The sequence below is a fragment of the Mesoplodon densirostris genome, chromosome 1, assembly GCF_025265405.1.
Source record: "Mesoplodon densirostris isolate mMesDen1 chromosome 1, mMesDen1 primary haplotype, whole genome shotgun sequence".
Taxonomy (NCBI): Eukaryota; Metazoa; Chordata; class Mammalia; order Artiodactyla; family Ziphiidae; genus Mesoplodon; species Mesoplodon densirostris.
In genome coordinates, this window is record NC_082661.1 from 179,798,670 (window position 1) to 180,025,164 (window position 226,495).

Consider the following 226,495-nt stretch of genomic DNA (forward strand, 5'->3'; position numbering starts at 1 on the left):
TGATGAAGGGGGCATTTTAAACGAGTCCTGCCGGACTGAGGGAAAGTCCCCCCACCCCACCCGACCCGCTGTGTGCCCAAGCTTCTCACCTGGAGGCCAAAGCGGTTCCCTCCTGAGCTATAGCACTTCCTCCCCACTTTCAGATGCTATTTGGGAACTAACTTGACATCCAAGCACTGACCTGGGTAAAGTCTTCACAAAGCAAACAGGCTGGGCCACAGCAGTGATTGAGACACTGCTGTGAGAGAGTTCTGTCCCCAGGACACTAGCCTTGCGTTTGTCCCTTGGGCTTAAACACCACTGTGCCTCTGTTTCCCTAACTTAAAAAGGGAGAAATTGTAGTTCTTGCCCACAGGGGCATTCTGCAGCACAGGTTAATTTAAAATGAGCCAGCCACTCAGAACATAATTTGTCCAGGAAACGTTTTCCAGGGTGTGTTTCAACATCCAGAGGAGAAGCAAAGTTCTCTGTAAGAGGCGAGAATGGGCTTCAGCTTTTACATGGTAACGTGGAATCCAGCCAAGGAAGGTTTCTCTTAGAAAAAGCCACGCTCTTGTTTTCATCACACATTTGTGACTTTGCAGCATGACTGTCTAAGAAGCAAATAAGCAGAGGGGTTACATGAAAGATCCTCTGGGCTCCCTTTGGTCAGGACCTTTCTGGCCCTGGTGAAAATTAAACTGCAAAGAGAATTAGAGGCCGGATCTGAGGGGCTCCTGAATTGTTCCATAACAGGTCCCTGCAGTGCTCTTGGTCTGGGGCTTCCCTCCTATAAAATGGACCCTAAGTAACACCTGCCAGAGGGAGTGGGCTGAGTGGGCAGGGGTGCCTGTGACCATGTGAAGCTAGAGAAAAGCTAGAGGAGATCTTACCCATCCTCGCTGGCAGGTCTGCCCCATGGTGGGGAGGACACCTGCTGTGCCTAGGTCCTTTCTTCTCTTCCGCTCTCAGCAGCAGGGGCTGTGATGCCTAGAGAAAAGCAAAGCCCAAAGGAGGCAGTGTCGGGGGCGCACCAGCCTCACTCCTGTTCCCCAGCTGGGAGATAAACACCAGATACTGAGGACCAGGGGCAGAGTGCAGGCGCCTATTTCCAACAGGGTCTGTAATCCCAAGTAAACTGTCATAAGGTTTCTGGCGGGATATCATCCCAGAAGAAATTCCCGGGAACCTAGTCTGCAGGCGGTGCCTCATCCCAACTACAGCCTCCTCTGCTTACACAGAGGTCTGGAATTGGGTGCTGCTCTGGGGAGGAAATCACAAAGGAATGGAAATTAGCCAAGACAACTTCCAAAGGCCAGCGTTTCAGAGGTGTGATCGTCATCACGGTGTTGCTCTTTTCCCCTAATTTAAACACGGTAGGGAGTATCTCTGGGTAAAAAAGTAATTTTCTGGGCTTCCCTGGTGGTGCAGTGGTTAAGAATCCACCTGCCAATGCAGGGCACAAGGGTTCGAGCCCTGGTCTGGGAAGATCCCACATGCCGCAGAGCAACTAAGCCCGTGTGCCACAACTACTGAGCTTGCGCTCTAGAGCCCGCGAGCCACAACTGCTGAAGCACGCACGCCTAGAGCCCGTGTCCACAACAAGAGAAGCCACCACAATGAGAAGCCCACACACCGCAATGAAGAGTAGCCCCAACTTGTCGCAAGTACAGAAAGCCTGCGCACAGCCACGAAGACCCAACACAGCCAAAAATAAAATAAATAAAATAAATAAATTTTTTAAAAAAGCAATGCACACTCATCACAAAAAAGCCAGAAAATACAGGTAAGTAGTTTAAATTTTTAAATCACCTTTATTCCTGTAGAAACAAGCTCTGTTAACATTTTGGTACATATTCCTTCTTTATATTTCCAGATGACTACATACCAATAACAACACAAAAATGGAACCATGATATACTTTTTTTTCTTCTTTTATTTTGGAAACAATACATTCACTCTAATATTCAAAAGGTGCAAAAAGTCATATGGTGAAAAGTCTTCCTTGAACCTTTGTTCCCAAGCCGCCCAGTTGCCCTCACTGGGCAAATAATGGTATAAGCTTCTGGTATATCTTTCCAGGCATATTTTGTGCCTATACAAGTAAATCTTAATATATACTGTCCCCCTCTTGTGTGTGATAGCATATTACACACACTGTCTACAATATACTTTTTAAAACTACTTTTTTCCAAGGAATAATACATTATGAAAATCTTTTCATGTCAAATTAATCAAGATCTCATCATTTTTTATTAGCTACACTGGGTAGAGATTTTATAATTCATATACAGAGAGGCTAATTCAAGAATCCTTATTCAATAAATGTCAAATAGCCTAACACAAAATTCGTAGCAATTTTATTGTCACTACATATCATGAACAGCTTACAATATTATGTGATTTGCCTAACAATTAGTGTGCTGCAGCAAATCCAAAAGGCTCCCTACTATTTGAGGCTTTTTCAGTTCTCAGAGGGTAAGCCAAGAGTCCAAGCTCCTAAACATTGGCGTAAGCTGGGCATTCAGCCACTGAATCCCAACGATTCAAAGTTTGTGAATTCTGCCAGAATTGGTCTTGGCAGGATACCTGGCACCCCTGACACCCCAAAGCCTCCGTGGCCCAGCTCAGAGGCATAAACAAAATTTGTGAGGCTGCTTTGTTATTTGTTTACCTAAACAAAATTTGATTTAAAGATCATACTTAATTCCTTCATCCCGAGAATTTCTGGATGAGAAAAGACACAGAAGTTGGCTGTGGTATATCCTTCAGAGAACTTAGAAATATCAGTACTTGTCTGATATTTACTTGATAATCGCTGCCCTCTCCCATCAGAGAATAGGTTCCCAGGGTGCGGGGACTTTGTGGGTCCCCAGTTCTAGGCACATAGCAGGTGTTGAACACAGCCTCGAGGTCATGCTGCTTGGTCTGGAGCCCTACTCAGCTACATAATAGCCTTGACTCTGGAAAAGTTACTTAGCCTATCTGAACCTCAGTTTCCTCAACTGTAAAATGGGGATAATAACTGAACTAACAGAGCCACATAGGAATGAGGTGTGTGTACATAAACAGAGCACTTAGAATAGTGCTTGGCATCTAGCACGTATTCAAAATATGTTAGTTAACCATCATTCTTGTTGGTTGATTAGCAAATGTACTGAAGTTCAAAACAGCTGTGAAAGCAAAAGGGCTTTTACTGAGAGCATAAATGGCTTATAATTGGAGGCACAGCCTGTTCAGAGGTGGTTTAGAGCAGTGACTCCACAGGGAGAGCACAGGGTAATTTGTTGGGGTGAGGGAAGACACTATCAGAACTTTTATTTACAACTTTTTAAATCTCACTCTATAACTTTTTTTTTTTTTTTTTTTTTTGCAGTACGCGGGCCTCTCACCGCTGTGGCCTCTCCCGTTGCGGAGCACAGGCTCCGGATGCGCAGACTCAGCGGCCATGGCTCACGGGCCCAGCCACTCCGCGGCATGCGGGATCCTCCCGGACCGGGGCACGAACCCATGTCCCCTGCATCGGCAGGCGGACTCCCAACCACTGTGCCACCAGGGAAGCCCTCTATAACTTTTTAAGGCTATTCTTTATAGTGTGTATATTCTTTTAGTACATTACTAAATGTATATAATTTTTAAAAAATTGAGCTATAATTCACATACCAAAAGATTCACATTTCAAAGTATGTATATAATTCGGTGTTTTCAGTGTATTCGTAAGGTTGTGCAAACATCACCACTATCTAATTCCAGGACATTTTCATCAACCCCAAAAGAAACCCTGTAGGGAATTCCCTGGCGGTCCAGTGGTTAGGATTCGTCTCTTCCACTGCAGGGGGCGAGGGCTCGATCACTGGTCAGGGAACTAAGATCCCACAAGCTGAGTGGCATGGCCAAAAAAAAAAAAAAAAAAAAAAAAGAGAGAGAGAAAGAAATCCTGTAACCATCAGCAGTCCCCAGCCCCTGGCAACCACTAATCTACTTTCTTCTCCATGGATTTGTCTATTCTGAACATTCCACATATATGGAATCATACATGTATATAATCTCAAAATAATTAAAACATATGCATTTGGGAACATGTCTACAAAAATAGTTTACTGATAGAGTGCATGATCAAAAAAGGTTTGGAGGGACCTGGCTGGGGGTGTAAAGCCTGCTTGGTTTTATCCCCAGCTCCACTATTAGTCTGCTCCACAGACACTGACAGGAGGTAACAGGCTCCATCAACCCAGGGCTAATGAAATTCCAGTTGCTGGCACAGTCCAAAGTAGAACATGATCTAAGCATAACAAAGATTTTGCTTGGTAAATTATGATTTAACTTTGTTTTTATAAAAAGATGTTCTCCTCCTAATTATGCTAGATAGGCTAACAGTTAAAATAGCAATGCAGCCTGGGACCTGGGCTCAATCCTTGCCCTGCCACTTACTGAACTTCTCTAAGTTTCCTTGTCTATAAAGCAGGGGTAATAATAGGTGAAAATTAGTAACCCTTTTCTACTTTTTTTTCTTTTTGGCCGCACGGCACGGCTTGCAGGATCTCAGTTCTCTCATCAGGGGCTGAATCCCGGCCACAGCAGTGAAAGCCCGGGATCCTAACCACTAGACCACCAGGGAACTCCCCCTTTTGCATTAGAATGTGGCCTTAGGTTAGTGCTTTAGCTCTGTCCCCGCTTACCTGGTAAGGGTAGTGTGTCAGATATATTTCTGAGCAACATCTCTTAGGGTAAAGATGACCCCTAGTTGGTAGATTGCTTCTGGGTTGGAAGAACTATAAATACTAGATGGAATGCCATAGCTTTGGGCTTCCTGAGAGAGGTGACTCTTGTCTTGTCCCCTGCGGGGACTCTGGAAAATGTCCCTATGGAGCTGCTACAAGAGAATTTGGTTCCTGTGGAGCAGGAGGCTCTTAAGCAGAGAGGAATCCTGCACCTGCCCAGTGAGATCTTGTCTCCTCCTGTCTGTGGACTGCTACACGGACTCTCTCAGAAAAGAAGCGCTCCGCCTTGCCCTGGCGGCAAGCTGTGGTTCCTGTCTTACAGTCTTACACGCAGAATGGGGCCGAGTGTGGCCTGTGGCAGTCGTTGAATCTGGAGGTCTAGTAGAGTCTAGAACTCTCCTGATGGGCACTGCAGATGAAGTCATGCAGAGAGCCTGGCATACAGTAAGTACTTAATAGGCGGCAACTATCAGTACTAAATAAATGGCCATTATTATTATTAATGTTTTGTTTTATCTGCACTTACCAACTCACAGTGGGCCAGAGATCATTCTAAACCCAAGAAGCCCGGGTCGGGATATCAAGCTACCAGATATAGCCCCACTATGAAGCATGAGAAAACACCTCTCTGCAATTCTCAAAAGAGAATTTATACGAATGTCCATTCACCAAGTATTTATTTGTACTAGATATTAGGAGCACTGTAGTGGAAAGGACGGACACGGTCCCTGCCCTTGCAGAGCTTATAACAATTAAAGAGCAATTATAGTGCATTGTGACAGGAGAAGAGTGGGGAACTATATTTTGAACGATATATATTTAGAAATCCAAGAAGACTTCTCAGAGTAAGAACACCAACCTCTGGCCCATGGCACAGAATCCTAGGTTGGATAAAGACCGGAGCCCTAGCACTCACCTTCTCCCCCCATCACTGTACACATGGTAGATTGTTGCAACCATGGATAGTTCTCTGTATCCAGGCCCTTGGGTAGTTTCCATCCACAAAGACCCGGGCTTGGCAAATGACTTGCTCTGGCCGACTGGCCAATAGCAACTGTGCCACAGGAAAAAACTGGAAAAGTGCCTACACGTGAGGGACTTACTCTCTCTTGTTGCTCTTGGGAGCCCTGCCACTGCTGTCATGGGAAGAAGCCTCTGCTGGCCTACTGGATGATGAGAGGCTACAAGGGGGCAGAAACAGTTATCCCAGGTGGGTATCTGAGGCCAGCCCCCAGCCAACCAGGGAGCTGACTGACATACAGGAGTGAGCCCGACCAAGACCAGTCACATCTGCCTCAGATCTGCAGAACCACTGTGATACTGTGATTTACAATAAGAAATATATATTTGGTCTTCAACCCTGTTCCTGGCACATAGCTCCTAAAGCCCTTGTAATTTCCTAAGTGATAAGAAATTATGGGAGAATCTTTGGTTATAACATTTGGTCTTTTGTCCTCAAACAGCTCCAATTCCTGAAACAGCTCAAGTGATAAAGGGGAGTGTCTTGTTATTCATAACAAGCCTCTTTCAACCGCACCTGAGTTTATGTTAATGAGGATGGGGCTGGTTGCCAGGGGAACCAATTCTGTGATTTGAGGGTTGGAATTTCAGCCCCCTCCCCGCCCCACCCTCACCCCACCTATGGGGAAAGGACAGGGGCTAGAGGACAAATTAATCAGCAACGGCCAGGGATTTAATCAATCATGCCTATGTATTGAAGCCTCCTTGAACACCCGAAAGGATGGGGTTCAGAGAGCTTCCAGGTTGATGAATATATGCAGGTGCTAGGAGGGAGGTGCACCCAGAGAGGGCATGGAAGCTCAATGCCCCTTCCCACATACCTTGCCCTATGAACCTTTCCCATTTGGCTGTTCCTGAGTTATATCCTTCTATAATAAACTGGTAGTCTAGTAAGTAAACTGTTTCCCTGAGTTCTGTGAGCTGCTCTAGCAAATTAATCAAACTTGAGGAGGGGGTTGTGGGAAACTCTGATCTACAGTCAACTGGTCAGAAACACAGGTGACAACCTGGATTTGTGATTGGCATTGAAGTGGAGGTGGGGAGACAGTCTTGTGGGACTGAGCCTGTGGGGTCGGTAGATGGTGTCAGAATTGAGTTAAATTAGAGGACATTCTATAATTCTGGTGTCACAGAATTGCTTGGTTTGGGAAAGAAACCCCATCCATTTGGTGACCAGAAGTGTTCAGTGTGAGTAGGGAGAAGGAGAGACACAGGCGAAACATCTTCCTTTACAACCACCCAGCTGAGCCCAGCCCAAATTGCTGTAACACAGAATCATGAGCTTATTGTTTTAAGCCACAAAATATGGGGGTGGTGTTTGTTTTGTTTTGTTTTGTTTGCACTACGTGGGCCTCTCACTGTTGTGGCCTCTCCCGTTGCGGAGCACAGGCTCTGGACGCACAGGCTCAGCGGCCATGGCTCACGGGCCCAGCTGCTCCACGGCACGTGGGATCTTCCCAGACCGGGCCACGAACCCAGGTCCCCTGCATCGGCAGGCGGACTCTCAACCACTGCACCACCAGGGAAGCCCCATGGGGGTGTTTTTTTAATGCAGCAATAGGTGATTGAGCCCTCCAGGAGCAGGCTGTCATAGAAGAGTCCTAAGTTAAGAGTCAGAGAGCTGGCTCACTCTAGTCCTGGGTCCACCACCTGTTACCTAAATGGTCTCAGGGAAAATGCTTCACCCCTCCAAGCCTCAGAGTGTCCCCTGGTATCAACTGCTCTCCCGTCTACCTCTGTGGGTTTCTGTGAAGATCACATACAGCTACTTGGATCCCTCAAGGGAGCTATTAGCATAACCTGAATGGCACCTGTGGCCATAAAGAACCTTTGTTGCCCAGTTATCACTGATAACGCCATAAGAAGAAAGAGTTGCTTTTGCACTTATACATTTTCTCACTTGATCCTGGTAACACCCTTACAAGGGGGATAATATGATCCTAAGTTATAAATGAAGATGCTGACATTCAGAGGGGTGCTGCAACTTGCTCAAGGTCACACAGCAGGACATGGGAAAACAAGCATGGGTGCAGTTCTCACAGACTCCAGAGCCCTCTTCCCACTCCACGGGCTGCCTCTCCTCCAGAGTCTATGTCATGTCATCCGCCCCTCCTCATGCCTCAGCATCCTGAATGCTGGGGTGGGGAGAATCACACACTCCCCAGCTCCAGGCCCTCTACAAGGAGAGCCTGCAGGAGCTGAGCTGCCCACTAACATTCAAACCTGTTCATCAACAAATTCCACATGCACACTTTCTGATACCAGGGCAGCTTCCCAAGTCTAGTTCAAACGCTGCCCTGAATCACCAAAGCAACCTAACAGAATAAACTTACGTCTTTCCCATTGGTATTTCTTTCTTGAAGACCCCATGGGTCTGTCGTATGACAGAGAAGATTATGCTCTCATCCTCTTCTTCGCTGGCTTCCTATCTGCTGTTACCCAGGAGACAGGAGTGAGGGGAAAAAGAAACCCTAGGGACTGGCCCAGGGCACTCAGTTTGAAGGTCATTCAAAGTAGCGTTGCTTTTTGTCAAAAGACGGCTTGGCCCAGAGTTCATGTAGAAATTGGTGTCATTTCCACTGGTCCACCGCCGTGGTTCCTTCTGCATGCACACCCTCCTTCCTGCTGGGAGCCAGCATTCTTCTATCACTCAATTCCCCTGGGAGCCCATCGGTCCTCTCTCTGGGACTCACACAGATCTCCCTACAACTCCCTCCTCAGAAGTTCAAGCATCTGTGTAAACTGACTATTGCCCTTCCCAAAAAAGCTGGCAAACGTAACACAATTTCAAAACAGATGCTTCACAATGTTATAAATCAACTATACTTCAATAAAAAAGCTTCATTTCTTGTGTCATTTAACTGAATTTAGGGATCCTGATATCCCAGCATTTTAATAACAGAAAAATCCACTATTCATTTGCATCTACCAATGGCTGTTGGTTTCCAGCTATGCTTTCTCTGAATCGTTTTCAGCTCTTTATCAGAGAGCAGGAACCCCCTAATCAATTGACTTCCCATCTTTCCCTTAAGCAACTCACTTGGAGGTAATTGTAACTAACATTTATTGAGGGCATATTATTTGTCAGGCAGTGCTACAGATGAGTCAAGACATTAATTCACTAGAACACATCATAAGTAATAGTATCCCATTTTACAGATGAGGAAACTGAGGCTCAAAGAGGTCAAGTAATTTCTCACTTTCATACAGCAGGTAAGTAGCAGAGCTGAGATTGGAGATCCAGCTGGCTCCAGCTCCTGCACTCTCCACCCCTGTACTACACTTTTCTTCAACAGCAGAGCATCAGCTCAGACACTGAGGTTAATAAGAAGGGCAAATGGTACTCAGCGGAGAGAGACCTTTTACAGTCTATTAAGCTTTGGTGAATACCACTACAGCATTTACCTTTAAAAAAAAATCACACTGTAGATAACATTAGCCCAGCTATTTCAAACAGAAAGACCTAACTGAAGTGAGTTTGGGTCCAGCTAAAAATCACTGCGTAACCTGGCAAAGTGTTTGTCCCTCTCTGGGCCTCTTCAGTCAAGTAAGTGGGTTTAAACTCCAGGATCTACCCTTTGAGATCATGAGACTTGAGTATCTCTTTATTCATCCTGTTTTACAGAGAAGGACAGGAAGGTGCCTAATGCAAAGGTCAGGGAGGGTATGGCTTGGGGAGGAGTGAGACCACCAGGGTTTGGCCGCCCACTCACTTGCCTTGGGATGACTTGAGACACCTCTACTAGCTCTTCACTTGGTCTCACTTTCATTTTTCCAAAAGGACAACATATTCTGCCTTGCAACCCGAGTGTAGATTCTTGGCACAAAGCAGGTGTGTGGGGGTGTTTGGCTCTTTCCTTCCTTGGGAACAATGCTCTTGCGTAACAGTTCTTTGGTTGGTTAGTTGGAGTCCTGAGAACAGAAAGGGACAAAAGATGCCCTTGTCACAGTATCAAGGGTCGCCAAAGGACTGGAAGGGGTGAAGCCCGCTCCAGCAGCCTGTGGAAGCACGGGGGTGGGGTGGGCCTTGTTCCCCATGAAGGGGATGTTACTGCAGCCTCATGGTCAGGGGCTGGGGCCCTGGGTGTCCTTGACATTCAGAGGCTGCTTTATGGTTATAAAGTTCTTTGCCCCACTGGGCCCTCACAGAAGCTTTGGGTGGGGAGGACAAGAATGGTGACAATGGTGAAGAGGACGGTGAAGATGGTGATGACAATGGCAACCTGTGTGCACTGAGCCCTCACGTGTGCCAGGCACTGTGCTAAAGACTTCCTGTGTATTGACTCCAGAAGCTTCCCAACAACGTCAGGAAGTAGAAAACTATTTCCTTATGCCCAGGGAAGCTGAAGCTTAGAGAGGTTGAGTCAGGTATTCATGGAAACGCAGCAGAAGCAGAGCCGGGTTTTGAACTTGGATCTCTCCCACCTTGGGGCTTTACTTTTTCATTTTACAGGTGCAGTAGCTGAGGCTTTGAGCTGGCAAGTAGCTCAGAATTAGTAAAACCAACTCAGGTTTTTATTTTTATTTAATTTTATTTATTTATTTATTTATTTATTTATTTATTTATTTATTTAAGTCAAGCATTTATAGTCTAAAGTATGTAGAAGGAAAACACTCTGTAAATAACAGAATTAAGCACGAGAAACACATATGTGAATATGTTTAACCCAAATTCAATACAGTATTCATTAAACAAGTTCACAAAAATTGAACTGTAAGTTTTGAAACTTCTATAAGGTTCAGTCCATTTCTTTCATTTTTTTTAAACTTTTTTTTCGTGGTAAAAGTTACATAATATAAGACATACTATTTTAATCCTATTTAACTGTACAGTTCAGTGGCACTAAGTACATTCACACTGTTGTGCAACTCTCACCATCATCCATCTCCCACATTTTTCACCTTCCTAAACTGAAACTCTGTCCCCTTTAAACACTAACTCCCCATTCCCCCTCCCCACTCCTGACCCCCCCGGCCCCTAGCATCTACCAATGTACTTTCTGACTCTATGAATTTGACTATTCTAGGTACCTTGTATAAGTGGAATCAAACACCAACTCAGGTTTTTAAATCTGGGGAGATATGAAATGCCCAGATTGGTGGAAAAAATAAGAGAAGGTAAACCTCGTATGTTGGTGCCAGACTGAGCTGGGGTAGACCTGAGCCAAAAGTCCTAGTGACTGTCCCAGGTCACCTCCTTCCTTCCTCCTCCCATCACTAGGAGCTTCTTTCAGGAAAAATACCCCTGTTCTTCCACCCTCTTCCACAGTCCTGTGGGTGATCTACCACTGTCCCTCCACCTCTTTCCTACTGTTCTTAAATCCTGCCCTCATGGAGCTTACAGTCTCTGGAGGAGAGGGAGGTTAATCAAGAAGTCACAAGAGGGGACTTCCCTGGTGGCACAGTGGTTAAGAATCCGCCTGCCAATGCAGTGGACACGGGTTCAAGCCCTGGTCCAGGAAGATCCCACATGCCGCGGAGCAACTAAGCCCGTGCACCACAGCTACTGAGCCTGCGCTCTAGAGCCCGTGAGCCACAACTACCGAAGGCCACGTACCTAGAGCCCGTGCTCTGCCAACAAGAGAAGCCACCTCAATGAGAAGCCCGCGCACTGCAACGAAGAGTAGCCCCTGCTCGCCACAACTAGAGAAAGCCTGCGTGCAGCAACAAAGACCCAACGCAGCCAAAAATAAATAAATACATTAATTAATTAAAATAAAAAGTCACAAGAGGGAATTCCCTGGTGGTCCAGTGGTTAGGACTCGGTGCTTTCACTGCTGAGGGCCCAGGTTCAATCCCCTGGTCGGGGAACTAAGATCCTACAAGCTGCGAAGCACAGCCAAAACATAAATAAATAAAATAAAATAAAAAGAAGTCACATGAATTATAGTTACAAACTGTGAACTGGGCGTGGTTACATCAGGAGGAAGTAAGGGGAGGCACAACATCTGATCCCGGAAGTGCATGGACAGCTTCCGAGGGGAAGTGACTTTGGGTCTGGGACACATCAGCCTCCCTCAGAGTTTCCTTTGAGGCCCCTGAGCCAGGGAGAAGTGAGCCTTGATAAAAACAGGAGAGAAGAACAAAGGAGGAGGATGTGCCCTAACATCCCTTACTAATCCATCCCCCCAGATTTGGGCCTTACTGAGAGTGGGCTGGCTTGGGTCTCTAGGGCAATGATTCTCAAAGTCTGCTCCCTGGACCAGGGAGGGTGGTAGGGGGTATTACCTGGGAACTTGTTAAAAATGCACATTCTCAGGCCCTGCTGCAGAACTATCGAATTGAAAACTTTGGGGATGGAGCCAACCATCGGTGTTTAACAAGCCCTCCTGGCCATTCTGCAACCTGCTGAAGTGGAGAGCCATGTTCCAGATGCCTACAGTCAAGTGGATTCATCCACTAAAAGTATGATAGGTCCTCATAGAGGAAGTCATAGATGATGTTCTGAGAGTAGGCCTGATAGGAGTCTGCAGCTGTAGAGAGAAATGGGACAAGTGGCTTGATGGGGTTGAGGATGGGGGATAAAATACCAACATTTTAGCAATTCAGAGATTCACTGCCCCAGGTATGAGACTCCAGGAGGTAAAAGCATAATCTTGGAGAACTGGAAAGAACCTGGCACCTCATATCCTATTCCTATCTCCATGCAAGACAAGATCTGGGTAGGTGATACCTCACCCTTTAAAGTAGCCTTTTCTGTTGTTGGCTGGTCATGTCTGAGATGAAATCTGCCTCCCTCTGACTTTCTTTCATCAGCCTTAGTTCTGTGGATTCTTGCAAAAAAATCTTCTTTCCCATGACTTCCCAAGGATGATAATCATGCTTATCCAAGGTTCTTAGTGAAGACACAATCACTGACCAACCGAAATATAAGAGAAGACCCCAGACTTATGAATGCTTTTATTAAAGCAAGAGTGAACATGATAGAAACTACTTCAAGTACACGTGCCCTTCAGCTGGGCTGGTTGACATGAGGGTGGCTTTGCGGACTAGCCCACATTCTGGAGAATGTTCAACAAAGGTTACAGGGCCTGATTCCTAACTCTGGCCCAAGCCTCCCATGCTCCCTAACTCACTGACACCTCTAGCATGTGGTTTATTTCAAGTCATGCATTCATGACTTGGCTGGTTAGGAAGAAGTTTTTGGACTATACATTTAAACTATCAATGCTTATGTAACTATTTTACAGCCAGGATCTACTTCGTTTCTGGAAGAAACAGTCCTCAGAGCATGTTTCTTGTGTCATTCTGAGGTTCCTCATCACATCCAACCAATTGTATGTTCATTCACCCATTCATTTAACCACTCTGCACATCCAATCCCAGTCCACCCTCCTCAGTCTACTTGTAGTTGGGCACTACACAATTTCTTCTCAAAATCGAGAAACCTAAGAAAACCCTAGGCAAGTTCTACTCCAAAGACAAAGCTAACAGAAGGCCCAGAGAAAACAAATTGTGGCAGAGTGTGAAAGAGCAGATTAAATTCTCTTTTGAACTTGCACTCTCATGCTCTCCCAACATCCTTTACAACACAAGGAAGAGGGCAGAGAGATGATTAGCCCAGGGAGAGCCAGATTGAAGCCCAGGAAGAAATACAACACAGGGACCTGCCACTCAACCTGGTCATCCCACCACCACTCAGCACCTCCCAGGCCTGGGAAGGCTCTCTGGACACCACCATCTGGAGATGATGTCAGTCCTTGAGTGATGATAAGAAATTTATCTTCAGCCAAAATAAAACATCAAAAGAAACTTACTATGAAATAGGGCTCTGACACTTCTTGCATAAAGATGGTCTTTGGAGAATCACATCAGAGATAAAAGCTCCCTCTTCTGAGGCTGGAATCACAGATTCTCTATGCTCTTGACGATGTCGGACAAAAATGTGACCACATGCTCTTAAACTGGCTTTCCACTGAACGCCAGAGAGACAGCTCATTTGCCCACCACCTCGTAAAAACTGGAGCCAAATCTCTGTCTCATTTATACTGAAAAAAAAGACTCCATCCTACCACAACAGTCCATTGAATTCAAGCCTCTACACAGAGGAAGCAAAAGACTTCCTAATCTCAAGCAAAAAATGCCAGCTATGTGCTCCCACAGGGTTCCAGTCCCCTGGAGGCGCAGGGCACCAGGGCTATCACAAGAACCTCCCAGCTGATCCACATTCAATTCTCTTTTGTGCAAAACTCCAGACACCATCTGACCATTCAGATCCAAGCTTCAATCCCGGGACAGTCCAGCCTGTGTTCCCCCCAGAAGCATTTGCTGGCCTCACCAGCTGACTCAGAAATCTAGGTAGACTAGAATCTGGGGCCCAGAGATTGACCAAGTAGCTCTAGCCCTCTTTGAGAGGAGAGACGGATTTCCAATTTCACCCAGTAAGTGCTGCCTTCTATGTACCAGGCACAAGAGGCAAAGGGCATGGGTGAGTGATGGGGAGGGGGAGGGCAGAGTAGAACTATGAAACCCTCAAAGAGCTGATAGAACACAGATTAAACATACACATACCTAAGAAAAATGAGCCAAACAGCCACCATGTGAGCAGTAACTGCTTTATGCCAAGTGCTTTAGGTGTCAGAGGAAATGCCGGGTGGTTCCAAGAAGATGGATTTGACCTGGGACATTGGCTAACCTGTCAGTTTCTCTGGGAAATGTCAATCTCCTTTCCTCTGCCCCCTCAGATTTATTTTTGTGCCCAGCCCTGTCCTCTGTCCCTCCACAGTTCACTATAAAACATACTGCGTTTTTATCAGCACTGGGGTACCCGATGATTATTATTTTATCTAGGCTTATAAAGAGCTATTAAAAAAAGACATAAATCGTAATTGTTATCCACGATGTATTGTTAAGCCAGAAAAGCTAGATACAGAGTAATGTGTAGAGTAGAATCCTATTTTATTACCACTGCAACAAACAAAACAACCATATCCATGTGTATCAATTGTACCACGTGAAATGTCTTTTTTTTTTTTTTTTTTTTTTTTTGCGGTACGCGGGCCTCTCACTGTCGCGGCCTCTCCTGTTGCGGAGCACAGGCTCCCGACGCGCAGGCTCAGCGGCCATGGCTCACGGGCCCAGCCGCTCCGCGGCATGTGGGCTCTTCCCGGACCGGGTTATGAGCCCGTGTCCCCTGCATTGGCAGGCGGACTCTCAACCACTGCGCCACCAGGGAAGCCCCGAAATGTCTATTTTTATAGGTGAAAAATAGCGAAGATTAGAGAAGAGTTATTTAAAATTTGCTCCTGCCTCTCCCTGCATATAACCTAAGACAATTGCTTCCTGCTCCTTCACTACGGGCAGGAATATCTCGGACTCCAGTACAGGGGTCCATGGAGTAAGATCAGCATATAAATCCTGCTTGGGTAAAGAGCTGGGAAAGCAGGTGAGGCTTAACTAGCCTCAGGCATTTCCAATTCTAATACCTTGTGCTTTAGAGAGTTAAAGCAAAAATTGTTAGACTTGCCAAAAGAATCTGACAAATCCATATTTTAAGAGGAAATTTAAATATATTTCTCTTTGTTGTTAGGTCAAGCAAACAAAAAAATCAACAAAGATATAGAAGATTTGAACAACATAATTAACAAGTTTAATAAATATATATGACTCTTTATCAGAGAATATATATTCTTTTTAAGCACACATAAAATATATACAAAGCAATCCTTAATAGATTTCTGAATATAACATAAACCAGGGGTTAGCAAACTATGGCCTGCAGGCCAAATCCAGCCTGCCACCTGGTTTTGTAAATAAAGTTTTATTAGAACACAGCCACACCCATTCATTCACATATTGTCCATGGCTACTTCTGTGCTACAATGGCACAGACTATATTGCCCACAAAACCTAAAATATTTATTATCTGGCCCTTTATAGAAAAAGTTTGCCAACCCCTGATACAGGCCATATTCTGTGATCAACACACAATTAAGTTAGAAGTTAATAACAAAATGATGAATTTTAAAACTTCATAGTTTTGGAAATTATTAAAGTACAAACTTAAAATCTCTTTTAAATAACTAATAAGTGAAATAAGAAATCATAACAGGAATTTAAAATATTTAGAATCAGTGGTTAGGATGTAGAAGGTAACAGCAGACCATTGTATTCACTGTAACAATTACAAAAAAAAATGGATAAACTAACAAAATCATATCTCTTTTTAGAGACACTGGAAAGCTACGGTTAGAAAGAAGCCTAATGGAACTAAATTCCAGAGCAGAAAGAACTCTTTCAAGGTGAGTGGAGATGAGTGACTGCTTTTGTCTCTGAGGGCATTTGCTGAGTCTGGGCATGGGCTGATAGAGATGCGACTTCTCAGAGCAGAGGCCAACCTGCTGTGACAGGTGCACAGACATGTGCACCTGTCACAAAACATGCACAGCTGGTTTTCCCCACCTGCCTGTGTTCCTTCACAGAATATTTACTATGTGCTGGGCAGTAGAGGAGACTACGGGCTAGAGTGGAAATTCAGAGAAAGATTTTTCTGAAATGTTATAAGTTTGGGAAAGAGAAGTCTGCCTGGAGGAGACTTGCAGGTGTCATCTTTGCACTCTCCTTCTGCCTAGCCCCAGATTTATTTATTTCCTTCCTTTCTTCCTTCCTTTCTTTTATCTTTTGTCCGTGCCGCACTGCATGTGGGATCTCAGTTCCCCGACCAGGGATCAAACCCTCACCCGCTTCACTGGAAGCAGAGTCTTAACCACTGGACCGCCAGGAAAGTCCCAAGCCCCAGGTTTCTGGTGTCTCCTTGAAAGGAGCTTGTGTGCACATCTGGTATCCTGGCTTTTGTGGCTGTGGCCCAGAGGAGACATCCCTTGACAGCTTGGCTCTGGTGGCCAGCAGCATTTGTGTTCACAGGTCAAAGGGACAACAGCAAACAAAGGAGCAGTTCTTAACTAGCTATCCCCCCTACCCCAGGGCTCAGCGCAGAGGGAGCACATAGAAATGCCCATCTCCCAGTCTTCCCCTGAAAGAGGTAGAGTTGCATACTTTAAAAACTGCTGCCTGGGGCTTCCCTGGTGGCGCAGTGGTTGAGAGTCTGCCTGCTGATGCAGGGGACACGGGTTCGTGCCCCGGTCCGGGAGGATCCCACATGCCGCGGAGCGGCTGGTCCCGAGAGCCATGGCCGCTGGGCGTGCGCGTCCGGAGCCTGTGCTCCGCAACGGGAGAGGCCACGGCAGTGAGAGGCCCGCGTACCACAAAAAAAAAACAAAAACTGCTGCCTGGGGGTCTGGCTTCCAATCAGCCTACATCTACATGCTGACTAAGATTCTCCCCTTTGAGTCACAGACAGGTCATAGCACACCCTCAACTGCTGGGGGCCACTAAGAACAAAGAAGGTTGCCTTGACAATCACAAAGGCTTGAGAGACAACCAAGAACTAAGGCAGGGTTGGAGGATAAAGTTCATCTCCTACAGGAAGCCACTCTTTCAAGATTGGGTGAGGTGGCTGTTTTATCTAATGCACAGAAACCAACACAGAAAGTCAAAGAAAATGAAGATAACAGAGGAATATGTTCCCAATGAAAGAACAAGATAAAACCCCAGAAAAAGATCTTAATGAAATGGAGATAAGTTATTTACCTGATAAAGAGTTCTAATAATGGTCATAAAGATGCTCATCAAGGTCAGGAGAACAATGCATGAATAAAGTGAGAATTTCAACAAGGAGATAGAAAATATAAGAAAGTACCAAACAGAAATCACAGAGCTGAATACAATAACTGAACTGAAAAATTCAATAGCAGGGTTCTACATCAGACTAGATGAAGCAAAGAAAGGATTAGCAAACTCAAAGACAGGGGCGTGGAATTCACCCAATCAGAGGAACAAGAAGAAAAAAGAAAGAAAAAGAATGATTTAACAGACATATACAGAATATTCCATCCAAAAGCAGCAGTATACATATTCTTCTCAAGCACACAAGGAACATTCTCCAGAATAGATCATACATTAGGCCACAAAACAAGTCTTAACAAGTTTAAGAAGACTGAAATCATATCAAGCATCTTGTCCATCCACAGTGGTATGAAACTAGAAATCAATTACAAGAAGAAAACTGGAAAATTCACAAATATGTGGAGATTAAACAACATGCTACCAAGCAACCAGGGGTCAAAGAAAAAAATCAAAAGACAAATCAAAAAATATCTTGAGACAAATGAAAATGGAAATTCAATATAGCAAAATTTATGGGGGGGACTTCCCTGGTGGCGCAGTGGTTAAGAATCCGCCTGCCAATGCAGGGGACACGGGTTCGAGCCCTGGTCCGGGAAGATCCCACATGCTGTGGAGCAACTAAGCCCCTGTGTCACAGCTACTGAGCCTGTACTCTAGAGCCTGCAAGCCACAACTACTGAAGCCCACACACCTAGAGCCTGTGCTCTGCAACAAGAGAAGCCACTGCAATGAGAAGCCCGTACACCGCGATGAAGAGTAGCCCCTGCTCACTGCAACTAGAGAAAGCCCGCGCTCAGCAATGAAGACACAATGCAGCCAAAATAAATAAATAAATTAATTTTTAAAAAATCCAAAACTTATGGGATGCAGTAAAAGCAGTTTTAAGGGGGAAGTTTATAGCAAGAAACGCCTACATTACGATACAAGAAAGATCTCAAATAAACAATCTAACTTTACATCTCAAGGAACTAGAAAAAGAAAAACAAATTAGGCCTAAAGTTTATAGAAGGAAGGAAATAACAAAGATCAGAGCAGAAATAAATGAAACTAAAAAGACAATAGAAAAGATCAATGAAACTAAGAGCTGTGTGGGTTTTTTTTCAAGATAAACAAAATAAACAAAACTTCAGCTAGACTCACCAAGAAAAAAAGAGAGAACTAAAGTAAATAAAATCAGGAATGAGAGAGATGTTTTAACTAATACCACAGAAATACAAAGGATCATAAGATTCTACTATGAAAAATCATATGCCAACAAACTGGACAACCTAGAAGTAATAGATAAATTCCTAGAAACGTAAAGCTACCAGGACTAAATCATAAAGAAATATAAAATTTGAACAGACCAATAAACCCACATATATATGGTCAATTAATTTATAACAAAGGAGCCAAAAGTATATAGTGGGAAAAGGACAATCTCTTGAACAAATGTTGCTGGGAAAACTGGACAGCCACATGCCAAAGAATGAAACTGGACCACTATCTTATACTATACACAAAAAATTCAAAATGGATTAAAGACTTGAATGTAAGTTCTAAAACTATAAAACTCCTAGAAGAAACCAGGTTATAATTTCCTTGACATTGGTCTTGGCAATGATTTTTTGGATTTGACGTCAAAAGCAAAGGCAACAAAAAGCAAAGATAAACAAGTGGGACTACATCAAACTAAAAAGCTCTGTATAGTAAAGGAAAAACCATCAGCAAAATGAAAAAGCAACCTATAGGATGGAGAAAGTATTTGTAAATCATATATCTGATAAGGGGTTAATATCCAAATATATAAAGAACACATACTATTCAATAGAAAAAAAATTTTTTTTAAATGGGCAGAGGATCTGAATAGACATTTTTCCAAAGAAGACATACAACAACAAATCAACAACAGATACATGAAAAGGTGTTCAACATCACTAATCAGGGAAATGCAAATTAAAACTACAAAACCATCTCACACCCATTAGAACGGTTATTATTAAAAAACAAAACAGGGCCTCCCTGGTGGCGCAGTGGTTGAGAGTCCGCCTGCCGATGCAGGGGATACGGGTTCGTGCCCCGATCTGGGAGGGTCCCATGTGCCGCGGAGCGGCTGGGCCCGTGAGCCATGGCCGCTGGGCCTGCGCGTCCGGAGCCTGTGCTCCGCAACGGGAGAGGCCACGACAGTGAGAGGCCCGCATACCGAAAAAAAAAAACAAAACAAAACAAAACAAAACAAAACAAAACAAAACAAAACAACCAAGAAATAACAAGTGTTGGAAGGGATATGGAGAAAAGGTAACCTTTCTGCATTGTTGATGGGAATGTAAATCGGTTCAGCTACTAGGGAAAACGGTATGGAGATTCCTCAAAAAATTAAAAATAGAAATGCCACATGATCCAGCAATTCCACTCCTGTTTAGTTATCTGAAGGATAACTACCATTCCACTACCTTGAAAAGATAATCTGCACTTTCATGTTCACTGCAGCATTATTTACACAGTGAAGACATAGGAACTATCTAAGTACCCATCAGTGGATAAATGGATAAAGAAAATGTGGTATCTATGTGTAATGAAATATTATTCAGCCATAAAAAGAAGGAAACCCTGCCATTTGTGACAACATGGATGGACCTTGAGGGCATTATGCTAAGCTAAATAAATCAGACAGAGAAAGACAAATACCATATGATCTCAATTATGTGTAGAATCTTAAAAATTCATAGATACAGAGAAAAGATTGGTGGTTACCAAAGGTGGGGCATAAAGGGATGGGCAAAATGGGTGAAGGTGGTCAAAAGGTACAAACTTCCAGTTATAAGATAAATAACTCCTGGGGATGGGGATGTAATGTACACCATGACAACTATAGTTAACAATACCATATTGTATATTTGAAAGTTACTAAGAGTAAATTTTTAAAGTTCTCATCACAAGAAAAAAAATTGTTAACTAAACTTATTGTGGTAATCATTTTGCAATATATACATCTATCAAGTCATGTTGTACACCTGAAACTAATACAGTACAATACTATATGTCAATTATATCTCAATAACAATTTTTAAAATGCCTATTTGTTTTATGTTGTCATACAATATAAGACATTCTCTTTTATGACTACCCAGTAAAACTGGAAATCAATATATAAAAAATGGCAAAAAATATTTTCTCTTAATCTATGCTAGTGATAATTTATTGTGCTCTCCAACTAGTCATGTCTTGTGATATGCCTTTTTCATATAGTATTTTGTGAGAGAGAAAGAGAGAAAGAAAGAGAGAAAGAAAGAGAGAAAGAAAGAAAGAAAGAAAGAGAAAGAAATGGGAGGAAAGAAAGAAAAACGAATTCTTTGGGTAGGCTTAAGGCAAATTAGGTAAAACTCATAGAAGAAAACATAAGGGTAAAACTTCTTGGCCTTGAGTTAGGCAGTGGTTTTCTAGATATAACACCAAAAGCACAAACAGAAGAAATAATAAATCAGACTTTGTGAAAATTATAACTTATATGCTTCAAAGGACACTAACAAGGAAATGAAAAGACAACTTACCAAAATGGGAGAAATTATTTATAAACCATACATCTGAAAACAGTCTAGAATTCAGAATATATAAAGAACACTTAAAACTCAACAATAAGAAGAGGAATAACTAATTTTTTTAAATGTGCTAAGGATTTTAGTAGACATGTCTCCAAAGAAGATACACAAATAGTCAACAAGCACATAATAAGATGCTCAATATCATTAGTCACTAGGGAAATGAAAATCTAAACCATAGTGAGATATTACTTCATACCAACTAGGATGGCTATAATCAAAAAGACCGATACTAACAAGCGTTGGTGAGGATGTGGTGGTGTGATGCCACACCACACCACACACACACACACACACACACACACACACACACACACACACACACACACACTGCTATGGTGGGAAGGTAAAATGATACAGCCACTTTGGGAAACAATTTTATTTAAAGTTCCTAAGAAAGTTAAAACTTAGAATTACCATTTGGCCTAGCAATTGCATCTCTAGATATACATCCAGGAGAATCAAAATCATATGTTCACACAAGAACTTATTAAAAAAAATCATAGTAACATTATTCATAATAGCCAAATGTAGAAGCAAGCATATGTCCATCGACTTATGAATGGATAAACAAAATGTTGTATATACATACAATGGAATTCTTTGGCATTTAACAGGAATAAGTTCTGATACATGCTACAACATGAATGAATACCTTGAAAACATTATGCTAAGCGAGGAAGTCAGACCCAAGAGGGCACATATTGTGTGATTCCATGACATGAAAATTTCAAAATAGGCAAATTCATAGAGTCAGAAAGTTGATTAGTTGTTGCCAGGGGCTGGGGGTTAGAAGAAACGGGAGTGACCTGCTAATGGGTATGGAGGTTTTAGGATGAAAATGTTCAGGGATTATATACTGGTGATGGTTGCACAACTTGTTAACACTCTAAAAACCACTGAATTTTATACTTTAAAATGGTGCATGTTATGTTACATGAATTACATATAAATCTAAAAAATTTATGCAAATATATTTTAAAAAGACAAAATGGATAAATTCTGGGAAAAATACAATCTACCAACTTGATTAAGAAAAAATGGAAAGCCTGCATAATCTTATTCAAAAAAATTGAAGCAGTAATTAAAAATCTTACCCCAAAGAAAATAAAAGGCCCAAATGGTTTTATAGGTGAGTTCCACAAAACTTTCAATGAATTCTTCCAGAGATTAAAAACTCATTCTATGAGGCTAGTATAACCCTACAAAAACAAGACAATGACAGTACAAAAAAGAAAGTTTATAAGCTCATTCCACTTATAAAGATGCAGAAGTTCTAAATAAAATATTAGCAAATCAAATCTAACAGTTATAAAAACAGTAATGAACCACGACCAAGATGGGTCTATCTCAGGGCTGCAGGGATGGTTTAATATTATTAAACTAATAGATAGTACTCATTATTGTAAGCAATTGAGAAAAAATTAAGATCAATAGACATAGTAAAATAATTTGATAAATTTCAATACCTGATCATGGGAAAAGAAAGTCTTCATAAACTATGATCGAAAGAGAACTTATTTACTCTGATAAAAGTTACTCCTAAGAAAATACACAAAAATTATTCTAAATGAGGAAATGTTTGGGTATACGCTATAAAAATCAGGCATAAGACAAAGATGCTCACTAACATCACTTCACTTCGACATTGCACTGTATGATTTAGATGGCGTAAATAAGACAAGAAGAAAATTAAAAGTGAAAAGAGTAGAAAGGAAGAAATAAAACTGTTATATTTGTGGATTATATGATTGTCAATACATAAAATTCAAAATAATCTAAATAACTAGAAATAATAAGATATTCCTAAATTTGATAATGGCACTGTGGTTTTGTAAGAGATTGTTGTTGTTCCCAATAAATACATGATGACTTTTTTAGGGGTAAAGGGTCATGATCTTTGCAATTTACTCTTAAAGTCAATTGCATTTCTTTGCATCAGCAACCAAACAATTAGAAACTAAAAAAAAATTTAAAGGACTTAATTTATAATCACAACAAAACTACAAACTACCTAAAAATCAACCTAAGATAAAAAAAAAAGTGCAAGACCTATATAGGAAATTACAAAGCTTTTTGGAAAACATCAGGGAAGACATAATCAAAAAAGAGACATCCCATGTTAATGACTAGGAAGAATTAACAGTTTAAAGAGATCATTCTCCCCATATTGACCTACAGATGCAATACAACAGCAATACAATTACCAGAACAGCTCTTTCTTAACATCAGTCCTAAGAGACTGACAACCTACTAAGGTACTTTTAAAGAAATCAACATTCTAAGCCAGACAATGACAAATACTATATGATTTCATTTATGAGTGGAGCTTAAAGAAACAAAATGGTTCAACTAGTTTGGAAAATAATTTGGCTTTTGCCTAAAAATTTAACCAAATGACCTAGCTTTTCCATTCTGAGGTATTTACCCAAGAGAAATGAAAGTATATATCCATATAGAGACTTGTATGTATACAATGTTCATAGCTGTTTTATTTTTAATAGCCAAAAACTATTGGCTATTGGAAACAACCCAAATACCCATGAAAAGGTGAATGGATAAACAAACTGTGGTATATTAACACGATGGAATACTCAGCAATAAAAGGAATGGACACTTCGTACTTGCAACAGCATGAGTGAGTCTCAAAATAAGTATGCTGAGTGAAAGCAGCTAGATCAAAAAAGTGTACCAATGTATGCTTCCACTTATATAAAATTCTAAAAAATGCAAAAGAAATTATATTAAAAACAAAGCAAATCAGTAGTTACCCAAGTATGAAGGAGGAAGAGAGGGGCAGGAAGCAGGGATTACAAAAGGTCACAGGGAAACTTTTGGTGGTTAATGTTCATTATCTTGATTGTGGTAATGATGTCATCAAATTGTATCAAATTATACACTTTAAATATACGCAATTTACTATATGTCAAGGAAAAACTCTTGTTGTAGCTTGACTCTAAGAGAACAGAATAATTCCTTTCAGAGAGAAAATCCTTCTATTTCTCTCAAAGGTGTTCATCCAAACACCTCAACAGGCCTTTTTGTTTGGGAAAGGTGTGGTCCCTTGGGCTGCCCTAGGAGTGGATTGAGACCATAGGAGAGTCACTTACTCTGTAAAATAAAACTATAGGAAGTTTTCATTTTATGGAGGAGTCCAGAAGTCACAGAAGAGGAGAGGAGAAAGAAGTCTCCAGAGAAAGTGGGAAGAATCCATAAAACATGTAGCCAAAAGAGCCTATGGAGAAAGATGGCCAGTGAGAAGTTCTCTGGGGCAGGGATGGTCATAGAACTTTGATATCTAGTATTTCATATTTAAGTTTTTTCCTGGGAATTCCCTGGTGGTCCAGTGGTTAGGACTTGGCACTCTCACTGCCAGGGCCCAGGTTCAATCCCTGATCGGGGAACTAAGATCCCCGTAAGCCGCATGGCATGGCCAAAAAAAAATTAAAAATTAAAAAAGTAAAATAGTTTCCTATTGTGTGACGTAGTCCCCCCTCCACAATCCCCAAACCTTTAGTTAAGTCTGTTCCTGCCACTGGCCTTGAGTTAACGGTGTTTTGGGGAATCAAAAAGAGACAGTTTCACATAGTCGGCAAAACAGAGAGGAAGTAGCTGCAGGAATTGTGGGATCAATTGAGATGGGGGGAAGCAAACTGGAGACAGGAATTAGAGGAGTAACGGGAAGATATAAGCATTCCCTCCAGGAATTGCTAGGGTGGGAGAGAGACCTCTCTGTAGTAAGTGGGATGGAGAAATAAGCTATCTTATTTAAGTATTAAAGGAAACGGTGGCTTCCCTCATGGCGCAGTGGTTGAGAGTCCGCCTGCCGATGCAGGGGACTCGGGTTCGTGCCCCAGTCCAGGAAGATCCCACATGCCGCGGAGCGGCTAGGCCTGTGAGCCATGGCCACTGAGCCTGCGCGTCCGGAGCCTGTGCTCCGCAACAGGAGAGGCCACAACAGTGAGAGGCCCGCGTACCGCAAAAAAAAAAAAAAAAAGGAAAGGGTGACTGACTCCAGGAACTGGTGAACTTGGGAACATCCTGTTAAACTTTGAACATACTTTGTGAAAGGCCACTTTAGACCATGCTAGCTACCACAGAGGTGACTTGTTAGGAACTGGGCCACAAAGAGACCATGATGTGAATGGTAGACGCTGGAATTGTCCTTTGTGCTGTTAGTCCATCCCTGTTCTTTAGGTCAATCCCTCAAGCCATGCTGATTCCAAATTGTCAATAACCTACCTTTCTCCCTATCTCTTTCCTTCTCATTAGGAAAAACAAAAACAAAACAAAAAAAAACCTGGAAGATATTTTTTAGTATTTTCACTTTCTTCCCAGCTTCATTCCTTCCCTGGCTGGACCAGAAAAGAATCCAACTCTTCTACTCTAATCGCCTCTCCTATTTCACCCCAGATATGAGCTACCAGATTCCCCTCTTATTACCCAACCTCTCCCAAGTCCCCTCCTTTCTCTAATAAAATATGGTTCACCAGGAATTTCAACTGTGAAACGGCAAGAGAGGGAATATCAAGATGTCAGAGGTGGAAGGAAGGGGTTGTGAGAAATGCATTTCCCCCAGTTGCCAGTCATTAGCCAGCCATATGTTTGGACAATAGGCTTGGAGGGACCTTAATGTTGATCATACCCATAAGACGGGCCCCCAAAAATGGTTACCGACCTTAACGCACCACTTCACACGTGTACAAATGGCTCATAGCTTATCCACATGTCCACAGTTTAGCTTGTGTTGTTCACATAACCATGTTAGGCTGTTATAAAGTCTCCTTTTGCACATGAGGAAATTGAAGCTCAGGAAGGTTCAATAGCACACCTAGTTCTTCTGAATCCAAGCATACTGCCTCTCTGCCATCTAAGATGCTATCCCTAAATGCGCCAGTTCTATTAGGACATTCTGATCAGAGATGATTAACCTGGGCCCCATGGTGAGGGGTGGGGGGGAGGGGGGACTCTCAAAGCGAGGAGTTCATAAACTTCTCTGGGAAAGAGTTTCAACTTTATTTCAATCATCTCTAATTGAAATTTAGCCTCTCCATCCATTATGAATGTGGGCAGCAAACCACAGTAGTTTTAGCAGCACCTGTAACTTTGTCTCCAGTGGGAACCATGCAAGTTTTCATATACGTGCTGTTGTTACAAATGTCTCAAAATACTGTTTACACTCATCAGGAAAATTATGATTGTTATTAGGTTCCTGCTGGAACTTGTCATAGAATGCATTAACAAATAAGCACATCTATTACCATACTACCACTTTAATATTCTAATAACTGTAATTCACTACCACTGACTTCCTTTGTAATCCTAGGTATTTAATGCATAGCTAGTAGGAAGCAGCCGCATAGCACAGGGAGATCAGCTCGGTGCTTTGTGACTGCCTGGAGGGGTGGGATAGGGAGGGTGGGAGGGAGGGAGACCAAGAGGGAAGGGATATGGGAACAGATGTATATGTATAACTAATTCACTTTGTTATAAAGCAGAAACTAATAAAAAATAAAAAAAAGAAAATTTCATTTAAAAAGTGAAAAAAATAAAAACATTCTGAGAAAGGACCCATAGGTTTCATAAGATTGCCAAAGGGGTTTATGGTGCACATGCACACACGTGTGTGCACACATACATGCACGCACACACACAAAGATTGAGAGTTCCTGATCTAAAGGATGCAGGTCATGGTCACAAATTGTGTTCATTTTGTTCCTGTTTACCATACTGTACTGCATATATTTATATGTCTTTCCTTCCCTGTTAGCCTGTGAGTTCTCACAAAGCAGGAATGGTACCTTACATTTCATTGGGCCCTCAGTGCCTAGAACAGGGCTTAGCATTTGTTGAACTATCATTTATAGAGTGTCTACTGTGTATAAGGCCCACGTGCCACTGGGTGAGAAAGAAGAATGGAGTGATTCAAAGGAGAGCAATAATCCATTCACGTCCTTGTTTTAGCATTTATTCATTCATTCATTTAGAGAATTGTCCAATGGCTACTCAATGCCAGCCACTGTGGTAGGCTCTGGGGACAACAGGAAAAATGAGACCCAAGTCCTTATTCTCATGGAGTGCCCATTCCAGCTAATGGAAAGAAGAGGAAACAAGATTTCTGAAGACAGACAAGTGGGAATGAGGTCATTTGTTCTGGAGGGTCAGAATCATGGGGAAAATCTAGTTCTTAAATCTATATTCATCAGCTCTTTCAAGCCAAAAGGTTACTGGCAGAGAGACACCACAGGGGTAGAAAATGTAGATGATCATGAAGCCCTTCCTAAGAGGATGTCTGTGGGATCTGCACGAGGACAGTTTACCTGGTTGCATGGTTGCTGGTCTTGCCTAGTAAACTTTGAGAAGAAGTTAGTCCTCCATTGCCCCGGGTGTTTCAGGGGCTGGCCTGTCCAAACACAGCAAAATGGATGTCTGCCCTCTCTGCAGTTCCGTTCTGGTTCAAGGATTCTATGATGCTATCAATTAGTCAGAACGTGCAAGATTGCCTAGATACCTTGGGATAGATACCTTGGGGCTTCTTTTTCTTGTAAGAGACCAAAACTGAAAAACAAGTAGGCCAGGTGACCTTGAACCTACCAAACATGTGCTGAACGACCAGGTTGTAGGAGAATGTGGTGGTGCAACTCCCTGAATCTCTGGGCCAGATCATCCATCCAGGTAGGATGGCAAAGGGAGAGACCCCCCAGCAGAACCAGGAGAGAGAGGGACTTGGAGCTGGGGGTGTCTTACCGAGGAACAGGAGAACTGGGGAAAGATAACAAGGACAACAAGGTTTGGGGTTGACTAAGACAAAATCTGTTAAGGTGAAACATTTCCCCAAGGAAGCATAACCTCAAAATACAAAAAGATAATTTTAACAAATCCACACAACAGCTCTGCAGAGAGGTATAACTCTAAAATACAAAAAAGTTCATTTTGGTAAATCTAGAACCTGTCCACAACAGTATCTCCATACCTGTTTCATAAATGTATGAAAAAATATTTCCTAGGGAACCTCAGCCCCCTCATCTGTCCCCAGTCTCAGCTGGTCTCTCTTACCCTCCTCCAGCCTCCTCCATTCTGTCTGTCTGAACATCCTGCTTCAGCAAATGGTGACAATTAGCACTAGGAATAAGTACATAAATCAGAATAAATCAACCTGGATGATCTGAAATATTATTCTTTTCAGTTTGTTTCCCATGATAATGGTCTCCACTTTTTCTAAGAAAAATTTCTTGGAACACTTTATTTCAATCATGCCTCCATCCAGTAAGTATTTAATAAGAATGGCACAGCAGGGCTTCCCTGGTGGCATAGTGGTTGAGAGTCCGCCTGCCAATGCAGGGGACACGGGTTCGTGCCCCGATCCGGGAAGATCCCACATGCTGTGGAGCAGCTGGGCCCGTGAGCCATGGCCGCTGAGCCTGTGCGTCTGGAGCCTGTGCTCTGCAGCAGGAGAGGCCACAACAGAGAGAGGCCCGCGTACCGCAAAAAAAAAAAAAAAGCAATAGCTGTAGGATCATGTGGTAAATGCCTAGTCACAGGAAGTATTCATTTAAATGAAATTCGGATAATCTGTCAAAGATATTATAGAAGATATTCCATATATTTTTCCCCTGTTGGTAAGAAGTTTGAACTAAATAGATGCTGTCAGCAACTTCTGACCCTATGGGTCCCTCATTCCACCAACAGATCATGAAGTTACCAAGCAAGCCTCCCAGATGAAATATTAAAACCTCATGCAAAGATTCTTGGGAAATCAAATATTTTTATTCATTTACTGGATTTCATATACCTAACGGTCCTTAAAACAACTATCATCAGCAGTGACAAAAACCACATGTAAAATGATAACAGGTGCCCCAAACAGCACCCTCCCCATCACACACGTTTACTGAGAAACAAAATCCTACAGGGTGCTGATATAACTCACTTTAAGCATGAAAAGTTTCCTACAGGCCTCCCTGGCAATCAACGCTTCTTCATCCTGGGGCTGAATACTCCAAAGTTTTTGTTCTCTCTTCACGCTTGAAGTCAACATGACAAGTTAATGACAAGTTAGATTAGATCTCCAGTTGATTAAGCCCCTATCCCTCTCAAATGTGCATCTACAAGTAGATGGCTCAATCTACTACAAGCAATGGCTGAAGCATCCCAGTGGGGAATTCAGCCAGCCAGGCCACATGGGCAGATCGTGTATTTGTTTCCGAGCCCAGCAGCCACAGGACCCAAAGCCATAGAGAACTAACAGCTCAGGTCTCAACTGAAAGACGCTAAAAGGGGATCTCTTGGGCCCAGTGCTTTGATTTTGTAAGTTGGCCCATCTTTGGTCCAAACATGCCAAATAGAGATGTCACTTAATGCCCTTGAAAACCAGTAACAAAATACTAAGAGTACCCAAGAACCTGGGGTTCTCTTTTGGCTATCCAGAAGGTGAAGTCAGCCAGAAGCTTGCCTGCTGGTCTCTGACCAACTCATCTGCCAGAGGAAAGGCTGGTCAGTATCCAAGGCACATGTGGCCCAACCCCAAGGGGTTCCTAGTTCTCCCTCTGTGCCTGCTGTAACCTCTTGGCCACAGCAGTGATCAGAGCTGCTCCCTTTCCACTCCCATCTTCTGACAACATGAATGTCACATCACATCGAGGAGCTAGTTCTTTCACAGTTTCCTGCAATATCCGAGAAAAGCTATAAAAAAGAAAAAGAGAAACATCATCAGCACTTAGTTGTAGCATGTATCAGTACTTCCTTCCTTTTTATGAGTAATATTCCATTGCATAGATGGAAAATAGATTGCTTATCCATTCATCAGTTGATGGTGAGAATGTAAATTGGTGCAGCCATTATGGAAAACAGTATGGAGGCTTCTCAAAAAATTAAAAATAGAACTACCATATGATCCACTAATTCCACTCCTGGGTATTCATCCAAAGAAAACAAAAACACTAATTAGAAAAGATATATGTATTCCTATGTTCATGGCAGCATTATTTACAATAGCCAAGATATGGAAGCAACCCAAGTGCCCATCAATACATGAATGGATAAAGAAGATATGGTATATATATACACAATGGAATATTACTCAGCCATAAAAAGAATGAAATCTTGCCATTTGCAAAAAGATGGACGGACCTAGAGAGTATTATGCTAAGTGAAATAAGTCAGACAGAGAAAGGCAAATACTACATGATTTCATTTATATGTGAAATCTAAAAAACAAAACAAATGAACAAACAAAACAGAAACAGAGTTACAGATACAGAGAACAAACTACTGGTGATTGTCACAAGGGAGGGGACTAGAGGGTTGGGCAAAATAGATGAAGGGTATAAAGAGGCACAAACTTCCAGTTATAAAATAAGTCGGGGGATATAATATACTGCATAGAGAACATAGTCAATAATATTGCTATAACTTTATACAGTAACAGATGGTTACTAGACATGTGGTGATCAATTTGTAATGTATATAAATGTCAAATAACTATGTTGTATACCTAAAACTAATATAATATTGCATGTCAACTGTACTTCAATTAGAAAAAAAAAGATTTGGGAAGTTGCTCTCTTTACAATGTTAAGTTTTACAATCCACTAGCATGGGATATTTTTCCATTTATTTAGGTTTTCTTTATTTCAACAACGTTTTGTAGTTTTCAATGTACAAGCCTTACACTTCTTTTATTAAATTTATTACTAAGTATTTTATTCTTTCTATGTTATTTTCTTAATTTCATTTTCAGATTATTCATTGTTAATGCATAGAAATGCAAATGATTTTTGTACACTGATCTTGCATCCTGAAACCTTGCTGAATTTGTTTCTTAGTTCCTTCCAATAGTTTTTTGCAGATTCCTTAGGATTTCTATATACAAAACCATGTCATCTGCAAAGATATTTTTAGTTTTGCCTTTCCAATATAGATGTCTTTTATTTCTTTTTCTTGCCTAACTGCCTTGTGTAGACTCATCCTTGATTTTCTGCTTGAGGTCATATATTTTTGGTCTGGTTCCTATAAGCCTCTCCCTTGAATCAAAACTTGACTGAGAGACAAAACCACACACCATCTGGAGGCAGTACAATGTTGAACAGCAGTGGCAAGAGTGGACATCCTTGTCTTGATCCTAATTTTAAGGGAAAAGCATCCAGTGTCTCACCCGTAAGTATGATGTCAGCTGTGGGTTTTTCATAGATGCTTTTATCAGATTAAAGAAGCTCCCTTATTCCTAGTTTGTTGAGTGCTCTGATCACGAAAGGTGCTAGATTTTATCAACTGCTTTGTCTGCACCTATTGAAATGATCATGTGGTTTCTGTCCCTTGGTCAGGTCTTGGTTCAAAGGAAGAGGCTTGTAGGAACCACACCAAAAATATGTGACCCCCAAGGGGAAAACCAAGAAAAGATATTAGTCAGTTATTCTGGATAATTAGTCAGCATCACAGGAAGGGCTAAGGATCAAGGATTACAGTAATAATATGTTTATGTATACATTTCAGCATAATTGGAAATTTTTATAAGCTTGCTAATACCTTTCTTCATTGCCAAAACAAAATATAAAACATTAAATAAAAGCTTTCATTGCCATCTTTTTGATGTGCCACGTAGTCTACAGACACTATTTGACTTAATTCTCCTGACAACCTATGGGGTAGGTATGATTTTTGTCACCATTTTAGAGATAAAGAATTAGGGTCAAAGGGGGTAAGAAACTGGCTCTGGGCCCCCCAGCTTCTAAGTGGTGGAGCCAGGATTCAAACTCACTCTTAATCCTTCTGCCTCCTGACTCTGAGCTCATACTTGTCACATGCTCTGTACTGTGCAAAACAGTCAGTTCTCATTGCTCCCTGTGAGGTCAGGTGAGACTGTGTTAATATAATTACTTGTATTTACTGAGCACTGTGTAAAGCACTTTTCATGTAGGAACTCACTCAATCCTGATGCAGGCCTAGGAGGTAGAGATTATTACTGCCTGCCTGTTACAGATGAGGAGCCTGGGGTTCAGAGAGGGTGGTGAACACCCCACATCATAGCAGTAGGAAGCAGAGCCCCCAGGGCCTGCACTTTGTCTGTCAGATTCACCAGGGTCCACACTCAGCCTCAGCATCCCCACCCCTGCCTCTCTGGAGCACTCACTGCGGGTGCAGCTTGTACAGGGTGCCATCCACACCCACGGTGATCTTCAGGTGCTCAAACCCCTGGTCTTCCCTCCTTTTCTCCACGATGGCGGCCAAGCCAGCGCCGTAGAGCTCGGCCGCCCGCCGGGACACAGCTCCGCACACCTCCTTCACCACGATGCTGTCCTCACACGTGCTGTCCAGGCCAAGCTGCTGCAGGATCTTCCTGACCTGGAGGAGGGCCAGCCGATCGCTGCAGGCAAGCAGAGCAGGATGTCAGGACCTATTCCTGGGGTCCTAGAACCTGCTCCGCAGGGCTCACGGGCCCCCATCCCTAGATGCTCAAGCGGGAGGGAGAAGAAAATGATCCAAGCAATGGTAAGATTGGAGCAGGATGCCTTAGAAGCTGAGATTCAAGAAGGTCTGCCACCCCCAGGAAGTCCCATCATCTTTAAAGAATAAAGTGTGAGCACATCATCTTTTCAGAATCAAAAGAGGATCATTTTTTAGCCTAAGCTAATTCCTGTGTAACCATTTAGGAACCTCGGGGCCCAGACAGGCAGCTGGACCCTCAGCTGGGTGCTGTGGTCCTGATACAGCTGGAGAGAGGGAGCAACCCCAGGAGGCAACCCTATGCCCAGCCAGGCCCTTACTCTTTTTATTTTTAAATTTCAAATCTGCCGGAACCTGGTGTGACAGCGGCACATCCAACATAGGGCCTGTCACATCAAGCAGGTGAAATTGATCACGAGTCACCTTTCAATTTGAGACAAGAACTTGGTTTCAAAGATGCCCCTGGTCCGGAGACGCTCTGAAATCTGCCCTCTGAAGAGGAGACCCTGCTTGGTCAAGTCAATCAGGATCTGCCGCACGATCTCCCCCAGGTACATCCCACTGGTCATTTTCTCGTATCTGTTTAGAGAAGAGGGATGAGGTTGGCGAAGGCAGGAAAATCAGTGCTGCTGAGTGGTTCCCGAAAGGATCACGAGTCAGAGTGTGGAAGGCATGCCACTGGCATCCACCAGCTGCCTGGGTTGCAGTGGGTCAGAGTGGGCAGCAGGCCCAGAGAAGTGCATGCAGGAGACAGTATGATGTGGGAAGACCAGGCTTTGGAGCCATATTGAGCAAGGACTAGGTCCCAGCTCTGCCACACATTAGCTGCATGACCTGAGCAAGCACTTTAAACCATCATCTATAAAACAGGGAGCAAAACCCTGACCCCACAAGACTGTTGGGAGGCAACCGTCTGGTGCACAGTAGACACTAAGCTAAAGTGAGTCCCTTTCCTGGTCCCAAAGCTAATTCTCCTTGGCTTTGTATTTGAAGAAATCTGTTCCACTAGAGCTTCTGCTCCATGAGATAACACATTTAAACTGTATGCACACACCAAGGGTGGTCCAAAATGTTAGCTCCCTTCCCCCTTTCTATCAGGCTGTGAGCTCCAAGGCGGAAGGTGCAAGAGAAAAAGGAGCTTTGCAACCGACAGGCACTGATCAGGCACGCTGCCCAGGTATGTGTGTATTAGTATTAGTAACGATGATGCAGAGCTGGACTGCCACTGCCTGCAGGGTCAAATGGAAATCTGAGTGTGCCTGAGACTTACATGCGGGACTTGTGTTCTCTTAACTGCTCAGGACCTCATCAGTCCAAAGAACTAACACTTAGACAAATAATGGTGACAGCAGGTGAATTCAAGTATGTTGCCCCCTTAAACTCTCACTCCAAAAACGTGAGCTTCCAGTGGATTCAGACATAAAACTTGGATGCCCCAACTTGCGATTTAGAGATAAGGCCCTTTGTTAAGGTCCCTTGTGTTTTGGTCCCTGGTTCAGCTGGGCTTACCACAATTCACCTGCCTCCCACTTACAAAGACTAGTGCCAAAGGAAGATGAGGGACCACCAGGGCTGGTCTTGGTCTTGTCAAGCCTCTTCCTATTGAGTTTTCTCAGTTCAACAGTCAGCAAGGCACCTGTGGCCCAGGCATCCCATTACATTTCCTATCTGCTCAACTCTTCCACTTGGATATCAGGATAAATGTACATTTTCATCTTATTTTATATAGTAAGACACTGGGTTTAGTTGTGACAAAGATCATATAGCCTGACAGTAAAGCATTTACTATCTGGTCCTTTACAGAAAAAGTTTGCCAACCCCTGTCATAATGGATGGGCTCAGGCTAATGATCAATCCACCATATGCTAGCTCTATCCCTGTCTACCCCTTTCTCTCCTATTCAAGAAGGTATGTGAGAATGCAAGTGAAAATGTACTGTTTTGTGTTTTTTTTAAACCATCATTATTTTCAGTATTTTTAGTACGGTTATCAATCGGAATACACCTCACAAAGTGATTGTGACCCATGCTGGAACACAACGTCATGGCTGAGAACCAGGACTCCCATCCATCACCTGAAGCCACTTCCCCACCCCCAGAACAACAGAGATCACCAACCTGGCAGCCTGCTCTTGAAAGACTAAGGATGTTGACCGCTAAACTGGACCTACTAGAAGCCCATCTTGAGAGGGCCCAGTAAGTCACCATGTCCCAGCTCTGTGACACCCAGTCCACAGTGAATGGACTTTTTGACAACCTCTGCCTCACTTCCACAGCCACCACTAAACCTTATGGTAGATTGTGGTAATTAGAAAAAGGCTCACCTTCTTTCTCTTTGTTGGAAATTTGTCATAACTTTATGCTTTTGTTCAAATAAGACATTTCACTAACATCTGATGGAGAGTTGTCATAAATATACAAACTATGGTGTCTGTAACATGAAAATGGCGCCCCCTTAGATGTGCTGAAGTCGTACACTGCACAACCTGCATAAGTGCACACATCTGCCCTCCTCACCTCTGTTTGCCAGGATTCAAGGACCCCTCGTCCACCTCCTTGTCATACTGGGTCCGGATGTCATCTAGGCAGCCATTATCTCCAAATCCTCCCCACTCTGTGTTTATGCACATCTTCCCTTCATCCCCTTCCACCAGTTCAATGTTCCTCATCTCCTCCATGTAGCACATGTTGCTGCCTGTTCCTAAAAGGTCAAGATGGGACTTTAGTCTTCAAAAGACACCACTACATCTTAAAGAGCCAGCAGGGTACAGTAGATAGGAATTTAGGTTTGGAGTCAGATACAACTGGGTGTGGACTTTAGCTTTACACTCATAGCTGGGTGACCCTAGACAAGTATCTCATCTTTCAGAGAGCCAATTACTTCATCTGTAAAAAGGAAATAATACCTGCTTTATGGATTTGTTATAAAGAAAAAAAAATGAGATGATGTTCGTAAGTTTCCTCCACACAGAATTGGTAGCTGTGATATCATTATCTTCCTCCTCCTTCTCCTCATGATTATTGATAAGCCACAGGCACACCAAGTAAGCTCCAAGCAGTCACAGAATTAGCAGTCAGAGCTGGAAGGGACCATGAGGAATCATCTAGTCTTGGAGAAGTAGACACTTGGCATCTGAAAGCCACCCTCTTCTCCTTTGTCCATGACCTGGTCTCAGAACTATTCTCAACACAACAGTCCAGGCAACTATTATCATCAATCAAACAAATCTTACCTCTTTGTCCTCCTAGATCTAGCCCAGCCCTTCCCACAGATGAGGAAACTCAAGTCCAGACAGAATAAGCAACCTGCCCAAGGTCACAAAGTAGGTAAGTGTTGGAGTGAGATGAAACCTCTTAGTTGGCATTGAAGACATCTCAATATATCCCCATCTCCTGTTCTATGTACTACTTAAACTCAGGAAGCCCAGACAACCAGCTGGAACAACTTTCCCAGATTCTGTGATTACTTAACCTGTGCCTGTCACTGAGAATGCCCATCACCCCTGTCTCCACCTGTTCAAATACCACCTGTCCCCTCACCTGTTAGAGTATCCCCCTGGAATCGACCCTTGCCCTTAATCACTGCCAGACTTTTCCAAAAGACCCTTAAAACGCCTACATCATACCTCAGACCACTCCCTTCTGCTCTCCTAGGTTTCCTTCCAACTCTTCTCCATCCTGTGCATACTGACAGCCAGAAGAGGTCAGAGAACAGAGAAGGTGCATGTTGGAGCCAACATGAAAATCTAGCTCCCTCAGTTCCGTGCCAACCTGATCCAACTGTGGTCTCCTTCCTCCCAGAATAATCTGCCCCAAGGCGCTAATTTGAAAGTCCCCTCTTTCTATGTTATTCTCCTTCCTCAACAGAAAGGAAAACCTTGGCTTAGGACCCTTAGGGAAAAAGATGTTAAGTAAAGACTTGGGAATTAGGAGACCGGAATCCCAATCTTAACTTTGTCTCTACTTTGGACAAAGCTGGCTTCAGAACCTCTACGTAATGGAACAATGGCCCCCTGACCTTCACTATGTTAAAAGGGAACCTCTAAAAGATCAGATGGGAGTAGGCCAATAGGACATGCCTGATCACTTACCTGCAATCAGGCCAACTTCACAATTACGATCTTCATAGCCACAGGTCATCATAGTCCCCACTGTGTCATTCACAACTGCAACTATGTCCAGGTCAAACTCCTGCAAAGGAAGCAGCTCTACTATAAGTAGGATGTGCAAGCCAAACAGGCTCAGGAGGGGCACATCAGCCTGATGTGGGCAGAGGCCAGAGTCACAGGGCTGGGTATAGGATGGCAGAGCAGAGGGGCCTCGGGGAAGGGGCAAGGTCAGGCATGAGCCTTAACACCATAACGTACATTTCTCCTCTTGATGGCTTCCCTGAGCATGTCCACCACATCTTCCCCTTCACAGTCAGTAGCCTTGAAGCCTTTGGTCCACTCAATGAGTGTTCCCTGTAAGAAAGGAGGGCAAATTCATTTGTGCAATAGTTTGCTGGGACCACTATACAATCTCAGCATCAAACAGATGCAAGGCACTATAGCTGACTGGTAGTCAAATGCTTTTGACTGTGCTTCCAACTGTAGCCCTAACACTGGGTCCAGAGGTGCCACAGAGCATGATGCTCAGACAAGGTCTACTGCTGGGGAATAATTGCAGCAATTCATATTTATCAAGGGTCAACGCATGTTCCCTGGCCATGACTGCACAGAACAAAGGCCAGTTCTAATTTACCCAATCAATCACATCCTTGTGATTAAAGATAAAGCTGCAAAATGTTCATCAAAGCATTGTTTCACAGGAAAAACTAGAGGCATCCTGTCATTCCAACAATATGGATCTATCATCTTGTACATCAATATAGGAAATGCTCTACAACCATAAAAACATAATGCTCTAAGAGACGTTAGATGTTAGAGAAAGATGCTCACCATACACTGTTAAGTGAACTCACATTAAACAAATATAGATAGTGAATTATTCTATTATTATTTTAAAATTCACACACACTCAAATCTGGAAAAAGGCCTGGAACAATGCATACATCAGGGGGTTGACAGTGGTTCTCTCTGGGTACAAGATTACTGGTACCTTTTAGTCTCTCCTTTTTGTTTGCCTATATTTTCTAATTTTCCTAAAATTAGCATGTATAATTTTTATAATACCAAGAAAAAGTATTTCTAATTTTTTTTGAATTTTATTTTTTAATACAGCAGGTTCTTATTAGTTACCTATTTTATACATATTAGTGTATATATGTCAATCCCAATGTCCCAATTCATCCCCCTCCATCACTTCCCCCCCTTGGTGTCCATATGTTTGTTCTCTATATCTGTGTCTCTATTTCTGCCTTGCAAACCAGTTCATTCTAGATTCCACATGTATGCGTTAATGTACGATACTTGTTTTTCTCTTTCTACTTACTTCACTCTGTATGACAGTCTCCAGGTCTATCCACATCTTTGCAAATGACCCAATTTCATTCTTTATGGCTGAGTAATATTCCATTGTATATATGTACCACACCTAAGTCTCTCTTTTGGGAACTAGTGGTTACCAGAAGGGCGAGGGGTGAGGAGAGGGGCAAAATAGGTGAAAGGGATTAAGAGGTATAAACTACTAGGTATAAAATAAATAAGTTACAAGGATGTAATGTACAGCACAGAGAATATAGTCAATATTTTATAATAACCTTGTATGGAGTATAAGCTATAAAAATATTAAATTACTATGTTGTATACCTGAAACTAATATAATATTGTAAATCAACTATACTTCAATTTTTAAGTCTCTTTTTTTCTCCCCAGCCATCAGTGGCTTTGCTCCCAGCTGTCCACTGGTCTCCCCTCCTTCTTAGCTGTGTCTTCATGAACCTGTCAGAACTGCTGGGAGAGAGGCCTGAAGGCCCAGTGTCCTGGGTCAGGAGGTGCACCTGTGCCCTGGATCATTCAGGACCATGGACAGCTGCACACAGCTCCCCCTTCCCATGTGTATTCATTTCTTTTTCAATATCTTTACTGAAGTATAATTGCTTTACAATGGTGCATTAGCTTCTGCTATATAACAAAGTGAATCAGCTATATATATACATATATCCCCATATCCCCTCTCTCTTGCATCTCCCTCCTACCCTACCTATCCCACTCCTCTAGGTGGTCACAAAGCACCGAGCTGATCTCCCTGTGCTATGCAGCTTCTTCCCACCAGCCATCCATTCTACATCTAGTAGTGTATATATGTCCATGCCACTTTCTCACCTCGTCCCAGCCCATCCCTCCCCCTCTCCGTGTCCTCAAGTCCACTCTCCACATCTGCGTCTTTATTACTGTCCTGCCCTTAGGTTCTTCAGAAACTTTTTTTTTTTAAGATTCCATATATGTGTTAGCATACAGTATTTGTTTTTTCTCTGTCCAACTTACTTCACTCTGTATGACAGACTCTAGGTCCATCGACCTCACTACAAATAACTCAATTTTGTTTCTTTTTATGGCTGAGTAATATTCCATTGTATATATGTGCCACATCTTCTTTATCCATTCATCTGTAGATGGACACTTAGGTTGCTTCCGTGTCCTGGCTACTGTAAATAGTGCTGCAATGAACACTGTGGTACATGATTCTTTCTCAATTATAGTTTTCTCAGGGTATATGCCCAGTAGTGGAATTGCTGAGTCACATGGTAGTTCTATTTCTAGTTGTTGTTTTTCTTCTTAATTTTTATTCGGGCATAATTGTTTTACAATGGTGTGTTAGTTTCTGCTTTATAACAAAGTGAATCAGCTATACATATACATATATCCCCAAATTTCCTCCCTCTTGCGTCTCCCTCCCATCCTCCCTATCCCACCCCTCTAGGTGGTCACAAAGCACCACGCTGATCTCCTTGTTCTATGCAGCTGCTTCCCACTAGCTATCTATTTTACATTTGGTAGTAGTGTATATATGCCCATGCCACTCTCACTTCATCCCAGCTTACCCTTCCCCCTCCCTGTGTCCTCAAGTCCATACTCTACGTCTGCGTCTTTATTCCTGTCCTGCCCCTAGGTTCTTCAGAACCTTTTTTTTTTTAGATTCCATATATATGAGCTAGCATATGGTGTTTGTTTTTCTCTGTCTGACTTACTTCACTCTGTATGACAAACTCTAGGTCCATCCACCTCACTACAAATAACTCAATTACATTTCTTCTTATGGCTGAGTAATATTCCATTGTATATATGTGCCACATCTTCTTTATCCATTCATCTGTCGACGGACACTTAGGTTGTTTCCATGTCCTAGCTATTGTAAATGGTGCTGCAATGAACATCGTGGTACATGACTCTTTTTTTTTTTTTTTTTTTTTTTTTGCGGTACGCGGGCCTCTCACTGTTGTGGCCTCTCCCGTTGCAGAGCACAGGCCCCAGACGCACAGGCTCAGCGGCCATGGCTCACGGGCCCAGTCGCTCTGCGGCATGTGGGATCCTCCCGGACCGGTGCACGAACCCGTGTCCCCTGCATCGGCAGGCAGACTCTCAACCACTGCGCCACCAGGGAAGCCCATGACTCTTTTTGAATTACGGTTTTCTCAGGGTATACGCCCAGGAGTGGGATTCCTCGGTCGTATGGTTGTTCTGTTTCTACTTTTTTAAGGAACCTCCATACTGTTCTCCATAGTGGCTGTATCAATTTACATTCCCACCAACAGTGCAAGAGGGTTCCCTTTTCTCCACACCCTCTCCAGCATTTATTGTTTCTAGATTTTTTGATGATGGCCATTCCGACTGGTGTGAGGTGATACCTCATTGTAGTTTTGATTTGCATTTCTCTAATGATTAATGATGTTGAGCATCCTTTCATGTGTTTGTTGGCAATCTGTATATCTTCTTTGGAGAAATGTCTATTTAGGTCTTCTGCCCATTTTTGGATTGGGTTGATTTTTTGATATTGAGCTGCATGAGCTGCTTATAAAATTGGGAGATTAATCCTTTGTCAGTTGCTTCATTTGCAAATATTTTCTCTCATTCTGAGGGTTGTCTTTTCATCTTGTTTATGGTTTCCTTTGTTGTCTAAAAGCTTTTAAGTTTCATTAGGTCCCACTTGTTTCTTTTTGTTTTCATTTCCCTTTCTCTAGGAGGTGGGTCAAAAAGGATCTTGCTGTGATTTATGTCATAGAGTGTTCTGCCTATGTTTTCCTCTAAGAGTTTGACAGCAACTGGCCTTACATTTAGGTCTTTAATCCATTTTGAGTTTATTTTTGTGTATGGTGTTAGGGAGTGTTCTAATTTCATTCTTTTACATGTAGCTGTCCAGTTTTCCCAGCACCACTTATTGAAGAGGCTGTCTTTTCTCCATTGTATATTCTTGCCTCCTTTATCAAAGATAAGGTGACCATATGTGTGTGGGTTTATCTCTGGGCTTTCTATCCATTCCATTGATCTATATTTCTGTTTTTGTGCCAGTATCATACTCTCTTGATTACTGTAGCTTTGTAGTATAGTCTGAAGTCAGGGAGCCTGATTCCTCCAGCTTCATTTTTCTTTCTCAGGATTGCTTTGGCTATTTGGGGTCTTTTGTGTCTCCATAGAAATTGGGAAATTTTTTGTTCTAGTTCTGTGAAAAATGCCATTGGTAGGTTGATAGGGGCACTGAATCTGCAGATTGCTTTGGGCAGTATAGTCATTTTCACAATGTTGATTGTTTCAATCCAAGAACATGGTATATCTCTCCATCTGTTTGTATCATCTTTAATTTCTTTCATCAGTGTCTTATAGTTTTCTGCATACAGGTCTTTTTTCTCCTTAGGTAGGTTTATTCCTAGGTATTTGATTCTTTTTGTTGCAATGGTAAATGGGAGTGTTTCCTTAATTTCTCTTTCAGATTTTTCATCATTAGTGTAGAGGAATACAAGAGATTTCTGTGCATTATTTTGTATCCTGCTACTTTACCAAATTCATTGATTAACTCTAGTAGTTTTCTGGTAGCATCTTTAGGATTCTCTATGTATAGTATCATGTCATCTGCAAACAGTGACAGCTTTACTTCTTTTCTGGTTTGGATTCCTTTTATTTCTTTTTCTTCTCTGATTGCTGTGGCTAAAAATTCCAAAACTATGTTGAATAACAGTGGTGACAGTGGCAAACTTGTCTTGTTCCTGATCTTAGTGGAAATGGTTTCAGTTTTTCACCACTGAGAACAATGTTGGCTGTGGGTTTGTCATATATGGCCTTTATTATGTTGAGATAAGATCCCTCTATGCCTATTTTATGGAGAGTTTTTATCATAAATGGGTGTTGAATTTTGTCAAAAGTTTTTTCTGGGCTTCCCTGGTGGCACAGTGGTTGAGAGTCTGCCTGCCGATGCAGGGGACACGGGTTCGTGCCCCGGTCCGGGAAGATCCCACATGCCGCGGAACAGCTAGGCCCGTGAGCCATGGCCGCTGAGCCTGCACGTCCGGAGCCTGTGCTTCGCAACGGGAGAGGCCACAACAGAGAGAGGCCCGCGTACCGCAAAAAAAAAAAAAAAAAAAAAAAAAATAGTGTGTATACATACAATAAAATATCAGTCAGCTTTAAAATGGAAGGAAATTCTACGTGGATGACCCTTGAGAACATTATGCTAAGTGAAATAAGCCAGTCACAAAATAACAAATACTATTATGATTCTACTTATATGAGGTACCTAGAATAGTCAAATTTATAGAGACAGAGAGTAAAATAACGGTTACCAGGGGCTGGGAGAGAGGCAAATGAGGATTTATTGTTTAATGGGTATAGAGTTTCAGTTTGAGAAGATGAAAGAGTTCGAGGATACACCAGAAATACAGCTACACGTGGAACAACTCCTACAGAACACCTACTGAACGCTGGCAGAAGACCCCAGACCTCCCAAAAGGCAAGAAACTCCCCAAATACCTGGGTAGGGCAAAGCGGAGAGATCCCTGCACAGAGGATCGGTGCCGAGCGGCACTCACCAGCCCGAGAGGCTTGTCTGCTCGCCCGCCGGGGCGGGCGGCGCTGGAAGCTGAGGCTCGGGCTTCGGTCAGAGCGCAGGGAGAGGACTGGGGCTGGCAGCGAGAACTCAGCCTGAATGGGGCTAATGTGCCACAGCTAGCCGGGAGGGAGTCCGGGAAAACTCTGGAGCTGCCGAAGAGGCAAGAGACTTTTTCTTCCCTCTTGGTTTCCTGGTGCGCGAGGAGAGGGGATTAAGAGCGCTGCTTAAAGGGGCTCCACAGACGGGCGCGAGTTGCCACTGAAAGCGCGGAGCCCAGTGACGGGCGTGGGACGCTAGGGCTGCTGCTGCCGCCGCCAAGAAGCCTGTGTGTGAGCGCAGGTCACTGTCCACACCACCCTTCCAGGAGCCTGTGCAGCCCGCCACTGCCGGGGTCCCGGGATCCAGGGGCGGCTTCCCTGGGAGACCGCACGGCGTGCCTCGGGCTGGTGCAACGTCACGCCGGCCTCTGCCACTGCAGGCTCGCCCCGCACTCCGTGCCCCTCCCTCCTGCCCGGCCTGAGTGAGCCAGAGTCCCCGAAGAGGCTGCTCCTTTAACCCTGTCCTGTCTGAGCGAAGAACAGACGCCCGCCGGCGACCTACACTCAGAGGCGGGGCCAAATCCAAAGCTGAGACCCAGGAGCTGTGAGAACAAAGAAGAGAAAGGGAAACCTCTCCCAGCAGCCTCAGAAGCAGCGGATTAAAGCTCCACAATCAACTTGATGTACCCTGCATCTGTGGAATACATGAATAGACAACAAATCATCCCAAATTGAGGAGCCAGGAGTCAGTGCTGTGTCTCTGAGGTGGGAGAGCCAACTTCAGGACACTGGTCCACAAGAGACCTCCCAGCTCCACATAATATCAAACGGCGAAAATCTTCCAGAGATCTCCATCTCAACACCAGCACCCAGCTTCACTCAACGACCAGCAAGCTACAGTGCTGGACACCCTATGCCAAACAACTAGCAAGACAGGAACACAACGCCACCCATTAGCAGAGAGGTGGCCTAAAATCATAAAAAGTCCGCAGACACCCCAAAACACACCACCAGACGTGGACCTGCCCACCAGAAAGACAAGATCCAGCCTCCACCAGAACACAGGCACTAGTCCCCTCCACCAGGAAGCCTACACAACCCACTAAACCAACCTTAGCCACTGGGGACAGACACCAAAAACAACGGGAACTACGAACCTGCAGCCTGCAAAAAGGAGACCCCAAACACTGTAACATAAGCAAAATGAGAAGACAGAAAAACACACAGCAGGAGAAGGAGCAAGATAAAAACGCACCAGACCTAACAAATGAAGAGGTAATAGGCAGTCTACCTGAAAAAGAATTCAGAATAATGATGGTAAAGATGATCCAAGATTCTATTTCCAAGATCCAAAATCTTGGAAATAGAATAGACAAAATGCAAGAAATAGTTAACAAGGACCTAGAAGAACTAAAGATGAATCAAGCATCGATTAAAAACACAATAAATGAAATAAAAAATACTCTAGATGGGATCAATAGCAGAATAACTGAGGCAGGAGAACAGATAAGTGAGGTGGAAGATAAAATAGTGGAAATAACTGCTGCAGAGCAAAATAAAGAAAAAAGAATGAAAAGAACAGAGGACAGTCTCAGAGACCTCTGGGACAACATTAAACGCAGCAACATTCAAATTATAGGGGTTCCAGAAGAAGAAGAGAAAAAGAAAGGGACTGAGAAAATATTTGAAGAGATTATAGTTGAAAACTTCCCTAATATGGGAAAGGAAATAGTTAATCAAGTCCAGGAGGCACAGAGAGTCCCATACAGAATAAATCCAAGGAGAAATACGCCAAGACACATATTAATCAAACTGTCAAAAATTAAACACAAAGAAATCATATTAAAAGCAGCAAGGCAAAAACAACAAATAACACACAAGGGAATCCCCATCAGGATAACAGCTGATCTCTCAGCAGAAACTCTACAAGCCAGAGGGAGTGGCAGGACATACTTAAAGTGATGAAGGAGAAAAACCTGCAACCAAGATTACTCTACCCAGCAAGGATCTCATTCAGATTTGATGGAGAAATTAAAACGTTTACAGACAAGCAAAAGCTGAGAGAGTTCAGCACCACCAAACCAGCTTTACAACAAATGCTAAAGGAACTTCTCTAGGCAAGAAACACAACAGAAGGAAAAGACCTACAATAACGAACCCAAAACAATTAAGAAAATGGGAATAGGAACATACATATCGATAATTACCTTAAATGTAAATGCACTAAATGCTTCCACCAAAAGACACAGATTGGCTGAATGGATACAAAAACAAGACCCATACATATGCTGTCTACAAGAGACCCACTTCAGACCTAGAGACACATACAGACTGAAAGTAAGGGGATGGAAAAAGATATTCCATGCAAATGGAAACCAAAAGAAAGCTGGAGTAGCAATTCTCATATCAGACAAAATAGACTTTAAAATAAAGACTACTAGAAGAGACAAAGAAGGACACTACATAATGATCAAGGGATCGATCCAAGAAGAAGATATAACAATTGTAAATATTTACGCACCAAACATAGGAGCACCTCAATACATAAGGCAAATACTAACAGCCATAAAAGGAGAAATCGACAGTAACACAATCATAGTAGGGGACTTTAACACCCCACTTTCACCAATGGACAGATCATCCAAAATGAAAATAAATAAGGAAACACAAGCTTTAAATGATACATTAAACAAGACGGACTTAATTGATATTTATAGGACATTCCATCCAAAAACAACAAAATACACATTTTTCTCAAGTGCTCATGGAACATTCTCCAGGATAGATCATATCTTGGCTCACAAATCAAGCCTTGGTAAATTTAAGAAAATTGAAATTGTATCAAGTATCTTTTCCGACCACAATGCTATGAGACTAGATATCAATTACAGGAAAAGAGCTGTAAAAAATACAAACACATGGAGGCTAAACAATACACGACTTAATAACGAAGTGATCACTGAAGAAATCAAAGAGGAAATTAAAAAATACCTAGAAACAAATGACAATGGAGACACGACGACCCAAAACCTATGGGATGCAGCAAAAGCAGTTCTAAGAGGGAAGTTTATAGCAATACAATCCCACCTTAAGAAACAGGAAACATCTCAAATAAACAACCTAACCTTGCACCTAAAGCAATTAGAGAAAGAAGAACAAAAACATCCCAAAGTTAGCAGAAGGAAAGAAATCATAAAAATCAGATCAGAAATAAATGAAAAAGAAATGAAGGAAACGATAGCAAAGATCAATAAAACTAAAAGCTGGTTCTTTGAGAAGATAAAAAAAATTGATAAACCATTAGCCAGACTCATCAAGAAAAAAAGGGAGAAGACTCAAATCAATAGAATTAGAAATGAAAGAGGAGAAGTAACAACTGACACTGCAGAAATACAAAAGATCATGAGAGATTACTATAAGCAACTCTATGCCAATAAAATGGACAACCTGGAAGAAATGGACACATTCTTAGAAATGCACAACCTGCCAAGACTGAATCAGGAAGAAATAGAAAATATGAACAGACCAATCACAAGCACTGAAATGGAAACTGTGATAAAAAATCTTCCAACAAACAAAAGCCCAGGACCAGATGGCTTCACAGGTGAATTCTATCAAGCATTTAGAGAAGAGCTAACACCTATCCTTCTCAAACTCTTCCAAAATATAGCAGAGGGAGGCACACTCCTAAACTCATTCTACGAGGCCACCATCACCTTGATACCAAAACCAGACAAGGATGTCACAAAGAAAGAAAACTACAGGCCAATATCACTGATGAACATAGATGCAAAAATCCTCAACAAAATACTAGCAAACAGAATCCAACAGCACATTAAAAGGATCATACACCATGATCAAGTGGGGTTTATTCCAGGAATGCAAGGATTCTTCAATATATGCAAATCAATCAACATGATACACCATATTAACAAATTGAAGGAGAAAAACCATATGATCATCTCAATAGATGCAGAGAAAGCTTTCGACAAAATTCAACACCCATTTATGATAAAAACCCTGCAGAAAGTAGGCATAGAGGGAACTTTCCTCAACATAATAAAGGCCATATATGACAAACCCACAGCCAGCATCATCCTCAATGGTGAAAAACTGAAACCACTTCCACTAAGATCAGGAACAAGACAAGGTTGCCCACTCTCACCACTCTTATTCAACATAGTTTTGGAAGTTTTAGCCACAGCAATCAGAGAAGAAAAGGAAATAAAAGGAATCCAAATCGGAAAAGAAGAAGTAAAGCTGTCACTGTTTGCAGATGACATGATACTATACATAGAGAATCCTAAAGATGCTACCAGAAAACTACTACAGCTAATCAATGAATTTGGTAAAGTTGCAGGATACAAAATTAATGCACAGAAATCTCTGGCATTCCTATATACTAACGATGAAAAATCTGAAAGTGAAATCAAGGAAACACTCCCATTTACCATTGCAACAAAAAGAATAAAATATCTAGGAATAAACCTACCTAAGGAGACAAAAGACCTGTATGCAGAAAATTATAAGACACTGATGAAAGAAATTAAAGATGATACAAATAGATGGAGAGATGTACCATGTTCTTGGATTGGAAGAATCAACATTGTGAAAATGACTCTACTACCCAAAGCAATCTACAAATTCAATGCAATCCCTATCAAACTACCAATGGCATTTTTCACAGAACTAGAACAAAAAATTTCCCAATTTCTATGGAAACACAAAAGACCCCGAATAGCCAAAGCAATCTTGAGAATGAAAAATGGAGCTGGAGGAATCAGGCTCCCTGACTTCAGACTATACTACAAAGCTACAGTAATCAAGACAGTATGGTACTGGCACAAAAACAGAAAGATAGATCAATGGAACAGGATAGAAAGCCCAGAGATAAACCCATGGACATATGGTCACCTTATCTTTGATAAAGGAGGCAGGAATGTACAGTGGAGAAAGGACAGTCTCTTCAATAAGTGGTGCTGGGAAAACTGGATAGGGACATGTAAAAGTATGAGATTAGATCACTCCCTAACACCATACACAAAAATAAGCTCAAAATGGATTAAAGACCTAAATGTAAGGCCAGACACTATCAAACTCTTAGAGGAAAACATAGGCAGAACACTCTATGACATAAATCACAGCAAGATCCTTTTTGACCCACCTCCTAGAGAAATGGAAATAAAGACAAAAATAAACACATGGGACCTAATGAAACTTAAAAGCTTTTGCACAGCAAAGGAAACCATAAACAAGACCAAAAGACAACCCTCAGAATGGGAGAAAATATTTGCAAATGAAGCAACTGACAAAGGATTAATCTCCAAAATTTATAAGCAGCTCATGCAGCTCAATAACAAAAAAACAAACAACCCAATCCAAAAATGGGCAGAAGACCTAAATAGACATTTCTCCACAGAAGATATACAGACTGCCAACAAACACATGAAAGGATGCTCAACATCTTTACTCATTAGAGAAATGCAAATCAAAACTACAATGAGATATCATCTCACACCAGTCAGAATGGCCATCATCAAAAAATCTAGAAACAATAAATGCTGGAGAGGGTGTGGAGAAAAGGGAACACTCTTGCACTGCTGGTGGGAATGTGAATTGGTACAGCCACTATGGAGAACGGTATGGAGGTTCCTTAAAAAACTACAAATAGAACTACCATATGACCCAGCAATCCCACTACTGGGCATATACCCTGAGAAAACCATAATTCAAAAAGAGACATGTACCAAAATGTTCATAGCAGCCCTATTTACAATAGCCCAGAGATGGAAACAACCTAAGTGTCCATCATCGGATGAATGGGTAAAGAAGATGTGGCACATATATACAATGGAATATTACTCAGCCATAAAAAGAAATGAAATTGAGCTATTTGTAATGAGGTGGATGGACCTAGAGTCTGTCATACAGAGTGAAGTAAGTCAGAAAGAGAAAGACAAATACTGTATGCTGACACATATATATGGAATTTAAGAAAAAAAAAATGTCATGAAGAACATAGGGGTAAGACAGGAATAAAGACACAGACCTACTAGGGAATGGACTTGAGGATATGGGGAGGGGGAAGGGTAAGCTGTGACAAAGTGAAAGAGCGGCATGGACATATATACACTACCAAACGTAAGGTAGATAGCTAGTGGGAAGCAGCCGCATAGCACAGGGAGATCAGCTCGGTGCTTTGTGACCACCTGGAGGGGTGGGATAGGGAGGGTGGGAGGGAGACGCAAAAGGGAGGGGATATGGGAACATATGTATATGTATAACTGATTAAATTTGTTATAAAAAAAAAAGAGTTCGAAAGATGGATAGTGGTGACAGTTTCATAACAATGTGAGTGTACTTAATGCCACAGTACACTTGTACTTTTTAAGTGCACCAGTGTACACTTAAAAACAGTCAGAGTGGTAAATGTTATATCTATTTTACCACAATAAAAAATGGTAAAATAAAGAAAGCAAAAATAGTGTGTACATCATGGGGACATTGACTGGATTAGACAAAATCTTAACAAATCTTTGGTGTCATTCTTATTATTGTCATGAGCTCTCTGACTGACTTGCTGTGCTGACCAGAGTTCTCTCTGTAAATTGAGGAGTGGTGTTGTGCTTTTATGCCAGTCCTGTAAGCTTGGTTGACATAAGCCTATCAGAGAGCAAGAGAGAGTACTCTGTTCTCCATAAGCTGGTGAATGGTGCTTTTATCCAAGAATTCCAAGAAAAATCTTGTGATGTACCTTTCTAAATTATTATGAATAATTTATTAAAATCATTATCCATGATGTTCTTCAATGTCAACTAGGTAAGTGTCTATGTGATAAACTCCTGAAATTCTAATATCAGGAAAGAAATGCATTTCTTCTGATGCACTGGTATGCTTTTGTTCATCAGACAATAAAAACCCTATGACCTATTGCATTTCCCTGTTTACACAGGAAGACCCAGGTAATATTGTAGACTAAGAGTTATAACTGGCCTTAAATGGTCGTTACCTCTTCTTATCTCTAGATAATATGATTTGACCTCTCTTTTAACAGTAGCCTTATCCAAGTGTCCCTTTATTGTATACTACACTAAATTAGTTTGTAAACTTCAATCAAAGAAACAGTAATAATGAAAAGGGAACACAGTAAAGAGAAAAAAATTAAATGGTCCAAATTCTCGATCATGTCTCCCCAGCTGCCCTGAACCTGAGACCCCAAAATAAAATGAACAGTGACTCAGAGCTGTCTTGAGATTCCCCAGGTGTAGGAGGGAATGGACCCACCAGGCTGGGCCATCTTACCTTGTCAATGCTCGCCTGCCTGCAGGGAAATGAGAATGTGAAGCCCAAAGGCAGCTGGGCTCCCGTGAGGCCCATGTAGTCCAGGAAGTCAGCGATGCACTGCACAATGTGGTCAAACAGCTGCAGGGAGAGAGCGGCAGTCATGCCAGGCCTGCACTGTACAGGGTGGCAGGCTGGCACCTCGGAGTGTGGAACCCCCTGCCCAGCATTTACCTCCTCGCCAGTGCCCTGCATGATCTCCAGGGGGATGGCGAAGATCTTGTTGTACATTCGCACTGACCTCCGTCCGCTTCTGATCTTCACCAGGAGGACCCGGAAGTTGGTTCCCCCCAGATCCAGGGCGAGGAACTTTCCTTTCTCTATGGTGGAGAAAGTGGGGGCTGCATTCCACCGGCACGCACCGAGCAGGGTCTTGTGTGCAGGCATTGGGAGGAAGTGTCCAGATGGTAGCCCCTGGGAACAGCATCTGGGTCTTCACACACATGGAACCTAACTTAGATATTCTTCACTGCCAGTGCCGTGGATCAACCAAAGCAAATAGATTCAGCAGAGTACTAACCTACCCCAACCCTCCTCCCTCCATTATAGACATGAACCCAAGGCTCTTGAAACAAAAGACCTAACTGGATTTAAGGAGTTTTGACACAAGCTCTGGGTGGCCCATCAGAGAAGGGAGCTGTGCACGGCCCACCTGTGCCATCTGGCATCCCGCAGACGTAGGTGGGCAGCATCTTGACCGTGGCCAGCGGGTGGGTGTCCCTCTTCAGCCCGTACTCGAACTCAACCCGCATCTTGTCCCGAATGTCCACAAGTTGCTCTCGGGTCAGCCGGAACAAAGCTAGCACCTTGTCAATCTGCTTCCGCTGGGCCTGCACGCGGGAGGCCACTGCGGTTACCATGGCGGCCCCCTTGGTGCTGCCACTCTCCGACAGGAGGAAGCGGACGTCACAGTTCGGGACCAGTCTCCTCACCACCTTGTGCAGGCGTTTTGGGTATCTAGAGGTGGAGGGGGGATGGCAAAATATGTAAAAATCATAAAGGCCCGGGCCCAGCCAATAGGAACAGACACAGGTGTAGCAGAGGAAAGGGTTCCCGGGGAGCTCTGCTGGGCCAAGGCTCACCCCTTCAGTTGCTGGATGGAGGGGGAAGATGGGGGTGACTAGGGGTAGGGACCAGGGCAGCTGGGACAGTGGAAGGGACACTTGGAAGGCTCAAAGAAGTGGTTATTTTATCACTAGTATTATAAGCAGTAGGGCATGTCCACACATAATGTATTGGCTGAACATCATCTCTGCCCAAAAGGGAAGGGTTCTTTCCCTAGCTCTTCCCAGGTGTACCCACCTGACTTCCAATAACACCTCTGTTAGTCAGAGGAACTTCTGTGCTCCCTCCTTCTGGGAAATTCTCATTTCCCTGTTTGTTTACTGTCTGCCAGCCCAACAGAACTTAGGCTCCATAAGCGTAGGGACTGTGTTTTCTTCACTGCTCTGTTACCTTGCTTACAACAGAGCCTGACAAGTAGCAGGTGCTTAATGAAACTTTGAGGAATAAAGGCAAAAGGATAAAAGCGATGAAAGAATGAATAGTTGAATAGTGTTTTTTACTGCTGTTATTCTTTCCCCCCGCAAGTAGACTCAAACGATACTGTCTTCCTACTGGTATCTTTCATGTGGACTTGGCAACCCCTGCCATCCTGATTTTTCCCCATTTATAACTGGGTGTATCTTACTTTCCAATCTTACCACATAGCAAGTATTCAATAATAATGGATAGACAGATGAATAGATGGATAGACAGATGGATAAACACAGGGCTTTGCTAGTCAGGCCATTGGTTTTAGCAGAATATTCCTTTAAGAATGATCCCCTAAAGCAACCCAGCCAGCTAGATGAATGTAATCTCTGGATTCACCCCTTCCCCTGTAATCTCAGAACCACAGAAGGCAGTTGGGTCCAGCAACCCAGAGAAGCAGCGTCGTTTAGAGACAAAACTGGACTCGGTTCCAAGCAGACAGACTGGACTCATTTGCAGGGGGTGTGGGCCGGCGGCCAGCACTCACTGGGGGTGGATCTTGTAGAGTGTGCCATCCATGCCCACCGTGGTCCGGAGCCGCACCAGCTTCTTGTTCTCCCGCAGGCGTGTTAGGATGGCTGCCAGGGCCGCTGCACAGAGATTGGCTGAGCGGAAGGAAACGATGGTGCAGACGTGCTGGACCGCGATGCAGTCAGCCTCTGAAGGCTCCAGGCCCAGATCCGTCAGGATCTCTCTTGTATTAGCCAGGCCTTCTTTATACCTGGCCAGGGGATAGGAATGAGAGGACCACACTTCTCCATCCTGTGGGAGTCCCCCTCAGAGAGCCAGCATTCCCACCTCTCAGGACTGTGAAAATAAACAGGCTGGCACATAGTCATAGGATAATAATGACGATTTCAACAATGATCACGGTAGCCACCATTTATTGCACACTATGTGCCAGGTGCTTGTCTAAGGACTTGACATGTGTTAACTCAGCCCTCACGACAATCCTGGTGGGAGTACTGTCATTATCCTATTGCACAGAAGAGGGGTCTGGGGCACAGACAGGGTAGGTAACCTGTCCACAGGCACAAAGCTGGTAAGTGCAAGGGGCAGGATTTGAACTCAGGCAGCTCGATTACAGAGCCCACCCTTCTAAGCATCCTGTGCTATACTGCCTTTTACAGAAACTCAGTCTCTGCCAAGCTCTGCATAAACACAGACTCTGAGAGTCAGATGTCACCCTGTTGAACTCAGAATCCAAGCTGATTGCAAAGCTCAGGGCAATGCCAGGGTTTCTAAGCCTGAGGAACAGGACCCTGGGTTGACTGGGGCCAGCCACCATCACCAGTCAGCTCCCCACTGCACACCTTTGTGTGAGCCCCCTAATCACCAAAGCCAAAGCCAAAGCCAGTCCCTGACAGCACCAGGTAGAGAAGGTTATTGCTATAGCAGGAATTCTTAACTTGGATTCCATGCTTGGGTTTTAACGGGTCCAAGGATGCCCTGGTATTATAAGCAAAATGGTGTGCAAATGTGCATTTTGGGGGTAAAGGGTCCAGAACTGAAATCAGATTCTCAAAGTGGTCTGTGACCCTAAAAAAGCTATGTCACCACTTCAGTGAGGAAAAAGGTAACAAAACATGAGGAGGGTGCAGACCTCCGATAGCAGAATCCCTGGCTGCTGAAACCAACAAGAAGCCACATGTGAGGCATGGCAGGCATTGCTAATCCACCTGAAGCTGTGTCCAGGTATGAAATCGTCCCGTGAAGAAGGAAGATCTGGTTCCTTCTGTGCACCACCACCATGAGCACACCACTCCTTGGTTGCCTACCCTAACCCTCTGCAGAGTCAAGGTGGAAGGGACCCTGCCAGCAGCTTACTTCTCCATGGCAGCCACGTGCCGTGTTTCAATCTTGCCCTTAATGTGGAGAGCGGAGGATTTCTCGCCGCCAAACAGGAGACCTGCCTTGGCCATCTTCAGCAAGATGAGCCTGACGAGTTCACCTAAGTACAGGCCGCTGATCATCTTCTCAAACCTACAATTTGGTGAACAGATCAGTGGCAGCAATGCCTTTGGTTATGCAGCATCCTTTCCCAAAGCCCATGAGCCACAGCCCGTGGTTTGGAGCATGAGTAGTGGAAGGGCCTCTTTACAGGTCAGGAGGCCTCAGTCCCTGTCCCAGCTTGGGGTGCCCTTGGGAGCCCACTCATCCTCTCTGAGCTACATTCTTCTCACCTGTAAAAGGGGAGGACTAAACTAGAGGAAACCTAAGATTCTTTCCTGATCACAAAGTGCTTGATTCCAAAAATCTTTATCTCAAATCACCCTTGGCCATGGGGGTGCCATTCTCATATCAGGCATAAGGAATCTCAACTTCAGAGACTTCAAGTACTTTCCCAGGATCACCAACCACAGTGTGACAAATCCAAATTTCAAACGTTTCCAACTCCTACACATGTTTCTGCCCAAGAGAGAAACATGCTGTGCCTGTGAGATGGGCTTGGATAGCTCCAGAGAGATTCTACAGTAATATGGATGAAATATCCCACCAGGCTACCTACACCTGGACTCTCAGTCTGCATACAACAAGCAATTACTTACTGTTTCCCAAGTAAACTATTAAATATAATTTTTATTCTGCAAACATAAGATACAAAATCAAGGACAACCTGTTTTCTAATCAACTTTATCTATTTCATATAAAGTCTTAGAACATTGCAGAAACAAGACAATCACAAGAAATCCAGGTTGGGTTTGGGGGAGTAGAATTTATTTTAAGTGAAATGGATAGGATGAGGATGATAAAGTCCCCCAAATGGCACCACTTCCTTGGGCTGTGGCTGCTCTGTGTCACCAGTGAAATGGGTGTGTGCTGGGGGCCAGGTGCATCCAAAGCAGAAATTTGCTCCCCAGGTATGCACTTCTAGTGTTGAGTGGTTTCTAGGAGGTACTTAAAATATTTATTACCAGGGCTTCTTGGGAAAACGGCTGATTTCAGGGCTGGGGCTGGGAAAGTGCATGGTGAGCCTAGAGCATCTTACTGTGCCAGAAAATAAGGAAGTACTTAGAGTGATGGAATCATGTCAAAAGGACACAGGGACTAGCTTGAAGGAGCTTCCACTGGCTAAATCTGAAAAGACTTTGAATATCAAAAGAAATATAATAGGAAGGAATTATAACCCATTAAATTAAAAAAGAATCCATATTAGTATAAGTAGATAAATGGAGGAGATAGGAAAGCTCTTACTTATAGTAGAATAACAACTAATAACCTACAGGGAATGATGGATCTAGAAATTCATCAATGGATGTTAAAACTAGAGAGTGAAAGTTTAATGAGAAACAGGATATTTACATAGTCTCAAAGTATCTCTTCACCAGATACTTATTCATTATACAGGGAATAACAATAACCTTATGGTGCAGAAACCTCTTTCATATCCCCTTAACCAAGTGATCTGAGTTAGCATCCCCAGTAACGGAACAAACAACATGTGCTTCCAGATCCGATGCCCAGGGGAGGACACACACTACTTGTGTGATAGTCCTGCCAAAAATACATCGCCTGAATCTAATCATGAGGAAACGTCAGGCAAATCCAAGTTGAGGGACATTCTGTGAAATAAATGGCTTGCATGCTTGAAGATCGTGAAAACCAAACAGATATTACAGAAGATTAAAGGAGGCTAAAGAGACATGGCAGCAACACATAATGTGTGATCCTGGACCTGGACTGGGACAATTTTTTTTTTTTTTTATAAAGGACATTAGTAGGGCAGCAGGTGAGTTTTGAATAAGATCTGTAAATTAGAGATTAGAACTGATTAAGTGTTAATTTCCTAATTTTGATAAGTATACTTTAATTATATAAGAGAATGTAATTCTTTTCAGATAATACACTCTGAAGTATTTAGGGGTGAAGTGATATTATGTTTGCGATTTTAGTCTCAAATGTTCAGAAAAATAATCTTATATAGACATATGTGTATTTTATGTATATGTGTATTTTATGTGTCTGTGTATATACATGTATACACAGAGAGAGAATGGTGCTATTAGGGAATTTGAGTGAAGGGGAATTTTATACTATTTTCACTACTTTTTTGTAAGTCTGAAATTGTTTTTTAAAATTTTAAGCGTTTTTGTTTTGTTTTTTTTTCTCACGGGCCCAGCTGCTCTGCGGCATGTGGGATCCTCCCGGACCAGGGCACGAGCCCCTGTCCCCTACATCGGCAGGCGGACTCTCAACCACTGTGCCACCAGGGAAGCCCTTTAAGCGTCTTTTCCTTCAACACTTTTTTTTTTAAACAAACACTTAATGAGCTGCAATAATATGTAAGACCCTATGTGTAGAAAGGAAAGGAAAATCACAGGTGTAGCCGCCTTCAGGGAGCTCAGCATACAGGCAGAGCTGAGGCAGACCCTGAACACTTATACTACTGGTGAGTGTGGGATGGGAGCAGAGAAAGGCTCGGCAAGACCTGAGACTGAGAGGGACTCACACCAGGTGCTGCATGATTAGGTCTCGGAGAAGGAGGGGGCGGGGCAGAAGGGGCACACAAATGAGGAGTGTGTGCTCCCTCAGGCTGCACTGGTTTGTTCTGTGGCCACTCATCCAAATGCGCCAAGAAGGCAGGACACCTAGTTCACAGCTGTATCTCCCCTACATCTGGACTGAATTCAAATCAGGGATATGACCTACGGGAAATCACTCAATTTCCTTGGCTTTCACTTTCCTCATCTGTCCGGTGAAACTGAAATACAAGCCTTGATTCATAAACTCCCTGTGATGGATAACGAGTCACAGCTAAGAAGCCTCCCAGGTATACAGCATGCCTGAGTAAGTGGACATTTACTGGTGCCGATGACCAGATTACAGCGCAGGGTACTCACAGCTGCTTCCCGGGGTTGAGAGAGCCGAGGTCCAGCTCCTGGTCGAACTCGGTACGGATGTCCTCCAGGGCCCCGTCGTCCCCGAACGCCCCCCACTCGGTGTTGATGCACATCCTCCCTTCGTCGCCTTCCACCAGCTCGATGTTGCTCATGTCCTCCATGTAGCACGCGTTGGTGCCGGTGCCTGGACGAGGGATCAGGGAGAAAACAGAGACGTGAGGGCTCCCAGCTGGACAAAGACAGAGGGGACTCTCAACTGCCCAAGAGTCCTCTGAACGCATCACAAAGTGCTTTTGATCCACTCCGGGGGCTGGTTCTCACTGAGGGAAGCAGCTTTTGGCGAGCTGGGGAGTTCATGAGGAATAAAGCTGACATGCCAAGTCTACACTTGTCAGGGTGTTAATGGTTTGCTGTTATCAATGGAGTCAATTGTGAAGAAGTCCCTGATGAATATGTATGAAAGCTGACAGTATATTTACTAAGAGGAGGATGAGTTAACCAAACTTCGTAAATAAGTTAAAAAAAAATCACCGACCCACAGTAATATTTTTAATCCTTTCCCTATGCTACTTAGCTTCTTCTCTATTTGATACTAAAAACATTCCTTACTCATAGCCTGCCACAAATTGTTCCTAGCATAAGTTACATCCTTATCCATGACAGTGATTAGCTATCACATAAGAAAGCAACATGCCATTGTTCAAACACAAACTCACTCCAAGGAAATACCTCAGACACTTGAGTAGTGGTGAGTGGCTGCAGATAGGCACAATCTGCAGCCAGTAGGTTTGGGACCTACTGGGATAATGGAAATGTGCTCATTGGATTGTGGTGATGGTTACAAAACTCTATAAATTCACTAAAAGTCACTGAATTATACAACTAAATGAGAGGATTTTATGCCTCAGTAAAGCTATTTTTGTTTTTGTTTTTGGCCACATCGCATGGCTTACGGGATCTTAGTTCCCCAACCAGGGATCGAACCCAGGTCCCCAGCAGTGGAAACACAGAGTCTTAACCACTGATTGCCAGGGAATTCCCCAATAAAGCTGTTTAAAAAAAATATTTTAAAAAAATATATCTTCCCCTGGCTGATACTCTGGTGTCAGAATTTTAAAGCCAACATGAGAAATAAGACATGCAGAGAATCAGAGTGTAATAGAATATTTGGAAAAAGCTTTTCTCAGAAAAGCACAGACACTGTTTGGGCATGGCACCCAATTGGCAGGTTACCAGACACAGTCACTAAGACAGACACAGTGGGCAGTAGCAGATGCCATGATAGACAAGCGCCAGGCCTATTCAGAGGTGTGGGGCTCCAGAAACAGGAAGGCAGATCAAGCCCCTCCGCTGTAAAGATCCTGCCCTTTGGGAAAGTCAGGCTGAGGAGAGTGAGTTGGAAATTAAGAAAAAGCAATTCAGAAAACTTCCCCCAATAGTGGTAAAGGAAAAGGGAAGCTGCAGGGATGTTTGAGAACAGCCTATAAACCCGGTCCATTTGGCCTTACTGTCCCCTGCACAGTCTTCTCATGGACCCCTCCAGCAGAGCCCCTCCCAGCTCAGGTGTTGGGACCACCCACCAGACACCCCCGCTGAGCTGCAGCCTCCCTGGTCCAGGCCCACACGCAGCAACGAAGGCCCAACGCAGCCAAAAAATAAATACATTTATAATTTAAAAATAAACAAAAATGCACACCCCACTTATCCATCCGCCACCCAAAGTCCTCCCGTGCCCTGTCACCCCTGGGGTAAAAGCCAAAGACCTTCCAGTGACTGTGCTCCGTGTCCTCGGCCACCTGCCCAGTCCTGTCCACTCTCTCACGTGAAAGGCCCTCTACCCTCAGCCTCAGTCGCTTTGATTCAGCCTTTTAGGGTTTCTCGAGCACCCCAGACTCATTCCCATCTCAGAGGCCACAGGGACTCTCTTCCTCACCAGCCCTGCTTCGCTCCCTCTTCCTCGTCACTGAGGTCCCTGCTCGAATGTCACCTCTCAGCAAGGCCCGGCCTGACCACCGTACCACAGTCACTCTCAGTCACATCACCCTGCTTTATATTCCTTATCATACTAACCACCACCTGAAATTATGTTACTTGTTTAGGCCTTTTCGGTCTCTCACCCACCTCGGCACTGAAAGCTTCATGAGCACAGGAACCTTTGGGACTCTCACCACTGAGAATCTGATGCAGAGCACAAGGCCTGGCACAAAATGGGCACTCAGTAAACACTTGTTGAATGAATGCGTATATTAATTTTCTATCTCCCTATGTTGCTTCTTCTAAGTAGAAAGTGCCAATAACTTTCCCACAGAATTTACTCAGAGTTCCCCGAAACTAAGCCCCAAACCAACCCCTTTCACCCTCCTCCAGAAAGGAAGTCAAACTGAGTTACCAATGATGACACCAACTTCACAGTAGGGATCATCATAGGCGCACGTCATCATGGTCCCCACGGTGTCATTGACCAAAGCCAGGATGTCCACATCTAAGTCCTGCTGGAACACAAGCCCCAGAGGGCATCAGTGGGTGGGAGGGAGGTGTTATCCCTTTATGTTTCCCCATAGAGGAAGCAAAAGCAGTGAAGGTGCCTGGTTGAGACAGTCTCTAGGTCCTGCCTGTAAGGAATAAGGCCTTTGTCAAGGATCAGGGGAGAGAAAGAGCAGTTGGGAGCCGAAGAGTGAAATTCATGCTCCTGCTCTGTGGGTGAAAGCGTCTGAGCAATGAAAATACGAGGGATCGATCACCAGGACTCCAGCCCATGTTTGAGGGACCCTGAGAAAAGCATGTTTATCCTAGGAGCAATAGTGTTTCCAGGAGAAAACACCAAAGTCCTTGCCCATGGGGACATTTTAACCAGCCTCAGCCAAGTCCTCTCCGTGGGCACCACCATGGGTTTCCCGTTCTACCAAGTCAACGTGGGTTATTACTCCATGGTTCCACAAGGTTTGGGGGAGCATTTTAAAGTGAAGTGAAAACAATAAGAGAAAAACAAAGGGTACAGAAGAACATGAGAGCAACTTTAAAGAGAAAAAAGACTGGAAGGGTATACATCAATATATTCCTCATGCTGTCAGGGTAGCAAGTCATTTGGGTTTATTTGTGTACTTCTCAGCTCTGCAAGGAGCATGTCTTGCTTTTATAGTTCTTTAAATTATCATAAAATGTATTCAACAAACAGAGATACTCAATGAGTAGAGAGTAGAAAGTGGGATCAAGAGCCAGACAGGAAAGAAAGTGACCTTTTAAGCCTCAGAGAGGAAAGGTGGTGGTTGGAGCATCACACACAGCATCAGGCCTAAACAAGACCCCCGACGGGCTGTGGCAGCTGGGGAGGCCCCAGGGAAGTGCGGGTCACCCTTCAACAGTGATCGGAACACTCTCCACATGCCAAGGCTCACCGGTGGGTTTATCCAAATCGGCAGCATCTGTGCTACGGTGAGACCTTCCCTAAGGTCAAATCCATCTCTGATTCTCCTTCGAGGGCAGGCATGTAGGAGACAACCCTCCCCCACATCCTCCCCTCACCCCCGCAAGAGAAAGGGGCTAGAACTGGGAGACCTCCCCACACAGAGGTGGATTCCTTACCTTGTGTTTTCTCATAGCGTTGGCCAGAGAGCTCACTACGTCTGTGTCCTGAACTCCCCGCGCCTTAAACTTCTTTGTCCATGAAAGCAGGACACCCTGGGGAAAGATTTCAGATCCAGACAAAATAAGGAAGGCACTCAGTTCTGAAAATGAGCTGCAGAAATGTCATGCTTAAAGTGGCCTTCTCTTCTTTAAGCTGAATCACACCAATCCTTTCAACATTTCTCCAGAGGCCTTTTGTAATAATTTCGACATGTTTATTACTCTCATCTGAGCAGTTTAAAACATCATACATAGGGGCAGAAAGAACAATGGCTGCAGAGAACACTTAGATTCATAAGACATTGTCCAAGTCATTTAACCTCTCTGAGCCTCAGTTTACTCACCTGTAAAATGGAAACATCAGTTCCCTGCCTCTGTCACAGGATTGCTCTGATAGAAGTACCGGCATACGGTAGATGCATGATGTGAGCAGAATGCCTGGTGTGCCAGGTCCACAAAGCAGAACTGACGTGTTACTTTGTAAGCCTCCCTCAGAGACTTCATTTCAACTTAGAAAAACAGTTCTCAATTTGCATTATCAATTATCTGCTTACAATTGGTGTTTCTCAAGAGTTTCATGTCTAACATAGCAAATAATCACAGAATTTTTCAGACTGGAAGAGAACTTGGAGATTAAGAGACTTGCCCAAGGTCACATAGTCAAGAGGAGCTGAGCCCAAACTTACTAACTCTGACCATCCCCACCCCCTCAGTTTATGGATAAAGCAGCCAAGCTTTAGAGAGGAAGGAAGCTGTTCCAGGTGTCACAGTGAGTGAAGGACAGAGCCCAACTGGAACATAGGTCTCTGACGCACCCCCCCCCAGTGACCAGGTTTCTCCCTGCACCACAGCGCTGCCTAGTGGTAGCACTAAATTCTGCCCTCATGGGCTATGGTAACATCCCTGCCCCACCAGACAGAGGAGTGAGAGATTGTAGGGTGGCGTCCCCCCAAAAAGGATGCTAGAGACAATGTGGGACCTGTTGGGGGGAGTATATATGGGGGAGTGGGGAATAAATGCATGTGATGTATTGTTAAGTGAAAAAAAGCTGTACATACAACTACATATTTTTAAATTACACATACAGTATAACACCAGTATTTAATATAGATATGACTGGAAGGGCGTATCTCTGAAGGTTGGGCTTAGAGGAGATTTCTATTTTCTTCTTTAAACTTTTCAATTCCTACCCTCTTTCCTCTCTCTTCTTTTTCCTACCTTGAAAAAGTATTACCATTTTATCATCAGAAACACACACACACACACACACACACACACACAAAGAAATTTCTCTTTGGCTAAGACTTTTCCATCCCTCACTTAAATAAACAAAACAACAGCAACAGCAAACTAACATCCTCCTTTAATTCCAATGCCCTGACCTTCTTTAATCATTTTTTAGTTTTACAAAGAATCCCCCTTAGCCATACCTCCTCATAAGAAGTCTTCCCCTTCCCACCTCCTTCTGCCCTTACATGGCTGATCAGACTCCACCTTCTCCAAAGCCCTTATTTTCATGTCACAAATCTACATCTGCAGCAGAATCACGGTTAAACAGCTATGCCCACTCTCGGTTATTATTACTAACGCATTTCCTTGTGGCTGAAGCTTTTCTATTTTAGACTTCACTGAAAGGCAGCTTGGGAGGAAATTTTATAAAATGCAGGTAATTCAACTAGACTTTGAAGAGAAAAAGTTTTTCCCTTCCTCGATATAATCAAGCCACCCTTGCCTCGTTTAAATGTCGTCTGAAAACCCTCATTGGGATATAACACAAAATGGGTCAAAATGCTTTCAGGCACCTGCTGGCGTTTTTTGTTTTTTTTTTTTAAAGCATGGATCATTCTTTTTTTTTCCTTAATTTTATTTATTTATTTATTTATGGCTGTGTTGGGTCTTCGTTTCTGTGAGAGGGCTTTCTCTAGCTGCGGCAAGTGGGGGCCACTCTTCATCGCGGCGCGCGGGCCTCTCACTATCGCGGCCTCTCTTGTTGCGGAGCACAGGCCCCAGAAGCGCAGGCTCAGTAATTGTGGCTCATGGGCCCAGTTGCTCCGCGGCATGTGGGATCTTCCCAGACCAGGGCTCGAACCAGTGTCCCCTGCATTGGCAGGCAGATTCTCAACCACTGCGCCACCAGAGAAGTCCACCTGCTGGCATTTTAAACAACATTCTAGACCTGTGTCTTTTTGGAAAGTCAGTGTGGTCAGGGAGTTTGGGAGCTTGGGTTGAGCCATTCTTGGCTGTGTGGCCTTGGTTAAGTCTCTTAACCTCTCTGAACTGCATTTTCTCAAATATAAAGTGGAAAGAATTATATCTCCCTCATATGATTGCTTTAGGATTTAAATGAGGTTATACACATAAAGAGTTCATCAGAGTGCAAGACAGTGTCAAAATCTGAGATACAGTCTATCATCATCATCATCATCATCATCTTCCTTCTTGAGGTCTCTGTTCCTAAGCTCAAATAAGAGGTGTTTAACTATTCGGTGAATTGAGGCCTGATTCCTGACTTCTCCCACTTCCCCTGCTGACTCGGGGGAACTCTGCTCTTCCAGTCTGCAAACACAAGCGAAGCTCCACCTGGCCTCTTCTAACATTCCCTGAAACCTTCTTCACACTATTTTTTTCTAATTCTTTCTCAAGAAAATAATTAAAAAGTAAACCTCAGACCATCTCCCATATAGACAGATGATGGCAAATTCTCATTCAACGGAATCCAATAAATGATAGATTGAACTTTTCAATTGTCAGATAGTTATCAAATAGCTATTAAATATAAGACATTGTACTAGAGACCCTGGGGATGGAAAGGAAGAACAATATAAAATAGTGCCTGCCCTCCAGAAACATCTGTGGAATTGGGGGACAAGGTACAAAAGAATGAAGAGACAAGTTGTATAGGGACAATTGTCAAAACCTTGCAGCTACCATTGACCCACAAGGCACAGTGCTCAGCGCATTACAGATGCTTTGTCTAAGCTTCACCTCAGCCTAGCAAGTAGATATTATCCTTGTTTTACAGATAAGAAAACAAGGGACCCAAGAAGTTAAGTAACTTGCCCAGGGGACACAACTTGTTCCGAGCCAGGATTCAAAGCCAGGTCTGTGGAATGTGAAAACCCATTCCCTTTCCACTATCCCATTATCAATAAGCAGCTCAAGCCAACAATATCAAACACATCCCAAGTCAAGGTGGTCCATGAATTGACTATGAGCTGGGTGTCATGACCAGTCCATGCAGCAGGAGCTCACAGGCCACCACCCCAGGCAGGAGTGGCCTGCAGAGACCTGACTTGTGACAATAACCCCCGGCCCAAGAAAAGCTCATTGTCCTTTTATATGGCCCCTTGTTTATTATCACAGATTCACATAAGATCAGCTTTGCCTTCTCCCTGTTTACAAATTGAAAATCTGAGGCACACAGAGATGGATTACCGGAGACTCCAGCTAGCTAGTGGCACAGCTGAGCCTATACATCCCAGGTACTGGGTCTGTTCAGTAACACTGTCACTCCAGTGACCCCACCTCAGTGCTCCTCCTAAGCGCTCGCTGTAGAGGGAGACTCCCCAAGTCTTCCCCCTCTTATTCTAGTTAGCTGTGTCAGTGCTTCTGAGAGTGGTCGCCAGACCAGCAGCATTCATATCACCCGGTAACCTATTAGAAATAACAAATCTAAGGCCCCACTGATTAAGAAACTCCTGCATGGGGCCCAGCAATCTGTGTTTAACAAACCCTCCAGGAACTCCGACGCAACCAAGGTCTGAGAACCACTGAGCTTGGTGGTGAAAACCATTTTGTTCCCTGTGCTGTGCGCCTAGGAAGTGTAAAATCAAGGCGGCCGTGTTAACATATTCCCTGCCTCACAATTCCACCTCACTGTTTAAAAAAAAAGAAAAAACAGACAAGAAAACTCCTGCTGATCTCTCCTGCTGCCAGCCTGACCCCTGCACGTGCCATTCTCCAGCCCCAAACCCAAATCCTATCCAGCTCCTTCCCTCCCTTGCACCTGCCTTACCTCTTCTAATTTAGTCTGTTTGCAGGGAAAAGAAAAGGTTAGGCCAAGAGGTAATTTCTTCTGCATCAGCTCTTTGGTTTTCATGAAATCTGCCAGACAGTCAGCTACGTATTCAAACAGCTGCAGAGAAGAGAAAGCACAGGACACGGGGTTAAGGCACTGTCACCCAGGAACTTGATGCCAAGGCCTTCCCCCACCTTCACAGAGCTCCTGCCCTGCTACCTCTGTGCCATTCCCTCGGATAATTTCATTGGGTGTTGGGTAGAACTGACTCTCCATCTGGACATTTCGTTTCCCCTCTTCGGAGACTTGCACCTTCAAGACTCGAAACTTAGATCCTCCAAGATCCAGGGAAAGAAACTCCCCGTTTTCTATTAAAAAACAAAGCCAAAAATGTTATCATTTATTGAGGGTCTGCTAAATAGCAAGCTCTGTGTTCAAAGTTGGAACTGTAATAAATGTCATGAAGTCTCACAACCACCCCACAAGCCAGGTATCATTATGCCCACGCGCCAAGACTCCAGAAGTGTGGCCGTTGATTTGTGCCCTCCAAGGGGCAAAGCTGGGGTGTGACCCAAGTCTGCCTGCCTCTGCAGCCTCAGACCTGTCCACTGGGCCATCCAGGAAGGAATAAACGCATTCATCTGGAGAGGGCAAATGTGAACTCCCTTCACGCAGGTGGTGTTAGAAATGGGCCTTGACGGTGGAGCTTATTCTAGCCCGCCACAACCCCGGCAACCAGGAGGAGAGAGCTGATACTCCGGGAAACGGGCATACGGCAGAAAAGGCAGGGGGAGTGCAGGGAAGAGAAAGCAGCCCCATACGAGCCTCAGTCTTATGGGCAGAGAGGAGACACTCCAGGGGGGAAAGGAGACAAGAACCAAATGCTGGTCCTTAAGGAGCCAAGGATGCTTAATATTTTGGGCCAGAGCCACTCCAAAAGGAGAAAATGTAACCTGACTGAGTCCAGTATAAGACAGATGCTATTAATAAAAAGGTGAAAATGACACATGTGTTGGCGTGAGGCAGCCCACCCTGATGACTTCAACTCAGATTCCAGCCAGAGTTCCTGCCTAGGACCCTGCCAGTTATCTTCAGCATCAGCCACAGATATGGGATGGGAACTCATGTGTGAAAACCCTTGAACCAACAAGTCTTTGTATAGAATTATCTGTGCTGGAAAAGTGGCTGCATGTACCAGGCATGCTTCATGACATATGGCCAAGGCACGTGTAAGTGAAACTCCATGACCACAAATCTGGTCACCCAAGTGGCCTTTCTTTGGTACCATGTGACCCTAAACACAGCTTCATGAATCTAAGGAACCAGCTGGCCATTCAGATTCACTCCTTATGAAATGTGAAATAAAACATAGAGGGAAATTGCTAGTAGGTGGTAAAAACTGAAGCGGAAGCATCCCAAACATCAGAGGTCAGCTGGGTAGCCAAGGTGGCCACATGTATGTAGGCTGAAACCGTGGAGGAAAATTCCTAAGTTCCAGTTCCCTTGAAGCCTGAGTGTACCACAGTTCCTGCCCTCAGATTCCCACAAGGTCCTGTGTGTCTCCCTTTTGGGTTTATGTGTCCTTGTACTACAAGCCTCCTTTCCTGACCTGCCTTGACTGGGTTTCTCTGTTCCTAGCAATCAAGGAACTAGTGGCAAGCCCTCCCAATGGCGTGGAGCACCGCTCTTCAAACTTTAATGTGCATGTAAATCACCCAAGAATTTTGTTAACATGCAGACTATGGTTCAGTGGAGGTGGGGCCTGAGATTTTACATTTCTAAGCAAGCTGCTGCTGCAGGACCATGGAACAAGGTTTAGAGTCCTCATTTATAGACCCAGCCAGCTGGATATTTTGCTTTTGTGGAGATTTCTGGAAAGCAAGACTCTTATCTCCCTAGATCAGCCCTGAAAGGAACCTGATGGAGCCATTTATTCAGGGAGGGACTCCAAGGAACTAATCCTGTGCAACTTTATTAGGACTCATCATGTACCAAGCAAGAGATGCTTTCACAGGTGTTATCACAGGTGTTGCACAGGAAAGAGGGTAGATCACATGATCCATGTACATATGAACATTTACTGAGCACTGACTTTGTGACAAGTGACATGCCAGGTGCTAGGGATGCAAAGATGAAAGACTGTGGGCCCCCTGGGAAGCCCATCAGAAATATAGGCAAGTAAATAAACCATTTCCACACAGTAGGGCACGCGCTCTGATTGTGCGAAGCACAGGGAGCAGTGTCTAAATCAGAGCAGGAGTCAACACCTCAGAGGAAGTGATACAGAGCTGAGTGACGAAGAAAGAGAGCGAGTCAGCCAGCCAGCCAGAGGAGAGCAGGGGTCCAGGGAGAGGAGGTCATGAGCAAAGGAATGAGATTGCCTGGGGTGGGAAAGGTCTGCACTTCTGAGCAGGAGGGACGTTGTGACAGAAATGAGACTGGCGGGCAGTCTCGGGTTAAATTAGGAAGGATTTGGAAAAGCCACCCCACCTCCAAGAAATTTGGGATTTATCCAGGTGAGGGGGAGCCACAGAAAGATTTTAACCAAGACCTGATTGAGATTTTGGGAAAACGCCTCTGACACCAACCAGGATAGACTGGAGGATTTTTTTTTTTAAACATAATTATTATTATTATTTTTTGAAGATGTTGGGGGTAGGAGTTTAGTAATTTATTTATTTTATTTTTGCTGTGTTGGGTCTTCGTTTCTGTGCGAGGGCTTTCTCTAGTTGCAGTGAGCGGGGGCCACTCTTCATCGCGGTGCACGGGCCTCTCACTATCGCGGCCTCTCTTGTTGCGGAGCACAGGCTCCAGACACGCAGGCTCAGTAGTTGTGGCTCACGGGGCTAGTTGCTCCGCGGCATGTGGGATCCTCCCAGACCAGGGCTCGAACCCATGTCCCCTGCATTAGCAGGCAGATTCTCAACCACTGCGCCACCAGGGAAGCCCAGATTGGAGGATTTTAATAAAAACCACTTGGTGTGATCCCTTCTGTAACTCTGACACAGAGAAAGGACTCATTGGACCCCAGGGAAAGGAGGACCTGCCTAGAAGAAGAGGGCAACAGCGGCAGGGGGGCCATCAGGATCTTTACGGTGATTATTAAGATCATTATGACCTCTCATCATGGGGCTGTAATGTACAGCTTGGTGACCATAGTTAATAATACTGTATTGCATATTGGAAAGTTGCTAAGAGAGTTCTTAAAAGTTCTCATCACAGGAAAAAAAAATTTGTAACCGTGTGTGTTGATGGATGTAACTCGACTTTCTGTTGCGATCTTTTTGTAATATATACAAATATTGATCAGTATGTTGTACACCTGAAACTAATGTTATATGTCAATTATGTCGCAATTTTAAAAAATAAAAAGAATACTAATTTAAAAAAAAAGAAATGATCTTTCAAGAAGGTGAGGTTTCCTTGAGAATCCACCAGCTGTAGATGATCCTCCAGTGACCTTTCAGTGGCTCCAGGCAGCCGTGGACACCAGGGGTTTCCTTCTCCTAAGCCATTGCCAGGGCTTGTGCTCCTTCCCCACTCCCTAGTGCAGCATCTCCCAAAGGCGCAGGAGGACTGAACGTGTATATTCCTGGAAAGTCACCATCTCCAGGGGGAGAGGCCTGAGAAGCCATATGTTTAGGGATCACCCCAGGTGAGTCTTATGCTCAGGCAAGTGCGGGACCCCTGTCCTAATGCAGACCCCTAGGCCCATCAGCTGAGAACACTGGGGCTCCTGGGCTCAACTTGCAAGGCTCACCCTCTGGGAGGCCTAGGAGGCTGCCTGGAAACAGAGGCCAAGAAGAGAGGCAGCTGGGATGGGGCCTAAAGAACCACTGTCACCTTCAAATCACAAGATGGGCACTTCCTGTCCCCCTTCCCTTGTGACTGGTAGAAGAGAAGGCACAAACGATAACCGTGCTTTTAAGGTACTCGTAAGAACAGTCAACTGCTGCTCCCTGACTGACAGGCGGGGAGGTAACTAAGGCTCAGTCAGGTTACCCCTCTCAGGGAGGTTCAGATGAAAGAGGGGAAACTAGAGAGTAGGCAAACCCAAAAGGGTTTCTCTGGAAATTGAATACATCTCTGAAATGGAGGCCCCAAGAGATTAGGATATAATTATGAAATCATACCACCAGCTCCCAGGAGCTCTGTAGGACTTGGGACATTTTGAATAGTTGAGAGCATTCCTTCCACATGACCTCCTCTGATCCTAACGACCCTACAAGTTGGTGGGACAAACTGGCCACGTCCCTTTTACTAATGAGGACAGGAGTACAGTGGTTCTGGGACTTAACAAGGTCACCTGGCTCCATAGGGACTCTGGGCCCAGGGACCTCACTGCAGCAGGATCACTGGTGAGATTTATTGTGTCATGAGAGGCTCTAAGGAGACAGTGAAGAAAGGAGGTGGTGTCTCCTGGCCTGAGGAGGATGCAATTTCTAAAACTTGGTCAGTTTCACTTCCAAACCTTCCTGAAGCAGCCAGGGTCGGGAAGGCACACCTGGCCAGTAGCCTCACACCATCAAAGGCCACTTTCCCTTGCTTCTGGGGACACACCTCTGCAAGAGGAACCAAAGCACCAAAAGCCAGGAGGACTCTGCCCTGGGGCTCCCTCCCTCACACACCTCACGATTCAGGTGCTTCCTTGGAATGCCCCAGATGATCTATCAAGGACACAGTCCCTGCAGCATTCTCAAAGAGCAGTGTCAGAACTCAGCAGAGATTTCAAAGCAGGACTGTCTCTCTCCACAGCCTGTGTTCTTCCATGGTGGTACACTGCCCACTACACAACCGCCACCAGCAAGGGAACGGGTCTTTCTCATCACAGTTCTCAGTTCTCAAACGGCAGAGCCAAGCTACTTGGGCCCAGGCATTGGCCCAGAAGGGCCCAAAGCCCGCTAATCCGATCAAAGGTTCCTTCTCCTTCAAGAGCCCCAAAGCCCCTGCTGGAGCTTGGTCGCAGAACTGGGGCCCTGACATTGAGGAAGCCCCGTGGTCCTCACTGCGCTCATCTGACCTGAGGATAAGAGTTACACCATGGGGTTCTTATGGGGATTGTATGAGACAGTGAGTCCCTAGCACTGCATAACCATAATAGGTGCCTGGTATATACCAGCTCTTTTCCCTCCTATGGCTTTACCCAGAGGCTGAGAGTGAAGGAGTTTGATGGAACCTCACAGATTCCCTCTAGAGGTCTCTAGGCTGTTGTAAGCAAAATAATGGCTCCCCCAAGATGTTTACATTGTAATCCCCAGATCCTATAGATATGTTAGGTTATGTAACAAGGGGGAATTAAGGTTGCAGATAGAATCAGAATTGCTCATGAGTTGACCTTGAGGTTGGGAGATTATGCTGGATTATCTGAGTGGGCCTAATATAATCACAGGGTTTTTAAATGTGGAAGAGGGAGGCAGAAGGGTCAGAGTCAGAGATTTGAAAATGCTATACTGAGGCTTGAAGATGGTAAGGGGCATGAGCCATGGAAAGCAGGCAGCCTCTAGAAGCTGGAAAAGGCAGGGAAACAGGTTCTTCCCCAGAGCCTCCAGAAGGAATGCAGCTCTGCCAACACTTTGATTATAGCCCAAGGAGACCCACTGCAAACTTCTGACCTCCAGAGTTGTAAGAAAATTAATTTGTGTTGTTTAAAGCTGCTAAGTTTGTGCTAACTTATTACAGCAGCAGTAGAAAGCACATTTTACAGATAGAAAAATTAAGGCTAAACATTTTGCCAAAGGTCACTGAGATATGACAGAGCTGGGCCTAGAACCTAGGTTTCTTCAATTATTATTTAATATTTTTGCCACCACGTCATACTATCTTCCACTACTTCCTATCTATAGCCTAGAATCTAGATACCTAGGAGTGAAATGCCCTTTACTCTCCATTCTACAAATATTTCAGGCCTAGTATGCATCAAGCACTACTCAGTGCTCAGAGCGCTGTGGTGAAGAAGACACAGACCCTGCCCTCAGGGAGTGCTGGTCCAGTGGGGAGACTCTCATACACAGCAGGGTGACAGGCGCTCTGATAAGAACCTAATCCAGCATGGGGATGCTTCCCAGATGGAGGCAGTAACCTCTACACTGAGATGGAAAAGCCAAACTGGTGTTCGTAAGGGGAAGAGTGTTGGGATTCTCCAACAGGAGAGGGAACAGAGTGTGTAGGGCTAAGGCAGGCAGGGAAGAAACAAGGTGCATTTGAACTTTGGCTCAAAACTTTGGTACTGAGCATGACTGAAGCATAGAGAGTCAGGGGGGTGGGGGGATGTGGAGAGAGGGCTGGAGAGGTAAGCCAGGGAACAGGAGCAAACTTCAGTTACCCATCAGCCAAGAGGGAACCAGGGGGATCAGGGTCCCTGGCAGCCCCCAGCCCCACTCACCTGAGCCATCTGGAATGGCCCTGACAAATGTGGGCAGCATCTTCACCGACGCTGTGGGGTTGGTGTCCTTCCCCAGGCCCTTCTGCATTTCAGCCTGGAACCGAGCCATAATGTCCAAAAGGGTCTCATCGGAGAGCCGCATGTGATACAGGAACCTGTCCACCTGGAACAGATAGCAGAGTGATCAGGGTTGGCTGCTGGGGACACCTGTCCTCCATTCAAGGCTGTAAATTCCCACTCCAGGCATGAAGCTGCATTCCTGACTCAGGACAGCTTCTTGATGTGGATTCCCAAAGGTTCCTTGCCTGACCACTCATCAAGCTGGGGAGTTAGAACAGAATGGAATGGAAAGCCAGGGAGGTGGGGACTTATTCCTCTGAAAAACAAGCTCTGAGGAAAAAATGGTTCCCCCATTTCTCTGATGGGACAATGGAGGGGCAAAAACGAAGAAGGATTCAATTTCTAATTCCTGGTTCAAGGCCCTCACCGTTGTCCTATTGCCTCTCCTCTGGAAAAGACTAGCTATAGCTTGAACCTCAAATTCCTAAACATAGAACCTTTCTTTTGTGCAATGGTAACAATATATATTCACACGTTTCCCCTTGTTTATGAGCCGCTAGGAAGATCAGAGCTAAATTCAGTTTCCAAGTGCAACCTCTAAAGTCCAGTGCTTTAAATTTCCATTTTGTTTTTAACTGAGGTTGTTTTAACTAAGATGAAGTTTAATTTTTAAAGCCAGATCAAATTGTTATTGGAAATGAGAGCATGTCACTCAAGTAACCAGAAAATTGGGACAAAGGACCACTACCCCAGTGGAGGGAAGACATAAAAATTACTAATGCTGGGCTTCCCTGGTGGCACAGTGGTTGAGAGTCGGCCTGCCGATGCAGGGGACACGGGTTCGTGCCCCGGTCTGGGAAGATCCCACATGCCGCGGAGCGGCTGGGTCCGTGAGCCATGGCCGCTGAGCCTGCGCGTCCGGAGACTGTGCTCCGCAACGGGAGAGGCCACAACAGTGAGAGGCCCGCGTACCGAAAAAAAAAAAAAAATTACTATTGCTGTGCACAGTCCATTTGAAAGTAGTAAGTCACATCATATTATTACCTTCCTCCCCATGCTAACGCTAATCACTTGGTGGTGGCAGCCTAGATTCCCAGGGCTCGCTGGGATGGAGTACCACGAGGGACAGTGGCACAGGTGCCCTGTATTGCCACCCTGCTTTATCTACTAAACAGCCTCTCTATTCATCCAGGTCACAAGGAGGCTTCATCTTGGCACATTCCTGCAGGAACTGCTCTCCCACACTTTTATCTAAGGCTAAGAACATTTGTTGCAGTATACAAAGTGCTTTCATGTATGTCACCTAATCTAACCTCCAAGACATCCATTTGAGGCGGTCAGGTAAGGCCAAATTATTGCTCCTAATTGAGAGATGGGGACTCCAAAGCTCAGAGCCATTAGCAGCATTAGGAGAGCCACAGGTAAGTGGCAGCCCTGGGACTATAATGCAGTCTCCATATTCCTCGCTCCATGGCCTGGTTTTGCTTCACAGCTTTGTGCAGGACCCACAAGCCCAACAGACAAGTTATACCAAAGTCCAGGGGTCACATGACCTTTATCATAAGACAGGTACCCAGTCATCAGCCAGGCCTAGAAGGCAGGCATCCCAGTTCAGTCCAGGGCCAGTATGGAGTCCTAAGCCAGTGAAGTGGTCCATGGCTCCAGGGGCTTGGGGGCCCAGCAAGAGGCCAGAAAACCATCAGAGAGCCATTAACAAAAGAGGACAATTGGGCTTTCAGCATATTTGAGAAGATAGGAGGGAACCAGGTCATGCTTCATTAAGGGCTTTCTGTTCACCCCGAGTCTGTTTATGACTAATTGGTTGGCACAGCAACACACAAGGAGAAAACCGACAGAAGGGACGTGACCCAAGTAATTGGGGCTTGGGGAAGGGTGAGATGTACTACACTGAACCTAAACTTGCTTCTTTATCACCCCGAGGCCCTTCAGACAGTGCCCCTGAGCGTACTGCTCATTTCTGCTCAGCTCCAGAGCATAAAGACCTCCTCCAGGTAACCCCATAGCATCATCCTTTGTATGTAAGTAGTGGTTTTGAGGCCCTTTGGGGGTAGTTTGCCAGCTGAAGTTTAACAGTTATTCAGGACTTTGGGTTGCTACTCCTGCTCTTTCAGTAAGTTAAAGTTATGACACACAAATATCAACTTAGCGTCAGTTTATTGTTTATTCTTTGTATCTTCCACAGCACCTGGTACAGTCGTTAGAAGGGAAGAATGAAACATACGTTGGGACAAAAAGGCTGTATTTTAAATCCAAACAGGTGATTTGAGGCCCGTATAAGCAGGCCCACACGTTGCAGGCACCAAGGAAGGGTACTTAAGTTCAGAAAACCAAGCCCACTCCTCTTGGAGTGACTCACAAACCATGTGACACCAGATATCTTCTAAACAAAAGAGCCAACAAGCATCACATTTAACATATGAAGAGCAAATTCCAAACTACAAGCTCAGAGCTGCTGAATTACAGGATGTGGGAGCCGGAAGGGACTTTACAGATCACTTAGTCCAAAGATCCTGTATTATGAATCGAGAGTCATAAAATGGTTCAACTCTTGAACCCAGTGATGTCACTTCTGGGAATCTATCCTTAGGAAATAATCCCAAATATGGAGAACATTAAATACACACCAATGTTTATCATAGCAATATTTTATTTGTTAAAAAAATGTTTATGAAAGTGGCTGAATGTCCAACAAGAGAGAAAAGGTTAAATTATGGCATATCCAATTTGACTGAATATTAGGAAGATAATTATGGAGAAATGTACTTAAGTGGTTACGTTTTAACAGTAAGTGAACTATACAGATCCACAGTGGTATACACAATATAACTGTAAAAACAGACAACAAGGGCTTCCACGTGGCAAACAGGACAATGTCTGCGAGAAGGGTGGGATTAAAGGTAACATTTCCACTTTTTGTAATGTTGACTTACTAAACTGTAAAAAGTACACAGGGAAAAACCTAACCAGTTCTTCTCTTATGAATGAACAATCTGCAGGTCAGTGACCAGACCCAGTCCAATGTTATCAATAGGTCAAATAATGTCACTACATCGAATTGGAAAAGATCTCCTCTCCTCTCCCCTCCCCCTCCCCCTCCCCTCTTCCTTTCTCTTTCTTTCTCTTCCTTCTTTCCTTCTTTCTTCCCCTTCCTTCCTGTTTTGTTTTGGTTTAGTTTTAATGTTGGTATAAGGAAATTTTAAAAAATTGTTCCAGGGTCTGAATAGTAACCCTCGTAGGCAAGTAGCACCCAGGATCTTGACAACTCTAGAAGCAGGAAGCACAGAAACTATGGAGGGGACTGGCTACCTGACCCGGACGGAGAAAGAGCCCATGCCTTTTGACCAGGTGTGTTGTCACCACGAGGAGGAGTGAATGAGTTGGTGTTCTAAGAACCCGTGACTCAACGCAGCAACTCATAAACTGGCCACCTTGCTACCCCAGACACCTGCTGGCTCACTCATCCAGGTGGCTGGAAAGTGCTCCTGACTATCCCTGCTCAGCTCACTCTTAGCTATCTTGCCTTCCCCTGGGAGAGAGAGAGGGGTCAACCCCAGGCCTTGACAAACACTGGCCCTCCTCCCAGAAGGACCTGGAACAGATCAGTGGAGGCTGCAATCCCACCTCCTGGGCCTGCACCTGGACTGGTGGACAAACACATCTAGCCTGATTCTTGGGTGTAACTAAAGGTTAACCACCACAAAGGGGCCCAAGGAAACGAAACTAATTTGCTAGAGCTAGAGGTATAAAGGTCCAGAGACTCCCCTTGAGGGCTGGAGAGACACCATGCAGGTTACATCTTTACTAAGAGGTTGTAACAGAAAATGAATTCTTAAGCAGTGCTGTATAGGACTTTTCCACCTCCTTAAGAAGCTAGTAGAGAGCTACGTGAACCTAATCAATAAATGAAAATTAAGATAACTCTGATTGATTTACAATATTTTAAGATTTGCTATAACCTGCAACCGAACTCCCTAATGAACAGAATGTAGTGGGAGGTTATCCCACCCAGCACAGGAGGACTGTTAGGTGCCATGCTTTTTTTTCAGTTTGAGAAGCCAGGAGGCATCATGACACAATGGAAAGAATGCTGAAGGAGGATTCAGAGGTTTGGGTTTAATCCTCACTCCACCTTAAATACCTGGGTAATCTTGGCTAAATCCACCTGCTGGGAGGACTTCTGTTATCTATAAATTGAGAGATGCTCGTGCCCAGAGCCCTGCCACTGGCAGCTGGTGTGGCTAGAGGGGCAGGCTGGGCTCATTCTAGGCCGCCAGGAGAGAATGCTGGTGGCTGGCCCCCATTTGAGCCTTGGCAACTTTTAACCAGCCGACCCTGGAATCAATTTTGTAGACAGGCTTCTTGGGCAAAGTGGCAAAATAATGCACATCATTAAGAGCACACCACTGGCCAACAGCACGTGCCAACAATATATATTTTGATTATTGTATGTAAAAACTCACACCCCTCTTGGTATCCGTATTTATATCCTTTCAAGCACGTGAAGAATCATGTGAATTACTTTAATGAATTCTCAAATTTTCTTTAAAAATGACTCTTCTTTGTAGCCTTTCCCCCAAACATTCCTCACATCCAACACAATTGTCTTCAAGCTTTCTAAAGACTTTCTCCTCATCCCCTTCCCGTCTGGTATCTGCCAGGAAGTCTGAGTGAAATGGAAGGCTCAGGACAGTATGCAATGTGCAGCCCATGGGAGATTTACTTCCTCTTCCCCTTCTGTGAGTTTTTACTGCCTCTGTGCACCCTGTACCTTTTCTAATAAGCTCTCTTAAATCTCTTCACATGTAGGCACGGCATCAATTAACTGTCAGGGAACACTGAACCAGGTATCTCTCAGTTCTGTGAGTCCTTACCTTCTTGATCTGATCCTCCTTCAGCTTGGTGAAGTAAAATGCCATCAAGTGTACCGCAAACATTTTCCCCAAGTTTGGTTTCTCCTGAGGTGAGCAGAGATTTCTGTGCAGTGTTCACTCCCACGTCTCTGGAGCGCTGCCCACTTCCAGTCCAGGCTGGATCCCTCCGGGGAACTAGGTGCTACAGATTAAATACTTCCAGGCTGCTTAGTTCAATGATTAAACTTTGCCCCCTGTCTCTGGTCCCTCCCTCCAGCACACACTTGATTGTCTAATAGGAAGCTCAGGATGGTAGTTGAGGGTTGGTGGAGGGCAGGCAGGGGATGGGTTGCTTGACTCTTTGAGAATCGGGTCCCACAAAATCTCGTTGCTAAGCAACACTCTCAAGCTAATGTCCCACCAAGCCCACTCAGCCGAGGAAAATCTTCTGAGAAGTTGGGCGTTAAACAAAGCCAACTCTCAACCAGCTGAGCTGCTCTGTAAATGTCTAGTCTCAGGCTTTTCTCTTTAGTCCTTTTCTTCTCAGCACAGGAATAGAACTCCTAACTCTCTGCTCCTCAAGAGCACTAACTTAATTAAGACTAAGTACTGCCCTGGTCAGAGAGGTTCCAAGAATGTTGGGGCAGGGCTTCCCTGGTGGCGCAGTGGTTGAGAGTCCGCCTGCCGATGCAGGGGACGCAGGTTCGTGCCCAGGACGGGGAAGATCCCACATGCCGCAGAGCGGCTGGGCCCGTGAGCCATGGCCGCTGAGCCTGCGCGTCCAGAGCCTGTGCTACGCAACGGGAGAGGCCACAACAGTGAGAGGCCCGTGTACCGCCCCCCCCAAAAAAAAGAATGTTGGGGCAAATTCCTTCATTTGTGACCAATCAAATCTCTTAGCTTACAGCCGTTGGTAATGGAAAAAAATCAGTAAAGGTTTATCTGTTCACAGTGGTAAGCCAGAAAACCTTGATATCCCAGCTAATGAACCAGAAAAAAATTATCCATGAGAAAGGATGAAGTCACCCGTACTCACTGGGAAGCTGCTGCTGGAGAGGAAAACTGAAGTCACAGACAGGAAATGTCTCATCTCAGACCACCAGGGTATTTTGGTTCACTCACTTATCTCCCTCCATCATACTTGATGTGAGAAGGACCCAGAAAGGGGTCAATGTATGGGTACAACAGACTTTGCACTCTTCCCGCAGTCACTGGTCAGCTGATGAAATCAACAACAACAATGCTGTTAACAACAGCAGCTAACACGGATGGAGCACTTACTATTTCCATTTTATAAATGAGAAAATTGAGGCCCAGAAAGGTTAATTTGCTCAAAATCACAAAGCCTGTAAATAGTACAGTGAGGAATGAAACCCAGGAGTTTCATGTCAGTGCCCAGCTCTTAAACAATACATAATATTGCCTTTCTTCCTTTTCCATGCAATAGATACTCAGTTAATAGCTACTACTAGCAGCAGCATTCTGTGGGGTTATTGTCAAGAATTCCAACCACAGTTAACCCTTGGACGACACAGGTTTGAACTGCATGGGGCCACTTACATAAGGATTCTTTTCAATAGTAAATAACACAGTACTACATGATCCAGGGTTGGTTGAATCCGCTTGTAGATGTGGAATCACAGATACGGGGGAACCACTTGTACAGAGGGCCGGCTATTAATTATAAGTAAATTTTTGACAGTGTAGAAGGTCCAGCGTCCCTTACCTCTGAGTTGTTCAAGGGTCAATAGTACTTGGAAAACTAAACACAGAGATATCACTTCAACAGGATCTTCCCAGTGGGGGAAAATGGCAAATGAAGAAATTCCTGACCACAACATCCCAAATACTAATCAAATGCTTACTAAAATTGGCAACTGATCTGATGTTAATGAAGGTCAGCTGGGCACCCCAGTGTTTCTCTGCTCCTATAGGCACCTGCTCTACAATACAAAGAGAAAAAAAATGGCTTTTCCTGGTCAACTTAGCAGCCTCAGCTTTGTTTGCTTTGCAAGTGCATAATCTCATTAATCAAGACAATTGCCAGACAATTGCCTGGCGAGAACCTTCAACAGCTGCCTCTTCAGAAGCCACTGATTCTCCAATCAGTGCTCTTTATCCATCCATCATGTGGATGAGCCATTGGAAGTCTAGCCTAAGCCCAGGGTGTTTGATTAAAATTACTCAGATGCTTTTCTCAGACTGATATAAAACCGTCTCCCAGAATGAGAAACACTATCCTTTTCAGTGTGTTTACCCCTCAGACTATGAACTCTTCTAGCTCCTTTACTTTGTCATTTCTACAAACAAGCAAAGGCTAATCTTTAGTTGTTGACACTATTCAATTCCCCATGTGGAACTGGTATTCTGAAACAGACGTGCTGTCCCTGAGTCTGCACTGGATAACATCCTGGGCAGGTCACCGCCTACAGGTGATAACAGTATTGTCTTAATTCCTTCATTTAAAAAGTAACCTCAGGTGCAGTATGGCACCAAGGTCATTGACTTATTCGACATAGGGATAAGGGGTTACAATGGCTCATGGACAAAAGGACACAAAGCTATAACCAAAGACCTCTGCAATCTAGTGGTTGCTTTTATGTGCCAGATAGGCAGCTTTGGGGATTTTAATTAGGCAAATGACACCAGAGAATTTTCAGCTATTACATCATTCCATTTTTTTAATCTAAGCACATTAGCATCTACATTCCAGGTCTGAGCTAGCTGACTAAACCAAGAAGCTTAATGATTATAAAAATCACATGTATTTGAAGTCATCTAGCTCGGCCCCCTCACTTTAGAAAGACAAAATAATTATATTATTTTACCATTCCTCATCTGATTATTTCAGTTCAACCACTGGAATTTTTCACCCTTACTAAAGCTCTATGTAGCTATTCAACGATATACAAGTCTTATAAGCACTTAGATTTTGCTTAAGAACACCATTTGAGGGTTAGCGCTGCTAAGTGACATTTTAGTTAAAACATTACCTGTCTGGCCCAAACCTTCCATGTAAGAAGGAACTCTCTCACATCTATACACATTTCTGTTTCCACAGAACTGGCCCTTATGGGAAGACCTAAAGACAATATCTGCTTTCCTTTTAGTATTGAGCACAGTAGGAGGACAAGAAGTGCAACACAATTTACCTATTATTTAGTAAACACTTGTATTGATATAATGTTTACTAGGTGTTTTACAATATTAATTCCCACGACAACTATCATTCTCTCTATTTTACAGATAGAGAAACTGAGGCAAAGATCCCAAGTGGTACATGGTAGAATAGATATTTGAAGGCAGGCAGTATGGCTTCAGAGTCCATGCTTACCCACTGTGCTACACTGGCTCTCATTAACCTGGAAGCAAAGAACAGGGGAAATACAGGATCTAAGCTAGGAAAATCTAAGCTAGGGAAATGCAGGACCTAAACCCAGTGGAAAGTGCACAAGCCCTGATTTCCCACTTTGGCTCTGCCCTGACTGAAGACAAAGGCTCCAAGTTCATATCTGTGAAGGGTTCATAGCTCCCTTGTGATCATTTGCAGAATAAAAGTAAATGAGATCACGTAAGAGAAGCCATGCATCCCATAGTGGGCACACTAAAAGCATCTCTTTAATCTAAGCCTTCACCTAGCTCAGTACCCCTTCTTAAAATTGCTATTTCATCTCACCCCATTTAATCCCTTAGGATAAAAAAAAAATGCATGCAGCCCTTTCAGTACATTCAGTAAAACATAAAACATATATTACTTATATATGGAATCTGAAAAATAAATTAGTGAATATAACAAAAAAGAAACAGACTCGCAGATATAGAGAATAAACTAGTGGTTACCAGTGGGGAGAGGGAAGGGAGGAGGGGCAAGATAGGGGTTGGGGAGTAAAAGGTACAGACTACTATGTATGAAATAAATGAGCTACAAGGATATACTGTACAACACAGGGAATATAGCCAATATTTTATAAAAACTACAAGTGGAATATAACCTTTAAAAATTGTGAATCACTAGGTTGTACATCTGAAATTTATATAATATTGTGCATCAACTGTACCTCAATAATAAGCAAATAAATAAACTTGAATAAACTTTTTAAAAAACCATAACTGTAAACCATTAGAAGGTATCAGTTCCATTTATTGGAATTATAGAAACAATTAGGAATTTTATAAATATTTTATTCCTGTTACTAAAGAAAAGAGATCCTGAATTCTGTCCCCTATTTTTTTAATGATATGTCCAAAGTTAAGTTGTCCATAATATAAAACAGTCTGCCCTGCTGGTATTCCACATGCTGCAAAAGAATAAGAAAGGGCAAACTGCCATAAAAGAAAGTCAAAGTAGAAACTTTCAAACCCTGCCAGCAGTTACAGTTACTATGGTGTTGCCATGGGAGCAACCATAAATGAAGCAGAAATGTTAGCTTCAGCAAGTTTCAAAAGAATATTACTGATAGTTTTTTATAGGCTTATTCCTGACCCAAGAGCAGTCAGGGAATGCTCATGAAGAAATGATCATGTATGTTAACTACAGTTCAATAAAAATCCATTAATTAATTAATCTTTAATAATTTTAAAAATGGGTGCATATTATTCTGTATGTAAATAATACCTAAATAAATTTGATTTTTAAAAAAGGGGGAAAAAAGAAAGACATCAACTGCACACAATTATTTTTTTTCACAACTGTACATTAAGAGCTGTATTTGCAAAATACATAAGTGTGGCATAAACCCACAAGGACAACATAATTTTGGAAGACAGAAAGCTGACAGAGAAGTAACAGCTTAGCAGAGGAAACACTGACACCTCAGTGCCTGCAGAGAGTGACTGCACCAAGAAACGAGCAATGACATCTGTAACTGTAGAAATGCTCAGGAATTGAAGGCCTTGATACTTCAGAAAAGCAAAAGGCTGGAAAAAAAAAAAAAGATTGGCTAAAAGTGTATATAAAAAGCCTTCAGGGCTTCCCTGGTGGCGCAGTGGTTGAGAGTCCGCCTACCGATGCAGGGGACGTGGGTTCGTGCCCCGGTCCGGGAAGATCCCACATGCCGCGGAGCAGCTGGGCCCGTGAGCCATGGCCGCTGAGCCTGCGCGTCCGGAGACTGTGCTCCTCAACGGGAGAGGCCACAACAGTGAGAGGCCCGCGTACCGCAAAAAAAAAAAAAAAAGCCCTACAGATGCTGATATTTGGGGCATACACTAAAATAGTCAGCTTATACCTCATTTAGCCAAAGCAATCATGAGAAAGAAAAACAAAGCTGGAGGCATTACAATACCTGATTTCAAGCAGTATTACAAAGCTAGCAATCAACATAGTATGGTAGGGGCTTCCCTGAGGCTTCCCTGATGGCGCAGTGGTTAAGAATCCGCCTGCCAATGCAGAGGACATGGGTTCGAGCCCTGGTCCAGGAAGATCCCACATGCTGCGGAGCAACAAAGCCCGTGTGCCACAACTACTGAGCCTGTGCTCTAGAGACCGCAAGCCACAACTACTGAGCCCATGTGCCGCAACTACTGAAGCCTGCGTGCCTAGAGCCCGTGCTCCGCGACAAGAGAAGCCACCGCAACGAGAAGTCCGCGCACCTCAAGGAAGAGTAGCCCCCACTCGCCACAACTAGAGAAAGCCCACGCACAGCAGCAAAGACCCGTTGCAGCCAAAAATAAATAAATAAAATAAATTTATTAAAAAAAACAACAACAGGGCTTCCCTGGTGGCGCAGTGGTTGGGAGTCCGTCTGCCGATGCAGGGGACATGGGTTCGTGCCCCGGTCCGGGAGGATCCCACATGCCGCGGAGTGGCTGGGCCCGTGAGCCATGGCCGCTGAGCCTGCGCGTCCGGAGCCTGTGCTCCGCAATGGGAGGGGCCGCAACAGTGAGAGGCCCGCGTACTGCAAACAAACAAACAAACAAACAAAGAACAGTATGGTACTGGCATAAAAACAGGCACATAGCAGTGAAACAGAATAAAGAGTCCAAACATAAACCCCCATATGTATAGTCAGCTAATTTTTGACAAGGGTGCCAAGAATACACAATGGGGAAAGGACAGTTTCTTCAATAAATGGTGCTAGGAAAACTAGATATCCACATGCAAAAGAATGAAACTCACCCTACAACATTCACAAAAATTAACTCAAAATCAAACAAAGATTCAAATAGAAGACCTGAAGCCATAAAACTCCCAGAAGAAAACATAGGGAAAAAGATCCTTGACATTGGTCCAGGCAGTGATTTCCTAGATAAGTCACCAAAACACAGGAAACAAAAACTAAAATAAACAAGTGGGACTACATTAAACTAAAGAGCTTCTGCATAGCAAAGGAAACCATCAATAAATTGAATAGACAGTCTACAGAATGGGAGAATTCGGAAACCATATATCTGATAAAGGTCTAATATCCAAAATATATAAAGAACTCATACAACTCAACAGCAAAAAAAAGAAAATAATCCAATTAAAAATGGGCAAAGAACCTGAATAGACGTTTTTCCAAAGAAGACATACAAATGGCCAACAAATATATGAAAAGATGGTCAACATCACTAATCATCAGGGATATGCAAATCAAAACCACAGTGAGATGTCACTTCACACCTGTTAGGATGGCTTTTATCCAGAAGACAAGAGATAACAACGTTGGCGAGGATATGGAGAAAAGGAGACCCCTGTGCACAGTTGGTGGGATTGTAAATTGAGATGACCATTACGGAAAACAGTATGGCAGTTCCTCAAAAAATTAAAAATTGAAGTACCAATATGACCCAACAATCCCACTCCTGGGTATACATCCGAAGGAACTGAAATCAGCATCTCAAAGCAGTATCTGCATACCCATGTTCACTGCATCTTTATTCACAATAGCCAAGATACGGAAACAACCTAAGTGGCTGTCAACAGCTGAATGGATAAAGAAGATGTAGTGTATATATATATACAACAGAATATTATTTAGCCATGAGAAAGAAGGAAATCCTGCCATTTGGAACAAAATAGATGTACTTTAAAGGCATTATGCTAAGTGAGGTAAGTCAGAGAAGGACAAATACTGTATGATCTCACTTATATGTGGAATCTAAGAAAATTGAACTTGTAAAAACAGAGAGTGGAATGTGGTTACCAAGAGCTGGGGATGGGGGAATTGGAGCGATACTAAAGGTACAAACTTGTAACTAGTAAATAAATAAGTTCTGGAGATCTAAGGTACAATATAGTGATTATAGTCAATAATACTGTATTATAAACTTTAAAGTTACTAAGAGACTAAATCTTACCTGTTAACATAAAAGAAATGATAAATATGTGACATGATAAAGGTATTAGCTAATGCTCCTGAAGTAATCATATTACAATATATAAACACACTGCATACTTAAAATTAGTGTTATATGACAATTATTTCTCAATTAAAAGAAAAAGCCAGCTTATGATCCGATCAACCTACATCAAAAGCCAAAAGCCTTACCCATGTAAACAGAGCTTCCTATTAGCTTAATTCCTCACTTTTTTTTTTTTCTGACCACACTGCAAGGCATGTGGGATCTTAGTTCCCCAACCAGGGATTGAACCTGTGCCCCCTGCAGTGGAAGCATGGAGTCTTAACCACTGGACCACCAGGGAAGTTCCATAATTCCTCACTTTTAAATATGAACATAGCCAAAGACTACTAGACACTAAAGAAAAGTTTCCAATGGTAAAAGCAAAAACCAAACAAGAAAAAAAAATGTAGGAAACAGAAAAAAACTATAATATCTTTAGGGAAATAAGATATTGATTGTATCCATGAAACAAGAACAAGAGGATAACTAAAAACAAGGGTGGAAACAGGGGGGAGGGAGAGGAACTATATGACACTTAAAAAAAAAATTCAGTACTTTTTTCCTAGCAAGAGTTTTAAACTCAAAAAGAGAAATTTAACTTTGAGCCATAACTGATAAAAAAAACTTATATGAATCTATAGGGAACGTCCTAATAAAACTTCTGGGAATAATTTAAAGGTGTATTTTCTAACACATTTTCCAATATTTTTTGATTGTATTAAACATTCATATTCTCTGGTTACATTTTACAGCACTCTTAATTAGCTGTGAGTGGTTTAAATTCCACTAATAAGATAATGGCCTCTGAGAAATACATACAGTTGTACTAGGATTGTCTGTAAATGAATAAGGATAATACACACGCATACATTGTAAACTTTGCTATAGCAATACAATATGATGTATTAAGTTGGTAAGGGAAGAAGAGCATTAGCTGAGGAAAATAAGAGAAGCTAAAGTTTTAAGATCAAGGCAAGATTTATAGTTAAAAGAATATGTGAAAATATATGAGTTCTAATATTACTAAAAATTAAATAACAGGAATCAGAATTGATAATTCAGCTGGAAATCATTTATGTGAATTTTCACATATAATTGAGTAAAAAGTCACAGTCTATGGACCAGATGGTGATGAAATTAAATCACTGTGCAGAACTTAGGAGACTAAATCATGGGAGGTTTTTCTTCTATCATCTCAAGGTAGACTCTTCTAGTGGCTGAAAGCCTCCAAGAAAAGGCCAGAGCTGAAAGCATCTACTTTCTGAGAACTCAGGACTGCCAGCTGTTAGAATGTCAATATTCTCAAAGGAACCCTCCTACACTGTTGGTAGGAATGTAAATTGGTACAGCCACTATGGAGAACAGTATGGAGGTTCCTTAAAAAACTATAAACAGAATTACCATATGATCCAGGGATCCCACTCCGGGGCATGTATCTGGAGAAAACTATAATTTGAAAAGATACATGCACCCCAATGTTCATTGCAGCACTGTTTACAGTAGTTAAGACATGGAAGCAACCTAAGTGTCCACTGACAGATGAATGGATGAAGAAGATGTGGTAAATACATACAATGGAATATTACTCAACCATAAAAAAGAATGAATGCCATTTGCAGCAACATGGATGGACCTAAAGATTATCATACTAAGTGAAGTAAGCCAGAGAAAGACAAATCATATGATATCGCTTATATGTAGAATCTAAAAAAAAAAAATGTTACAAATGCACTTAAGTACGAAACAGAAATAGACCCATAGACATAGAAAACAAACTTATGGTTACCAAAGGGGAAAGGAGGGGGGCAGGGATAAATTAGGAGTTTGGGATTAACATATACACACTACTATATACAAAATAGATAACCAACAAGGACCTACTGTATAACATAAGGAACTATACTCGATATTTTATAATAACCTATAAGGGAAATGAATCTGAAAAAGAATATACACAGGCGCACACACATATATATACATAACTGAATCACCCTGCTGTATACCTGAAACTGTGTAAATCAACTATACTTCAATTTTAAAAAAATGAGAGAATGCCAACATTCTCATAATAAGCACATTGCCATACTCCCCTTTATTCTTCTGAATTCTGTAACTCTCTTTCTTTTCAAATGTGTATCTGAATCTCTTCTCAGATGTAGACATTACACTGTTTATTGTTATGCCTCTTATTTTCAAAATGAAAAAAGGAACTATCAAAAAATGAGCTCTAAGAAATGAAAACATAGAGAAAATTAAATTTTCAATAGGTTAGAAGATAAAGTTGGAGAAATTGCCTAGAAAGTAGCAGAAAAGTCATGAGTATAATTTTAAAATACTGATTTAACCACCACAAAAAGGAATAATAGCTATATCAAAAGAGAAATGGAGAAAAGGAATAATTTAAGAAAGGAGTGATTTAAGAAAGCTAAATCCTCACCTACTATAACAGGAAGTCAGTAGCTAATGCTTTAAAATGATGACTCAAGAGACAGTAGGAGATGTATATTATGCAGAGTCAGTGAGGTAAATATTAGAAGAAACAGATAATAGAGTTGAAAATGCTTGTTTCTGGTTTTTAAAGCTATGTATATATTCCTTTGACAAAAATTAATTTTTAAAACACGGCTTAAGCTTACTTGGCTTATGTATATAGAGTTAGAGGTAAGTCAATGTGCAGAAGTGTGGCTTAGGGGAAAGTTCTTATTTCCAAGTGAGCTTTGTTTTGAATTTATATTATATACTACTTTTAAATACATGTGATCAACATCTATTTATCAGTTTTTAAAGAATAACAATGAGTGATAAACATGCTAAGAAAATGAAAATGCAGCTGTTAAGAGGAAAGAATAAGTCAATTTGTGAACATTACAAATTACTTAAGGAACTTTTAAAAATATATATGATCTCGACCTAATTACAAGCACTTGAAAAAAAAAGATCTCCCAGCAGGGAATTATCAATTTCACTGCACTTTACAGGTGTGTCAAATAGCAGTTCAAAGTAGTCACTGACGGCAATAGAGACACAGACCGACCAGAGAACGGACTTGAGGACACGGGGAGGGGGAAGTGTAAGCTGGGACGAAGTGAGAGAGTGGCATGGACATATATACACTACCAAATGTAAAATAGACAGCTAGTGGGAAGCAGCCACATAGCACAGGGAGATCAGCTCGGTGCTTCGTGACCACCTAGAGGGGTGAGATAGGGAGGGTGCAAGGGAGGGAGACGCAAGAGGGAGGAGATATGGGGATATATGTATAACTGATTCACTTTGTTATAAAGCAGAAACTAACACACCATTGTAAAGCAATTATACTCCAATAAAGATGTTAAAACAACAACAACAAAGTAGTCACTGAGGTCACAAGCCTTTCCCAAGCCTTTCCCAAGCCTCTATAAGCACCAAGGCTTTTCAAAGGCCCGGACTGGTTAAGGAGCACATGATATTGAATCTCTGGGCAGATTCTAAGAGCGTAGCTTTGAAGGACTTCAGAACGCCTCCTCAACCCAAATTTGCCAAAAGTAGCTTCTTAAATTCAGTCTTCAAAACCCGATCCTACTTCAAAAGCTTTTTTCCCCTTCTCCGGCATCTTTCTGCCCATTAAGACAACTACTGTTTATCGTCTCTGTTGGAATTGTCCTACTATGTTGAGTGACAGACTTTTAGATAATAGTGCTCAGAAGCATGTTTATAAACACTGTTATCTCTGTTCAAGTTTATGTATTTTAAAACCTTTGAAAATAGAGTAGGGAAACAGCCTAATTCATTTATTCATTTGCTTCTCTTATCAAATCACAACTTTTCATTATATCCTCATAGGTTTGTTTTCAATTGGACACACAAAGAATGACTGCATCATAATTACAGACTCCCAGGTCTGAGGTGTAAGAATTTTTGGTGATTGGTGATGACAGTTTTGTGATTCACAATAAGTCATTTTTCAAAAGATCCAATTCCATTTTGTATTCGCACACTCCTCCATAAACAATGTACAAAGCATTACAAGTTATTGGTTATTATTGTTAACCACTTATGTACTAACCACATTTTACTAAATTACCCAGATCTGTACTGATGGAACTGAGGTCGGCATCTAAGCCTCAGTCCATACCCAATGCTGATGTTCAGCTGAATCCACAATAGTCCAAGGAGGGTTTTCAGGCAAGTATTTCAAAACCTGTTAGAAAACTGCAAGAAAAAAAAGAAGTTTTGGAAAGACTGAAAACATGACCTTAGTGAAATGTATGCCTTGAACTTAGCTTGCCCCATAAGTCCACAAAGAAAAATAAGTGACATGTCCAACTCGTAGCAGAGAAGGAAGATCTGATTTCACAGTGACAATTTTAAACACACTGCAGAGTTATTCAAGGCCACTCCAATTATATTTTTCCTGTCTTGTTCCACCTGATTTCATCTTTCTTTTAATCTCTTCTTCTGCCTAACCACAGAGCTCTCCCTCCCCCACAAAGACGGGAAAGGTGAAAAGTAAACTATCACTAGTATTTATAAACACTCTGTAGCTCAATGTTCAAGCCGCCCCTCTCTGACAGCACCCCACCCCCACTCCTCTTATCTGAGCCTTCACTAACATTTAACTTGCAAGTGTCTTGCCTAAGTGTCTTCTCTGATGTACCAATTCTAGCTTCCAAACTGGAGAAAGTGAGAGAATTAATAACCCTCTAAGGGCTTCCCGTGGTGGCACAGTGGTTAAGAATCCGCCTGCCAATGCAGGGGACATGGGTTCAAGCCCTGGTCCGGGAAGGTCCCCCATGCCGCAGAGCAACTAAACCTGTGCGCCACAACTACTGAAGCCCGTGCTCCTAGAGCCCGTGCTCCGCAACAAGAGAAGCCACTGCAATGAGAAGCCCGTGCACTGCAACGAAGAGTAGCCCCCACTCGCCGCCAACTAGAGAAAGCCTGTGAGCAGCAATGAAGACCCGATGCAGCCAAAAATAAAATAAATTTATGAAAAAAAAAATAACCCTCTCAAGTGACGTATCTCATCACGTAAATACGAGACCAAACAGTCACAGCAGAAAGCAAGCCCTAGAAGTTAAAGTTGCTCAAACGCAAAATATCAAAATAAATATGCCCTTCCAGGCATTTCACTATTGATTATCCACAAGTAAGGGAGATATACAGTCAGTGCTTCCTGTTCAGCCTTTATTTTTATGAAGGCAAAGGTTAGAAGAATAAAGACTGCTATCAATTAAATATCATCTGAACTCTGAACTACTGAAGAAAAAGTCAGAGAGATGACTAACTGTAAACTTGGTTACTCCTCGACCCAACTGCAACCAAAGCAGTTTAATCCCTAGTCTAAAGTCAGCCTCGATTTAGCAGTTGCTGAAGAAATTAGTTTAGTTCTTCGAATGACCTAAGAGCTCAATTCACAGCCCAGAATGAACCCAAACCTTCAGGTTCATTTATAAAACACTTCCTTGTAGACCAAGTCCTGTGCTATATGGCATCTCATCACATTTAACCTCCCAAACAACTCTAAGTAGGTGTTATTGTCCATCTTTTTCAGATGTGGAGACCAAGCCACAGAGAGGGTAAGATTACTGAACTAACTGGTAGTGATGAGAGAAGCTAAACCAAGATCTATCCAACTCCAAAGACTATGTCCTTAAGCTCCTTTTAGCTGTATCTCTAACCAAGGCTTAAAACTTTATTGGACAAGTAAAGGCCACTATGCATCAGACTGGCCTTTGGACACGGGAAGACCACTCACTCTATGTAAAATAGCCCACAAACCACTACCACTCTCTTCCCTTATTCTACTTCTTTCTAGCATTTATCTCTGAAATCACATCTATTAATTTCACATTCATTTGCGCTTCTACTATATTCCAGGCACCATAGATATGGCAGTGAATTACACAGAGAACAATATTTGCCCTCAGAGCTGACATTATTTATTTAACTTATTCCTGTCTGTCACCATACCAAAATATAATCTCCACAAGGGCAGGAACATTATCTGTCTCACTTACTTGCGTATTTCCAGCACCTAGAACAGCCTCTGGTACATGGGTACAACAGACAGCAATCTCTGTCAAAGAATTCTACCTGTGACATCCTCAGCAAAGGTATAGGAAACTGGTCAAAACAATTCACCAAACTGATTTTATTCCCACGCAGAGTTCCTTATAGTGCATTGTCTTAGCGCTATACTACAAATGGCCATTAAATAAATCTTTAAATAAATCCTCTAGGAACAAAACAAACAGCAGTTTAGTTATCTTTAACAATTAATTTTTCTTAGCAAAAAAAAAAAAAAAAGACCAGTAAAAGATAGCCACAGTACCATAGCAGGCAGTAAATGCATAAGAGGAAAAAAAGGATTTTAAAATAGATTTTTATTTGCAAAAATAAAAATAAAACTAATCTGAATCGGGTTCCTTCTTCTTTCTTCTTGTCCCTTTTGAGGAAGTCCCAGATTCTGTTCTTCCTTTGCCATGCTCAGTTTGTTGTGCCATCCACTCTTTTTCTAGCTGTTTCAGCATGTCTGCAGTGAGGAGTCCTTGCTGCACCAATCTGGAAGCAAGGGATTTCTCTCCTGCACCAGGGCCAAGTGGTTCAGCAGCTTTACTCCCTAAAGTTTTGGTGCCGTGATTCCTTCTAGTTTGGCTCTTTACTGTTCCTGACAAACGGGACTGCCTTTCTGATGAGTTCTGCAAATTCAGCAGTTTATGTGCCTCTGAAATTTTAATCAGTTTGGTGATGTTATGTACACCATCTTGGATAATGCCATCTAATTGTTTCTGGAGATCTCGAACAAGGCTGGCATCTGGAAACATATCTATAAACCGGTAGCTGGAAAAAAAGACATTACATTATAGGAACAGCTCTTACCGCAGTTGCTGGACTAATCTCAATGAAGTAACTACATCTTGACACTGACTCACTCCAAATATTCTGTTTTTGCAAAACTGTTTCCAGTGCCTTTGCTCAACCTTTATTTCGGCCAACACACCTAAGGAAGATGTTGTTATGAGAGTCGGTCATTGCTCATATCTTAAATGATTCCAATATGCTCCCCTAGTGGGACATGCCCCTCTTTTGATAATCACTGATGTACAGCAGTACCTCTCAAATCACGATGTATACATGAGTCACCTCAGGATCCTGTTACGATGCAGAATGTGATTAAGCCTTGGGTGGGTCTGATATTCTCTATTTTTAACAAGCTCCCAGTAGATAACAATGCTTTTGGTCCAGGGATCACCATTTGTGTTACAAGGATCTAGGGGACTTTCTCACCTACCTATCTTAACTAGAATTGTAAGAACTCCTTAAGTCATTTTTGGAATAGGTATAAACCAGGCTCAACTGGCTTAATGGACAAGAAACACAACATAGAGCACCCTGCAAATATGTCCCTAATTTGAAAGTGCAAAAGACCATCATAAAACCTTTGATTCGCCCTATTACTTAAAAAATGAGAGCACATACAGGAAAAAATTGGTACCTTAGCCACAGGTAAAGATCCAAGACATCATGGACAGCTTCAAGATCCATGAGGTCTTTAATATTCTTAGGTGGAAGCAATGGCCATTTAATATATCGTCGTAACCATGAGAAGGTCAGGGGCTCATTCCTGCTATACTGCCTGGCAAACTGAGAGAAACAGAAGAAACGAATTTGGTAAAACAATCAGAATTCACTTCAGTCTGTGACCAGAAAAAAAAACAAAAAACCCAGCACAACAAAACTGTTAACTTTGGCTATATCTCAATAGGCAGGCTGGTTTCTCTCCTTCTTTATACTTTTCTGTATTTTAGAGACCATTTAATATCTTATAAAGGTAATTTTTAAAAAAAAGAGATGATTTCCTTCTTTTTTCCAAAACCAGGGCAACAATATGTACACGAACTAGCTTTCCAGGGACTGTCTATTAACTTTTATGAACAATTAATGTTCTAAGTTCTAGGCAGACAGTACCCAAAGACTCTCATTCCTTCATGCAATAGTCCTATAGCTTCAAATATGAGCTTGTATTTTTTTTTTTTTTTTTTTTGCGGTACGCGGGCCTCTCACTGTCGTGGCCTCTCCTGTCGCGGAGCACAGGCTCCGGACGCACAGGCTCAGTGGCCATGGCTCACGGGCCCAGCTGCTCCACGGCATGTGGAATCTTCCCGGACCAGGGCACGAACCCGTGTCCCCTGCATCGGCAGGCGGACTCAACCACTGCACCACTAGGGAAGCCCGAGCTTGTATTTTTTAATATCCTCACTTATTATAAAGAAACTCTTTGAGGTGGCTTTGTGCAAGGCTGGTCATGAGTCAATCAAACTAGTAAAGAGACTGCCTCTTTACTAGTTATATAGTTTTGGCCAAGTCACCACTGTGCTTCAGCTTCCTCATTACCATAAGACCACCATACCTCCTTCTTGAACCACACGACACTCTTGGAGAATATGCCGCCTCCCAGACAATGCTAGGCATTATTATGCATCACAATATACTATAGGAGACAGAAATAAAACCATGCAAGAACTATCAAGCAGAAGTTTAAAATCTTTAGCTTCAAGGATAAGGTGATTTCAAATGGTTCATTTCCTAATTAGGGAAAATTATCTCTAAATACTTAACCTAAGCAAGGTCAATACTTTAGAGAGGCAGGGCAGTTTTCAAATAATTGTGGTTAAATAATGTTACAATTTTATTAATTTCAGTCTGGCGCATTCTGCTAGGTTTAATAAATGCCAAGTAGAACAGCCATGAAGAATGTAAATGTGACCTCACTAACTTACTAATAAGCAGGACATGCCAAAAAGTTCTCTTATAAAGGCAGTGGTTTTAATATTTTTGGCCACAAACAACTAATGGAAGCCCAATATGTAAAAGAGCTAAGCACGGAGCTGCTCAGAGATGGGGAAGGAGAGAGGCCCATGCAGGAGCCATGGAACACAGTTTCAAAACAGCTTCCTAAGGGGCATCAGAGACCATCAGTGGGATTGAACTCCTTTATACTTCAGTAATAATGGAGATCAAGAAAAAAGAAATATCTCTGGATTTCACATTTTAATCTGTAAACACAACACATAACAACTATTGACCTGCACTGATCCAGACTCCTTACTCCTTAGTAAGATGCTTCCGCTTTATTAGGGTAGCTGCTTGAAGGATGGTGTAAATGGGGTCAGGGCCATGGGCTCCGGCTCCATCCAGGCCAGTTTTTTAAGTTTAAGACTTTGTTCCATAAACTTCAACCTTATGCTAGTTAGCTCTCTCACAAATGCCAGCTCTAAGAAACAGAGAGCTGGTAATAGCTGGACACAGTAAACAGCTGGACACAGAACACCTCTGAGACACATTAAGGAAAAAAGAAAAAGGCAAGCTACAGACTAATTCATTGTAACATTTATGGGAAAGCACACCCACCAAACAAAAACTAGAATTTCTACTCATACAGGTATGTAGGCAAATGTAACGGAAAAGGTCTGCAAGGATACACAAAGCTGATAATAGCAGTTATGCCAGAGGACTGAGACTGAAGGTGGTAGCCCAATTTAACCTTCTCTAATGTTTTAATTTTGCTCACACAAAAAAAGTACTTATGTATTATTTATGTAATTTTAAAGTAATTTAAAACATAAGCTTATAAATAGATTTGGTAAGAACAGAGCTAGTATGCAGAAAGCTAACATCTATTAAGAAGATGGCAGTGAAACTACAGCAATGAACCAGGAAAAGATTCAAAGAGGAGACCTTTGGATTTAGTGGGGAGGGCGCTCCAAGCAGAAGCAAGAGGGAGAGCAAGGGCCCAGAGATGTGAGAGGACACGGCAGGAGACTGGAAGTTCAGCTTCTACTGCCTTTGACTAGTCCCCCTGTTTGGGTGAATCTTGTGCTCAGAAGTTAGAGATTAGTATCCCTACCCAAATGAGTTAAAAGAAAAGAGGCTGGAACCTTGGCACCAAATTCACACAAGACAGCCATCCCTGGCCCAATGCCTGATAGTTAAGAAAACTGAATACTATTGCCACTACTGACCCCAAAGCCACCTCCCTTCCAAAACATATTACCCAACACCAATAAGGAAAAAGTATATCATCAGGCAAAGACCCCTTTCCTCGAAAAAACTGTTTAATTATTTTTGTTTTAGCTTCTTCAAAAAGGCTACCATATAAGCCCAAATACAAAGCAAGACTTCTCCTTCCCCCAAAAAATTATCTGTAAGAAAAAAGAGCCATTTTTATTTAAGTTCGTACACAGTATCTCATATTAAAGGGTACTCTCTTATTTCTTTATTTTGAATAACAAACTATTGTTTGGGGAAAATGCATCAACCTGAAACAACTCAAAATATCACAAAGATAAAGGCTTACCTGTAACAATGAAGAACAGACAAAAGGCTGCTTCTTGTTGATAGGGGCTGTGCAGAAAACATACCTCACTCGTAGACTTAATGGAATATGCTGGATCAACTCTGCAGAAAATTTAAAATCATCCATGTTGCAGACAAAATACTGCCCATCAACTTGTGAAAAGTCTACAAAAATATCCTGGGGGGAAAAATATATTAAATTACTGGACTACCTAGCTGGGCATGAATAAAGTACTCAAGTCTATAAATGACAATCACTTTAATCCATTAACAGACTTCCAGAAAGGCCTGCTTAATTCACTGCCCCCTCAAGCTAACAGACTTCCCCCATAGCCTTCCCGACCTGAAATACTCAGAAAATTCCTCAGGACAAAAGTCCCAAAAGATTTTGAGAGAAAGTTCCCTCTTTCAAGATAAACTTCATAAACAGCAACTTCACAAAAACAGACTATCCAATCATGTCCACAAGGTTAACCAGTAATTGTCTGACATACTGACCTGTTTAGAAAAGCGATGTAAGAGTTTCTACTTACAATGAGATTAGAAAGCGTTGTGTCAGGGAGATGGTAGGCAAACATTTCAATCTGTTCAGCAGTTGGATGAAGACCAGCTGCCTTTAGTAAAGAAATAACAATCATAAGCTTTTTTTTTTTTTAAGGATAAATTTTCTTAAGTTATTTCAAGATAAGTCCTATATTCAGGTTAAGCTATTGCCAAATGAGTTAAGGGACAAGAATTTAAGTAAAACAGAGAAAAGTATCATACTTTGCCATTTATTACCAACTGGGAAAGCTGACGAGATGATTTAGTTAAACTAATCAAGTATACCCATTGAGTAATTAATCTTTTGCTTATATTTTAGTTATATTTCTAAAATCTATGATGATCTGATAGAGTACCACAAATAGTTTCCGGGGTCCCAATTCTCTGCACTGAACAAAAACGAAAAAGGAAAACCCAATCACTTTAACCAGGGCAATAAAACTGACATACATACATAAAAGAGAAAATGTCTAAATTGGAGGTCAGCTATCTCTTTACCTGTATATTTACAATGCTAAGAACTGCCCACAATAAGTATAAGCAAGAAAATAAGAGAGAAAAGGAATGGGAAAAAGAGGAAAGGAGGAGAGAGAGATGAGTCATAGGAGGGAGGCAGACGATGAACACAAGAAAGGAGCTACACAGGAGGGAGATGGGGGAGATCCATTATCAGCTGCACTCTTAACAAAAGCTACAGAAATGATTTCAACCACAGCTTTCCTCCAGGAACTTTTCCTTGCATTCTCTCATTTATATACCCTTTTACCTGGGTTCACTAAAATCAGATGAGCCTTAATTAGTGAATTTTCCAGGCAGACTTTAGTTTGTAAGTTTGTTTAAAACATGTACACTTCTGCCTCATTAACTACACTAACCAAAATTTAACCCTGTCCTTACTGGTTCGAAGTTGTATAGCTTAATGCTATTTTTGCCCCCCACACAAAGGTTTCTTCTACTTCCAAGCTTCTCACAATTTTCAGTCTGCTGACATAGCTGTGTGCCCACCTGAAGCAACCGTGCCCCCATCCCCACCCACTGCTAGATTATAGGAAGAACTAAAGGAAAATCAGGTTTACTAAACTTGTTATATTATGGCTACATTTGTAAAATCTGAATCTTTCACTTGCGTACCATTCTCTAACCAAGGGGTCTCTATTAGGCCTCTCAAAAGCAACAAAGCAGGGTTTTCTCTTCTTTATTTATTTATTTATTTACTTATTTTATTTTTGGCTGCGTTGGTTCTTTGTTACTGTGCACGAGCTTTCTCTAGTTGCAGCGAGCGGGGGCTACTCTTTGCTGTGGTGCGTGGGCTTCTCATTGTGGTGGCTTCTTTTGCTGCAGAGCACGGGCTCTAGGCACGTAGGCTTCGGTAGTTGCGGCACGCAGGCTCAGAAGTTGTGGCTCACGGGCTCTACAGCGCAGGTTCAGTAGTTGTGGTGCACGGGCTTAGTTGCTCCGCGGCATGTGGGATCTTCCCGGACCAGGGCTCGAGCTCGTGTCCCCTGCATTGGCAGGTGGATTCTTAACCACTGCACCACCAGGGAAGCCCAAAGCAGGGTTTTTTTTGACATGATTTTCATGGCACAAAATTTTCTTTTGCTTATTTGTTTCCAGGTGTCTGAGGCAAAAGTCTGGAAAGTAAGTGAAGGAAGGAATGACTGTCCTCCACAGAGAAGTAGCAATTACTATGTTACACCTTACCTTTATAGGATCCACAGGCCTATTCAAAATTTCTTTTAATAAACTGAGGTCTTCTCGATTCATTGTTGTAACCTCTCCTTCTTTAAATTTTGAACTGAATCTACCAGCTCTGCCAGCAATCTGCAAGGCTTGAGAGGTGGTGATTGGTTCTATTTCTTTCTCTCCCTTTTCATTGATACTGGGCTTCATAAGGGAGTAAAAAATAATTCTTCTTATGCTCCTGAAACAGAAATACAAATGACCTCACGGACTGCTGTCTGAAAAACCGTCCATCATTCGATTCATTACAGAAATGCTCACTCTAATTCTAGTTTAGGCCTACTTGCAATATTGCCCACTATTTACAAAGTAAGGTAAAAGGGTTTGTTGGTAATTCTTTTTCTTCCCTTTAAATAGTATTTTTAAACAACTGTGTACATTTACTAAAAATCATCATCAAATTACACACTTAAAATGGGTGAACCGTATAATATGTAAATTATACCTCAGTAAGGCTCTAGAAAATAACTTTTTTACACATAAACCATATAAAGCCTTCTTAGGCTACATTTTTTTTTTTTTTTTTTTTTTTTTGCAGTACACTGGCCTCTCACTGGTGTGGCCTCTCCCGTTGCGGAGCACAGGCTCTGGACGCGCAGGCTCAGCAGCCACGGCTCACGAGCCCAGCTGCTCTGCAGCATGTGGGATCTTCCCAGACCGGGGCACGAACCTGCATCCCCTGCATCGGCAGGCGGACTCCCAACCACTGTGCCACCAGGGAAGCCCCCTTAGGCTACTTTTAAACATTGACTGCTGTTAATGGCTTTGAATAGTTCTTTCATGCATAAAGGTACAGTTGCATTCATTCCCCAGAGAAGAATACTCAGGCTTAATATTGTTAACCCCTAAAAATAGTGGCTGGCCCCACACGCCCAACAGGCACACACCCTTATTGACTGAGACACTGAAAATAAAGTGAGGTAATGTAATAGGTTAGCAGTGGTAGGAAGCAGCACTCAAAAGTCCAAGTGTTATGTGATATTTTCATTTTATTCCCTCAACAGGTGTGAGCAAGATAAATCTCAGATCTATACTATAATATCCATTCTCCTAAATCAAACTGTTTAGTCATTCTAATGCCAATTATAAGTTTTTAAATTTCCATCTAACCCACTGATTATCCATGATTATTAAAAACAGATTACTTACAAATTAAGTCCCATGCCAACTGCATCTGTAGCAACCAGGATTTTGCATGGATCATCAGGATCATTAAACTTTCTTGCTTGAGCAAGTTTGGTCCCTAAAACAGCAACAGTTTATGTTAAATTAGTATTCTCAATCTTTTACTACATCACACTAAATATATCTTGGAAACCCTTACCTCCTACTCTCCATTTTTATGGATAAAACTCTTATTGTTTCAAATTTATTTCTTTACATTCTCAAGGAGCCAGTTACCCTTTATTTCCATTCCTTTAAGTATACCCACAAAGAGCAACACAATCCTCTTATCATTTCTGAGGACACTTATCAATAGATTTCTGGCAATATTTTAAGAATATTATCAAGTTCATATTTTAATGACATTTCTGTAAGAAAATCATCAGCTCAATATTTAAAAATAGTCTAATAATAGCAAGTAACAAGAGCTATAAATAATTAAAATACTTCTATCACCACAAAGATGACTAGAGAAATATTTATTTTATATGACCTATAATAAATTACAAACCAAGCAACTTAATTCATATGTTTTACTGTGTTTTCTAGACATATCTCAACATAAATGGCAAAAACAAGAGATTTCATATCTTGTCACGATGAAAGCCAATAATTACCAGGTGGGAGACTGCCATATATAACAGCTGATTCCAATCCCCGAATTTCAATCTGTCGACTCACAGTATAAATATCATTCTTGCTAAAACAGACAATGCAGTCCCCAGGCCGAAGGTTGTCTAAAGATTCTAATGCGTGATCCAGCACAAAAATGGGGGTAAGCCTCTTATAGGTTCGAACCTACAATAAACGATATGATATTGTAAAATAACATACCTAACTCAGCTTCTTCTAATATTGTGAAAAACTCACAATCAAGAGTAGCTAGAAACTGATAAGTTCCAACTTTTTCAAGAGAAAATACAGAAAAACATTTATTTTGATATTATCCATTATCCATTCTCACTGGTATTTCTAAATTAACAAAATGTTAGAGGATTTCATAAATTTTCAAAGCACTTTCATATATATTTGATTTTTATGGCAACATGGTAATTTCAGAAAGGTTATTAAATATTATTTCCCTTTTATGAAAGAATAAAATAGAGTCTAATAAAAGATCAGGTCTGGGTCTCCCTGGTGGCGCAGTGGTTGAGAGTCCGCCTGCCGATGCAGGGGATACGGGTTCGTGCCCCGGTCTGGGAGGATCCCATATGCCGCGGAGCGGCTGGGCCCGTGAGCCATGGCTGCTGAGCCTGCGCATCCGGAGCCTGTGCTCCGCAACGGGAGAGGCCACAACAGTGAGAGGCCCGCGTACGGCAAAAAAAAAAAAAAAAAAAAGATCAGGTCTGATGAGGATTTTTCCAGTTCTAGCCTTCTGTGATTTGCTTAAAAACACAAAGTGAATAACAGCAAAGCCAAGACTAGAACCCAGAATTTCTTCCACTACATTCCACTATCTCTCCCTGAAAGCTAAGCACAAAACTAAAGTAATGGACCAATTTAAAAATATTTCTTCATTTTATTATAGAAGTCTGGTAAAGAAAACAAAAGTAGGATTAAATGGAAATGAGTTGCTTCCTACTCTAGGAATTTGAAAAAGGGTACAAACTATCTCTACCAATCAGATATATATCAAAGTCCCCAATATCTGACACCTGAGACTTTGAAAATCACAAACTTTTGCTGGAGCCTCCAACTTGCAACATTCCTGATTTATTTAATTCTAAAGAGTTCTGTTTAAACTCCAAAAGGTTTTGTCAAGAAAAGATAAGGAATCTCCTTATACTTTTGGAGACTTAGGGTGTGACAGCCACGCAGTCAGAACTTTAGTTCATGAGGGTCAACCAACTATGTATGATCTAGTCAACTACGAGAAAATGAAGCTAATCTTTCAAGTTCTGATTTTGCCACCATCTGGGGCCTATGAAGCCACTGCCTGGGTACTCTGGGCTATTTGCTATGCCACCTTGAGAACAAAGTGTATAATCTAGTACCTCCACATCTTCCCCAGTTGTGTACATAAGCTCGGTAACCAGGTCAATAGCAGCAGATTCTCCACACAAATGGATTTCTTCAGCACAGAGTCCTGTTAAATGCAAAATTGGCGTTTCTTAAAATTTGAAAGATATAAAATCAAATATGCAATACTCTAAATACCAGAAATACTTTGTTTGCTTACCTATTGCTTTACAACTTTACCAAGTGTTTTCATATTATCTCTATGATTCTAACCTCAAAACAAAACCTTCTAGTAGGCAAAAATTATCACCACTTCTATAAATCTTGGGGTTTTTAAATTGCTTTGGCCAAGGTTTTGAGTCTACTAGAGGATGAAGCCAGCCTGAACTAGAACCTGCATTTTAATGGTTAATACTGAACATCAGTCCTATACTTTTTTTTTTTCAAATTAGGCTCCATGGAATCACTGAGGTGCCTCAGAGGCTGGGGGCTGGTGGGTAGAAGAAACTCCAAGCTCCTTACCCCTGAGCATATCCACTTTCATCTATTTTATATTACAGGCTTTAGGGTATACTCTTTGTTTACAGAAAGAGTTTACCTATGTTTTTAAATTTGAAAACACTTGCCCTACAACATGCTGATCAAAAAATTCACTCCAGGGCTTCCCTGGTGGCACAGTGGTTGAGAGTCCGCCTGCCGATGCAAGGGACATGGGTTCGTGCCCCGGTCTGGGAAGATCCCACATGCCGCAGAGCGGCTGGGCCCGTGAGCCATGGCCGCTGAGCCTGTGCTCCGCAACAAGAGAGACCACAGCAGTGAGAGGCCCGCGTACCGCAAAAAAAAAAAAAAAAAAAAAAAAAAAAAAAAAATTCACTCCAATATCAAGCAGGAGAAACGTTCATTCATGTCTCTGGACCTCACTTCCAGGAGCCTATCCTAAAGAAGTAATAAAATGAATAAAAAGTTAATGCCTACAAAGATTTTTACTGCATCATTAATAATAGAGAAAAATGTTTGACTCTTTGGGACAAATTTCAACTGGTCTCCCACATCCACAGGTTTCACATCTGCAGATTCAACCAACCGCAGATTGAACATAGTCAATCCGCGGTTGGTTGAATTCATGGATGCAGAAGCCATCCAACTGTAAAGGATTTGAGCATCTGCAGATTTTGGTATCTGTGGGGGTCCAGGAACCAACATCCCACAAATACCAAAGGACAACTGTGTAGTACAGTTCTTCAATGGAGAACATGCAACATTAATATGTGGTATGAGGGCTTCCCTGGTGGCGCAGTGGTTGAGAGTCCGCCTGCCGATGCAGGGGACACAGGTTTGTGCCCTGGTCTGGGAAGATCCCACATGCCGCGGAGCGGCTGGGCCCATGAGCCATGGTCGCTGAGCCTGCACTTCTGGAGCCTGTGCTCTGCAACAGGAGAGGCCACAACAGTGAAAGGCCCACGTACCGCAAAAAAAAAAAAAAAAAAAAGTGGTATAAAAAAAGTCTATGAAACAACAGAACTGAAAAAAAAGCAAGATAAAAATTATATATTCACAAAACACCATATACATAAGAAAAAAGACTGCCATGAAACACCAAAATGTTAATAGTGATTGTGTAAATATGGCAAGATTTGAACAGTTTAATTAAGTGATTATGTTAATTTTTTATGATAGAAGAAATGGACTTCCATTAGAACAATATTTAGAAAATTAAAGCTCACACTTAGCTGACTTTTTTTGTTTGATTTGTGCCAAGAGAGAATCTAGCTGGCTCTGTTTGGCAATGTCAAGCAGATAAATGCAGATAAATCCCAGTGCAGATGTCACAAAGCACAGGTTTTATAGCAATAAGACCACCAACCTAGTAGTGCTCTGGTCCAGGCCCATCCTCTGGCTGGATCTTTAATCATTTGAATTTCATCAATCACGGCCACTTCATCTTGAAATAAAAAGTTATCATAAGCAAGACAATCTACTTCAATAGTATTATAAACATACCACAAAACCAAAATTCAAGCTTCCAATACCACCATAATCATCATCATTACTTAGGTGCTTCGTTTCTGGCAGGCTTATTCTAAGTGCTTTACAACTCATTTAATCCTCACAACAAACCCATTAGGTAAGTATCATTATTACTTACATTTCCTTTTTTTTTTTTAATTAAAAAAAAAATTGTCTTTGGCCACGCCGTGCAGCTTGCGGGATCTTAGTTCCCCAACCAGGGACTGAACCCACGCCTTCGGCAGTGAAAGTGAGGACTCCTAACCACTGGACCACCAGGGAATTCCCCTACATTTACATTTTACAGAAGAATAAACTGAGACCCAGAGAAGTTAAGTCACTGGCCCTAGTGTAAGATTTAAAACTGTGAAATTCAAACCCAGACTGTCTCTACTGCACTGCCTCCCAAACTGAACAGGTTCAGTTGTCCTATTTTCTGCAATCTCAGAGGCAGCCTGGAGAATCTGCCTAACAAGAACACATCCACACAGCAGTTGAAGTAGCTCCTGGGACCAAGGAGTAGATAACCCTGCAGTAAAATGAAGCACCTCAGGAATCCAGACAGGTGTCAGGAGGAGAACTGGAGAAGAACGTGTAATTTACTGAGCTCCAGCTCTACTTATTCTTAGGGGTTTTAAAGCTTATTATTATGGTAAAAAAAATAGTGGCTGTTTTCTAATGCCAAAATGCTTCCAACCATATTACTTTATTCTTTTTAAGTCATATAAATTATATTTTAGTTTGCTTCCCAAAATACCAAGGAGTTGCAAGGAGCATATTTTAAAAAAAGGAAAAATTTAATGTGCCCACAATGACATTTAGCAAACAAAAGAAAGCTAATTTTATACTGAAAAACCATCAGATTAAAAATCACTAGCATATCTGAGCGTATACAAACAAGATTAGAAAAGAGGGCGCAGAAGAAGGAATTTTGATTCTTATGTGCTATTTTAATTTTTACAATGTATTACTTTTAGAATAAATGGATTTTTTTTGAAAACTATCCATTTACTCAGAAAGTTAAGATTATTAAAATGAAAAAAGCAGGCTTCCCTGGTAGCACAGTGGTTGAGAGTCCGCCTGCCGATGCAGGGGACACAGGTTCGTGCTCCGGTCCGGGGAGATCCCACATGCCGTGGAGCGGCTGGGCCCGTGAGCCATGGCTGCTGAGCCTGTGCGTCCGGAGCCTGTGCTCCGCAACGGGAGAGGCCACAACAGTGAGAGGCCCGCGTACCACAAAAAAAAAAAAAAAGAAAAAAGCAAGCTACCAAATAGTACATAATATATAATCCCTATTTTATTTAATATACACACCCACGATGCACACGTAAGTATATGCATACACAATACAAACACAGTCTAGAAAATATACACTACAGGGTTAACACTTGTTGATTCTGGATGGGTGGAATTGGGAGATTTTTTTTTTCCTTCTCTTTGCATTTATTTTTATGTTTTCTATAATGAAGAAATGATTGCCTATATAATAAGGAAAACGTTAATTTTCATTTAAAATACTTTCAAAACTACAGTACTTAAATAGAAGTTCTCTGTGGCACTATATGTAATAGTGAAAAACTTTAAACAACCTAAATATTCTTTAATAGACAAATGAATAATTTTAGTCATAATATGGAATACTACATAACAATTTAAATGAATAGATGTGATATATATTCATGATACATATATATGTAAACAAGACTAGATCTAAAAAATGTGTAAAATAAAAAGCAAATTGTGGAATAATAATGCAATATGATAATCATGTAAATGTTTTAAAACACACAATCCACAGTATTGATAGGCAATACATTAACAGTGATACCAAAAAAAAAAAAAAAAAGGAAAGGTATATACCAAATATTTGATAGCAATTGGATCAAAAGAGGGGAGAGGAATTGAACTGGGGAGTGATACAAAGGAAAATTCATACTTATTGACATTTCAGTTCTTTTAAGAGAAAAAGGGAAAGAAATTCAAAAGCAAACATAACAGAAAGTTTGGCATTTTTAAGTAGTGGTAAGTCCTGGGTATCTGCTGTACTATTCTTTTCTTTGTCTCAATTTAAAATTTTTTTCACAATAAAAAACACATTCCACATGTTCATCTGAATTTTAAAATAAAAATAGGCTGAACCATACAGTTTTTAAAATGGTGTATACATACAAGGAGTTGTAACACTGCACATCTCAACAGTACAAGCAACATGGGCAGCCTGTTTCCCATCTGGCTCTACTGTCACACGTTCTTCACCTGTTACCAAGTCACATGGCACACCCTAAGATGACAAAAAGAAAACTGCAATTATTTCCACCTTGAAAACAATAGCAAAAAGAAGTTTTGGATGTTTAATAGAGTATTCTCTCCATTATGTCAAATTTATTTGTCTAATAGTTGAAACAAAATATTCCCAATCCTTTAAAAAAAATTTTAGTTAAGAAAATAAAAGCCACTCTCTTTTATAACCTATGTAAACTTGGAAACATCTCAAATCAGCTAAATTCTCAGGTAACAAAAGCATGAGAAATTGCAGCAGTTTCACTTTTTACCTCTGTACTATTTCAATAGTTTCTGTACCATTTTAGTTTATTAAAATGAAATTGTTTCTATGTTCAAGAAGAATATTATAAATAAAATTTAAGAATATAAAGACCTCCTAATATATTTCTTTGAGAAGGACCAACATCAATGCTATGGTGTATTAGAGTTACCAACCACCCCTGTCCACTCAGGACTGAGGGGTTCCCCAGGATGAAGAACATTTGGTGCTAAATGAGGGAAATTCCAGGCAAACTGGAATAGCTGGTCTCCACAGTGGCCTGAAACTAATGAGGAAACATCAGACATATCCAAACTGAGTGACAACTTACAACACAACTGACCTGTAGTCTTTCAAAATGTAAAGGTTATGAAAGACAAAGGAAGACTGAGGAATTGTCCCAGATTAATGGAAACTAGAGACATGACAATAAAACACAGCGGGAGACCCTGAACAGAATGCTGGGGTGGAGGGGGATGGGGAAATGGAGTGGTGGCAGTGTTATAGGACAATTGGCAAAATTTGAATATGGACTGTAGACTAAATAATGGTATTCTATCAATATTAAATGCCCTATTTTAGATGAATATCCTGAGGTTATGTAAAAGAAAGTCTTTGTTCTGTGGAAATACTTTAAGTATTTATGAATAAGGAGGTATTATGTATGCAAATTACACAAATTATTCAGAACATAATAAAAGAGAATGCAAGTCACCTACCAAAGCGGGTTAATCTTTCATTATAAAGTCATAATAAAACAATGAACTAAAATGTGGCCCCTTTACTGAAATGATGCCTCAGACCACAGGGCATTCAGTCCTTTTCTCAGTCTTTATCGTTAGTTCTAGTTGACAGCATCAAAGGTCTAATCTTAAAAAAAGGTAAATTGAATACAACAGAGTAGGTGGGTAACTCTGAGGAGACAAAGAAGGGGTTCAGAGGGCGTTTCATCTATATCAATATTTTTTCTTTTTTTTTGGCTGTGCCACGTGGCTTACAGGATCTTAGTTCCCCGACCAGGGATTGAACCCGGGCTCTCCACAGTGAAAGCACCGAGTCCTAACCACTGGACCGCCAGGGAATTCCCCAATAATATTTTATTTCTTAAAAAAAGTTAAAAAAAAAACAGTATGGCAAAATATTAGAATCTGATGGGAGTTGGGTAGTGGACTCAGGTTATCTGAATGTTATTCCCTGCATTTCTCTGTATATGTAAAATATTCTGTAATATTGTATTTCACTCATTCTAATACACGTTCTTTCACATTTTAGTATCTCTGAAACCAGGATACCTCTTAACAATGGATGGCATGTCAGAATTCACTCGGCAGCATCATCTTCTTTCTCAGTTTTACATAAAATAACAGTACATCTTACACTTGATGGTTTGTTAGATGCAATGCAATATGGCACTTTTTGTTAACAGTAAATTACTACATACGCCCTCCCCCTCTACCCCCTTCACTCTACTCTCCCCCAAATTAACAAGAAAAAGAGAGAATATTTGGTAATATACTAACAGCAGCATTACTCTTTTCGAAGATCTCATGTGCCAGTAATTTTAAAGGGCCACAATATACTCCAGATTTTGCTGACAAGTATTTCTGGATTGCATGATAAGTCTTTCCACTGTTTGTGGGACCTGAATGGAATATTATCTTCCGCTGTAAGACTCTGGCTTCTGGGTACCTAAAACATGAGTAGGTAAACAGCTTAATTCCATTAACCTCAAAATCCTGGCAAAGGTATTAAATGAAAAAAATTCCAAGGAAACATCCTCTTAACATTCATAGGACAGCATCTTTTTTTTTTTTTTTTTTTTTGCGGTATGCGGGCCTCTCACTGTTGTGGCCTCCCCCGTTGCGGAGCACAGGCTCCGGACGCGCAGGCTCCGGACGCGCAGGCTCAGCGGCCATGGCTCACGGGCCCAGCCGCTCCGCGGCATATGGGATCCTCCCAGACCGGGGCACGAACCCGTATCCCCTGCATCGGCAGGCGGACTCTCAACCACTTGCGCCACCAGGGAGGCCCAGGACAGCATCTTTGAAAAATTAAATGATGAGTTTCATATCCACACTAAAATGACCACTTTCCAAGAATAGCATTTACTAACTAGAGGACAGAAAAATCCAAATGCAAATTAATTTATTGGATATTCTTTCCACTGTACAAATCCCCTTCCCCAAGAGTTACCTAAAATAAGTTTAAACTGCTAACAGCCCCAGAGATTTGTCCACATTATTTCCATAGCTCTACATATGCCCTATAAATAAATATTCCTAGGCTTCTGAATTTCAGCATATACAATAAAATGACTGAGTCTTCTGCTTCTGGCCATGAGCACTTGCCCTCTCACCATAAACAAGTACAAAACTGGACAAAATATATACAGCAGCTGCCTGGGGACATGGACAGGAGGCAGTGCAGGACTACAAGCCCCAAAAGAAAGGAACACTTTAGATGAGCCCTGCTGTACCCCAGTAGGGCATAGGGAGGTGGAACCCAAGCAAGGTAAAATAGTCCCACTGAGCTGAGCAGTAGAGATCAAGTTCAAAGCTGCTGAAGCAGCAGGAATTTGAAAGCCAGAGTGTGAAAGAGAAAAAAGGGTGCAATAGAGGGGAAGCCTTGAAGTCTGTGCGGGAGTTCCTTGGGTCCTTGGCCAAGGGCTGGGCTGAGCATGTGCAGGGCCTAACAGAGGACAGCTTGCTAAGAGTTTGAGTGGAAAGTCTCAAAGAGGTGGCAAAGTGCTAGGAGATGCTGGAGTTCCAGCCACAGTGGTGGTGGAGAGAGCTCATTAATAGCGTATTCAGCTGAGACACCAGAAAGGCCACACCTGAATTGTAAGGATGACACCCTAAAGGGCTACTCTAGATCTGCCCTAATAAAACCTTAAACCAAACTTGATTAGGATTCAAGGGGAGATACCAGTTAACTGCCTGCCAAAACTGCCCACTTTTCTAGAGAAAACAAAACAATCTAGACGACTTATGATTTATCATCCAGCATACAATAAAAATATATAATGATCACTAATTTTCCAAGATTAGGGACTGAAAATTTCAAATCCACAAATAAAGAAACTAACCAGTTAGGTGGTATTCTTAGGTCACTGATTTTACGTAGATCATCCTTACATTCCAACACAGGAAATATCTGTTTTGCATGTCTCAAGAAAAATGGAAATAAATCATCCACGTGAGCTGGAAAATAAAACATTGCATTAATATGTGCAATCTAAATGTTATCCATAACTGAACTGAATGAGAACTTTACTCTTAGTGAGCTAAATTAAGGGGACATTGCCAGAATAAAAAGAAAAACCCTAAAAAAAGGAACTCTATCCTTCCCTGAGATCCTGCTTTGTCTCACATTTTTCTCCTTATTTCATTTATATTTTCCAGGAAAACAGAAAATTGGCTTTCAACAACCATGTTCCACTTCTTCTATGCAAACAGGTAAAGATCAGCATTGATGAAAGTTAAGTGAAAAACAAAGAACCTGGGGGAATTCCCTGGCAGTCCAGTGGTTAGGACTCAGCACCTCATCGCCAGGGGGCCCCAGGCTCGATCCCTGGTTGGGGAACTAGGATCCACAAGTGGCATGGTACGGCCAAAACAAACAAAAAAACAAACAACAACAAAAACCAAAGGACCTGGGAATATACATTAGAGAGAAGGCCTGTGGTTACTGAAGAGAAATACAGGTGCAAGTATTTTTTAAACTGCAGAGACCACTTAGAGACAAAACATGAAAGTGAACTGACTCCTCAGCAAGAAGTCTCCACACCTTAGTGGCTCTGATGAGGGTGGGGCTGTGTCCAATTCTGCTTTGTGTCCAGGTTCTACTTCAGTGCCTGGCCCAGGGCAAAAGTCTAATAGTCAAATACTTAAAAATATAACCAGGGCCTCCCTGGTGGCGCAAGTGGTTGAGAGTCCGCCTGCCGATGCAGGGGATACGGGTTCGTGCCCCGGTCTGGGAGGATCCCATATGCCGCGGAGCGGCTGGGCCCGTGAGCCATGGCCGCTGAGCCTGCGCGTCCGGAGCCTGCGCGTCCGGAGCCTGTGCTCCGCAACGGGGGAGGCCACAACAGTGAGAGGCCTGCATACCGCAAAAAAAAAAAAAAAAAAAAAAAAAAAAAAAAAAAAAAAAAAAAAATATATATATATAACCAAAGCCAAACTGCCCATGGGAACAAAATAATGATGTTCCTACATTTTTATCTTTTATAGCAAGAGCTTTGTCCTAATATGAGAGAGAAACAAGCCAGTGGCAGAAACAGATGGAATCTGTTATGTATTAATTCTGTCTTGTGTAAGAGTTTATTTCACTGTAGCCTATATTACTACATAGTGAAGAGCAGATAATGACAGATGAAGACCCCAGTCTTACTCCAGCCTAAGACATACGGGTGATTTAATAACCAGTTCAGAGACCCACTATAAAAGCAAAAGGACCTAGAAGGCCTCCTATGAAAGCACTGAATTATTTGCAGAGGATATTAACAGGGTTTATTCTAAAGCAAATACACCCTAACCAGAGAAATAAACATAGGAAGAAATAAAAAGTATGCTCAACAGGATTTTTAAAAGTCTCTAAACACTTGCCTGCACTGAAGCAAATATCATTCAAAATAATGTGAATGTCCACATCCAGGGAATGAGACTGCATGATATAATTTCTAAAGCTTATGAAAGCTTGGTGGAAGAGACGAGCTGTGGGAAACACAAAATCAAAATAGGTAGGACTTACTTTTCATTTAAATTCTCATTTTAAAAAATACATATACACGTCACACCTAACTCATCAAAGTGTCTTTTTCTTTTCTTGTAGTACAGCTGGTTTGTTATGATCTGGGCTAAAACTGATATTCTAGTAGAGCATGAAGGAAAGCTGAACACACAGCTCCCTTGCTGTGTGTCTGGCTCCCCAGGTGCATCCTGCCGATCTCCTGCCTAGAGAGAAGCAAAAGTCAGGGACATTCTCTAGATTACAACTATGTATTAATACGTATGTCCAGGCCACACTAGGTCCCACACAATAATGACAAAGCTGTAATCTAAGCAGTAATAAGATGTCTCTAATGGAAATCTTATTAGCCTTACCATCGAGTCCATAATCAGCACTCAGTTTCTGAATTTCTTTTCTCTTGTAAAACTTATCTAAGATCTTCTTTACTTCATCTGGAAGAAAGATATACAAATTTAACATATGTTTAACATTTGTTTTCCAGATAGAGAAATGCCCAAAGAGCAAAAGAAACCTGAAATCGTAACACTCAAGGCAGCAGTCTACTGAGTGTTGCAAGAACTTGAAGGTTTTAGTTGATCACAAACTCTTTATAGTTTAATAGTGTCTAGAAAAAGTATAAAGTCAAACAATGCAATATTCCTGTAATACTGCAGAAGACTAAGCAAGGTGCTACAGGATTAGCATCACCCCTAGCCTCCATCAGACCACTTTCAGATAACCGTGTTGTTTTGTTTACTTACAACCATTCTGAACATCAAATAGTGAGCAGCTAAAGGTTATCTAGAAAGATAACCCATACTGTGAGGGCCAGATCATTATGCTTTCATGTGAATGACTAAAGGAGCCAGGGATGATCTTTAGCTTGAAGATGATTTTAGGGAGAACAGACTATACATATTTTTTTCTAGATGGCATAACTAAAGTCAGTGGGAAGTGAAGGAAACAGATACCAGTGTAATTTATACAAGAATCTCCTAATAATTAGAACAGGGAAAAAAGGGGTTGTCTCACAAAAGTGCCAGCTCGTTGTCACTGAAAAGTACTCAAGCAAGGCTTAGATAACTGTATTTCAAGGGTGACAGCAGAGAAATGACTGTGCTATAGTGGAGGTTGAATTAGATACCTGCTGAAATAACATGCCACTATGAGTCCCTAATTTTACAGGTGAAAATACTTTAATCAAGCTGAGATTGTATTAACATTGCACATGTTAAAACACTACTGCATTATTCTGTAGAGATAAACATTTTACTAATCCAGCCATACACTCTACATTTCTGGGAAGGCAGGCCAAAACTGATACAGTCTTTGCTCATGAAACACAGAAAGGCCAGGTGGCCTGTATTTTTGCCTCCCACCAGAGTACCAACTGCATTTTCATCCAACCACAACACACACACAACACTCACTGAAGAAATTAAGCCTGAATAAAGCATCTCACTATCAAAACTTTGTTTTGCAGAATGAGGGAATTTCAAAGTCATTGGTTTAGCCATTAGGTTTGCCCACAACTAAATGTAAGATGCATAGAAATATATCTACTATCACAGGCAGCTATCCTGATATTTCTGGGTTTCTCTTATTTTGTACCCAGTGGGTGCAACAGTTTCTTTACAACAGTGGAAAAATCAGTGACAAAAAAGGCACATGCAATTGCTTGGGGAAATTCTGCTGACCTATAAACTCAATACAAACTGAAGACATCACATTTATTAGAATTAATCCATTTTCTGTAACTAATACTCCAGTGTTATGCAAGAATTATGATACTTCACTCAATTGAAAATGCTTCAGAAATATGAGATTTCTCATGCTAAGTGAAAGAAACTAGTCAGGAAGGCCCACGTATTGTATACTATTTATATGAAAGGTCCAAACAGAAAGAGAATGTGGATTAGTGGTTGCCACGGGCTGGACAGAGGGGAGTGGGAGCTAGGGGAATGGGGAGTCACTGTTTCTGGGTATGGGATTTCTTTTGGGGGTGATGGAAATGTTCTAAAATTAGATTATGGTGATAGTTTCACAACCCTGAAAATACACCATTTAATTACACACTTTAAATGGATAACCTGTACAGTATATAAATCATACTGTACAGCTGTTTTAAAAAATGAATACTACCCACATACTAAAAGTGAAGTTTCTCTGTATCAATACTTTCTTTTATCTAAAATTTAAAAGATAACTGCAAAAACATTAACCCAATGGAAACAGCACGGAAAAAAATTTAATCTACTACAGAAGTATATGGAAACATAGTTTTGTTTTTCATAAAAATTAAGCTTTAACCGTCTCGTTCTTTTTTAAAATCATTCATTCATTTATTCACTTATGGCTGCGTTGGGTCTTCAGTGCTGCGTGCGGGCTTTCACTAGTTGTGGTGAGCGGGGGGCTACTCTTCGTTGCGGTGCGCGGGCTTCTCGTTGTGGTGGCTTCTCTTGTTGCAGAGCATGGGCTCTAGGTGCGCAGGCTTCAATAGTTGTGGCACACGGGCTCAGCAGTTGTAGCTTGCGGGCTCTAGAGCACAGGCTCAGTAGTCGTGGCACACGGGCTTAGCTGCTCCGCGGCATGTGGGACCTTTCCAGACCAGGGCTTGAACCCATGTCCCCTGCACTGGCAGGCAGGTTCTTAACCACTGCGCCACCAGGGAAGTCCCTGTCTCATTGTTCTTAACAGAATGACCTGATTTGAGGATCACAGTTACTTCTCATTTAAATTAACAGTGATTAAAGGAGACTCTCTAGATTTCAGCCACAGTAGAAATGACTCAGTACTACAACTTTTAACCAGTTAATAGCTTTCTTCCAGCTTCCTACAATGGGAGTTTGGGATTTAATAACAGGTTCTCTTCTAAAATGTAAATGTACCTCACATGAGTCTTTACACAAAAATGATCCACTTTACTCACTCCACGTACATCTCGATGAAGAACGAAGTAGCTACTACTAATGGTTGGGACTGCTTAAACCTTATGATTTACCCATTTTGTTAAAATGTTTTAATTCGCTTGTTCCACTGTACTTATCAGTAATTAACTAGAAGCCCATTACTTAATACATCAAAGCTCTATGATCACTTGAGGGTTGGAGAAGCAGGTCGAAAGGTACAAAACTCAACCTCTTCAAAACAGAACTAGAAACACCAAAGTCACAGTGGAAACACAGGGGGGAAGAAGTGATCAGAATAGATCAGAACATCTCTAGGAGCCAAAAAGGAAAGGGAGAATCAATCCTGAAGAGACTGTACCAAAGACCACCTAGTAGTGGCATTTAGTTTCGACCCCTTTAATATTACAATTAGTATTACCACTCTTGTTGAATATGAAGAAGTACTGAAATATTGTTCTAGTAGTGGTTGAACTCATGATGAACCTTTTGTATCATCACAAAGGGAATTATAAACAATAGTACTAGATTTACTGAAACTGTCCCTATTGCAGCAGACAGTTGCATTAGGCCAAATGCCTCCGACCCTTCTGCATCTCTCTCAGATGATGTGAGAGATGACTATTCCCTACACCCTCAAATGTATCTGTACCTGATACACCTACATCAAATTACAATGACTTCGTTAGGCCTCTGTTCTTTCTTAAGGTTCCCCTTGTAACCAACAGCATGATTCTCATCCAGGAAGCTAGCTCTGCTCTGGGCAGAAAAGTGTTGCCTAATACCCTATGCAGAAACTGTCTCCATAATCTTGACCCCCTTAGCATTACACTGTAATTCTGTACTTCATGAGTGATTCGCCAGAACTTACCAATCCAGGTGTTTTGACAAGCAAGCTTCCCCCAAAACTCTGACTCCAGTTCACTTTACTAATATGGAGCTGAGTGGCTTCAACCCTACGAATCCAAGCTCCAATCTGCATCTACCCATCTAGCACTACTAGCATCTATGAGGAAACTACCACAACCTGTCTCAATTAATCTGATACCTTCCCTAGGAGTCACAACTGCTAATAAAATTCACCATGAGTATTATTTGTTGTTGTCACATCCTGTAAACATACCAGTGATCAATCAAAAATCAGAAAGAGATCATGTGAGGTGCATCAATCACCCATGGTCAGCCAGGGCTCACCTAGCTTACCTCAGTGCCTGGGTGCTACCTTCCTCCTTCACTGCTCCAATTGAAACCGCCCAAAACTTCCAGCTTAGTCAGTTGTCCAAGAAAGGGGAGGGCCACTCTGCCATCAAAGGTAGCTGCACTTCATTGTTAGAACTTCCAAACACTTAAAAATTCTTAACAGTGCCCAAAAGATTTCAAAACACTAATCTGGTGGGACCAGCTGATCATGAGTAAAAATACATCCAAGGAATTTTACACCAGCTATTAACAACCTAAAGAAAGAGAGGCTTAGAACCTTTATTTATATGATAACCCCAAAATAAGTATTTTGTTAAATCCTCACATCAACCTATGCTATATAGTTGGGATAGATTATTTGGGCTCCTAGGGTAATAGTTTTCCCAGTTTCCACACATCACAGATTCTACTGCAGGGTAATTCCATTTTTTAAATAGCAAATTTTTAGTACAAGTGATACTAGTTTACATTTGTTCACCCCTTTACACTTTTCAAAGTGCTTTGCCCAACACGTTATCATGACTTTCACAATCCAGAGATGTAAGCAAAGAAAATATTGTTCGCATTTTACCATTTGGTAAATGGAGAAAAGGTAAGTAAACTGTAAATCGGGCCAGTCACTTAAGTGCTGTAATGACTATCACAAATATGCACCATCTTTCTACTTGTAGTCAATCGTGTTCACATGGCTAAATGTGTTACAATCAACCAGAAAAAATACATATATACATATAATATATATACATATACTTATATACATATATGTATGTGTTACAATCAACCAGAAAAGTAAATATATATTATATATATGTTGACATAATATATAAGTATATGTATGTGCTACTGCATGACTAGGTAAGTATCTGTCAGGGGTAAAGACTGTCTACTTCATAAGAGTTACTGAAAAGATAAAATGGGTCACATGCTTAAAACAGTACCTATCTCTAGCAAACACTGAGTATTAGCCATTGTTATTTTCAGAAAAAGAAGAAGAAGATGGAATTACAGATGTATTCTAGGCAGAAGGAGTAGCATGTGTAAAAGCTCTGGAGCACAAGTGCACATTTCATCAGTTTGACTGAAACAAGGAGAGTGGCGCGCAACAATGCTTCTCCAACAGGTACCCACGCCAGATCAGGCAGGGATCGAGGACCCTTTTAAACTGGGAACAATGGAAAAACATTTAACAATGTTTTGCAAGGGAGCGATAGGATTAGATCTTGCCACTTGCTGATGCTAAGCGATTCCTTTCTCTCTGGAGCCCCGGATGACCAGGGAACCTACCACCTTCCGTGAGCACACCCTTATGTTCTACCTTGTACTACAGCTGACCATCCATATGTCCTTCCTCCCCATGAGACTGTAAGTTTCTGGAGCGGAAGAGATCTGGATGTGAGTCTGGTTCCTCTTGGCAACCACCATACAGCCTAACACAGTGTCTGGTTTGCGTAGGTACCCAGTCAATGACAAAAACTCCTGAAAGAAATCTTCCTCTGGCTTTTCAATGCCCCACTCCCTTGTCCCTTCTCGGAGCAACAGTTCTGGGTAGCGGGGGAGGAGAAGGAGTACGCTAGAAATCAGTCGTCCACCTAAAGACTCAAAAAGGTGAATCGTCCCATCACAAGAGGGCTTAAACCATTCACAGGACAACAGTGAAAAGGAGAAGGCCATTTCTGGAGCAGCACATCAAAGGATCAATCAGACACAGTCCCAAGCCTTGAAGGGCTCACACGCCAGTAAAGGAGGCAGACACTGACAGGCACGATGACAACGCTCAAGGGGACCTCAGGTCTCCAGGGGAAGGGCGGGGGGGGCGGGGGTAAGCTTCTTCGCGGGCCCTGCAACACCACCCGCGCCGCCCTCGCCAGCTCCTGCACTCACTCTTGTCCAGAGGGCGGGTTAGCTCAGCCCCGACATCGCCGTCCGCGCTGCGGCCCTGCGGTTTCACAGTCAGCGGCACGAACAAGGACGTGTTCGGAGCTTTGGAGCCTCCTGAGGCAGAGGAAGAGGCGCAGGCAACGGCAGGAACGCGCCCCAGAGTCCCAGGAAAGGGCCCAGCGTGGGCGCGAAGGGCAGAGCAGACGGCTGCCCGGGGGCCAGGCTGGCGCCCCGGGGGAAGCCGAGCCCACAACAGGGTACACCGGGGGAAGGACATTGAGACCGCAGACTCGAGAGGAGGCTGGCTGGAGCAGCCTGCGGACACGGCGGCGGGCAGTGACGCACAGCGCCAGTGCCTACAGCCCGCAAAGACCCAGAACAGCAGAGCTGCCCAGGAAGACGCCCGATCAATAAGGAAAAAGTGGTGCCGGAGATTGCTCGTAAAGGGGAGGAAAAGCTTAGAAGCGAAAATCACAGAAGATAAGTGCTTGTAAGTCCTTGTTCTCTCTCTCTTTTTTATTGGAGATTGAAGCCAGCTTTCTTTAAAAAAATAATCTGGCACCTTTGGGGATGTCACAGATGAGAGGCGCGGCCTGCGAGGTGTGTCACATGACGCAAGCTGGCCCTGCGGGTAAGTGTTCGGAAGCACGTGGGCAGTGCGGCCAAGCCCTGTGGGTGCGACTGGTGGAGACGCAAGTCTCTAGGTTGTGGCGCGAGCGTGGCTTGCGGACTCGAAGCTTTGAAGATCATTTCCCAAAAGTTCCTTAGATTATAAACTTTCGTTTCCTGATGGAAGGCGTTAGAGAACATAACTTGATCTGCCCTTCAGGACCGTTATTAAGGAATTTTGTTCCACAGGTTCTTAGGTAAACCCTTTGTATGACGTGTGTAGGTACTTATACTTTAATGTGAGCAGTTTGTATACATCATCCTAGCAGCTGGTATGTCACAGCCGCGTAGCAAAAATATGTCCCCTGTACTCGGGGCAAAGTTTAATTTCTTTTGCATAAGTTGGATACTGTTTCATTTGAGGTTGCAACATCTTAAATTCAAGATATGCCATTGGATTTTCCATATCTCTTATTATACTTAAAACGTTAAGGTCTTGCAACTTGAAGGAGCACGGCATATGATTTGTAATATTGTATGTCAAATAAGATTTCAGTAACAATTTGCTATTGTGCCTTTGATTCACCAAATACTTTTTAAACATCAGGGATTCGGGTAGACGGCCCTTTGCCCTCAAAGAGTTTTTGATCTGGTTTTGGTCATACGAACTGTTAACGTTAAGTAATGAAAATGTTTATTATTCTTAGGCTAATGAGAGTTCAAAGAACTATTCATGCCAGAACTACAGGCCAGTTGTTATGTCATTTCTCACCTACATACCTCTGAACACATTGGGTGCCTAGTACAACTGCTATCAAAGCACGAAAACTGTATCATAATTGTGTTTCTAGAGTAGTAGTACTCAAACTTCAGGGTGCATCAGAATCATCTGGAAAGTTTGTTAAAATTGTTGGGGCCCTACTCCTGGAGTTTCTGATTCATAGGGTCTGGGGTGGGGCCCAAGAGTACGAATTTATAACATGTTTCCAGGTGATGTTGACCCTGCTGGTCTGCAGAACCACACTTTGAGAACCACTGCTCTGGGTTATAGTTCCTTCAGGGTAGGGCAATAAAATAGCACTAAGGAAATACTCAGGAAAATGCTGAATGAATGCATAAATAGAGAAAGAAATGGGGGACAGGGAAAGGAAGTGGGAGAAGTAAAGATATCCTTGGCATAGGGAATAAACTAAGTTCTCTCTTCTTTGCCTTTGCTATTAACAAAACCTGGCTTATGTTTTCTCAAAAGCACATTCTAGTAGATTTCTCCCCCTCACATCTTGCCTACAAATTCTGTAATTTGACATTTCTAGAGTATTTTTCTAATGTAAGGTTATCATGATCTGGATAACAAATTGTTTATCCCTTAGAATCATGGAGTAATAGAGCAGGAAAGGGGTCTTAGAGATTACCTGGTCCAGTTTCCCCAGACCGAGGGAGGGAGCAACAATCAAATGCATTTGTAGAACTTGTAGATAGTATCCACATGGTCCTGCTCTGCTGTCTTGCTTTCTCTCCCCAGCCTGATAAGACTCCTAGAGAGCTTAGTCTATTTCCTTTATTCCAATACTAAGTTGCATAACAGTTCTTATCCATAATTTTATATTTAGACACATTTTTTTTCTAAAGGAGGACACCTTTAATTTTATAAGCACTAGGGAAATAAGCTTCATCCATTTATTCAGATATTGAATGTATTATGTGATAAGCACAAAGTATACCAAAACAAAACAGGCTGAGCCCTCAAGAGGCTTATTAAGTCCATACAATTAAAAAGTCTTCTAGAAGTGTGGTAAACAGTCCTGGAGGTGTGCACAGCATGACTTGGAAGCACAACAAAGGGACATCTCTTTGACTTAGAGGTGGAGATGGTGTCAGACAAGAGTGGCCTGGAGAGTCTTACAAGAACTTAAGTGACGTGCCGGCACAAGGGCACGCCTTCTCCAAGGAGTCTGGCATAACTGGAGCTGAAGGTGTTTTGTAATAGGGAATTTAAGCTTTTCCTGGAATCGAGTCACTGAAAGATTTTAAATAGGGGAGTGACGTAAGAATTATGCTCATAGAAGATCCCAAGCCTAAAAAGGGATCTGTCATATTTAAGAGTGCACATTTTCCTCACTATATCTTTGATTTGAAACTGTAAGATGTGTTACATTTCAATCCAGGCTAGTATAAACCCCCTGGAGAGTGCCTGTATATGTGTTCAGCAGATTCAGCTGAATATAAAAGGAACAATTTAAGACTTTACTGACCCACAAGGTAATTAGAATTGAGTATTCCAACTACTTGATCCACATTGAAGGGGTCCAGAATATGCCACTGGGGCATAAACTTTTGGGTAGAAGGCATTGGAGTTCCTGAAATCCTGTCTGCCTAATAGCAGAGCCTCCCAGAAGAACTCCATTGCCATAAATCCCCTCACAGGGAGCAACCAGGGAAGATTAACTCATCACCAGAGACAGCGAGAAATCGACACCTAAACAGACTTTCGTTACAGAATTATCATATATCTACCATCTATTTTCCTAAGGATCGTTTTATCTTTCTTAAAAATCATTTGCTTTCCCATTAGTGCTTTCTCCCCACAACTTCCTCTAAGTCATTTATAAGCGTACTTCACCCCCTTTCCCCTAGCAAGATGATACATAAGCCCCAAATTCTAACCACCCCTTTAAGTCACACTTTTGTGAACTTCCTCTAACTCGATTAGAACTGTCTTTTCTGTTGCTAATCTGTCAGTTTAATTAGTAGGCTCTCAAACACAAAAGTGGGTAGAGGAAAGTTTTTCCTCCCCAATTCAAAACAATGAAATTAGCTTTCTCTCTTCACCAGCGAGAGAAATAACTAATTAAATGGTTTGAACAGTGGTTCTCAATCCTGGGTAGTTTTTATTTTTTAAATAAATTTAATTATTTATTTTTGGCTGCTTTAGATCTTTGTTGCTGTGCACGGGGGCCTTCTCTAGTTGCAGAGAGCAGGGGCCACTCCTTGTTGCGGTGCGGGGCTTCTCATTTCTCATTTCAGTGGCTTCTCTTGTTGCGGAGCACAGGCTCTAGGCACTCCGTCTTCAGTGGTTGTGGCACGTGGGCTTAGTTGCTCTGCAGCACGTGGGATCTTCCCAGACCAGGGCTCGAACCTGTGTCCCCTGCATTGGCAGGCGGATTCTTAACTATTGCGCCACCAGGGAAGCCCCAATCTTGGGTAGTTTTTGAATGCTGCTGTCCGGGCCCCTGAAATTCTGATTTTATTGGCCGGGATAGGACCTGGCATGATTTTTTTTTTTTTTCCTTTTTGCGGTATGTGGGCCTCTCACTGTTGTGGCCTCTCCCGTTGCGGAGCACAGGCTCCGGATGCGCAGGCTCAGCGGCCATGGCTCACGGGCCCAGCCGCTCCGCGGCATATGGGATCCTCCCAGACCGGGGCACGAACCCGTATCCCCTGCATCGGCAGGCGGACTCTTAACCACTTGCGCCACCAGGGAGGCCCCTGGCATGATTATTTTTAAAAACTCCTAAAGTGATTTGAATGTGCAGCCAGGGTTGAGAACCACTGGATTAGATATTGTACTCTTTATTAACGACAAATTTCTTTTTCAGTTCATTTCTAATTAACTGGCCAACTTTTTACAGTTCACCAAATACCGAGTTCAAATTTTTATTTTTTAAATCAGTTATGCAACAAAGTTTCAAGCAAAGTGAATAAGCGTCCTATTTATGACAGTGTTTTAAGCCACCTAATTAAAAGCATTATATATTTAAAATTGAATATTTTTAAAAACTTCTAATCACAATTATAGGTTCCTAAACTACTGAGCAATCCTGTCCCCAAAGATAAATATGACAATGAGAAGAGATTTGAGAATATAAATATTTTAATCATTCACATAGCAAGCTCAGTATGTGTTTCAAATTCTTTATTATACATCATGGTTGCACAATTTAAGGCTGGTTAAATACAACTGTTTTTCAATTTTTCTTTTAATATTTTCCAGATTACTACATGCAAGTGACCATTAAAATATTTGGCATTTTAAAATTTTGAAACTCTGAACAGGCACTTACATGAAGGAAAACATTACCATTCACAGATATCCACATTTAAAATAGATGCTCCAGCACATGGTACCTGGAACCTTTTGCCAGTTAGGAAGTTGGTTACTGACCATTTTTCAAAGTGCCATAGTAGTAAAACAGGCTTAAAGAAATGTAATTTGGGTTACTTAGCTTACCCATAAAGTAAGGTTAATTGACAAGACTTGCACTGAAGTGTATAAAAAATATTGGTACAAAAACCAATGAACCGTAAGTGAAAGTACTTTCACACAACAGGCTTCATTTTAATTCCTACACCCCACATTTAGTGTATTTGCGATCAGACCCCCATGCATAGCATAAAAACAGATGACTGCAACCTTCTTTTTTAGAGGCTTTGAACAATACTTGAATTTAATATTAAAAAAATTTAAACAGAGTGGATGAATTAGTTTAAATTTGAGTTTGAACTAGTCAAGTTTCCAATTTAACAAACATGAAATTGTCGAGATTTGGGTAACTACATACTTCACCAGTTCTCCTGAGTCCCCCATCCTCAAATTTTCCCCTGAAAAGGGAAGAGAATATTTGCAAGAAAATTATATTTGCATATATGTGCTAAAAAGATTCCTTAAATCAAAAAAAATTTTTTTCAAAGTATTTATGGAAAAATTATATAGTTTTAACAAACTAAAATGCCAACAGAGTCAACTCCACATTGCAGAAAACATACCGTGGTACCTATCTGATAGTAGTAGCAAAATGGTTACTTAATATGGTACCCCCCCAAAAAAAAGCTGCAATGACATGCCATATAATCTCTTACGGAAAAAAATTTAATATTCACACCACAGAAGACTTCAAAGAGAACAAAATTCAGGAAGCCATGAAATGGTAGACTCAGAGGCACCTACAGCGAAACACTCATATGCATTTCTCAAACACGTATGGAAAAACAAAAATGTAGTTTTCAAAAATATTGAGATGCCATGTTTTAAATCTTTGCAGGATTAAGGGCCACTCAGGTTTTTCTAATTTTATTTGAACACAAAATGTTTAATTTTTTGCATGTAGAGAATAAGAGGTAATCATTAGCACGAAAAAGGAGAATAAAAAATTTGTAATCAACATTATGCAGAAAGAAAGCAAAATTACAAATACCAACCTACTCACATGAAAATCTTTAATGTTTACACTGATGTACAGCTGAGTGCTTATCATTAAATGAAAGTGTGTGGTTAAAAAAACAACAACACGGCAGTTTAAGAAAGTTCCAGTGTTTCAAAGAAAGCACTTTTTAAATGTATATACATGAAGAACATTTAGTTATGTCATAAAATAAACTCAGCACTGTAAGATAAAGGAAGACTATCATAAGTGGGAGTTTTGGCCTTTTCCCCGCCCTACACACTGCAACCATCTTTAACCTGCCGAACTTAAATCTCAACAGATATAGGAGTTTTTTTCTTTTTTTTTCTCCTATTCAGTTCACATTTCAGGCTGCTCAGCAGATGCCTGCGATTCTGGCAATTCAAATCGCTGGTGAAAGTTTGTTCTCTGTTTCCTCAGTTTTTCAGGAGCTTTTCTCCACAAAATTATCTCCTAGAAGACAAATGCAAGACAACAAATTAATGTCTTCATATTATTCCTTATATTTTCACCATAGAAATAATGCCACTTCAATTTTAACCATAACAAAACTAACTTCTTCCCTACAAAAGCCCTCCTCTTTCCTAATTGACTCACCTTTTTCCAATTCTAATCTTGGGCCTCCCCTTCTGCCAACTCTGCTCCCCCCCACCAACACCCATGCATGCCACCACCATGAATCCAATCTGGCACAAAGTTCTAGCTATTACTGCTTTAAAGAATTCCTAAAATCTACCTTTTGTTTGTTGTTCCACTGCCCTTATCCAAATTCAAGCCCTTGTCACTTCAACCTTAGATACTAAAATAGCTTCCTGGTAGATGGCTCTCCCTCCCTTGCCTGATACCCCTTTCTAAGCTATCCTTCCTATCACTTCCAGATTAGTCTAAAACATTGCTTGGATGACTCTTCAATAGTTCTCAGTTCCTCCAGGATAAATCTCCAACCTGGCATTCAAGCCCTCCATAACCTTTATCCAATTTATCAACATCACTCTCTTCCCTACCTAGACCCCAGTACCCCACCAGCCAAACTGGGTTACTCTCTGCGTCTAACGCACTTCAAATTAAACTTTCCCTCCATCTTCCCCTTTATATTCTTCAAATCCCTCTTCCTCTGCCTATCTAAGTCTTACCCTAACCAATACATCCTGAGATCTCTTCTCTTCTAAATTCTTAAAATTACTTGCTTCATAAAATCAGGGCAGGCTGTTTGTTTTTTAACCAACATAGCAGAATTTAAACATCCAAATGAATGCTCGTGGGAAGCATATACTTACTCAATAGGGCCCCAATATGTAATTGATTTGGAAATTGTAAATTTCATATAATCTAATTTGAAATTATAAATCACCATTTATAATTTTAATTATACAGCATTATGGCAGCATTAGCGGAGTAACTTTTCTCTCTTCCAAATTACTGTCAAACTATTACTTAAGTTTTCTGTTAATTATACAATCTCTCTCTTTCCACATATTGGCAATGTGAGGACCTTGAGGACAAACCATGTTTAAAAAGGTAGCTTTTATATTCATCACAGTACTCAACACAGAATAATTTTTTTTTCCAGAATAATTTCTAATTTAGTTTTGAACACTCAACTGACATTCAAATATTTATTAATCTGATTCAGAATACAGAAGACCATTCTAATCACAATCTTTTATTCAAAATTCACCAAAGGCTTTTAATTGATTTTCAAATGAGAACAAGTTTTATGATAAACATCTTATATTTAAAAAGTATTAGGGACTTCCCTGGTGGCACAGTGGTTAAGAATACGCCTGCCAATGCAGGGGACATGGGTTCGATCCCTGGTCCGGGAAGATCCCACATGCCGCGGAGCAAGAAGAGATGGATTACAACATAGTTCCATTCATGCTTACTTCTATATCATACTGTCAGTGTTTTCACTTAGAAACCCCCACTTGCTCAGTACAATAAAGCTTAGAAAAGTGGCTGCTTTCCAGGTGTTTTTAGAATTGCCACAGAACAAAATAACATCTGGGTGGCACCATACCTGCTGCTTGAAGTACCTCCTGTCTTCCTCATCAACAAGGACTAGATTCAAAAAGTACCTTACTGAAAATTTTTTGTTCACATCTCTCATTGTTGGAGTTGGGTCATAGCCTGCTAAAAACAGTCTTATTGGTATTGATTCACCTGAAAGAAAAGCAATTTCCATTTAATTCTAAAGGATGATTAAATATATCAATAGTTACATAACACCTAAAACTAAGCATCATAGAGAAGACATTAATGCTTCAGTTCCTCACAAGACAGCAGCATAACAAAAGCTTTAGACAAGGGTTTCTCAGCCTTGACACTATTGACATTTTAGGCCTGATAATTCTTTGTCGTGGATAAGGTCCTATGCACTGTATGAAGTTCAGCAGCATTCCTGGCCTCTACGCACAAGATCCCAGTAGCAGTCCCCAAATATGATAACCAAAAATGTCTCCAGGCATTGCCAAATGTCCCCTGGGGAGGGGGGACTAAAATTGCCCCTAGATGAGAAACACTGCTCTAGAGCCAAAATGCCTGGATTTGAATCCCAACTCCAGCCAAGTCACTTAACCATCTGTTTCATCTGTACCATAATTTCTAATCATGTGTATAAATTCTGGAATACTTATTACTAATTCACCCAAAGCAACAAACATGTTCAGAATGATGACATTCCTTCATTACCAGAAAGATTGCTATTAAGATTCTCATGGCTTCTCTTTTTCTACAAATAATTATTTGCATATTCTGCTTTGAATCCTTTTTATATAATACTTTTCTTATGTATATCTATTTCCTTAAAGATGTACAACCCATCACTTTACATAAAAATTTGTGGCTGCTGGAATTTTACAAAGTTATGTTGCATAACACAAGAGTACACACACAAGAGTCCTGGAGTCAGAAACCCCTGGACTCAAACTCCAACTGCACAATGACTAGCTATCGAAGGAAACCAGAATATGTCACCGAAAAATATTCCTCTTTGACATACAGATTATTTTGACCTGAAGGCAATTAAGCAGCAGCAAAAGCATAAAAGAACCCCATTCTGCCTAAAGGCAGGATATAAATTCTCCTTTTACTGGAAACAGCCTCTTTTCAGCCCAGGGATGGCACCAGAGGAATCTGCAAACAAGCCTACTCCATTGGTTTTCTCCCACATATTTACCTGCCTGTAGTTTGCCGCCCTGGGAAGCCTAAACTGCTCTCCTTTGCCCAGTCATTTCTCTCCAAATTTATTGTTCTTTTGAAGATGCTATATAAGCTGAAATTCTAAGTCACAGCTTTGAGTTACTTTTTTGTTGAGGTTTCTCCTGGGTGATGTGTACTGCATCCATTAATCAACTGTTTTTCTCTTATTAATCTTTTTGTTAAAGAATTCCAGCTGAAAATCTAAGACGGGTAGAGGGAAAGTTCTGCCTCCCCTACAGTATATCACCTTTAACAAGTTTTTAACCTCTACATCTCAGTTTCATGTATAAAATAAGGGCTACAACTACCTAACTCAAAGTGTGGTAGGGTACTTGACAGGGCCTGAGAATACAATGCCTCATCTATAGTTGGTACTCAGTAAATGGTAACTACTCTTTGAAGTAATTACTAACAGAGTAAGAAAAAGCCAAAGACATAAGTTTAAAATGATAAATACTGGCTTCGTTATCTTAGACACTGAAAATTATCTAGTAAGGGAACTGCTTATTTTCTTGAGGGCTATATAAGAACTCCAAAATCCCACAGAAATGAATACTCAATTATACTGCACCTTATGTTCAGCGTGAGTAAAAAAGATTTACAGAGAGAAACTACTGTAACGAAAGATAATTAAAATATTATAAATTCAGAACTAGGGAAGAGATATCCATAAATGTCTCTTCTAAATTCTAAACTTAAACTGAGTAAAAAATTAAACCTTATTTCAAACTAGAAAGTACTACTATAGTCTTCTCAGCATTTATACAAAGATGATCTTAAAAATCATTGTAAGAATCATTTTAAGAATTCATATATATATATTCACACTGAATAAATACTTTCAAACTAATCTGCCATGAACACTGCTATCTGTACTACCTGCAACTTAAAAGTAAATGAAAAGTGTATTACCTTTTACTGGTGCACCATCCATTATTTCATATTTAGCGATTGTTTCTGTTTCTGTTGTGGTACTGGGTCCTAGTGCAATAATGTAAATAAAATTAACTTAAATACTGCTAGAATATGATTTCCAGACTTATACCTTCTTCCTATTTTCTGACTACATTATTTGAGTACTAATTTACTTTCCCCTTTTGTGAAAATGTTGATCATTCTTTTCTATTTCTTGATCTACACTTACTTACCACCCAACTGAAGGTCTCACTCCCTTCCTCCCAAAGGTAATTCAATAGACTCTTGAAAAACTGCAGGGGCTGGGGCACTTGACCGTACACACAGGAAAACGTGTGTATAATTTATAGTCCGTCCTCTGTATCCTCCACTCCTCCCTATCCACGGTTCCTCCCTATCTGTGGATTCAACCAACTGCAGATCATGTAGTAGTGTAATATTTACCACTGAAAAAAATCCACTATAAGTGGACCCATGCAGTTCAAACCTCATGTTATTCAAGGGTCAACTGTATACAGTTCAGAAATAATCTTCACAGATTTCCTTCTATCATTTCTAATATCTGCTAAAATAGAAACTAGCAATGCATAGCAGTGCACTGACATGCTAGTTTTCTCTGCAACACCCAAAATGTTTTCTCTTGTTAACTTTAACATAGACAAAACATCAAAGTGAATACCTGACATACAGTTCTTTTAAACAGTCAATGGTATGTTTAAAAGGTACACTAAAACATATAGTAATGATCCCAATGTTGTAAAATATATAATACGCAAAGGCTAAGGTCTGTTCTGGATTATGAGTACAAATTATTTTTTATTTAAAATTTTCCAGGGGCTTCCCTGGTGGCACAGTGGTTGAGAGTCTGCCTGCCAGTGCGGGGGACACGGGTTCAAGCCCTGGTCTGGGAGGATCCCGCATGCCGCGGAGCGACTGGGCCAGTGAGCCACAATTGCTGAGCCTGCATGTCTGGGGCCTGTGCTCTGCAGCAGGGGAGGCCGCGATAGTGGGGGGCATGCGCACTGCGATGAGGAGTGGCCCCAGCTGGCCGCAACTGGAGAAAGCCCTCACACAAAGGCGAAGACCCAACACAGCCATAAATAAATAAATAAAATGTTTAAAAAAAGATTCACCATTGAGTTTAAAAAAAAAAAAAATTTTCCAGAACCGAACATAATTTTTATAACTAGAAAAAAATGTTTAAATAAACAATTTCTTTTTAAACAACAAATGGGAACCTGAAGTTTGGTTTTAATATCTTTAAATCACTTTAACTTTTTTTTTTTAATATTTTTTTTCCCAGTCTGTGGCTTGTCTTTTTATTCTCTAAACCATAGACAGTTTTGGGTTTTTTTTTAAAATTAATTAATTAATTTTATTTTTGGCTTCCTTGGGTCTTCGTTGCTGCGCACGGGCCTTCTCTAATTGCGGCGAGTGGGGGCTACTCTTCATTGAGGTGTGCAGGCTTCTTATTGCTGTGGCTTCTCTTGTTGCGGAGTGCGGGATCTAGGCACGCAGGCTTCAGTAGTTGTGGCACACAGGCTCAGTAGTCGTGGCACACGGGCTTAGTTGCTCTGTGGCATGTAGAATCTTCCAGGACCAGGGCTCGAACCCACATCTGAGCATTGGCAGGCGGATTCTTAACCACTGCGCCACTAGGGAAGTCCCTAATCACTTTAACTTTTATTAGCAGGTGAAAAATGGAGATTAAGAAATTACAGATGTTTAAAATCATGACTACCAATTATAAATTCTTAAAAAGTGTTGCCTAAAATCCTTTTTAGCAGAAAACCAGCAAAGTTAAAGGGAACAAACTAAATCTAAATATTAATTAAAATCAGGGAATTCCCTGACGGTCCAGTGGTTAGAACTTCGCACTTCCACTGCAGGGGGCACAGGTTTGATCCCTGGTCAGAGAACTAAGATCCCACAAGCCACATGGTGTGGCCAAAAAAATAATAATAATTAAAATTAAAAAGAAGTTATGGGGCTTCCCTGGTGGCGCAGTGGTTGAGAGTCTGCCTGCCGATGCAGGGGACGCGGGTTCGTGTCCCGGTCCAGGAAGATCCCACATGCTGCAGAGCGGCTGGGCCCGTGAGCCATGGCTGCTGAGCCTGCACGTCCGGAGCCTGTGCTCCACAACGGGAGAGGCCACAACAGTGAGAGGCCCACGTACCGCAAAAAAAAAAAAAAAAAAAAAAAGCAGTTATAAAAAAAAAACAGTTATGAACCAATAGAAGATTTGGGGGCAACTGGTCAGCTATCTGGAGAAAAGTAAAGTTGGATCCATAGCTGATCTCTTACATCAGGACAAATTCCAAATAAATTAAAAGTTTAAACAAAATTCCTAAACTATAATGTATTACTTTAGTAGAATCAAGCACAGAAAATTATTTTTAGAACCTCAGTGTAAAAAAGGCCTTTCTAACTGTGGTGTAAAACCCAGAATCCATAAGAGTAAAAACTGATAAATCTGACTTACATAAACATCAAGAACTTATAGATGGCAAAAACCACCATAAGCAAGACAAACGGGAAAGTTTGCTGCTCTTAATACAGAAAGAGGGGGACTTCCCTGGTGGTGCAGTGGTTGAGAATCTGCCTGTCAATGCAGAGGACATGGGTTCGATCCCTGGTCTAGGAAGATCCCACATGCCATGGAGCAACTAAGCCCATGCACCACAACTACTGAGGCTGCGCTCTAAAGCCCGCGAGCCACAGCTACTGAGCCCACATGCTGCAACTACTGAAGCCCATGCGCCTAGAGCCCATGCTCCGCAACAAGAGAAGCCACCACAATGAAAAGCCTGTGCACCACAATGAAGAGCAGCCCCCGCTCACCGCAACTAGAGAAAGCCTGCACGCAGCAGCGAAGACCCAGTGCAGCCAAAAAAGAAAAAAAAAAAACAAAAACAGAAGAAAAAGGGATTGATTTTCCTAATATATAAAGAGTTTCTACACATCAAAAGGAAAAGACTAATAATCCAATAGAGATGGGGCAAAGGATATGGATAGGTGGTTTACAGAAAAGAAATACAAATGGCCTTTATACACATGAAAAGATGCTCACCCTCACTCAGATGAGAAAAATGAATTAAACTTTTCCCCCTACCCATGAGATCAGCTAAAAGTTTTATAACATCATGCTTATGAGACTACAAGGAGAAAGAGGCACCCTCCTACATTCATTGCTGGTAGTAATGCAAGCTGGTACAGTCCATAAAGAAGAAAAACTGATAATATGAATCAAAATTACAAATGAATATACCCTTGGAAACAGCAATTCCACTTCTAAGATTTTATCTTGCACACAAACCAACACATATGTGAAAAGATATTATTAACTAAAGCATTGTTTATAACAGCAAAAGACTAGAAACAACCTGTTATATACACCAATAGCTAGTACACCCATTGAATGGAATACTGTAAGAAAGATGAGGAAGTGTTCCACACATTGATATGTAAAGAACTCTAAAGTATGTATTGTATATAAAAACTAAGAAGGGGGGGGTGTAATATAGAGGCACTTGCACGTATATGGATAAATACTTAAAGGATTTTAAAACTTACAAACATATCACCTATGAGTAGCTGGAGTACATAAATAGGACACTTTTTACCGTATAATCGTTCACACTTTATTTCTGAACCATGTGAATTTATTATCTATTCAAAAATTAATTTTTAAAAAAACATAAATGAGTAACTCACTGCCAGCAATATTAAGTATCAAAGTTAGTCTCCAAGGTGGATATTTAAGTTTAAACAATATTTTAAGATTTCAAAATTTCAACTAAAATGAATTTCAGTTCAAATACTCTTCAACTTACCAATTCCCGTGATCTCTTTTTTAATCAGTTGTAACTCCATATGTTGGATTTTTATTCTTACTAATAAGAAGTAAATTTTTCCAACGATCACATCCTTTAAATGATACCTTTGGGGAAAGAGTATTTGTCACTTACTAAATATCAGTTTACAAAACAAACAAAAAGAGTGAAACATGTCCTGAAAGGCTTTATTAGACATCTGTAGGATAAATACTATTTAAGAATACCATTCTGACTATTCATGTGTTTAATGTTCTTTTTTCAAAAAAGTACTCATCATTTTACTATAAAAATAAGGAAGCAAACTTTACTTGACCATCGATACACCTCAGAGGGAAGAATTGGCCTGATTAATTGTTGGTCCCTATGTAGAGGTTAACTTAGTTTCCAAACAACTTAAGCATGAAAAATTAAGATTTTTATGCCTGAAAATTTTTATTTGGTGTATGAAGATGTTTTGAACATTAAAAACTCTACATATGGGTTTAGTGTCAGTATTACTGCAAGTGCTAGAATAGTGCAGCTAACAAGTCACCTGGCCACAAAGAGAGACTCCATAAATTGAGTTTGTTGCTGTAATACCGACTAATCAAGGACTTTTCCCAGGGACCTTGAAATAATATGGTAGCAAACCTAGGAATTCCTGTAATTCCCAGAGGGCTTTTTTTTTTTTAAACTTCTCCCAAGTTTGGATCTCAAAATAATATCCCAAGAGTTGATTAATGCAATTATGTTAGTCTGAAGGGAGGCTTCCAGTGACAAGTTTTAGGTCCTAAACTATCTAATAATGTTATCAACAACATAATTTAAGACCCTGAACACGTGTGTATCATAATTTCAGTGATATAAACTGGGACATGACAAGTAATAAAAATCATGTAACAGAAGACTGCACAGGAAGGGGATAAAAGAATGAATATCCATTTCTTCAACAAATAAACTTTAATGAAAAATAAATAAATAAAAGAGAAAACCTATAAATTAAAAGAGATTTGAGAATAAAAAAACCAAATGTAGTGTGTTTGGATCCACTGGATTTGAGCAAGTCTTGTTTGGATACTGATTTGAACAAACCATATGGGGAAAAAACATTTATGAGTAAATTAGGGAAAAGTGAACACTGACTAAATATGTGATGAGGTTAAGAAATTATTAATATTTTTAGATATATACTTTGGTATATGTTTGAAATTTTCCATAATAAAGCTTTAAAAGGCATTAATAAATAAAATAAGACCCCACTTCTGAAAATGCACAACATATATAAACATATATACCCCCTCCCATGGAAAGATATACAAGAGGATTTAATAGTGGTTAAGTAGTAATGGTGAAAATATGTGGTATTTTTACTTCCTTTGACTTTTCTACATTGTCAGTTTTTTTAATAATAAAAATGTATTGCTCATGTAGTCAGAAAAAGAGCATTTTTGCTTATTTTTAAAGAGATGACCAGCTAAAATGATCTCAAGACAAGAAGGTAAATTTTTTGAGACATATAGGATTAGATGCCTTCTGAGATGGTGAGATCCTCTATAAAAAATGGCCAATTACCAGGAGTAGAGTAAGAAAGACATCTGCACTGAGTCAGAAACAAAACCAAATTCCTAAAGTTTCTTTCAGCTCAGAGATTCTGTTGGTCTGTTAACATCAGATTAATGTTGATTCTATCCTTACCTTGACCAATTTACAAAGACATAAAAGGTTTATTTCTTAATTTTCCCTGAACATTTATGTTATCTGTTTGTGAAAGGTACTTACTTTGATTTATTATATTCAAATTCTATGTGTAGACAATCTTCAATGCCCACTTCCATCTTAATAGAATTGTTGACATCAGGATAGGTAGCAAGCTGGTGAACAATAAGATCATATTCTTTTACCAAGTCTGTCAGTCTTCTTACTATCGTCACTTTAAGGAAATACCTACAAAATTAATGGAGAGGACAAGTTAAATCTCCTGTGATATATCTCAGTGTTTTAAATAAGCAAACATTAACTGCAACTCTGCTTTCTCCTTCCTGGAACTCCTTAGGGATCAATTTACTCCACTTACTTCATGAAGAAGTTTTAATTTTTAAATAAATGCCCCCACCATGGAAAAAATACAAAGTTCAATTTTAAGAATAGTGTACATACTTTTTAGATCAATTTGAAGTACCATCATCAAGCCTACTTGAGGACATCTCTCTAGATCACTGCTTTTTGTTTGTTTTTTCTTTTTTTCTAGATCACTTCTTAACCATACACTAAATGAGATTCATTGGGAAACTAATGGATTTAGAGAGTAATTCCATTTACAGGACAAATGAAGTACCTAAGAACGATTCATACAGGGAAGTGTATGACTAAAACTTCTCATAATAGGATTCTCTAAAACTACAGAAGGCTCTTTACTACATCAGATGAGCATTAGCCAGAAAAAAACAAAATATTTGACAGAATTTTAAAAATCTTAAGTCCTCCAGTCCAAAATTATAATTAGAAGTTCTAATAAGACATTCAGTAGTAGTCATTACTTTCTGGTTTTGATTCTGTCTACAGTTTCTGATACATGTTCATACCTTAAACGGACATTGGCACCGATGTAAGATTCATATGGCTTTTCAACTTGCATAAATTCAAAATCGTAACTTCTGCTCTGAGTCAGTTCTCCAGGTAAGGCTAGTTCTTTCACTAGGTTTACAAATTCGTGAGTATTACTCTTGTCATTGAAAAGTTCTAAGAAATTTTAAAAAGCAAAAAGACCAATTATATTTAATACCCATCTCATTAAAACCCAAACTTCTACTTCCAAAGCAAATAATTTTTACAAAAAGAATTAGTTGGATTTGTCTCCACTTTAAATACTAGAGCTATGATCTGAATTCCGTTATCTTTCTCACTATTATGCTCCACTTAGGCATAAAAAAATTCAAGCAGCATAGCAAAATGAAAATTTCTATTATAAACAAATGAATTCATTCCTTTAATGCAGTTAGGGTTTGCCCAGTATGAAGCTGTTTTAACAGACATATTTCCAGCAATTATTTGAACTTCCTCCCTTCTAGGCAAAAAATGTATTGTCTTGTTGTTTTGCTTTAGTTAGGCAAATATATTACCTTGATAAAACTATAATACGCAAAAGACTAAAATGAACTATCAGTTAATTACTATAATTTGTCCCTTAAATATAATCTCATCCAAAATAGACATGTAAATAAATATCCACCCATTCCAATTTTGATACTTTAAAAATGTACAGTAAAACTTAGAAAGCTAGGACCTATTTTCTTTTCTCTTTTCCAAATCTGCAGTACCAAAAGATTTATACAGTTTAACTCCTACTAAATCAAGAATGTCTCTGAAATACACATATGGAAACATACACAAGTTGATCTAAGTCAAAAAGAAATTACACTTTTCCTTTTCACATGGAATTTTCTATTGACAAGTGAGTCTGGCTACAGGTACACACTAAGTTAGGAAGAAAAATGGCATGAGTAATTAGAAAGTGAAGGATGAAGGTGACACTGTTAATTGTGAATAAAGCTGGTGAAAAATGTAGGCAGATGGAAATTTCAGTGAGTAAACTAATTTACTTGAATTATTTTTCAAGGCTGGTAGCTTACATAACTCCTTTCACTTTTAGTAATTAAGTTTAATCACAAATAAAGGCAGGATTAGTCAAATATCATTTAATACAATTAAAAGAAACATGATTTAATGTTTATAAAATAAATCCTCTTTTATTACGCAAAATCAATTCCTTCTTTCCATAAAGCTAACTCTCTTCAAACTCAGTTATCAAAGAAAAAAAAGTAATACTATTTTAAAACTCACCAATTTGACCTACAAATTCAATTCTAATTCCTTGGTGCTCTAGCCTCTTTCCAGATTGCTTAAAGGCTATGTTTACCTGCCAAAACATGAAATTGTAAGAGATGTTAACAATCCTTTGTGGGCCTACTAGCAGATTGCTTCCAGATGAATACAATGTATAAATATTTCAGGTATTCATTTCTGAAATCTGAGACACCACCACATACCTAGATCCTACCTAGACCTTATAGCGCCAGAGAAGGTAAAACCTACTCATATACAATCAGTAATGAACCTATTACTTATACGTACACTTAAAGCATCTTCTTTGTTAGTAAGGAATCCTTCTTTACAGCTGGAGAACTATAAAGACTCAATAAAAGGGAAAACTTTCAACTATTCAAATATGTTTTCAGGTCAAATAGTTAAAAAATTCTACAACAGCATTTTAATGTAAGGTTATTACTAATTCCAAGAACTGACCTTAAAGATCACTTTCAGCCTTTTATAACCAACAATATATTGTTATAATTCCTGATCTTAAAAGCAATGCTTATTGCCCTGAGTCTGCTACTCATCCTAAAAACAAAATGTCTAAAGATTTAAATTTTGAGTATGATTACCTTACATGCTTTTCAAATTAAATATATAATCTAAAATCCCTAAATTCATATGTGCCAAATGGAAACCTTAATTTTATACATTTTAATTTGACAAAATATCTATAAAGTACATACATATTAAAAACAAAATTTGAAACATTTAAGGATTAGCTAACATACCAAAAAGCATACTTCCGGGTTTATTCTTTACTATAAAAAATATTGGTAGCATGACTCTTAAAAGCTTTTCTTCCAAATAGTGTTTTCAAAAGACAACAGAAATTAAGGACCAATAAAAACCGAAGTTCAGTTACTTCTGTCTGTAAACTACATAATTAAAATATTCATGCTTCTATATCTTCCATATCTGTGACCAGGATGAGTTAGTTACTTGCCTTCCAAATTAATATCTCAGAAAAACAAGTAAATAATTAAACAAATTGTAGTATATCATATGATGGAGTATAATTAAAGTATAATATAATACTTTATAAAGTATAAAGTAAAATAATAAGGTCAAAGAATAGTTAATGATGCGGGAAGATGTGCATGGTATGTCACATGAAGGAAGCATGGTCAAACTGTATACAAAGTATAATGTATACAAGTATAATGCCAATTATATTTTTTAAACTACACAAAAAATTCTTAACAGGAGTTACTTCTGGAATGTATGCTTATGGGTAATTTTGTTTCCTTCTCTGTAGCTTTTTGTGACAGATGGCAATTAAATTTAACTTTAAAAAGTATATGCTTCAGGAGTCCCAAGACAATTCAATGGGGAAAGAATATTCTTTTCAACAAATAGTGCTGGAACAACTCAATCTCAACATACAAAAAAATGAAATTGGATCCCTACCTCGCACCATATACAAATATTAACTCAAAATGGATAAAAGACCTAAATGTAAGAGCTACAGTTACAAAACTCTTAGAAGAAAACATAGGTGTAAATCTTCATTATCTTGGATAGGCAACTGTTTCTCAGATGACACCAAAAGCATGAGAAATGAAATTTTACAAAAGATAAACTGGACATCATCAAATAGAAAATTTTAGTACTTCAAGACACCACCAAGAAAGTGAAAAGACAACTCACAGAAATAGAGAAAATATTTGCAAAACATAACTGACAAAAGACTTGTATCTAGAGTATATAAAAAACTCTTACAACTCAACAATCAAAAGACAAATAACCCAATTAAAAATGGTCAAAGGATATGTACGGACTTTTCTCTAAAAGAGTTATACAAACAGCAATAAGGACATGAAAAGATGCTCAATATTATTCATCATTAGGGGAAATGCAAATCAAAACCATTATGACCACTTCTCACCCACTAAGGTGGCAATAAAAAATACAGACAATAATAAGTATTGCCAAGAATGTGAAGAAACTGGAACCCTCATACATTGCTGAAGAGAATATAAAATCGTGCAGCTACATTGGAAAAGCCTGGCAGTTCCCTTAAAAGTTAAACATAGAGTTAACGTATGACCCAGCAATTCCATTCCTCAGTATACACCCCAGAGAAATGAAAACACACAGTCACACAAAAACTTAACACACAAATGTACAGCAATATTCATAACAGTCAACAAATAGAAACCCAAATATCCTCAACTGAAATGTCCTCAACTGATGAATGGATGAAGAAGTGTGGTACATCCATATACTACACAGATATATACTGAAATATTATTCCACTATAGAAAAGAATGGTGTTTTGATACATGCTACAACATGAATGAACCTTGAAAACATTATGCTACATGAAATGAGGCAGACACAAAAAGACAAATCTTATATGACCACTTATATGAAATAGAACAGGCCCAGAACAGGCAAATCTATAGGAAAAAAAGTAGACTAGAGGGACTGACTTCCCTGGTGGAGCAGTGGTTAAGAATCCGCCTGCCAATGCAGGAGACACAGGTTTGAGCCCTGGTCCAGGAAGATTCCACATGTGCGCAGCAACCCCATGTGCCACAACTACTGAGCCTGCACTCTAGAGCCCGTGAGCCACAACTACTGAGCGTGCATGCCACAACTACTGAAGCCCATGCGCCCAGAGCCCGTGCGCCACAAGAGAAGCCACCACAATGAGAAGCCCCCACACAGCAACAAAGAGCAGCCCCTCCTTGCCGCAACTACAGAAAGCCTGCGAGCAGCAACGAAGACCCAACACAGCCAAAAATAAATAAATAAACATTAAAAAAAAAAGTAGGGTAGAGGTATCCACGGACTGGGAGAAAAGGGAAAAGAGTAGTTATTGCTTGATGGGTACAAAGTTTCTGTTTGGGGTGATGAACAAATTTTTAAAATAGTGGTGATGGGGGCTTCCCTGGTGGCACAGTGATTGAGAATCCGCCTGCCAATGCAGGGGACACGGGTACGAGCCCTGGTCCAGGAAGATCCCACGTGCCACGGAGCAACTAAGCCCGTGTGTCACAACTACTGAGCCTGCGCTCTAGAGTCCGGGAGCCACAACTACAGAGCCCACATGCTACAACTACTGAAGCCCGTGCACCCTAGAGCCCTTGCTCTGCCACAAGAGAAGCCGCTGCAATGAGAAGGCCATGCACCGCATCGAAAAGGAGGCCCTGCTCTCCGCAACCAGAGAAAGCCCGAGTACAGCAACGAAGACCCAATGCAGCCAAAAATAAATAAATAAAACAGATTTATAAAAAAAAAATAGAGGTGATGATTGCACAACATTGTGAATGTGATTAATGCTACTGAATTATACACATAAAAATGGTTAATATGGCAAATTTTATTATATATATTTTTTACCAAAATTTTTTAACAAAGGAATAAACCTTGAAGACATCATGCTGAGTAAAGGAAGCCAAACACAAAAGGCCACATATTTTATGATTCCAGTTATATGAAATGTCCAGAATAGGCAAATCCATAGAGAAAGAAAGCACATTTATAGATTAGTGGATGCTAGGTGTCTTAATCCATTCAGGCTGCTATGACAAAATACCATAGACTAGGTGGCTTAAAAACAACATAAATTTATTGCTTACACTTCTGGAGGCTGTGAAGTTCAAGATCAAAGCGCCAGGAGATTTGGTGTCCGGGGAGAGCTTGCTTTCTGGTTCACAGACGGCTGTCTTTTCACTATGTCCTCACATGTCAGAAGGTGCACATGGGATTTCTCTGAGGACACTAATCCCATTCATGAGGGCTCTGCCCTCATGACCTAATCATCTCCCAACCACCCCCCAGCCTCACCCCCCCCCATACATCACACTGGGGATTAGGTTTCAACACATGAATCTTATAAGGACACAAACATTCAGTTTATGGCACCAAGGGAGTTACTGCTAATGGTATGGTGTTTCTTCTGGGGTGATGAAAACATTATGGAATTAGATAGTGGTGACAGTTGCACAACTCTGCAAATATAGTAAAAACCTCTGAACTGTACACCTCTGAACTGTAGGGTGAATTTTATGGTATGTGAATTACAACTCAATAAAGCTATTTAAAAATAATAATAATAAAAAAAAGAAATGAAAGTATATGTCACAAATAAAGCAATGGAACAGAACAGAGATGTTGAAACAGACTCATACAACCTCCGGCTGATGACAAAGGTGATGCTGCAGTGTAGTGGGGGAAAGGATGGCTTTTTCAATAAATGTCCTGGGTTAATAGATATCCATGCGGGGAAAAACAAACAAACAAACAAGTAGCCTTGACTCCTATATCACAAAGACAAAATCAATTCCAAAAAAACTGAAGATCTAAATGTGAAATGTAAAATTGTTTTAAACTATAGGAAGGGCTTCCCTGGTGGCGCAGTGGTTGAGAGTCCACCTGCCGCGGTCCGGGAGGATCCCACATGCCATGGAGTGGCTGGGCCCGTGAGCCATGGCTGCTGAGCCTGCACGTCCGGAGCCTGTGCTCCACAGCGGGAGAGGCCACAACAGTGAGAGGCCCACGTACCGCAAAAAAAAAAAAAAAAAAATTATAGGAAAAACAGGAGAACATCTTCATGCCCATACGGTAGGCAAAGATGTCTTAAACAGGATACAAAAAGCACTAACATTTGTAGAGTATTAAAATTAAGAACTCCTGTTCATCCAAAGACACCATTAAGATAGTGAAAAATCCAGCCAGAAAGATATTTATAATACATATGCAAAGCACTCTATATTGAGAAGCATGTATCAAGAACATACCAAAAAAAAAAAAATCCTACACATCAATAAGAAAAAAAGTCAACTGAGTATAAAAATGAGCCAAAAAACCCCCCCACCAAAACCCAAAGTCTTGAATAGGCATTTCACAAAGGACATCAAATAGCCAATAAATATATGAACAGTCACTCAACCTCATTAGGTGTCAGGGAAATGGAAATTTACACATGTAGCGAGAAAATGAGAAGATAAGACAACAAGCCATAAACTGGGAGAAAATATTTGCAGAAGCCACATCTGAGAAAGGGCTGTTTTCCAAAAAGGGCTGTTTCCGACTCTTAAAATGCAATAAGAAGAAAACAAACAACCCAAATGAAAATTAGGCAAAAGATTTGAACAAGCACTTCACCAAAAAATATATATATTTGAAGATAAACATATGAAAAGATGTTCAACATCATATTATTAGGGAACTGCAAATTAAAACAATGAGATACCACTACAAAACTATTAGAATGGGCAAAATCTACAACACTGACATCATCAAATGCTAGCTAGAATGTGGTACAACAGGAACTCTCATTCACTGCTGAAAATGGTAGTGCTACTTTGGAAAACAGTTTGGCAGTTTCTTACAGAACCAACACTATTTCCTTTACTCGTTTGACATGTTCCATCCTTTTAATGATTTTGTCTGCTCTCTTTCAGGCCTCTTCTCTTTCTCCCCATCATTTTAAAGGGAGGGTAAAGTAGAAAAGCAAAAAATTTATTTCAGATATAACACTAAGACATCAGTAAGTAAACTGGCAAAGGACCAGAATAGACGATGCAGTAAAATAGCTAATAAACCTAAGTTCAACCTATCTAGTAACCAAAGAAATGCTATCAAAGAATAATATCACTTTTTCCTATAGAAATAGCAAAGATTAAAAAGTGACCATATTCAGTACTACCCTGAGTGAAACAAGGCATTAAGTGAACATGTGATTTGATGCAAATTCTCCAGGTTAGTATGTATTGATACCCTTCAAATATTCATGTCTTCTGGTCCAGCAACTCACTTCCAGGAATTCATTCTAAGAAAGTAATCTTATCCTACAGAAATCTGGAGAAAAACTTATGTACTAAAGTTTTATTACTAAAAACATGTCTGTATTACTAAAGATACGGTGATATACTACAAGCAGTCTGAAAAATGCAGTAGAAACTATTTAAATATCCAATAATAGGGAAAAGGTATGCTTAATATATTATACATACACTAACTAATGCATAGAGACTAGGAGGAAACACATTCAAATTTTAACAGTGAATTATTTCCATATGATGGGAATATAGATAATTATTTTATTTCCCAAACTATCTACCATGTGTATGTATCACCTTAACAAGCAGGGGAGAGAAACTCTTAATATTTTGTATTTAGAAAAATTATTTCAAATGTTTTATGACTTGATTTTATCTAGGATATTACCATTCTTCAGTATCACAAACTAATGAGTACTAATCATGTTCCATAAGGTATAAGAATAATCTTATACATCACTTGGTAAGGAAAAGGAGGAAAAAGTTAAACGACAGAAGGTATCATAAATGTATCTGACCATGCATGGACACATTCCAAATGTACTTAAGTCCTCTACAGAGTATCAAGAAATGAGATCAACAGACACAATGACAGTAGTACAGACAGATAAGCTATAAAGAATGAGAAAGAAACTTTTAGAAAGATATACTAGAGAATTATCCCCAATCTCCACAACTCAACTTTATGTTAAAGGAGGAACAAACTTTGAGCGGATCACAGCCCCGTTGTAGAAACTGTCTGAAGTTAAACAGATGCACATAGTCACAAACACACAAAATTTTGCACACAGTTTAATTTAGACTCTGCCCCTGTAACCCTTCCAGTTTAAGAATCTTTCCTGTAAATGTTCTACTGAATCAAGGATTTAACTGACCTTATGAAAAAAATTTTCCATCTCTAATAAAATCATTCAAATTTAGATACAGCACAAGCCACTTTCATGACTAATTCTAATACTCTACAACTAGGAAATTCTCCAAACAAAACATTTACCTTCCCTGAAACAGATTCTCCATCATAGAAAAGATAGTGTTTTTCTACTTTGCCATCCTCAGTTTTCATTTCTGCCATTTTCCTCGTTTCCCCATCATTAAGGACAACATCGATCTCACAAATGGGACCAAAAAATCCTCCAAGAAAACTCTGAAATAAAAGGAAAATGTTCATAATTATGTTTTGTCAGTCACTACATTTTTTAATTCAAATTTAATTACCTATAACCTACAGTTAATCTATGAATTCACAAGGAAATAAGAACATATCAAATACTACATCAAAACTAAAATTTCATACAATATGCATACAGTTAATGCTGTACTGTATGCTTAAAATTTTGCTGAGGATATATTTATGTTATATGTTTTCTACCACAATAAAATAAAAAGACAAAAAAGAAAACAAATTTAAACACGTTATAATTTCAATCATTTCCACAGGTAACCACTATAAATAATCAAATACTAACATAGACCATAGATCTAAAAGGACTACCCCAGTGGTCCAGTGGTTAAGACTCCCTGCTTCCACTACAGGGGACACAGGTTCAAGCCCTGGTTGGGGGAGTTCCGCATGCATGCCGCGTGGCTAAAAAATTAATCCTAACATCTGGATTTGAAAGGTTACCTTTAGTAATACATCTATGAGGTTCTTTCATTATACTGCTATAATGAAACTCATACAATCCCAATTACTCATGAGTTATTACAATGTACTACTTATGGTAAAATCTACTGCTATATAGGTCTGAACAGCATGTGTTACATTGTGTAAGCCCTTGGAATAAAACTGGCTCTAATGGAGGAGACTAATTAAATTTCTGCAAATTTTGTGAATACCCAAAAGAAGTGAGCTAAAACTAGGCATGTTTGGTAAGACCAGCCCTCCCGCAGGAAGTTAGTATTGGTGCAGTAGCAAATTCTAGAGCAAGGAACTTGCGTTAAGGCTCGGTTCTGTCCTCAGGAGGACAGCAAACAAGCTAATGATCCTGCTAAGACTATGTGGGTCATAGGGTGATACTATGATCAAAGGAGATAGTGTTTTCCTAAATTCTGAGCTTGCTTCTTTGTTTTTTGGCAGTGCCACGCAGCTTGTGGGATCTTAGTTATAGAACCCGGGCCCTCAGCAGTGAAAGCTCGGAGTCCTAACCACTGGACCGCCGGGGAATTCCCACTTCTTTATTTTTATTAATCCTTTATTAACAAAAGGATTATAATTTCATGAAATCAACTCAAAGGATTGCCAGATTAGTACTTATGACATACTCCAAAGACATAACCAGCAAATTTTCCTTTTGGCAAGATGTTTTAATCTTTCCTGGCAATATTATAAATGACAAACAATTTTAATTAGAAAACTATTCTAGGGGGCTTGCCTGGTGGCGCAGTGGTTGAGAGTCTGCCTGCCAGTGCAGGGGGCACGGGTTCGGGCCCTGGCCTGGGAGGATCCCACATGCCGCGGAGCGGCTGGGCCCGTGAGCCACAGCTACTGAGCCTGCGCATCTGGAGCCTGTGCTCCGCAGGAAGAGAGGCCGCGACGGTGAGGGGCCCGCGCACCGCGATGAAGAGTGGCCCCCCTCTCGCCGCAAATGGAGAAAGCCCTCGCGCAGAAACGAAGACCCAACACAGCCTAAATAAATAAATAAATTTATTAAAAAAAAAAAAAACTATTCTGAACTAACTTAGAATGAAAAACATCAATGATAGGGCATGTGCACTGTCCCTTCCTAGTTAGCTTTCATACCCCAAGTTTTAAATTCAAAACTTGCTCAAAATGGTATACATTCTCCTAAGAGTTACAAATATGAGAATGTATAGCAGCTGAAAATCAGTTACTATTTATCAACTATGTGCAAAGCACTGAGCCAGCAAAGGGGGGGGGGCTGCTGTGGGAGGAGCAATTATGAAAGGGTAGAAGATGACAGTCCAAAATTCAGGTTATAAAATAGAAGCAGGAAAATAAAATTTAATTTTCTCATTCCCCCTTAATACTTCCTAGAGCTGGTTGCAGGAAAACGAGATTTGAAAACTATAAAAATTGTTTTACAAATGAAAGGAAATATTATGGTAACTTTTCCCACATACATATAGTTAACACATACAGCTGAACTGGGATTTGAAAGTTGATATTAAAAGATCAAATAGTCAAAAATAAAATAACAAAATCAAAATTGCCACTAATTAAAATGGTATAAAACAGACTTAAAAGTCACATAAAACTTCACAATTAACTAACAATTAGTAATTGTAAACAATAAGTTTTATTTTGACACTATATGTAAAAATGTAAGTCTTAGGCATTAAAAATATGTAAAAATTATGTTATCCTCTATTATTTTCTGTATGCATTAAGTATTTCATAACTAAAAATTTAAAATGGACTTACTTTTCAACACAATCAAAACACTAAGATTGGGAGAGATCAGAAGAAATAAAAAAATGCCTAGTGAAGCATATGCAGAAAAACAAAAGGTTGAATGATAAACTACAGCACTTTAACACGGTTAAGTTAATGAGGCCATGAGAATTTAGCACTGGGTTAACATCCAGGTTTTTACACTAGGACACATCAAAAATGAACTAGTCTTAGTAAAAGCCTCCAGAAAATTGTGCATGTAGATAACAGAGACAAAAATATCTGAGAAAAAAGTTTGTCTTGTTTTCCTTCTAGAAGGAGTTGAAAGAAAGATTCTCTACCCAAAGTCTTCTAGAGTTTTTATTTCTAAAAAAAAAAAAAAAAAAAAAAAAGAAAGGATTTCCCTGGCGGTCCAGTTGTTAGGACTCTGCGCTGTCACTGCTGAGGGCGTGGGTTCAATCTCTGGTCAGGGAACTAAGATCCCACAAGCCGCATGGTGTGGCCAAATAAATAAATAAAGTTTTTATTTCAAGATGTGCATCTTCTGTATTTCAAACAAAAAGTCACAAAATTAAAATCTTCTTAAAATTATTCACAATCAAATTATAATACTTCTGATATATAAAGAGGAAAAAAATGGTCAGAATGGTGAAGGCCAGAAGAAGGAAAAGGAATAAAAGCTGTAAAGAGGGTTAGGATATATTAACATATACTTCTGCTGAATTTACAGAAGGCAGTTTTGAAATCTTTTACGAGAAAGACTATCAAGTTCTTTTAGAAAAGATATCTTCAAGTGAGCATTCAAAATAGGGGATTTTCAGCAGCAATACTAGACAATATACAGGTTCAAACTCTTAGGTGGCCTTTAAATAACTAGAGGGCAATATATATGACTACTTAAATATTAGAGCAATTGTTCTCACAGTTTTCCAATCGTAGCCTAAACTACATATCACTGAATTTAGGTTAATTTAAGATTTTTCACAAAATTTGTAAACCTAACACTGAGCATTACCATCTAGCAAAATTACACGTGTATATGTTGAAATACAAACTTTTTAGCCCTCACTGAAGAAATTTCACTACATCCAGTGGCTGTAAAGAAATGCAACTCAAGGTGAGGCAGAAGAGAGGCTCTCAAAATTTATTCACTTAGGGCATACACGAACAATGAAACAGCAAATTTTCATACATATATTATTACACTTGTGCCCATTTCAGTGTTATAAAGCTTTACAATTGTGTTTCAAGAGTAACTTGAAAATAAAAATTGCTCTTGAACATAATTCAAAAGCTCATTAAAAGTAATAATTTTAAATGTAAGCAAAAGATAGGAGGGCCTTTTAAGTTTTCTTTGCAAATTATATTCAACTAAAGAAGCCTTCTTTAACTCCCTGACAAGGCAAGGTCCCCCAATACTTCCTTCTTATCACAACTGTAATTATTTGTTTCCACGTTAAACAAATAATTACACAAATAAATGTTTATCTCCCTCTGGACTGCAAGCTACAAGAGAGCAAGGGCTGTTTCAGTCTTGCTCAGGGCCCCTGGGAGCACCTAAGTATTGTAATTATTTGTTAAAAAAAAAGAGGAAAAGGTTCCAAGTTTAAGAATGAACATGTCTGTCCTCACTTTCTTTTATAAATTAAAACAACTCGATTTCTGACTTTAAATGTATTTATTCAAAGTAACTTAAAAATAAATAAATAAACCTAGCTTGGTCTATAAGCCAGAAGTCTCAAGCAGTTTACGGAACCGGGTGAGCTTTGGGAAAGCAGGTACTATTAAGGAGAGCACACAGTAGGCGCTCAACATAAGCTTGCTAAGTGAACCGAGTAAATGAATACTACCATAAAATGAGCCAAGTGAGATCAAATCTAGAGAAGATCGCCAACACACACAAAGCTAAACGCCATCGTGCCCACGCTGGTGCTTCCCACTAACTGTGGTAAGAGTACTCAGATTTCCCTCCCTCCTCTGCTCCCTAGGCCATTTCAACATCCCAAAGCGGTAAGTTTCCAGAATGGCTTAGTGAAGGAAACGAGACCCAACGCTTAAAACAGCGCGCAAGAAACTACTGCCTTTTGCATTAAAAACGTCCTCCCCTCCAACGTCCTTCTCTTTTTCTCTCCCATTCTATAAGTATCAACATCAAGGCTGAACTGGGGTCAGGAAATCGCAGAATATCACCGTATGCAGGCTAAAAAGAAAAAAAAATCACGGAGTTTATCAAGCTCCTGATCAACACTGGAAGAGAGTGACCAAGTCCCCCCGAGTCCGGAACTGGGGGACTCTTGGGTCATCCCACCTGAAAGGAAGCGAGGCTGCCCGGGAGGAGCAGTGGGGCTGGCTACCTTGGAAGGGGAGAGGAGGGGCGGCGCGGGGTCCGAGTACCCAGCCAGGGCCCCCACAGCCGATCGAGGAACGCGAGCAGAGGCTCCGACATGGCCAGGAGAACGCGCCGCCACCCGCAGGTGCTCGGGCCTCGCCGAGACCGGGAAGGGGCGGCGCAGCCCGCTAGTCCCCGACCCCGCGGCGGCCAAACAGGCCTAACCCGGCCCCCCGCCCTGCCCGCCTGCCCCCTCCAGCCGCTCCCCGCAGCCCCTCCCGCGACATCTGGCCAGCCGTTGGCCGTCCCGCCGCGCGCTCCGGGACGAGGGCTGCAAGCGAGCGCGCTAGCCGCCGCGCACTCACCATTGTCATCGCCACCGCCGGGTGCCCCACACTTCACTCCTCTTCCCTCAGGAGAACTCCAAGCCCCCGCTTCCTCCGCCCAGCGTCTTCGTCACGTGACTTTGGGCAGCTCGCCGCACGTGACCCCTCCCTTCCCTTCCTCCCCTTCGCCCAGCACTGGCCCCCTCCGGGCCTCTCGCCCCGCCCTACTGGTCAGCCTGGCCCCCCGAGGAGAGGCCGTTTGGAGGCGGGGCCTCGTGCTCCACCCAACGGCCGAGGGGGTGGGGTCACTGAGTGGCGTCAAGTGGGTGGGGCCAGGGCGGACGTAGGTTCCCCAGCTCCTCCGCGCCCTCTTGTCTGTCACGTGACGGGCGGTTCGCTGACCGGCGCTTCGGTGACCGGCGCTTCGCTGACGGGCTTTTTTGCCACACCCAGTTCCACTTCTAGTGGAAGTTTGAGCAGCTGGGAAAGAAGAAAGGAGGAAAGAAAAGGTTCGTGCGGGAGGCCATGTCTGCGGGTGGGTTACTAGGCCGAGGAGTTGAAGGGGCGCTGTTACCCGAGGCCCTGATTCGTTAGGCCTCGCAAGAGACGTGCTCTCTCAATTCGGGAATGAGGCATTCTGCCACCATTCTCGAACTCTACCCAACTTCCTTTCTTTCCCTCAGCTTCTGAGATTTGAGAACTCAGAAGCTCTGTCACCTATGAGGAGACCAAAAAAAAAGGGTACTATATCCGTTGCCTCGTAAAGTACACAGATAGTTCCTGAACTATCCGCCCCTTAGCTGTGGAGGACTGAGAAATCACTTGTACCGCCCTGCCATTCCGTGAGGGGTGGAAGGAGTTCCTGAAAAGCGCAATGATGCTGCTCAAAAGTACTCTGTCTTTAACCGCAGTCTAATCACTGTGGTGTAAGCCTAGAGGACGGGACCCTGAATGGAATACTGGGGTTTTTTTCTTTTTCTTTTTTAACATCTTTATTGGAGTATAATTGCTTTACAGTGGTGTGTTAGGAATACTGTTTTAAGATCTCAAAACTTAGCGTTGAGCCACCGCAGTGCACTCTATACATAACCAAAGCAGAAAAAAATGAGTCTGAACCTACCGGTTTTCCCATCATAACAAAACAGCATCAAGTTTGTGAGGCAGGGTCTTAAAGCGAGTCTCAAATTTAAAAGGCTTAAAATTAGAGTTTGGTCTCTAGCCACAGCAGAATTGAACTAGAAATAACAAAAAGCCAGAAAATCCACAAATGTTTGGAAGGTGAGCAACATAATTCTAAACCTCTATGTCAAAGAAGATTTCAGTGGGAATTTTTATATAGTTTGAACTAAAGGATAATGAAAATACAACATAGTAGAATTGATGGGATGCAGTGTTCAGAGGGAGATCTGTAGCATTAAATGTATGTATTTGAAAAGAAGAAAGGTTTAAAATCTGCAATTTGTGTTCGCCTCAGGAAGTTAAAAGCATATTTAGCAGGTGGAGGGGAGCAGGGGATACATGGGAATTCTGTACTTGCTATGAACCTAAAACTGCTCTGAAAAATAAAGTCTATTTAAAAAATAAAAAGCGCTCACATATATGGTCAAATGATCTTTGACAAAGGTGCAATGATGACTCAGTGGGGAAAGGACAGCCTCTTCAACAAATGGTGTTGGGAAAACTGGGTATCCATGTGCAAAAGAATGAAGTTGGACCATTATCTTATACCATATACAAAAATTAACTCAAAATGGATTAAAGACTTAAACATCAGACCTAAAACTATAAAACTCCTAGAAGAAAACATAGGGGAAAATCTTCAGGTCATGGCTCTTGGTAATGATTTCTTGTTTATGACACCAAAAGCACAGGCAACAAGTGCAAAGATAGACAAATGGGGCTACATCAAACTTAAAAACTTCCATTGCAGGGGGCACAGGGAACTAAGAGTCCCACATGCCCCACTGTGCGGCCAAAAAAAAAAAAAAACTTTTGTGCATCACAGGACACAGCAGAGTGAAAAGGCAGCCTATGGAATGGAGAAAATATTTGCAAATCATATATGTGATAAGATACACAGAATAAAGAACTCCTACAACTCAGTAACAAAAAAATCAAACTGATTAAACAGTCCAACAAGCATATGAAAAGATAGTCAGCATCACTAATCATCAGAGAAGTGCACGTCAAAACCACAAGATGTCAACTCACACTCATTAGGATGGTTAATATTTGGAAAAAAGAAAAAAGTGTAGGTGAAGATGTGGAGAAATCAGAACCCTTATGCACTGTTGGTGAGATTGCAAAATGGTACAGCCCCTGTGGAAAACAGTATGGAGTTTCTTCAAAAAAGTAAGAATAGGACTACCGTATGATATAGCAATCCCAGTTCTGGGTGAATATCCAAAAGAATTGAGAGTAGGGTCTCAAAGAGGTATTTGCATACTCACATTCACAGCACATATGAACGTTCCTGTTCATTCATAATAGTCAAGAGATAGAAGCAACACAAATGTTCATGGACAGATGAATTTTAATCTTTAAAAGGAGGAAAATCCTGTCATATGCTACAACATAGATGAAACTTGAGGACATTATGCTAAGTAAAATAAACCTGTCACAGGACTTCCCTGGTGGCCCAGAGGTTAGGACTCCACACTTCCACTGCAGGGGGCACGAGTTTGATACCTGGTCAGGGAACAAAGATCCTGCATGCCTCACGGCACGGGCAAAAAAAGAGAAATAAACCAGTCACAAAAAGACAAATACTGTATGATTCTACTTATATGAGTTACCTAAAGTAGTCAAATTCATAAAACAGAAAATAGGATGCCGGTTACTAGAGATTTGAAGGGAGAAGAAAGGGGAGTTGCTGAAACAGAGTTTCAGATTGCAAGATGAAAACGTTCTGGAGGTCTGTTTTACAACACTGTGAAAATAGTTAACACTACTGAACTGTATACTTAAAAATGGTTAAAATGGTATATTTTATGTGTTTTGTTACCCCCCACATACAAAAGCAAATTACACTCTAAGAAAGTAGAAGGAAGGAAAACAAAAAAATCCTAAAGTTTATAAAGCAGAAATTTCTGTGAAAACAGTGATCTGTGGATTAGCCCTACACTATGGTTAAATGTGCTTTTTGTGTGTACGTGGGACAACATCTTTATACATGTTTTAAAGTTTATCTCTATTGCTGATGCTCAGGTCAGCATTATAATGTATAGATAAAATATATAAAAATAAGAAATCACTATGTTCTTTACGTGAAACTAATACTGTAAGTCAGTTGTACTTCAATAAACAGGAAAAAGTGGAAATACTTTTCCATTTTTCACTAGGATGTTTGTCTTATTATTGAGTTTATTAAATATTTTGGATACAAGTTCTGTATCAGATATATTAATTGCAAATATTTTCTCCCAGTGTGTAGCTTCACTATTTATTCTCTTAATAATGTTTTTGGATGACCTGAGAATTTTGGCTTTTACATTTAGGCATCTTGAATTAAATTTTGCAAATAATGTGAGGTAAGATTTGAGGGCTTATTTTTGTCCACATGGTTCCAGCACCATTTGTTGAAAATAATTTCCTTTCCCCATTAAATTGCTTTGGTGCCTTTGTCAAAAATCTATTGACTATATAATTATGGATTTATTTCTGGACTTTTAATTCTGTCTCATTGATCTGTTTGTCTATCTTTATACAAACCACATTGTCATGATTACTATAGATTTATAGTAAGCCTTGAAAGTAAGGAAGTGTAGTTACTCCAAATTAGTTCTTTTTCAAGAATGTATTGGTTCTAAGATTTTTGTGTTTCCATATAAATTTTTGAATTGTTAATCCACTTTTTTTAAGCTGCTGTGATCTTTATTGGAATTGATTGAGCTCTATTTGAGGAAAATTGACATCTTAATAATACTGAGCTTTGCAATCCATGAACGTGGTGTATTTCTCTATTTATTAAGGTCTTTTTAAATTTCTCTCAGCAATGCTTTGTAATTTTCAGTGTAGAGAGCTTACACATCTTTTGTTAAATTTATTCCTAAGCATTTATATTTTTAATAATATTGTAAATGGAATTTTAAAATTTCATTTTCCAATTGTTCAATGCTTGAGTGTGTGTGTGTGAGAGAGAGAGAGAGAGAGATTGCTTTTCTATGTTGACTTTATAACTTACAACCTTGTTAAATTTCTTTGATAATGTCCTCCCTTCTCTTTTCTCTCCTCTTTTCCTGAGTCTTCTATTAGTCATATTGGGCTTCCTGATTGATTTTGTCATTGTCTTACTTTTTCTTTCCTATTTTCCATCTATTTGTCTTTTGGTTCTCCTTTCTAGGTGATTTTCCCTGATTTTATGTTCCAGCTCTTAGAACTTTTTTTTATTACTATGTTATGGTAGACAGCTTTTAAGATGCTCCCCAACGATCCATATGTCTGTGTAAGTCCCTTCTCAAATTCTATCAAGGTTGGTCTGTATGACCAACAGAGTAAGGTGGAAGTGATGATGTATGACTTCTAAGCCTGCTTCTGACTTGCTCTTTTCTGGATCAATTACTCTGAGAGAAGTCAGCAGTCATGTCATGTAATCCAATGGAGAGGCCCATGTAATGAGCTGAGGCCTCCTGTAAACAGCCAGCACTAACTTGCCAGCCAGGTGTTTGAGCCATCTTAGAAAGGTGACCCTCCGACCCAGTCAAATCTTCAGATGACTGCAGCCCCAGCTAACATTCTAACTGCAATCTTATGAGGGACCCCCCCCCCAACCACCTAGATAATCCACTTCCAAATTTCATAGATCCATAGATCCATAGAAACTATGAAATAATACATGTTATTTTTTAAAATTTATTTTATTGCAGTATAGTTAATTTACAAGTTGTGTTCATTTCTGCTGTACAGCAAAGCGATTTAGTTATGCATATATGTATATTCTTTTTCATATTCTTTCCCATTATGGTTTATTACAGGATATTAAATACAGTTCCCTGTGCTATACATTAGGACCTTGTTGTTTATCCATTCTATACATAATAATTTGCATCTGCTAATCCCAAACTCCCCGTCCATCCCTCCCCTACCCCCGACCTTGACAACCACAAGTCTGTTCTCTATATCTGTGAGTCTCTTTCTGTTTCATAGATAAGTTCATTTGTGTCATATTTTAAATTTGATATATAAGTGATATCATATATTTGTCTTTCTCTGTCTGACTTACTTAGTATGATAATCTCTAGGTCCATCCATGTTGCTGCAAATGGCATTATTTCATTCTTTTTTTAATGGCTGAGTAATATTCCATTTATATATGTACCACATCTTTTTTATCCATTCCTCTGACGATGGACATTTAGGTTGTTTCCATGTCTTGGCTATTGTGAATAGTGCTGCTGTGAACATAGGGGTGCATGTATCTTTTGGAATTATAGTTTTTTCTGGATATAAGCCCAGGAATGGGATTGCTGGATCATATGGCAACTCTAGTTGAAATAATACATGTTTATTCTTGTCTTAAGCCACTAAGTTTTGAGGTGATTTATCACACAGCAATAGATAACCATTAGATGCTATTATATTTTTGATTTCCAAGAGCTCTTTCTTATTCTCTGACAGTCCCATTTTAATAGCATGTTGTCCTTGTGAAGATAAAGAAACAAAACATCCAGTAATCAACATATAAACATCTAAAAATGTAGATTTGTGCATAAATCACTGATGTAATTTCCTTTATATCAAATCACATATCAAGTGGCTGATACTTTCATGATAGTAAAGTCCCTAGTTCCTATGTACCAATGATAAATGATAAATAATTACTATTCCATTATAAGGTGAGAACATAACTAATAAGACTGTAGTCCACAAATAATCATTGATTTAGTGCAGTGGTTCTCAAGAGGGGCAATGGGCATTTGGCAATGTCTGGAGACACTTTTGATTGTCAAGTCTGGGTGAGTGCTACTAAGATCAGAAATGCTGCTCAGCATCCTACAATGCACAGGACAGCCCCTTACAACAAAGAAATATCCTGTCCAAAATGTCAATAATGACAAGGCTGAGAAACCCTGGTTTAGTATATACCTAAGAAGACAAACAGAATTCTGAAAGACCAATTGTATTAATATTTTAAGCAGTGATTTGAGTGGTAAAATAGACTACGTGCTGAGGGAATGGAGACAAAAAGCTTCTGCAAAATCAATCATCCCTTTCTCTTTGCTGTATTAGCATTTTGTTTATAACTATTATAAATTGGAAAAAAATCTATAATGTAATGTATTACAGTTATTTATTTGTTTCCCCCCCTACATCGTGAGTAGTCTTAACTGTTTATTCCTGGTGTCTTGGTCCTTAGTAGGTTTTTGTTGATTGTACAATATGAGAAAAAGTGACTGTGAGTTAGAGAGGTACAAAAAGTACAAACTGAAAGAAGCCCAACCCCTACCCTTCCTTCAAACTTTATAATTATGGCAAATGATTGATTGATAAATAGAACCCAAAAGGTAAAAGAGTAAGAATGAGAAAGAACATGGGTTATATACTATTTCCCCTATGTGCCTAAGAATATTTACTTCTACCTACCTTCCTTTGTGCCAGGCAGGACTAACATATTACATTCACTCTCACTTGATCCCTGTTAAGGCTCTAAGCTCAAGCACAAAGGCTGTCTGGTGTGTCTTTGTTCCCCTTTGTATCTTCAATACCTAGCACAGTACCTGGCCATGCCAGGAATCTTTAAAACAATCTTATGAAGTAGCTATAACACATGTTCATGATTACAGGTTTTTAGGGGCTTTGAGCTAATCGTATCACATGTATTGCCTCATTCAATCTTTACCACAACACTATGGGCAAATATTGTTAACCTGTAGTACAGGTAATGATAACAGCTTGTAAGTTTATTCATCACTCAATGACATTGTTCTAAGCACTTTACATACATTAATTTATTTAATCTCAACAAACCTATAAGATAGTCACTATCATCATCTTCATTTTAAAGAGGAGGAAACTGAGGTACAGAGAGGTTAAATGCATTAACTCATCTGATGTTACCTAGTTAGTGACAGCTTTGAACCCAGGTGATCTGGCTTCAGAGGCCACACAATTAACCCCTTCACAACATTGTCCTCCCTCGGCAATATTAGCAAAATTAAGTAACTTGCTTTAAGTTACAAAGCTAATAAAGAGTGAAATTGGTATTTAAGCCAGGACTTTGAAATTCTAAAGCTCGTACTTTTTTTATTAGTCTAATTACCTCTCTAAAAATAGAAATAGTCTACATTTTCTTTGGCAAGTTTAAGATCTTTCTTAGTAAAAGTGTCATTTTTTAAATAAAAATCGGCCTAGACTATCTACCCCTTCTTCAAATGTGTAAAACTTATCACTTAACTAGAAAATGCAAAACAGTATGTATATTTTTCTAAACCATGCCTTATTTTTTCTGTGTATTTTTGGGGACCCAAAAGATAGGTCTCATGACAGTAATGTCCTACTGGGCATAAAAACTCGCAAAGTTCCTGTTAAATAATCACAGATTTATTAATGGAAAGATTAGGGTATAACTTAACAACTATCACCAGAAGTAAAATGCTATAAAGATAATTCCTATGAGTTGTGTCCTATGAGACGCAGACCCATAGAGGAAACTTATCAGGGAGTGTCCTTCGGATCAATGCCTGTGGAGGATTGGAAGGAAGCAGGATTAGACAGGAATAAACTGAGCTGCAATGGAATCACAATATGCTGTCTTCATGTGACACCATAGAGAGTTCTGAAGCAGTTGTCCCTTCAGAGTTGTCCCAAGTGGAGCATGAGGCCCGAACCTTTATACCCCCACATAGATGAGTCTTTGGCTGTGAGCCTTCCTGGGAAAGGAGCATGACCTTGGATGATGTGGCTTCTTCATCTAAGTTGTAGCTATCAGCCAACCTTCCCAGTAGCTGGAGGAATAAGTCCTCCAGTTCTAAAGGGGGAATCTGGGCAACACAGTACAGCACAGCATTCATAATAGTCCACCTTTGTGCCTCTTAGATCCATTTGCTTCATACACATTCTGGAAGCAGCTTTTTCAGGACACTGGAGGGTTCTTAGGGAAAACTTATGAGGGGAGGGTCAGTGGAATGAACTGCAGCTGCTTCTCCTGCAACTGGTAACAAGATATAATCAAAACTCATCAAATTCCTCCTTTGTTATCAATGTAGTTTTCTCTCATCCGTAGCTAACACCGCTACTGGTCTAGATGGCTTAGTTGGAGGATTGACCCAGATCTTCAACCATGAGGATCTGAGCCCCTGGTTACCATGCACTTCTCGGGCCTAACTGCTAACTTTATCCATTTACCATCAAAACTGGGTAAGGAAATACTAAGAGAAGCCTCAGTAGGTCATCTGGATTTCAAAGATAGTCCTCCCTGTCCCCATTGTGTAGCAGCAGCCCTCTCTCCTCCTGATGATCAGGTCCATTTCCCCCACCTAGATGATTACTTCTTATTGACTGTTCGTCCCTTGGCACAAAGGGCTTAAAGTGCCTGAATGATGAGAACCATAGCTTAAAGTTCAATAGGATTCTTACTGTGTCCCCTGGTGGAAACATTTCCCCAAGGGTACCATAACATCTAAATCTGCAAAACAGTTGCAGGGATAGGAAGCACAAATTCCCCAAGTAGGCTTGATGTTAAGTGTGTCCTAGCCTACTTCCATTCCTTGGTTCCTGGGCCCATATATTCTCCACATATTAAGGGCACAGTACGATATAGAAGTTACTGATTTAGCATGTATACTGCATCCTGGCAGTTGGTGTGCCAACCTCCGTATATCATATCCAAGCTTGTACCTCAGCTGTGCCTTCGATAGACCCTTCTATCATTCTCTCATGTTGGTGGCACCGAGGGTCAACAGTGGATCCCATCGTCACGTGCCACTGCTGAATCTCCTTTCTATAAAGTGGGTCCTTTGGTCTGATGCAATGTTATATATGAAGTTATGTTGGTGGATCAAATATTCTGTAAGCCCTTAGATATTGATGTTGCTGGAGGCCCCGTGGGTAGGAAAGTCAAATACATACCTAGAGTACATGTCTATTCCTGTTAGAACAAATCTCTGGCCCATCCAGAATGGAAGGGGCCTAATATAGTCAACCTGCCACCAAAGTCTCCTTGAAGAATGGTGCCATATCAGTGGCACAGCAGTGAGCTCTGTTGCTAGCATATACGACATTTGGCAACATCAGTAGCTAAAGTAGCCTTGGTCAGTGGGAACCCATGCATAGTCTCCCTCTCTGCCGTTATGGCTACTCCTCCGTTAGTTCATTGTGCTCTCATTAGGGTAGCCCATGACAGAGGCTGACTAATACCTGCCCATCATTTAATCTACCTGGTTGTTAGTGCCTCTTCTGTACTGGATGCTTTCTGATTTGGCATTGGCATTTGACACAAAGATTTTCACACTTTGCATCTTCTCTCATTGGCTGATTCATGTGCCTTTACCCCAGACTTCTTACTCCCCAATCTTCCAATATTTTCTATTTTAGGCCCCTTATCAACTTACCAAAACATTTACCACTACCCATGGAACTGTGTATATCCTAACCTTGGGCTACTTCTCTTTCTACACAGGGTAAATGACCAGGTACGCCACCTGAAGCTCTGCTCATTGGATTTCCTCTCACAGCTATTTTCAAGGCTACCCCTGATTGGCACTTCAGTGCAGCTGCCATCCATTTTCGACTTGAACCTGTATAAGAGGCCAATCCACCTATGAACCCAGCTTGATCTTATGCCTGCTTTGTCAGTCATAAAGAACACTCTCTACCCCCACCATATGGCCATAGTTTTGAGCTGAGGGAGAGATGTCAGTTCATCAGTGGCACATGACATGGGGGTCTGGATGCAGGCTCATGATCCATGGATACAGTGGACCACTGTGATATTCTGTGAGATGTCCAGCTAGTCCAAGTGTCTTCAGATTATATTATGGCAGAGGGTAGAAGATTTAACATAGCCCTGAGAATAGACTAAATGTATACTGTTATCCGTTCCAAGAGAACATAACCTGTTTCTGATTCTCCTTTTTGATAGGGATGGAAATGAAAGCATTTGCCAGCTCAATGCCTGCCTACCACATACCTGAAGCTGTGTAACTCTGCTCCAGCAAAAGTACTGTATCTGGCATAGCTGCTGCAAGTACAACTACTACTTCGTTGAATTTGTGATAGTCTACTGTCACCCCCCAGAATCCATCTGGTTTTTGCAAGATCCAGACTGGTCAATTAAATGGAGATACACTGGGGACTAGTATCCCTGCATTCTTCAGGGTTTTTTTGGGTTTTTTTGTTTTTTGTTTTTTGTTTTTTTGCGGTACGCGGGCCTGTCACTGTTGTGGCCTCTCCCATTGCGGAGCACAGGCTCCGGACACGCAGGCTCAGCAGCTGTGGCTCACGGGCCCAGCCACTCCGCGGCATGTGGGATCTTCCCGGGCCGGGGCACGAACCCGTGTCCCCTGCATCGGCAGGTGGACTCTCAACCACTGTGCCACCAGGGAAGCCCCATTCTTCAGGTTTTTAAAGGCACTACTAATCTCTGACATTCCCCCCAGGATGAAATGTTTTTGATTTGTTGGCAGATGGGGGTGGGTAGCTTTAGAAGTCTCTACCTGGTCTTCCCCATTGCAATAGCTCCTATCACACAGGTCAAGAAACCAATGTGGGGTTGTGCTACGAATTATGTCCATTCTAATTACACATTTAGGGACTGGAAAAATGACCACTGTGAGCTGGGTCAATATTCCATTTAATACCTGATCACCTAATGCCCCACTAACAGGGAAGCCATGATGATGCTTTGGATCTCCATGTATCAAAGTTAATTAGACCCTGTAACTGACTGTCTTTGAAATGTCTGAATACTCTCCTTTCCCCAGGATATAGTACCTGAGTTAATGGCCATCAGTTCCTTTGGGTAAGCATTAGAGGAATCAGTGCTATATATACTTAACATGGTGTCACAGGGTCTTATTCCAGAGCACCTAACCTCTCTTTTAGTCAGTGGGTTCCAGGCCTGAAAACTGGCTCAGGTAAGGATACTGGAGCCAACTAAAGGGTTGCAACTTTCAGTCCCACCCCTGACCTCCAGGGAAGGGAGATGGGAGAGGGGCTAGGGATTAAGTTCAATTACCAGTGGCCAATGATTTAATCAATCATACCTATGTAATGAAGACTTCAAAAAACCCGCAAAGGACAGGGTTCAGAGAGCTTCTAGGTTGGGGAACCAGAAGCTTCCATGTGCCACCGTGCCAGGCCCCAAACTCCACGAGGACAGAGACTCCTTTGTTCGGGACCTCACCTTGTGTATCTCTTCATCTAGCTGGAGTTACACCCTTTTATAATAAATTGGTGATCAGGTAAGTGAAATGTTTCTCTGAGTTCTGAGAATTGCTCTAGCAAATTAACTGAACCTGAAGAGGTGGTCATTGGAAGCTCCAATTTACAGCCAGTCGGTCAGAAGCACAGGTAACAACCTAGGTTTGCGATTGGCATCTGAAGTGGAGGGAAGCCTTGTGGGACTGAGCCTCTAACCTGTGGAATCTGATGCTAGCTCCAGGTAGATAGTGTCAGAATTGAGTTGAATTGTAGGACTGGTGTCAGAAACTTTCTGGTTGGTGTGGGGAAATTCCTCACCCCTACCCTGCCAACCCCACCCCCTCCAACACACAATGGAATTGGGTGCAGAACTGTTACCAACTATCTTACCTCTGAAGATGCCACTCTATAACTTTGCCCTGCATTCCATTCTGACCTTCCTCATTATGATAATTGTACTACCTGGCTTCTGATGGCTGAACACCTCCACCTGTCCTCTATTGTTTTGGGACCCCCCTCCCCCATCATTCCCATTGCTGTTTGTGAACCCAATTCTGTAACAACATTCAACCATCACCTCTACCCTTTAGAGGAGAGCTACCACTGATAGCTCAGAGATGCTGTCCCTCTTACCAGTGTATTCTTCATGGCTTTGGCCTGCCTTCGGACCAAAGTCATTTGGTAGGTTTTTAGGGCTTACACAAACTGTCCATTCTAGCATGCTAACTTCCTTAAACTTTTTGACCCCTTTTCCACTGCCTGCCATAGTAGTTCTAGCATTTCTACTTAAGAGGAGCTGTCACTTTTTCCAAGCTTCTAAGAGCCATTCTAGAAGCATGTCAACACCTCTCCCGGAGTTCTTGCCAGGGTGATAAAACCTTTATCCCAGAGGAGTACTTCTGTTGCAGGAATGGGGACCCCTTCCAGGGCCCGAGAGTGGGCTCTTCTCTAACACTCAGAAGTGAATTGTCTGAGGAGATACACGTGCTGACAAAGCAAGAGACTTTATTGGGAGAGGGCACCCAGGCAGAGAGCAGCCGGGTAAGGGGACCCAGGAGAACTGCTCTGCCACGTGGCCCATAGTCTCAGGGGTAATGGGGTTAGTTTCCAGGTTGCCTCTGGCCAGTCATTCTGACTCAGGGTCCTTCATGGTGGTGCGCACATTGCTCAGCCAGGATGGGTTCCAGCAAGAAGGATACTGGGACATGGACTGGCGTCTCCTCTCTCCTTTGGCCTTTCCCGAATTCTTCCAGTCAGTGGTAGCTTGTGAGTGGTAAGGTCCTTCCTTACCAGGACCTCCTGTTGTAAGATAACTCATGCAAGTGGTTACTCTCATGCCTGGCCAGGGCAGGTGGTTTTGGTCAGTGGTTCCCCTAACACTTCCATATTGATAAACACTTCCTTATCCAACTTTGTTTTTCCTCCATCCCTTGATCTAGCACTCTTAGAGTTAAGGCACATAGACACTTTCTTGGCTTCTGAGGTGCATGTCAGCTAAGCTCTGCAGAAACCTTCACCTTTCCTCCTTAGCAGCCCCAACACTTTCCTGTTGGTTTATATTGTAACTTTAGTTATGGATCTGGTGGCTAGGTGGGGTGGCAAGGCGGATCTTGAGGGAGTGTGCATGTGGTCTTAAAGGTCAGAGGCTTCTTAATCATCTTCAAGCCAGAGGAAAGCATTAATTCTTAAGGAGTGGGCCTCTTCTATAGATTCAGAGGGTTTGAGGAAGTCTGGGGTTTCGAATTCTGAATGTATCAACCCAGATACATTTCTACCCAGAGGTCTTCATTTCTGAGGGTCCAATATTTTCCCAGTCAGGGCCCTGATGTTGCTTAACAGACTTGGCTAGCTTGGCAACTTAACATTCTTGAACTTTGCTATTCTTCTGATTATATCCTGGGCCTGAGCCTCAGCTTTTCCTGCCCTTCCACTGCAGAAGAGAGTTTCTGAATATGCTGCTGAGGAGGTCCATTAGTTTTCACATTTAGTCTTTAATTAATCATCCTTGGTCTTTCATTAATTGCCTCCAGCAAGAGCCATCCAATGTCATTGTCTCTATAATTACTACTTCCCCATATTTCTCAGATGCCTCATATACTACACCCTGGTGCACTTCCTTCCACTGGTACACCATCCCAGTTCATCATCAGTGAAAGTTTGAACAATTGCAATGCTCTCTTGTGGCGGTTCTGCATCTACTGCCAGTGATGGGGTCCTCATTGCCAGCCAGACAGTAGGTGATCCAGCTCCAAAATCCCATTTTAGCATCTGCTTTCTACCCATCCTGGCACCAACTTTCACAGGTTGGATTCTCCATAGAGCAAACTCTGAGGTGAAAACTAGTGTGCAGAAAGTTCCTAAGGGACCTTTCTCGGGGGAATGGAAGGAAGCAAGACTAAGTAAAGGAAGAAACTGAGCTGCAAAACAGTCCCAACAAAGCCTCAGATGACTCCTCAGGGAGCTCTGAATCTGTGATTGTCCTGCTGAATTGTTCCAAGTTCAGGAGAGGGGTCTGGCACTCATATGCCCACATCAACCAGGCATTGGGTGCAGGCTGCCATGGGAAGAGGTGTGGCCTTGGACAAGGTGTCTCTCTTCCACAGAGGTTAATTTGAATAAGTCCTCAGTTCTGAAGAGGGTATCTAGATGGTACAGAACAGGATCCATGACAATGATGCTGACAGGCTTTTCAGAATTAAGGGGAACAGAGATGAGTATAATATAGCCTTCAAGAAGAGGAAGTGTTTGGACAAGAGTAACCCTCTCTGTAGCATGATTGTTTTCTTCATCTGCAAGTTAACAGGATTTGATTCCAGTTACAAAATTTGGTCTCACTGTAAAATAACTTTACAGATATTTTGTTGATGAGAATCTAGAAACATTTGAACAAATAATTACTTCATGAACAAGGGAGCCCAGATAGCTTGACCCTTTGATTATACTTCTGCTTTAATAGAGTAATGTTTGAAAATACATAGATATCCAGGAAAAAAAGTAAAGCAGTATGAGGTATTGAGAGCACAATGGTGCTTTAATCTGGGTGTTAAGTTTCTAACTGTGACAGCAATCACACTTCTAAGCAAATGCTGTCCACTAGCTCTGCAAACACTGCCAGTGGTACTATTAGAGCAGTTAACTTCACACTGTAAAACATGTCAAATACCCACTCTGTACATTCACTGTATGTTTCATCTGTGTTTTTTCACAAAAAAAAGAGGCATATCTAGATTTCATAATCAGAGTCAGCTTCCTGAAGATTTAGATATGAAATAGTGCCTGTCAATTTGTTTCTCAAACTAAATATTTTAAGAACAGTATAATTTATTCTTTAAAGCAGTTTTGTACATATGTGGAGTCTAGTTAACTTCATAGTGATGTTGTTGAATATGATACAAAAGAAATGCAGGTATTTTCCAGGACATTAGGATAGAAAAAGGAGGCTTTAAGAATTCATAAGAAAAAAAAAAAGATAATAAAACTTAAACTTCCTTTTCAGATGTTTTAAATTTTCTATAAAGCTTTTTGTCCTCAAATTAATCATTTAACCATGGCACACAAATACATTGCCTGGCGTCAAGGTGGGAAACCCTCTCTTTTATATAGTAAAATCCTCTTCTGGTCCATCCTGACCCAAGTCCTGGTTGTCTGAGGACAAATTTCTCTCCAGAGACCTAAGGTTGTAATAAAAAGCATCGTTTTCTTCTGCTGGTTGGTATTCCTGTTCAATTTCACGTAGGAAGCCACTTCCAGAGCCACTTCCAGAGCCTGATCCTGAAAAGTCCTCAGAAAGAGGGAAGACATCATTCAAGTTCCTGGATTTCATCATTCTGAAGCATGACAGAAAAATGGAAAAGAAACATTAAAGTTTGAGACATGAAAAGATAATCATAATAAATTTTTTAAGATATGAATGTAAATGTAGCCACTCAGTTGCTCAAATTTTAAGTTAAAAGTTTCCCAGTTATTTAATGTTTTAAAACAAAAAATAAGTCAGACCTTTCCACATATTTACAATACTTACTGTATCTAACTCGTTGCCTTTATCAGTTCCACATCTACTCATTGCAGATGCATATAAAATGCGAATTTTCTTATCACTAACATAGCAATCCTATATTTGGAATTTACTTAAGGGGTCATTTATTTTTTACAGAAAAGATCCCATTTTTACACTTTCTCCCACTGAAGAAAGGACACACAAGTAAGTAAGCCTAGATATATATTTTTCCTATTTTAAAAATTCTGCAAAATCTCTAATAACTTCACAGGGCTTCAACAAAGCTCATGCTTAAGAAATTCTTTGTAACAAGTCAAGCATTATATTTTCCAGCATGTTAACATTCAGTCTCCTCCCCGCAAATAAGTGCATTCATTCAACTGGGTTCAGTGGGATAGTTTGAAGTCCACTCAGCACCAAAGGACCAGAGCAATGATGCCACCCATCAGTGGCAGAATAAGGCAACGAAGTATCAGAGACAAAAGTTGAGTTTCATAGCCTATGGGTCATTTTCTGCATGAAAGTAATAAACCACAGGCCATACAACAGATCAGAGTTTCCTTCATGCCTGCATTCAATAAATATCGAATATCTGATCCCTGTTCTGAGTGCCTGGGATAGAATGGGGACTGATAGATGAGGTCCCTGCTCAGAGGTTTATAACTTTGGCAGGGAGACAGACAATAAAAAGTGAATAAGCAAATCAGGAAAATATTAGGTGCGGCTAAATGTTATGCAGAGAAACAAAGTGGAATAATGTAATAGAGGGTGACCTGCTGGATGGTTTAGGCTGCGGGGTCAGGGAAAAGGAATCAGAGCTGGAAACACAGATTTGGTAGTTTCTCCCTCTCCCCCCCCCCCCCGTCTCTGTCTCTGTCTGTCTCTGTCACACACACACACACACACACACAGTATTTAAAGCCATGGAACAGGATGAATTCACCCCAAAAAGGCATGCAGATACAAAAGCAGCCCACGACAGAGCTAGGGCCACCCCAACATATTAAATATTAATCACAGGAGAAAGAACAGCCAGGGAAGTAGAAGGAAACCTAAGACAAGGTGGGACCATGGAAGCCCAGAGAAAAAAGTATTTCAGAGGAAGGGTGGTCAACTGTTTTTGAAGGCAACTGAGAAGTCACGTGGGAATTCCCTGGCGGTTCAGTGGTTAGGACTCTGCACTTCAGTGCCAAGGATGCAGGCTCAATCCCTAGCCGGGAAACTAAGATCCCACAAGCCATGAGGCGCAGGAAAAAAATAAATAAAAGAAAAGTCAAGTAAGCTAAACATAGAGAAGTAACCAGCAGATGTGTCAACAGGAAGTAATTGTGACCTATTTGGTTTCTGTTTTTATTCTTTTGGATCACCATTCTCCCTATCCCTTCTTGCCTCCCTCCCTCCTAAACATGTACAATAACTATGACTGCTACAAACTTGTATATAGTTTTTGGATCAAATAACATGAGGAGGTGGGGGACCATTAAAAGTTGGGACTCCTGCTCTCCTTTGCTTTGTAAATTCAGAAGTCGGGGGTGGGAAAGAGGGATAGTTAAAATGTTTTAAAAACTTTAAGCTCCCTCGGAACTTTTACCAGTGTAGAGGAAAATAAAAAAGAACTTAAATTGGGAATTCCCTGGCAGTCCAGTGGTTAGGACTCCACGCTTTCACTGCCGAGGGCCCAGGTTCAATTAAAAAAAAAAAAAAGTTAAATTTTAAAAAAAAGTAAGTGCTTCTACCAAGCACTCTGGGTGAAGGTAGAACCAGAAGGGGTTGAGGAGATAGTAAGCATCGGCAACCCTATCAGGAAGTGTTACTGTGAAGAGGAGCAGAGAAGGGGGCAACAGCTGGAAAGGATGCAGAGTCAAAGAGGGGATTTTACCTAAATGTAGGAGATACTAGAGAATGTCTGCATACTGATGAGAAGAAGATGCTGGGTTCAGAGGGTTAACTGCAGAATTAAAGTCCTGGAGAAGGTGCATGGGGATAGGATGCCCTGCACAAAGAGGGGTGGCCTTAGAAGCTGCCACAGTCATAGTACAGTCAAGAAACTTACCTAAATATTTAAGACGGATTTGCTTACACATGAGATGGAAGAGAAGCAAAGCCAAATAGGGAATAATAAGGAAACCCAGAGATGAGGACCAGCAAGAAAATATTTCCCTCGCTGGGCTAGAGGGGCAGTGGAGGAGGTGGTACTACCTGAGCCCAGGGACCAAGAGCATCTGGTGGAAGCTGAAGCCATGGATGAGACACAGCCTTGCCAGAGGTGCCACCCAAGGCAGGAATGAGAAGAAACATCCTTGTCTCTCCCTGCCTCCCACGCTGACCAGTCTCCCTTTCAGGCATCCCACTGGCCAAACTCAGCCACAGATCTGGGAGCCTGAGAAATGCAGACCATAGGGATCAGCCCTCACCACCCCCACCCAATGCAGAGCAGGGAGATGGAAGGAGAAGAAATGGATCTGAGAGCAAAAGTGTCCAAGACCGTCACTGAAGCAGGGGCTGTGCATCCATGTTAACAGGAGTGTCAGAGCAAGAAGGAAAGTCGCTGGCTGAGGAAAGGGAAGATCCTAGAGATGTTTTTATTTATTATTTTTAGTTGAGGTAGAGTTGATTTACAATATTATATACATTTCAGGTGTACAACAGTGATTCACAATTTTAAAGGTTATATTCCATTTATAGTTATTATAAAATATTGGCTATATTCCCTGTGTTGTACAATACATCCTTGTAGATTATTTATTTATTTTTATTTATTTATTTTTGGCTGCGATGGGTCTTCCTCGCTGTGCGTGGACTTTCTATAGTTGGCGCGAGCCGGGGCTACTCTTCGTTGCGGTGCGCGGGCTTCTCATTGCGGTGGCTTATCTTGTTGCAGAGCACAGGCTCTAGGCGCACAGGCTCAGTAGTTGTGGCACACGGGCTTAGTTGCTCTGCGGCATGTGGGATCTTCCCGGGCCAGGGATCAAACCCGCGTCTCCTGCATTGGCAGGCGGATTCTGAACCACTGCGCCACCAGGAAAGCCCGATTATTTATTTTATTCACAGTAGTTTGTACCTCTTAATCCCCTGCCCCTAGCTTGCCCCTCTCCCTTCCTTCTCCCCACTGGTAACCACTGGTTTGTTCTCTATATCTGTGTGTCTGTTTCTTTTTTGTTATATTCACAAGTTTGGTTTTTTTTAGATTCCACATATAAATGATATCATACAGTATTTGTCTTCTCTGTCTGACTTATTTCACTAAGCATAATACCTCCAAGTCCATCCATGTTGCTGCAAATGGCAAAATTTCGTTCTTTTTTATGGCTGAGTAGTATTCCAATGTGTGTGTGTGTATCACATCTTCTTTATCCATTCATCTACTGATGGACACTTAGATTGATTCCATATCTTGGCTATTATAAATAATGCTGCTATGAACATTGGGGAACATATATCTTTTCAAATTAGTGTTTTCATTTTCTTTGGATATATACCGAGGAGTACAATTGCAGGATCATATGGTAACTCTATTTTTAGTTTTCTGAGGAACCTCCACACTGTTTTGTACAGTGGTTGCACCAATTTACATTCCCATTAGCAATGTACAAGGGTCCTCTTTTCTCTACATCCTCGCCAGCAATTTGTTATTTGTGATCTTTTTGATGACAGCCATTCTGACAGGTGGGAGGTGATATTCACTGTGGTTTTAATTTGCATTTCTCTGGTGATTAGCGATGTTAAGCATCTTTTCACGTGCCTGTTGTCTAACTGGATGTCTTCTTTGGAAAAATGTCTATTCAGATCTTCTGCCCAGTTTTTAATCGGGATGTTTGTTTTTTTGATGTTGAGTTGTGTGAGCTGTTTATATACTTTAGATATTAACCCCTTATTAGTCATATCATTTGCAATTATTTTCTCCCATTCAGTAAGTTGTCCTTTTGTTTGTCGATGGTTTCCCTTGCTGTGCAAAAGCTTTTAAGTTTAATTAGGTCCCATTTGTTTATTTTTGCTTTTGTTTCCTTTGCCTTAGGACACGGATCCAAAAAAATATTGCTACAATTTATGTCAAAGAGTGTGGAAGATCATACAGATTTGAGGAAGGAAGAAATAGTGTAAAATATTTGTTTTGGAGGACTTGCATTGTTCCTCTAATATCTTAGATTTAAATGAATTACTGTTGAAATCCGTGACTTAAAATAATGGAGGATGCTGTAATATCACGTTCAAGCTTTATGCCATGGACCTAAAAGCACAGGGTTGCAGAGTTGCATTTTGAGGATGGTGATGATATAATTTCAGTGATGAAGGGGGTTACCAGGATCCCCAAAGTGATGATAGGCTTACCTGGTTTGGGCATGATGATTTACGTGGCTTTCAGGGGAGTGATTTTCTATTTAAGCCTGAAGATTAAAACTTTATGATAATTCTTTTCATAATGTACCTTTGCTACATATAATTTTGATATTCATTGAAATAATGGGTTTTAATACAATTCAATTTTTGTTACTTATGAATTCCTATTGGATCTTTTTTGCAAGTATAAGGCAGGTTTTATTTGATCAAGAAGAGTTTTGGACGTATGGACACCAAGGGAGGAAGCGGGGGGGGATGAATTGGGAGATTGCGGTTGACATTTATACACTAATATGTATAAAATAGATAATTAATAAGAACCTGCTGTATAAAACATAAATTAATTTAATTTAATTTTTAAAAAGGAGTTTTGACTTTTTTTTATGAGTCATGGACACTTATTCTTCCTTTCCCTAATTTCTTTTTTTTTTTTATCACTACTATCTAAACGGAACATTTTTATCACCCCTCAAAAATCTTGTACCTAATAGCAGTCACTCTTTATTCCTCCCTCCCTCACAGCCCCTGGCAACCACTACTCTATTTCTGTCTCTATGGATTTGCCTATTCTGGACATTTCACATAAATGGAATCATACAATATGTGGCTTTTTGTGTCTGGTTTCCTTCACGTTGCATAATGTTTTCAGGATTCATCCATGTTATAGCATTTATCAGTACCTCCTTCTTTCTTGTGGCCAAATAATATTCCACTTAAGGGATGTACCACATTTTGTTTATCCATTCAGGTGATAGACTCCTATTGGATTTTAATATAAATATACAATGTGCTCTATTTACATTAATAAAATAATGTTCAATCATTTTCAATACCTATTGGTGAAAAATATTCAATTTTTGTTTCTGCCACAAGAAAAAGACCTTGCAAAAGTGTAGGTGAATAGGGACTTCCCTGGTGGCGCAGTGGTTAAGAATCCGCCTGCCAGTGCAGGAGATACGGGTTCTATCTCTGGTCTGGGAAGATCCCACATGCCGCAGAGCAGCTAAGCCCGCGCTCCACAACTACTCAGCCCGCATGCCTAGAGTCCATGCTCCGCAACAAAAGAAACCACCACAGTGAGAAGCCCGCACACTGCAATGAAGAGTAGCCCCCGCTCTCAGCAACTAGAGAAAGCCCGCGCGCAGCAACGAAGACCCAATGCAGCCAAAAATAAATAAATTTTTAAAAATAAATAAAATTCTTAAAAAAGTAGGTGAATCGTGTATTCTTGTGCATCTCATATACCAGTAAATACAGTACAGTTTTACCCTGTACTGTGCAGTGAAAACCTAACCATGGAACCTAACCATGGAAGCAAGAGCCTGAAGAAAAACACTCTTGGCAACCCTCCCACCTCCATGCCAAGATCTCAGCAGCGGATGATGAAAGTAAAATCAAGAATTTCCACTTACGAAAAAGGGTCAGTCCTTGGAGATAGGATTCTGTTGGATTCACCTGGAAGTAGATCGAACTCTGGTCCCTTTTCATCAATGCAGTTTGCAGAATTGCTGTCAGGATTGCAGCGTACCCACTGGTATCTGGCTCTCCGCACAGGAGAACCTGCCCAAACAAGGAACCCACGTGGTCAATAAATGTCTCTTACACAGCTTCTAATCACTCTGTCCCTAAGAAATTTTTAATTAAATAGATTCTAAATTTGGTAGGTAAGGTGTGGACAGGTTTTATTAATATCATTAATATAACAGGAGCACCCACTATTTGCTAGCCCTTTATGCACACCATTTGTCCTTCTCACAACACCCCTCTAAAGTAGCCTAGAGTTTAAGGTTAGAACAGGCTTTGGCAATTAGCTGCCTGGAGTGAAGTCCCAGCTCTGCTACTGGTGAGCTGTGAAACCTTAACTTCCCCAAGACCCCACCAGAAAACTGAGGTACTAAGAGTGTCTCTTTTTCATAAGCTGGTAACAAAAATTAAATGAGAAAATGCATGTAAAGATCTTAACATAGTGCCAGGTACACAGTAAACACTTGATAATGTTAACTATCATTATCTTTGTACTATTATTTCCATTTTATACAAAGGAACACTGAGGCTGCACAGGTACTAAGTAGAGGACCCAGGATTCAAACCTGTATCTGACCCCGAATCCTGCCTGTTCTGGTAGAGATGAGTCGAATCATGCTCAGAAAGGTTAAGGAATGTACCAATTAGTGCCCGAGATACTACAGAGCCCTAGTTCTTTAGGGCCATTCTTGGGTATTGAAAATAAATTCTTGGGTATTCTTGGGAATGAAAAGTAGGTTAAAAACTTGGCCTCTTTCTTTGCCCTCACATCTAGTCAGATTTCAAAAATCAAGTCTCCTCTATTCACAAAAGCTGGTCTGTCTCAGTCTCTTAATGTCTATGCAAAAGGCTCCATATCTTGTGTTAAGAGGTTATATAGGCGATCCCTTATTAATTCATGAAATAAATTCTTCCTTCCTCAGTCCAGCAAGGATGGAGGCCTGGTGGTGAGAAATACTTCACCACCCTTCCAAAGGTTCATCTCCCCACCTCAAGTACAAACTTGATTCACACAAGTGCAACTAATAATAACCTAACCTGAAGGGGCACATCTAAAATTCTTGAAAAGCAGGAAAGGTAGTTTTGTTAAGGGAATCACCGACCGAAACCACCTGCCCTGGCCAGGCATGAGAGTAACCACTTGCATGAGTTGTCTTACAACAGGAGGTCCTGGTAAGGAAGGACCTTACCACTGACAAGCTACCACCAATGGGAAGAATTCAGGAAAGGTCAAAAGGAGAGAAGAGACACCAGTCCATATGTCCTACCAACCTTCCAGAATCCTTCTCACTGGAATCTATCTTGGCTGAGAGATGCCCTTGCCACCAGGAAGGACCCTGAGTCAGAATGATTGGCCAGAGACAAGCCGGAAACTAACCCCATTAACATAAAACCTGAGACTGCGAGCCACATGAGAGCAGTTCTCCTGGGTTCCCTTACCCTGCTGCTCTCCACCCGGGTGCCTCTTCCCAATAAAGTCTCTTGCTTTGTCAGCACATGTGTCTCCTTGGACAATTCATTTCTAAGTGTTAGACAAGAGCCCATTCTCAGGCCCTGGAAGGGGTCCCCCTTCCTGCAACAGTTTTAAAGCCCAGCGCGTTATTGTTCTGTACAGATTGAGATGCACATGATGACAACTATTTATGAAAGCAAAATAAAATAAAATGAAAAACAGTGTTGTGGATAATCACTGCAATATTTTTTGCGATAGCAAAGATTAGAAAATTAAATGTTAATGAATTAAGGCACAGCCTACAGTACTATACAGCTATTAAAAGAATGAGGCAGTTCTCTGGGTACTGATATAGAATAATTTCCAAGGGGTGTGTGTGTGTGTGTTGTTGTTGTTGTTTTTGGCCACGCTATGTGGCTTGCAGGAACTTAGTTCCCCGACCAAGGATTTGAACTACTGGACCGCCAGGGAATTCCCTCCAAGGTATATTATTAAGTTAAAAAAAGTAAAGAACACTATGAATTGTTTGTTACCATTTGTGTGTGTTTGTGTTTTTTCACACTATATTTACATATATGCTTACATGCACAGAACATCTCTGAAAAGATATACAGCAAACTGATCATCTTTGTGGAGGGAGTTGGTGGCTGGAAGACAGTGGAAGGAAGAGCATTGACTTTTCACTGCATATCCTTTTGAACCCTTAGATTTTTGAGCCATATGTATGTATTATCTATTCAAAATTATTTTTATTTTTTGACAGCTTTCTTAAGGTGGACTTGACATTCAATAAGCTGTGCACATTTAAAGTGCACAATTTGTTTCGACAAATGGATACACCATGGAACCATCACCACAATCAAGGGTATGAACATATTCAACATCCCCCAGAGTTTCCTTGTGCCCCTTTGTGATCCTGCCCTTCTCCCTCCCTCCTCCTGACTCCCCCCAGCCCCCCTCAACCATCAATCTAGTTACTGTCGTTATAAATTAGTTTGCATTTTCTAGAATTTTATGTAAATGGATACAGCAACTTTTCAATGGTTTCCTCACTTTAACTCAGGTTCTAGAGGGCTCTCTACCTTTTATAGTACTCTCTCCTAGAAATGGAGAGTTTATTTAGATATTCCTTACATCTAGACTGCTTTTGTTACAATTTTTAATAACATTTATCTTAGAGAAGGAATATATATTCATTATAGAAAATTTTGAAAAATGTAGCAAACAAAAAAATTTACTCCTAATCTCATTACCCAGCCCTCCCAAAGACCATAAGTTCTGGAGTTCTGCTTTTTTTCCCTCTGGGTATCTGTATTTCTAGGAGAGTATGCACAAGTTGTGTCCTGTTCTCAACTATCAGAGGTTGAAAAGTGAAGCCTCTACTGAGGTCAAATTCACTTTACATCTTAATGGGATGGCCAAGGACTTTGTTCTTAAAAAATTGCAGAACCACAGAACTTTTGCAAAATGTCCTCTTTCCTCATGAATCTCTATTATGTCTGTTTACACTCAACTTTGTCCTAGCTAATATTTCTGATTAATTTTATAAATACAGCATTGCTAAGTTATTAGTAACATCATTAAGATATACATTATATACATATATATATGGAGAGAGAGAGAGAGGGAAAATATGTAAAGAATTCATGATGCTGTTCACCTTAATATTATTTAAAATAGGGAAACAGGAAATAACTAAACAAGAGAATATACTCAGATTAATTATGAGGCATTCATATGAGAGAATATTAAACAAATGGGAAAAAAGCAGTAGTTATGGAAAAGACTATGTAGCATCATAGGAAAATCTATGTTCAAAAATGAGTTTAAAAAAAAGCAGAGAGGACTTCCCTGGTGGTCCAGTGGTTAAGAATCCGCCTTCCAATGCAGGGGACTCAGGTTCGATCCCTGGTCAGGGAACTAAGATCCCATGTGCTGCAGGGCAACTAAGCCCACGTGCCGCAACTATGAGCCCACAAGCCATAACTAGAGAGCCCTTGCACCACAACTACTGAGCCCGTGCGTGCTGGAGCCTTTGCGCCACCACTAGAGAGGAGTCTGTGTGCCACACGAAAGATCCTGTGTGCTGCAACTAAAACCTGATACAACCAAAAATAAATAAATATTTTTTAAAAAGCAGAATACCACTCTATGCATAATAGTTGTTAATGTAACTACATAAATAGATATCGGGGGGTGGTGAGGAATGGGAGGAAATACACAGAAATAACTATAGTGGTAGACTCTGGTGTTTTTTTTTTTTCTCACTTTGTTTTCTAAATTGCTGTAATAAACAATATTCTTTTAAAAATATAAACAGGGCCTCCCTGGTGGCGCAGTGGTTAGGAGTCCGCCTGCCGATGCAGGGGATACGGGTTCGTGCCCCGGTCTGGGAGGATCCCATATGCCGCAGAGCGGCTGGGCCCGTGAGCCATGGCCGCTGGGCCTGCGCATCCGGAGCCTGTGCTCCGCAACGGGAGAGGCCACAACAGTGAGAGGCCCACATACCGCAAAAAGAAAAAAAAAAAAAAAAAAAAAAAAAAAAAAAAAAAATAAAAATAAAAATATAAACAAAACAAAGACTCTAATGTAGAAAGTAAATGTTCTCCCATTGTTTTCCTTCTTTCTTTCTGTCTGTCTTACTTTCATTCATTCTTTCTTTTAGAACTACTTACTATTCTATCACAATCTTCCCCATAGTTCCTGAATATAGCTTACAGTTTCTGGTCGGGGACGCTAGTCATCCAGAATGGGTGAGCTCTGTCACTGCTTGGAGGCTGGAGGTAAGGCTTGACATCAACTTGTGATGTCAAGTTGACATCACAATGTCTCCCCCTTACTAGCTGTGTAACCTTAACCTCCCTGTACCTCAATTTCCTCATCCATAAAATGGGGACAATAGTAGCTCTAATAATGACATATAAATATTAGGCCGTAGAATAGTACCTAACTCCATGGTCAGAGCTCTTTTTTTTCTTTCTTTTTTTTGCGGTACGTGGGCATCTCACTGTTGTGGCCTCTCCCGTTGCGGAGCACAGGCTCCGGACGCGCAGGCTCAGTGGTCATGGCTCACGGGCCCAGCTGCTCCGCGGCATGTGGGATCTTCCCGGACCGGGGCACGAATCCATGTCCCCTACATCGGCAGGCGGACTCTCAACCACTGCGCCACCAGGGAAGCCCAGAGCTCTTTATTTATTTAAATTAATCTCTCCCTTTTCTTTCTTTTTTTTTTTAACATTTATTTATTTATTTTGGCTGCACTGAGTCTTGGTTGCGGCACACAGGATTTTCATTGTGCCATGCGGGATCTTTGTTGCAGCATGTGGACTTCTTAGTTGTGGCATGTGAACTCTTAGTTGACACAGGCATAGGAGATCTAGTTCCCCGACCAGGGATCGAACCCGGGCCCCTTGCATTGGGAGCACGGAATCTTAACCAGTGGACCACCAGGAAAGTCCCGTCAGAGCTCTTTAAATGCTAGTTTCTCTGATGAGGAGAAGGATGACAATGACCTATTGACCTATCTCTGATAGTGAACAGCTTGTAGAGAGACCAAATTTAAATTCCTGTTCCACCACAGTATCCCATAATAGTATCCCAAAGAGTTCCTGTTTAAACAAGATAAAAGTATCTGAAACATCTAGCACAAGCCTTTGCACATGGTAGGTATTTAATACATTTTAGCTCCTTCTCCTCTGATTCTTGAAGAAGCTTGAGCTTGGCATCTACTGAATTGTTACTTAGAAGCGTCATCATTGTGAGTCAGGTAAAAATTCAACATCTGCTCCAGCAGAGGGCAATGTCTTCACACCCCATGCCGTCTAGACCAGCACGGTCCAATAGAAACAAGAGAAACCATCCGTACACGTATGGATGTTACAACGGCCATATTTTAAAAAATAAAAAAGAGGTGACATTAATTTGAAAATATTTTACTTAAATATATTCAAATATTGTCACAACATAATCAATATAAGTTATTAATGGATATTTTACAATTTTTTTCATCCTAAGATTTCAAATCTGGTGTGTATTTTGCACTTACACCATACCTCATTTTGGACTCGCCACGATTCACACATTTCAAGTGTTTAGTAGCCACAAGAAGCCCGTGGCTACCATTTCAGACAGAGCAGGTCTAGACATTCTTCTCTACTGTCGTGGATGGCTGAATATCAAACCAAGTAAGTGCTTGCATAGATAGGAAGTTAAACAGAAAAGTAAAACTAATAGTTTAATGAGGAAGCAGCATCTAAGTGAAAGATCTCATCTTTTCACTGGTGTAAGAAACACAACTCTGGTAAATTAGAAAACTTCTAAAATATAAATTCCCTCTAGAGTTTAGAATCTCAGCTTTTAAAATTTATAAAGAGGGGTTTCTTTTTTGGGGTGATGAAAATGTTCTAAAATAGACTATGGTGATGGTTGCACATATCTGTGAATATACTAGAAAACCATCGATGTACACTTTAAATGGGTGAATTGTATGGTATATGAAATCTATCTCAATAAAGCTGTTCCAAAATTTATAAAGAAATCAAAGATAGAAGTCCACCTCCCCCATAGAAATGTTTATCTAGTTTGGGACTGGTGATTTTATTTTTTTAATTAAAAAAAATTTTATTGGTATGTATGTAACATAGCACACAATCACTCTTCTAAAATGTAAAATTCAGTGGTTTTTAGCATATTCATAGGTATGTGCAACTATCACCACAAATTTAGAACAATTTCATCATCAAAGAGAAATCCCCTATCCTTTAGCTAGCCAGCTCCTGTATCTCATGCTTCTCATCCCTAAGTAACCACTAATTAATCTACTTTTTATCTCTATATTTTTAAGCAAGTTGGATGTTTCATATAAATAAAATCATATTAGGTGTTTTCTTAATATTTATTTATTTATTTTTATTTTTGGCTGAGTTGGGACTTAGCTACGGCACGCAGGATTTTTCACTGAGGCACACGGGCTTCTCTCTAGTTGTGGTGGGCAGGCTCCAGAGTGTGTGGGCTTAGTTGCTCCACAGCATGTGGAATCTTAGTTCCCCGACCAGGGATCGAACCCACCTCCTCTGCATTGGAAGGCAGATTCTTAACCACTGGACCACCAGGGAAGTCCCGAGGTGGGTTTTTTTTTAAGTATAGTTTACCTAATATACTATGTTAGTTTCAGGTGCATAACATAGTGGTCCTGTATTGCTATACATTATAAAATGATCAACACACTGGGGATTTTAAATCTGCTTTAAAATAAAGAACACGGGGGCTTCCCTGGTGGTGCAGTGGTTGAGAGTCCGCCAGCCGATGCAGGGGACACAGGTTCGTGCCCCGGTCCGGGAAGATCCCACATGCCATGGAGCGGCTGGGCCCGTGAGCCATGGCCGCTGAGCCTGCGCGTCTGGAGCCTGTGCTCCGCAACGGGAGAGGCTACCACAGTGAGAGGCCCACGTACCGCAAAAAAAAAAAATTAAAATAAATAAAGAAAGAACACGGTTACAGATACCAAGTTCCTGACATATTTATTGAAGGGTGTTGGCAGAATGTGAAGATTCAACAGTTCCAGCCCCCGATGTGTGGGAGTATCTTGATTCTATCTTGCTTGAGAGAAATCTTAAGATTACCGTAATTTAAAAAACAAAAGGGAATATGCTCATGGACAGAAAAATTATCTTCCTAAGAGGCCCCACTTACAGATCTCCTGTTTAATTTTGTGGTGGATTCAAGGGAGAAGAATGTTTTTCATTTACAATCACTTCCCTCACTGCCCACTCCGCCCTTTCTCTGTCTGTCTCTGTCTCTCTCTGTCTCTGTCTTTGCCCCTATTTCTTTCACACATACACACAGAGTCACTAGTCCTGCTTTAGCAAATACTTTCTATAAGTAAACATTACCAGAGCAAATAACTTACCCCAGTAATATCGTATTGTAATATCAATTTTTCCCCAACATCATCTCAATTTACTAATTTCCTATTCTTAATGGAGACTTGCTGCAAGTGTGCTAGAAAAATTTAAGCAGAAACTGCCATGTTGTGGGGAGCGGGGAGGGAGACCATTTCGTTCATTGTTTGGTGGCATTCAAACAGACATCACCATCTAAGCTGGAGCTGCTTCCTACTGGCTAATCAGTTCCACAAGATGAATAAATTTCCCCCACCCTTGCATGGTTTGACAAGCTATAAAAAGTTCCAAGTTTACTTTCAATTTCTCCTTCTCTGTCCCTCAACTCAGTGGTTTTTGTAGCAAGGGCTAGAGTCAAAGCAAGGTTGTTTTAAATAAAGAAAATCTCTAATCCACCTAGAATACAGCTAAATTGCAGTAGAAAGTTAACTCTGAACTTTAAATCAGATGACCAGCTCTGCCATTAATTAGTTGTAATGGGCCTTGGGCAAGTCTGATAAATTTTTTGCAAGAGCCTGATGTAAAGAGCAAATGAGATGATGAATGTAAGACCCAATTTTCCCCTCTATAAATTGGTGTTAATTCCTCCTCCCAGGGAATGTGATGATCGTTTACCCGAGAATGGATGTGAATCACTTTACAATCAAACAGCAGTGCACATAGGTGGAATCAATATCATTATCGTGATCTCAGAGGCAGTGTAGAGTGGAAACATAGTCTGGCAATGACCCCCTTGGCCACACCTGCTCAAGGATTTTCCATTTTCCCTCTTTATGGGCATCTTTTAAAAAGAGAGGCAGTAAAAGAGTAAGAGTCACCTCATCAATTGATGAGTAAGGCCTCATCAATAATCCCCTGGAGCTCTACATTAAATTGATTAGCCAACTGTCCTCTCCAGGGTCTCCCACACATTGCCAAACTTCCTTCTCTTTGCACTTGGTAGACATACTTTTACAGCATATCTTTACTTCAGCTTCGCTTATAGTCACTGATATGGGCTGAATTGTGTCCCTCCAATTCAATGTGTTGAAGTTCTAACCCTCAGTACCTCAGAATGGGACTGTATTTGGAGATAGGGCCTTGAAAGAGATAATTAAGACATAATGAGGTCATGCAGATGAGCCCTAATCCAGTATGACTGGTTTCCTTATAAGAAGAGGAGATTGGGACATAGACACACACAAAGAACCATGTAAAGACAGAGACAAGACGGCCATCTACAAGCTGAGGAGAGAAGCTTCAGAATGAAACTAACCCTGCTGACACCTTGATCTTGGACTTCTAGCCTCCAGAACTGTGAGGAAATAAATTCCTGTTGTTTAAGCCACCCAGTCTGTGGTACTTTGTTATGGCAGCCTTAGCAAACTAATACAATAACCTAAGATGTTTTGTTTCAGTTAAAACAAGCCAAAAGCCTAGTGCAGTTGATCAGTTCAGTCAAATCAATGGGTTAAGAAAAAAAATTTTTTTAGGTGGGGAAAGAATGCTACAGAATCATATCTGGCATCACATAGAAGTATGATGAAATAGTGACCTCTCTGCAGCCTTGAGCTGATGTCACTCACACACGCAGCTGTGGGTGGACATCTATTTCCCTTCTTATTCAGATGTGAACACTAACCCTTGATTCCAGTACCAACTGCACTTCTCCTTTGGAAACTCCCTAGTTTTTCAGTCCATTCATTCTCTCTTTTTTGGTTCCTTTCCCGACATAGAGCTAAACCTACCTGGTGATGACATAAATACTAGTACTTTATAAAGTGTTATGATAGTTTCTTCACTACATTCTGAAGAATACCTATTACATAAAGAATGCTTTTGTTTTCATTTTAGTTTTCCCTATTGAATCTTAGTGGGGAATGTGACATTTCTGGGAAATTTTGAAGATGTAAAGACTCACAGAGCTCTGGTCAGGGTAGACCCAGCAGCAACAGGTCACTCAAGTCTGTGCTACAAACATGGACCTGACTGCCTGGATCTTGTCAGAACACATGAGGGAATTATTTCATCAAGCTGAAGGTTTTCCCTAAAAGATGCAAGTAAAACCTGTTCCTTACATTCAACAATGTTTTATACCTTAAAAAATAAATAGACTAATGGAAAAGTTTCAGCAACATTATTTGCTGGTTTTTTCTTCAATAATTGCATAACAAGAAGAAAGTAATTTTATAAATTTCCAATACATAATGAATGTATCTGAGATCATGTGTACAATTTCATTTCCACCAGAAGTAAAAACAAGAGAACTAGAAGTAACTTCGAAGAAACAAATCCAGGATATGTACAATCACCATGACTCAATATTTCCTTTACGATTTGGAGGAACTTTAGTTTTTCTACTATAAATTCTCCCATCTACTTATCAGGCCATGACTTTCTGCCTTATTCAGACATGATCACTTATTTACCAAAGGAGAAGAAATTGTATTTTTCCTACAAATTGATTGTTTTCATTTTCTTAGTCATTAAAGGTTTTAAGTTGTTTCATTCTGACTAAACAACCCTAAATGATAGACCTAATAAGAAATTTCCAAATGTGATGTTTCTCTGAGCAACAAAACAATTACTAAAATTCTTTGGCCTCTCTTTAAAATCTGAGATGGTTTTCATTAACTATGTCTAAATATAATTGAATTTTCACTAAGAACCAAGTTTAAAAAAGGAGAAAAAATACATGCAAATTTACTCTGATTTTAAAAATAGTATTTCCCAGTATCACAATAATTATGACACTACCATATTATGTTAAGACCTGGGATTGATGTAGACACTTAGGGGTAGGTCATTTTCTATATTCTTTTCTTAAGCGTTTAAAAATGTATAAACCATTTTCATCTGACAATAAAATAGTACATTTCAATCATTTTAAGAACTTATAAGGCCACACCTGCCTCAGAGTTTAACTTTTTTTGGTACCAAACTTAACCAATCTCACACTAAGGAGTTCAGCTACCCCAAATCCTTTTTTTTTTTTTTCTTCTTTTTTTGGCCTCCTTTCCCACAGTATAATACATTCCGTATATGAACGAATATAAACATTTGTGTGGACCCCAGGGCTTACAAGGAAGATTATAGGGGGACAAGATTCCTGGGTCTTACCTTGAACTGAAGAACCCAAAATCAGGATGAAGGCGAGAGCCAGGACAAGCCTACTGTACTGGAGGAGCACCTGCATGGTGACCAACTTGCTTCAGCTCCACCGTCTGCACGCCAACCTCACGACAGGGAAGTGTAGCAGGGTGCTCTCTGTCCCTTTTAGAAAAGGTTCCAAAACCTCAAACCCTGCCCAGAACACACGTCACAGTTTCCTGAACAAATAGAAAGAAATCCACATCAAACCCCAGAAAGATTTAGAAAAAAAAAAAAAAAAAAGGCAGAAAAATAACTATTCATACCCATTATGAAACTGCAGTGGACTCTCCCCAGGTCTGCTTTTTCAGAAGTTTTGTTGTTTGCCACTTGCTGAGTAGAATCAGCATTCAGGACACTTTGTTTTTTCTTTCTTCAGGTAACAATCTAAACACGAGATTGCTAACATTAAGAGCCCACTGCACAGTTGATGAGATAAGGGAGCTAGATGCTGCCATGCTGCCTTTTCATCACTGATGCCCTTCAACATAAAATATTTTTAATTTTCTTTTTCATCAGGAGTAGCATAACTCACTGAGCCAAGCTCAAGAAGTAAAGCTTCAAAGCTGAGTTTTAATCTACAAGAAAGTGTTGTCAGATTTCAAAATGAGCGGTTTCTTCTTATTGGACTCAGTTTCTCCCACTGGCTCACCAGCTTTCCCTCTGCCTCAAGAATCTAGTGAGGATTTCCGGTTACAAAGAACTGGGTGAAACAGAAAAATGATTTTGCAGTCCTCTGCTCCTTCACACCAAGTATTTCTTATGATTTCATAAGAAATACTTTCATTTTTTTCTCCTGGTAAAACTTTTCAACTTGACTTTTGGTCTTCTGGCCTTGAATAAGCCGGAAATCAAAAACAAGGGGAGGTTGTCCTGTCAGTGGGCTGCTGGACCTCAGAAAATACAAAAAAACAAAGTGAAGGAACAGCATTTTCCCCATGTCCTGGGGATTGTGTGCTGACTGAGGCCTGAGGAACACGAGGTAGAGGCTCCTTATTAAAGTCACATAATAAAAACAACAGTTTATCACACGCCCTTGTCCTTGGGGCATGTACTTTTCCCCTACTTCCAGTCAAGATTCAACCTCTCTCCATTTCAACACATCTAACCCTTCAATGCCCACTTTCCATTTTCATCCTCACTCCGGCCTGTCCTTTGACAGGAGGGAGGAGTTTCCCTTCCCTTGTTCTCGCCTTCCTGCTGATTCCTTTACCATTTCCTGCTAAGGACGGGCCTCAGGATCTAATCGCTGAGTGGCTGTGGTGCAAGTCGACAAAGGCTACAAAGAATGCACATTTTGACCCTCCTCAGAACCAGCTGGACGTGTGTCCAGGGACTCCTCCAAGTGCAGTAACCAACTCCCAAACTCACAAACCCAGTGAGTTCCCCACCATGGAATATTGGTTTCAGCTTGAAATAACAACCCTTATCTTTGGTCCCTTTTAATCCTATCCCCCAATTTAAAACCCTGGCACGAAGACAATAATCCCTGTCAATAGCTTCAACAAGGCTGCTGCAACATCTCAGATCTGATTAGAGCCTGTGCTTTAAAATGGTAATTTCGGAGGCTCTTCCCATTTGAGTACTTTATTTTTTAATTCTCTGGGTCGTGGTGATATTTTTAAAAACATTTGCAGCATTCATAAGCATTTACCCTGCTTCTGCTACACTGACAACCAAGTTTCTTTTTCCAAACAGTCTTCCTCCAGCTTCATTTCCCTAGTCCTCTTCAAACTGTGGATGAGCAGGACGTATCCCTAAACCTCAACCTCTCTACAACAAGTTTTCAGTATTTTTAAAAGACAAATTCCACGCTAGACTTAGTCCTTCATTCACCAGGCAACCTTAAATGCACCTACTTTACTTCACATTCAGTTGATTTGCCTGTAAAATGGGTATCCTTAAGCCTTAATGGTCATCCTGGAACAGGACAGAAATCAGTTCCTTGTTGTCTAAAAGTGTAACTACCCCCCTGCCCCAAAGCAATGTAAACATTGCCTTTCACCAGCTATTGGTATCAGGGTGGCCTTTGGAAAAGGGGGATCTGTTTGGAGCACTTGAACCTTCCCAGAATTACGAGTCAGCAGAACAGTTCTTAAGACAAATTGAGGTTGTCAGAGGAGATACTGAGGGCAGCACAAAACTACTCCAAGGAATGGCTCCAAGGCTCAGTTCTTTTTTAAAGCTCCAAGTTAAAGATTCTGCCACTCAGCAGCCTCTGGGGCTTTCTTGGCTGCTCACTGAGAAGGTCTTAACTCTGAACTGGGCACTGCACAAAAAACCCCAAACAAACAGGAAGTAGATCCTGTGCCAAATCTATATTATGTCTCTGGAGGCTAAAAGAATGAATTTTCCAATAATTTTTTATTTTTAGAACTGGAAGAGACCTTAGAAATCATCTACCTCACCCACTCAGGTGGGAAAAGAACAAGCCCAGAAAGGTTACAGGACTTGCAGCTGGTCCCACAGCTGGTGAGTGGCAAAACCAGGTCTAGAACTCAGGTTTCCTAGTTCAAAGTCCAGAGACAGAGGAAGAATGAGGAAGAAACAAGATTAAGATTTGTAATCATCAGAAGTCTTCCTTTTAGTCTTTTTGGTCTTTAGAGGTATGTTCTGAAATATTCCTGTTTAGAATGATAAAATGACTGGAATTTGCTTCAGAATAATGCAGTTTGAGGAGGGGGCAATGAGAGAGGTATAGCAGTGGGCTGCTGATCGCTGAAGCTGAACAATGGGAAAAGTGGGGGCTCATTATACTAGTCTCCCTACCTTAATATATTTTTTGGAATTTCCATAATAAGACACTTTAAAAAATCAACCTTTTAAAAAGGTATGTTTATCTTATTTGGAGTCCATATAAATAAGAAAACATCTTCTGACTTAAAAGAGGACTTTTAAGGAAAGTCCAGGGAAAAAAATAATTCTTTTCTTTAAAAAGCCACTTCTTTATTCTTGGATCTCAGTCATCCTTTGAGTTTCCCATTCTTTCGGTTCTACTCTCATTCCTACCCACCCCCCTCCCTTTAGTGCATGGGAAGACGGTATCTAAGACATAAAAGTATCTTGATGCTTCTGGTACAATGCGAACAGCTACCACTGTGTTCTTAGACCTCTCACCAAGTATCAGTGGATGGGTACCCATAGAATGAGTGCCCTGGGAGAGGGCACAGGCTCACAGGCATCCCCAGGAGCTCTTTTCCTTGATCTACCCTTCTCATCACTGTAGCCACATATCCAGTTTCCCAGGAGCAGGTGCCCCTTGTTGAAGGTTTCCACAGTCCTACTCCAGAAGCTGCCCCAGGTGTTGCCAAGTACATAAAAGTTTGGGAACTTGGGGCTTCCCTGGTGGCGCAGTGGTTGAGAATCGCCTGCCAATGCAGGGGACGCAGGTTCGATCCGTGGTCCAGGAAGATACCGCATGCTGCAGAGCAACTAAGCCCATGCGCCACAACTACTGAGCCTGTGCCCTAAAGCCCGCGAGCCACAACTACTGAGCCCACGTGCCATAGCTACTGAAGCCCGCACGCCTAGAGCCCATGCTCTAGAGAAGCACCACAGTGAGGAGCCCGCGCACCACAAGGAAGAGTAGCCCCCGCTTGCTGCAACCAGAGAAAGCCCGCACGCAGCAACAAAGACCCAACGCAGCCAGAAACAATAAATAAATAAAATAAAATAATAAAATAAATAAATTTATTAACAAAAAGTTGGGGAACTTGAGTGTTTTAGTCTTGGACTAGAGATAGGGAGGGGAAGGACCCCCCTCCTCCCATAGTTTGGATCTACAATTTGACAAGAAGAAAAACAAGGGGCAGTGGGTATGTAGGAAATCTCTGTACCTTCTGCTCAACTTTGCTGTGAACCTAAAACTGCTCTAAAAAATAAATTCTATTTTTAAAAAGAGGCATAAAAGAACTTCTCAAATACTAACTAGAGTCTAGTAGAATATCACATTCCAATTCCAAAATTATAGGGCTTTGAAGAACCAAAAGTTGCAATGGAACTTGCTGAATATTATTGATATAAATAACTGGGAACAGGGGGATGTGTTACTTTTCTTGGGAATATTTTCACAGGGATCAAAAATACTGGAAACAAATCTCTTAGGAAATATTTTAGACATGAGGGAATGGGAGCAGACACATGGTTAGGGGGAATAAGACCATCTGAAAATGAATCAAGAAAGGAGCTCCTTATTTGACTTCTTAAGTCTTATCTTTTTCCTAAGACATACTATCTATCAATACTATTCTAAATTATTTTTCATATCTTTATTAAATTATATTTTTGTATTAAAAATTAATAAATGCTTACTATGGAAAAGTGGGCAGTTGAGGAATGGCAAAGGGGGACTTAAAGGAAAGTACAAATCCCTTATCACCTTCCATCCAGAGATTAGCACTGCCATGTCCTGCCTTTGGTAATTCAGGTAGCACATACCTCTTGCTTGCACACTGGGATCCCACTCATCTCCTCTTACGGCTTTTATTTTACACCTTACCCTGTGGCACTACCTGGCCCCACGAGGGTCCCCAGAACTAACTTTGATGTTGATTCCAGCCAATTCTATAACCCACCCATCAATTCACCACCCGAAGACTCTGAGCTCCCTCTGCAGACTAGCAAACTATCCAAGTTCCCAAACTCAGTATTTCCTAGGCTTCACAACCAACTTCACTCCTACTCCCCAAAACACACACATACTGAAATTCCACTCACTTAACTACAATTATATTTAAGGTTATTGATTACTAAGGAAGAGAGAGGTTCTTGCCCCTTAATTTGTAACCACAGAACATCAACCAGATCTTCAATGGCCTATTGATTTCAATCTTCTGAGGAGGACCACATTTACCAATTAAGTTACTACACTTTAGTTGGTTCTTATTTTTTGCCAGACTCTAGGTTCCTTTTTTTTTGGCTGGGGTCGGGGTCGGGGGGGGGGGTGGTCCTTGGTAACAAACATGAAAAATGAACAAAATCTCTTAGTTAAATGCTTTTTAGAAGCTTCACCATTTGGTCACAGTTATTACATTGAAGTAGTGAAAATTTTTCTCATGGGAATCTTAACTTTTAACCCCCACTAAAGAATGAAAAGATACTGCCTACTCTCCATCCAAAGAGATAGAATCCACTGCTGGAATCAGTTGCTCTTTGGACCTCAATGATACACTCTACATTTGATGACTTTTTATCTGATGACATCTCCAAATGGACTAAACTTCTAGATGAGGTTAGCATGTTTCTGTACATTCCCATAAGGCAATGAATGAATGGATAAATGAATGAAATCTGTATTGAATACTTCTATTTTGTTGTATGTGCTAGTCTTATCTTCACACCTAGATTATTCCAAGGATATAGTTTTGACTGTTATAGAATATAATGAGCTCAAATAACTGTTGCTTTCCAAAAAGTTAACAGTGGTGCTTTCTAGACAGTAGGATGACAAATGTTTCTCCTTTATCCTTTCTAGACTATGCCAAATTTTGTAGAATAAAATTATGGATCATATTAGTAATCAAGGAAAAAACAATAAAAAAATAGTTAGTTATATTTGGCTGCATTGGGTCTTCGTTGCTGTGCAGGGGCTGTCTCTAGTTGCGGCGAGCGGAGGCTGCTCTTCGTTGTAGTGTGCGGGCTTCTCATTGCGGTGGCTTCTCTTGTTGCAGAGCACGGGCTCTAGGCACGCAGTCTCAGTAGTTGTGGTTCACGGGGTCTAGAGTACAGGCTCAGTAGCTGTGATGCACAGGCTTAGTTCCTCCGCGGCATGTGGGATCTTCCCGGACCAGGGATCGAACCTGTGTCCCCTGCATTGACAAGCAGATTCTTAACCACTGCACCACCGGGGAAGTGCCAATAAAAATATTTTGATTGTTGATAAAAGTTAACTTAAAAAAAAACTTTTAATGGAGAGCATTCTTTGGATAACCTCCGTTAGGACACAATGAGACTAAAGAAGTTGAGTCAGAGATCGGCACTCAGGAACTGCCTGATAAAAGTAATTTTCCTCAAGACAATGTAGCTGGGAATACTATAGGTTGGGAAAAGTAGCAGTCAGGAAGGCTGAAGGGAAAGGACATTTGTGGGTTACGTAGATAGTCCAATCTCATCACAGATGAAACAAGAATAGAGTTTCTTTTCAGATTTTAGAATATCCACAGAGATAATAATACTACTGGCTAATGGGGGTGGAAGTGAGGTCCCTTTCACTCTTTCCAAGAACTTGGAAATAGGAAAATGAGACCCCCTTCAAACAAACTTATAATAATGGATTGGAGGAAAGATGTGCAAATTCACCCTAAAACAAAAGAATGGGGAGAGGGAGAGATGAAGAGATAAATCAAGCCAGCCTTTCCCAAGGCACATCCTACTTTAAAGACAAAACTGAAATCTCCTTGAAAGGAATCAAAGAGCATTTCCCCATGGGGAGAAGGAGTGGTCTCTCCTTCTTCTGGGCTGCTAGGAATGGATGAGCAGCACAAGTTTGCAAAATTCCTACTTTAAGGGATTCCTGATGTCGTTTTTATATTCAGATTCATTCACCTAGAAAAATATGAACCCAAGGTGCTCAGAATGTTGGTTTCTGCTCTCACTCTCATAACTGCTGCCTTTGGTTAATGAGGTTCCCATTAGAGCTAAGTGACTCATGATGGAAGAGCTCATTAAAGGCCAAGACCCTGCAGAATTAGTTCTGCAAGGCTTTCCTATCATTGCTGGCTTTCCTATGATGCTACTTCCCAGAGCTTCCAAACAGAACCCAAAAAGACATTCTACTTCCCATCCTCATCTCTTTCTCAACTACCTTAGTCTCAGGTGATACTCAATGAAGGTATTATCCCAACATTTACATTTTAATAGAGGATGATAACCATTAATAAACTTATTTTAGATTTTAATCCTCAAGACAGGTGGAGGTGGAAGATGGGGTTAGTGGGGTGGGAGGAAAAGACCGTTAGGGGCAAGCAAGAGCTTGCTCAATAGATCTCAGTTCAAACCACACTGTTGGGCTTTTAGGGCTTGCATTAAGAACCTCCTTGTTCCATATGACCAGAAAACCCCCCTTCCCAGAGGCCTTTCTGGTTATCATAGTGGTGACTGGAAGAGAGTCAGGGCCCAGAATGACTAGCCCATCCAAGCTCACTGCCAAGAACCATCCTCCTGTCATTCAGAACTGTACTGTCCATCATGGTAGCCACCTGTGGCTATTAAGTGTTTGAAATGTGACTAGTCTGAATTGAGATGTGCTGTATTTGTAAAATATACATTGGATTTCAAATATAGTAAGAAAAAAGAATATAAAATCTCATTAATAATTTCTATATTTATTATATGTTGAAATAATATTAGATATATTAGGTTAAAATGCATTATTAAAATTAATTTCACCTGTTTCATTTACTTTTTTAAGTCGGGCTACCAGAAAACTTGAAATCATATATGGTGGCCTGCATTTGTGGCTTGCATTATATTTCTGTTAGACAGTGCTGGCCTTGAAAATGGAGGCCCTTTTAAGATTAAGAAAAATATTGGTTAGAAAGAAGAGAGGCACAGAAACCTATATTCAATATACTATGATAAACCATAACGGAAAAGAATATTTTTAAAATAGAGTATATATATATATATATATATATATATATATATATATATATATATATATATATAACTGAATCACTTTGCTGTACAGCAGTAATTAACACAACACTGTAAATCAACTATATTCAATAAAAAAAATATTTCTGTAACAAAAAATTAAAAAAAACAAAAGAGAGAGAGCGAGAGCTGCATAACCTGCAGTGTGCTTGCACCAAAAATGTCCCTAAATAGGAGTTCTCAATGAAAATCACTCAGACCTTGGTTAGGAAGAACCTATGTAACCCAAATAAAAAGCACCCACTGTTGGCTTTTTCCTTAGGACATATGTATAATTCTAAAGACTTCATCGTGTTAATTCACTTGATCATCATAACTGCCCTGTGCAGTAGGCATCATTTTTACACCTATTATATAGATGATGAAACTGAGGCACAGAGAGGTATAAATGCAGGTGGGATTTGACTTTTGGCAATCAGACTTCAGACCCTGACTTTTACCAGTTCTGTGACCCTTCATATAAGCTCTCCGGGTGTACTTTCTGGGGGGACTTTTCCTTGTTAGTGCTATTTCCCCAGCAGGTCCACCCCAACTCTGTCCTAGCACTAAAAAACCAAACACTCCTGTCTGTCATGGGTAGGGAAAGCCCCTACACACTGGGCCCTGAATCCTGGAGTTTGGGTAAAACCAAGTGTCTGGAAATACGGTGCTCTCAAACCCCTCTTAGCAACTCAATAGATTGTGAGAACACAATTTTGCATTTCTAGACCTTGCAGCCTAAAGGCTAGGAAACTTTGCCAGGTTTTATCTTTTTTTAATTTGTCAAAGACCGTTTTTTCACCTTACATAATACTTTCCAAACCTTCCCAAACTGACAGTTGGCTGCTGGCGGATGTTCTGAAGCTCAGCTAAGGAAATATTCTCAGGGAGCAGCCCAGAGGGCCTCAGAGCCCATTTCCCACAAAGGGATGACGGTTAAATGCCGGTGAGAGGAAGCCTTTTGCCTCTTTCACCTCATTTTTTTTTCCTGACCAAAGGCCATACTCTTGCCTTTCTTTTCCTCAGAAACCACAGAAGTTAGATGGTTTTGCTTTTGATTTTAAAAAGCCTCAAAAATAAGAATAATTCTCTTATTCACCCTGGAAAAATGCTGCAACTGCCATCTTACTTGTAACTTTATTATTATTATCATTATTATTATAACTATTATTGTTATTACTATTATTACTATAAAGTACACTCAGGGGATTGCTGAGCAGGAGACCAGGGAGCCGCTAGATGTTGCCTGTCTTTGACAGATGTGGCCACTGAAGCCCAGGGAGTATGCGATTTATTCAAGGCCATGGCCTAGTTGTGAAAGAGCCTGGATCAAGGCTAATTTCCCTTGGCCCAGAGGTTTGGGCAGAGCCTGGTCCCCTGGGTCAGGTAAATCTTCCCACCCAGTGGGGCAGCCACGGTGCAATTAGCATAGGCATGCATGGCCTCCTTCCTCCCCTTGGCCTTTTCTCAGATTCCTTATCTTTCAGTTGGCCCCTTCCTGATGTTTGTGTTGGATTTTTTCTTTGAGGCTTTAGCTATTTCCACTACCTGAAATGCTGGATTCCCAGATACCCTCATGGATAAATCCCTTTTTCAAGTCTTGACTCATATCTGACCTTCTTAGGAGGCCCTGATTCCCATCTAATACAGCACTGCAGCCTCCTCACCCACACCCTGCACCCAGCCCCCTTCCTTTTCTTTTTTCTATAGCATTATCAACTAATTGCCTTCTCCACTAGAATGTAAGCTCCATGGGGACAGGGATCTTTGTTCGCTGATGTACCCCAAGTGTGCAGAAGAACCCCTGGTCACAGCAGATGCTCAGCAAATACTGGGTGAAATGGAAATTGTTCAAAGCCGTTCTTGATGCTCACCAGCTCAGACGGTAAGAACCTCAGGGTGAGGGCTGTGTCCCTGCCACAGGCCCTCGCAAGCAGTGCCCGGCACACAGGCAGGCCTTTGGGTTCAAAGTAAATTCTAATCTGTACAAAAATGTCAGGAGAGGAGGTCTTAGGGATAACTTCTTTCCACTACTTCTTTCCACTTTTATTTCCTGTCTGAATGTTCTGGAATATGGAAATAACAAATTAAGCTAAAACAAAATTCTGAGGACCCCATGTGCACCCTAGGTGTGACCCTCAGCACGTAACCAGTGGAAGGAGAGAGGCTGTAAACTCCGAACACTTTTCTCAGGGCCAGGGACAGGAAACCAGCCCATTGGAAAAGGGGCCAGGTCCCTCTTGCTCAGAGAGATTTTGAGACATCATAAGACTATTTTCAAGCATGAGAAAGAACATGCTGATCAGCAGTTTTCCATCTCTACAGGTGACAGAGCAAGAGAAAATATGCCAATTTCTGAGTATAAGAGTGTTCAATGAGATTTAGAGAATACCCTCCTCAGAAGGAGATGAAACACCAGCAGAATATAACCAGGGGAAATTTGAGACGTCCAACTCTGGAGTAAAAGAAATTTTGATTAAAAAAAAAAAAATCAGGGCTTCCCTGGTGGCGCAGTTGTTGAGAATCTGCCTGCTAATGCAGGGGACACGGGTTCGAGTCCTGGTCTGGGAAGATCCCACGTGCCTTGGAGCAGCTGGGCCCGTGAGCCACAACTACTGAGCCTGCGCGTCTGGAACCTGTGCTCTGCAACAAGAGAGGCCGCGACAGTGAGAGGCCCGCGCACCGCGATGAAGAGTGGTCCTCGCTTGCCACAACTAGAGAAAGCCCTTGCACAGAAACGAAGACCCAACACAGCCAAAAATAAAAATAAATGAATAAAAAAGGCTCAACATTAAAAAAAAAAAAAAAAGCAAACAGGGCTTCCCTGGTGGCGCAGTGGTTGAGAGTCCGCCTGCCGATGCAGGGGCCACGGGTTGTGCCCCGGTCCGGGAAGATCCCACATGCTGTGGAGCTGCTGGGCCCGTGAGCCATGGACGCTGGGCCTACGTGTCCGGAGCCTGTGCTCCGCAATGGGAGAGGCCACAGCAGTGAGAGGCCCGCGTACCAGCAAAAAAAAAAAACCCAAAAAAACAAACAAAAAAAGCAAACAAATAAAACTCTGACATTCACAGGACAAAAATGATGCTCCTTTTCCCAGTTCTTCTGGATTCTAAACATTACGGTCATACAGTGGCAAGAAAATGGAGTGGTTGGGAGCTGGGGCTTAGACTGAGACTGCTTGGGTTTAAACCTGACACGTCCTAGCTGTGATCCAGGCAAGTTGTTAAGCCACCTGTGCCTCAATTTTTCTGTTTTAAATGGGGTGATAATAGCACCAACCTCCAAGGAACACCGAGGATCAGACAAGCACATTCGAATTCATGTGAAGACCTGGCACCTGGCAATAAAGAACGACGCCAGGCAGGCACCCAGTCAGTGCCCAGTAAGCAGTGCCCAGTAAGCAGGCGTTCTTACCATATGGGGATGGTGAGTGAAGTTACTAGTCCTTAAAGGTAGAGGTGGAGAACTGGAATAGGGAACAGAGGGGAATCTTAGTGGAGACAGAAGCTACAAGGAGACACACTAGGTCTGGGAACTGGAGGATGGGAAGCTTGGGGGTTGGTGGCAGTGAGGGGGGGGGGACAATTGGGAACTCCGGAAGGCAAAACAGCAGGAGCAAAACCTTCCTGAGAAATCTTAAACCCTTTTTTAAAAATCTTGGGTGAGGAAGGGCCTACTTGTGCCAGGCAGGGTGTGGGTGTGAGATCTGATCTTCACACAACTCTGCCAGGTTGGCCTGACCAGCCCCACCCCACAGATGAGACTTGAGGCTCAAGGCTGGCTGGTAAAGGGGAGGGAGCCGGGATGGACTGAGGCTTCTGTCCGTATCTAGTCACAGGCCCCGTGTAATTACAGTAACCATCACTCACATGTGAAAGATGAGCAGGCATTGCTCTCAGCACTTTTTACATATCAACACATTTAATCCTGTCACAGTCCACTGAGGATTGTACTGGTGAGGAAGCTGAGGCCAGAATTTGATCAGCTGAGGCCGAGGTCCAGAGGTGTAGAACGGAGGGGACCCCTCCAATCCAGGGCAGGCTTCCAGAGCCCAGGCTGAGTTGGGCACCCAGAGGACCTTAGAGGAGAGAGAGTCCAGACAGAGGCCCCGCTATCCCAGTGGCCAGAACCAGCTTGTGACAACACAAATCACATCACGTCACACCCCTCCAGACCTTCCCAAGGCAGAACCACCTAGTCAAGCACAATTTCTCCCTCGCAGAAACTGCAGTTTAAGGCCTCTTAATCCTGGCCTCAAAGTCTCATTAGAAGGAGCTTTCTCTGATAGGATCCATCCGCAGCACCTCCTGCTCTGCAGTGTGTACGTGAAGCAGAGATAGGGAAAAACTAACGATGGGCATGTGAGGCAAGACCCCACAGAGGTCCAAGTCCTGGAGATAAGCAGGTCCTGAACCTCTTGCTTCAGTCCCCCAAAGAGGATAATTATTATCTCAGGGCAGCCACACAGGATGAGGCTAGGGTTACCCCTGATTGCCTTCTGCAGGCAGGGGGAGACGGGAGGCAGGGCCCCTCTCTGCCTGGGCCCAGCGTCCTCTGGATGTCCTACTCCTGGCTGTCCCAACCCTATCCCCACTCTGGCCTGTCTTCACACCATCTGGGTGCAATGACACCAGCATGGAAGCTGGTGAGGGCAGGGACTGGGTCTGATATGGGTAGCCATATGTGCCTGGCACAGAGCAGGCTGTCAGGATATTTTTGTGGACCAGACACAGCTGAATCCAACACTTAACTGTACACAGCATGGGGGTTCAGAGCACGGCTGAGCCGAGCTGCCTGTGTTCACATCCCTGCTCTGACATCTGCTAGCTGAATACCTTGGGGAGCCTTTAACCTTCCTGAACTCCAGCTTCTGCATTTGTTAAAAATGGGAGATTACTACCTCCTTCACAAGGACATTATGAGTATTAAGTGAGTTGAAGAAGGAAGCCTTCTAGTAGTAAGTGCTCAATGGTTGTTAGCTACTAATTAGTATTACTATATTTAGCTGCATGATACTGGGCAAATCACATCTCTGAGCCTTGGTTTTTGTTCCTATAAAGTAGTGATATTAACCACCTCACAGGGTTGTTGGGAAGATTGAGAATGTCGTGTGTAGAGGGTTTAGTACACTGCTTGGAAAACAATGGATAAGAAGTGAATCATTTACTGTGTTGTGTTCCATTCTTTGAGGGTCTTGCTAGTTGAGTAACCAACTGGCTGGATATATTAATTAATATTAGTAGTCCACGGGACTTCCCTGGTGGTCCAGTGGGTAAGACTCCACACTCCCAGTGCAGGGGGCCCGGGTTTGATCCCTGGTGAGGGAACTAGATCCCACATGCATGCCACAACTAAGAGTTCACGTGCCACAACTAAGAGTTCGCATGTCCCAACTAAAGATCTCATGTGCCGCAACGAAGATCCAGCATGCTGCAACTAAGACCTGGCACAGCCAAAATAAATAAATAAATAAATATTTAAAAAGAAAATATTGGACTTCCCTGGTGGCACAGTGGTTAAGAACTGCCTGCCAATGCAGGGGACATGGGTTCGAGCCCTGGTCCGGGCAGATCCCACATGCTGCAGAGCAACTAAGCCCGTGTGCCCCAACAACTGAGCCTGCGCTCTAAAGCCTGTGAGCCACAACTACTGAGCCTGTGTGCCACAACTACTGAAGCCCACGCATTGGAAGCCTGAGTGCCACCCAGAGCCCGTGCTCTGCAACAAGAGAAGCCACCGCAGTGAGAAGCTCGTCTACCACAACGGAGAGTAGCCCCGCTTGTCCCGGCTCGCCGCAACTAGAGAAAGCCCTTGTGCAACACTGAAGACCCAATGCAGCCAAAAATAAATAAATAAATAAATAAATTTTTTTAAAAATTAGTAGTCCAGATAGACTCTGGAAAAGACAGAATTTCTCTGGGCCTCCCCTGCTGGGGGCACATCATGAATAGCTCCCAATATCCGCCAACTGGATTCGGTGGTTAATTTCCCCCACTGTTGAGCCACCTAGTCATACTTTTCCATTGGAGAAATGGCTCAGAGAGGCTCCATTTCCAGACCTGTGCCTGAGCAGGAGCCCTCAAAGCCCTACCCTCAAGAATGAATTAGTGGTTGTATTTCAGCCAAGGGGTGGTTAGTGAGGGATTATTCAGAGGCAGGGCCTTTACCAGTTAGCAAAGGCCAAGCCAACCACAAACACCCTACTAGTTCCTTGTCCCCAGGCCAAGTCCTCCCCCACATGCTGACACGACAGCCCCCACAAGGCTGGCAGAGTCGTGGACCTATATGCACCAGGACTCAGGAAGGGAAAATGGCAGCAAACGCCCACCTCACAACTTCACAGAGACCCACACTCGGAGCAAGAGGGAGGTCAACCTGCAGTTCTCAACTCCGAGTTCTGGGTGGAAAGGAGAGGTCAGTCAGCCGCTCCTCCCTGAGGGCTGGCCTTTTTCACCTTGCTGTTCTCTGAACCCAGAATGAGCTCCCATGTGGACAAGGGGTTTTTCCCTCCTTTTTGTGATTTTATTCATACACAAAAAAGCTTAAAGTTTAAGAAAATTAAATTATTTGGTTATTTGCTTACTAAACCACTTTAACTGAAAAGAACCAACTTACATGCAATCTAAACAAGAGGTTACAGTACTTCAACTTCCTTTGATTGGTGGTGTATGGATCAGATGTGATTCTTTCCCCAGGTCTTTTTCTCCTCCAATCAAAATACCTCTGGGTGGGACTTCCCTGGTGGCGCAGTGGTTAAGACTCCATGCTCCCAATGCAGGTGGGCCCGGGTTTGATCCCTGGTCAGGGAACTAGGTCTCACATGCATGCTGCAACTAAGGAGCCCGCCTGGCCCCAACTAAGGAGCCCACGTGTTGCAACTAAGGAGCCTGCCTGCTGCAACTAAGACCTGGCACAACCAAAAAAATACCTCTGGGTACCTTCAAAAAAGACCCAAACCTTTAGAATAAGCTGCCCACTGAGCCACTAGTTCAGCAAGTATTTATCAGGCACCTACTGTGTGCAAGATGCGGGGCCATGAGGGTGAGGCGTGAACAACACAGACCCTTCCTGGAGGAGTTCCATCTAGCCAGGACAAGCAAAGGACTTTGGCCTCCCAAGTCCTGGTTATGCGTACCATAGAACACTCCCACAGAGGTTTGGTTTTTATATTATAATAATGGTGCAACAGTTAAAATTTAAGAAAAACCTTGAATAGTCACTGCGCAAAATCTCACTGTCTTAGCACAACTATTTCCATTTGTCTTTCCTTTCAGTTCCTAACCATAACATACACTTCATGTTTTAGAGCAGAGGCAATCACAACATAATTACCAGATATTTTTCCACCATTTATATTCTTATATGTTCCTGCCTAGTTTTCATAATTATCCCTTTCAAAAAGCTACATACTGTTCTATCCTGCTTCCTGTGCCAGAATTACAAACTATTCCCCTATTGTTGGACTTCCACTTTTTTTTTCTTCTCGGATTTGTGCAGTGTTCATGGACTCAACACTGCCTGTGGAGCACCTCTTCCACCCAGGTCCTGTGCTGAGAGCATCGGGGCCCAGGGGCCACCAGCCACAGTCCTCCCAGAGCTCAAGGTCCCATTGGCCCATAAAGTCCCAAGGAACGCCAGCAAACCATTTCAGCAAAATGCAATCATGCTAAAAAGCCCCAGCAAAAGGGACTCATGTCTGAGGGTCCCAAAAGAAATTTACATTTTCAAAATGACTGAATTCAAGTGTTTGAGGAAGTCCCAGCTCCCAACTCTCAGTCACTAGCCAAGCTGAAACTACCTCCACACAAAGTTGTATTTCTAAATAGCAAGTCTTCTGATTTCATTGACGAGTGAGGGAAAACCCACCTTTATTTCAGAATGAATTCCCTAACCCTACTGACCAGCCAGGAAACCCCAGACTTCTAGCCTAGCCACGGGAGAGAGAGTTCAGGCCTGTGGCCAGCATGACGGAGCTACTGCATGGGCTGGCCTCTCTCTGGACCTGTCTCCTCTCTACTTCTCACTCCAAACAGAGTGGGGAGGAAAGGAGCCCTAGAAGAACCATGGCTTGGATTTCCTTGTTAATTGACTCTTCCACTGTTTTGGTTTTTTGGGTTTTTTTTTTTTTTTTTTTTGGCCACGCTGTGTGGCTTGATGGATCTTAGTTCCCCGACCAGGGATCGAAACCGGGCCCCCTGCAGTGGAAGCGTGGAGTCCTAACCACTGGGACCTCCAGGGAATCCCTGCACTGTTTTTCTGGAAATAAAAGAACACACGTTCACTTACTCTACCCCACCAAGACTGTCTCTCCCATAAAACCCCAGGCTCTGGTCCCCACCCTAACCCAGCTGCCAGAAACGGATGTAGAAGAAAACCCAAAGGTACACAGCCCAGCTGGAAACTCCAGGCCTCAGACAGCCTGGGGCAAGTTTATGTGCTTGTGGGTTTGCACTCTTCCTCTACACTCTGAAGTCCCACAGGATCAGCTGTGTGGCCAGTGCTGTGGGAGGAGGAATGGTTACTGGTCAGATACTGCCCTTCTAGAAGCTTCTTCCGCACAGCAGAAACTGTTTTCCCCTCCAGGGCTGGCCTCAAAGGCTATCTCCAGCACTTGGGAAATCTTGGGGGATTTGGCAGAGCACTTATCACATCTTGTGAAAGTTTACTTGCCCCTCCAAAGCCTTGAGCTTGGGGGCAGGCATAGATCTCACAATGACAGCTTGGTCAATACCCTGGAATCAGTGACAAAGGAGCCCTCTCTGGAAGCTTCATCCCCTCCCAGTCTTTACTAGATAGGGGATCCAAGGCAAGTCATATCCAGATCCAGTCAGGTCCTGGAGATGGGACAACAGTGAGACCCTCCCCGCCAATAGAGGGCCACATACTAAGTACACTAGGTTCCTTGGCCTGCATTTCTCTGGCTTTAAAACATTTCAGAAAAAGAAATCTCCCACCAGACTCAGCTCAAGGAAAAGAGATCCCTAATTGTACTCGGTAGGTGCTAAATGTCTATTTTCTTGGCAGAGATTCTGCAGAGCATAGCCAGAAAGAGACTTACAGAGGAAGAGCCCAGAAATAACTAGCACCTGGTTCTCAAACTCAGCTGAAATTGGGTAACTGGAGCTTTAAGAAACCCTCGTGTTTGGGGAATGGGTAGATGGGTAGATGTGTGATTAAGGAAGCAGAGTCAGATGGCCATGGCGGAGTCTAGCTGGTAAGTATATGGCTATTCACTGTAGAATTCTTTCAGTTTTACCATATATTTGAACATTTTCATAATGCAATGTTGGAAGGAAAATCCCGATGCTTGGTACCAACCCAGAGATGGATTTAATTGGTGCAGCCTCTGCATTGAGAGTTGTAAGAGCTCCAGGGTGATTCTAGTGTCCAGCCAAGGTTGACTCTCCTTGTCTGGTATGGGCCAGGTGTGGTTCAGACCAGCAAAATCAGCATCAACTGGGAAGCTGTTAGAAATGTGAATTCCGGGGCCCTAATCCAAATCTACAGAATCAGAAACTCTGGGGGTGGACCCAACAATTGGTATTTAAGAAACACCTTCCAGGGCTTCCCTGGTGGCACAGTGGTTGAGAGTCCGCCTACCGATGCAGGGGACACGGGTTCGTGCCCTGGTCCGGGAAGATCCCACATGCCGTGGAGCAGCTGGGCCCGTGAGCCATGGCTGCTGAGCCTGCGCGTCCGGAGCCTGTGCTCCGCAACGGGAGAGGCCACAACAGGCAGAGGCCCGCGTACCGCAAAAAAAAAAAAAAAAAAAAAAAGAAAGAAACACCTTCCAGTGATTCTGGTGCACGCTAGCTAAAGCTAGTCGTTCCCAAACTTGGCTGCACACTCGAATCACCTAAGGAATTTTGGGGGAAAAATAAACACGATTCCAGAACCAGGCTCAGACCTCCTAAATTAGGCCCTAGGATCCTGTATTCTTTTTCATAAACTCCCCAGTGATTCTGATGTTAACCAAGGTTTGTGTCCAGGCCCCTCCTCATGCCAGTCAGGAGCTGAGCCCCTCGGGGAGGGGGCTGTGCCTTGGCCAAGGCTGCAGCATCCCAGAGGAGAAGCGGGATTAGGGCCAGGTTCCTTGGCTCCTTGATCCACTGTTGTCCCCATTCGCCGCCGCCTTTCTATTTTCCCTGTTGTTTATGTCGGTCAGGTGGGTTTGTTAGCTCCCTCACTCGAGCCTCCTACTTCTCAAACTTTGCCCTACATTGTGATCATCTGGGAGCTTTAAAATACCCAGGGCTTCCCTGGTGGCGCAGTGGTTGGGAGTCCGCCTGCCGATGCAGGGGACACGGGTTCGGTCCGGGAAGATCCCACATACTGCGGAGCGGCTGGGCCCGTGAGCCATGGCCGCTGAGCCTGCGCGTCCGGAGCCTGTGCTCCGCAGCGGGAGAAGCCGCAGTAGTGAGAGGACCGCATACCGCAAAAACAAAACAAAACAAAAATACAGAAAGCTTTCTCTGAAATAAGTGGGGTATGAGAAACGTCCTCTGGTATCATTCCATCTCTACTGTAACCCCCCTCACTCTAGGCCTGCACCCAGCCTCGGGATCGTACGTGAGAAGGGAGTTCTATGGCTGCCCGGTAATCGCTAATTTGCTCAATCAGCAATCCCCAGCTGTATTTATAGAATCCAGGCATGAGAAGTAGAGCTGTTTCCTGCCGTGCCACCAGCTTACCCTGTACCCCTGAATTGTTACCTTTGTTCCCTGGGGTCACCAAGGAGCCTGGAGAAGCCGTTAAAAGGAGTGACGGGCACAGAACTCCTCACCATCCATGTCTAAAAAAGATTTGGTAAATAGTGTCCTCAAAATAGTGCTGTGGGGACAATTCTCTGACGGTCCAGTGGTTAGGACACGGCCCTTCCGCTGCGGGGGGCACGGGTTTGATCCCTGGTGGGGGAACTAAGATCCTGCAAGCCGTGCAGCGTAGCCAAAAATAATAATAATAATGATGATGATGATGCTGTGGGGGTCAACTGGGAAAGAGGAAGAAAATGAGGAACGAGGAGGAAGGGAGGTTCCTCAAAGTAAGCTTGTCACTTTCCTAGGCCCCTCGCAAGGCAGGAGCCTCAACATTAAACAAAGGGAACGGGCCCTGCCTGATCCAGGAGCAGTCGAGGGCACCTGGTTGCCTTAGAGCAATCCAATGGACCATGGGAAGTTCCCTCTTCCTGAGCATGTCCCCACGTACCGGGGAAGGAGCTTACAGGGTGGTGGGGATCAAAATGGGCCAGTGTCCTCCTCTTATAGATGAGGAAACCGAGGCTCAGAAAATGATGCAACTTGCCTGTCATACTCCAGGCAAAGAGAGAGCCAGAGTTTAAACCCAGATCTATCTCCAGAGACCGGACTTTTTCAGCTTCTAATAGCTAAGCTCAGGTCCAAGCCTCCAGACTCCAAGACTGGTGCTCTTTCCCAGTAGCTGCTCTTGGTCTCAGAACAGCAGCTGCAGGAAGGTCTCGGAGCTCCGGATGAAAGTCATTGCCAAGCTGTCCTCAGAATCAGGGCAGTGACAGTAAAATCTCCAAGTCAGCAGCCCCCAGCCCCCCAAGCACTCTCCACCTCTCAGCCTTCCCAGCCTGGGGGTCCAACTCTTCCCTTCTCAGCTGATCCCAGACCCTTGGTCCAGGTATTTCTGGGCAAATGTGACTGAGGTCTAAAACACAAAGATCTGCATGATGATTTTCTTTTAATGAACCTTATTGTGTCCCAAACTCAGCCACTCCCAGTAGAATCACTAGTCCATGCCCAGAAAAGGCAGGAAAGTTTGGACCTGGAGCCACTCACCTCTCTCTGGCTCCTGTCTCTGTCTTTGTCCCTGCCCAAGCTGCAGCACCAAGGGCTGGAGCTGAGCAAGAGGTTGTGTTTCTAGATCCCCGGCAAAGTCAGACATGGAGAGCTTGAGTCTTTTGCATACAATAGGACCATCTTCAGGTCAGCTGACCGCTGGTCCAACGGAGGGTCAGAGATTGCTTCTCAAGGTCTGCCCCCCCCCCAGAAAGCACAAACATGCAGCCAGCCTGGAGATCGTCCTAGAGGGACAGGGATCCTAGGTCTTCAGTCCTTTTGGGGCTCAGGTTAACTTCTTGCATTTGCAACTTGGTAAAAAGAGCAATGGAGAAGGTGGTTTCACCTGTCAATCCATTAATCTGTTCACTCCTTATCCATTCACTCATTCATTCACTCATTCAATAGATAGTTCTGGAGCATCGACTCTGAGCTAGCACTGCTGTGTACTTAGGGGAATGGTAAACATGACAGCCCAAGGAGTCCAGTTATAATTTTCTCAAAGGAGTCCATGCTCTTCAAAGTGTTCTTAACTCCTAAGGCCACTACAGCAACCCCTTAAGACAATCGATGAACACTCTTTTCAGAAAAATGACTGTAACCATTAAATTATTTACATAATTTTAGGGGGTTTAATGAATCCACAGAGTTAGACCTCCTAGTCTGATGTTTTCTACCTGAGCTTTTCCACCAATTCTCCTGGACATATTCTTTCCCCACTGTAGGCCTCAGTTTCCCCATCTGAAACATGAATTCTCTAGACTCTCTTGGCCAGGTGGTCCCTGAGACCCTCCCAAATCTCAGAGATCAGTGATTTCAGAAGCCCCCCAAGTTCTTAGAGACCGGGCCAGCTAAAATAAGATTAGGAGGAAGAAAGCATGCGTGACTTTGGAAGTACTTGAGAATGAATAGAAGGTGGAAGACATAAAGCACTGTTCTTAAGAGAGATAGAGGGAAAGAATGATGGCCCCAGCCCAAGGTACAGTCAGTCTCCCCTAGGGCAAAGGCTGTCAGGATAGGACAGTAACAAGCCCCTCAGGAAAACTTAGGGGCTATGGTGACACCCAGAAGCCACGCCTTTAATCAGAGAAATTCCCAGGAGGACGAAGTCGTTGAATCTCTCACCTATTCAATAAATAATTATTGAGGAAGTCTCCAGGGATACCAAGGTATTGTTCAGGGGCAGAGGAGATTCCTGACCTCATGTGTGTCCTTTTTGGAGGAGCAGCCAGACCACTCTCATGTAAAGCAAGCAAGATCATTTTAGGTCATCAGAAAGCAAGAAGAGAATAAAACCAGTAATGGGATAAAGGGGGAGGGGGTACTTTGCATGGGGTCCACAGAAAAAGCGATGTTTGAGATTAGACCTGAATGATAAGAACAAGCCAGCCAGGAGAAGATGGGGGGAAGGGCTTTCCAGGCAGAGGGAACAGCAAGGGAAAAGGTCTTGAGGTGGGAAAGAACTTGGCAAAGCAGTGAGGGGGCGCTGGTGTCTGAGAGGCTTATAGAGTAGGAGCTAGAAGCCACTGGAAGGTTTTGCAGAAAGGAAAGAATGGATGCCTTTCAAACCCTAGTGGCTCCCCTTCCCCTTACCTCTTTGACCTCATTGCTTCCTTCCCTTCCCCCAGCCACACTGCTGGCCTCCTTGCTTTTCTAGAAACAGGGCCACTCCAGACTACTCTTACCTGAGTCCTTCACACTGGCTGTTCCCTCTGCCTAGGCGCTTTTCCCCCAGAAAGCCACATGGCTCACTCCCTCTTTGTCAATCTTGGCTCAAATGATATCCTCTCAATGAGGCCTTCCCCACCTCCAAATTTAAAGTTGTAACTCCTCAGCCCACCACTCCCCATCTCCATCCTGTGCTTTATTTATCTCCAGAGTACTTACTATTTTCTAACACATCAAATAATTTGCATATTTGTTTATTGTCTGTCTCTGCTGAAATGTCAGCTGCTTTAGGGCAGGGATTTTTGTATGTTTTGTTCACTGCCAATCCCCAGTTCCTGAACAGTGCCAACACTGGTAGGTGTTCAGGGGAATTCCCTGGTGGTGCAGTGGTTAGGACTCCACTTTCACTGCCAAGGGCCCGGGTTCAATCCCTGGTCAGGGAACTAAGATCCTAAGATCCCACAAGCCGCTCAGTGTGGACAAAACAAACAAACAAAACTAGTAGGTGTTCAGTAAATATTTCTGGAGTGAGTGAAGCAATTAAGAGGCAGTTGCAGTAGTTCAGACACAAGATGACAGTGGCTTGTACGGCAGAGGAGATGGTGGCAAAGGGCAGTGAGAATTCTGAGCAAGTCTAGAGCCGCCTGAGCAAGTCTAGAGCTGTCTGGTCCCCAGCCCAAGTGTTCTTTTCACCATCCCCCCCATATTAGGCCTGCGGAACCCAGTCTAAAACCTGCATCTTCCCTGTCTCCTTCTTGCCTTTCGATTTAATATCAACACCTGAACTAGATCAAACACAAAAACAAAAAAACAAACAGAAACTTAAATTTGGAGAGTTATGCTCAGACTTCCAAGTTCCTACTAAAGGTAAAAAATAGCCCACCTAGGGCTTCCCTGTTGGCGCAGTGGTTGAGAGTCCGCCTGCCGATGCCGGGGACGCGGGTTCGTGCCCTGGTCTGGGAAGATCCCACATGTCGTGGAGCGGCTGGGCCCGTGAGCCATGACCGCTGAGCCTGCGCGTCCGGAGCCTGTGCTTCCCAACAGGAGAGGCCACAACAGTGAGAGCCCCACATATCGCAAAAAAAAAAAAAAAATAGCCCACCTAAATTTATGCAGAACTTAATATATTGTTTTCACTTCCATTATTTCTTTGAGATATAATTCACATACCATAATATTCACCCTTTGAAATTCAGTAGTTTTTTAGTATCGTCACCACTATCTGATTCCAGAACATTTGCATCAGTCCAAAAAGAAACCCTACACCGATTAACAGTCCCTCTCCATTCCTCCTTCCACCCAGCCCCTGTCAACCACTAATCTACTTTCTGCCTCTGTGGATTTGTCTATTCTGGACATTTTCATATAAGTGGAATCATACAATATGTGTCCTCCTGTGACTGGCTTCTTAGAATCATTTTTTGCAGTTTACCCATGTTGTAGCATGTATCAGTACTTCTTTCCCTTTAATAGCCGAATGATATTCCACTGTATGGATATACATCATTTATCCATTCATCTGATGTTGGACACTTGAGTTGTTCCTACTTTTTGGCTATTATGGTAATGCTGCTATGAATATTCATGTACAAATTTTCATGTGGACATAAACTGTATTTTCGATTCTCTTGGGTATATACCAGGAGTAGAATTGCTGTCATATGGTACCTATGTGTTGAAATTCTTGAGGAACTGCCAGACTGTCTTCTCAAGTTTCACCTTTGTCATCATCTTCACTTTGCTGATGAGGAAGCTGAGGTGGGGAGGAAGTGAGGTGATTTGCTCACATTCCCCAGCATTGAATGGTGGACCCAGGGGATGGGTGAGGGTTGCTCATGAAAAGGAATCCTCTTTCCAAAGCATTTCATCCATTCTTCAAAACTTTTGAGTCTCTCTATGTGCCAGTCACTAGCCTATGCACTGAAATTACCTCTGAGAGCAAGATAGACCTAATCCTTGCTTTCTCAGAGATATAGTCTAGTGGGAAAAACAGCAAATAATTACGGTCTTGGCAAGCGTAATGGTGAAGTCTATGAGAGAGTATGCCTTAACTTATCCTGTTCTTTGAGTAGTGAGGAAGAGCTTAGGCTTGGAGCCAGCCATCCCAGGTTCAAATCCCTGCTCCCCACATACCAGCTGGGGGACTTGGGCAAGTTCCCTATCCACTATGCCTCCGTTTCTCATATGGAAAATGGACAGAGTAATAGTACCTACTCTGAGGGGTGTAAGATGGATTCAATCCATCAAAATCTATAAAGCACTTAAAACCTGGCCCTAGTAAACCTCAAATAAATACTAGCTGTTGAGGTTGCTATTATACTGTGTACTTTGCCCATCATTCAGGAGTACAAATTCTAGTCCCTCCAACTGGCTCTGTTTCCCACTGCATTTCCCTACCACTGCCCCGTACACACAGCTCTGGCCAGAACGAAGTAGAATTCCCACAATGCTCTGTTCCAGGGGCAGCCTGCAGTTCAGCTCATCTGATTTGGTGCCTCAATTAGAATCCCTGAAGGCCAGGTTCCTCATAGTACAGAGAAGAAAATGTTTTTTATCCAACTTTTCTCCTTAACCAGATTGCAGGCATCTTGAAGCCAGACATTCTCACTTCTGTACTGCTAAAAAAAAAACTTTGGTGAGAAAAACAAATGGAGGCCGAGTCACTGAGTGGGTGGTAGGGCTATAGGAGCACAAGCTCTGGAGCCAGACAGACCTGGGTCCTAAGCTCTGCTCCTCCACCAAGAGCCGCCTGCCCTGGGCAGGTGGCCGAGCCTCCTTTTCTCATCTGTGAAATGCTGGTGGGGCAGCGGCCTCTCAGAGCCATGGTGGATCTGTAGTGAGCTGCAGAAGTGCCTTGCTTGTGCCAGGAAGACACCCATAGCCCATGCTTGCCACCAATCTCATCATGGCAGTACTGCAGAGGAGCTGGAGCCCAGCAGAGGCAGCACGCCCAGCCGAGGTAGCTGAGTACAGGAAGTACACAAGTTCAAAAGGAAAATGAGCTCTCACAGATGTCCTCTGATCACTATCACATATATTGGGTTGAGTGGAACAGAATTTGCTGTTTGGGCTTTTTTCCTCTCCTAACCTCATAGATGCTTCTTTTGATATTTTTATGAAGCACCAACAGGAACAAAAAGTATTCGTTTAACTGTATTCAGTGAACTATTAAGAAATGCATGTGAGCAGAAATTGTGTAATACCCAAACTGCCATGCCTCATCATCAGCCCACCAGTCCAAGAAACACTAAAACTCCTAAACTGTGCTCTGTTCCTAGGAAGTCTCCTGGATTGACTTTAACACATTACTTAAGAGTTATGACAGAGGACATTAAAAATTCCTCCAACTCGATGGTGTCCTGCAAAGGTGACCACACACCAGCAGTGTGTGTCCCATATTTAATCTTTTTTTTTTCATAGTTAATCTTCAGAAGCACACGAGGAATAATATGTTTGCCTTTGAAAAGTGTCTTTTCTTCATGTGGGCTTCATTAAGGAAGAGCTGCTTATTTCTATCAAAAGTGCTCACAGAAATTTTCTATTGCAATGAGCAAGAATCCAAAAATAAAAGTCATGTGTATGTGTGTGTGTATATATATATATGTGTGTGTGTGTGTGTGTGTGTGTGTATATATATATATATATTTTTTTAAGTGACTTTCCAGTTTTTTTCTGTGGCAATTCCGAGAAGCAGCAGCTATGTGGGGAGGCTTATCATCTCTGCAAGTCTCATCACGGTACCTGAGCTTCCTGGGGTGTTGAAAAGGGGCCGTGGCAGCTTCTCCTTCATGTCCCTTTTGTATTCAAAGGCACTTACAAACAGGAGAATTTTGTACGGAAGGAGTCCCCAAATAAAATTCGGAACTCAGAGAAATCTCACTCATTTTGGCAGGGGTGGACCTGAAATCTACTTTCACTTAGTAAACTCCTGAGAAAGAGCAAATAGATTATGCAAATGAGATCCAGGGTTGGGGGGATTCTTAATGATTTAAGAAAAGCTAAAGAGAATAAACTCTCTTAAGACTCCAGGCTAGTCAAGGGACATGCCAATTATAGACCATTCTTATCTAGAGTCCCCTTTTCAAATATTCTCTACGATAGTTCTTCACTAATCAGTCTATGCCCCAAATTGGTCAAATTTGACCATGAAATAAAAAATTGGTGGTTGGAGGAAGGAAGAAGGAGGTGACTTCCCTTTGGTCGTGGCTAAAATTAGGCAACACAGAAGAAAAGAGAGAGAAGGAAGAGAGAAAAGAGAGAAGAGGAATGAACTGGTCCACTCTGGACTGAAATTAAACAGAAGGCAATCAGACCCAGAGAGTGAATGCTGGGGACAGAACTCTCGAATCCACGCACTCCTACGGACACCAATGAGCCCTGCCCATGGCAGACACCCCAGGACTTTGCCCTAGCCCCTTTATAATGATGTGTCTTCTGAATCAATAACCAGGACACAACAGCTGAAAGGAAATAGCAAATCTGAAGTGAACACTGACTCAGAAAATCTAGGACCTCTGGGCATAGCCCTCTCGAACCCCAGCCTCAGATACCTGTAGCCTGAATCACTCTTGAGCCCTTTGGGGATCAGCCCCAACTCTGGGAGGGATTAGCTCCCTAGAAGCACATTCCCTACCCTTTCCTCCTTGTTTGTAGGTAGAGGCAGTTGAGAGACTGTGGGCAATCCTCTGCAGGTTCCTTTTTTCACCAGCAGCCCCTCCACCATTGCCGAGGAGGGTGTGTGGGGAGGGGAGTCTGTCCTGCACTGCTCAGCTCATGCTGAGAAGACACCACTTCCAGGCAGCCCTGGAGTGAAGGCTTTGGCCCACTTTCCTCCCAGTTTTCAGCAGAGGACACAGTGGGGTCACCGTTGTTTGGTTCTTGTTAAAATTCTGTAAACTTTCTCTGCTTGAGGAGGAAGGTATTGACTACAGAAGAGGCTAGAAGACTCTTTATAACATCCCCAGGTTATGCCTCAGGGAGAAAACCTGTTGGTCTTTTGCAGTGAAATCAAGTATTCGGAGGGAGAGTGAGAACTGGGAGAACTAGAGGCCTCTGCCCCCTTTGGTGCCCATGATATCCTGTGTGTATTTGTACCAAGTAGTCTCCTGGGTGTGGTGTGGAACCAGAAGTGTGGCCTGCTCTCCATCCCAGTTCCCCTCCAAAGGAGACATTGTAGGGAGGGGAAAGGGCATCAGACCTGGGGTCCTGGCTCTGCCACCAGCCGTGCGATGGGTCGTGGGGAATTCATTCCACACCTCTGGCTTTATGTCTTTCTCCTGCAGACATGGGGTTTCCACCCTTTGGTTGAGAACCTCTGAATGCTGTGCAGATTTACATGGTGCACATGCATTCTCCTGCAGAGAAGTGTCTGTAACTTTCACCAGGGGCTAAAATAATTCCCTGATCCCCTGAGGATGAAGGTCATGTCTGAGGGCCCTGTTCCCTGACTCTGGGCCCCATGGGGGCCATTTCCTGGCCAGGCCATTTGACAGAGTTTTATGCAGGCTCTTATCTCAGTGACCTCCCACTCCCAGCTCAGACATCTGCCCCGAGCTCTCTGACCCCCCTCCAGACTGCCTGCCACCAACAACGACTATTCTTGTGGTTTCACAATGCCTTGTTTTTGACTGTGGAGCCAAGAAGTCAAGTTCCCACGTGGTGAAACTGCCACCTCTCACCGACTGGTCACCAGTGTGCATGCCATCCGCAGTGTGCATGTCCATGGGGCGGGGGATGGGCCCCAGCGACACTGTGTGAGCTGGGCAGCTAACACTCCAGCCTCTTCTCATCCAAGACCTTCCTCCTCAAGCAGAGAAAATGTTCAGGATTTTAACAAGAACCAAACCGTGGTGACCTGGAGCGTTCCAGGTCGCGGAAATCTGAATGGAAAGTAGGCTGCAGGCCTTTGCATACAGGCTGCCTGGAAATGGTGTCTTCTCAGCACGAGCTGAGCAGCCCAGGAAGTGGGCCCAGACTCCTCTTTCCAGCTCTTGCTTGCGTCTCTACTTCTCATTTCCACTCAACAGCCTTGGTCCCACTGAGCAACCCACCAACAGCCCTGCAGCACCATTTAAAATTAACTTAGGTTTTCTGATTTGTTCTACACACCTATACCAGCCTTTGCCTCCAAACGTTATAAGGTTTTAATCTCTTCCTACTCTGAATTCTTTGCTCTGATTCCCTTGCCAGACGCTGAGCTCCTGAGGGCAGGGACTATGTCTGGCTCAGGCTTGGATGCCCTGCGTCTGCTGAATTGAAGAAGGGCTCTGAATCAGTGGGTCTCCCCTTTCCTCCCTCTGGCTGATTATTACACTAATCATAGGGGTAAGAAGGAGTGGTGAGAAGGCAGCAAGGAGCCAGTGGTCAACATGCGCTAGCCAAGGCTCAGGGGACAATAGCTCTCTTCCAGTCCAAGCTCTTCTTGTTTCCTCGCTGTCTGGGTTGCCCCCTCCCCAGCGGGCTGATGCGGCAGAAAGGACAGCCTCAGCCCGGCATCAACAGGCGGGCCTTCTCCAGGGCTGCTTAAGGGGGGTGAAGGGACATTTCTGCCAAGAGATGGGACATGGGGTGATGAGCCAGGGTGCCCAACCCAAGGGCAGGTCAGAGAGCCCTGACCACAAGTGGTGTGACTTTTGCCGGAAGGCCACACAGGACAAGAGATCAAGTTATTGTTTCTACTACATGCCACTTGTCTTCCCCTTTGGGGTCAGCAGGGACCCTCCTCTGAAGGTACATCTTTGCCTTGATCAAGGATCCCTCTGGCCATCTGGGGGAGCCTATGGACACCCTCTCAGAATACTGTTTTAAAATGCTTATAATATACATAGAATTTCAATGGAAATGATCAAATTAAATACCAGTAATATTTCAAAACTTGTGACATGGTGTTATATGTGCATCTATATTGATGCATTAAATGACAAAGTCTAAGGCAAGTGTAATACTTACCTTATTTTTGAAGTAGGGATGAACTTAAATGATATTTTGAGATACCCTCAACAACCACAAAGTGATATGACAATATTTGTGACTTCTATGGGTGACAAAGTCACAAGCACAGTTGACACTATTGTTTGACATCCACATCCAAAGTGAAAGAAATGCTCAATTCCAGTTAGTGGTTGGTGAAAATTAAGGTGTGATTTACTTCCATTCAGCTCCACAGACTCCTTTGAATTCTGTTTGTGGAGCTACAGGGTTAAGAATCTTTAACCTGGATCCTTCCACAGTACTGAGACAATAGTGGGACTTCTAGGGCAGTGGTTCTCAAACTGGTTACATATTAGAATCACCTGGTGAGGTGATACCTTGCCCCATCCTGACCACTTGAATTGGAATCCCTGAGGAGGGCACCCCAACATCCGGTGTTTCTTTTGTTTTTGTTTCTGTTTTTTTTTTGCGGTACGCGGGCCTCTCACTGTTGTGGCCTCTCCCGTTGGGAAGCACAGGCTCCGGACGCGCAGGCTCAGCGGCCATGGCTCACGGGCCCAGCCGCTCCACGGCATGTGGGATCTTCCCGGACTGGGGCACGAACCCGTGTCCCCTGCATTGGCAGGCAGACTCTCAACCACTGCGCCACCAGAGAAGCCCTGGTGTTTTGTTTTTTTTTTAACTCAGATTCTTCATGCAGCCAGAGTGAAGAGTCACCAGCTAGAGGAACAGAATCAAGGGGAGTGAGCCCCACTGGGTTAGGGGGCCAGGCACAAGAGCAAGACTGGAGCCTGGGCATCACTGCCCACTCATCAGGCCTTCAGCTACTGGGCGCTGACCCTGGCTAGACCTTGTGTTGGGCACAGAGAACACCATAGAGGCCATCCTTGACTCGTGCTCCTCCTGGCCTTGGACTGGTGATGCTCTTGGGCTGGGCCCTCCCTCTGAGCTGTCACATCCTGCACAACTGTGTCCCCTCTTTCTTGTGAACCCTATAACATGGTCCATCCCCAGCCTCTCCTACCTACCTCACCCCCAGGAAACTATCTTGAAAGAATTCCAGGGGCACCACTTATATCGTGTTCTATGAAAATGGTGCAAGGAGGGGACCTACCCACCCCAATTAGAATGTGAACCCCTGAGGGCAGGCTCTGCATTCAGCTCTTCTCCCCGCTGCCTCTCTGCTTCTGGCGCCAAGCCTGGCACACTCTGGAAGTATCCTAAAGAATTCCTTCCTATTCTCTGCATCTTATTTCCCTTGTAGGGGAATGTACAAGGGAGTAATTATTCTGGGCTCTTCTAATTCAGCCATTTAAGATTCTTTTCCACAACACATTCACTTGTTTATTCATTTCAATCCAAAATATTTGAATACCTACCATGTGCCAGGCAGTCTACCAGGTGCTTGTTCTATATCAGTGAAGAAAATGTACTGATCTTTGCCCTCATGGTGTTTACAGTTTAGCAGGATGGGAGTGGGGAGTCGGGGGAGGCGCTAAGTGACACATCACGCTCAGGGAAATTGCACAGTGTGCTATGGGGGAAATGAACAAAGCAAAGAGGACAGGCAGTTTGCAGTGGGATGCACACTTCTTAAATAATTCAAGGAGCTCACCTGAGATGATGGCATCTGAGTGAAGATTCAAAGGAGGTGGAGGAGTGAGGCAGGTGGAGAGCCCACCTGTGCAGGAGCCTGGGGGCTACTTGCCTCCTTCCAGAGAAAAGCAGAAGCCAGCCTCAAACCATGGAGACACAGAGTGAAAAGTCTCAGGCCAATCCCTGGGGGAAGCAAGGAAGAAATAGAAGAAGGGGTTTTAGGACCTTGAGCTTCAAGAGCAAGTCGCAAAGAAAAGACCCAATTCCGTTTTTATTGTCTGGAGAAAACAATATGACAATGGCATTGCACTGATTCAGTGGGAGCCAGGGATAACCAACTTCCACCCCAGCCAAACAATGGGGAAAGTGGGGCTGGAGGAAGTGAAACACTTGAGCCAGAGGCCTTGGAAGGCCCCTCCCCACTGCCAGCCCCACCCAAGTCCAGCAGCTCTGGACCGAGGGTCCAGATGCCTGGCCCCCAGCCCAGGCCTTCTCACTGCTCCATCCTGGCCCTGGCACCTTCGTGGGCAACCCACATCACCTGTGCTCACCCTGTGTTCCTTGAACTCATCAAACAGAGTCCTGTTTCAGGGAATCTGCACTTGCTCTCGTCTCTGCCCTGAATCTCTGCCCCTAGGTACTTCTGTGACTCACTGTCACCTCAGTTCTTCTCACAAATGTCGCCTCAGAGTGGTCTTCCCTGCCCAGCCCATCCTATCAGAAATAGGCCAGCACCTCTATCACCCTGTTATTCTCTATCCCTCTATCCTGCTTACCACAACCTGACATGATATTGTGTACCGATGTGGTTTTTTAAATTAATTTATTTCTTTTTGTCTCCTTTGGGTCTTCATTGCTGAATGCAGGCTTTCTCTAGTTGTGGCGAGTGGGGGCTACTCATCATTGCGGTGCGCGGGCTTCTCATTGTGGTGGCTTCTCTTGTTGAGGAGCACGGGCTCTAGGCACACGGGCTTCAGTAGTTGTGGCTCGCGGGCTTTAGAGCACAGGCTCAGTAGTCGTGGCACACGGGCTTAGTTGCTCTGCGGCATGTGGGATCTTCCCGGACCAGGGATCAAACCCATGTCCCCTGCATTGGCAGGCGGATTCTTAACCACTGGGCCACCAGGGAAGTCCTTGTATGGATGTAGTGATTGTCTGTCTCCATCACTAGAAAGTGGGTTCCATGGGGCAAAGACTGTGTCACGTTCATCACTGTGTCCCTAGAGTCTAGACCAATGCCTTCCATGTGCTAAGTACTCTGTTCTGCCTTTTTTTCTTAATTTTTAAAAGTTTTATTAAAGTATAGTTGATTTACAATGTTGTGTTAATTTCTTCTGTACAGCAAAGTGACTCAGTTATACATATATATATGTTCTTTTTTTTTTAAACATCTTTATTGGAGTATAATTTCTTTACAATGGTGTGTTAGTTTCTGCTTTATAACAAAGTGAATCAGTTATACATATACTTATGTCCCCATATCTCTTCCCTCTTGCATCTCCCTCCCTCCCACCCTCCCTGTCCCACCTCTCTAGGTGGTCACAAAGCACCGAGCTGATCTCCCTCTGCTATGTGGCTGCTTCCCACTAGCTGTCTATTTTACGTTTGGTAGTGTATATATGTCCATGCCACTCTCTCACTTTGTCCCAGCTTACCCTTCCCCCTCCCCGTATCCTCAGGTCTATTCTCCTGTAGGTCTGTGTCTTTATTCCCGTCTTGCCCCTAGGTTCTTCATGACTTTTTTTTTTTTTTTTAGATTCCATATATATGTGTTAGCATATGGTATTTGTTTTTCTCTTTCTGACTTACTAAACTCTGTATGACAGACTCTAGGTCCATCCACCTCACTACAAATAACTCAATTTCCTTTCTTTTTATGGCTGAGGAATATTCCATTGTATATATGTGCCACATCTTCTTTATCCATTCATCTGTCGATGGACACTTAGGTTGCTTCCATATCCTGGCTATTGTAAATAGAGCTGCAATGAACATTGTGGTACATGACTTTTTGAATTATGGTTTTCTCAGGGTATATGCCCAGTAGTGGGATTGCTGGGTCGTATGGTAGTTCTATTTTTAGTTTTTTAAGGAACCTCCGTACTGTTCTCCATAGTGGCTGTATCAACTTACATTCCCACCAACACTGCAAGAGGGTTCCCTTTTCTCCACACCCTCTCCAGCATTTATTGTTTCTCGATTTTTTGATGATGGCCATTCTGACTGGAGTGAGGTGATATCTCATTGTAGTTTTGATTTGCATTTCTCTAATGATTAATGATGTTGAGCATTCTTTCATGTGTTTGTTGGCAATCTGTATATCTTCCTTGGAGAAATGTCTATTTAGGTCTTCTGCCCGTTTTTGGATGGGGTTGTTTGTTTTTTTGATATTGAGCTGCATGAGCTACTTGTAAATTTTGGAGATTAATCCTTTGTCAGTTGCTTCATTTGCAAATATTTTCTCTCATTCTGAGGGTTGTCTTTTCATCTTGTTTATGGTTTCCTTTGCTGTGCAAAAGCTTTTAAGTTTCATTAGGTCCCATTTGTTTATTTTTGTTTTTATTTCCATTTCTCTAGGAGGTGGGTCAAAAAGGATCTTGCTGTGATCTATGTCATAGAGTGTTCTGCCTATGTTTTCCTCTAAGATTTTGATAGTGTCTGGCCTTACATTTAGGACTTTAATCCATTTTGAGTTTATTTTTGTGTATGGTGTTAGGGAGTGTCCTAATTTCATTCTTTTACATGTAGCTGTCCAGTTTTCCCAACACCACTTATTGAAGAGTCTGTCTTTTCTCCATTGTATATTCTTGCCTCCTTTATCAAAGATAAGGTGACCATATGTGCATGGGTTTATGTCTTGGCTTTCTATCCTGTTCCATTGATCTATGTTTCTGTTTTTGTGCCAGAATCATACTGTGTTGATTACTGTAGCTTTGTAGTATAGTCTGAAGTCGGGGAGCCTGATTCCTCCAGCTCCGGTTTTCTTTCTCAAGATTGCTTTGGCTATTCGGGGTCTTTTGTGTTTCCATACAAATTGTGAAATTTTTTGTTCTAGTTCTGTGAAAAATACCAGTGGTAGTTTGATAGGGATTGCATTGAATCTGTAGATTGCTTTGGGTAGTATAATCATTTTCACAATGTTGATTGTTCCAATCCAAGAACATGGTATTTCTCTCCATCTGCTTGTATCATCTTTAATTTCTTTCATCAGTGTCTTATAATTTTCTGCATACAGGCCTTTTGTCTCCATAGGTAGGTTTATTCCTAGATATTTTATTCTTTTTTTTTTTTTTTTTCCTTTTTGCGGTATGCGGGCCTCTCACTGTTGTGGCCTCTCCCGTTGCGGAGCACAGGCTCCGGACGCGCAGGCCCAGCGGCCACGGCTCACGGGCCCAGCCGCTCCGCGGCATATGGGATCCTCCCAGATCGGGGCACGAACCCGTATCCCCTGCATCGGCAGGCGGACTCTCAACCACTGCGCCACCAGGGAGGCCCTATTTTATTCTTTTTGTTGCAATGGTAAGTGGGAGTGTTTTCTTAATTTCATATATTCTTTTCCATTATGGTTTGTCACAGGATATTGAATATAAATGGATAAACAACGAGGTCCTACTGTATAGCACAGGATAAACGTTGTTTATCCAACCTATGTATAATAGTTTGCCTCTGCTAATCCCAAACTCCCAATCTTTCCCTCTCTTACCCCTTCTCCCCCTTGACAACCACAAGTCTATTCTCTATATTTGCAAGTTTGTTTTTGTTTCATAGATATATTGAATATATATTGATATATAAGATATATTGAATATATCCATTCATCTGTCAATGGACATTTAGGTTGTTTCCATGTTTTAGCTATTGTAAATAGTGCTGCTGCAAGCATAGAGGTGCATGTATCTTTCTGCATTATAGTTTTGCCTGTGATCTGCCCTTTCTTGGGGTTAGAACATGGTAGGGAAAAATACCTGATCACTAACCAGATTCTTTGGAAATATCTTTCCCACAAATGATACTCACCAGTTGTACTGGGTTGAATAGTGTCTCCCCAAAATTCATGTCCACTGGAACCTCAGAATGTGACTTTGCTTGAAAATAGGGTTTTTGCAGATGAAATTTAGTTAAAATGAGGTCATACTAGAGAATCCAATTGTCCTTATGAGAAGAGGACAGTTTGGACATAGAAGGAGGAAGATGTGAGACAGAGAGAGAAGGCCATAGGACCACAGTGGCAGAGATTGGAGTGATGCATCTACAAGCCAAGGATTCCTGGCCACCACTAGAAGCTAGGAAAAGGGAAAGAAAGGTCCTCCCCTAGAGCCTTCCAAGGGAACATGACCTTGCTGACACCTGATTTCTGACTTCTGGTCTCTAGGACTGTGAAAGAATACTTTTCTGTTTTAAACCATTCTGCCTGTGACGCTTTGTTAGGGCAGCCCTAGGAAGTAACACATCAATGCTACCTGGAACTCTAGTCTCTTAAATGGCCAAAGATAGACCACTCTATTTGCTGGGTTCCTGTCCCTGGAAGGAACTAGACACGTGCCCCTGCCCTCAAGGAGCTTTCTATCTAGTTAGGAAGAAATGACTTACAGCTTGTGCTTGCAAAGATTTCCCTGTCCATTCTTGTAACTGCATCTTCTAGAAAGAGGAAGTGATGGGTTGCAGTGAAGCAAGCATACATTGTGAAGGGCACATGCTGACTGAGCGAAATGGGCAGGGAGTCCCTGCCAACAGGATGGCATCACAGGGCAGTGCTGCCCGATAGACACATGACAGTCACAGATGTCATTTCAGATGTTCTAGCCACACTTTTAAAAGGTAAAAAGAAAAAGGCAAAATTAATGTTAATAAAATACTTTATTTAACCCCGAATATCCAACTTCTCTTTTAATATATACTTAATATAAAAATTATTGAGACATTTTCATTCTTTTTTCATACAAAATCTTCAAAATTCAGTGTGCACTTTGCACTCACAGCACTGCTCTATTCAGACCATCCACATTTCAAGCTCTCAGTGGCCACGTGTGGCTAGAGGTTGCCGCACTGGACAATGCAGTCATAGAGGCACCAGACAGACTGGCAGGGCTTAACGGGAGGGCCATGTACCCCTAGGGCTTAATGAATGAGCTTTGGGAAGTCCATTAATTTCCCTGAAACTGCTAGCCAAAATTTGAGTACATGTGCTTTTTCCTCAGGAGTTAGTTTTTTTTTTTTTTTTTTTTTTTTTGCGGTACGCAGACCTCTCACTGTTGTGGCCTCTCCCGTTGCGGAGCACAGGCTCCGGACGCGCAGGCTCAGTGGCCATGGCTCACGGACCCAGCCGCTCCGCGGCACATGGGATCTTCCCGGACCGGGGCACGAACCCGCGTCCCCTGTATCGGCAGGCGGACTCTCAACCACTGCGCCACCAGGGAAGCCCAGGAGTTAGTTTTATTAGATGTTCAAAGGAGGTTAACCAAAAGGTTAAGAACCCCCATAGTGGGTACAGATTTATAGGCTGAGGAAGGAGTCCAAAGCCTTCATTTTGCAGCACAGGAGTCTGTGGATGAGCTGTGGGGGAGCACTGCACTCAAGGAACACAGCACGGACTAGAAGCCATGCCTGGGGCCTGTTTTACTTTCCCACCACCTCTGCCCCCAGCCCTGGAGGGCAGCTCAAATTCTTCGTGTGATACCAGCAGTGGGGTGGAGGTTGGAGCTGAAGTCAGCGAGCAGTAGTTTCCACAGCTTCTTGCGCCTACAAGAGTGACACATTCTTCTGCACTCATCTTCCTTCTCACACAAGTTTCCATGGAAAGAACATCTTCCTCTTTTTTTGTTCTTGCCCCATCTTTCTCGTCAAGAGTTCATCATCTGTGAGTCTCCACCCTGCCGCTCGGAGGGAGGTTCCCAGTAGTGACCCTTCACCCGCCACCCAGGGCAGACCTACAGTGAAGGCTCTTATACAGTGAGGGTCCCCAAATCTGGCTGGTCATCAGAATCACCTGGGGGTGTTGAAATTGTAGGTGCCTGGACCCCAGACTCATTACACCCAAGTCTCTGGGAAAAGGGCCCAGGAATCCTCTACTGATAGAGTTCTCCTAGTGATTCCATTTGTGGTTGCCTTTGGATTTGTTTCTTTTTCCTAAGGAAGGTGCCAGAGCGACGGCTGGGCTTTGCAGTGGCCTGAATTTTGAAGCTGGACTCCTGCCACTTTCTAGCTCTATGACTTCGGGCAAGTTTTTGTTTTAGCTCCTCTGAGTCTCCATTTCCTTACATGCAGAATAGAGATAATATGAGATTAAATCTTTAGCCACTGTAAGAGCTCTGCAGATGCAGCCTCCTGAGCCCAGCACTCCCCCCACCTCATCTAACTGGGAACTTTCTTTCAAAAATGTGCTCTAGTGGCTTGAAGAAGAGCCAAATGTTTCAGACACCAGCACATTGAGGGTCAAGACACTTCCTTAATTTCCTCCCAAGGTGCCCAAATAAAGATAATCATAGTTATTTCCATCCCCCACCAATGGAAAAAGAATATTCCTGCAACCAATTTTAGTCTTGACATGATCCAAAGTGACACTACAGATTTCCCACAAAGCCAGTGTCTAGGATCCTGCAATTTCCATCAACAGAAATGTTAATGTTGATCCTCAGGCACACTCAGAGACAAGGTATTTTTTTTTTTCTTTTTCCTTTGAGGCCATGTAATTTCTTTTAAATTGAAATATAGTTGATTTACAATGTTGTGTTAATTTCTGCTGTACAGCAAAGTGATTCAGTTATACATATATGTACATTCTTTTTAAAAATATTCTTTTCCATTATGGTTTATCATAGGATATTGAATACAGTTCTCTGTGCTATACAGTAGGACCTTGTTTACCCATTCTATATATAAAAGCTTACATCTGCTCACCACAACCTCCCACTCCATCCCTCCCCCAACCCCTTCCCCTTGGCAACCACCAGTCTGTTCTCTATGTCCATGGTTCTGTTTGTTTCATAGATAGGTTCATTTGTGCCACATTCTAGATTCCACATGTAAGTGATATCATATGGTATTTGTCTTTCTCTTTCTGACTTGACTTCACTTAGTATGATAATCTTTAGTTACATCTGTGTTGCTGAAAATGGCATCATTTCATTCTTTTTTATGGCTGAGTAGTATACCATTGCATATATGTGTACCACATCTTCTTTATCCATTCATCTGTCAGTGGACATTTAGGTTGTTTCCATGTCTTGGCTATTGTGAATAAAGATAGAGGTGCATGTATCTTTTTGAATTACAGTTTTGTCTGGATATATGCCCAGGAGTGCAATTGCTGGATCATATGGTGATTCGATTTTTAGTTTTCTGAGGAACCTCCATACTGTTCTCCATAGTGGCTGCACCAATTTACATTCCCACCAACAGTGTAGCAGGATTCCCTTTTCTTCACACCCTCTCCAGCATTTGCTATTTGTAGACTTTTTGATTATGGCCATTCTGATCGGTGTGAGGTGATACCTAATTGTAGTTTTGATTTGCATTTCTCTAATAATTAGTGACGTTGAGCAGCTTTTCATGTGCTTCTTGGCCATCTGTATGTCTTCTTTGGAGAAATGTCTATTAAGGTCTTGTGCCCATTTTTTGGTTGGGTTGTTCATTTTTTTCTTGTTGAGTTGTATGAGCTGTTTGTATATTTTGGAAATTAAGCCCGTGTTGGTCACATCATTTGCAAATATTTTCTCCCATTCTGTAGGTTGTCTTTTCGTTTTGTTTATGGTTTCCTATGCTGTGCAAAAGCTTATAAGTTTGATTAGGTCCCATGTGTTGTTTTATTTTAATTTTTTAAAATTTATTTAACATTTATTTTTGGCTGCGTTGTGTCTTCGTATCTGCGCGCGGGCTTTCTCTAGTTGTGGTGAGTGGGGGCTACTCTTTGTTGTGGTGAGCGGGCTTCTCATTGCAGTGGCTTCTCTTGTTGCAGAGCACGGGCTATAGGCGCATGGGCTTCAGTAGTTGTGGTGTACAGGCTTCAGTAGTTGTGGTTCACAGGTTCTAGAGCACAAGCTCAGTAGTTGTGGGGCACGGGCTTAGTTGCTCCGCAGCATGTGGGATCTTCCCGGACCAGGGCTCAAACCCATGTCCCCTGCATTGTCAGGCGGATTCTTAACCACTGTGCCACCAGGGAAGCCCCCCACGTGCTTATTTTTGGTTTTATTTCTTTTGCCTTGGGAGACTGACCTAAGAAAACATTGGTATGATTTACGTCAGAGAATGCTTTCCCTAAGCTCTCTTCTAGGAGTTTTATGGTGTCATGGTGTCATGACTTATGTTTAAGCCATTTTGAGTTTATTTTTGTGTATGGTGAGAGGGTGTGTTCTAACTTCCTTGATTTACATGTGGCTGTGAGAACATGTACTTTAAAAAGTCCATAAACCCCCAAGTAACAAATTGTTTCAGAAAGTCCCATATTAGCTTACTCCCAAAGATCCTCTGGGGGGTTGTCATGAGGAACAAGTATGTATTTCCCTCTCCCCTGTGCTGGGTGGATGATGGTGGGGGGCTCAGGGAGCAGCTCCAGCAGCCTTGGCTGCACAGAACAGCCTGACATCCACACTCTCTTCCCCTTACCCCATTCATGGACCTCCACTCCATGTAGGTGAGGCTCCTCCTCATGCCTGAACATCACTGGCCCAGCCTAGCCTGAGTCCTCATCATCACCCGTGCCTTCTTTTTTTCCCTGCCCCTTCTCATCCTTCTAGTCCCACCTCCTCCAAGAAGTTTCCAGGCCTCTCCAGCTCCCTGAGTTTTCAAGCTCCCTCTTCTGAGTTCCCAAAGCCTTGATTACCTGCACTTCCTCCTTGACCTCTTTACTGGAAGCCTGGATTCCCAGGCAGGGCCCAGTGCAGGGGCCTTGCATGAAAGACATGCTCAATAAAGCTTTGCCAATTGTTCAGTTAGATAAGCTCTCCAAGTGGTGGAAGTGGAAATTCAAATTAACTTAGGGCCCAGACATAAATTATATCAGTCTGAGAACTGGGTCTCCATGACTCATGTTTACGGTGAATTTCATTGAACCTGAAGTTGCAAAAGAGAGGAAACAGGGCTTGCTAGAAAACAACCTCACCACAGTGTGCACATATCTTGTTTACTATCTGCATGTGACACTTTTGGTTTCAGAAACACAGGCCTATTGCAAGATTAGTTCTCTGGGCCAGGAACTAGGTCTTCTCTATTGGATCAGCTGAAGATAGTCAGGGGTGGGCCTCTACTAAGTTTTAGAACCTATGTCATATTCAGACACTTTTCCATAAATGGGCTTCCCTTAAGCAAAATGAACCACAAAGTCAAGGAAGAAGCACATTGAGAAGGAAAAAATCCTGCCCAGAGTGTGTATTTCCTGAGTCATTAGCTTATTTTATTTCATGGACACAATGTTGAACTATTTAATTGATATAGTTTCCTTTTTCTCATTGGTTGCTGGGAACCTCAGGGTCAAACCTGTGACCCACCAAAGTGAGGATGTCCATTTCTATATCAGTCTCTTCATTGTCTCTGTTTTATGTTCACATCTTCATTTTTCCCTTTATTTTTCTCATCAACCTGCTGAAATTTGCCGTAAGTTCTATTTAGAATAATGTGGAGGGTAAGAAGAGAAGAGGAAAAAATGGGTCTTGAAGAATCAAGAATATATATATATAAAGAGATGAGTAACAAGGATGAAAATAATATTATGGAAGCTTTTATTTATTAAATGAATAGTAAATAAAATATTTATTAATTTTTTTTTAGCACTTATGCAAGGCACTATAGTACATATCATCTCACTAAATTCCCGAACAGGCCTACCAGATAGGTACAGAACTCATGTTTTCCTCAGATTAGTATTATAGATGAGGAAAGGGAAGCTGAGAGAGATTAAGTCATGAAGCCAAGATTACACAGCTGACCAATGGATGGCTGGGACCCAAGCCCAGGTCTGGGTGATGCCAACCCGTGAACTCATAGGCACCACATCTACAAAATCACATGTCAGGGGCAGAAAGTGAAGGTGCCATAGTGAGTCTTCATACAGAGTCTTTGGAGTTAATGGTTAAAAAAGATGTCACTTTCAGGGCTTCCCTGGTGGCGCAGTGGTTGAGAGTCCGCCTGCCGATGCAGGGGATATGGGTTCGTGCCCCGGTCCGGGAAGATCCCACGTGCTGTGGAGCGGCTGGGCCCGTGAGCCATGGCCGCTGAGCCTGCGCGTCCGGAGCCTGTGCTCCGCAACGGGAGAGGCCACAACAGTGAGAGGCCTGCGTACCAAAAAAAAAAAAAAAAAAAAAAGATGTCACTTTCAGCCAGCCTGCTCTAAAAAATGCCAATATCTTTTTTTTTAATTGAAGTATAGTTGATTTACAATGTCATGTTAGTTTCAGGTGTACAGCACAGTGATTCAATTATATATATATATTTTTTTCAGATAAGTTTCCATTATAGGTTATTACAATATATTGAATATAGTTCCCTGTGTTACACAGTAAATCCTTGTTGCTTATCTATTTTATGTATAGTAGTTTGTATCTGTTAATTCCAAACTCCTAATTTATCCCTCCTCATCCCTCCCTCTCCCCTTTGGTAACCATAAGATTGTTTTCTATATCTGTGAGTCTGTTTCTGTTTTATATATGTATTCATTTGTATTACTTTTTATATTCCACATATAAGTGATATCATATAGTATTTGTCTTTGTCTGAATTGCTTCACTTAGTATGATATTCTCTAGGTCCATCCATGTTGCTGCAAATGGCAATATTTCATTCTTTTGTGTGACTAATATTCCATTGTATAAATATACCACATCTTCTTAAACTAATAATCTGTTAATAGGCACCTAGGTTATTTCCATGTCTTGGCTATTGTCAATAGTGCTGCTTTGCACATTGGGGTGCATGTATCTTTTCAAATTACAGTTTTCATCTTTTCTGGATATATGCCCAGGAGTGGAATCCTGGATCATATGGTAGCTCTACTTTTAGGTTTTTATTTTTATTTTATTTTTTAAACATCTTTACTGGAGTATAATTGCTTTAAAATGGTGTGTTAGTTTCTGCTTTATAACAAAGTGCATCAGCTATACATATATATATATCCCCATATCTCTTCCCTCTTGTGTCTCCCTCCCTCCCACCCTCCCTATCCCACCCCTCTAGGTGGTCACAAAGCACTGAGCTGATCTTCCTGTGCTACACGGCTGCTTCCCACTAGCTATCTATTTTACGTTTGGTAGTGTATATATGTACGTACCACTCTCTCACTTTGTCCCAGCTTACCCTTCCCCCTCCCCGTATCCTCAAGTCCATTCTCTACTAGGTCTGTGTCTTTATTCCCAACCTGCCCCTAGGTTCTTCATGACCTTTTTTTTTTTTTTAGATTCCATATATATGTGTTAGCATACAGTATTTGTTTTTCTCTTTCTGACTTACTGCATTCTGTATGACAGACTCTAGGTCCATCCACCTCACTACAAATAACTCAATTTCATTTCTTTTTATGGCTGAGTAATATTCCATTGTATATATGTGCCACATCTTCTTTATCCATTCATCTGTCGATGGACACTTAGGTTGCTTCCATGTCCTGGCTATTGTAAATAGAGCTGCAATGAACATTGTGGTACGACTCTTTATTTTTATTTTTATTTTTTTTGTGGTACGCGGGCCTCTCACTGCTGTGGCCTCTCCCATTGCAGAGCACAGGCTCCGGATGCGCAGGCCCAGAGGCCATGGCTCACAGGCCCAGCCACTCCGTGGCATGTGGGATCCTCCCGGACCGGGGCACGAACCCGCATCCCCTGCATCGGCAGGCGGACTCCCAACCACTGCGCCACCAGGGAAGCCCATGACTCTTTTTGAATTATGGTTTTCTCAGGGTATATGCCCAGTAGTGGGATTGCTGGGTCATATGGTAGTTCTATTTTTAGTTTTTTAAGGAACCTCCGTACTGTTCTCCATAGTGGCTGTATCAACTTACATTCCCACCAACACTGTAAGAGGGTTCCCTTTTCTCCACACCCTCTCCAGCATTTATTGTTTCTCGATTTTTTGATGATGGCCATTCTGACTGGAGTGAGGTGATATCTCATTGTAGTTTTGATTTGCATTTCTCTAATGATTAATGATGTTGAGCATTCTTTCATGTGTTTGTTGGCAATCTGTATATCTTCCTTGGAGAAATGTCTATTTAGGTCTTCTGCCTGTTTTTGGATTGGGTTGTTTGTTTTTTTGATATTGAGCTGCATGAGCTACTTGTAAATTTTGGAGATTAATCCTTTGTCAGTTGCTTCTATTGCAAATATTTTCTCCCATTCTGAGGGTTGTCTTTTCATCTTATTTATGGTTTCTTTTGTTGTGCAAAAGCTTTTAAGTTTCATTAGGTCCCATTTGTTTATTTTTGTTTTTATTTCCATTTCTCTAGGAGGTGGGTCAAAAAGGATCTTGCTGTGATCTATGTCATAGAGTGTTCTGCCTATGTTTTCCTCTAAGATTTTGATAGTGTCTGGCCTTACATTTAGGACTTTAATCCATTTTGAGTTTATTTTTGTGTATGGTGTTAGGGAGTGTCCTAATTTCATTCTTTTACATGTAGCTGTCCAGTTTTCCCAGTACCACTTATTGAAGAGTCTGTCTTTTCTCCATTGTATATTCTTGCCTCCTTTATCAAAGATAAGGTGACCATATGTGTGTGGGTTTATCTCTGGGGTTTCTATCCTGTTCCATTGATCTATGTTTCTGTTTTTGTGCCAGAACCATACTGTCTTGATTACTGTAGCTTTGTAGTATAGTCTGAAGTCGGGGAGCCTGATTCCTCCAGCTCCGGTTTTCTTTCTCAAGATTGCTTTGGCTATTCGGGATCTTTTGTGTTTCCTTACAAATTGTGAAAGTTCTTGTTCTAGTTCTGTGAAAAATGCCAGTGGTAGTTTGATATGGATTGCACTGAATCTGTAGATTGCTTTGGGTAGTAGAGTCATTTTCACAATGTTGACTGTTCCAATCCAAGAACATGGTATACCTCTCCATCTGTTTGTATCATCTTTAATTTCTTTCATCAGTGTCTTACAGTTTTCTGCATACAGGCCTTTTGTCTCCTTAGGTAGGTTTATTCCTAGATATTTTATTCTTTTTGTTGCAGTGGTAACTGGGAGAGTTTCCTTAATTTCACTTTCAGATTTTTCATCATTAGTGTATAGGAATGCAAGAGATTTCTGTGCATTAATTTTGTATCCTGCTACTTTACCAAATTCATTGATTAGTTCTCGTAGTTTTCCGGTAGATCTTTAGTATTCTCTATGTATAGTGTCATGTTATCTGCAAACAGTGACAGCTTTACTTCTTCTTTTCCTATTTGGATTCCTTTTATTTCTTTTTCTTCTCTGATTGTTGTGGCTAAAACTTCCAAAACAATGTTGAATAATGGTGGTGAGAATGGGCAACCTTGTCTTGTTCCTGATCTTAGTGAAAATGGTTTCAGTTTTTCACCATTGAGGACGATGTTGGCTGTGGGTTTGTCATATATGGCCTTTATTATGTTGAGGTAAGTTCCCTGTATGCCTACTTTCTGGAGGGTTTTTATCATAAATGGGTGTTGAATTTTGTTGAAAGCTTTTTCTGCATCTATTGAGATGATCATATGGTTATTATTCTTCAATTTGTTTATATATGGTGTATCACATTGATTGGTTTGCATATATTGAAGAATCCTTGCATTCCTGGGATAAACCCCACTTGATCGTGGTGTATGATCCTTTTAGTGTGCTGTTGGATTCTGTTTGCTAGTATTTTGTTGAGGATTTTTGCATCTGTGTTCATCAGTGATACTGGCCTGTAGTTTTCTTTCTTTGTGACATGTTTGTCTGGTTTTGGTATCAGGGTGATGGTGGCCTCGTAGAATGAGTGTGGGAGTGTTCCTCCCTCTGCTATATTTTGGAAAAGTTTGAGAAGGATAGGTGTTGGCTCTTCTCTAAATGTTTGATAGAATTCGCCTGTGAAGCCATCTAGTCCTGGGATTTTGCTTGTTGGAAGGTTTTTAATCACAGTTTCAATTTCAGTGCTTGTGATTGGTCTGTTTATATTTTCTGTTTCTTCCTGGTTCAGTATCAGAAGGTTGTACTTTTCTAAGAATTTGTCCATTTCTTCCAGGTTGTCCATTTTATTGGCATATAGTTGCTTGTAGTAATCTCTCATGATCCTTTGTATTTCTGCAGTGTCAGTTGTTACTTCTCCTTTTTCATTTCTAATTCTATTGATTTGAGTCTTCTCCCTTTTTTTCTTGATGAGTCTGGCTAATGGTTTACCAATTTTGTTTATCTTCTCAAAGAACCAGCTTTTAGTTTTATTGATCTTTGCTATTGTTTCCTTCATTTCTTTTTCATTTATTTCTGATCTGATCTTTATGATTTCCTTCCTTCTGCTAACTTTGGGGTTTTTCTGTTCTTCTTTCTCTTATTGCTTTAGGTGTAAGTTTAGGTTGTTTATTTGAGATGTTTCTTGTTTCTTAAGGTAGGATTGTATTTCTGTAAACTCCCTTCTTAGAACTGCTTTTGCTGCATCCCATAGGTTTTGGGTGGTCGTGTTTTCATTGTCATTTGTTTCAAGGTATTTTTTGATTTCCTCTTTGATTTCTTCAGTGCTCTCTTGGTTATTAAGTAGTGTATTGTTTAGTCTCCACGTGTTTTGGTTTTTTTTTGCGGTACGCGGGCCTCTCACTGTTGTGGCCTCTCCCGTTGCGGAGCACAGGCTCTGGACGCGCTGGCTCAGCGGCCATGGCTCACGGGCCCAGCCACTCCACGGCATGTGGGATCTTCCTGGACCAGGGCACGAACCCGTGTCCCCTGCATCAGCAGGCGGACTCTCAACCACTGCGCCACCAGGGAAGCCCGTGTTTGTATTTTTTACAGACTTTTTCCTGTAATTGATATCTAGTCTCATAGCATTGTGGTCGGAAAAGACACTTGATACAATTTCAATTTTCTTAAATTTACCAAGGCTGGATTTGTGACCCAAGATATGATCTATCCTGGAGAATGTTCCATGAGCACTTGAGAAGAAAGTGTATTCTGTTGTTTTTGGATGGAAAGTCCTATAAATATCAATTAAGTCCATCTTGTTTAATGTGTCATTTAAAGCTTTTGTTTCCTTATTTATTTTCATTTTGCATGATCTGTCCATTGGTGAAAATGGGGTGTTAAAGTCCCCCTACTATGATTATGTTACTGTCGATTTCCCCTTTTATGGCTGTTAGCATTTGCCTTATGTATTGAGGTGCTCCTATGTTGGGTGCATAAATATTTACAGTTGTTATATCTTCTTCTTGGATTGATCCCTTGATCATTATGTAGTGTCCTTCTTGTCTCTTGTAATAGTCTTTATTTTAAAGTCTATGTTGTCTGATATGAGAATTGTTACTCCAGCTTTCTTCTGATTTCCATTTGCATGGAATATCTTTTTCCATCCCCTCACTTTTAGTCTGTATGTGTCCCTAGGTCTGAAGTGGGTCTTCAGTGGGTCTCCTGGAGACAGCATATATACGGGTCTTGTTTTTGTATCCATTCAGCCAGTCTATGTCTTTTGGTTGGAGCATTTAATCCATTTACATTTAAACTAATTATCGATATGTATGTTCCTATTACCATTTTCTTAATTGTTTGGGGTTTGTTATTGTAGGTCTTTTCCTTCTCTAGTGTTTCCTGCCTAGAGAAGTTCCCTTAGCATTTGTTGTAAAGCTGGTTTGGTGGTGCTGAATTCTCTTAGCTTTTGCTTGCCTGTAAAAGTTTTCATTTCTCTGTCGAATCCGAATGAGATCCTTGCTGGGTAGAGTAATATTGGTTGTAGGTTTTTCCCTTTCATCACTTTAAATATGTCCTGCCACTCCCCTCTGGTTTGCAGAGTTTCTGCTGAAAGATCAGCTGTTAACCTTATGGGGATTCTCTTGTATGTTATTTTACTTTTAGTTTTTTAAGAAACCTTCATACTATTTTTCATAGTGGCTGCACCAATTTACATTCCCACCAACAGTGTGGGAGTGTTCCCTTTTCTCCACACCCTCTCCAGCATTTGTTATTTGTAAACTTTTTGATGATGGCCCTTCTGACCAGTGTGAGGCGGTAGTACCTCATTGTGATTTTGATGTTCATTTCTCTAATAATTAGCAACACTGAGCATCTTTTCATGTGCCTGTTGGCTATCTGTATGTCTTCTTTGGAGAAATGTCTATTTAGGTCTTCTGCTCATTTTTTGGTTGGGTTGATTTTTTTTTTGATATTGATTTATGTGAGCTGTTTGTATAAAAAATGCCAATACCTTTGACTTAAATGGAGAATATAACTTGGTTAATAGTAACTTGGTTGTAATGACAAATAGCTAAGACAGCAAAGAGCCTAAAGGGTCCCAGCTCTACTGCTCCTCACTTCCCCTCAAACCCAGCCTTCAGGGATGTGTTGAATTAATAAATGAATGAATGGGTTTGCAGATGCTTCACAAGCATTGTTGACACTGTGCAGATGAAGGAAGCTATACCCAAACCCACACAAAGGTATTCTGATTATGCACATCACAGAGACACACAGACACATTCAGACCCCACAGGTTCCTACAGAGGCACCTGCGTTTTCCAGTTTATGCTGCTCACATAAGTGGTGCGGAATTTTTCAAAATTCAGTGAAAAGGGAAAAAAATCGTAAGCTGGCTACTTTATATACAGAAATAACAAATTAAGAACAGGTCTGGGGGAATTCAGTGAACCAGTGGTTAGGACTCCATGCTTCCACTGCAGGGGGCACGGGTTCGATCCCTGGCGGGAAACTAAGATCCCGCAAGCCATGCAGCACAGCCAAAAACAAACAGGTCTGCATCCAAAGTAAAGTAGAAGCATCAAGGGGCCTAAGCAGGCAGTTCACTCTTGCATGGCTGGGACATTGATTTCTGCCAGCAGGGAAAGCTGGTGCTAATGTGGAATCAGTAAGACATGGGGCTCAGCCCCCAGGGTGCCCCTCACCAGGCAAGGTAAGGAGAGTCTCTGGACTTTATATTCCTAGTGCTTTGCTCAGTCAGGCCCTAGATTAATCTGCCAGTCAGTCAATAAGCACTATCAACAGTTGAGGGGGATTTCCCTGGCAGTCCTGTGGTTAGGACTCCACACTCTTACTGTCAAAGTCCCCGGTTTGATCCCTGGTGGGGGAACTAAGGTCCCACATGCCGTGGCACTGCCAAAAGACAAACAAACAAACAGCTGGAAGGCAGAATGGGCTAGTGATTAAACTCCAGGGCTTTGGCGTCCAAACTAGGTTCAGATCCCATCTCAGGCACCGTGTTAATCAGGGTTCTCCAGACATATACAAAGAGAGAGAGAGAGAGATTGATTGATTGTGGGGTTAAGTCCGAAATCGGCAGGAAAGGCAGGTGGGCTGGAAATTCCCAGAGGAGTTGGTGTTGCAGTCTTGAGTTCAAGTGTGTCTGGAGGCAGAATTCCTTCCTCCTGGGGGACCTCAGTCCTTTCTTTTAAGGTCTTCAACTGATTGGATGAGGCCCACACACATTATGGGAGGCAGACTTCTTTACTCAAAGTCTATTGACTTAAATGTTAATCTCATCTTAAATGGACTGATTGTGTCCCCCACCCCCAAATTCATGTGTTGAAACCCTAATCCCAGTGTGATGGTATTAGGAGGTAGGCCTTTGGGACATATTAGATCATGATGGTGGAGGCTCATGAATGGGATTAGTGCTCATATAAGAAGAGGCCAGGCCAAGGGGCTGTGCCCTGGAGGTCCGAGGGGGCCACAACCAACCCTGGGGGTCTGAGGGGAACATCCCTGCCCTGGGAATCTGAAGAGACAAAGTCCCACCTTGGGGGGTCCTTTGCTCTCCTTGGTGGATGTCTGTGGGAGCCATGGACGTGCCCTGACAAACCCCTTGGAAACCTTACACACACAGCCCCCAGCCCATTCACATCTGTGTCTGGGCTCTAGGACCAGCCTCCCTGCTCCCCCAGAAGCCCTGGTGCGGGCACACCACAGGGCTGTGGCATGTGCCATCTCTGCCCGTGCCCGGTCTCCCCTAGTTCGCTCTTCCTACCAGACTCTGCTCAGACGCTGCCCTCCCTGACTGCCCGGCCACAGCATCACTGTCACCACATCACTGACCTGCCTTTTTATTTATCGTGATCCAACTTTATGCTGTATATGACATGCTTTTTTTTAAAAACATCTTTATTGGAGTATAATTGCTTTACAATGTTGTATTAGTTGCTGCTGTATAACAAAGTGAATCAGCTGTGAATCCCTCTTGCGTCTCCCTCCCACCCTCCCTATCCCACCCCTCTAGGTGGTCACAAAGCACCGAGCTGACCTCCCTGTGCTATGCGGCTGCTTCCCACATGCTTTTTTGGTTTGTTTTTGGGCTGCTGTCTCCCCAGTGCCTGTGACAGTGCTGGCCCCACAGCAGGCCCCCAGTGAACGTGAAGGGAATGAGTGAGCAGCCCATGGGGCCCCTGGCCAGCTAGCCCTGCCTGGCCCAGTGCTCGCCCTGCTCTTCTCTCCCAGCCTGGCTGGGCCCCTCCTCCTTCCAGGATCCCCCATGTGTCCCCACTGACCTTGGCTGAATTCAGTAAACAATGCTGGGACAGCTGGGTGAACACTAACATAAATTCCAAACAATCAAGACTTAACCACAGAACATGGAAGCATGAAAGTGCTAGAAGGAAATACTGGATGATTTCTGATAATCTCAGGAAGGCCTTCTTCACTGGGGGACTTTGCTAAGCAAGGAAGAAAATCCAGATGCTCAAAAGACAAAACCGACAAATATGACGTAATAAAAAAAAAATTCTGTAGAAAAATATACCACATACAAAGTTAAAAAAAAGTGGGAAAAACACAGATATAATAGATATGATGTAGGCTAATTTTCTTAATATAGCAAAAGGCCAACATGCATTACAATGATAGTTCTCTACTTTGTTAAAAGGCTCTTTTTTGTTTAATAATTAAGGATACCAACAATAAATAAATTAATAATGAAAGAATATGTAAATAAGTAAAAGATGAACAGCCAAATAGAAAAAAGTGACTAAAGGTATGAATAGAGAGTCTACAGGAAAATAAATATAAGTAACATTTTAATGTAGAAAATTATATGCAGACTCATTCAATAAAATATTGCAAATGGAAAAAAAAAAAAAAAAAAAAAGAAGAAGCCAGAGAGCTAGCTTGCTCTGCTTGCACCCTGTGAGCACACAGGAAGAAGATGGCCATCTGCAACTTGGAAGAGGATTCTCACCAGAACCCAACCATGCTGACACCCTGACCTCGGAATTCCAGCCTCCAGAAGTATGAGAAATAAATTTCTGTTGCTTGTAAGCCAACACGTCTATGGTACTTTGTTACAGCACGCTGAATGGACTAAGATATCATCTAAAACATACCTTTCCAATGACGTCTAGACTGGTTTGACCAAACAACTGGACAACGTAGCCTAGCCAAGCTGACACATAAAATGAACCATCTCTGGCACTTACTGGATTGTGACTTGGGCCTCAGTGATGACATCTACTTCATAAAAGTGTTGGGAAGGTCAGACAAGGTGCACACACGAGCGCTTTGCACAGTGTCTGGCACATGGTGAGTGCAGTCAAGTCTGGGTGGGACCCCTGGGAGCGGAGTATGGTGGTGGTGGGGGGGTGGGAGTGGATCCAGGCCTCTGATGCAAGTGTCAGTGGCAGCTGAGCCACCTTTGCAACCAGGTATATGCATTCTGCCAGGTTAGAGAGCAGCTTGGGGCAGGGACGCATATTCATGACCCATTCCTTCTGGAAACACAGAAGCCATAGGTGTCAGCTGCCTCTCTCTAGATGGCCTGACTTGGCTAAGCTTGGCTAGGCTACAATGCCAGTTGTTTGGTCAAACTCCAGTCTAGATGTCTTGGGAAGGTATTTAGTCCGTTCATGGTCACTTTTGAGCTCCATCCTGAGGGCAGTGATGCCAATGCACTAGCTGAAGAAAGACCAGATTTCATCCCTAGCCGGGCCAGCTCTAGCGACCTGTCTCTGTGTCCCTTCTCACCTTAGAGGAAGGATCAGGCCATCAGATACATCCATCCAAGAAAGGATCCCCAGGAGGCGCTCAGCAAAGAGTTCATCTTGAATGACAAAGTTAAGCCTGAAAACGCACAGCTTATAGCAAACGCACTTGTAAAAGGGAAATATTTCCCTAAGAATTAAAATCCAAAATCTAGATAGGTTCCAAGATTTCCATTATCCAGTCATTTTCAGCCATTGACACTGCCCTAAGATGCCTGAAATAAAATTTAATCTTAAGAATGACTTTTTAAAAATCATAATGACCTTAAAAATGTCCATTCCAGGTTTGATGGAAAAATTATGGGGCACACATCTGCTGCCACCAAGACGATGGCCTGCATGCATATTCTGGAAAAGAAGAGCACTGGGCCAAGCTGGGGGTGGAGATGGAGGACCCCCATCCCCGTACCCCGCAGCATATCCGGGGCAGGAGCAGACACAGATGGAGAAGAGACATGGTAGTGTGTCCTGCACCTCTTTATTCTTCTGGGAGGAGGACTCACAGAAAGACTAGAGTGTCGATGATCTTCTAATTTAAATCCCAACTTCAAGAATCACATGAAAACACACCTTCCCTCCCTCCTGCAATATGAAGTAAGACAGCTCAGGGGCAAGGTAACCAGTAAATGAGCAACTAAGTGTGAAGGAACACCTGGAGGGCCAGAGCACAGCCAAGACCCCTCGCTGACATCTGTTTGTCCGGATCTGGAGCCAAGTTCAATGGTCCCAATTTTTTTTTTTAATAATTAATTTATTTATTTATGGCTGAGTTGGGTCTTTGTTGCTGCACACGGGCTTTCTCTAGTTGCGGTGAACGGGGGCTACTCTTCGTTGCAGTGCCCGGGCTTCTCATTGTGGTGGCCTCTTCTGTTGCGGAGCACCGGCTCCAGGCGTGTGGGCCTCAGTAGTTGTGGCTTGCGGGCTCTAGATTGCAGGCTCAGTAGTTGTGGTGCACGGCCTTAGTTGACCTGGGGCATGTGAGATCTTCCTGGACCAGGGCTCAAACCCATGTCCCCTGCATTGGCAGGCGGATTCTTAACCACTGCGCCACCAGGGAAGCCCCAGTGGTCCCAATTTAAAAGGTGGGTGTCTCAACCAAAGCTTCAGGAAGGATCCCCTTGTTGATTGAAAGCAAATGTTTCCAGAGGAGATTGGCATCCCTGTTCGTCTCCAACATCAGAGCTGTTCCTTCCTCTCTGTAGCCCCAGGATTGGTTGTCCTTCCCTTTCCCTGGTTCATTTCCACCTCCAGTCCCCGAGCAGTGGATTTCCCCCCAGAGAGCATTCAGCCATATCACCAAACACTGACTTAGAGCTGCCTGGTGTGCAGCACTGCTTTCAGAGCAGGGGCACCCCTACACTGTTCCTGCCCTCACAGAGCTGGCATTCTTGGCCTTTACACCTTCCATTTCTTCATGGGAATCTACCACTCACAAATCTTGACCTCCAGCTGGGACCTGACCCCAGAGCTCCAGCCCAGCTGGTGCATCTGGATGGCCCAACTCACTAGGACTTGATCAAAGTTTTCTTACCCTCCCTAATCCCCACCTTTACATCCCTATTCCTGCCAATGACACCACTACTTACCCAGTCACCCCAGCCCCAAACTTCAGTAACAACAGAAATGGGTCATCTACTGAGGGCTAAATATGTTCCAGGCACATATATTTTCTAATTTAACTCTCCCAGAAACCCATGAGGTGAGCTCCATCACAGATGAGAAAAGGGAAGCTCAGAAAGGTCAAATAATTTACTCAAGGTCACACAGCTAGAAAGAAGCATAACCGGAACTCAAACCCAGGTCTCTTTCCAATGAGTTTATTCAGTGTGTTCAAGGATCCTTGGGGATCACTGAGACCTTTTCAGGGGTCTGTGAAGTCAAAACTGTTTTTTCACAATAAGTTATGTGCCTTTTTCACTCTCATTCTCTTATAAGGGTACAGTGGAGTTTCAGAAGCTGTGATACTTGGTATCACAATAGATTGAATGCAGAAACGGATATGAGAATCCAGCAAGTTGTCTTCCTCATAAGCTGGACATCAAAGAGATCTGAAAAAATGTAAACAATGCCTCCCTTCTCACTAGTTTTTTTCATGTTGGAATATATAATTATTTTTGTTTTGAAGTATAGTTGATTTACAATATTGTGTTAGTTTCAGGTATATAGCAAAGTGGTTTAGTTATTTGGATATATAACTATTAATCAGAAAATATGTTAGCTAAGTGAACACAAATTGGGTTTATTATTGTTATTTGG

At 42.1% G+C, this 226,495-nt stretch overlaps 4 protein-coding genes, 1 long non-coding RNA gene and 1 other non-coding gene across 7 annotated transcripts; 2 read left to right on the plus strand and 4 right to left on the minus strand.

Annotated features, from left to right (window-relative positions):
• The first annotated feature begins 24,315 nt into the window (after positions 1-24,315).
• On the plus strand, positions 24,316-24,387 carry TRNAE-CUC (transfer RNA glutamic acid (anticodon CUC)). Its single transcript has one exon. It is a non-coding gene; the product is annotated as a tRNA-Glu (tRNA).
• Positions 24,388-29,517: 5,130 nt separating this feature from the next.
• HKDC1 (hexokinase domain containing 1) lies at positions 29,518-75,197 on the minus strand. 2 transcript variants are annotated; one of them, XM_060092225.1, is made up of 18 exons: positions 75,135-75,197; positions 70,183-70,345; positions 64,020-64,168; positions 63,798-63,917; positions 59,741-59,836; positions 58,548-58,647; positions 56,159-56,342; positions 53,145-53,300; positions 51,805-52,038; positions 50,437-50,741; positions 49,959-50,104; positions 49,746-49,865; positions 36,792-36,887; positions 36,516-36,615; positions 34,942-35,125; positions 32,849-33,004; positions 32,112-32,345; positions 29,518-29,665 (listed from the first exon to the last, which is right to left on the minus strand). In XM_060092225.1, exons 1-18 carry the CDS (start codon positions 75,195-75,197, stop codon positions 29,518-29,520), a joined length of 2,754 nt encoding a protein of 917 aa, XP_059948208.1. The 2 variants fall into 2 exon arrangements, with proteins under 2 accessions (XP_059948208.1, XP_059948217.1); XM_060092234.1 differs by lacking the exon at positions 59,741-59,836.
• A 13,589-nt stretch (positions 75,198-88,786) lies between these two features.
• SUPV3L1 (Suv3 like RNA helicase) lies at positions 88,787-113,796 on the minus strand. Its single transcript, XM_060112735.1, has 15 exons — positions 113,445-113,796; positions 107,832-107,909; positions 107,334-107,441; positions 105,815-105,929; positions 104,250-104,418; positions 102,357-102,468; positions 100,045-100,122; positions 98,216-98,307; positions 96,839-97,019; positions 96,207-96,300; positions 95,019-95,238; positions 93,308-93,388; positions 92,776-92,952; positions 89,914-90,062; positions 88,787-89,258 (listed from the first exon to the last, which is right to left on the minus strand). The coding sequence occupies exons 1-15, from the start codon at positions 113,716-113,718 to the stop codon at positions 88,826-88,828; spliced, it is 2,361 nt and encodes a 786-aa protein (XP_059968718.1). The 5' UTR covers positions 113,719-113,796; the 3' UTR covers positions 88,787-88,825.
• A 4,107-nt stretch (positions 113,797-117,903) lies between these two features.
• On the minus strand, positions 117,904-142,986 carry VPS26A (VPS26 retromer complex component A). Its single transcript, XM_060112749.1, has 9 exons — positions 142,870-142,986; positions 137,818-137,967; positions 131,002-131,077; positions 129,744-129,900; positions 128,941-129,105; positions 127,180-127,286; positions 123,344-123,412; positions 121,251-121,393; positions 117,904-119,683 (listed from the first exon to the last, which is right to left on the minus strand). The coding sequence occupies exons 1-9, from the start codon at positions 142,876-142,878 to the stop codon at positions 119,570-119,572; spliced, it is 990 nt and encodes a 329-aa protein (XP_059968732.1). The 5' UTR covers positions 142,879-142,986; the 3' UTR covers positions 117,904-119,569.
• Positions 142,987-143,217: 231 nt separating this feature from the next.
• LOC132485683 (uncharacterized) lies at positions 143,218-153,139 on the plus strand. The gene is made up of 3 exons (XR_009531418.1): positions 143,218-143,339; positions 151,052-151,185; positions 152,447-153,139. It is a non-coding gene; the product is annotated as an uncharacterized LOC132485683 (long non-coding RNA).
• Positions 153,140-157,108: 3,969 nt separating this feature from the next.
• Positions 157,109-174,615, minus strand: SRGN (serglycin). The gene is made up of 3 exons (XM_060092246.1): positions 174,500-174,615; positions 163,936-164,083; positions 157,109-158,015 (listed from the first exon to the last, which is right to left on the minus strand). The coding sequence occupies exons 1-3, from the start codon at positions 174,573-174,575 to the stop codon at positions 157,784-157,786; spliced, it is 456 nt and encodes a 151-aa protein (XP_059948229.1). The 5' UTR covers positions 174,576-174,615; the 3' UTR covers positions 157,109-157,783.
• Positions 174,616-226,495: the final 51,880 nt, after the last annotated feature.

Bases quoted from the DNA above. Each gene is read 5' to 3' on its own strand.
- SUPV3L1 (XM_060112735.1), bottom strand. From the start codon at position 113,718: ATGTCCTTCCCCCGGTGTACCCTGTTGTGGGCTCGGCTTCCCCCGGGG. The intron at 97,020-98,215 runs GTACTAGATTAT...CGTTTATTGTAG, and splicing joins CAACTGGGGAAGATGTGGAG to GTTCGAACCTATAAGAGGCT. The intron at 90,063-92,775 runs GTAAGCCTTTAT...TGTTTCTCTCAG, and splicing joins TCTGTTCTTCATTGTTACAG to TTTGCCAGGCAGTATAGCAG.
- HKDC1 (XM_060092225.1), bottom strand. From the start codon at position 75,197: ATGTTTGCGGTACACTTGATGGCATTTTACTTCACCAAGCTGAAGGAG. The intron at 58,648-59,740 runs GTAAGGAATCCA...GTGTTCCAGCAG, and splicing joins ACGCTATGAGAAAACACAAG to GACTTAGATGTGGACATCCT. The intron at 50,105-50,436 runs GTGGGCCGTGCA...TCTCCACCATAG, and splicing joins CGGGATGCCAGATGGCACAG to AGAAAGGAAAGTTCCTCGCC.
- VPS26A (XM_060112749.1), bottom strand. The intron at 129,901-131,001 runs GTGAGTTTTAAA...AAAATTTCTTAG, and splicing joins TGAATTTGTAGGTCAAATTG to AACTTTTCAATGACAAGAGT. The intron at 127,287-128,940 runs GTAAGTACCTTT...CTTTCCCCAAAG, and splicing joins TTTGAATATAATAAATCAAA to GTATCATTTAAAGGATGTGA.
- SRGN (XM_060092246.1), bottom strand. From the start codon at position 174,575: ATGCAGGTGCTCCTCCAGTACAGTAGGCTTGTCCTGGCTCTCGCCTTC. The intron at 164,084-174,499 runs GTAAGACCCAGG...TTGTTTGGGCAG, and splicing joins TTTGGGTTCTTCAGTTCAAG to GTTCTCCTGTGCGGAGAGCC. The intron at 158,016-163,935 runs GTAAGTGGAAAT...GTCATGCTTCAG, and splicing joins CCAAGGACTGACCCTTTTTC to AATGATGAAATCCAGGAACT.